The sequence below is a fragment of the Trachinotus anak genome, unplaced genomic scaffold (genome assembly GCF_046630095.1).
Source record: "Trachinotus anak isolate AG129_WGS33_773 ecotype Australia unplaced genomic scaffold, CSIRO_AGI_Tana_v1 ptg000008l, whole genome shotgun sequence".
Lineage (NCBI taxonomy): Eukaryota > Metazoa > Chordata > Actinopteri > Carangiformes > Carangidae > Trachinotus > Trachinotus anak.
The window spans coordinates 2,952,038-3,239,250 of record NW_027273859.1 but is presented as its reverse complement, the minus strand read 5'-3'; the positions used below and the strand labels follow the sequence as shown (position 1 = coordinate 3,239,250).

General features: G+C 40.2%; 15 protein-coding genes and 3 long non-coding RNA genes across 40 annotated transcripts in view; 9 read left to right on the top strand and 9 right to left on the bottom strand.

The window, feature by feature from the left end:
- Nucleotides 1-73,325: 73,325 nt before the first annotated feature.
- traf2a (Tnf receptor-associated factor 2a) lies at nt 73,326-92,129 on the bottom strand. Of its 4 annotated transcripts, none has more exons than XR_011691555.1 (11): nt 91,694-92,129; nt 88,784-88,862; nt 88,163-88,261; nt 86,590-86,751; nt 84,753-84,827; nt 84,545-84,619; nt 81,860-82,342; nt 80,826-81,003; nt 80,582-80,730; nt 74,959-78,448; nt 73,326-74,897 (listed from the first exon to the last, which is right to left on the bottom strand). XR_011691555.1 is itself a non-coding variant. In XM_071481910.1 (11 exons), exons 1-10 carry the CDS (start codon nt 91,879-91,881, stop codon nt 80,065-80,067), a joined length of 1,542 nt encoding a protein of 513 aa, XP_071338011.1. In that variant the 5' UTR covers nt 91,882-92,129; the 3' UTR covers nt 78,320-78,448; nt 80,033-80,064. The 4 variants fall into 4 exon arrangements, 3 of the variants coding, with proteins under 3 accessions (XP_071338010.1, XP_071338012.1, XP_071338011.1); XM_071481910.1 differs by lacking the exon at nt 73,326-74,897 and adding an exon at nt 80,033-80,118 and having other exon boundaries at nt 78,320-78,448; XM_071481909.1 differs by having other exon boundaries at nt 73,326-78,448.
- Nucleotides 92,130-92,775: 646 nt separating this feature from the next.
- rabl6b (RAB, member RAS oncogene family-like 6b) lies at nt 92,776-115,566 on the top strand. 2 transcript variants are annotated; one of them, XM_071481906.1, is made up of 16 exons: nt 92,776-92,915; nt 94,404-94,799; nt 94,941-95,075; nt 95,428-95,475; nt 96,083-96,135; nt 96,346-96,434; nt 98,785-98,925; nt 101,699-101,804; nt 102,072-102,175; nt 102,838-103,223; nt 105,474-105,627; nt 105,874-106,071; nt 106,998-107,259; nt 107,521-107,707; nt 110,607-110,665; nt 115,226-115,566. In XM_071481906.1, exons 2-16 carry the CDS (start codon nt 94,670-94,672, stop codon nt 115,415-115,417), a joined length of 2,244 nt encoding a protein of 747 aa, XP_071338007.1. In that variant the 5' UTR covers nt 92,776-92,915; nt 94,404-94,669; the 3' UTR covers nt 115,418-115,566. The 2 variants fall into 2 exon arrangements, with proteins under 2 accessions (XP_071338007.1, XP_071338006.1); XM_071481905.1 differs by lacking the exon at nt 92,776-92,915 and adding an exon at nt 95,662-95,691 and having other exon boundaries at nt 94,530-94,799.
- A 5,432-nt stretch (nt 115,567-120,998) lies between these two features.
- Nucleotides 120,999-127,647, top strand: imp4 (IMP U3 small nucleolar ribonucleoprotein 4). The gene is made up of 9 exons (XM_071481908.1): nt 120,999-121,158; nt 122,274-122,382; nt 122,506-122,589; nt 122,676-122,785; nt 123,686-123,818; nt 125,319-125,473; nt 125,565-125,659; nt 125,753-125,826; nt 127,225-127,647. The coding sequence occupies exons 1-9, from the start codon at nt 121,108-121,110 to the stop codon at nt 127,335-127,337; spliced, it is 924 nt and encodes a 307-aa protein (XP_071338009.1). The 5' UTR covers nt 120,999-121,107; the 3' UTR covers nt 127,338-127,647.
- Nucleotides 127,648-127,880: 233 nt separating this feature from the next.
- On the top strand, nt 127,881-142,278 carry araf (A-Raf proto-oncogene, serine/threonine kinase). The gene is made up of 16 exons (XM_071481907.1): nt 127,881-128,012; nt 129,920-130,141; nt 132,660-132,763; nt 134,144-134,246; nt 134,425-134,579; nt 135,389-135,487; nt 135,598-135,742; nt 136,602-136,629; nt 136,746-136,876; nt 137,045-137,247; nt 137,449-137,625; nt 137,890-137,936; nt 138,498-138,616; nt 139,580-139,711; nt 140,366-140,500; nt 140,779-142,278. The coding sequence occupies exons 2-16, from the start codon at nt 130,031-130,033 to the stop codon at nt 140,917-140,919; spliced, it is 1,830 nt and encodes a 609-aa protein (XP_071338008.1). The 5' UTR covers nt 127,881-128,012; nt 129,920-130,030; the 3' UTR covers nt 140,920-142,278.
- A 6,812-nt stretch (nt 142,279-149,090) lies between these two features.
- Nucleotides 149,091-155,905, bottom strand: LOC139623584 (leukocyte surface antigen CD53-like). The gene is made up of 8 exons (XM_071481904.1): nt 155,757-155,905; nt 154,897-154,981; nt 153,922-154,110; nt 151,553-151,627; nt 151,348-151,455; nt 151,105-151,209; nt 150,932-151,015; nt 149,091-150,452 (listed from the first exon to the last, which is right to left on the bottom strand). Exons 2-8 carry the CDS (start codon nt 154,957-154,959, stop codon nt 150,381-150,383), a joined length of 696 nt encoding a protein of 231 aa, XP_071338005.1. The 5' UTR covers nt 154,960-154,981; nt 155,757-155,905; the 3' UTR covers nt 149,091-150,380.
- Nucleotides 155,906-159,252: 3,347 nt separating this feature from the next.
- On the top strand, nt 159,253-166,608 carry dph7 (diphthamide biosynthesis 7). Its single transcript, XM_071481899.1, has 10 exons — nt 159,253-159,485; nt 159,729-159,927; nt 160,416-160,549; nt 160,627-160,714; nt 161,337-161,431; nt 161,539-161,696; nt 162,649-162,721; nt 162,798-162,863; nt 163,022-163,194; nt 165,445-166,608. The coding sequence occupies exons 2-10, from the start codon at nt 159,796-159,798 to the stop codon at nt 165,852-165,854; spliced, it is 1,329 nt and encodes a 442-aa protein (XP_071338000.1). The 5' UTR covers nt 159,253-159,485; nt 159,729-159,795; the 3' UTR covers nt 165,855-166,608.
- Nucleotide 166,609: 1 nt separating this feature from the next.
- mrpl41 (mitochondrial ribosomal protein L41) lies at nt 166,610-168,632 on the bottom strand. Of its 2 annotated transcripts, none has more exons than XM_071481901.1 (2): nt 168,610-168,632; nt 166,610-167,383 (listed from the first exon to the last, which is right to left on the bottom strand). In XM_071481901.1, the coding sequence occupies exon 2, from the start codon at nt 167,343-167,345 to the stop codon at nt 166,938-166,940; it is 408 nt and encodes a 135-aa protein (XP_071338002.1). In that variant the 5' UTR covers nt 167,346-167,383; nt 168,610-168,632; the 3' UTR covers nt 166,610-166,937. The 2 variants fall into 2 exon arrangements, with proteins under 2 accessions (XP_071338002.1, XP_071338001.1); XM_071481900.1 differs by lacking the exon at nt 168,610-168,632 and adding an exon at nt 167,818-167,944.
- On the top strand, nt 167,965-190,341 carry pnpla7b (patatin-like phospholipase domain containing 7b). Of its 12 annotated transcripts, none has more exons than XM_071481894.1 (36): nt 168,011-168,284; nt 168,641-168,685; nt 168,998-169,044; nt 169,459-169,533; nt 169,860-169,947; nt 170,404-170,483; nt 172,614-172,708; nt 173,389-173,529; nt 174,599-174,758; nt 174,929-175,009; nt 175,433-175,561; nt 175,716-175,796; nt 176,620-176,740; nt 176,849-176,926; nt 177,661-177,743; nt 178,290-178,439; nt 178,607-178,684; nt 179,133-179,338; nt 179,437-179,568; nt 179,819-179,942; nt 180,143-180,332; nt 180,673-180,822; nt 182,066-182,129; nt 182,347-182,515; nt 183,904-184,086; nt 184,184-184,302; nt 185,411-185,567; nt 185,943-186,059; nt 186,339-186,408; nt 186,740-186,856; nt 187,075-187,223; nt 187,323-187,475; nt 187,572-187,688; nt 188,976-189,060; nt 189,375-189,505; nt 189,689-190,341. In XM_071481894.1, exons 3-36 carry the CDS (start codon nt 169,000-169,002, stop codon nt 189,713-189,715), a joined length of 3,945 nt encoding a protein of 1,314 aa, XP_071337995.1. In that variant the 5' UTR covers nt 168,011-168,284; nt 168,641-168,685; nt 168,998-168,999; the 3' UTR covers nt 189,716-190,341. The 12 variants fall into 12 exon arrangements, with proteins under 12 accessions (XP_071337994.1, XP_071337995.1, XP_071337992.1 ...); XM_071481891.1 differs by having other exon boundaries at nt 168,038-168,273; XM_071481892.1 differs by having other exon boundaries at nt 168,038-168,273; nt 168,604-168,685.
- LOC139623583 (uncharacterized) lies at nt 178,609-180,969 on the bottom strand. 2 transcript variants are annotated; one of them, XR_011691553.1, is made up of 6 exons: nt 180,868-180,969; nt 180,123-180,277; nt 179,843-180,009; nt 179,650-179,696; nt 179,102-179,332; nt 178,609-178,731 (listed from the first exon to the last, which is right to left on the bottom strand). It is a non-coding gene; the product is annotated as an uncharacterized lncRNA (long non-coding RNA). The 2 variants fall into 2 exon arrangements; XR_011691554.1 differs by lacking the exon at nt 180,868-180,969 and adding an exon at nt 180,659-180,792.
- A 530-nt stretch (nt 190,342-190,871) lies between the features above and the next one.
- Nucleotides 190,872-197,176, bottom strand: LOC139623579 (phosphatidylinositol 4-phosphate 5-kinase-like protein 1). Of its 2 annotated transcripts, none has more exons than XM_071481898.1 (10): nt 197,081-197,176; nt 196,465-196,653; nt 196,321-196,371; nt 195,979-196,133; nt 195,386-195,510; nt 193,883-193,917; nt 193,732-193,787; nt 193,532-193,644; nt 193,215-193,377; nt 190,872-191,828 (listed from the first exon to the last, which is right to left on the bottom strand). In XM_071481898.1, the coding sequence occupies exons 2-10, from the start codon at nt 196,651-196,653 to the stop codon at nt 191,381-191,383; spliced, it is 1,335 nt and encodes a 444-aa protein (XP_071337999.1). In that variant the 5' UTR covers nt 197,081-197,176; the 3' UTR covers nt 190,872-191,380. The 2 variants fall into 2 exon arrangements, with proteins under 2 accessions (XP_071337999.1, XP_071337998.1); XM_071481897.1 differs by having other exon boundaries at nt 196,976-197,093.
- Nucleotides 197,177-202,831: 5,655 nt separating this feature from the next.
- On the top strand, nt 202,832-203,994 carry LOC139624786 (C-X-C motif chemokine 10-like). The gene is made up of 4 exons (XM_071484156.1): nt 202,832-202,964; nt 203,259-203,388; nt 203,471-203,551; nt 203,675-203,994. Exons 1-4 carry the CDS (start codon nt 202,910-202,912, stop codon nt 203,766-203,768), a joined length of 360 nt encoding a protein of 119 aa, XP_071340257.1. The 5' UTR covers nt 202,832-202,909; the 3' UTR covers nt 203,769-203,994.
- Nucleotides 203,995-207,067: 3,073 nt separating this feature from the next.
- Nucleotides 207,068-208,247, top strand: LOC139624785 (C-X-C motif chemokine 10-like). Its single transcript, XM_071484155.1, has 4 exons — nt 207,068-207,217; nt 207,512-207,641; nt 207,724-207,804; nt 207,928-208,247. Exons 1-4 carry the CDS (start codon nt 207,163-207,165, stop codon nt 208,019-208,021), a joined length of 360 nt encoding a protein of 119 aa, XP_071340256.1. The 5' UTR covers nt 207,068-207,162; the 3' UTR covers nt 208,022-208,247.
- Nucleotides 208,248-210,314: 2,067 nt separating this feature from the next.
- On the bottom strand, nt 210,315-211,477 carry LOC139624783 (C-X-C motif chemokine 10-like). Its single transcript, XM_071484154.1, has 4 exons — nt 211,345-211,477; nt 210,921-211,050; nt 210,758-210,838; nt 210,315-210,634 (listed from the first exon to the last, which is right to left on the bottom strand). The coding sequence occupies exons 1-4, from the start codon at nt 211,397-211,399 to the stop codon at nt 210,541-210,543; spliced, it is 360 nt and encodes a 119-aa protein (XP_071340255.1). The 5' UTR covers nt 211,400-211,477; the 3' UTR covers nt 210,315-210,540.
- Nucleotides 211,478-214,567: 3,090 nt separating this feature from the next.
- Nucleotides 214,568-215,138, bottom strand: LOC139624782 (uncharacterized). Its single transcript, XR_011691746.1, has 2 exons — nt 215,011-215,138; nt 214,568-214,887 (listed from the first exon to the last, which is right to left on the bottom strand). It is a non-coding gene; the product is annotated as an uncharacterized lncRNA (long non-coding RNA).
- Nucleotides 215,139-216,953: 1,815 nt separating this feature from the next.
- ppm1f (protein phosphatase, Mg2+/Mn2+ dependent, 1F) lies at nt 216,954-227,799 on the bottom strand. 4 transcript variants are annotated; one of them, XM_071481881.1, is made up of 8 exons: nt 227,698-227,799; nt 225,892-226,124; nt 223,842-223,972; nt 222,634-222,836; nt 222,349-222,537; nt 221,817-221,960; nt 221,354-221,447; nt 216,954-219,358 (listed from the first exon to the last, which is right to left on the bottom strand). In XM_071481881.1, the coding sequence occupies exons 2-8, from the start codon at nt 226,053-226,055 to the stop codon at nt 219,003-219,005; spliced, it is 1,281 nt and encodes a 426-aa protein (XP_071337982.1). In that variant the 5' UTR covers nt 226,056-226,124; nt 227,698-227,799; the 3' UTR covers nt 216,954-219,002. The 4 variants fall into 4 exon arrangements, with proteins under 4 accessions (XP_071337982.1, XP_071337981.1, XP_071337983.1 ...); XM_071481880.1 differs by having other exon boundaries at nt 227,574-227,715; XM_071481882.1 differs by having other exon boundaries at nt 227,690-227,712.
- Nucleotides 227,800-228,943: 1,144 nt separating this feature from the next.
- Nucleotides 228,944-250,995, bottom strand: top3b (DNA topoisomerase III beta). 2 transcript variants are annotated; one of them, XM_071481878.1, is made up of 18 exons: nt 250,432-250,995; nt 244,231-244,362; nt 241,509-241,615; nt 241,331-241,405; nt 240,912-241,108; nt 240,442-240,598; nt 240,241-240,354; nt 239,597-239,687; nt 238,939-239,093; nt 238,658-238,763; nt 238,042-238,188; nt 237,535-237,708; nt 235,585-235,713; nt 235,162-235,311; nt 234,193-234,293; nt 231,033-231,234; nt 230,006-230,193; nt 228,944-229,708 (listed from the first exon to the last, which is right to left on the bottom strand). In XM_071481878.1, exons 2-18 carry the CDS (start codon nt 244,271-244,273, stop codon nt 229,427-229,429), a joined length of 2,418 nt encoding a protein of 805 aa, XP_071337979.1. In that variant the 5' UTR covers nt 244,274-244,362; nt 250,432-250,995; the 3' UTR covers nt 228,944-229,426. The 2 variants fall into 2 exon arrangements, with proteins under 2 accessions (XP_071337979.1, XP_071337978.1); XM_071481877.1 differs by having other exon boundaries at nt 250,728-250,983.
- On the top strand, nt 246,736-250,188 carry LOC139623575 (uncharacterized). Its single transcript, XM_071481879.1, has 3 exons — nt 246,736-246,880; nt 248,346-248,521; nt 249,819-250,188. Exons 1-3 carry the CDS (start codon nt 246,866-246,868, stop codon nt 250,045-250,047), a joined length of 420 nt encoding a protein of 139 aa, XP_071337980.1. The 5' UTR covers nt 246,736-246,865; the 3' UTR covers nt 250,048-250,188.
- Nucleotides 250,996-282,064: 31,069 nt separating the features above from the next.
- Nucleotides 282,065-287,213, top strand: part of LOC139624781 (uncharacterized) — a 5,645-nt gene continuing 496 nt past the window's right edge. The window contains exons 1-3 of the long non-coding RNA XR_011691745.1: nt 282,065-282,200; nt 282,792-282,882; nt 286,854-287,213. The exon at nt 286,854-287,213 is cut by the window's right edge and continues 496 nt beyond it. This is a non-coding gene — a long non-coding RNA (uncharacterized lncRNA). The remainder of the gene's footprint in view (nt 282,201-282,791; nt 282,883-286,853) is intronic.

The following is a 287,213-nucleotide window of genomic DNA, read 5'->3' as shown; positions in this document are numbered from 1 at the left end:
TTCAGGGTAATAATCACACGCTGCTGAGATGCACTCTTTGGAACAGTAACAGGGGAATGTAATGGCCTCCGCTGCAGTCTGTCTCAGCCCTGCTTTTTTTTTCTGCTTTATGTTCACGCTTGCAGCTAATATAAATTGCTTATTGCGCATGTAGAGTTGTGCATGCGTGGATGATGTGTCCACAGTTTTCCTCAAATTCCACAGCTCTGTGTGTGTGCATGGACATCTGCGTGTGCATGTCTGTGTTGCTTACACAAGTCTGGTCTGCTGAAAGACGAAGCCACAGCCTCATTACCAGCAGCCTATAATTACAGAGGCAGCTTCAGTGTGAGAGCAGAGAGCCTGCTGGGTAATTGCCACTAAGAGCAGAGGAAGTATGGCTCCTTTACGTCCTGCACTTATTCAAATGGATCAGCTTGAGCCATTCCTGAAATTGAACAGGGCCAAAAAAAAACTCACAAGCCAGCAGCATTGTAAGGGTGATTGCATCTAAGTGGCAGAAAAAAAAGTGAGCAAGAGTCACCTTTATAAGTACATGATAATGAACACTTAATAAACTGGTAGATGTATATTGTATAAGGGACTGCATTGTCATGACAACATCCAGCGAGTGGTGGATATAGATAGGAAGGATCTGGGTTGGTCTCTGAGTATTTTTGGTTAAAGATGTATCTTAATAATTCTACAGTGAGTTATATGCTCTCTTGAGGTGTTTATCAGTAAAAAGAAAAGATGTGATCAACTGTAGTAGAAACACATTTGTTAATTTTGCTTGAAACACTTGAGGCAGTTTCCAAAACAGTTGTGGCTACTGTGTAAGTCACCACTGTCACATGACTATGACTTTGGAATGCAACAATTAAACTTCACAAATAGGCATCAAAATGATCAATCTTCAATCAAGTTTGTTTTTTTTTCTCGAGAATTAATATTTCTTTTCACCATCCACAATTTATTGAAATGTTTTCCAGCTTACATTGTAGAAAGAGTCCTTCAGCAACAGGCTCGAAAACCTAGTATATTGCGTCTGCATGCTGTCTACTCTGAGCCTTCTTTTCCTGTGTGAATGCTCTGCATTCACAAAACCTTGTGTTATATGGGACACGTCTTTGTCTGTTGATCCCTGTTATTTAAGCAAAGGACACATGTCTATGTGAACAATGAACAAACTCCATCTGCTGATGAAGACCATGAAGTAAGACTGAAAGCTCAAACTTATGAATTCAGAACTGTTTGTCAGACTACTATTGACTTTAGACATATTTTGAAAAAGATTTCACATCATTCCTCATCTTTCAAATTCCACACCGCCGGTTTGTGAGTCTTTGTCTTATACACTTTTTGTCTCTAAGCACAACCCTGATAATATGATCAAAGTCATTTTTTTATACAGCTGTTTTCACGGGCTGGGCACTACTCTCTCTGACAAGTGAATTCATCTTCATGTGCAAAATTGCTTCTTACCTTTTAATGCAAACTCATTTCATGCAGGGATATTAAAGTAATCAAAGATCTACATAGTTCATATGTTGTATTGTATAGTACCGGGCTAGCCTGTGCTGGCTGTATCAATATCACTATCACAACTGATTGCAAACTCACTCAGAGGATACGACTGGAAAAATAATTAAGAGGAATGAAAAGTGAGTTTGTCCTCCCTTCGTGTAAGTGACATCCTGACCAAGCAACACAAATCAGTCTGCCTCGTCTGTCTGGTGTGGCCACTTCAAAGCATGCTGGACACCTAATTACACCACAAGGCAATAAATACACACACAGAAACACACACACACACATAAGGCAAGCTAGTAACATCTGAAACATCCCACATAGGATCCTTGGTGCTAGCACAGGGCTGCAGCTGACATTATACTGCAAGTCAAGTCTGCTTTCTCAAATCTAGGCCCAGTTTAAACAGCCAACAGCTCATTGTGACAAATTGTAGGACTATCAGAACAGAACTAGTTTGAAAAGAACAACAAAGTCCTCTGTAATACTGTATGTTAGTCAGGTTTCAATGAAGGAAGACATCTCCTCAACCGATGTAGAGCTTCCAGCTGAAATATGTCATTTTGGCTCTTCATTCTCTGATACCCACATGTCTTCTCAAGAATAACCTCCATACACCTCACAGAGGTCATGTACTGTGTACTAGAAATGTACATTTGAATAAGTATCTGTACAGGCCATAGTTGATTATTTACAGTGTATAGAATGTTTTGGGACAATTTTCTTACATTTTCATGTTCATTGATTCCTCTACTCAAAATTCTGCTTGGAAGTTGAAACTGCTGGTTGATGCATTCAGTCTTGTCACATTTCAAATGTTGGAGGTTTCAACCATTCCACTGAACTAGAGGGGGACACAGGAGGGGATTTTCACTCCTGTCCTATCCCTGTCCCACAGAAATACTCCTGTACTGTCCCAATGCCGGAAGAATGACTCCTGTCCCATCCCATCCTGTGTTTTTTTTGTTTTGTTTTAAGTATCTCATAGGTTGAGAATTTACTTGAGGTGGTGGGTTTTGTGGCTGTGACTCGATGTGCATGCAGAGACGTTAGGGTGGCGACTGTAACCCAGGTTATTTCCTGTAGCTACAGTTTATAGATAGATATCTAAACGCCTCACATGCAGTAGATGCCAGCTGGCCGTTGCACACAGGGAAGCCTGTAGTCCACACTCAGTGACTGCAGCACAGCAGCTCAGACAAGTGTGTGGCCAAAACATATTAAGTTTGAAAAGAGTGAAATAAGGTTCAAATGTAAGATGTACTGCCTCTGCAGTGAGCAGCTTCTCTGATTTTTGGTGGCTGCATCACACACTGTCAATAAACACGTTGCAGCCAATCAGCAACCAACCACTGGCTGCAACCAGCAAGAGCAGAGAGGAGTGGATTAAAAAAAAAAACATAACGACCAGCATTATGTTCAAAATAAAGAAAATAGTGTTCACTCATATACAAGCTGTATATCTATGTATAAAGACTAGCTATTGCTATTATAAATCTCACCCCGATTTTTGATTATTAATAACGAGACTTGACTCTCTGAAGTGTGAAGTTCTTCTTTTGGGCCTGTTCAAGCCCAGCTCTGCGAGACCTAAATCATGTAGAGCAAACATGTGAAGACACACACACACACACTTTGAGCTTGGGTGCTCATTTGCACTGACACACAACCAATCAACTGGCTCAGTTACAAGCAGAGGTCTTTGAACTGTGTGTGCCATAAAAAACAGACTGACCTCTGACCTTGGACCATTTCATAAACATCAAGATCTTCAGTCTGCATGGCAGTAAATTTTATGCTGGTGCTGCACCCCAAGAAGACAGAGGAGAGCCCTGAAGCAAAGATCCACTGAAATCTTGTGAGGGCAAAGGAGATCGGGTTTGAGGGATTTATGAGTGACACTGATGTGAATGTAAAGCACTGAAGTCTGCCCGCACCTTGTCTCAGCTTTCAGCAGTGCTGTTATTTAATCAGGGCCGAAGCCCAGCTGCAGACACAACTCCCTGACTCTCCGGACTCTTCTCACTTCCTGTATCCACAGGGTCGTACCTTATCAATTACTGCATAGAGGAGGAGAGACTGTGAGCCCAGACACACTCACAAAGTCGTTTGTGTTCCTATATGTATTCATGCCCTGTGAAGCGCTTTGGCATGAGAACGTAAATAAATCAATTTCTTATAAATTTGGGTTTGACCTGGCATGCCTCTTTTGAAAAGCTGTGTATCAGTCCGTCAATCACTATGACTACTGCTGGCACAGAGACTGTGGACAAGGCTCGAAAACCAAAACACTGCAGCAGAGCTGGGCAAAGCGTGAAGCGAGCAGAGATTTGTTGAATCCAAATATTTTCAGGAGCTCAATTTGGCAATCTGAGTCTGCAATGGGCTTTTGAGCTTCGCAGTGTGATCTCACCCCACAGGGCCATAGCAACAGCTGAAAGCATCAACTTGAGCAAACTTCCACAGAACTCTGCAGAGGCAAAATATAATTTTTCACTCAACTTCAACAGATTAAAGATGGCACAGTGCTTGCATGTCTATGTCGGCTTTCCACGCTGCTGCCCTGAGATGACCAAGCTTGTGCTTATCCTTTAATATTCATGCAGTTTTGGGTGTGCATGTGTTCCGAGATATTCGTTTAGACAAGTCTGCATATTTCATTTAAAATGTGAAGGGAATTCTTTTGCCTTTTCATCGCTGACAGCCCAGGAGGGTTGGATATCACTGCAATCCCTGTTGTGTGATTGACGAGCCCTGCCGCCTGTGTAATCTCATTGCATGGCTGACTGGCACGATCTGTGGAGTCAAACAGAATAAGGTCTTTACATTGATATGCTAGGAGAGTCTGGGGACTGAATGGATGGAGACCAGTAGTTTCCTCACTGTGATTTTCCCTTCTATGCTATACAACTGTGCTAGTGGCTGACGGGGAGTGATACAAAGAGCTCAGTGTGTGAATGTCTAGGTGGAGAACAGTAGTCAGTGTCAAACCCAAACACAGACACTCTAAACATGAGAACACATGACTGAACAGATGGTGAAAAGACTTAACACTCCACAATACACTCAGCTACGGGCTTTGTTGAGAGATTTGGAGATTTTTGTCACATTACAGCATTGGATTTCAAGGTTGTTGGATTTAGGGAACACACACTTGATGATCTGTTGCATTTGAGGATTACATAACTTCTCAAGTTCTGACCCTGTGCAAGCTGAAAATGCTTAATCAGCCTAAAGCAAACTGATAAGTCTATGACGGGTTTTATGCTACAGATGCTACAGACAAAAAAATGCCTGACATAGGCCTCCTAATAATGTTATTTAGGCTCATTTGTTAGCTAGGAAGGAATATGTGGCTCTTTAACTTCTAAATCTACCACTATGTTCAACAGCAAGTCACTGTCTTTGTCTGTCTGCTGAGCAGGTAGTGTACAGAGGGGTTATGAATGTTTTTTTTTTTTTTGCTGAGAGCAGCTGCCTTCTGGAAACAAGACTGATGATAGCAGAATCTGCATGTTTAAAACAACAAGCTAAAACAGACTGCTAAGATCTGTAGAGCTGAGGGGAAGTGCATAGTTGTCAGTTTGTCACAAAAAATGACACTGTTCACATTACACGTAGTTGTTTCATCCATTGTTAAAGGTCCCATATTTAACTTTCACTCTTCCCATGTATTATTTGAAATGTTGATATCCATAAGAAGATAAATGTGTGGTCTTAAGAACCATAAACCATCTCCATGTAATTTTGCATCTCCTCTCTCAGGTTTCTCTCTGGAGCTCTAACAAAAACACGTCGGTGAGCCAATCAGAGCCTCTCCTCTGACTGACTGTGATCAAATAAAAAATATAGCAGATTTTAGGTAAACATTCAGAGAAACCAAATCCTGCAGTGTCCTGGTGGGCCGAGTGTGGGACATGGCTGAGAGCAATGACTGCTTTATTGTGACATCACACAGAGCTTGATGGGTGGTTTTAAGGCTCAGTTTCTGAATATTGTTTTGTTTTGTTTTTTTCTTTGATACTTTCACAGTATTAATATATCACCTAGACCTTTATCTTAAGCGTCATGAAGATATTTTGTATTTTAGTTTTTTAGCTTTACAATCAAAAAGACAGAATGTTTACTTTATAAGGTATGGGACCTTTAATATCCTGTAAAAAATATTGAGCGCAGCTTTAAATATGTGGATCCCTCTGTCATGTTTATGTCAAAGAAATACATAGGTATCTACAGGCACACTCTCTGACTGCAGTTAGACCCAGGTTAATCTCTGCTGTGGGTAGTGAACTGTAGCCTGATTGAGGGGCTCTTCACTGACTAAGCGAAGGACCATTTCCTGGGATCGATCCTCCATGATGACATGTCATCCTGAGTCTGGATGGATCATCCAATGCCTCCTCAATGTCCTCCGTCAAATAACCATAAGACTGGACCATCTATTCCCAGTCCTTATCTCAAGTTGATCTGAAATCCCCCTCATAGTGATAACATTTATATGAAGCTGAAATATTGTACTATGATTTGTGTTTCCTCTCTCTTCCCATGCCTGTTCATCTTTTCCTTCATCATACTGAGTAGGGCAGAAGAGATGAAGCACCCTCACACCTCTCTCCTCACTCTCAGACACATTTATACTGAAGGAAGTCCCTCCGGAATGATACATGATTGTAACATACCGTCTGTCTGGACTTGTAGCATTTGTAGACAGAGAAAACTATTGGAGCTACCAGTTCTGAAAGCTTTTTGTTTTGTACATGTTTGATATATTGATATACTGTATGTGTTATAACAATTCCTTGCATTTTGCACAGGCAATGTGCACTTACAAATGTCAAACTAAGCTGTGAATTCCAACCCATTCTAGTAGAAACAGTGGAAAATAACATGATAATATTTATATTTAGCTTTACTGTATTGGCTATGAATATGAAGCTTATCTTAGCTTAGCTTAGGAACAGCAGGGCCAGTCAGACAAACATGACTGATTAAGTGGTTGTTCCCCTTTCATTGTGATCTGGCGTGAACAGTTTCTGTTTCGTCGTCAGTGTTGCCAACCTAGCACCTTGTAACTAGATTTTCTGACTTTTCAGACCCCCTCAACGACATGTGTTTTTGGAAAAGCACATAACGACACATCTAGTGACTTTTTGGACAAACAAATCCTCCAATCAGAATTTTCCCTTTCATGAAGACGTTCCCATCCTGGAGCCCCATTCCTTTCCACCATTACCAGTGTCTAGGCTCCGGGGGAGGATTCCTTCATATTGGAAGTACCTGTGGGACAGCTTCCTGTGGTGATCTACTTCCTGCCAGGGTCTAAGTATATTCAGCCTCTTCATAATAAATGTATGTTTACTTCCTTTTTCTGAGTCTCTTTTATACCTCTTATTCATCTCTCCTGATTGAAATAACCAAAATTACAGCACAGTGATTCTGTCAGATGATGTCACAGTTATGAAATCAGGATTTTAGCAGCAGAGCAGCAGCTTGGAAGTGACTGCTGGTTAACATGTAGTCTTAATGAGGCACATTTCACACTAGCTCTGTTGTCTGACAACTGAGACAGAGAAATGTATAAATAAGAACAGCTTTATTGTGAATTTGGCTGTATTAAAATACTGTATATGTGAGCACAGAGAGTATGAGAGAAGCAAACAGATTACGGGCTGAAACTTGTTGACACTAAGTAAAATGCAAATACAGCGCAGTTCAGCCATATATCAGGTTTTGATCAAGTCTTGTTGTTTCAAATGTTTGTTTTTTTTTGATTGGCTATATATATTTTATTTTTTTATCATTGATTAAACTGTATGATGGCATACTGCAGACACTGACTTTGTGCATCAACACTGCACAGTGGATAGTGCAGAACCACAACTCCTGTGTCAGCTGAATCTCCCTTTGCAGTCATATGGGGATTTGGTTTTTCCTGTCTGCCCAGCAGACGTGTGGCTTTATCTGAAAGTTTTCCTGATCTTTCAGATCTTGTCTTGACAGTGATCACAGCTCCTCTTAATTGCCATTTCTTAATGACCTTTCAGACAGCGGAAACTTCAAGCTAGAAGCGCTTTGATATCTTTTTACAGCCTCTTCTGCTTTATAGGCAGAAGAAGTAGTTCCAATCAGTTTCGTAGTGGAGTTCAGGGTTGATGAGTGCTACCACAAAGTCAGAGTCAGACAATCTATCATCTGCTGATAAATCCTAATAACAGTTGTTGACCAGCTTTACAAGTACTGTTGAGTCAATTAAAGCCTTACAAGTTAATTAAAGCCAGAGTATTTTACATATAGCCAAGCCTAACAAGGTGCCCAAATATTTGAACATGCCATAATTACTGTTTAATTTTTGAAATAAATGTAGCAGTGCATTAAACACATCATATGTATCTATTGCCACTAAGGGTCTCCCAATCAAAACAACAACAAAAGACAGCATTGGGTGACATTGGGATCATCAAGTATTTAGACACATTGCCAGAGAGGAAAAAAGACTCCTCTGTGTGTTGCTAAAGAGCAACATTGTTCATACCTGTTCTGGGATGTATCCCAGGCTGGATTGCTCAAAGTGTCTAAAATATATCTGTTATGACAGCACCTTTGATTTTTAAATGAGGTAAAACATTTCTCCAGTCCTTCAATCTAGTTTTATATTTGTCTTTTTATCTCACTGTGTATCATTGTATCTTCGTATTGTTTTCATAATTATGAGAAATGTCTCGTAATAATTCATGACAGTGTGACAGAAGGTGCACTTCCATCTGCCTGTTCTCATGCACAATTTCAATCATTTTAAATTTGGGCATCAAAACTGAATTCAAAGGCAGATGATTTAAAGCAAAACTTGGAAGAAAATTCTTTATACTGTAGCTGAGGTGGAAAAGTTGCCATTGGTTGGCACTGATTAAAACAAAATGCAAACAGTCGAAACAGATTCAGTGAATAAATCATAATGTACATGAGGTTGATCTATTTGTCACTCAAGCTTCCAGATCTGATTAAAAACATCAGTTCTGTGTGGAGTCATGAGGATACTGTAGCATAACATTCTGGGTTTGGATTAGCTTTAAAGAGTCTATCTGCTGTAAATTACAACAAAGACCTGATGTTAGTCTGCGGGTATGTGTAGACACAGATATTTTCCCGAAACAAAGATATCATGGGTACATTATATTGCATGACCACAAGCAGTTCTGTGAGTGAAGCATCTCTACACATCTCCAAGTTAGACTTAATGATGACATCAGAAGATTTAATGGCAGATCTAGATTTGGACTCACTTAGGAGATGAATCATGCAGCTGCAGAAGAGACACATCTGCGTGTAGTCTGCTGAGACCACAGTATTGTCATTATCAAGGCCAGGTTTGACCTCAGTCACTAAGTTTGGTTAATGTAGTTTGGATTCACAGACAATGAAACCATGTCTGAATCCAGTAGCTAGTAGTCTGAGTCTTATTTTATGACCTGACCTGTCACAGCAATTACATAAAGTAGTCCTGAGATGATAATGACCTCATCAGTACAGTTTGCCAGCACCTAGAAGACTTCATGACTGCTTTGTTGGTGCAGCAGACCTAAGGACACATCCTATTTGGCCGTTGCAGAGGACCAGACACTGATTACATCTTGGAGTGCAACAGCACTTCCCCCAACATTAGTGCTAATGCAATACAACAGTGGGAGGAATGACACTGAGCAGCAGGAAGGCAGCAGGTCACACCAACACACTAGGCCACTGGCATGGCAGTCCACTCTTTGACCTTCTGCACATCATCACTTGGCCATTAACCAGGTGAAGGGGAGAAGGGCAGTGTTTTAACAGCCACTTAGTGAGGGTGCACTGTGGAGCTGAGCGTGCTATGTAAACACATTTACCCCGGGATGTGTGGGCTGTGAACATACTTAAATCTACTTCACTGACAGTTTACTGGTGTTGACGGTAAAGGGGAACAACACTTCACAGCATCACTGAGACTCATCACAGTCTAATAAATGAGAAGAAAAACATCCCACGCTCCTGTGGTGTGAGCTCTGAGAGTGATCCTCTGGCATGCTCTCTGGCATATGCCTTTGGATTTGCACAGGAAAGTAGCGCCTGAGATGGACTCTGCTAAAAAGATAAATCTTCTAACGTGAACAGTAAACATATCTGTTCGTAAGTGTGTGGCCCTGCGGCCTGGCAGAGCACTCTGCACTGCATTCTGGAGAGAGATGGCAGCCTCAATAATGCAGGCGTTTGTTCTGTTTGAATGAAAAGGAGTTGGCATTGGGGCAACTCTGCTGGCAGAGGATCCAATGGCAGAGTGCCGCCCTCTGTTGGGGTGGGGGTAGATGGGTTTAAAAAATAGACATCTTGAACAGAATCCCCCCTTCACATAACCTAGACTAGACTAGACCAGAGGGAAAAAAGGAGAAATCACACATACCAGTAGTCACCAGAGAGGATTGCGACTGATAAGTGAAAAACAAACTTACAATATAATTGAGCTCAGAGCAGGTGGCACTGTGGTGTAGGTACCTGTTATGATCTGATATCAGCCCCCCCTGTAGAGCTTGTGCCCATGGAAACAGGAGCCTGAGAAAAGCGCTGTGCAAGGTACTTTTTCCTACCCTTCTTTTCACCTTTTCCTACCGTTAATTGGTTGCCAACAGCACTTGACTGTAGCAAGTTGAAGCCTCCTTCTTGGCGGATCTTTAGCTCAGTCCAGAGAAAGCTGGGGGCCAGATGAGCAGAGGGGTTTTTGCCAGTTCCCAGTGCCAAGACGCCAGAGAGCCGGACTGTTTGCATTTGGCGTGATTAGATAGCTGTTTTTTGTCACACAACTCTGGGCTGAGCCTGGGTCCACTCTGTCTTTGGAGGAAAGCTCTGTGTAGAGCGTCATGTATAGGAGGAAATTATCACTGCAGGCCACTGCTGACAAGGTGGGGGAGACCATCAGCTTCCTCCTAACTAGGTCACTGTGTTATTCAAGTCCAGCAGGAGACTGGATACAAGAGAAGGCTGTGTTTAAACTCCCCATCACCCATCGCTGGGGATCTTGTTAAGAAATGCCACAGAAAACCAAGACGGCAAAATTGGATCAACCATAATTACATTTCTAGGACAAACAAGTGCAACATACAAGAAACCCTGTCTGATTTAGTCCTTTCCTTTTTTTTACCTGACAACACTATATCCACTGGATCATTTACTGTAATGGGCCCAGTATGGGTAGTGAGATAAAAGCATCTGTCAGCTCCACCATTATATAGTATAAATCTAATAATATCTATATGCTGTTCAGGCTCTTCATAACTTTATAAGGTCAGTATTCTCTTGACCTTCTGTCATCACAAACCACAGTCTTCTTCTTCTTCTTTTTTTTTTTATTGTTTTAACATTTTTCTAAAAACATGACAAAAATTGCATTTATCAAAAAACATTAGTAGCATTATAGCAATTTGCAAGAATGACACTATTTTACACAATCTTAACATAAGTAAAAAAAAAAAAAAGCAACAACAAAAAAAAAAACAACTATATACAACTGACTGCATAGAAAAAGGTAGATTTCTTTAGAAAGACAGACACTGGTCCTACACCACTGAATGGAAAGAGTGACTGTTAAGGGATCTAGTAGCTCATCTCTCCCTAAGTGTCCAGATTACCTATGGTGAAAAATATAAGTCAGTGTTTTGTACATCACAGAAAGGGAGTTCAATATCAAAGTTGCATAAAGTCCATAAGGTTCCTCCCTTCATCAGAGCTGATTAATCAAATGTCAATGCCGATGAATTTAAAGGAAGTAACCGACCCTTTGTTTTTCTCTTTGTAGCACCCAGCAGTGGTGTAATTGAAGATACTCTATTACAGCAGATAACACATTACAAGCAGCACCAATGGTATGAAATGGTTTTCCTGTCTGATTGCTTGTTCATGTCAAAACTTAACAATATAATATAACACTAACTACAGTACGAATTTGCACCTGATTTGCCGCTTGCTTTTATCAGTGAGCTTAATATCTGATTAAGCCAGATCATATCAGTCTAATAATGCTCTCTATTTTCCCTCCAAAAACAGTTATATTATAATAACAGTAATTTGTATTATAAAGCAAATAAGTACAAGTTTTATTTCAGGTTAAACTTTTAATTCATGGTTTCACATATAATTCCCTCTAAACTCCTGTGGTTGGAAAGTGACGTCTGCAGCACTGCAGCAGTGAAACTAGACCAGAACAACAGAGAGGAGAGATCTCAGATGCGTGGTCTGCGAGAGTGTGTTGCTGAGACAGAGACAGGTCTCGAGTAAAGTTCATTTTCTCCTTAATTGTCAGTTTAAAAAATGCCATTTAGATGTCAGAATGTGAAGATCTGTGGCTTGTGAAAAATGGATCCAATATTTATTTCAGTAACTATGGGTTGAAAGACTCAGTCATAATCTATGATCACTTTCACTTCTCCCATTGGAATTCAGACCTGCCACTGGTCTCCTGAAGGGGTGGGGAGGTGGAGAAACCCATGCAACACAGTTACAGGAAGTAATTAAAAGTAAACCATCTCCTTTCTCAATTGTCTCTGGCATTATATTATGTTCCCATTTCCAGTGGCAGCCTTCTGCTGAGCAACTCTCAGTTTGAGATTGTGCTTTGTTTGGCCTGTATACATTAAGCTACATGGGCATTTCAAGATATAAATGACATGTGTGGAGAGAGAATTGGTGAGTTCTTTCCTAAGTGATGGTGATGTCTTAGTATCAAATGTATTTGAAGAGTGTGCACATTATTTTCACATCTATAATGAGTAGACTATGTCTCTAACATTTCTTCCTCTCTATCACCTCTCTATCACGTTTATCACACCTGTGCATGCCCTTGTAATTTCACTGAGCAAACCTGAAAAAGCTACTGGTGAAACGTGTTGTTCCTTCTTCACAGAGAAGCTATTGCAGTGTACAGTGGTTGATGTGATTTTCATGTTAGATATCTGGGCAACCAACCAGCACCTGTTAGTAATATTGGCTGTGCATGGGGAGTTCTCTTCACTATTTAGTCATCAAGCTACGGATCATTTTACAGAAATGTACCTGGAGGCTGCCACTGCCACAAGTCAGATTATTAGTCTAAGCAGTGGTTGAGAAGCCTCCCTTTTTTTTCATCTGAAATATTCATGATAGAAAAATACACCTCTTCAAAAACATTCAGTAGCTGCCCTTGGAGGGCTTGGTAGCTCTGAAAAGAAGAAGTAAATTGCCTATAATAAGGTCCATCTCAAGTTAAAAGGTGGGACTTTGGGATGATTTCTGCAGAGATCATCTTACACCACAAAGGCTTGAGGTTGAAATGAGAGGGTCCAGTTGAAAATGTTAGCACCTGCAGAGCCATTAAGCTTCAAAAAGGGTTCTGGTAAGAAGTACAAGGCAGTGTAGCGAAAGCATATTTGCTACTTTGCTACAGGCCTTATGTAGTCAATCTTTCTTTTCCTCTGAAACACTTCTCATGCTGCCATCAATATAATGGAATTAATATCTTTCCTAACTTGACACAGAATTTGACCCGACAATATGAACATTTCATTGCTGCTGGTTGTTTGTTTCTCATAGTCTGCAGTTCATTAAAAGCACCCCTGCTTAATTCAATCCACTCAGGATTTCTTCTGCTACAGCCATGGTCTGGTAGGACCAGTAACCTAAGAGTAATAGACACTACTGAGTCTGTTGACTTTATGGCTCTTTTAACCACACAATTATGACTTAGTCTTGATTTAAGCAAAGTAATAGATCTGTGTGATGTGTCATTCAGAACCTGTATTGCTGAACAGCTGTCGAGCACAATGTAACAGTAGCACATGCAGAGGAAAAACAAGTCTGCAAAATGTCTCTCAATACTTACCTTAGGTTACTTACATGAACTACTGTTAAATTCAACTTCTTATTTTTAAGCATGAAGCTTCAAGTTAACTTGCTTCATTGTTGTTTTGTAAGACCTTGTCAAGCAATCCAATTAAGTATTAAAGTAACAGGGTATTCCCCGTATTTTACTCATAAAGATCAATATAGCAGTCATGACCATTTCTACTCAGACTGTGAAAATAGTTGTACAGTGTTGGTTAGGAAAATGACATCTGATGATATAATCAGGAATGTCTGCATTATAGGACATTTCTTTGGTGGTGGACCAGTAATAGGGGAAAAAAGTCAGTATATCTCAGCCTTTGCTACTTCAACTGTATCAGTTCTTTTTGTCAATCTGTCTGTTGTGAGTCACCCCAGTTTATACAAATGTAATACTAAACTGACAGAGAGCTCCTTTAAATCCAGTACAGTAGACATCATACACATCATATATCATTATTCTATAATATGAGCAGATGCCTGACTGTGATCACAGCTAAGGCGGTGGGAAGAAGAACTTGTAGAAGTTATGTCCTGTACTCCAAAGACTTTTTCTAAACACAGTGATTTGATGCCTCCCAAGCCAACGCTGCCTTTCCCAAGGCTGCCAACCCCCAAAAGTGGAGCACAGTGCCTGGAGCAATGCAAAGGTAATGTAGGGGGAATTCTCCAATCAAATAACTTCGAGGGGCTAGTGCTGCTGAGCGATGAGGGCTTCCTCTGCCTGCAGCGCTCTCCCCAGCTTTGTTCTGCCCGTTATCTTTGGCAGCAGATTATCCTGAATGTGCTGCTTGGATCACAGCTGCTTCGCCAGAATCAACCACCAGCTTATCATGCATGTTAAACTCATTACATATTCAAAGGGAACTAAATCTGCTGCATATCTGTTTGCTGTAGGGGTCTGTGCATGTGTGTTTGCATGCATGTTTGTGTGTGTGTGTATGTGTGTGTGTGTGTGTGTACGTCAGCCTCCTCCTTTATCCTCACGCTGGCTTTGTTACTGGCATTTTTCACCCCCATATTTAACCTTCCCCTTTTCATCCTCACCCAAGCTCACATCCAAAGATAGTTGAAAACAGTTTGACTCAAAACGTCACTTTGTGGATTCTTTGGCGATGTGCTAAAAAGTAGCAGTTAACAAACACCTAAAGACTAGACAGATGAGTACGTGTGTGTGATTGGGTGTGGTACACAGGCTAACTACCATGTGTCCCAAAGGACATGGCAATATCTGAGGTTGAGGTTCAGTCTGACCAGTCGACTGTTTTCGGTAAAAATAAATCAGCATTTACTCATTTAGCAGATGCTTTCATTCAAAGCGACTTACAACTGAGGCAACTTGGGGTTTAATGTCTTACCCATCGAGACTTCGGCATGCAGACAGGAGGAACTGGGGATCGAACCATGAACCCTTTAATCAAGGGACAATCTGCCTTATCAACTGAGCCACAGCAGCCCCAATAAGTGAATAAAGTGCACACTATCTACCCAGCACCAAACAACAGACAGATCAAGTTAGCTAGTTAGTTAGCTAGTTAAAGCTAAGGATCCAGAAATTTCCCTCAGGGGCTGGTGGAGACCAAAATTGAGCTAAAAGAGAGTGAGTACTGAATTTACATAGATTACACAGGTGGCTAGAAAAACTACCCCACGTGGATGCCAATGTCTGTTGGATATGTAAATACATTGGCATTTTTACATTTACTCATGTGGCAGATGCTATTATTCAAAGTGACTTACAAGTGAGGGACATCGCTAAAGCTTCAATGACTACCTTGGTCTAAGTACAAGGTACTAAACCTATTCAATAAGACAAGTAAAGAGGTGTACCAAAAGTATATAGCGCACAGTAAGTACTAGTTAGACATGTTAGGAGAGGGGGTGTTCTCAGAAGAGATGAGTCCTTAAGAGATTTTTGAAGATAGAGAGGGATTCCCCTGCTCTGATAGCATTGGTAGCTCATTCCACCATCAGGGAACCACAAACAAGAACAGTCTGGACTGCCACTGTCTTGTATGCAGGGATGGCAATGCCAGACAACATAAGGCATAAGGCTGTATGAGTTCAAGTAAATGGGTGCAGACCCAGATGTTACTCTGAAGTAATAGTGACTTGAATTAGATACAGACAGCCATGGGGAGCCCGTGGAGTGGAGTGATATGCCCTTTCAGGCTGACCAGAGACCAGACGGGGCTACCGCATTCTGGACCATCTCTATGAAGGGAGGCCCACCTGAAGGGCATTGCAGTAGTTCCACACTTTTTGTCAACTTTTTAAATTTATTTTAAGACTTTTATTTACAAGGCAAAAGTAGCTTAAATAGACATTACAAAATAACATGAATTTACTAGTGTTTATTTACAATTGTGTATCTTTTCATTTGTAGGTTGACACCTGATGACACTGGCGGTCAACATCAAATAATACTGAAAATACATTTAAAGACTGAACTTTTTCAGAGGCTGATTATGACTTGTACATTTTCTTCAGATATTTTCTTGCACAAATTATTCCAGACAACAGTCGATTTATTTATTATAGTTTATCATAGAGATAAAACAGTTACCCATTTCACAATGAATCACGGTAAAAATGCCAGACTGTACTACCATTTAAATTCTATATATCACTTTAACCCTGGCCACTTACTGTGGTTAATGTTAGGTTCTCTACAGCGTCAACCAACAAGTCTCTCAGACCCATTCGCAACAAGCAACATGGGTTTGTTTTGTGTCAGCCAAAACATGGCGGATGGCAGAGACAGAGCCCTGTCAGAGAATTTTCAGCCCACCAATACCCTTTTTACACTAAAATTAGTGTGGATTAGCAAGTTTTATTAGTGGGTTACCCCACTAAAAAAGGTGACACTGCCACACAGGTTTACCTTTTTGTTCGGAGCAATGTCAACACATGCACACAAGAAAACACACAGGTGCAAGAGAGAAAGATTGAGCTGATAGCTGCTGAGCCTCTTTATGAGAATGAGATTGTGTGAGATGTCAGTCTCTTTTTAAATCTTATTTCAGGGCTGTAGTTCACTCTTTTGTCCTTGAGCACAGAGTAGCTGTGGTGTATCTGCGCACCGTGCTGGGCAGGTGATGTGTGTGTTAACAGTGTCTGTCCTCTGAAAGACCTTACAGCAGGAAAATAATAATAATAATAATAATAATAATACATTTGCTATTCCCTTGTTTGCAGAGTGGTCATTCAGCAGGCAAACCCAGTACTGCTACTTGTCCTCTTCTGTGAAAGATGTGTTGGCAATGTTTTTATTTTAATGTTTAAATGCAAATGCTCACTTGATGAAATAACTTATGGTTGTGTGTTATTACATTTCCAGCACATTTTAACTGTCTGTAATAATACTGATAACTGTGATCATTTTGGGCACTATAATCATGATGTCAAATTTTTATACAGTTTCATCTTTACATCCATTACATAGTTTATTAGTTACCAACAAGCATGTTAACCAGTTAACAAAGACAGTCAAATCCAGCCCTAAATGGGATAAGTTGTAAACATGCCCTGTATCTCATTCAATTACAATGAATTCCATCTGGTTTGTTTGGATTTCTCGTAAGAGTTTATTCTCTTATTATTTTGTAATAACAACATGATAATGACCTGGGCTACCTCTGAAATGCAGTAACAAGCTGTTGAGAACAATACTAATACCGTAAATGAATCCAATGAGTCAACTGGGTTAAACAGAAAACAAGTAACATGTATTGCATCCAGTATCAACCGAATCTGGTTAAAGAGATCAAGGAGATTACTATAGAATACAATCTCCAGAGAGAGGGCTCATTTATTGCTCCACATGCTAGAGAATGTATGGTTTCCCAGTAGCCCACACATTACAAATGCTTACAGTAATCACATCATATTCTAGGATCTGTGTTGAGGGGTTAAACTGCAGATCAATCTTCTGCGGACATGTGCTCAGCAATGTTAGGTTAATTAGTCCTGTTGAAAATGCGCTTGTTTGCATGTAAGGCTCAGTCAGTGGTCGTTGACCTATCTGGAAGTCCTCACCTCCACGCTCATCCCCTAATCCTGTCCCCAGACAGGCTGATGCCAGATCAGCAGTGACTTCAGGCTGAGGGGACCCCTATCATCAAATAAGCCTGCTGGCCAGCAGATCAGCCTCCGTTAGTCACCACTATAACATTTATTTGTCAAGGTGGGGATAAGACTATCAAACTACATGACTCCTTTCAACCTAAGGAGACAAACGTATCAACATCTTCAACAATCTTCACTTTTTTTTTTTTGCACAATACACAAAAACCTCTCTAACATACTGTTAACACTATATTTTCAAATACATAATTTCCTAGTAATTTCTTATTCTAAATTCTCTGGAAGTTTCCAATTTGGAACTAACTAGAGGTAAAATAGGAATGTACCTGAAAAGGCTGCTCCATTTAAACCCAAGTAAATATTCATTCCTTAATAAAGGTATTGTTATGAATTTCTTTCTCCTTAGCCAGTATGTTGAATTGACACTTTGTATCTAGTTGATGTCCAGACTACACAATTATAAACTTTTTGCCTTTTGCTGCGAACATATGGTTATGGTGTCCATTTATTTTAGCCACCCTGAAGCTGCACCACCAGTCTCCTGTGTTACAATTTGGACTGCTCAGTGACTCACTATCAGTCAACGTGTCAGCTGTTGCTCTCATTCTTTCCCTCTCAGCATGTCTGTGTTATATTTTCTCTCTAAGCTCTATGGCACAGAGGCATAAGATACTGTACATCAGGTTTTAGATTAGAGACTTAGTATCTTAGAGAAAATCACCAACCTTATCCTAACCTTTAATTAATTTTAACTATGTCTAATAAACTCTGTTTTCATTCTTTCTCTGATTAATACGAAATGACACAGCTCAGAAAAACTTTTTTTTTGGTTTAGGGGTTTAAAAACCTTTAAAATCAAGTCATATAACTGCAATAATTTGCAAATAAGGTAATAACCTAAACTACAGATTTATCCATACAGCACAAGAATTAATTTCTATTTATGACTGTCTCAAATGCATCCATCAGCAACATTCTCGCACAGTCAAAGGCCCAGTCTCACCAGAATTTAAAACAGCAAATATTAAAGGCAAATTGGATATACTTGAATTGTATTACTACAACCAGTGGAGGTGAAGTAAATCTGCACAGACCTTTTGTTGTGCCATCCACCATTATGCTGCTCCACAACAGATATGGTTTGCAGAAGGTTATGAGACAGGAGTTGACGGTACAAACACTCATCTGACAGCAGCAAGCCACATAGTCTGGAGAGCTGTGACTTGCAGGCGATAGCATGTCCCTGGCTGGATGGCATGTAGCAGTGAGGCTCCAGCTTCTAGCACCAACGATTTCAGACTCTGACACTTTCTGGTGTGACCGTGGGTTTTCACTCATTTTCCAACACTGGACACATTTTAGACCACTACCTTTTTCCCTGTCCCTTCGATGTATGGGCATATGGGTAAGGACAGCATTTTTACAAAATTGTAAATATCTTTAGGTTAGTCAGAGAAAAAAATCATGTCAGAAGTCCAGTTCAGGTAAGTTAAACACATATTCAATTCAAGTAAACTTTCTTCAGTCAGGCTCTTTGCAAATGCATTGTGCACATGTATGATGAAGGAGAAAACAGAGCTGTAGAAGTCCACAAATTATTTTGACCATCTAACAAAAAATGTCCCTTTCAAAAATAAAGCCAAATTTCTGCTCTCACTACTATACAACCTTCTACATACCAAACCTCCCACTGCCACTCTGCACCCATAACACCTACAAAGAGGCCTGATTCTGGTCCACATTTGTTTCTGTTTTTTTTTTCTTAATGTTTTCTGACTGCTACGAGATGAGCAGTAGTAGTTTGTTGGCTAGAAATTCTGTGAGCAGAGTAGTATTACAGCTGCAACACAAGACCAATATAGTAAACCATTTGTGCACTGTTCTCATTCACCTTCAGGTTCATATTTAAAATAAATATATTTATATATTTAGTAAAAAAAAAAAAAATACTGCACATTTGTATTTGTTTTTTTTTTTGTTGTTGTTTTTTTTTTTAAATCAAACATCAGACCTTATTCATCATTGGCTTCTTTTGTTCTCTCTGAATTTTTGAAATAGGTCAGATTATAGCTTCTTACATTTACAGGACACATATGGACCGGGATTCACCACCACCCCAGTACATGCTCAGAATTTCTATCAGATACTCCTGTGAGACGCCCCCCACCTCCTGTGTCCTCAGGTCAATATAAATCTGTCTCAACACATCATCCTCCAGCCACTGCCTCCACACTCACCATCGTATCATTGTCCTATTATAATCCATTGTTTGAGGAGCACACAGGAAGATCAATGTCTGATTATAGCAAACGCACTAAGTAAGGTGTTGTGATGTGAAAATCTATCACAGCTCTATATAAGCTGCAGAGAAAAGCTATAAAGGCTAAATCTGATATATCTGCTGAGTGCAGGTCAGGGAGAAGTGAGGGGGTTCACAGAGCCTTTGATTACACTACAAAGTCTTTAAAAATACACTTGGGTAAATGGAGCACAAACTTGGACCAATGGTGCATCTGAATCAACAGCCTTGTGGGTTTGTCTTGTCAGCTTGATTAGATTCAGGAGGAAAGTAGGTTGACGAGTAAACATGACAGCATCAATATTGCAGGAGACTGAACATCCAAAGATTTTTTTCTTTAATGTTTGTAAGAGATCTGGGTCGAATCCTCTTAATACTCGTGACATGAAAATGCTTTTTGTTCCTATGGATTAAGATGCCACATTGAAAATGAACAGGGAACATATATAGTATATAGTCTATATAGTAATCAAGGAAAGCAATGTTACCTGCAAAATCTGAAATGTGCAGTTTAAATGCAAAGTCATGTGCTATTTGCTTTGCTGATACAACAGCACAGTTTCACCATAGACATCATTAATTTTATATAGAAGAACCAAAATAAAAAAAAAAGACTTAAAAAGAATAAAAACCATCAGCAGCAATCCTTAACAAATCCTGTGAATTAAATGAGTCTGCACCCTTAACCTGATAAACCCAGAACCACAAGAAGAAGTGGAAAAAATCTACCTTGTTTATATGGAGCCGGGGCACTTCAGGCATTGTGAGTGCTGTAGCTGCAGGGTGCTTGTGTTTCCCCAGTGAACTAAAGCAGATGTCAGCAGAAACACCTGCTCTGGCTCTGCCTCCTCCTCCGTTGCCTGCCAGCCCAGATGTCAGGGGTCGCTGCCCTGCCCCAAAATACACCAAACGCTCAGCCCCCTGGCATGCTATTATCTTAAGCACAGCCACAGATTTATGAACTCATTAAGACTCTTGAGCACATTTTTCATCTGTTGCGTGACCATTGAATACTGTGAATTAAAGGAATGGTAGCTGGTAACGTGTAAGCAATGAGGGTGTCATAAGTATCAGAAATCTTGCAAAAAATATGACTTTGATTGCTTTGATAAAAAGGCCTAAATTAGAGATAAGCATGAAAAAAATGTAAGCAGCTTACACTCTCTTACCAAGGGACTAGGTTCGGGTTAGGGCTGGGTGGGGGTGCACATGTGTGGTGGCGGATGGCCATCTGTTTGGAATGTTTCATGGTGAGCTTGCATCAACGCCTGTGTGATTGATTGACAGTTGGTTAATCCAATCCCTGCTGTTCTAAGTGGGATTCAGAGATGCACAGAGCAAAGATTCTTGGTGACAAAAGGATATCACACATCAACAGCAAAAATAGTCAAATGTTGTGTAACTTGGATGTGACAGCCAGGCAGAGATCTTAGGCCATAGGTTGCTGCTTTAATCAGGCTGTGCTCAGCAAAGACATGAGGAGCAGTGACCTACATTCGTCTTCATCTGAATGACAGATGTCCCCTGTATCTTTGTTGCAGAGTAGTAGTAGTATGTGCTTATTCTTTAGTGATAACTGCTGCACACCACACAGCTCAGGCATTTGCAGCTTCTAAACTATATGGAAATGTGTCCTGTATAATTATAACAATCTTGCTTATTGATGATGTTGATGATGATACATATACAACAAATTAACAACTACATTTTGTTTTATTTTTTTTGTTTGTTTTTTTTATTATATATTCGATTAACATAATGAGAATATGTTGTTAATTTACATATTTGGCAAGTAATACAGACAATGTGTTTGTTTTCAGTCAGCTCCTAACTTTAACTAAAGTTTGATGGAAAGCAATGTTTTTTAAAGAGATGCATTGAGGTGTTTTTGGGGGGTAATGCGTTTAAGGCAAGTTTATGCCAAAGATTCACAACAAAACATGTTGAAATGTAAAAATATGTGGTCTGCAACAGTAAAACCTGCCAGTTTACACAAATGCAAACAGATGATGAACCTGTGTGCTGTTTGCGTAGCAACAAAGCATTACTTCAGTGTTTGTGAGCTTTCTGTGGCACAGCTCCATGCTGCCTTAATGGGAATGGGCAGTGGCAGTTTGCCCTGGACACACCTTCTGACATTCTCCTGTCTAAGTTGTTTACATTCAATTCTTCTTAACAAACAGATGATTGGTTTGAATCATACCTTCAAACTAGGGAACAGTTTGTGAAAATTGACCAAGAAAAACGTTCCCTTTTAAACAGCAGAATGGGTATCCCCAAAAGTTTGACTTTTAGACTTTTTATAAATGGCCTACAAGTTGCCAAGAGGCTGATTGTCGTATATGCATCTGCTAAATCACATAGCAAGGATCCTAGCTGCTTACTTAGATGATATCCATTAGTGGCTGCAACATAATCATCTTGTTTTGAATTTGAAAAAACAGTCGTGTTTCTCCATTAGAAAACAGGAAAACCTGAAAACTTTGGAATCAAGATATAGAATGAAGAAATGGAGGAGGTCAGTGATTTCAAGTTCTTAGGAATCATCTTTGATCCACAACTCAAATCTGAAACATAAAAAATAGTAAAGACCAAGATTAATGGTTTGAAATTAATCAGACACTATGTACCCACTCAGGCAGCCCAGTTATTTATGCAATCCATACATTTTTTTCTCATTTTTCATATTTTATCACAGTATGATTATCACCATTTACAGTCAAATCCCTCACACACATACAATCAGGCACTGAAAATAAAGGACAACAGATCAACAGTCTAGTCCCAGGGCTTCTCTTCAGATATTTTTGAAGGCATGACAGTAACAGAGTAACTAGGGACATGTTGAATGGCAACTGCAAAATACCACATCATGGATTTAAATTTGGACAGTCAGCTTTCTCAACTTAGAAACACATTACCAAGTGAAATCAAATTAATTCCAGATATAAATTCTTTTCCAACAAAGGTTAAGTGGACACTCTGCTGTGAAAGCGACTTCTAGTATCCAGACACACCACACACGCACACACACACACACACTATGCAATTCAAGTCCCAGCTGTGACTCTGCTGGGATAATAAGTCTGTGAATAAAAGGAAATGTGAAATCCCAAAACATGGGACATTTACCAGGTTTAATTTGCCTGAAATAACACAGAACAGTGTCAGACCAACCTCTATTCAAAGAGGGTTCAAAGGGTTTTTTTGTTGTTGTTTGTTTTGTTTTGAGCTTTTTTGCTCTTTGGGAAACTCATGATAATACTTATACTTTTTAATGATGTAACACAGAATAATAGTAATATACGGATGTTATAGGAATATAAATAATTAATTAATAAATAATAAATACACTGTATAATGAAATTAATACTGAGAATAATAATCAGAATTGTACACAGAATAATAATCAACATTCAGGGAAGACAGTTAGCCTATATGAGGATGGTAAGAGATCTGGATAATGGATAGAGGGAACTGGCCAAAAAAAGGTTGAGAACCACTGCCTTACAGAGTTAGCCGCTTAATGCTAACTGTGCTACGTGGTTCCTGTTGCTTGTACAAAAAATCATAACCAGTGGTATTAAATTAAACTTCTTTATCAGGTAGGCTCTCGTATCGCTGCCATTGAGGAAAGGGTTCAGTAGTCAACAGTCTGCACCGAGCAGGCCTCTGCTCAGGCTGCTCAGAGGAGCGGTTCCTAGTAGCAGCAGTGCCACATATGTCAGATATATGTCAGAGGCTGAATGCTGGATGGCACCTTCTCAGATAGTTGTCCCAATGGCTGACTTCTGTTTGGATATTTTCCTAGTTGAACTGGTCCATATATGGATCATACATATGCTCCTCTAAAACCTCAGTTTTTTAAAGGTGTCTTATATTGGCTCATGGCAGTTTTGCACCTGCCACACAATGCCACTGTTTCCCCCTGAAAAGCTTTTGTATATTCTCTGTTTGTGTCTGTTTTTTGTTTCCATTTTGAAATTGTCAGATCACTGTAGCATTGCATGGTCTGCTTTTGCTGACAGGAAAAAGAGGTGATTTGGTCAATCATGACTAATGTCGGGCCTACAACACCTACTGAAAATGTATTCCTCCCATTTCCATTTGCACAGCATACCTCTGGCAATACACTTCAAAGTCAGACTCTGTGTCCTTGTTCTGCGTGCTTTTGACTGAAATTGAGCTATGCACCATTAGTTCACATGAGCTGAACCCTTAAAAGATGAATGTAAAAAGCCTAAATTTATAAAACCAAATGTAGGATTTCAGTAATATCCACTGGCAGTACTAGGATGATAAATCCATCCTGAAATCTCATCTGCTATGGTGAAAATGTTTGAAGCCCAGCAGGCTTTGCCTCAACCTTATTGGTGTCCTCACCCAAACTGAATAAGCAGATGCTCATTTGTTAAAATACATTACCCACAATACAACTCCCATCCTTAGAGGGCATAAAAGAGAGAGAGTGTAACATAGCTACACTAACTCTTTAGTTTGTTTTTATTTTGGTTCCATGTCACGTCACTAACTCTCCTGTCATTTCAGACCCTGCCTTCTGTCCCGGCCATGCAATCTACTCATTTCCCTCACCTGGTTTTCCCCGCCCATCTCCTCCTCACCTGCAGTCCATTTGCTCATTAGTTCCTCAGTGTATATATACCAGTCCATTTTCATTCGTTCCCTGCCAGGTTGTCTTGTGTTCTTTGTTGCCAAGCTTTCCAGCATTTCCCAGTACTGCCTTCCTGTTCTGATCCAGTTTTGCCTGTTTTCTTGGATTACGAATACCTGCCTGCTCCTTGTCGGATTTGTTTGCCTAAATCTGATCTCCTGGTTTTGACTCTGCCTGTTATCTGGAACTAGTAAACTGATCATCCCCTGCTACTCGCCTGTCTCTTTGTCGTGCTTCTGGGTTCTCCTTTGTCGGCTCCAGTGACTGTGACAGAGAGAGAGCTTTTACAAGAAGTCTGCTGTTCACTTTAAGAATACCTAATGTAGAGGATTTGTGTAACCTCAGGCAATTTTTTGCAAGAACAAAAGGTTAGTCATACCTCTTATAAATTAAACAGACTGTAACAGTTTGGGTCCGTGTATTTGGGTTGAAGCAGTTTGGAGGGTGTGGAGAAAATGAGAGGAAGGCAAAAACACACATTCACACAAACTCTTACACAATACTTCTCATTTATTAACTTACCACACTTCAACCTTACCAAGCCCGGCTGGACGGCTCTATCTTATCATACATGAACAAACTAGAAGCCACATGTTCCCTAAATGTTACTCATGAGTTAAGGAGTGAAAAGAGTAAGGAGCTCATGCTCTGACATCCATTTCCATCAAGGTGTGCAGCTCAACTAAAACAAAACAAAAGTACAGGCTGATGATGCAGCCCATCTCGTTACTAGGTAATATGGCATGTCTTAAAGGCACATTTCACAATTTCGACTGTTATATATTCCCCTTGGTGAGACAAAGGCTGACCCCAGCCATCCGCTTCTGAGATACAGTCTCTATTTAACATGCTCTCATACATTACCAAGCAGTTAAATTGTCAGAACCAAACAGGGTTATACAGGAATGTAATCAAGTGACTGGCATACATGCTAGTACCACACAAAATTAAAGTCTTTGGTGACACTCAAGAAAAGAAGTCAGTCAAGTGTAGCGTGAAATCCCTTTTTTCAAAGGAACACAATAAAACTACTAACCCATATGAATTCTCCAAACATTGAAAAAAAATAGTTTTTGTGTAGCATAACACAAACACCACCTCTCTGGCAGGCTGCATCGGAAATGTAAACCACAGACATGCAATAATGTTATTTTTCTGTTAATGCTGTTACACACAATCAAGAACCAAAAAGCTTCACTTCAAGGCAGGGATATCCGTGAGGACATCAACAGCTCATGTGCCAACGACTCTTGAAATAGATGAGTCTGGACATTCCATGACAGAGGACCCATTGTTCTCCATTAAAACAGGGCTCCATGTATTAGACTACGTCTGCGAATACTTGCTGGCTGAAGCTGTGGTCCACATATAGAATGGGTGTAGGATCACTACATGAAAAACCCCAGTGTCCACAGTGTCAACTTTGGTGAGTCTGTAGTTTACATCAGACATCCTCCTGGAGATGCAATATGGGCCAGTGTACAGTGGAGCCAGCTAAGCTGTGAAGCAGGATGAGCCTTCGCTCGAACAAGGTCTCCAATCCAGTAGGAGACTTCACAATTTCTGCAGTTGTAGTAGTGCTTTTGTCGATCATGACTTGAATTAAGCACCGCTCAGGCATGAGGACTCAATGCCAGTGTACTCCCACTGTCTCTGTGGTTGAATGGGGACCATAAAACCAGCTGGGTTTTTCTGGCTTGGCTTAGTGACTTGGCACACAGGACAAGAGACCACATACTTCCTGACAAAAAGAACTTGAGCCATAGGCGTGCTAGTGTTTTTGCAATGCCTAGGTGTCTAGCTGTGGGATGATCATGATAATACTTAAGTAGGCAACCACGAATGGCAGAAGGAGCATAAAGGTTCATCTCCTTCAGTGAGTGTAAGACAGACAGGGCTTTGTTACATTCACTAGGCTTGTGGACTATACTGAAGTCAAAGTCCTGAAGATGAAGAGACCATCAGGCTAGCCTGCCAGAAGGGTTTGGAATGGGACATCAGCCACCTCAGGCTGCTGTGGTCTGTAAAGACAGTCACATTGAGGCATTCCACATATGGTCTGAAGTGCTCCAAGGCCTAAATAACCGCCATACACTCTTTCTCTGGAGTTGAGTAAGATTTCTCCAATTTGTGTGGAGCATGCCTAGCATAAGCCACTGCTACATCCCTGCCTTCATCATTCCTTTGCATTAACACAGCTCCGAGGCCCAATTTGCGTGCGTCTGCATGGATGAAGAAAGGACATGCAAAATCTAGGAATCTCAGGACAGGCACAGAGGTTATACAGCTCTTCAGGAGATCCATGGCTATTTGGCATTTGCTGTCCCACCTGAATGGGGCATCCTTTTTTCATCAAAGAGTGGCTCCGCATGTCGAGCATAATCCTGAACAAAACAACGGTAATAGCCTGTTGGCCAAGTAACTGTCGCACTTGCCCCCTGCCATGTATCAATGCAGTAGGGAACAGCTCTCTTAACTTCACAGCCACACAGGTTGATGATTTTGTTGATAGTACTGTAGCCTCACTGCGTGCAACTCTAGATACTGTGGCCCCTCTGAGGAAGAAGGTAGTGAGTCAGAGAAGGCTAGCTCCATGGTACAACTCAGAAACACGAGCTTTAAAGCAAAATTCAAGGAAGCTAGAAAGAAGGTGGCGTTCTACTAACCTGGATGAATCTTTAAAGGCTTGGAAAGACAGCCTGTTGGCGTATAAAAAAAGCCTCCGTAAAGCCAGAACACCCTATTATTCATCATTGATAGAAGAAAACAAGAACAATCCCAGGTTTCTGTTCAGCACTGTAGCCAGGCTGACAGACAGCCACAGCTCTGTTGACCCATCTATACCTTTAGCCCTCAGTTGTAATGACTTCATGAGCTTCTTTACAGATAAAATTGTCTCTGTTAGAGAAAAAATTCACCATCTCCTCCCCACAGCTGGTTCAGATGTATTGTCCAGTTCAGCAGCCTCAGAGTCAACTGTAACTGGCTTATATTTTGACTGTTTCTCTCCTGTACATCTCCCTGAGCTCACTTCAACAGTTTATTTATCTAAACCATCATCCTGTCTTCTTGACCCCATTCCAACAAGGTTGTTCAAAGAGGTTTTTCCTTTACTTGACACCTCTATATTAAGTCTGATTAACTTATCTTTATCAACTGGTTATGTACCGCAGGCTTTTAAAGTTGCAGTAATTAAACCTCTACTTAAAAAGCCTACTCTTGATCCTGACGTTTTAGCCAATTATAGACCTATATCCAACCTCCCCTTTATCTCCAAAATCCTTGAGAGGGTCGTTGCAAGCCAGTTATGTGATTACTTGCACAGGAATGGTCTGTTTGAAGACTTTCAGTCAGGTTTTAGAGTCCATCATAGCACAGAAACAGCTCTGGTTAAGGTTACCAATGATCTCCTCATAGCCTCAGACAATGGACTTGTCTCTATACTTGTCCTACTAGATCTTAGTGCCGCATTTGACACCATCGATCATAAGATTTTATTACAGAGACTAGAACATATGGTCGGCATCAAAGGAACCGCACTAAGCTGGTTTAAGTCATATCTGTCAGATAGACTCCAGTTTGTTCATGTTAACAATGACTCCTCTATCATCACAGAAGTCAGTCATGGAGTTCCACAAGGTTCTGTGCTAGGACCAATGCTCTTCAGTCTATATATGCTTCCTCTGGGAAACATTATTAGGAGGCACCAGATGAATTTCCATTGTTACGCAGATGACACCCAGCTGTACTTATCCATGAAGCCAGGTGAGACTAACCAGGTAGCCAAGCTTCAGGTGTGTCTTAAGGACATAAAAATCTGGATGACCAGTAATTTCTTACTCTTAAATTCAGACAAAACTGAAGTTATTGTAATTGGCCCAAAACACCTCAGAGATACACTATGTGATAATATACTGACTCTGGATGACATCACCTTGGCCTCCAGTGCTACAGTCAGAAACCTTGGTGTCATTTTTGACCAGGACTTGTCCTTTACTTCACATATAAAGCAAGTCTCTAGGACAGCCTTCTTCCACCTGCGCAATATTGCTAAAATCAGACCCATTCTATGTCTAAAGGATGCTGAAAAACTAGTTCATGCATTTGTTACCTCAAGACTGGACTACTGTAACTCTTTATTGTCAGGATGTCCCAAAAATTCAGTAAAAAGCCTCCAATTGATCCAGAATGCGGCAGCACGAGTACTGACAGGAACGAGGAAACGAGATCACGTCTCTCCTGTGTTAGCCTCTCTGCATTGGCTCCCTGTAAAATCCAGAATCGAATTTAAAATCCTCCTCCTCACCTACAAAGCCATTAATGGTCAGGCACCATCGTACCTTGGAGAGCTTATAGTTCCCTATTTTCCCAATAGGACACTTCGCTCTCTAAATGCAGGTCAACTTGTGGTTCCCAGAGTTAGTAAGAGTAGAATGGGGGGCAGAGCCTTCAGCTATCAGGCTCCTCTCCTGTGGAACCAGCTCCCAGTGTGGGTTCGGGAGGCAGACACCCTCTCTACCTTTAAGATCAGGCTTAAAACTGTCTTGTTTAGTAAAGCTTATAGTTAGGACTGGCTCGGGTATGTCCTGACCCATCCCTTAGCTATGCTGCTATAGAGCTAAACTGCTGGGGGATTCCCATGATTCACTGGGCGCTCTCTCCCTATTTCTGTCTCTCTCCCCCGCTCTCTCTCAATGACTTCATGCCATTAACTTTGTTTTTTTTTTTCTCTCCCGTAGTTTTGTGCTTCTCCTCTCTCTCCCTCTCTCTGTCCTCATTCTGCAGGTATCTCTGCCTCGGGAGCAGCAGGATCCAGATCCACCACTACTCATCTTTACTATTACTATTACCTGTCTTTATTATTAATAACGCCATTACCGACACAGCTGTTCCTGGTCTCTCTCTCTTCTCTCCCCTCTCCTCCCCCTCCCCCTCTTTCTATCTTCCCCTAAACCCAACCGGTCGAGGCAGACGGCCGCCCACCCTGAGCCCGGTTCTGTTGGAGGTTTCTTCCTGTTAAAAGGGAGTTTTTCCTCCCCCCTGTCGCCAAGCGCTTGCTCGTTGTGGGAACTGTTGGGTTTTTCTCTGTAACAAAGTAAGGTCTTGACCTTACCCTGTAAAGTGCCTTGAGATAATGTATATTATGATTTGGCGCTATACAAATAAAATTGAATTGAATTGAATTGAACTTGTTTCACAGATGTTGGTACCTTGAACTCCATCACAGCCCCCACTTTGTCAGGGTCTGGGTGTAAGCCAGATGGGGTGACACGATAGCCAAGGAAAATGAGTTTGCTGCGTCAAAACTGACACTTGCTCAATTTCAATGAGAGACCAGCTGACTTCAGCCTAGCAAGGACATCCACCAGCTCTTCCAGATGCTCTTTGAAGGTGGGCGAGGTGACAACAACGTCATCAAGGTACACTGTACAGGACTTATAGATAAGACCAGCAAGGACAATGTTTATGGGCCTCTGAAATGTTGCTAGTGTTTTTCAAAGGCCAAAGGGGAGGACTCTGAACTGAGGACTCTGTGTAATGAAAGCAGTTTTTGGTTTTGACTCTTCGGCAACAGCCACTTGCCAATAACCTCGAGCAAAGATCCAAAGTTGTAAGAAACCTCCTTCTGGACAGGAAGTCAAGAGACTTGTACATTCATGGTAAAGGATATGAGTCCTTCACTGTCAGCTGATTGAGACCTTGGAAGTTCACAAAGAATCTTGGCTCATGCGGGAGTTTGTTTACAATTTCCACCGGGGCGGCCCATGGCCCTGATGCTGGCTCAGTGATGCCTTCCTGTAGCATTTTCTGCACTTGTTCCTAATTGATTTGCTTCTTTGCAGGAGAGGTGCAGTAAAGGGGAAGGTTGACAGGCCCTGCATCTCCAGTGTTAATGACATGTTTGGCCAGGGATGTGCAACCGACTGACTGACTGATTGTGAGGTCTCATCTTCTACATGACTGAGCACAGGTTGCTCAAGTTGATTGGACGAGAGTGAGGAAGGCGGAGTCAGTGTCTGGGGGGAGGGTTGCCTCTTTGAAATGTCTTCTCCCTTTGGAAGTTTCCCTGCTTTGAGGGATGTGTGGACCTTTTGGTTGCTGTGCAGCAACTAGGGCAGGTGCTAGACGTGAATCAACAACAAACAACAAAGATCCAGGAGTACATCAGGAAGATGGCCCCAATAGATGAACTGCTAAGTGATTACCTCAGGCAGCAGAAACCAGCTGATGAGGAGGAGGAGTACAACAAACTATCATGGAGAGACAAGCCCCTGCACGGCATGCATCACTAACAGATTGAGGAAGTGGCTGATATAAAGAAATCCTACCAGTGGCTGAAAAAGGCTGGACTGAAAGACAGCACAGAAGCACTAATCATGGCAGCACAAGAACAGGCACTCAGTACAAGATCAATAGAGGCTGGGGTCTACCACACCAGACAGGACCCCAGGTGCAGGCTGTGCAAAGATTCCCCTGAGACAGTTCAGCACATAACAGCAGGGTGTAAAATGCAGGCAGGAACAGCGTACATGGAACATCATCACCAAGTAGCTGGCATGGAGTACAGGAACATCTGCGCTGAGTATGAACTTGAAGTCCCAAGGTCCCAAACTGAAGCAACTGAAAAAATAAGCTAAAAGTCATGGATAAACACTGTGTAACTAAATGCAATAGATAAACAGTTGAAATAGAAAAATGTGAACTTTACCAAACTGACCTAAACATTGACAAGTGTATAAACCATTACTGTCTCAGTATACACCTTTATATCATTAACAGTGTTAAACCACATCTAGTTTAAAGTCAGTTCAAATGAACACATTTGAAGGTGACAGGTGGCATCCATAGTGGCTGAGTTCAAGAGGGGTGCAGCTATGTTAGCTAACAGCTTGGGAACCACTGTCTTATACTGTAGCAATTCTGTCACGTAAAAGGTATCTATGTTATGGAGTCTGAAACGTTTAATAATGCTGAGTGTCACAGTTCAATGAGTTCTGGACCGAAATGCAGACACACACAAAAGCTGGTAGGTGCAGTGAAGGTACTTCGATTAAAGAAAAAACTGGCTTAGAGACAGATAGGTAGAAGTAGGCAGGCAGGAACACTGGGAAATGGCTGGTAAATATGAAAGGTAGGGAAACAAGGGAACTGGAAAAAGTGAGTAGATGAGCAGGGAAGACAGACAATCGGGAACTGAAGAATGGCTTGTCTGGGGAAAATACACGGCCTGAGAAATGAAAAGAGACTGAAGGGACAGAAGACAGGGGCCGAGGGAAACAGTTTAATTATAACAACTCATTATTTGAATTACACATTATTTGAATTGCATTTCAAAGTAGAGTTAAAGTCATGGAAAATTAACAGAAACACTTGTTTTGAGCAAAGAAGTGTTTTGTATTCAGATTAGGGCTGTCAAACACTAAATTTTTACTTCTGATGTATTAAGTATATTTTAACACTAGTGTGCTATTTTGGTAGGTGAAAGTACCCAAAAATATAGGACAAGTATACATTTAATATATTTAAGCATGCCTTTAGTGCAGCTTTCAGCATATTAAATACAACTTAAGTTGTTTCATTTTAACACAGCTCAAAGTATACTGATTTACATTTATTAACTAAATTGCTAGTGCACATATTGTGTCGTCTAATTTGTGTAGGGGCTAAGTTGCATTGTCACAACTGACCAGAGGATTTTGTTTTCAAACTCTTTTGTCAGAATAAACAGAGATCGCCTCCAACGATATCCTGGTCTTGGCCTCTTGGTCTCTTCATCAAAACACAATGCACACATCGCAAGATACTAACCAGTTACACTTGCCCTACTAATTTGACATCCATTTGTCATGCAGCACTCAGTAACATACTAGTCTTTTAAGTAGTCAAAGATACATTTGCATGGCATTAAAATACATATCTGTGAATAAGGATTGTGACTGGATCCAGATGTGTCCTCAAAGTGTAATGGGTGCATTCACACCTGTATTTACACAATACACACATGAGCGCCCAGTGTGAACAAAGCTACAGTATATCAATACCATGTGTGAAAACAGTTGTAGGTCAAATATAAAACTCAAAAGACAGCTGCAAAAAGTGACTACAAAAGCCTTTTATGAACAGTATGGTTCAGGTTAAAAGGGACTTTGAAGACTGACACCAGTGTATGAATGTAAGGTCCTAGCAACATGTTATTTTATGCTAGATCAGCATTTCCTTCCCCTTAATGGAAAACGGTTTTTAGAGTTTATCTCAGTTTCATCTTAGTTCAGGCATTTGGTTCTATCAGCTATTGCATTCACCAAAATAATAACTGACATCTTAGAAGACATTAACATTGCTACCAACATTATGGGTTTGCTTGCAGTTTCTTCTTGCATATCTGTAAAAGTCACCGTACACTACTGGTATATACTGTATGTACATAATGTATTAAATTTTACTCATACAATAGGCCGACTACTCCATTATATTTAATTCTGTGTTATTTTGAACAAATAGAACCTTATAATAAAGATGGAGAGAGAGAGATTGTGTGTGTGTGTGTGTAGCCTCAGTTTTGAAGCAAATCCTGCTTTTTACAGGCCCTTGTTCAGGAAGCAATCTGAGGTTGAATGGTTTTGCAGTCATTGGGACATTTCCAACAAAAATAAAATTAATCCAATGGGTCCTAACTTCCTCAGATGATGGGAGAACATAAAGACTCTTGCAGCTAACAACGCATTTGCTTTCTTCTTCATGTTACAGAGCTGACATTAGCGAGGAAAACAACAACGGAAACAAAGGACAAACAATTTGGTTGAATGAAATGGCCTCACAACAACTATCTGATTCAGATTCAGACCCAATTCCAGTGCTGCCTGCAAAATAAGCTACTGTATAACCTTACAACAAACTATGCAGAAAACAACACACAGCAATACAGCCCGGGTCTACATTGGCATGAGCACTGTATAAATGGAGGAATGGAGAAATGATACTGAAATAAATCAGGCACCAGACATAGGCTACTGTATGCGAAGCAACAAATACCAACAGCAATAGCCCATCTGTCAGCTACATCTATTAACCAAAAATGCCACACTGCATAACTACATCCCAAAGACACATACAGTTTACTATCACTATTAGCAATTATTAACAATGTGTTGACATGACTGCCATGACTGAAACTAAAACAAAGTAGCATGTAAAAGTTAAAGTAAGTCACTTTCCTCTGCTTAATTTTGGTTGTTGGTTAATTCAGATACTTTGACGCTGTGAGAAAAGAGTCGATCTGGCAGTCTGTCTGTCTCTCACTGAGCTATGTGATCAGTTATGGGTTGGACTGAACCAACTAAAAGAGTGATACAAAAATGTGTTATTACTTGTTTTAGTCAGTTAGTGTAAATATTAAAATGATCAGTGATTTAGGCTGCTTAAATATAATCACCTGATTGCTGGGACTGCAGAGGGATAAGTTTACTTTCATAAAGACAAAAAGTGGGATAGCAAAATCAGAACTCTTTCCCCCTAATTGAACAAGACTAGGTCAAAACCTAGTATGGCTGGACGGTTTATAGTCAAATCCTGATTTTATAACAGGTCAGATTCAAACCTGAGCCATGGCAGCAAGGACGACGCCCAAAAGGCACACCAGGTGAGCCACCAGCCAGAGACAGAGCTTTCTTAATTTGTCTCTCACACAGAGCACAGCCTCCGTATGAGATCCACAATAGATTAGCCTTTATTTACTTCCAACTCCAGAGCGTAACAGACTTTTATTAGAAGCAGTTCTTTATGTCTCACTCCCTCTGTTTGATATGTAGAATTAGTTACAGTGGTTATTACGAAGCCTCATTACTGATGACTTCTCTCTCCCTCCCTCTCTCCTTATGTTTACTTATTCCTCTGTCTCCTTTTGTAATAATGATACATGCAATAAAAGTTGTTTATTTGCTATAATGGAGGCGAGGTGCAGTGAATTGGAAGTGCCCCTCCTCTTTTCTGCGGTTCCCGAGCAACCAGGAACCCAGAGCGACATGGTAGACCACCCATAACAAAACAGGTGTAGCCCTAAACATACATGGTCCAGTCACGTATTAGGTTTATTCCCAGTTTGTTTGAAAAAAGGTCTCTAAATGTAACAACAATGTGCTAAGTTAGCAACACTGCAGGCAGTAAACACCCCACCCCCCACCCCCCCAATAGAACCTGTTTGCACCAAGAACTCCAACTCAGTGACGAAGCACTCAGCTGACTAGTGGTGGAAATATGATCACTCAGTCAGTCAGTCAGGGAGATTCAGTTTATTTGCTCCACTTGCTCTGGTGCCTGTGCAGTATACAATTCTGTATATAAGGCACTCCACTCCAAATATATTAATTGCCAGGTATTTTGTGACAAATAAATAATATATACAGCTCTGTCTATGTTTTTGCTGTCAGTTTCACCTATTGCTTCTACCCTAGCTGCCTTTGCCGCAGCAGCATGTTGGCTGCCATCCTCCGTTCCTACAGCTCTTTCTTAATTAGCTGCCATCCCCTGATGACCCTCTCTTGCTGCTTCAGTTGCAGTATTACTGGTTGAAGCCTGGAATTATCCAAAACAAATTAATAGGATAGCTAATCACAGTGGTCAGGCTGTTCAGCTTTCCCACATGTTTTCTCAAGTTTCTAGGTACTCTGTTTGGCTGATGGTGTTAAGCTTAAGGTTTTCAGGACCCAGGCAGACAGCCCTTCCACAATTTACCAGTGGCTCTGATGTCTGTATGGTTTGACATATAAAATTCCTTTTGGAAGATGAAATTTGGTCTCCAAGGTGAAATATAATATTTGTTATGGATAGTTTGCCTGAGGAGATGACGCTGCATGCACATGATTTGATGGACATTTGATGGATTTGATGGTGTTGCCATTGTGGGCTTCATATAATAGACCACCACATTTAAAAAAAATAACTACATATAAACAAAAATGAACAGAGGCAGTGTGGTCCGTATGAGACCTCATGACATCATCATTACATTGGATATAATGAGTATCTTTCACTGTGCTCACTGTCAATCTTTTTTTTCCCCTGAAAAGTCTGTTTGTGGAACTTTTAGTTCAGTTTGTTTCCCTGTATGTACTGTATGTCAAGTATATGTGTGGAAATGACAACAAACCCGAACCTGTAATTGAGCCATTAGACCTGCTAACAGAGATATTGCAAAACAAATCCCCAATGAATGTGAGTTTTTTCTTATTTTTTCCATTTCCAGATGGGATGAAATTGTATCGAGAAGCTGTTCATTGCTGGGAAGGAGAAATGAAAGGCGACAGATGCTCACAGAGGAGTATCACTTCAGAAACTCATTAAAATGAATGAAGGACAATAGATTGAGTCCAGTGTTTTTATCTGTAGCCAGCTGGAATTTCAAATCGAACATGCCCAGAGAACGGGGGAGGGTCAAATGAAAATTATTGGCATTTTGTGTCTGTGATAGACACACTCACTTCTGGCTTTGCTGACAATAGAAATTTCATTTTCATTAACAGATATTGCATTCTTTGTTGCTTATTCTTAAAATGAGAAATGAAAAGGGCAAAATTCAATCATGGTCCCCTGGAAGACAATGATTTAGACACCTCTCTGCATAGGACACAGATTGAAACACAATTTGTAATTGTTTTGTGTCTGTGGTTGTTTTGCAACTGTTTACCTGTTTTGTGTCTCTTTGTGGTCATTTTGCATCTCTTTGTGTTTCTTGTCTGTTTTTACTAGTTTTTTTCTATGTGGTCATTTTGTGCCTAGTCATACTCGTTTTGTGTCTCTTTGGTCTTTTTGTGTCTTTTTATACCGGTTTTACATCACTGAATTGTTCATTTCATACATAGGCTCGGGTCCAGGGGCTCCTTGAATCCCTAGGTACTTTCAATAATCCCTCCATGGATTTAGAGAAGTTGTTCTATTTCTTAGGACCCCAGAGTATGAGAGGGCAGGAGAACAGACACATGATAGTGATTAATAAAAAACTGGCACCTAATTTCTTTCCTTTGTCCACACCTGAAGTTCTACCACAGAACTTCTACAACCCATGTCCTCATAAGATGTAGCTCTGCTCTGCTCTCCTCCCATTAAATATAACTAATTCTAAGTGATCCTGTCTGAAAGGCAAACTTAAGGTAATTAATCACTCTCCATTAGATCACCTATACTTTGCCAGTAACACAATAATGCACCCATCCACCCTTTAAGTGAATATTAAATCCTAACAGCCTCTTCTTCAGATTTACTTTGAAGCTAGATCAACATGCTATATAGTACTCAACAAAGAAAAATATACCTGAAAAGAACAGTTGACATGTGGGGGGTAGATCAGTTCATTAACACTGCAAATGAAAGTGAATTTTGTCTAAATATAGTAATAAAGATTTTTTTCCAAATTTAGGTTACTGGGACAGACGAAACTGTTCTGTCGTTAGCTCTAGTCCCTTGGGATTTGTATTCTCAACATCAAAACACTGCTAGTTGGAGCTTTAGAAAAATAAGCACAGTTTTCTTAAGCACAGACTAGGTTTTTGGCTTGATTTTTCAGGCTAGCTGTAGCCAGCAGACAATTATAATTCAAAGAAAATGAGGATGTTAGCATGTATAGTATGCTTTAGTCACCAAAATTCCAAAAGATAATTTAGATTTTTTTAACAATCACATGTAATATGTACTGCAAAAGTGTTACTGGCTCCAGTGTAACTGGTTAGTGTCTAGCATTGTGTGTGTTGTGTTTTGATAAGAAGGCCAAGATCAGGATATTGTTGGAGGCAATCTCCGTTTATTCTGACAAGAGTTCGATAACAAAATCCTCTGGTCAATTGTGACAATACAACTTAGCCCCTACACAAATTATAGATGACACAACATGTTAGTGCACTAGCGATTTAGCTCATGAACGTAAATCAAAAGGCTAACACATGGAAATATCTGAGATCACAATGTCATCACTCACCTCTCCTATAGAGTTCAACAACAAAAGGAGGAGGGGTAAAGGCAGGAGACCCATTTTATACTGGGGACCCCACTGAAGTGTTCAAAGGGATACAGAAACTGAGTCACAAACATTCCACACATTAACACTGGAGGGCTAACATGTCAGGCTATAACTATATACACAGATTTTGTGTAATTATAACATCACATATTACTGCTGTATATTCCACAATCTCACACATATTACTACTTTATAACAGACTCTGTTACACCAGTAATCATTGCGGCCGTTAACTGACTCCTTCCTAATGCAAATACACTGTAAAAGGTGGAGAGCATATCCACAGCCCTTGTTCAAAGCAAGGCAAATAGTCTTTGGCCATGCTAGCAACTCTGTGATGCGGTCATGCTCATTGTAACTAAAAACAAACTATTCAACAGATCAAAAGCACTGGTCAAACCGAAAGCTAGATCCGATGATGTTCCAGATGGAAAGTCAAGGGATCATCAAAGTTTGCAAAAAAAAGAATTTGGAAGCCAAATAAAGGAATATAGGTGGCATGTGAAGAATCATATCGTTAACCCTTTAAAAACGAGTGTGTCGTCGACGACACGTGCGCAGGCATACTTTGGATTACCGTAACTCTGTCACGGTTTGAGCAATCGGAAAATTCCAACGGTTTCTGAAACGGTGTCATTACGGTAATTTCACCGGGCAGACATTCTGAGGCTCCGGTGTTAAAGGATTAAGTCAAGCACAACACCGATGTTGTGCTTGAATTGGCTGATTAGCATCAGCTACTTCATTCATATGCTTCACAGTCTTTGACTCATTTTTCTCCCGTTTGGCTACCAGCTGGCTCGGACTGTCCAGTTATATTCATGCAAGGAGTGCAGCAGTCACAACCTGAAACATCTCGGTCCCTCCACCACCCCAATATCCAACTTATAAGGTCTAACCTTCATGTATTTTTGCAGACTGATAACTTGTATGTTTCCCAGGTTTCAGCTGACAGTACTCCATCATCAAATCCCAAAGTGGAGAAACTATACCACAAGCCTGGTCATTAAGTTGCTAATTGCAAAGCATTAAAATGCAAGCAGCAGGCAGCTTTCTCAAAACCACCAAAAAGAGTAGTCTTAACAAAAACAGTGACAATGACTCCATCTCATCATAGTCACTCTCCAGTTCCAGTCGGCCTTGCTGATTGCTTCAAGCCATTCATTTCCCAAGGATTTGTATCTCTCACTGGGAGAACTGAAGATCAGTGTCCAGTCACCATTTTGCAAGATACTGGTGGTTTCCAGTCATTCATCCTCACGAGTGCATTACCTCTGAGATCGTTCAGCTGTTCTCCTTTATGACACAACCAGGGATGTTGTCCGGCCCCGCAGCTTTGTGTAGGTTGACGATGGCAAAGGCCTTCTTCAGTCCAGCTGTAGACAGCTGGAATGAACAAAGCAACAAACAAAAATAAGTGAGGAGTATTTTTTTTATAGCTGTTAGTATCTTTGTACTGTATAATTGTCACACTGGTAATAATCACTTCAGATTTTTTTTGTTTTACCAGAGAAGCCCCAGGGAAGGTCTTCCCTTTGTTTAAACTCTGTGTCAGTGTTTATCTATCTACCTAATGTCTGCCTCTGCCAGATGGTTTTCTGCCTGGCTGGCTGAGCGAGATGTTAAAGATGTCTGCAAAAACATCCTTCAGCTGCTCTGCACACTCCTTTGTGACACATCCAGGGACGTTGTCCGGCCCCGCAGCTTTGCGTGGGTTGACGATGGCAAAGGCACTCCAGCTGTCAGCAACAACCCAAAATGATTTGAGGAGTATTATTTTTTTATAGCTGTTAGTATCTTAAAATATTATAAGGGAACAAATGTATAAAAAGTGAAACTATCCTAACCATAAATGCATGTCATTCTAACCAAAACCCAATCCTGATAACCTTTTCATCATACTCACTCATGATGACCCTAGGTTGAACCATAGAGCATTTATAACATCTGGTTTAGTCCTTATTTCCAATTGACTAATCCAATGACTTAACTCATTCATAAAAGTAAGATTTTTTTTGTATTACCAGAGAAGCCCTGTGACAGTCTTCCCTCTGTTTAAACCCTGTGTCAGTGTTTATTTGTCTACCTAATGTCTGTCTGTGCCAGATGGTTTTCTCATTCCAGAGAGTGTAAAAAGAAGACTTCAACACCCATCAAGCCAGACTGGAAAGCCCAAGGAAGGAGTAGGCTACTGAGGCCCTGGGGAGTCCATCATCCTCAGATTACCGGACTGAACGTAACTCTCAGTTTGGACACAGAGAGGCTGATTGAAGCCAGAGACAGAGGAAGCTGTTTTGGTTCACTGTAGCTTTCCACAACGGAAGCTTTAATGACCTGTTACCTAGAGCTTCCGTTAAGCTGAACGGTTTTAGGTTGTACCATCTGTATTCTACAAACCAGAAAACAGTGTAAAAAGAAGACTTCACATCCCCAAAACATTTGGGGATGCACCCCCAAATCAAGCATATATCAGTGCAAACACAAGCAGAACCATGACCATTATAACGTATAAGTTACAGGTCATCATGTCTCCACAGTGGAGAACACATACAGTATGTCATTACTTTAATTAACCTGGGTTCTGGCAGCAGCAGGCAGCTGTTTTCAGCGAAAAAAAACAACAAAAAAACACTGTCTACTACACGCCCAGTACCTAACAAGAGACACAAAGTTAGAGACTAGTTGGTGTACACAGTGGAGCAATGTTAAAGGGAGCCTGAATATTGGTGATCAATTTTATAAATATCAAATATTGATATTGTCATCGGCTTTAATCTGGCATCAGTTGAAAATTTAAAAAACATGATTATCCAAAAATCTAAAATCCCTTAATTTTGATTACTATCCAATGACCACGGTATAAGCAGGATAATCCCACCAAATGAAAATATTTGATTTTGATATATTATTTTATATTCACTTGTAATGACTAAAGCATTGTTAAACTTTTTCATGGTTATGTGTAGGCACTGGCAGGAATTGGTTAAAAGCTAGGGAAAGATCATTATCTAGTTAACCTAATACAGAAAAGGTCCACAGTGATTTCGGTTAGGGTTAGGGTTATGTTTTCAAGAGCACACTTACAGAGACTGTATTATATTCATAATACAACCTGTTAAGCAGTCTTTTCCACTGACAAACTGAGAACAATCAGGATTATTCTTTGCCAGCTCTGCATGGTGTCTCATAGAACACAAACTTGCTGATACAGTCTGTCATTTCTTCTTTCTCTGTCTCACCTCTCCCTTGGAGTAGATTGATGACTGCATATTTTTCTGCAGGAGGAGGTTTTCAGTCTAAGCTTGTAATCCTTAACCCCTGTACCAGGAGACCCGATGTTTTACGACCTGTGTCTCACTTGGCCTCACCAGCTAATATGTGTGACTGTAAGTAATTTGTGACCTCAGCCATTCCAAATTGAGAGAGGATGTAGAGGAGGTACTTGTACTTCAAAGAACTAAATGTTTCTCTATTATGTGATAAATGACAGGAGTTGTGTTTAACATCTGGCAAGAGGACAAGAAACTGGGGGAGACCTGGAGGAACTGGGTCAAATACTAGCTGCAGATCATCATGTTGTTTTAATCTGCGTTCACTGCCAGATGGTTAGGCTTTACTTCTTTACTTCAGTGGTAGGTAAGTTTTCAGTCAGGGAACTGCACACTCAAAAGACATTCCTCTCATTAGATACATTTCCTGCACTTATAGTATGTTACACATGGATTAAGATCCCTAAGTATGACTTGGTTAAATAAAACATTAATTAAATTGCCAAAACACAGCAGATTGATATGGCTCTGGAATCTGATTAAATATTTCTTGTTTTCTCCTCAGCCATGATGGTGTAACATCTGTTTGGTTTAACTGTGTAATACACTTTAATCACATCTCTAAACATATTGCATGTGAAGGCTGATATGGAAGTGAATTAAGCTCCAGTTACTTTAATGACCATTAGATACTGGCTCCACAGAAACCCCCAATGTGCTAAAGTGACAGTGAAAACATTAAACTTCTTACATAAATGCAAATTGAAGAATCATGCCATGCTCTTGTAATAAGGCTCAGAATGGGGTTTGGCCTTGTCTTGCTGAAATATGCAAAGTCTTCTCTGAAAAAGATGTTGTCTGGATGGCAGCATAAGTTACTCCAATATCTGTATATACCATTCAGCATTAATGGTGCCTTGTCAACATTGCACATCTGGGCAAGGCACCATTAAGGTTAGATTGACTAGCTGGCTGCCCTGGTGATGAACCAGAGGATCTACAGGGAGTGTAGCATAATGTGCTTCATGTAAATATGGTTAACCAACAACACTCCAGATGCTAACGCCGAGCCACCTGGATTCATTATTAGCGGACAAGCTGCAAAGTGCAGAGGTAGGGGTCTTGCACTTTTTATCAACAACAGGTGGTGCAACCCAGGGCATGTGACTGTTAAAGAGATTATCTGCTGTTGTGACATCAAACTGTTAGCAGTAAGTCTTCGAACATATTACATGCCGAGGGAGTTCTCGCACACCATTGTTGTTTGTGTTTACATTCCTCCATGGGCACTTGCAGAGACTGCGTGTGACGTCATCCACACCAGTATCGCAAGGCTTCAAACACAACGTCCCAAGGCATTCATTGCGATCTCTGGAGACTTCAACCATGTCACACTAGATTCAACCCTGTCTGCCTTCCGTCATTTTGTGAATTGCCCCACAAGGATACACAGCACAATAGACCTCTTTATGCTAATGTGAGGGATGAATACAGTGCCATCCCCCTGACCCCTTTAAGGAAATCAGATCACAACCTGGTTCTTCTACAGCCCATGTACAAGCCACAAGTGCAGAGGCAACCTACTACCTCACACTCCTGCAGGAAATGGTCTCCTGAAGCAGAGGAGGCTCTCAGGGGTTGCTTTGAGTCTACTGATTGGAGCGTGCTGCAATATTCACACAGTCAGGACATAGAGGGTTTCATGCAGTGTACCACTGAATACTTCAACTTCTGCATGGACTTGTAGTTCCCATTAAAACTGTATGCTGCTTTCCAAACAACAAGCCTTGGATTACCAGTAATGTCAAGGACGTCCTCAATAACCACCTGTACTTCCTGAGAAGGCTGGGGTCATTCAGCATCTACAGCAAACTCCTGCTGATGTTTTACCATGCAGTAGTCGCCAACGTTTTCTTCTACGCAGAGGGAGGAGACCGGACAGACCCTGAGTTTGTCTGTTGAAGGCTGCTGTCCATGAGGTTTTCCCACCTCCTGAATAACTTTGCACACATCATGGGGAGTTTGGAGATATGGAATCTGAGTGGGCCATGTTCAAAGCCTCCATTGTGGATGCAGCTGCTAGGAGGAGAACCCAGTGATGAACCCTATTGGTGAGGGAAGCAGTCAAGCTGAAGGAGGACTTTTGGGCCTGGTCGGGGTCAGGGGTCTCCTGAAGCAGCAGACAGGTACTGACAGGCCAAAGGGGATTCAGCTGCGCCAGTCGCAGAAGCAAAAAACTACATGTGGAAGGAGTTCAAGGGCGCCAGAGGACTCACCCATATCCCTGGCAGAGGTTGCTGAGGTAGTCAAGAGGCTCCTGTGTAGCAAGATGCCAGGAGTGGATGAAATTTGCCCTGAGATGTTACATGAAGGATGGGTATGTGTGAGTGGACTGGAAGACTGGGGTGGTGGTTGCCATTTTCAAAAAGGGGGCGAGATTGTGTGCTCTAATATTCACAGAATCATACTGCTCAGCCTCCCAGGAAAAGCCTATGCTAGGGCGCTGGAAAGGAGGCTCAGACTGCTTGTGGAACCCTGGATTCAGGAGGATCAATGCAGTTTCCATCCTGGCCATGGAACAGTGGACCAACTCTTAACCCTTGCAAAGCTACTCGAGGGGCCATGGGAGTTTGCCCATCCAGTCTACCATGTGTGGACTTGAGGGAGGCCTGCAACCTTGGGATATCTTGTGGGGGGTATGCGGGAATATGGGGTTCCGGGGCCATTGCTATGAGCCATCCAGTCCCTGTATACTAATATGTGACTAAAACTGACACATTTTTTCAGTAAACTAACATACATACATAACATAAAATTAAATCAACATCAGGTGCCAAAGTGAAAACTGTTATGTGCCTTGGCAGTCTATGCTTGCCATGCTGAAATTCCTTGAGGTTTCCATGAAAAAATCTGTTATGGCACAAGGTCAACATGTAAAGATAGGGTCATGCACAAAATCATTATGATGGCAGATGGAGCAAAAGAAAGAAGTCCTTTGTATGCTACTAAGATCTGTTACCTCCATACTCACTCAAATCTGTAGTCAAGAAAAACACATCACAGATGTTGTAAAAGATACAGGCCATGGAAAGATTCAATTGGAATGTCTCTCTAAATTGACTTAATGAGCAAATGGAGGCACATTTATCAAGAAAGCATGGCTGAGGGTACCTAAACATACTGGTCATTATTTATTTAGCTGCACAGTTTGTCTTGTGGCAAGAAGAAAATGGTTGATATTCTTCTCTTGCTCTGCAGCTTAGGAAGCTGACACAGTCAACTTCCCGGAATGACTGAAAGAAAGAGACTGTTGCTATGGTGATGAGTATGTAGAGGGTATCCAAAAGGTGTCGCAGTTGTCAAATAGAAAAAAAGGATAATTAGAATGAATACAGCACAAAGGATTTGTAATTTTCTTTGGGTTCTGATCTGTTAGACAGTTGAACTTTCTCCCCCCAAAAAAGAGTAAAATATGACCCTTTAAAGTGTCTCTGGTGCGCACTCAGCAGGGACCCTCAAGAATTGAAATAGAGAAGTGTCTTGTGTGGGTTTGCAGCGGTGGCATCAATAAAATAGGGGGCCGGCCTAGTTTTTGGCATTTTCTTGCAATAATATATTGAACTTGCCCTGGGTAATGACCTAATTCTTATTGAGCTTCCCAGTGTGCCACAGTGCCTCCATATGTAGCTGCTGCCTCCTGCTTCCCTTCACTCAGCTCTGTATTCACTGACTTCCAAAAGATGCAAACATGTAAGTGAGCAGGAGGAACTATCAAACTGATAATGGTATAAGAGGACTCATGTGAGAGAGGAGTCAGTTAAGTTCATCACGCCTGGCTTCATCATCATAGGTCTGACCAGATACAAGGGACGCATTGTGAAAATCAAGTCCAATGGGGCATAAGGCACGACCTTCTTTACTGTAAGCTAGAGGACACTGTGTGATTGAGAGGGCTCTTTCACTCTGAGTACTGAAATATGAAGTGATTTACTAAGGAAAGGGCTTCATACAAATGAAGTGTATAAGCTCCTGTCTTTGTTTGAAAGCCTCATCATTCCTCAGTCATATGGCGATGCTCATGATGAAGTGCCCTGTTATTCTTGCACTGAAGACTGGATGGGTAATCAAGAAATAACTGTCCAGACTGCAGGCAACCCCCTGCCTGTCCCCCTGCCTGTCATTTGGACTAATCCCCTATCATCATCGGGAAAGTGTAATGGACGGCAATCCTCTGAAGCATTTCACAAAGAAATATTCTCAGTGATGAGACTATCTTCAAAGAGAAGAAAAACTCTGACATCTCAAATCCCCTCACTTTTGTCACCATTAATCATAATAATAGTATTCAGTAGCCTAGTTTAGATTTTTTGAGGGGGGCTGGGGAGGCACATTATCAGCTGCTGTTGATAGTGTGTGTCAAATTGATAAAGAATGTATATAAAATGGTAGTGCTGGTGTACAAAGGGAGCTAGATCATCATAATCACCTGATATCTGGAATCCCATTAGCCATGGGTCTGTGACTTACAATATAATGCTGCAATTCAGCATCAGTGTGACACCACACTGCTGCAGATCTTGCTGCCCTCTGCTGCACTACCTACATTGGTGTGGAAATCTTCAACACATTATAGCACATTTCTGACAGATTCATCTAAGATGTGAGAGAGAAGAGCCATAAGTTCTGATCAGCAAGCACATTATGACTATCAACATTTTTTTTATATATTGACAAGGACAGAGCAACACAGCTGGTTGATGAAAGGGCCAACAACAACAAATACAACTCACAGTAGTACACTTCTGTCACGCATGATAGCACCACTGTATACCTCCTCATTAAAACAGTCCTTGAGAAACAACCGTTAATTACACTGAGTAAACTACTATGCTAAAACTGGAGCTTGGCTTTTTTTTGTCATTGACGCTCTTGCTGTTATGATACTGTCACTTTCATTGCATATGCTAGATTTACATTGTCCTTTCCATGTTTAGACAGTGATTATACATGGGTTTGTTTTTACAGGAGCAGCACCATAGTGCAATGACGTTCAGGAGCACTGTCTCACTAGCACATGAATATACCATATGTTAAAGATACATTTTTAAATGATCTGCCATTAGAAAATAACAATGTACATTGTGCTATAATCAATATGACAAATTTTAAATCATTGTGACAGCGTGAAAGGAGTCACTCACAATGATGAATCTGTAGAGAATTGTCTGTCCTTAGACAGAGTTTTACTTGCTTTTAACAACGCGTATGTGTACGCATCGTGGCTGCCGTGCATATCCTTGTTGCCAAAAATTACACGACGCGTATGCAAGATGCCATATTGACATGAACACTAGGGGTGGTCATGCGAATACAGTGACTGTGAGGTCAGAGGGTCAGATAAGGTCAACTAAATGGCGGCTATGGTGGCGCTGCTGTCTCTTTTTCTGCCACAAAAGAAGCAAAATACAGACTTCTTCCAGTGTCGCCATGTTGTTTATTTACATGAGTATGCTAGACCAGCTTTGTTTACAACTCTGGGTCTGATTGCTGTGATCTGCCCCCAAGTGGAGACCTCCAGTATCACACATACTGGCCACGTCCCACTGAAGCAAGTTTTAGTTCCCAACGCAGCCGTTACGGACGTGAACGCTTGGTCAAACAGCAAGTATATTCCAGGCTTTAGCCTCATTTAGGTCACTGCTTAGCTGTCTGAGCTGCAACTTCTGCAGTAGGCACCCACTCATAGACCTGATGATGGCGGGCAAGGAAAAGTCAGTGAATTACCAAATGTATTTTGGCCATGGACCATGAATGTTTGCTCAAAATTATGTGGAAATCCATCAAGTAGTTGTCAAGATATTTCAGTATGGACCAAATGTTGGACAGACAAGTTAATTTTTTGGGACTGTGAACTATGCCTGAGAACTAGTTAATTTTAATTTTAATTTTGCACACACTCCATCTGTACAGGCAGTGCGTTGCCAGTTGTATGTCTGTACAAAGTATATAAATGTCTGTTCCATGTGGATTTACAATTCCCCTACATTCAGTACACTTGGAAAAGCTCTTATATAACAGCGGCAACTCCCTTGACAACTTTCCCACACTTTTGCCTCTTTGGCAGCCCAGACATGCACGGAGGACGGTAGCAGGAACTGGCTTCTGGAGGTGAGGCAGGGGAAATTATTTACAGCACTCTGTTCTCTCTGCCAAGATAATAACTGGACCAGGCTTCTGGCAGGACAAAAGCCAACAACATCCCACTCAACCAGGACCAGAGCCAGAGGGCTGGATGTTGAGGTGCACTGGTATGCATACAGCGAAGCAAGCTCAAGTACAATTGGTTAACATAAATGAAGTATTGGCTTATATCAGACTGGGACCAGTAGAATTTTATATATACAAGGAAGGTACTATTTTAGAAAACCAAAAATGAGACCCACAGTTACATGAGATAATATTAAAAAATTATTTAAAAACTCAGCTGTGACTGACTCCGCTGTTCTTTCTACACTCCATGCCCCAGTTTATGTCCCCAGTCAACCCCAAGCGCCTATCAGATACAGTGCGCACAGTAGACACATAGCAGCTTCATTACATTTTTCCTATAGCCACAGACAGAAAACTACCAGGTTTCAGGTTCGGCCTCAGCCAAATAAGTATGTGGTAATTTGATTCAACTAATTACAGTTAAGACTGAAATATAAATGTTTCAACCCCCCTGAACTGTTGATTTTACCTCTTTTGGTGGGGTCCAGGTCTCAATCAGTGGGGTCATTCCCCACCCAGTTCTTTGCATTAGCCTATTTGTTATTTACCTACTTCATTTTTTTAGTGATTTATTTATTATTTACTCTTGCTAAATATTTAATTTTAAGAAGTGAATGCGTAAGCATGATTTTCTGACAATGGCACTAGTTTGGAAGTGAATCATGGTCCAGTAACATTTTATGAACAACAGCAACAGTAATTCACAAACTGAAACAGAGTCAGAATATGTGTGTGGAGGAAGTAACAGGGTTTGCCCAATATTTAACACTGCATTAATATGAATATTTTTTAATCCCAGCGATCTGTCCTATTGTGCAAATAATTGTGTAAATGTACCTTTATACTCTTAATGACTGGTCTTAAGGGAACACATGGAAATCTAGAAGAGGGCACCAGAGAAATGAGTCCGCTTGTTTTATTGCCATGGTCATTTTGAGAAGGAGTTCAACAGAAGACTAAGTTTATGGAAGACAGAGCAAAGACTGAGACAGACCAAAGTCAGTAATCCTGTTCATGGTAGCCGTGGGGAGCTGAGAGCCGGTCTGAGTACAGTGGCAAAGAGACAATAGTGGCACTGTGAGACAGACAGCTGGGTTTCCACCCCGCTCTCCTCCCCCACCAGTCCCCACCGATATGGCTTTGTTCCACCAGCTTAGACCGGGGCAGACCCAGGGCTTCCCCAAACCCTCTGACATCACTGCCCAGCTGATAGGAGGCACAAAGAATCCTGTGAAAAAAAAGGATGCCTTCTATTTATAATCCATGAATGAGCACTGTGACTCAATTGCCTCAGTCATTTGTGCTAAACATTCAACCCCAACACTGTATTGCAAAACATTAAAAAGGAGTAAAAAAAAAATTCCAAAAAAAAACCTTTGCTGTTCTCCAAAGGGAAACACTCATATTGAGAACATATGCAAGCTGAAGAGAACTTCTCCACAAAAAACACAGAGCACTTACATGTGCATCAGTGTGAAGCCCAAAGACTGCTTAAGTATTCAAGTCAAGCAGAGGTGCAAATGTTTTCCAGCTTGTGTTTTTATCTGTAATATGCTTCAAGCAGGGCTGTACAGTTGAGGGCAAATGCATGTGAATGCTGTTTACGCAGGAGTCAGGTGAGAGGGTGACATGCACTGTACAAAATGTCAAAATCTGACAGATAGACACAAAATCCTAATTTTGATTTTTAGGACATAATATCCAATGAAATTCAAAACACAATTTTGCTCCAGACTGAAATATCTCAACAACAATTGGATGTTTTGACATGAAATTTGTTACAGACATTAATGGTGCACGTCCTACTGATGTTGATGGTCTCCTGACCTTTCCATACAGCCATCAAGTCAAAGTTTTTGCTTGACATGTGAAATATCTCAATATCTACTTGATGGATTGGCAATAAATTCAATTTGGTACACACATTCAGGTTCCCCTCAGGGTGAACTGTAATTTCAGTGATGACTCTGACTTTTCATCTAGCACCAACATCAGGTCTTATTTTTTATTTGTTCAATACTTTGCTTTATGATAAAAGAGCTGTGAAATGAATGACATTCCCATCAGCCTCAGCTGCTTTGTTTTTAATGCAAATGTTAAACTTAAATGGTAATTATGCCAAACACTAAACCTAAACATCAACATGTTAGCATTGTAATTGTGAACACGTTAGCATGCTGACTTTAGTGTGCTGCACAGCAGCGGTGTTCCTTAGTGCAGCTTCTCAGAGCTGCAAGGCTGCAGACTCTTATGTTTCAGGAGGCATTTCAGTGATATCTTTCTGCCTCGTGCACCTGACAGAGCAGCTATGTCTCCACAGCTTTCTACTTACAGAGTAACTGTTTGTGTTTCAGTTGCACAACATGCTGAAATGCTTACTTCTTTTGCTCTGAGTCAATTTCCTTCCGTTTTATGCACATAATTACTCCGGTTCTGAGTGCTGCCAAAAGTAGGAATTACTTTTATCATATCACCTGTTGAAAAACTGAACAGAGCTGAACTTGAGTCATCATCTTAAGGTTTGACCTAGTTTACAGTACTGGTACTAGTACTGTCTCTATGACAATGACACTGTTGTTTTTCTGTGTTTTGATGAACTTTGCTGGATGTCTTCTCATTTTTTAGTTCCTTTGATTTGAAGTATTGTTCAAAAAACCTTACACAATCTGACCTGACCCCTGAAGTCTATTTTCAAGCTTGAAGTGTGTTTCCCATCACTACAGTGATTATGTATGGGGCCCTGAGCACTGTCAGAACATAGGTGACCTAAACTCAATACTGTGCCTGAATGCATCCTGTGTTGACACAGGTGGAGCACTGTAAGCCCCCAGGATCAGTTGTGATCTGAGGTGATTATGGCATAGTGTTCGAACCATGTTACTACAGTTACTGCAGTCATCACTACCTGCAGATGCACACTGGGCAAAAAGCTTTTTTACCATATATAATCATTGTAAATGAAGCAGCCTTAAAATGGTGAAAAGATTTTCCTGAGCATCAAAAATGTATTTAATGTCTTTTTTTTAGAATTTGATCCGTTAGTTCCAATAACATTTGGAGCATCTAGAAGAATCATATAATTAAATTATCTTATCCTATTCATGTGTGCAAGGTGCCAGCAGGAAGTCATCCAGCCAAAATGAGCAACTTCCATAGGAATGAATAGGGTGCCATCTTTTGAGTGCAGTAAGCTTATCCAGTTCTTCTTAATACATCCATGGAGCACTTTAAACATATAACTAGACTGCTCTCGAGTAAGTGAGTAGGATTTTGTGCCGAGCTGTCCCTCAGAGACAGTAATAAATGGATTAATAAAAGGTGCAGAATGAAGTTTTATCAATATTGCCACATCTCTATTGACTAATAACTGTTCTTAAAGTATAACAAATTACGTTTAAAAAAGATCTCTCAACAACAACATAACAGACTTAAAAAGCGACACATTGCTTAAGCATGTGGGATGGAAGTCCTTTTTACTTGTGCAGAGTGCAGAGTACATATTTCATTGTGCCCTTCAATAAATCCGTCAGATTACTTATCCCCAGTCCATGCTTCTGTGTGTTCAGCCACTCCATACATACATACACACATTTCCAGGAGTCTGTGTCTAAGCAGAGCCACAGACACATTTGTAGACGGGCTGTTCCTCTGCTCCCTGGACTTGGCTAAATATTTTCTCTGCATTTTCAGACAACTTGAATGAGGTTGGATGGCACAATTATATGAGGTTATCCTCAGGGGTTTTGTGGTGAGACGACATACAATAAACAAAGCCAGCTGCAGGGTTGTGTATGCTCCAGATTTGAGTGCTTATAAAAAAGACTGCCCCTGGACATATTCATCCCTCTCCAAAATACAGTATGAGAGGGCTAAGGACAAGGCTGGTTGAAGAGCAGTCCTGCTCATCTTAAATTACCTCACCAAAGAGAGGTGAGGAGAAGTCTAATCAATAAATCTTATATCCTACTTTCTCAATACTGGAGCAGTTAGAGAAGCACAACGAGCAGGAACTCAATACTCCTGGGATTTCCACCACCTTCATTCTCAGTCAGTGGTCATCCACAGCCATTTCTATATTGGCAGATATGAAATCCCAGATATGAGCCCAACAGATATATTTCATGAAGCCTGATGCTTACACATGACTGTTTGATTCAAGTGTTCTCCATCTAAATATTGACATGTATAAGTGACAGCAGCATGAAGAATAATTATGAATCTAAGAATATGCGGTAAGGATTGTGCTTAGGTATCATCTCTTTCAGCACAACCTGTTCCATTCCATTGTAATTTCCATATGAACTTCCAAATGATCCAATAACTTACACCAAACTTAACCAAACTTACACTTACACCAAAACCTGTCTTATCTTTAATGGCTCAAGGAAACTTTCTTATTGTATCAGGATAAATGTTGAAATGAAATCAATAGTTTAGACTAAATGCCATGTGTGAATTTGTGTTACTGTGAAAAGACTCAGGTCTTAATCTGGCTACGATGATCAAACAGTTACACCTGCAAGTACATGCTGGCATGCAGTAACATATTACTGTGATGGTCAAATGCAGGAACATTTGTATATCATTCAAGTACTTTGCCAAAATGTTGTAACAAACTCCACTTAATCTACAGCCATCCTCAATGAGCTCAATGAGACTGTACTTTGGCACAGGAGACTGAGCTAAATGCTCACATCAGTATCATGGCAGGTATAGACATTGAATTAGATATTATCCAAATGATTACAGAACCGACACCAACTAATATGAAAATATTCAGTCATCCATCCCTCATACAACATGCTCCAGCTGAAATATTTAGGATTACAAATAGATTTAATCCTCGGTTTAATAAAGATTTAGATGAAGTATAAAAGAAGTAAAGCTTGGGTGCTGGCTGGATCCACTGGTAATGACGTGGACTGGCAAACTCAGATGTCTTTGAAATGCATGTGCTCAGGTGGTGAAAGGGGCTAAACCTGCCTACATTTTGAAAAATGACTGACTGTGGTAACAGCTCAGCAAACTCATGGAGAGTGGTAATATCTCTTAAGTGCATTACTTCATACACCCTCCTTCAACAGATTATATTGGATTCTAAAGTTGTGAATGAGAAAGAGGATATTTGCAATTCCTTTAATGATCACTTTATCAAATTAAGCTCTTTGTTTGATCAACTCAGTGGTGTGGGTGAGACACTAGAGGCTCAAAGAAAGTGCATAGAATTGGTAAGATTAAAACATTGTGTGCCACGAGGTTCAACTTTAGGCCCATTGTTATTTCGTTTGTACATCATGATATCTGTGCCTCAGTAGACCAGTGCAAAGCATATTTTTTATGCAAATGATAGTATTCGTTATGTTCATGCACCATCTGTGGAGGAAGCCATGTCAGATCTTCAATATGCATTTGACTGCATGCAGAAGCCTTTAAAAATCCTAGACTGGTTCTAAATTAGTCTAAGACTTTTACTATTTAAACGGTCAAGAAAGTTTGATTGTATGCAATTGTTCCCTGAATGGGGCCAAAATTGCACGGGTCAAAGGTTACAAAGACTGACAAAAAATTATATACAACATAATCTTTCAGTCAGAAAAGGCAAATTTTCTAGTTCCAGCTACTCCAGTGTGAGAATTTGCTGGTTTGTCTGTTTCATATGAAAACAGACAAAACAAGATATCTGAAGATGTCACCTTGGGCTTTGGGAACTACAGATCACTGTTCATCACTTTTTTTTGACAATTAACTACCAGCTGTTTCTGTCATTTTCATGGGTGTGACCGTGTCCCATTGACAAAGGCTGGGGCTCATCAAGCAGAGAGGGGAGCAGTACTTTTTCGATGTTTGCACATGTGCACGGAGGATAACCCTGGGATCTTTGACGGGAGACTAGCTATAGCCAAAATGTGCTTGTAAAGCTGTCCATGACTCGGCTTCCACTGTGTAGTGCTTCCACACTCGTGTATTTTATTGTACGCATAATATGCACAAGCAGATGTGTGTGGAAGCTTAATATAGGCATTAAAAAGTAATACTCTCCAGAGAATTCTGGCCATTACCTTCTCAATAGTTTAGAAACCAATTCTAGCATGCAGATCACAAGTTAATTATGTATCATAAATCGGCTTCAAGTGTTGCAGACATTTCCTGTATTGAAACAGGTTGATACAGTGTAATGTATCATATGCATAGTAAGTGATCCTGTCATGTATTTGGATATTTTTACAAGAATGGAAACAAGTTAAATATCCCTGTCCACAATAAGTCCACGAAGCTGAACTGATACCCACAGCTGGTAACTGCCAGATATTGTATTTCAAAATTCTTTAAATCTTTCCTCTGCAAATTTTCCAATTACTTGTATTATTATCAAGTAAAATACCCATCTGATCATATCTAATGTATGACCCTGTTTCCACACATTGACATGTGTTGTGGATCACAAGCGGACAGCACTAAATACAAGTGTAAACAACCCACCAAAGCACATTGTTATCCAATCATGTAACTGGGCTATTTATAAGGATGGAAGTGAAAACAGGCAATGATGAAATCCGAAGATAGACACAGGACACAGACATATGTCTCACCTGTCCACTTGTGATTGGCTCACGTAAGATGCATGTTATTGCCAAGTGTAAACAGATACAAGGAATTTTGAAAGTATTGTCAGTGACCTCACTGCGACAACACAATGAAAACCTAGATTTCATATTTTAGGTGAAGCTGTGTTTCATATGCTGCGTCCAGAAGACTTGGCTGTAATCAAAACAGTTGAACGTAAATGTGTAACAGTTTGTTCAGGGAACTGTTTTGAAATACCTAAGTTAATCCAAATTGAAATTCCATATTTCACTAAATTACATTCTTACTGTAAACATATTAACACCCCAGATTTGTAGCAATCCATAGACATTCTTAATTTGATTATAGGAAAACAAACCAAAATAAAAATCGTATTTCCATACATTAGCAGGTATTTATTAGCCCTTTTAAACATTTTAATAGGCTGATATTTAGTCTCCAACAATTACGGGATGGGGTACAATCACAAGTAGAATTCATTTTAATTTTATGATTTGCATTTTTTTCCTGAAAGAGTGGCCAGAGAGAGCCAGGTTCTGCACACCATCACTGATTGATACAGTACAGTCCAACAAAAGAGTTCCACAATTTATGATGAAGAATCATAACTCCCTGTATCAGCCACTGTTTTAGAGTAGAGAAGAAGAACTGATTTCCAGGAAGACTGATGTTTTGTTTTATCTTGGTGTGAAAGTGTAAAGTTTATTAAATACATTACATGGTATTAGATTGGTGCATAAACTCATTTTTTTACTGAATAGTACAAGTCAACAAGAGTCATTTTTAAATAAAACTCACATCTCCGCATTTTTAAAACCAGGAACTATTTACAATTTAGCAAGTTAAGCTCTGTGCTGCAGGTCTGTGTAGTAAGACCACCCCCAGTGTTGCTATCCTCCCGTGGTGGATCACTGCTGAGGGACAGCATTTGAGTGTGTGGTCCTGTTGGTGTTGTTGTGTTTTGTGGGGGATGGGGAATTGGCTGAAAAACTTTCGGGCCTGGAGGTGTGACTGGAGTGCCCTGTGATTTCCTGAGTGTGGGAGGTTGTGGTGTGTGTGGTGCCAACCAGCCATCTGATGTGGGGGGGGGGGGGGGGGGGGGGGGGGGGGGGGGGGCAGTTTCATGGTGTGGGGCTGTGCTTCATTTAAAATTATGTTAAGTGTTCAAAATGCTTATGTTGGCTTGTTTTAACTACAAAGTTCATCATCTGGCATGTGTGGTTTGGGAATTGCCTCTTGAAGAATGGACAATGTCTGTAGGTCTGTGGCCTCCTCCTTGTAATTGCTATGAAATACCAGGGATACTGCAGCTGAACAGTTCTTCAGATTTAAATAGTGATACTGGGGTATCAGATGTCTACATGTCTTCCATCTCCACTGTTGGTGGATTGCACAAGTTGCTTTTTTAACATGAAAACAACGGCAGAAAAACAACAGGAAAAAAAGAAAAGGTTTTTTATGCCACAGGAAAATTTTCTGAAGAAATCCATAATTTTATAATTTAACTTCATAATCTCGCAACAGCTCTGCATTACACTGTGAAAAGTTGCAGTGTTGTTCTCACCAATACTATTATCACATTGGTTAAGAGTCCAATAATTTCACAAAAATTACATATATTTAAATATTTACATACCAACCTTTTCTGCTGCAAGTGGGGAAAAAGGAAATTAGTAAGGCATCCCTTCATGTTTTCCATTTCAGAGACAGAGCTGTATAAGAGAATTTCACACATAACTGTCTTTGCTCGTTTCTTTCCTTGCTGAGTGCTAGGCTGTTGTTTACCTTTTAGTGACTAGACACTTATGACACATGTTTTATTGCCATTCTGCCATGGAAAGGAAAAGGAGGCCAGAACAGAAATCCACCCAAAACCACACAGAAAATAAAGAAATGTGGAAAAGTTGCAGGAAAGAGTGAGAAGACTGGAGTGAGAGAAAGGCAGCGAGGTCACAACGTGTCTTGGTGCCTGTGACAGAGCAGAGAGAGGCTGTCTGTGTGCATGAAAGACAGAGCGCTTTATAAGGTTATCTCTGCTGGACAGTTTTAATAATGTCATGTAGACATTACACATTGACATAGAGACATTTCTATGCTCTGTCCTTAAGATTGATGGCCTTTCCCAGTTCTAAACCTGGTCAGTATTACACATTTCATTGCATACATATGCCGAGCCTTGCAACAACAGAAATTCTGAGGCTCAAGAATTATATTTTATGATGTCTAAAATAGGAAAGTCAAAATTTGTTCTATGTGTAAATTAACGAGTAATAATTCAAGTTTGATTATACATGACATTTTGTTGGCAAGAGGCCATGGTGTAAGTGAAATACTACCCCCTGGATTTGTACATTCCATGATTGTAATGGTACAGGAGCTGAGAACCATCTGAATTTTAGTGGCACACTCAGCTGGCTCACATCCTCATTTTGTAGAAAAAAGCTCAGTTTGCCACATATACACTGAAACACCAGGCCAGTGTTTTCAGGTTTACACTCTCTGGAGTTTGGACAACCTTTGGTCTGGAGGGAGAAACATGCTGCTTCCGCCTGGACAGAGGACTGAAACAGTGAGAAAAATAGGTGTTCTTTACTAAATCCATGCAAAGAGGAATAATTTCACAGCTTCGAGATGTATAATCAGAACTGGACGCCCAGCTGTAAAATGGCACTGATTCAAGTCCAATAAAAGTTGCTCATCCACCACCTGAAGCCACTTCCTCATTCTGTAGACTTTATTTTGGCATTTTGCACATAAAAACAGCTTAGCTAGGCTTTGGAAAAGTTTTTCTAATATTAGATTTTCATGACTACAATAGTCACAACACAAAATAGCAATAACTGACCTTAAAGTTGCACTGTAAATGATTTCACAGTGTCTTTAATAATGGTGGGCTATGAGGAAAATGGTTTTTGGGCCACCAGGGTTTTTTTTTTAGTTGCAGTACCCTGGCTGACCACTTGGATGAATTAACAATTTGGCTGACACCCAGTGACCAGTACAACTGGATGGTGAGACAAAGCTAATATGATAGGTTTCCCCATGTTGTACTCCCTGGTTCTCTCTGTTCTCTTAAAGCTCAGCACAGTCAAGTTAAAGCTGGTCGATGGGTCCATGTATGACTAATCAGCACAAATTTGTGTTTCAGTGTTCACCAAAGTTGAATTCTTCACAAACACATCATGCAAATTTGCTTTGTTCTGAAATTTGAATTCTGGTTCAAACACACATGTCGTAAGCAATTGCACACATTTGGTTTCTGGTTTCCACTTTGTGGGGAGTTAATGGATCTAGATAATGACCATGAGCAAAACACTGGCTGACCAGACAGGAAAACTTCATCGGGGGGAAATCAAAAGGGAATGATGTCATGAGAACAGACTTATTCAATTTGGATGTGCAATGAGCTCCTAAAATGTTTCCAAAATTAAATGAAATTATTTTTTTTTTAAAGGGATTTTGCAGATTTCATGCTTCACATTCAAAAACACAACACAACTTTGCACTGCAACTAGACTTCTATTCTTGACCCAAGGAGCATACATCAGGGTTACATATTCGAGGGTACCTCAGCACAAGTTGGTCTGATGACTCACCTATGTAAAAACCCCCCTGTCTGCTTGTTCATGCCCCCCTTCTGAACCTTGTGTCTCTCCTTGGACAGTTTATTATTATGACTGTCTCCCACACTTAATTTGTAGCAGACACCTCTTGGTTTTGCCCTCTAAAACTCAGAAGGGCCATTTTGTCAGCAAGGTGATGTGTCCCTAGGGAGAGGTTGCTCAGTGTTATGCCGTTTAAAGGTTCAATTACCAAATGTGAGGTCTAGAAAACTATTTCAGTGCAAGTATAAAATACTGAGGCCCCAAGCAGAGCTGAAACAGAGGATCCCTGAGCTGCCAGCAGTCAGTCTTGGGTCTGTAGAGGTCATTCTTGCTTGACAGGATAGAAGATCTCAGAGAACAGAGAGCCTTTGTGCTCAAGCCACGCTGCAGAACTGTTGGTTCTGTGGGGAGCCACAGAAATGGAGGAAATCATGTAGCTTTAACATGGGGTGAGTTCACCCCCACTGCCACTCACTGTATGCTTATGGAAAGCTATGTCACCGCTTTTCACTTCCACTTTAACCATAAATCATCTACCTATATACCCATACTTTTCTCATCCCTGAGGATCCCTTGTGTACTGTGGTGCGTCAGTAGTTATCAATTATTGGCAGTGCCAGCAAATATCAAAAATTCATAAAAAATTAATGTTGAATAATGATTAGAGTTATCCTCGGGGGGCACCAGCCTTAACGGCAAAAGATATTGTGCAGTCTCAAATTGATTACTGTTGATTTGGAACTTCATGATAAAATTAAAAATTACAACAAAGTTACCACATCAAGAGTCAAGCTGAAGGACGTAAGTTCTGCTGGGAAGAGGTTGGCAAGATCCTTGTGCAACATTAAAGACACCAATAGATCCTCTTTAAAGACATTTATTTACAGGGTTGTAAATAACATACAATATCTAATCTACTATCGACAGGTGAGCGTGTGTGTTTGTGTGTGTGTGTGTGTGGGGATGCAAACAAAAGGAAGATGGCCGAATCAAAATGGTCACTGTGACCATGTGACCTTAACAAGGCTACCACAAGAAAGTTAGAGTCTCAATGGCTTGTCGTTTCTCAGTGAATTGAGCACTTCACACTATTCATATAGCACCTAGATCTGCTTTATAATTTAAAAAAAAGACATGGAAATCTAATTTTCTACAATATGGGACCTTTAAATCACCATGTGTACTGTGAGAGAAATCCAGCGAAGTATTATCATCCACCTCCACAGTTTCCCTCAGCTAGTGTTTTTATCATTTTTCAGCTCTGTGTTTTGGCTTTATGACTTCACAACTGTTGGTTCAGTTTCACTGCTTTCATCAGCGTAGTTACAATAATAACCCCACAGGGGACTGTTCACTAACACGTTCACCATATCAACTTTAAAAGGTGACATGTCAGTGTTATTTTTTGAGCTTGTTTCTATGGCCCCCAGTTGGGCAAAAAGATTCTGAAATAATTTAAGTGGCGCTTCAAGCAGCAGCCGGCAGGCTTGCGAAAATGCAGGACTTAGGCAGAGAATTAAAAGTTAGCATTCACTGCAGCGTTTTACTCTCTGGCACTTTGATAAATGTGACATTTTTACCTGTTGATGTGAGTTTAGAGACCGAGGCACAGGGCTCAGAGGAAGAGCACATCCCTTCAGCTGCTTCTACATACTGACGGACGGGTACAAGCCAGAGCCATGTTGTAGGCACATCTGGCAGCGTGGGCGAGGGAGGTGAGGGGTAAACCTGTCTGCAGTGTGCGCATGGGCTGTGATTGACAGTCAGCCAACACTCCCCCTGGGTCTGATCGGTGGAATTGAAGCAGGAGCAGTGGATTTTTGCAAATCGCATGACAAGCTGTAGGTGGAGCCAGAGGAGCCGGATTTTTTCCAGAATTCACAGCTTCATGTCTGACTGTCAGAATATATATATATAATATATGACAGATTCAGCAAATAAGACAAAAAAATTGTTGCCTACTGAAGATTTAGCAAATTACTACAATCAAATTACCTTTGCCTAGTTGGTAATGCAGGCTTGCTGTAATGTCTCTCTGCTGTCACTGCAGTGTATGTACTGTTTCTCCTCTCCACCACCAGTGTCAGGGCCCCATCTAAAGATCCCCATGGGGATCTCAAGAATGACTGCGATTTACAGGGTCTCACCCCTATAAATTGATTTCACTGATGTGGTCAATGCCAAAGATGTTTTAATTACTGAAATAAACCTGTGCAGAGGTATGGTGTCTTCCCTGACTGAAATATGTTTCTCTGGACTGGTTACACTGGTTAAAAAGCCATTAGCTTAAGCTGCAACCTCTTTACAGCAGCAATAAAAAGCTTCCAGATGGCCCTCACTTACAAAACTGCCACAGTTGTGGAAAAAAGGAGGGAAAGAACTTAGTCATGATTGAGACTTTAGCTTGGTCGACTCCCTGAGTCTGTGATACATGTAACACTGAGAAAGCTCAGCCATGTTGCAGGGTTTCACCATTGATGATTGCAAAAAAGGTAGGAGGCCAAGATAGTGCTGTTGATGCTTTGACTACTTGAGGCATTTGTTTTAGATGAGCCACTGAGCTCCTACATTCATTTTCTGACAGGATTGACAGGATCTGACAGGAAATAAATAAAAAGCACTCTGACAGTTTGTGTTAATAGCAGCAGGTTTAAAGGTAGCAGAGTCATCATTGTCACCAGAAGGTCATAAGTTTACTCAGCATCAGCATCTGGTGTATTGCTGAAGTTGCTTTGATATCCAAAATGCAATGCATGAATCCTCTCCACCATTTCTGTTCTTCAAGCCTAATGGTCATGTTCAGATTCCACATTGACACCCACCATTCAAACAGCAGTAAATGGAAATAATAACTATTATTATCATTTCTGCTACACAGTTGCACCTTCTAAACCAAGAAGAAGATCCAGGTGCTTGTCACGCACCAGTCTTTGAAGGTGTGTGATCAAAGCCTCTGGGGAGGACTTGAAATGCACAAACACTGTCCTTTACATTGGCAGTAGCACCAGAAAAGACAGAACATTGTTAAAAACAGTATCTGTGACACTGAGAAGTAAAAGTTAGGAGTGGTGGCATGTCTAATGAATGGCTACTTAAAGCTAGCTATAATGCTACAGCTCATCCAGGCATCTTTAGAAAAGCTCTTAGTGTCAAGATAATGATTTAGAGGCAGGGTGCTGAAAGTGAAGCAGCCTTTTCAAATTTATAGCTTTTAACTCTATCATTCACCTTCTTCCAGTACATATCCCAGCATGCTACCTGTCCCCATGCTTTTGTCTGGAGAACCCACTTATGTCAAGAATCCTTTCATAAAGTTCAGGGGTCTCCTTCTGCAGACCCGTCAGGGACATTAAGAAAATGCTTGTCATTTTTTCTACAAGCCCGTCGCTCCTCACATCATGACAAACGGCAGAATTAATATATGTAATGTGTCTTTTTAAGTAAGGCTGTAATATAATCCAGTGTGGAAATGACACTCTTGAGTGTAAATGGGTGAATGAGAAATAAGATAAACGTAGCCATTTACCATTATCATTTAATGCAGTTAAAATAGCCCTAGCCATGAGCAGCAGGAACTGTTGCAGTTGCCATCTCTGATTATATGCATGGCTCACACAGCCGGTACCTTCTTTGATTTAATCTTAACAAACCAGGATGTAAAGGTATAGGGACTTTATTTTTCTATACACTCACAGTTTGTTAGTGGAACTAGTGATATGAACAACCAAACTTCATTGTCTGCTCTTCTCCAGTGGAACTGTTACAAAAGCACAAATTAATTACACTACATTAATCATTTAATTATGATGAACAGACATCAACCTATAAAACCACCTTTCATTTGGTAAATATTGGTTCAACAATATAGAGCAGCAGGAGTGATTGCACAATTTTAATATGTTGCCATAAATTCATTGTTAATTTCACCTCTGCTGACGTGGACAATGTGGACTATTTTGAAAATGATTATTCCATTAAGCAGATATTAATGTTTAATGTTTGGGTACACTATTTTTTTAACATCTTAAATTCATATCAGACCCATTTTCCTGCTTGAATGAAGGGATGTATCTTAATTTTTAAAATAGTGTACACACATCTAAATGGTATTAAACACACAGGGCCACAGTTAGAAGGCCAATTCTAAATCACCAAATGTGATTTATGTCCCTCTACATTAAATGCAATACGCGTTCATTTCACAAAGCGGAAACATCTGTGTAGCAGTCCATTCAGCACTAAGCTGCGTTCATAAATTAATGCTTCAGGTGTAATAATGAGAACCATATTGCAGTTTTCTTCTTCGATAAGAGATTTTTTTTTTCAGGTCATAGTATCTCAAAGGAATGGGACCAGTCCCAGCCTGGTCAGGTGCGAGAAAGAACTGATGAAGCCTCTTGGATGAGAGGTGAAACGTCTTCCTAGACAAATAACCAAGTCCTTTTGCTACTTAACTTTCACAGAGTGACTCTTCCCCCTGTGCTACAGCAGCTCTAACCATTAACAAGGGAAACACAACCCCAGTGTGAGGCCCCAGTGCCACAGAGGATACCGCTTCCAGTAAGTCCAGACCATCCAGACAGAGACAAACCCAGCCCCTCGGAACCCAACTGCAAGGGGATCTGAGAGGAATGGATTTTCTGATGGTTATAAAACCACCCAAAGAATTGAGACTTTGTAAGAACATCACTGCCAGCATACCAGCAGCACACAAGGAGTGTATGTTATAGGTTTTAGAACATGGAACAGTATAGTGTTTCAAAATGAAGGTCCTTTGCACTCTGTTTTCATGCCCACACCAGGGCAAATGCAGCTTTTATGAAATATTCAGTCTGGGTCTGTAATTTCCTGGCACCAAACAAACTTGTTTGTGCCCATGTGGACGGGGCCTCTGTGTTTATGCTGATTAAGAGGTTGCAGTGTTAGCATTTACTTCAAAACCTGATCAGACCAGCAAAACCTGATCTTTTATTATTATCATTTTTGTATATTATTTGGCATCAGCACACACAAACCTCTCCAAAATCAAAAAAACACCTTTCAGTTGTGTCAAGTTTGGCCTTTTTCTGGTTGCTATACCTTTTTCATTTACTTCAAATTGATATGTACATCAAAATACATGTTTTGGCCAAGTCTGCCACCTTGTGGGCACCCAGTACAACAGGACTGTTGTCCTTAAGGTTATTGTGAGTGAAAAGCAGACGCTCACAATCTGGAAATCACTGCCTCTGAAGTGAGAGGCTGAATAGTTGTTTTGTAGAACTACTTTTCACAGAAAAATACCTTTACAAAGGCCCAATAAATTTTTTTTAGTGTTGCAAAACATACCTAATATTTATTTTTGTCCAAGTAGGACTAGCTGGCCTCTGCGTCTCAAATTCAATCAAGCCTTCGTAGGGACATAGCTATAATCACATTTGAGCACTTGGGTGTGGTATGGGATGTTTTATTAAGGGGAACTTTGAATTGTAGAACCTCACCATGAAGATCCATCACAATTAATCATACAAAGACGGACAAAATTATGACCTTACCATTCATGTTGTGTTTGGACAGGAAGAAGTCGAAAATGCAATGCTGTATATTATCCACTGTAGCTGACATACCTGGTCTGCCATTGGTCACAAGCCATTAAAAGTGTTCATAATAAGGACATGCTGAGTTATGGACCCAGAGTTTACACCCTTGTTACTATTCCCACCACCAAAGTATCAGATTCTTTGGTAAAAGAGACAAAGGATCCTTCAGACCAGACCAGCTTTAGCACATCAGAGAAACTAAAGGTCAACTCCTGTGTTATCTGTGTTTGAAAAAACTGTATTGTCAACATGATTTTAAAGGAAGGAAATACTGGATTTTATTGGATTCTGTGGAAGTCTGCTTTGAAACGTGCGTCAAGCTGTGGCTCTGTAATTACAGGACAAACTGCTGTTGGCTATAGGGCCAGCCTGAACTCTCTTTTTTTGAATCACATTGATCTTTCTATTACTGCAACAATTACACTGGTCTGATCTCTTAAAATTGTGAGGAAACAAAGCTAGTCTGTAATTTCAACAAAAAATGAGCGAGTCCTGATAACTTTGAATCTAAATCTGTGATTCATCATGAAGAGAGAAAGTTCTGTTAACTTGCAGTCTTCAGTTGGGAAATTCAGGAAAGCAATTTTCACTCTATTTACTTTATTCTTTCCACTGTAAAATCTCTCTGTAAAATGTAAGTAGATAAGTTTGTGGGTTTCATCTTTTAATTGTTTAATTACTGCTTTCAGAGCTAATAATCACAAGTTCAGTTGACAAAATCTCCAGTGAACTGTTTAAATAAATCATCAGTTTAAGTTATTTAGAAACATACATTAGCTTCTTCACATATGCTTCCCAGCAGGCATTACTTTAAGTTTAAAATTCCCCATAAATCTGCAGCAAAAGCTGTCATGAGGGACAGAGATAAAGACTGACAATAAATAAGAAAATCAGTAACTACATAAATGAACAATTCATTATTAATAAAGACTGTCTAATCATGCCTACTCATTTATAAACTGAAACTTCCATGTGGGTACAGCATACAGATCTGAGTAACTGTAACTTAGAGTTAACAAAGGTAAAGGTTCAGAGTTGTGATCATGTAAAATAATAAGTTACTCTTGAAAACATGACCAAGCACAGTCCATATACTTGTATCCCTGCTATTCTGTCTTCATCTGGTCCCTAAACATAGTCCTAATTTCATATGCCAGCTGATGTAGAAATCTGGCTGTTTGTGCTCAGCAAATGTAAAAGACAAGAATGTTGAGAACATTTTCCCAGATGACAAAATGTTTTTCAGGACTTTGTAATATTTCTCTCATTTTGCAAGAGTTTGCAATGACTGGCAAACTAGTCTAAAAGTTTCCAGGTTTCAAGCATACATGGGAGGCCTGATCACACTTAGACTTTGTAAAACCTTTTTAGTTAGTTAGTTTTTTAGTTAGTTTCCTCCATTCTGTGGTCCACATCTATCTTTTTACCTTCTTTTTTTATCTCAAAATAACATATAACTTGTGTAAAATGAATACTACATGCAGATGACAATGAATGCTGTGGTTGCCACTGTGAGTCCCATTGTATAGAGGCTATTAATATGCACATAAGTACTATTTCAATTTGAGTAAGGAACATTTGTTTAAGTCCAATTATCATTTTAAAGAACTCCTTAACTAATCTCTTCTTTTAATTCATCTGTCTCAAAATACTGGTTTCAAGCTATCTGTACCAACTCTGTGGAGAGCATTCCTTGTCATAAATGAGAAATTGCTTCCACCGAGCTTCTTCAGACAGCTGCTTTATCATCCCAGTTCCCCGGAGATGAACTGCCTATATTCATCTCTAACCAACTTCCATCTCCGAAACTCATCTTTTCACCATCACAGTGTTGCCCAATGTGATCAAGCTTACAGAAGCAATGACTTGTGGAAAGCCACAATCCTACACATGCATCGGTGCAGTAATATGGCCTGGGGTGCCATGTGACGGCAGTGTTCTCTGGGGAGTCACCAACCCTGGCAGAGATATTACACAGTTTCTCTGTGTCCATTAAGGTTGAACCCTAAAGTGACCCTGGCCTAACTCTCAACCATATCTTCAACAGCCACATGCTTCCATCTTGAGGAGATCACATGCTGACTTTGCACGCATTGCAGGCAATTTTTCAATCAGGGTGGCCTAAACAGGAAATTCTGTGGTGGTATACTGATGCTGTACCCCACTGAGACAGGGCCAACAGGGAATGAAGTCATGGAAACATGAGGAAAACCTAAATAAATACAGAATCACTGAACCCCACTGCATCCGTCCACCTCAGTAACAGGAGTTGTCTTGCCATGGGCCCCATGTCAAAGAGTGTTGACAGGTGATACATACACATGGCAAATTTTTATTTCTTTTACTGTAACTGTTTCACTGTAACTAATTCAATAATTGAAAAATAAGTGTGAGCAAAAACATAATATTTGTTAGCTTTCATTTGCGTGAACCAATTTTCTATTGCTCATTTGCACGTCAAGTCAATCATATCACGTCACCATGTGGGGAGTGGGCGCCCTCTGTGTTGTGCAGGCATGTCTGTTTGCTGCTAAGAAGGTCTCTTTCTGCCCAGGGTGTCATACAAGCTAGAACTGCCACTGAGTGTGGGGTAAGAAGACTCACTTATTCATCTGTTTCTTTACAAGTAGCAACTACAGTATCATGTTTACATTTGAGCATCTAAAGTTTAAAATTTTGGTAAAGTTTAAGTTAAATCAGTTTAATAAATTTAATCAACTTTAATTTTAATGCAAACTTATGATTAACACATCCTGATATTTATGGGCAACCTTCAAAATGTATAGCCTACTCTCTATTGATGCAATACAAAATGCAGCCAAGTAAAGACTTAATTTAAAAGATAGTTTAAATAATTAAATAGTTAATTTAGTACAAGCACACAGTAATAGGAGTTACAGTCATCCCCCTGGATGAGGGATAGTCACATTCCTGTGCTGCAGTGTAAATGAACTCAGCAGGGAGGTTCCTTAGACCACCAGCTGTTTCCTTTGAGACTGGATCTTGTGCGTCTGACAGAGGAACCACAAAAGTTTTCCATGACGACCTCCTCACCAACACTGGTCTCTGAATGTGGTTTGGAAACTACAGACCCAGAGCATGAGGGAAGGGGCTGAAATGATATCATTGCCGGGGGGGGAGGGGGGGGGGGGGGGGGGGGGGGGGTGAAGGCTGCTACCCACAATGCCTTATCATGCTGGGGCATGGTGACCATGCTGAGGAGATGATGGGAGGGAGGGCAGAAGAGGAAGATGGATTGATGAACAGATGGGAGAAAATGTGTGTCGGACAACACTAATCATTCTCTTCATTTGTCATCTGTCTACTTTCCCCTCTACAGCCCTAACAATACACATGGGGGTGCAGTGAATCACATATTGAGATAGTGGGTGTTTCAACCAATTATACACGAGGCAGGATAAGGTTTATGGGATAAAATACACAAGAAAAAACTATAATGAATTCACTCATAATTGTGTTGGTGTTTCACTGAAAACTGAGACAAGCCTGCCCTCTACTGAGCAACGAAGCACAGAGGCACATCACACAAAATTTATTCATGAGTGGTGATCAGGTCTTTTTGCATCAGTTCCATAAATCAACAGAGGAAAATAATAAAGAGGGAAAGACTTTCATCCATTAGTTAATGATAAAGTGTCCATTTTCTTGTCTCTAATTTGACTTAGAGGATAAACATTTTTAAGAAATAGTCTTTCCCAGCAACTTTTAGGGGAAATTGTCAACGCTGGAGCAGCACAGTTTGGTACTTGCGATAAAAAATATATATAAACTAAACCATCTTCATTTGAAAAAAAACTTAAATGGCAACTCTGAACTCTCAATCAACTCCGAGCCGTGTGCAAACTCTTAATATGCATGGCCTAACAAACCATACACAGCTGCCCAAGAAACATTTAGTGAGGTATTTTCAATATTAACATAATCTTACTCAAATTGAAGCTGAGATTTGACCCTTTAATATAGTATCATTTTTTTAATTGAATGTACTGAAGTACAGAGCCTGGAGAACAAAACAATGTGTAACTGTCCGAATACTTATGGTCTGGACTGTATATTCCACTGAATCTATATTTCAGCAATAGGCTCTCTATTTTTTAATGGGATCTCCAACCGAGGAAAGTCTTTCTCAATTCTCTTCCCAGCTTGTATTGTTGAAGGCATCATACTAACCTGGATCTGTGGAGAACTGGAGGACACATTTTACACATACATTTTACAAAGATCAGCCTGTATGAACAACCATGGCTTCATTCATAGAAATGGCTGGTAATGTTTCCTCATCCTTACAATGAACTCACTGCATTCCTTCCTGTCACTGGTCATTCCCTTGATTCCAACAGTGGCTGCCACTTCAGATGATTCATGTCCTTGAAGCTCTGTGGATTTAACAGAGCTCCCAACCTTCCCACAAAGAAACCAAAAAAGTGGGTCTTTGTAAAGCTTGCTTCCTGCTTAAATACTTCAAGCTCAGTATTTTTTTGTTTGTACCAATGAGCAGAGCAATGACTACATTTGTTTTGAGGTGCTCTAGTTGTTCATGTGTGAAGCAAGTTTCATGACCTTAAACCTTATTTATCCTTATTAAACCTGAGTTTCTATTTTTAAGTAAAACTTAACATATAAGCCTTTGATTCAAAAGCAACAATTAACTGCTTTTTAGTTTTAATGTAGAACATCCAAATAGATAAACCATTCAGTATATTATTTGCTATGGATGTAATTTCCATTCATGCTCACTGCCACAGAATATGATTTACAGCCTGATCTTCAATCATACATACAGGAGAAAGTCTGTCAGTGGCACATGGAGATCTTTACCAGATGTGTGTGTAAGACGTTAGCTCATAAGAGTTCCAGGGGACTGACGAAGGACCACTGCTGTGGGAATGACATAATAAGGACTTGGGGATTCATAGCCATTATTACTGACTGATGTCAGCCCTCAAACATCTTGAATCAGATCTACAGGAGCTTCTTTGTATCTGGATGAGTCTGTGTTACCATTTCGATGTTCTCATTGAGAAAGCAGCAAAATTAACATGGTCTTAGATATTAAGTAAATGACCCCTACTGTGTCTAAATGCAGTAGTTGAACAATATGAATCTAACTTCATTATAAATTCACTTTTTCTGTTGCTTTAGTGTATGTTTTAAATGTCCCAAATAAATACATGATCATTGATTTAAGAAGAACACAGCCAAGCATTAATAACATAATCGTCCACAATATGCACATTGATATTTTTTCCCAAATACATGGGAACTGTATTTGACACTATTTGACTATTTGACACAAAAGAATGGGTTGTAGTGCTTTTCAATCCCTGGCTCTTCTTTCCACACAACTCCACTAAACCCCAGACTGGCACACCTAAGCTACATGGGAACTGTAAATTCTGGCAAGTCTGAACAGGAAAAGGCATTTGAAGTACTTCTTGCAGCAGTGCTTAACATTGTGGTCTCACAGTAGTAAGGTTCTGGGCTTGCATGTTCTCCTTAGTCAGGTGCCCAAAGATTCACATTGGGTTGATTAGTGAATCTAAATTACCTATAGGAATAATGGTGAATGATTTTCTGTCTTTGTGTGTCAGCCCTGTGACTGGCTGGCAACCAATGTCAACCCCACACTGAAAAGGGAAAGCAGAATAGCTATTGCTAATGGATGAGAGGATGGAATATCTCAAGTGGCTCTGTTCAATACAAAGGAGCATCATCAAGAGTGATCTCACCTATATCAGGGAAAGAGTGGGCCCTGGAGAGAGAGGTGTGGGTGACTGCGGCTAAGAAAGTAAAGCCAGGGAGTGTTTGTTTCCTTTGTTTTCTCCTCAAATCCACATGTCAAAAGTATGCTTGGACACTGAACCCAAAATTGCTCCCCATGTTTAGGCCAGTGCCTTGCATGGTAGGTTGCTATCATCGGTGTTTGTGTGAATGGGTCACACATAGTAAAGTGCTTTGGATGAAAGTGCTATGTAAGTGCACTCATGAGTCTTACCCATCATAATCAAAGAGAATTATTATTAAGGAGGAAAAATCTATATAACAATACAGTCTAGCTACCAAATATGTACAAATACACCCTGGAGCAAGACGCTACAGAGGACTTTGACAGCTATACCTGAGGCTTTACCCGTTCAGACGCAAAGGCCAGCCTTCAGGGTTTCAAAGAATGATTCAGCCACCAGATACAAGCTGCTCCTGACTTGGATTGGGTGTCATTTAAATTGTATTGATTTTGATTCCAATTCCAAATCTTCTTATTGATTCCCTATATCAATTCCAGACTAGTTAAAGAGGTCAGATGTTTAGAAACCTGTGAATATTCTCATTTGTCCAGGTCATAGTATCTCAAAGGAGTTTTAAATCGAAAGCAACTGGACTTGGTTATTTGTCTAGGAAGACGTTTCACCTCTCATCCAAGAGGCTTCATCAGTTCTTTCTCGCACCTGACCAGGCTGGGACTGGTCCAACTATCTGGTGTGGAGACCCAGGTATTTTTAACCTCTGGGAGGGGCTTTCACAAGGCTGATGATGTCATTGGTTCCCTTTGTGCTCCATGTGCCAATGACAGTCGTTAGAGTTACTGTCTTGGTGGAGAGTTGGTTTCGACTTCATTAGAGCCCTATTGTGTTATAACGACAGTCGTTGGAGTCACATGCCACTTGTGAACAGTTGATTTTCTTGGAGGTTAAATTGTTGAATCTCCTGGGAAGGGATGAAAGGGCAGCATTGTAAATTGGAGATAGGTGGTGTCTGAGGCCTCCTCCCCTGTTGAGGGATGGTTTCTCTACTTTCACATAGATGGCTTCTTTCACTCCTCTTTCGAACCACCTGTCCTCTCTGTCCAGGATGTGAACCTTGCTGTCCTCAAAGGAGTGGGCTTTCTCCTTAAGATGTAAGTGGACAGCAGAGTCCAAGCCTGCGGAGTTAGCTCTCCTGTGTTGGGCCATGCGTTTATGCAGTGGTTGTTTTGTTTCTCCAATGTAGAGGTCTTTGTATTCCTCATTGCACTGGACTGCATACACCAGGTTGCTTTTACGGGTGTGTGGTGTTCTGTCCTTGGGGTGTACCAGTCTCTGTCTGAGTGTGTTGCTGGGTTTGAAATACACAGGGATACAGTGTTTGTTGAAGCTCCTCCTGAGTTTTTCTGATATCCCAGACACATCTGTCATCCCATATGTGTCTGGGATATCAGAAAAAGCAACCTGGTGTATAATATAAAAGGGATTGTACTCTTGAGTCAAGGCAAATTAAATCGAAAATAATGCTCTACAAAATATTTAAGAAAAAAACAATGGTGGCAAAGAATCAGACAGTTAAATTGTAATCAGAAGTAAATCCACTCCAGCCAGAGAAACATGAGAGTGATAAATGTTTAGTTTTTTTTTTTTTTAAAGATATTTTTTTGGGCCTTTTACCTTTATTGGATAGGACAGTAGAGAGTAACAGGAAAGGGGCAGAGAGAGGGGGAATGACATGCAGGAAAGAGTCAGGCCGGTCGGGAGTCAAACCAGTAACTTGCCTGCTAAGAGCATCTGCGCTCAAGTGGTACGAGCCCTAACCACTCAGCTATCGAGTCGCCCCATAAATTTTTAGTTTAACATGGTTTTCCCACTTAAAAAGTGACCCCCAAAAAAATCAAAAACTTGGGCTGGAAGAACATCTACACTTACTTCCTCATTCAAAAATCTGGATCAGGCCTTATGCCCAGCCCACTACCACTGCTTCCAGGTTGACAGGTGTAACTGTAATGCATATCAATGGGAAAAGTTGGAGAGACTCAGCCACATGTTTGAGCCTCAGTCAGACCCAGAGTCAGGAGTCAGAGCGGTAGGCGGAGTTAATTGGTTATGTTGTTTGTTAGCTCGTAACTGATAGTGGCTGACACAGTGTCAGTAGCTGTGCTAATGCAAACTCTCGCTCTCTGTGCTGACAAGAGAGCAGCACATAAAGGAAACATCAGAGAGACTCAGCTACATGTCTGAGCCTCAGTCAGACCGATACTCAGACGAGGCGTGTGTTGTCCACCAAAACTGGCGACTAGCAGATATATCAGAGCAGTTAGCGCACTGAGCATCTTTTACTTGTTTATGCCGTTTGTTAGCTCACAACTGGCAGCGGCTGACACAGTGTTAGTGGTTGTGCTAATACAAACTCTCCATGGACAGCCAGAGTTTCAGGTTTATTTTGCCCTCCCTTCATTTCTGAAAGTTGACAGGATTGGTTCCTTAGTTATGCCACATATGGCTCACTGTCTAAATGCATTTTTATGAGACACTGTCATTGGTTCATTGCAGTTCCAAGGTGAAAATGTGTAGCCATGGTGTTGACTGATTATTTTGCTTGTGATATGTCTTGTATTATATAAAATACATCATATGGCCTTGTTAACCAGGTTAAAAACTTGATTTTCATCAGAGGGTGTCTTTAAAAGATGAAATTAAATCATTATGTGTGAATGCGGAGTCAGCATGGGCACACCTTTCACTATTTGAACTTCAACTACTTCAGCATACTTTCAACTAGAGACTTCATTCAAACTTTTAACTGTTCAGCAAACTTTCAGCTATTAAACTCGTGTTCAGCTTTGTAATATCTTCATCTGTTTTTGATCTATGACAGTTTAAGTTTTATACTTTTTTCAGACAAGTTTCTGAGTTTATAATGGGTGTGTATTGTGCGGAATGTTCAGAGCTAGAGTGGGTGACATCATAGCTACAGTGGGAGAGAGAGTGAAAAATCAGATTAACTCATCCTCATGGCCTCACCTTTCATTTTACAGACACCATTTCTGGACCAACAGGTGGAGAAATGTGTCTTCTTTCTGGCAATGTGTCTACTAAAGCACAGAGACTTACAGAATTTGAACTGTGAGCCTCTGAGTGTTGAAAGTACCAGTCAACTGCCCCATTAACCACAATACAAATTCAGAACAAGATTTTCGGACAAAAACAGAAACAGAACGTTTTGAAACTCGCTCTGGCATCAACGTTTTTGACTCCAAGACAAGACAAGACACACACACACAAGCACATGTCTGTCTCTCTCAGACACAAATACACTGATGCTATTGTAAAGACTGTATTTATCAGTTTCCAGGTATTTTCCTTGTATTTCCAAGTTTAGCCGTAAATAATTTGTCTTACTGCTATTTCAACATGTTTCAGTTCTCAGACTGTTCTCAGGTCAGATTGTACTGTATACTCAAAATTTAAAAACATTCTGCCTTCACTTTAGACTTTCTACCTTTAATCTTCTGCTACTGAAATTCAAACCTTTTAGTTCTTTCTGGATTTTGCTTCAACAATTCAGCTTTTTTTCAACCATTTCATGCACGTCAGCCTCCAGCTGACAATATTTGCTTTTAATCTTCTGCTATTGCTTCAGCTTCTCCAGCATTACTTCAGTAATCTCATTCAGCTCTCAGCATTCACACAGCATTTTCCGCAGGAAATGCAATTTATAGATGTGATTTAAGACGACTGATTCTGAAATTAGGTGTAACCAGTTGGAGTAATATGCCTCTGTGTCAGTGACCTCACAAAACACGTTTTTGGCTTTGTGAACGCAATATCTCAGTAACGCCTTGAAGTAACTTCTTCAAAATTAGCACAAATGTCCACTTGGAGTCAATGAAGAACTGATTTTGGTGGTCAAAGCGCAAAGGTCAAGGTCACAGTGACCTCACAAAACTTTTGGCCTTGTGTGTAGTACTTAATACTTGCCAAGGTTTCCTACAGCATTGAAGCTTTACTGACGTCCTTCACTTCTAAGTTGCTTTGCATAATAATGTCTGCAAAATGAGTAATTGTAAATGTAAATGTAATGTATACTAGAGTACTGAGAGGAGTCTGTTTTCTACAACAGAACAATGATCCGAAGCAGATCTCAAAATCTCAAAATCCACCATGAATGCCCAACACAGCCCCCTGAACATCACTGAAAATCTGTGGATAGATGTCAAACATGCTGTGTTAGCAGGCAGCCTAAAAATAAGTGATCTGCAGGTATCAAGAAAGAAAAGAAAAACTGCTATGGTACCATTTGGTTTTTAAAATGTTTTGTCTTCTTTTTGAGTTTAGGTTAGTATTATTACCACTTCAACAAATCAATAAAATACTGTATGTAATTCACCCAGTGGTATCCAAACTTTTGTATACAACTGTACATTGATGTATTGTTTATTTTGATGCAATAATAATGAAGACTGTATGGCATTTCCTACAAGTTAGCATCACTGATACAACAATCGATCAGCTCAGTTGTGGTATTGCTCCCCAGCTGGAGTCTAGAGAGGGTTTCTGTTCAGTCCATTAATCACTTCAGCTACAGGAGGCAAAAAACAGACAAATGCGTATAAATGCCTGTTTGTGACATTTAGCAGATGGTAATGCACTGTGAAGCCCTTTTGTTATGTTCACCAGCTATGAATGAATCTGAAATCCAAGCACACATCACATTTTACCGGACACAGCAAAAACAAACACCAGCACAGAGCTGCAAGGCTGCAACTATGCCCATAAAAATAGAACGCAGGGCCGAGCAAAAGTAGCAGCTAATTTATTTGAGGCCACAGTCATACATGCAAAATGTAGTCTATGTAATGTGCAACAAAACCAACATGTTCTGAAGAGGAAAAAAAAAAATGTAGGTTTCTGTGGTAACAAAAAACGCAAAGATCACTGACCTCACGCGGTCAGGCCACAGATGGATCTTGTCCTTCTCGCTGATGGTCACAATCTCCCAAACAAACTAACACATGCTTTTAAACTGTCTCAACATACAGCATAACTTTATTCTTCAATAAATACAATGAGTATGTTATTCAAATGTTGTAACTTTCTAAAAGCAGCACACACATCATCATCAAGCACACCATCGATGTTGTATCACACACACACTCACTCATATGCTTCATATATTAATCATGAAATCATTAAAAAAATAAAATGCTGGTCTCCAATATGAACTACTACTTGAGTTCCTACTGAACAATCAGTAGGATTTCAGTATGTTGAGAGTTGCTGGGTGTGCTTGGGTAAAGATGCCAGAAGCTGTGTGTTGACATACTGACCTCATTTAACAAAGTGATGCTGTAACATTCATTAGTTTTATGTATGAAAAGGTACAATGGAAACATTCTTAGTCACGTACATTTTATCACAAGGGTAAAGGGGAGGGGATACAGGATAACAATAAAAAACAATAAAAAATTAAAGACACAAATTATAAAAAAACACTGCAAAACTGCACAAAATTTTCACATTTTGGTTTAAACTTACAGGGAAGCACATTTACAACTCAGCGAGCTCAAGAAACATGAAAAAGGTACAGGCACTTTATTTTCTGTAAAAAGCAGGTCAGTTCAAAGCTGTAAGGAAAGCCAAAAACAGCAATATATTACAATAACATCAACCATTTCCTCTTCTAGTACCTCAGCTATGCTTCCATCCTGAGGCCTTTACATGTTAGTTCCAGCCTGACTACGTTAGATATCCACACACAGCTGACAAATTTCAATTAAGGTAATGAACTTAGTAGGTTGTGTATCACTCAGAATGTCTTCAGATGTCTCCAAATTAAATGAGTGATCATGATTATAGAGAAAAGCACATCTGCTACAGCTTATCTGACTCTTAGATATCAGCAAGTCACAACAGCAGCTGGATACCAACAGTTAAATTGTAAGATGGGGTCAAGGTTAAAAGAAGGGGGCACAGAAGTTAAACTGTGTTTAAACTCAAATTTAAAGCTCTGATTCTTGGCAATACTAAACTGCACATTGTAAGTAGTTGTTGTTCATTGTTCATTCGGTTTGTTTTGTTTCTTTGCATGATTTGTAGTTGTTTTGTGTTCATTTGGGGTTGTTTTGCATCATTTTGTGCTAATTTTGCATCTGTTTGTTGGTAACAAGTAGTCTTTAGATTCCTACACTTCTCGTTCCGCCTCTGCTCAGGATAACAAAATGCTGGGCCTGAGCCTGTATTTATCAAGCGTGTCAGAATAGTTCTGTTTTTTTTTTTTTTGTTTTTTTTTTTATTAAGATTTTAATAAAGTAAAGTTTGAACGAAGATTAAATGACACTTGACATTGCTTCACTTGTCTGTGGTGGCAAACTACTACAGTGTAGAACCTAACATACTTCCACACACTGCTTCAGATGCTTCTGTGCCTGACCTCATTTTTGTAGCAAACAAAATAACATTACTTGCTGCTTGGTTTGCTGATAGGTCAGAAGGCCATGCCATGGGTCAAGCTGATAGTGAAGTTTTAGAGCTTCCTCTGATGGAAGGAACTACTTCAAATGGTCCGTTGCGCTGAATTTTGAATCTTAGAATCACTCCTGGGATTTACATTGCACTGAAAGTTACCCTGGAGAACTAAAGACACTCTTACCTCCCAGTAACTGGGAGTGAGTGTGATGTCATTGTGTTACAAAACTCTCAGCCACAAAGCTGAAAATATGACGTGTTGCAGTTCTTCTGACAGTTGCTGTTTGCAATATTTAATCATCAAAATTACATATACAGAAAATACCACTACTGTCTGTATGTGGACTTAATGTATATGGGCAAATATTATGAGTGACAACGCTATCTACATTCCATCTGCAAAAATATTGCAGAAAAATTAATAACAAGCTCAATTAAATAAATTATATTATATAATTATATCTACCAGTTAGGTGATTTTATGTCAATACTAGTAAGACACCTACATGACTTAAACAATAAATGTATATGATTCTAAAAAGTACATCATTTGATCAGCTGCTTGATTTAACCCAGTCGTCCAATTACATCTTGTTACACAGCCTGCAATAGTGTCACATCTTGCATGTGTTGTGCACCTTGTGCACAAGGCGATGATGTTACAAATGCACCTTGGAGACTGATAAATATGTCCTCAGATCTTCATTAGCTGAACAGAAATCACTCTGTGCTCCATTTTTTGAAAGAAAATGTTGAGAAATTGAAATAAATAAACCCATCTTGCATAATAACAGCCGCACAGTTACTGTTAGTTAGTGTGATTTTTTTTCCAAATAAGACAAGAGTCTAAGGCCACGGCTAGTGGTAAGGAGGTCTTGATCAAATTATGAAGCAACCCATATCACCATTTATACTGTTACTTTTGGGGTACAGAAATGTGTGGATTGTGGTCATTCCAAACAAGTTTAAAGAACAAAATTTAGGCAACAAGAAAAAATGTAGAGATATTCTTGATATGTTGGTACATATAGTATGTGCAATCATAATATTCCCTTTTGGCCATTTCAATATTTGTACATATGCATGTTATTGAATAGTATAAATTGCTAAAATGAAACTGAATACATCCTTGGTAAGGTGGTCAAAGATGCTGTAAATATGCAGACAACAAATATTGAAAAAAAGCCAAAGTTTAATATCAAAAGATATTTATTGAATTGTAATTGTATGCAAATACATGTTTTATTCATAATAAAATATGTCATATTTCCATTTGAGCAAATCAACTTGACCTCCATCGCTATTAAGGTTTCTTGGACAACCCAGAAACTGTTGTAAAATGCAGTGTATCTTCCACAGATCCAACATCAAACTAAAACTGCAAATCACAGCAAAGAAATGTTTACACACACACGCACGCACGCACGCACGCACACGCGCACACACGCACACACACACACACACACACACACACACACACACACACACACACACACACAGCAACACTGACAGCTGAATTACTGTACTCAGAATTCATGGAATTCAAACAATGTCCACCACCACAAATGATTACCAATGAATACAGGACTTGAGAGTTGGAGGCAGAGATGTTAAGAAACCATAAACAAGTTTTTTTTTTTAATTCCAATTGCACTACAAATTGTGTGCAAAGCTAAGCGATACTCTGAAGGCTACATGGGCATCACACCAGAACCCCAATTAACAAAAATGATCAGTTAATCAAATGTCAGGTAATACATGTGAGCACAACCACCTCTGATCTACCGCTGTGCTTGTAGGCTGTTTAACCTACATAGCCTGTATATTCATGGCTCAGAACGTTCAGTTTTTAATTAGAAAAAAAAAATTCTGGAAATGTATTGGTGATTGAAATTATTTCACTTTAAAAATACAAAAATACAATACGAAAAACCCAGGTGAAAATTGGAGAACAGAAATACAATTTACATCACAAGCAATTTGTGGTTTGACAGATTTTTTTTTTAAGCTGCACTATTAACGTTTTTAAATTAACAAAAGGCCCAGTAACTAGAGGTTTTTAAGGAGTCACTCATAGTGACATACCTAGGTAGAATTATAATCTGATTCTGAGGTTTTCGCACAGGTCTACCTTTTATCGACTTTTAGCTGTTTTGATTGGAAAGACCACAATTTTACTGTTTTGATTCAGTTTCACCTCTGTCATCCTCTGATAAACCCACTTTACACTACACGCCCAGTACTAATCTGTTAGTGACTAAAGTTAGTGACTAGCTGGTGAACATAGCAACTTTTTGAAGCTGAAGAGTGAGGAGTTGGTGGAGACCAAAACAGAGCTCATTTTGGATTTTGGATTTGAATTTAATATTAGACTTATATTTCTCTGGTTTCAAGAGATGCAATGCCCATTAAATGCTACTGTTATTCTGTGTCTAAATAAGATGTATAAATAAGTAATAGTTTGCTAATGTGTTAGACATATCAAACCAGTGCCATAGTTGTTAAATGTGTAATCTTTAGCTTATTGTGAAGTTTAGGGGCCAAAAAAGATTTATGTAGCCTTAATTATTTTGTGCCACTCAGTTATGCTAGCTACTAGTAAAGGCCCAGTTATTTTGGGCCTTAACTAGCAACTAGCTAACTTTTGTCACAGGAGGACAATATTTACTTGCAGCAAGAAACAACATTTGAGTGTGCACATAAAATCCCTGCGAAATCAGTTTAAACCCCTAAGTTTAAAGCTTAAATTAAAAAAAAAAAAATCAGGTCATTTTGTGTAAAACTGAACGTGGTGAGCTTCATCTATGGTACAAGAAGCTATAGGATGATCACTAAGAGATAAGAGAAAATGTCATAGTTTTCTAGTTATTTCAGAAGTGTAATATTCTTCCAAGGTCTTGGGATGTTTTTATCAGTTCCAATACTGTGTGTATCTTCTGTACGATGGGAAATGAACACCTGTCACCAGCCACATATTAGCATATATACTGTAGTGTATTGATGATTGTTTTTTGTTGAATAAAAACTCTGTTACAATGGTTAAGGAGGTTTTGAAAGCCGTTATGTTTCCTGCTCTGGTCTCGCATGTTGCCGCCATCAATCCAAAAGAACTAGACCACACCCCAAAGAGAAATGCCAATTACTGGTGATACAAAAGCGTGTTGATTGGTTGATGATGAACAGGTTAGTGGCAACAAAAGGCAGGGTTGGGTTTCTGCTGCATCTGCATCTTTTGCCTAGAGTCCAGTAAGATCTACGATGGCCTTGATGAAGATGGTATCATCTCGTATGTAGGAGTTTTTAGAGTCCAGTTTGGAGAGTGAACAGAAAAGTGGACAGCCGCTGGCGATGTTCATATCACTGACGGGCCTCTGGAAGGATGAGGAGGAGATGTCGGGCCGGAAGGCATCGATTATGTGCTCCCTGTTGTTCTGGTCAAGCAGCATTAGGGTGACCTGGGCACAGATGTTACGAGTCTAACCTTACATCTGCTTTGACAGAAAAACTGGAGCTGACTCACTGATGCTGTTCCAGTTTTAGTGCAATTACACTTAACTGCTAGTTATGATATGATTAACAATGTATTCAAAATGAATAATGGATCATAGAAAAGGCAAATCAACTGAATAAAAAAAAAAGTATTGGTTTAAAACCCCACTAAGAACTTAAATCTTAATCAAAACACAAATATAACATCAAACCAAACAAACCAACATGGTGCTTTTGTATTTAAAGTAATTTAAAAACAAAAATACTGTATTTCCTCAAAAAATGGCCGAGGCCTTTATTCCCATATGCACCAGAGCAAGTGGATCAGAATGAATGAATCAAATACTTTAGATGAGAAATCCTGAACAACAAATTGTTGAAAATAGCATAATTATAATGTTGAAATTATTAGATTAAAGTGGCAGAAGTGCATATTATGCTCAACTGGCATTAGAAATTTATCGACTCTCGTTTTTTTCCCAGCCAGCATTTGGGGGCCAGCTTTTATTTGTTTGTGTTGACCAAGCCACTGGCCATTATTGAAGGGCCAGCTTCTAACTGACTAAAAGTTTTTTTTCGAGGAAATACGTTGGTTAAAAAGGGGACAAAAGCGGCAACTGCCAGAACGAAAAAAAAAATCGATATGATATGCTTTCTTCTTGAGAATTAGATTAGATGAGAAGATTACAATCTCACAATTTCTTTACGTTTAAATTGGAAGTTGGAATCAGGATGTGGTTAGCATGACTGAGCACAGAGACTGTTACCAGGGGGGAACAGCTAGCCTGGCTCTGTTCAAAAATACACCTGTGCATTAGCCGGCTTTAGAGGCTTTGGAAGGAATCTTTTTGAACTTCAGACAGAGCCAGACCAGCTGTTTTCAGTCTTTCAGTTTGCTAGGCTTGGCTAACATACATACTGATGCCAACTCCGTCCTGAGTGCACACACGGGAAACCACAAGAGTGGCTTCAATTTTCTCATCTTGCTTTCTGAAAGGAAGCAAACTGTATTTCCCAAAATATTGAAGTATTTCTTTAACTTACTTAGGTTTCCACATGCGAAACACATTCTACAAAAAGCCTTAAAGTCCCTGTTCACTTAAAAATTTGTCTTGGGAGTTTGAGTTTCACTATTGAACAGAATGATGTGTATGTCAAGTTTGACACTGAGGCCCTTCTCAGACTTTGCATTAAAATGTGTCTCGCCTGATTTAATCACAAGTCCACACAACAGTCCACACCTGGCATTACAATGTGTCTTCACATGCTTCTTGAGTGGAGACTCAGTTCCCTGCTCTACATGCAAAAACATCATGTATATCATTTCTGTTTGCGAAGACCACATGTGTAGAAGGGTGGCACAGGATGCCAGTTGAGTAGGTGGTCCTTCAGTGTTCATTCTTCTAAAAGAATGTGGCCATCCCACCTCCACATGGTCTGATTGATCGCATCTCAAATACTCTGCATGTACGCAGAGCTGTTCACTTGATTGGATGACCTGAGGCTCAAGTTAATGCCAGGTCTGAAAAGGGCCTATAGAAGGCTATTACCTGCTGAAGGGGGAGGTTTCCCTATGGTCATGTTAAATCTCACTTCGAGATGTGTATGCAGAAACAGCTCGCTTAGAAACCAATTCCTGATCCAATTGGAAAAAATGAAAAGGAAAAATATAATTTTAAGCATCTTTAACACATTAATTGAACTTTTTTTGGTGGTAAAACCATATCAGACACACATTATTATTCAGAGGAGAGTATTTTTATTTCTTAAAGCCCCTGAAAACAAGGTTTGAAATTTTAAATATTTATCCATAATATTAAATTATTATCATAAATTACTAGATGTGCAACTTTCGGGTTAAAGGTATTATTTATTAAGAGTTTAACACTCAAACTCAACTAATCAAGCAAAAAATCCCAAATCTCATCAGATTTTCATTCAACTAAATCCTTTAAGCATTTTTAATTCTAAGCACAGCGCATTAAGCTATTTTGAATAATAAACTTTTGGTCTTCCAGCATTAGTTTCATGAATGTGTTCATTTCAAAACAATTACTCACACAGTCACATTATTTTTGTCTGATTCTATTGAGTATTACCTTCTGATTAAAAGGCCACTTGAGGAGTGCGTCGCTATGTCCTCTCATCACAACAAAGAACAGAGACAAGTGGGTGCCACGGCCTGTCCCATCACCATTCAGGTAGATCCGCAGACACATCTTGTAGCCATATTTACTGGTATAAAAGGCTGGAAAACACCAATAAAGTATAATCATGTCTGTTATTCACTGCCCATCATTATCTGTATCATAAGTCAAGATGTTCATAATATGAAGTTGTTACCAGGAGAGAACATAGCAGGGGCACGGCCAGCCACAGCATCCTGCCTCTTCTTGGTGAAATCGGAGATCTTCCAGACAAAGATACCGTCATACGTGGCTGCAGACATCTCCCTCATTTTCCCCTCCATCTCCACGATGGACAGGTCTCTGAGGCTCACAGTCCTCTCCAGCTGACGAACCTGCAGCACAGCAACATATGAACGAGGCAGTTTGTTTAACTTGATGCACAATCTTTTGAGTCTTCAGCAAGAATAAAACCGATGCTCTGCGTGCTGTGGCGTATGTGATGTAATATGTGACAAATGCGATGAGCCAACATCTTTTTGATTCTGCCGAGCTAAATATAATGAGAAAATTCATATTGTGGGACAGGGACAGCATCACTGAACTTCACAGACTCAGGGATGAGTACATAGTGATAGAGAGTAGGCTTTAATTTCTGCTGTTTTAACAATTAGGGTTGGGTGGAAAAAAAAATCACATAAGAATCACCATATTTCACGTTTACAAATAGGAATCCTTTAAAAAAATACCAAAAAATGAATTAGTTAATAACTTAATGTTGACAGAACCGCAAGGGCACAGTGCAGCATGCACATACTGGAGGAAACATGTAATTCATTTTCAAAAAGGCAAACATTTATTTGGGATTTAATGACTTAATAAATAACTTTGCAACAAAATGGTGGTGTTTTGTGAATACTTCATCATGTTTTCTTCACGTGAAGAAAATAAATCAGTCCATAGTCTGTTTCATTCCAAAAGCCCTGCACCAGCAATGGCTAAGTCACAAAGGGCACGGATTCAATCGAGGTGCTTTAAGAAGCAAATTGAAGCTGTTTTTGATTTCCATCACAGCTTGAAAATACAGCAGATAAACCAAGACACCAGAAATAATGTAAACGTGTGTGAATTCTTTGAGAAGGCAAACTTGTCTCCATATTGTCTGAGGAGGTCCTACAGTGACACAGTTTGCAGTTCAGCGGCAAGTTCATCAGATCAGGAATTTTCAAGGTTCACGTGTCATTTTGTCACCTTATTGTTGAGGATCTCAATCTTGTCCTGGTCCAGTCGATGTTGGCGGTTGTAGGCCTCCATGGTGGTGCAGGAACGCTCCATCTCTCGGTTGAGGACGCAGACGATGTTTTCGAACGTGTTCACTTTGAGCTCCAGCTCCTGGCAGCGTCGGCTCAGCTCTGCCACTTTGGTCTTTTCACTCTGGAGCTGTAATTCCAGGGCAGCGCCCATTGCACTGGGCAGCGGGGTGAAGGAGGTGGCCATGGTTGGGGCGCATGCACCCTGCACAAGAGCTGCACCCCCCCCACCCAGCTGACTCATCTTCTGCTCCAGGTCCCTGAGGGACTGGTGGAGCTCCTGCAGCTTGTGGCTGGCGACCTCCAGGCTCTGGGGCTGCAGGCTCTCCAGGCTCACCTTGATGCCCATGATGAAATGTAGAAGCAAGTTGAGGTGTTCATAGGAACATTGCCGCTCATGGTCATGAATCTTTTCTTTCTCCACCTTGGAGCCAAAGAAAGATACAAGCAGAAACACATTAAGAACACAGAAAGAGCAGTCCTGATCCATGACACACATGCCAGCAGAAATGACATTTTAATGATGTATGTGAAGCAGAAGAAAAACGAAAAGCACACAACAAAGAAATAATAAAGCTATTAATGGATACATACACTATACAAACTATTTATCCCTACGGTTTCTCATGTTTTATTGTTTGATACCGAGCAACAGAAAAATTACTTGATGTCAAAGTGAAAACAGAGCTCACAAATTAAGTATAAATATAAACCATAATAATATTCACACCCTTTACTGTGACATAGTTTGGCACGTGGAGACTAGCTATGTGAAATGAAGTTATGTAATTAATCTAAGCCTTAATACATCTGGTGGTCCAACAGTATCTGGTATAAAAACCACATTCCAAACTAATGTAGAATAATAAGGATGATGAAATTGCCCAGTCATACAGGATACAAGGAAGTAAGGGCAGTCACAAAACACTGAAAAAAATATGGCACAGGTGCTCATCTGGCTAGAGAAGGTAGCCTACTAACTATTTAGTAGTTTGTGTGATGCGATTAAGATGACATAACATCTGGGCTGGTGTTTGTTGTAAGTGAACCCTACCAGCATTTATGTGTAAATTTGTCAAGAAATGTGGTCTAAGTTACAATTATGAACAAACACAATCTATTATTAGTAACAATACACTAATCATTGTATTGTTCTTGGTCATACTGAAAACAAGCTGGCTGAAAAAGTACATTAACCCCTCAGCTCATGACATGAACAAAGGCTATTGGAGTTTGCAAACGTGAGTGAAACCAGATTGGAGCTGTGGTCAGAGTTACTTTGACATTTTGAGTTTGCTATTCACAAGAAGCATTAGCTGATGTGAAGCAGGCATTTCAAAAAGTGCTCTCAGGAGACTTGAAGCAGGAAAGGGTCACAAAGTCATCTCCAGTATGAATCAGTCCACAGTTAGACAAACTGTCTATAAATGGAGATGATTTTATGTCTGTGGCTACTCTCACTAGAAGTGGGCAGTCCAGCTAAGATGACTCAGCCAAAAACAGCAGAATCATCATAAACACAGCATCTCTAGCATGAAGCAAGGTGCTGTCAGGGATGTTTCTCTGCAGGTGCCCTGGAGTGACTATGACAGAAAGATCAACTGATCAAAGAGAACAACCCGCTATACAAAAACTGCTACTTAGGATGATTTGTTTGATGATTTACATTTAAAGGGGAACCCCATCTGTTTTTAGGAGATGGGCAGTAATACTGTGTGAGGTCTGATGAACTGCCTGTTAGTGTCAGTTAGGACTAAGAGCATGAAATGTAACAAAGTCTACTGCTCATCTCTGCCGCAGGCTAGAGAGGTCAGGCTACATTCTGTAAGCAGAACTGCCAGCTGTCAAGTTGCACTGAGAGTAATGCAGGCACCAAATTTGGACAAGGAAGAAAAATGTGTGGAATAAAAAAAGAATATCTCTAGTTATTCTGCATTAATCTTGATCACTTTTTAAAACTGTCCATGGAAGAGTCTGATAGGACTCAAAGGAGGCCGATGTTAATTTGGTACAGAGCTCTTTTAAACCTGTTACTACGACTGAAGGTGCTTCTACAAAATACTGAGGTCAGGGGGCATATAATGGAGTCAAATTTATGTTTCATATTTGTGCTGAAATTGTTTTCACTCTTTCTGTTCATCAGTGTCAAAAAACCTGACCACATCTATTTCAGGTGTTATCAGAAAAATAGTAACATGAAGAAGTCCAAACTAGATGAAGACTCTACACAGGCATTGTGCATATATACAAACATGGGCTTCATACTCAATAATGTAAGATCAATTTACAGGCATGCATCAACCACTTCAGTAAAAACTTTTAAATAATGTCAAACCTTGGCAATGTTCCTCTAAATGGTTCAAAAAGAAAAAAGATCCTTGTTTTATTCAAACAATGTCATTTTATTTTCTCATAAAATATCAGAGCAAATCATGTTTTTTGTGCACTTTCACCTGTTTAGATAAATCATCAGTCTGAAAACTGAACAACTGTATCTCTCTATCTGTTCACTCAGTGGAAGGTTTTGTAGAATTTTACTAAGTTAATGATCCTGTAGTTATTACACTAGCCAGTGTTATATATACATAGAGAGAGAGAGCAAATTATGACAAAAATCTCTACTTACAGACGTATCGCAGCCAACAACATGAAATCTGCATGGTGCTTTAAATTTACTGCAGAACTTAATATGGTCCACATACTGCAAAACAAAAAAAAGGAAAGAAGCTAATGATCTATAGAAAACGCTGTGGAATTTGATCCCTAGCTGAATGGTTAATGAGACCAGTCTAACAGAATTAATACAATTCACTTGAAATGAATATCTGGGATACCTTTTCTCTGGGGATCTTTTTCTTTGCACAGCCTTCACAAATCATCGGGTACTTTGGGCAGATTTCATCATGAGCCTAAAAAGAACAGTAAGTAACACAACGGCAATGTCATATTGTCGTGCAATTGGCAATACTCAGCCTCCTTCACTTTTCCCAGCATTTTTTGTCCTCACATTTTTTCTCTCTCTCTCACACACATACACACACACACACACTTGTACTTCCATCTTTGTGAGGACACTCACTGACATAAAGCATTCCCCAGTCCCTTACCCTAACCTTAAGCATCACAACTGAGTGCCTAACCCTAACCCTGACCCTAACCTTAACCTAAACCTAATTCTAACCATAACTCTAAAACCAAGTCTTAACCCTCAAAATGTGATTTTGAAGGTGACTCAAAAAGTGAGGACTGACCAAAATGTCTTCACTTTCCCAAAATGTCCTCACTCTGTTAGTAAAATACATTTTTGGTCCTTACTATGTAGCAAGTACAAGTACACACACACACACACACACACACACACACACACACACACACACACACACACACAGACACACACACACACACACACACACACACACACACACACACACACACACACACACACACACACACACACACACACACACACACTTTCTTCTTCCTTTGTATATAAATGGATATAGGAAAGTGTCATTGTTCCAGGAAGAAACATTATGACATTTAGTAATATCAAAAAAATATTGACAGTGCAAAAGGAACCTCTCATTAGTATTACTCACAATATTACTATAGCACTGCTACTACTACTATTATAGTCTGTCCACTAGAGAGCACTGTGACTCCACAGTCACAACAGTGAAGTACCTGTTTCTCCCTTCTCAGTACAGTGCTGACAGCTGCTATACAGCACATGCTTAAAGTTTATATGTTAATAAATTAGCCATGGAACTAGCCAATGCCAAGGCCTGTCAGTGGAAGACAGCTAATGAGCCATTCATATACAGTGTTATACTCATTCTCCATAAATGTGAGTATAAGTAATTCTAATTACAGTATCTCCAAGAGTCGCATCTCAGCACAGTTACAGTTGGTGCATTGAAAAGACATGCCCGGTTTCCAACTATGATACTATACTGGTAGTTTGTGTCAAACATTTAAACACCGAGACACAGCAATTTTACAGAATTAACACTAACCACTGATGTCGGACCATCACATTACAGAAATGCTGGCAACAACTGATAATATCAGAGGCGTTATTAGACTGGTGGAAAAAGAAAATGGAAGTAAACATGTGCACACTGAGACATGTACATGGCTGTGAAAGCTGACTTATACACTCCCCATACCCGACTCCCTCTCATTTTTTGTCTGTTAACTCTCAGTATCACTTTTAAAGTGCGACATAATAAGTCGTTGGAAAATGCTTCTCTGTAGCTTGCATCTAATAGACAGAAATAAAAATGTAGTGTTAAACAGATAAACTAAATAAATTAATGCTTTCAAAACCATCAGTTAATCAAGTTTACCTTTTATTGTGTTAGAAAAAAAAAACATATCTGCTTTATATCAGCTGATAGATCATTATCAGAGTTTTTAATTCTTCAATATCTAAATCTGCATCTGCCTTTAAAATCCTGTATTGGTCCGGCTCTACTACAGTTCCCATAAGTTGGGGGCTTTACGAGATGTAAACAGGAAGAGTAATGTTGCCATGGATTCAGTGAGTTAGCAGTGGGCTACGATTCGAGCCCCATGTTTTTGTCCAACAAGGAGTTAGCATCTCCCACAAACCACCTACCACAACCTAAAGACATACAGTGCTTGATTACAGTAACACGGAGGTCTGACCTTGATGTTCTTCAATAAGAAAGGCTCTTTGCAGTATTTGCAGTTGAGCGTCCTTTCTGGGCATTCTCTCTCGTTGTGGCGCTCCTGTTCATTGGCTCTCATCAGCTCTTTACAGGAAGGACACAGGATGATCATGAAGTCACAGTGGCCCTCATGGCTAGCCTGCAGATGAGCAACAAAAAAAATCGTTTCTACATTTTTTTGTAATGTTCAATTATTGTTTGAGGAAACCGGATGCACCTTTGACTTGATGATTGCCCGCAAGGTGATGTAGGTGCATATAAGGATGTATCTGACACTTGGCTTGAAAACATTGTTAGTACAACTCATGCTAGTGCCATAATAAAATTCAAGTTCAGTTTGGCAAGATTTTTTTTCATAAAACATTATTAAAGTCAATGTATACAATGATACAAGGGTGATGACATGAAAATGAGATTTCACATAAGGTAAAAACCTCATAAGACACACTTGGACTGTATCCATTCAATAAGAAGGAGAGGGGTGTGTTATTCCATGCAGGGTTAGTCTGAAGATGAGCTTATGTCTTCTCTTTTTAATGCACCCCATGTAGTTTATGACCACTACTGTTGCAGTAGAACAATGTTTGCATGAATGCAGTGGCAGTGGATTTCATGCAGTTTTATTTTTATTTTGGACAGAGAGAGTGTGTGTATATAGTCCAGATTTAGCCTGTTCATCTGTCAAATAATGTTGCTCTACCTCTACCATCCCTTAAACATACAGTGCATTTGAAAAGTGTTCAGACCCCGTCAAAAGCTGTTCCTTCCTCCACGTGCTTGGTTTTTGCCCTGATTTGCTTTGTCAGCTGTGAGACCTTCTATAGACACGTGAGTGCCTTTCCAAATCACATCCGATCAATTGGATTTACCACAGGTGGACTCCAACCAAGGTGTAGAAACATCTCAAAGATGATGAGCTAAATTTAAAGAGTCAAAAAAATGACAGAGTCTGAATGCTTTCTGAATGCGCTGTAAGTTAAAATGTCAACTATCGTTAAATATTATATTCTGATAAGTCATGGGCAAATTGAGCATGATTTAGCAATTTGTGTGTAAGAGAAGAATTGATTTGTTCACATTCCTAACCAGCAGTGTTGGGCAGTAACACAGTACTTAGTAACCCGTTGCAGTGTGATCTATTTTTTTTCAATAACAAGTAGATTACAATTTGAAATTCAGTAATTACTTTACGATACTAATCCCAGTAGAGATGGAGGAGGGTTGATGGTGATGTGTGGCTGGTGGGGCAAATCTTAGCCACAGGTACATGCACATTCAGAAGTCACCTCTTTTTTTAGTGTTGGAGTAACTGAGTAAAATCTTGTCAGACAAGACTTAATATCAAAAATATTTATCAGAAAACTTGCTGATGCTTTATTGAACTTTTTACCCATAATGTAGCATTTCTGTGCACATCAGTGAAATTTTGCACATGTGGAGCTCAAGGAGCAAGATACATTTTTCCCCATAGTCTATCAAAATGTGATCAGTGGTGCAGACATTGCTCATGATGGGAGCAATTCTGCAGCCTGCTTTGCGTTAGTATGCACCTCAAATTCTTTGATAGTTCCCGTCCATGTACACCCCTCATTGGGACAGACAGCTGCCAAGGCCTCAACTTCTCTCCGAGCTGCATTGTCTGGGAAAGCCTAGATGGAAAAGAAGAAGTTGCTGTCAGTGCTGTCTGGTGTGTGTCTTCAGTTACAGGCTGAAGGGTAGAGTTACAAACACTCTGCGTCAGTTTACTGAGGGTCAAGCTACTTGAAGCTCACTTTTCTCTCCTGGCTCTGGTGTCTCCAGCACATATGGTCTTTCTAGGGACACGGGACTTTAGTTGCCACACACATAGTCTGTGCTGCCAAGACTTACAGTGCAGTCACACTTTTTTGTTGTATCGGCTCAACAGTCCAGCACATAAGAGCTGAAAACTAACAATAACTATTGATGTTACAGTGCTGACACTCAGGGTTATTTTGAGGGATTTTACATCCAGGAAAATGTTGGCTCTCATCGTCCATGATCTAAAAATACCAAACCTGGTTGAATTCTGCTCCTAATGAGAGACTCTTCATTATCTTAACAAACTGAGGGACTTTGCCAACTGATGCCTTATTCAACGTAACTGTGAGAATCTCAGAAAAACATGCAGTGTAAGGTAAAAACATACTTACACCACCTTGCTTGAGAATAGAAATGGGTTCCTCAAATAAGTCTTCTTTGATGCAAGCACTGCATTTCTGTGGTCCAGAACTTGAAAGGAGGAAAAATAAATATTAACATTAATAACGATAGCCTACTGTGCCCATGTACACAGTAGGCTATCTGGTACCAAATACCAACCATGTGTCAGACAATGCAGATACTTGATATTACCATCATTATTATTCCATGACTGTTAAAGTTCACTCTTGGCCCTGTGATCTCTGAGTGTGACAATATAATCTCAACTCGAGATTTTCATAGTCATATCATATCATAGTCTTCAGGTGAAATTGGTCAGGGGTCCATTCACTGATGAAGACGGTGAGATACAGTTGAAAGCTCCATTAAAGCTAGTAATTGGGCCTTAAGTGGCAATCATTTTGTCACACAAAGAGCTGGAACAATTAATGGATTAAGTGATTGATTAAACAATGACTAATCTGGTTGACTATTTTTCTATTTATACATTCAGTTATTTTTCAAGCAAAATGCCAAATATGCTTTCAAATGTAAAGATTTACTATTTCTCTCTAGTAATAATGAGACATGTAATGAAAGTAGTTCATTTGCCGTAATGGCGGTGAGGCTCAGTGAACTGGAAGTGCTCCTCTGTTTCCCTGCAGTTCCCAAGCAGCCGGGAAACCAGAGCAGCTCAGCAGACTTCCCGTAACAAGAAGTGTAGCCCTCAGCCCCTGGTTGGCTTCCATACACGGTCCAGTCATGTAGCAGTCTTGTTTGGAAAAAAGACTCTAAATCTAGCAACAAGTGCTAAGTTGGCAACACTGCAGGCTGTAAACAACCCCCAAACAGAACCTGTTTGCACAAGAAACCGCAACTCAGCGACATGGCACTCAGCTAGTGGTGGATATGTGATCACTCCTACACTCAGTCAGTCAGTCAGTCAGTCAGTCAGTCAGTCAGTCAGCCAGCCAGCCAGCCAGTCAGTCAGTCAGTCAGTCGGTCCAGCCAAAAAAGTTGCATCAAGCCTCATTCATTTACACACAACTCCTTCATCATTTCATGCAGGACTAAGGGCAGAGTGGACATTACAGTGACTCACAATTGCAAAGTGGTATTACGAGACTGTACAGGGCCCAAATGAAATCTGAAGAATGTTTGATGCTGAACTTGTAGACTGGAAAGTAAACACCTGTTAATGCTTTGCTATGTCGCAATATCAAAAATGTACTTATTGCACCATTAATTAGAAATGGATAAAATTACCATTTTATCCCATTAATCTACACTCAAAAATCGATAATGACAAGGTGAAAACATGTTTTTAGAAATCTTTGCAAATTCATTGATGATAAAAAAACGCAAACTTCAAGTCTTCTTGGGTACGTCTCTGCAAGCTTTGCACACCTGGATTACAGCAGTTTATCCTATTTTTCCTGGCAGATCCTCTAAAGCTTCGCCTGACTAAATGGGAAACATCTGCGAACTTTCACTGTCAGGTCTCTTCACAAATGGTCTATGGGGTTTCAGCCTGAGTCTGAGCTTCAGCTGAGCCACTAAAGGATAGTCAGAAATGTCCCTAAGCCACTCCAGTGTGGTGAACTGCTGCCCCAGTGTCAGGTCACATGGACACTGGAGCAGGTTTTCTTCAAGGAGTTCATTCATCCTTTCCTCAATTCTAATCTGCCCCTGCCACTGAGAAGCACCCCTATAGCACCCGCTGATGCTGCCACCACCAAGCTTAGCTGTAGGAATGGTATTAGCCATGTGGACAGCAGTGCCTGATGTTCTCTAGACATAATGCTTGGAGTTCTGGAGAATTTTAGTCTCATCAGAGCCCTTTAAATTCCATGACATGCATGACCTTCCTAAACTGTGTCAAGTCAATTCAATTTGGCACAGATGGACTCCAGTCAAGTTCTAGACACATCTCAATGATAAATAAAGCAAAGAGGATGCACCTGACCACAACAGGGTTTTTTGCATAAGTGGGTGTGTTTACAGGTTTAAGACAGCAATCATTCCCTTAGAGGTGTTACGCCCAAAACTATTAAACAAAAATACAACTAAACCGACAAAAGAAGAAATCATGTGTCCTTCACTATATACTGTATATAATAAGTATATCTATATGGTATATAATAAATATATGGTCTATGGGCCATCACATCTGTGCGCACTGTAAGGAAAAGAATCGATCTCACTGTTAATCTTATCTTTTCACTCTGACATTACTCCAGACACAAAAAAATGTGGTATTTTTTATGTATTCATATCTGTATTATGACAAAAATGAAAGAAATTCAGTAATATCATTGTCATTCTACTACAGAATTATTAAAATGTACAAGTACATGCAGTAAAGACATTAACAGACCCTTTCCATGTCATCAAACATGGATAAAAAGGTCATCTTAAACTTCTATCAAAAATGCACAATTTAATGTTGCCTTGCTTATCGACAAAGAATCAAACTTAGTGAGGTATGGTATAGGGACTTTAACAGCTGCCGGTCTTTCCAGTGAAACTGACAGACGATCTGGTATTACTGGAACTCAATACAGTGTCATGTCCATCTCCTGGAAATTTACCCTGCTTGCTCCGGTCAGTTACAGCACAGGTTTGCGGAGTTGTCTACGAAGACAGCTGGCTGAAGACAGCTGGTTAACCCATCACACAAGTTGAGATTCTATTGGGATAAAGGGTGATCGGCGAAACACTTGTACGCCCAATTTTGCAATAGGTCTTTGCAATATTTTATGTCCTAACTTGTCCTTTTCTGTCGTATACTGCGTTACCTGTGACAATAAGCAGAGTACCATTAAATTGGGAGATATTTGAGGGATGGCTGATAACATGCTCTGATTGCTCATATGGACTACACACCTAGCTAGCTGGCTAGCAACCGTGACACTACTCACCTCACAATTTTGTTGAAACAAAACGAACAAAAGCGGTGACCACATTGGGCCTGCAAGGGTCTTCTCAGTATTTTCTGGCATGAATTGCACAGATGCTTGTCTTCGAGGTTGTTGGCCAAAATTTTCTTTGGGAAACCTGGTTTGTTGCCTTCCAGGGAAGATGGTGGAGACGGTTCCTGAGCAGCCATTATTTCCCCTGAACAATATCGGGGTACTCAGTGGGGTGTGTTCACGACAGCAAACACTGCTGAATGTGACTTTAGAATTAATCGCCAGCAACGACTCATGGCTCTTTTTTAATCGATCGGTCTACTACTGTATTTCTGCTGATGTCAAGAATTCATAACGATATTTGATGTTAATTTGCATCCACAAAAAAGCAGGGGTTTGCATGGGATGATAAAAGTGACAGCTGAGGATGCTGTGTTCAGTTGTAAGTTAATACGTCTACCACCAGGCGCCGCAAGCCTGAAAAACACCATCGGATTTTTCTGCTGCCTGTGGATGTTAGACATTTAGTGTTAATTACTGATAATGAATTATTCATAATTAATGATACTTGTATCATCTCTGGAATATTTATTATTTTTGCTACTGCCATGAACATACATATGAGTCGGTAGAGTTTTGTTTATTAACTGTAAGAATATAATCAACACAGTCTTCGCAGTAAAAACACTACAGCCTGCCTCAGGAGACTTTTTGGGCGTTAATAAAGCATATTGTTATTTCATATCATAAGTGAGCTGAAATCTTGGTCTGAAAGGTGCACAGCATCCATTACTGGAAAAATCGAAATACTCGGATACATTTTACATTTTACATTTACACATTTGGCAGACGCTTTTATCCAAAGCGACTTACAAGTGAAATACAATAGAAAAGCCAAAGTGCAGTGGGAAACCTTCGTGTACCTTCCTGTAAGTATTAGTTATTACATCTATTTAATAAATGATCTGAGATTGTATAAAGGAGTGCGTCAAAAAGGTGCTAGGTCAAAAAGGGTCAAAGGACATTTGCCAAAAAAATCTCGTAACATCTACAACACAGGCTTTATTTTGAAAGTTTTAACGGAAGTAGAACGGTTTTGCGTGACGCTGGGTCGGTAGCTGTTTCTTTTTCCAGAGGAATGTCGCTGCTATATCTCTGTGGGGATGGAGGTCTGACAGATGTTTTGAGAAAAAGATGTCGGGACTACAGTTTCTTATCGCACTAAATAAACGTGAGTATTTAAAGCTGATGCCATCTGGAAGAAGACACCCAGTCTAACTGCCATTTAATGTTATTTAGCATAAATGAGGAAAAGCTAAGCTAATATCGGCTGAATAGCTAGCTAGAATAGAGCCAAAGGATAACGTTACCTTTTAAACCGGGTAGGTAACAAACCGGGCTGCCTCATCACTGTTTGAAGACTGTGTTGACCTTGACATACCCTTTAGAGTTTTTGGCTTTAACATTTTAGCCATTATGGTTTCAAAATTTCGATTAAGCACCCTCCTAACGCTAACAGCATATGCAGCTAATGCTAGCTGGACATCGTTAAAGGGAAAATGCACTGTTCCTTTTCCGATATTGCACAGTTCGGCGTTGTGTTGTAGCTGGTTTCTCCTTCAGCTTAACACTGACACACATGCACTGATAATATAAACTGGAGGCAAAAACTTGATTGTGAACAATATAACACCTCCCATGAGGATTTTACAGGGACATAGAGACGTTGCCTTGTACAAACCTGTAAGCCATCTTTCATGTATCACTAATATTTCAGTCATGAACATATGAGCCAGTTACTAATTCGCTTGTTGATGGATCTACTGCAAAAAAGCAACTCTGACCACATCGTCAAATGTAGCCAAATGTAGCCAAATGTAGCCCAACATTGTTCCTCCCATATATTGCCATTACGTTTGTGTCTGAGATTTAAGAATCAGATTTTTTTTTGAAAGCTAGGAACAACACCTACATCAGTTCTAAAGATATTTTCAGATGCTTTGAAGACTCATCTTATGATTTGGATGAAACAATGTTCTGTCAGCTGCCCAGTGTAAAATATTTTTTCTAAAATGGCCTTGCTAGTTTTGTATGACACAAAAAAAATGAACAAGAAAAATGTATACACTTTGTATGAAAATAATACAATTAATTGATTAATGGTTCAATAGCAACCATGTATGCAACCATATTCCCCCTCTCTTTTTCTCTCTCTCTTTCTTTCTTTCTCTCTACACACACATACACACACACATTCTCCCTCCCTATAGATAGATAGATAGATAGATAGATCTAGTAAAAATCCTTTGGTGGAGCAGTAGGTACATTGTTTCATCCATATGGTTGGAGGAGTCTTTGAGTTATCTGGAAATCAGTGCAGAATCAGAATGGCAGGATAAATAACCTTCCAGATTTTTCAATGGTTATTGGGTAATTATTTATATAGTTAAATAGATGCCTAGTTCAGTGAGTCATAGCATGAGGGTCTGCATTTCTTGATCTTTATCAATTTAATAACCAGAATATTTTGTGTATGGGTGTATTTCCTTTGATGTTACAAGATCTGGCTGCACATTTCTGTCATACTTTGTAATGAAGATATGATATTGTACAGGCTTATGTGTTTGATGAACTTGTGTTTTTCGTCATGTCTACACATTGAAAGGGAATGACATTTAATAACTAACCATAACTTCTTTATTCCTCTGTTTTGTCATAGATGATGCTCAAAACAACATAGAAGTTACCTCCACCACTGACTGGCAAGCAAGAACATTCATTCAGGTTTGAAAGAACACCTGCTCAGTTCAGAATAGGTATTTAGTATTTTTGGCATTATATTTGCTTCTAAGCATGGACCCTTAGGTTCCTCATCCATTGGGATACACTGTTACTCTTTACCTTCGGTTGCTGTGGGACGAATTGTCAGGGGAATTCCACTGTACTACCGCTTGTTTCTGAACAAGCTAGTGAAGCCTCATCAAGATGTTTTCAGCGCTGAAGAAGCTGGTGGGATCTGAGCCAGGGCAGCTCAGGGACAAGAATATTCCAGCTGGCATGCAGTCAATGAACCAAAGTTTGCAGAGACGCTTCGCCAAAGGTGTTCAGTATAATAGTAAGTAATCATCCAGTCAGGTGAGCAGGCTTCTGGTGTCAAATATGCCTGTTCTCTCGATAACTATCAAATGTTGCTTTTGAGTTAAGTTGTTAAAGTGTTTCTGATTAAAATTAACGTTAAATCTCCTTCCCACTCAAGTGAAAATAGTCATCCGGGGAGATAGGAACACTGGCAAGAGCACTTTATGGCATCGCCTGCAGGGCAAGAAGTTTGTGGAGGAGTACATACCCACTCAGGAGATCCAAGCCACAAGTATCCATTGGAATTATAAAAGTAAGTTATAACACATTGAACATGATGGCTTATTGTATTTTGTCACCACTGCTTTCATCATGTGTGCCATTTGATTCTGGTTTGTATTTGACATTTGTTGTTTATGCCTTGGTGATTTATTTCAGTGGCTCCATATCAAGGTAAAAAAGAGAGTGCATTTGGATTTACCTTCCTCTAACTGAGTTTTAGATTAGGTGTCCTGTATTTGTGGTAGTGTTTCCACCACTACTTCTTGTAGTGTTTTTAGTTACTGGATCCATATTAGAGTCACTTAACAGCCTCTGGATCTCAATTATTTTACTTTGTGGCCTTTAAACATGAATAATGAAAACACTCTTTTTGTTTCTCTCAGCTACTGATGATGTGGTCAAAGTAGAGGTTTGGGATGTGGTAGACAAAGGTGAGTGTTGAGACATGTGCCAGTCATACATGCCAGTCTCTTCTGAGGCTGTGAAGTAAAACATGTTTTTTCTTGTCGCCCTGCTACAGTATTTCATGACATCAAATAGATGCATGGTTGCTTGTTTGTTTTTCTGTCCTCAATGTTCATGTTGTCTTTTATGCACCTCTCTTGCACTCATCTCAGGCCAAAAATATCCTCTCCCTGAAGGTGTAGGTGAGCGCCACTATAGTGTGTAGAAATTAAACTGGATTGTGTGCAATGGGTTTGTCCTGCCTCGTTTTACTCTTATCTCAATGTCAATATTCTCAAGGTTTGGCTGTTCCCAGGTTTGCTGTGTGGCTACATGTCACGGTTTCATATTTTTATTTTTTATTTTTTGCGCTGTGTATAGATAGAGCCTGAGTGTCTGCACAGAGTGACCTATGACTGAAGTGTGTTGAATTTAAGCTGCAAGTTACTTTTCCATAAGAAAAGCATGTGTGCTGCTCTGCTTACTTTACTCATCATAAAGTAACATAAAACAACAAACTAAGCTGTACATTGTGATGTTTTTTCCCCTATCAGCTTGTCTAAACTTAACCCTTCTGATTTTGTGTTCTTTCAGGCAAAGGCAAGAGGCGCGGAGACAACTTGAAACTGGAGAATGAGCCCCAAGAGGTGATTATCACATGACTGTCATGTGTTCAGGAAAAAAGGGCTTACTTATAGGATTGTGGGTCAGTAAAGAGTGAAGTCAGTAAAAGTAAAAAGTTCTTATAGGGTGTAAATGATAAAAAAATTTAAGTTGTCAAGATAAAAGTATATTTTTTTATATATTGTATGACCAGTGTGATCTAGTTGTTTAATAAGAATATATGTGTTTTGTAGTCTGATGAAGTGGCCCTGGATGCAGAGTTCCTGGATGTGTACAAGAACTGCAATGGAGTCATCATGATGTTTGATATTACCAAGCAGTGGTAAGAGTCCTCTGTCTAAACTGTTGTCCTACCACTGTTTCATCAGTGAACTCTAATGCTACGATATGCATGGACGGATTAGGTTTCAGTCAGTCTGCATGTGGCTGTGCAGCTGAGAGCCTCCAGTGGTGGATGTTGTTATTTCTGGTCAACAGATTAACCATACAATTATGCAAGTGGTTAGGTAACACCATATCAATATACCAAAATTAAATCAGTATCAAAAATTATATTCTCTGACTGAAAATAAAGGTGTGGGCTGAGGCCTAAGTTTATTGTGCCTATCCTTAACATTAAACAAAGCACAATCCTTGCTATTTAGCCTTGAATCAAAACAAAGACAATATGAAGCATTTTATGGAAACAAAGCTGTATAAAACAAAAATAGATTAACAAGACATGATGGCTCATAATTGTCAGTCATTTCTCCTTCTTGGTCACATATTTTAAACCCTTTTTGTAAATTTTCTTGAAATTACACATATTTCTACATTCTTTTAATTTTATATTACAACAATTCCATAATTCAACTTTAACTCTCACACATCTATTCACCATATTTGTCCTGAACATCTTTTACATATACATAACGTATAATTTCCTCTGAGTGGGGATTTGTTGTCCCTCAATTAAAATCAGTGGTTGGATGCAGTCAAGAAGTGTTTTGTGTATTATTTTAAACATAATTTTTGAAGTTTTAAAGTCAACAGGGTCCTTAAGTATCAGTGAATATGATTTAATAATTATTTAGTTGGATATTTATAATCGACCCTATTGACAATTTTCATGGCTCTTTTTTGTGATATGAAGATGCAATTGGTGCTGGTTTTGAAATGTATTTTCCCGTACTTCTGCACAGTCTGTAATATATGAGCCTATGAGTGTGCAACATAGAATGAATTGTGAGCCATGAATTAAGAAGTTCTTAGTTTTGTCCAGTACTGCAGTGGATTTGGACAGTTTTGATTTGATATGGTTTATTTGAGGTTTCAAACATAATTTGTGGTCTATTATCTCTCCCAAGAATTTATTTTCATGTACTTTAAAATTTTGCATCATTAATCTAAAGAATTACTTCAAAATCTGTTTTATAATATCCAAACACTATGAATTTTATTTTCCTTAGATTTAATGACAGTTTTATTAATGTTAAACCACCTCTTTAAGGTTTCCAATTCCCCTTCAGCTGCATGCTGCATGCAGACATTGCATTGTCTGTGACTGACTGATTGATCATAGTTGAGTGATCATTATTCCAAAGCCAAATGCCACCTGACTGAGTTGGAGTTTCCCCATTGGCTGTCGCTCTTTCAAAATGATTTGGCAACTGTTTCTATGTGTGTTGCCAACTTAGCAAATTTGTCGCTAGATTTAGAGACTTGTTTTCCAAAGAAGACGAGGTATAAACCTAGTGTATGGCTGGACCGTGTATGGGTGCCAACCTTGGGCTTAGGGCGATTACTCTTGTTATGGACAGTCACCCAGCCACCCTGGTTTCCATGACTGCTTGGGAACAGAAGGGAAGTGGAGTTGCGCTTCCATTTCTCTGAGCCTCGCCTACATTATGACAAATACACTACTTTCATTACATGTATCATTATTGCTAAAGGAGGCAGAGGAATAACTAAACATAAAACGCACAGAGAGCAGGAGAGTTGGAAGGGGAGAGAGAGAAGCCATCGGTAACTGTTGACCTAAAGAAACTAGCAGATCTGGTTAGCATGTGAACAACAGAAACTTCAACTGGAAATGAGACAATACACTTACTGCAACATGTAAAAGACCTGTTAAGAAATAAGGGTCTCTGTCCACTGAAACCCTAGGGGACTTTAATTTGAAACTGTTACAGGAAGTGTTGAGTTTGTATTAATACATAATGCAGTAACTTTAACAAAGCAGACAGGAGTGATTCAAAACTAGGCTTCCTACTAACATAGTGGTATTGTCAATTCTACATATCAAACGGAGGGAGTTAGACATAAAGACCTGCCTCTAATAAGACCTGTTAACTTCTGCAGTTGAGGTAAATAAAGGTCCTGGTCACTTCTTGAGAAAATATGGCTGAAATGAATGGTTGAAAATCTAGGAAAATCGAAGGAGCTGCAATTTTAAATAAAAAAAAAAACATAAAATGTTATAATAACAAAGCTCAGATTTGAACAGTGTACACTACTGCAGTGGTTCCCAACCTGTGGGCTGCGCAGGCAAGAAACTTTCAAAAACTAATATAAAGAATTCCTTACATTCTTTTTATTTCAACCTTCTCTGAATTATTTAATTTTTATCAGTCCAAGCTTCTAAATTTTCTTCACCCACCCACAGATCTATGTTGTGATTTTGTCAACTGCAGGACATTTAACTACATCCTGAGGGAACTGCCCAAAGTACCCACCCATGTGCCAGTGTGTGTGTTGGGAAACCACAGGGACATGGGCGAACATCGTGTCATCCTCCCTGATGATATAAGGGACCTGATTGCTGGACTGAACAGGTAGAGTTAAGCACTCAGCTAAATGGTCAGATGTTAATGATGGAAACAAAAACATGTTGTATAAGTACAGAATTTCTGACGTGCTGCAACCGTAAAATCTGATTTAAATGAATTTGAAAATTATCATGTAGAAATTATCATGTTTTAAGGCTGCATATTCACCTTTTTATAACCTGTTTTCCCTACAGACTGCATTTGCAAATAACAAGACCGCATTATGTGATGAAGTATTGATAGACAGAGGTGGCAGAAAAGAAAATCTAAAAAGTGTGAAGAAGAATATGAGTAAAATGAGAAATCTCTTTGACATTAAGAGGAAACAATGCTGTGCCTGTCCGAAAAAACCTCAGCTGACATTCCGTCACTGAGATGTCCTCAACTTTCTATATTCTTTTAAGCCTGTGCCACTCTGACGCTGTGGACCCCGAAGTAAATCTCACCTAAATTTGTTGTAGAAATCTGGAATGAGATCACTGATCTTGTTTGGAACATGGTGTCTGTCATGGAGCCTTCTCTACGAGCTTGTGTGGTATGGACCTGGAAGCGTTGGCGAGGTCAAGCCATAAGGCAACCAGGTCACCCTTACCTTCCTTCACTTACCTTAGTAGCTGTATGACTGCCCCCGTGTTCCCCAAGCAGCCAGGTGTTCCAGAGATCCCACCCTTGATGTATTTGTTCTTCAGGAGAAACTCGATCCACTTCTAAACTACTCTGTACGGATTTGGAGGTACAGGTGCTTTGAGGGACTGGGCCAGAGTCCTGACCATGCTCCTCCTGTGTCTCTCCAGGAAGTGCTCCTGTGCATTGCGTCTGTATCTCCTTGTCCAAATACTTCATTCTGGCCTGATGGATTTTGAGGCCATGCGGATTCTTGCACTCTTTACCACAGATGTATCTTGCAATGCATACTTCCAAAGGATCATTCATAACTTGACTTGGTTTCTTCCTCACGAAAGATACAAGTTGGGATGCTAGCCCGAAATGCCTTGTTGGGGTTCCAGACCTTACTTTCTGGACCTGTTGACGTCAGTATGTCTCTTGGTGCTGGACAGCCCTGTCGCAAGCTTGGCACGGCCTTACGCAATGCACAGCACATAGCTACTGTGGTAAAGAGCTTAAAAAAGAGGAACGACTTATAATGAAGAGTTTTCCTTAGTTTTGTAGCCATGCTGAAAAGACATGTTTTTAACTGCCTGGAGAAATCTACTTCATTTTTTCCATGCATCCCTCCACTACTCCAAGGATTTTGCTGTGAGTCCGGCAATTCAAAGAGATTGCTTCAGAAACTCAGCACAGTTAGACACTTAACTTTTGCAAAGGCTATTTCTGTTGTTCACATTTAATGTGGCCAAACGGGGTCACAGCCTGTAAGTCTGCGTTACTATTGTGGATGTGTGATGTAACTGGACACCCATGACCTGATCACATTAGTAAGAAGCAGTGTAGCGAAGATAAAAATGCTTAATCATTTGTCAATACTATACATTGTTAGCTCGGATTAATTATCCACAGTTTAACTGCTGAGTTGATTTTTTTTCAGTTACTATGAACACTAAAGTATAATTCATTCAGATTTATCAGCATCATAAACCAGCAGGACAGTGAAGCAGTGTTGACTGACTACCTTTAGTATTGAAGTCCGACTGTCTGTCTATTCCTTCATTATTTACGTTTCTTAAGTCTGGAAGAGTCCACAGATAAACAATCAAAAGAGTTTTTCATAAAAGTATTCCAAGTTATGAATATTGTCATGCAAAGTCTATTTCAGACTGTTGAGCTACTTTTTTTGCAGCAGTTCTCTTGTTTTCCTGCTCCAGTCCAGCTCGAGAAGGTGGATCGAGTCAATCATCTTCTTTTTCAGAATTGAACTCTGGCTCAAACCGATAATGCAGAACCGAAGTTTAATAGCTACAACCGTACACACATGGAGCACATGGATAGAACATGTAGTTGCCATGGTAGTTGCCAGCAAGCTGACCAGTCATAGCACACTGGCTTCTGATTGATCAGCATAGTCAAGGCAGAGGGGGGTCTTAAAGAGCACAGCATTCACCAAGAATAAAATGATGAACACTTAAAGTGGCCATAATAGGTCCTCTTTAAGCCCTGAAACACACTGTCTGCATGGTGTGTGCAGAACATCTTTGTTTTCAAAAAATAGATATTCAACGATGTGGCTGCCACACACACTCACACAAACACTGTGTACCGATGCACTTTCTTTTCTGAACTTGAATTGTCTGCCTCCATCTTCAGTTACTGTTTCTGACCATGTATAAACTCACTTTGGCATTTGATTTCTTTCGCTTCCTCCAGTTCCCTCTGCTCCAGATTCAAAGACACACACCTGCTCACTCACGTCACACACTCGCATCCAGGAGTTTTCTTGATGGGTGAGGGAGTGTGTCTGTGAGAGAGACACAGTCTCAGGAGAGAGCAAGAGGAGTGAAATGCCAAAGTAAAATGCATGCTAGTGTCTTAAAACAATTATGTGACAATTTATCCTCAATGTTGTATAGCCATTTACTACAACCCACGTGGAACAACTATATTTCACCCACCCCTACTGTAAATGAATGATGGTTCTGAGTTTGCTTGATCTGTAACAACTTAAGGTGAAGATATATCAGATGTAGTTCTAGTTCTGCTACCCCCAAGTGACCAAAAAGTCAATTAATGCAGCTTTAATATGTTAACCATTTTAACCTTGAAATCACACTTATAACATTTAAACTTTGATCTCGCTTTAACTCGAGTTACTTGTGTTTTACAGACCAATGGGATCGTCTTACATCCACTATGCTGAGTCCTCTATGAAGAATGGGTTTGGCTTGAAATATCTGCACAGATTCTTCAACATCCCTTTCTTGCAACTACAGGTTAATTTTTTTATTTCTCAGTTGTCAGTTTTGTCATTTTCTCAGAATTCTTTTAATCTAGTTTTTCCAGGCTGTGCTGGTTTAAATGAATCATTTATATTCTTCTGTAATTATTACTACACAATTCTGAAAATGGGACAGAATTATACTGAGGTGGTGGTATTGTTTGACCTGCTTTAGCAACATTGCAAATATGAAGGTTTCATTTCAGCCCTATGCCCAGTTACTCATACCAGGCATTTGTATGTCATTATTTTGTGTGTGCAGAGAGAGACACTCCTGAGGCAGCTGGAGACCAACCAGCTGGACATGGATGCCACCCTGGAGGAGCTCTGTGTCCAGCAGGAGACTGAAGATCAAAACTATGAGATGTACAAGCTGTTACTTTTTTTCTTGGCATGCATGAAAACTGTTGTATACAGAGCCCCCATAGTGACATGAGCAAAAGCTTTGTCTCCCACAAATTTCCAGTGCACACCCAATAGTAAATTGTGCTAATTTCTGGTGAACACTTTTGCATATGTCCACTCAGGGGCTCCAAATTGCTGGGAACACACTATAAAGTATCTGTGTTTTCTCCAGCTTCTAAATGGGTACATTACCTTCAGCTAAGTTTTTATTGTTGTTGTAAGAAAAATATATGTTTTTTCTTTTTATTAATAATACATTAGTGTTATTATTGTTCTTGACACACTACTGTTGGCCGTAAGTTGTCAGAAGACACAATTCAAACATTTAAAGGTGGTAGTGAATAGAGTTAGTATCAGTATTTTAAACAAGACTAGGTTAAAACCTAGTATGTGGCAGTGTATTTCTTAGTATCTCAGAATATAGCTAGCACTTTTTTAAGTGATTAACTATCACAGGACAATGTCTTAACATTTTTCAAGACAATTGAAATGTTCATGGTGAATTTTACTGCATTAAGATTGGGTGGCATCTACACTCTAAAGTGGTGCACTGTATTACCAGCCTCAGATATTATTGCAAGTGACTCACAGTTTCTTAACCAGCTCCTTTGTGATTTCTGCAGTTTCCTTGAGAACTTGGAGTCTCGCAGTAAGAGCTATGGTTCTCCTGGTCCAGCTAACGGCCAGAGTTCCTCCTCAGGCTCCCAGTCCCCCATAGTCCCTCCAAGTGGGGCCTCCACAGGCAGCTCCAGCCCCAGTACCCCTCAGCCCCCCATCCCCTCCCAGCTGCTCCCACAGTCACCATCTGCGTCTGCATCCTCCCCTCCACCTCCCACGGCAGCAGTTAGCGAGGCAGCTTCACCTACTGTTGAGTCAAAGCCATCAGCCCAGTCTCCGGAACACTATCAGTCCTCAGCCACATCTGGAGTGTTGGCTCCCCAGAAACGCAGCTTTATCTCCCGCTGGTTTGGTTCATCACCTGCTGCTGATGCTCCTGTTTCTGCACCAGGTGAGTTTCCTTTTTACAGAACTTAAGCAGTAATTTGTTGACGAGCAAATCGGCAAAGAATTTAAGGAAATTTGTTTTGCTATTCCAATAATTGACAAATGCCATTATTTTCTCTTTAGAGCCACTAAACAATACTATACTATACTAAGTCACTCTGTACCATCACCTCAGAATGATTTTAGATTGAAAGGGATTAGTATTGCTATGTATGAAGTCTGATTTCTGGTCATCCACAACTAGATTAGCAGAAGTTGGAGCAACTGCTGTATCCATAGCTGTACCAGAGAGAAGATTTGACAATGCTCTGGCAATTGCCTCTAATTCCACAACCAGAGTGGTCAACAAAATGTTTAATATCCATCTTCGGTATCTTTTAGAAAAAATGGCTGCGTGATGACCGAAGGTTTAAGATGGAGTGATGCACAACAAGTGATTGTCATCTTGATACATCACAATCAAACAGGTTTTATAAGAAATAGGCAAACCCAGAAAAACAAACAGAGAGCCCTCCACCCTGTTGATCATAAGCAAGATGGCATTGATGAATAGGCCCTGCCCACTTTCCACAGTCAATATGGCACTTCAGATTTCGCTTAATAATCGCCCCCCTTGTATACCAAATTTGGTGAAAATCTGTCCATCAGACAATTTTGATATTTGTGGTTTCCCTCCTAGTGGTCAGGCTCAAAATGATTTGGTAGGTTTACGCCTCATCACAGACTGAATATATGTAGATATAAGATAAGTTTTATGATGATTGGACAAAAGGTTAATGAGTTACGGCCAATAATTTATCAATATGTTATTTATTATATTATATTGATATTAACATTTATTCATGATACAGTGCATCTGGAAAGTATTCACAGCGCTTCTCTTTTTCCACATTTTGTTATGTTACAGCCTTATTCCAAAATGGATTCAATTCATTTTTTACCTCAAAATTCTACACACAATACCCCATGATGACAAAGTGAAAAAAGTTTGCTTGAAACTTTTGCAAATTTATTAAAAATAAAAAACAAAAATAAAACATGTACATAAGTATTCACAGCCTTTGCTCAACACTTTGCAATTACAATTGCAATTACAGCCTCAAGTCTTTTTGAGTAGGCAGTTTGGGCAGTTTCTCCCATTATTCTTTGCAGAACCTCTCAAGCTCCATCAGGTTGGGTGGGGAGTGTCGGTGCACAGATCTCCCAGAGATGTTCAAACGGGTTCAAGTCTGGGCTCTGGGTGGGCCACTCAGGGACATTCACGGAGTTGTCCTGAAGCCACTCCTTTGTTATCTTGGCTGTGTGCTTAGGGTCGTTGTCCTGTTGGAAGATGAACCTTCGCCCCAGTCCAAGGTCCAGAGCGCTCTGGAGCAGGTTATCATCAAGGATGTCTCTGTACATCGCTGCATTCATCTTTCACTCGACCCTGACTAGTCTCCCAGTTCCTGCTGATGAAAAACATCCCCACAGCATGATGCTGCCACCACCATGCTTCACCGTAGGGATGGTACTGGCCAGGTGATGAGCAGTGCCTGGTTTCCTCCAGACATGACGCTTGGCATTCAGGCCGAAGAGTTCAAGCTTTGTTTCATCAGACCAGAGAATTTTGTTTCTCATGGTCTGAGAGTCCTTCAGATTCCTTTTGGCAAACTCCAGGCGGCTGTCATGTGCCTTTTACTGAGGAGTGGCTTCCATCTGGCCACTTTACCATACAGGCCTGATTGGTGGAGTGCTGCAGAAATGGTTGTCCTTCTGGAAGGTTCTCCTCTCTCCACAGAGCAACGCTGGAGCACCGTCAGAGTGACCATCGGGTTCTTGGTCACCTACTCAGCATCCTCCTTTCTTGGTCAGCAGAAATGGTCGCTGGGTTGAAGGTGTTGTTGCTAGGTGGTTTTTGATCAGAGTGGTCAGTGTGAGACTTCATGTTGAATTTATTGAAGAACTGTAATCTGTCCTCATCTCTCCAGACCTCCCTGGTGTTGTTCTGTAGCAGCCTCTGCTCCAGCTTCCTCCTATAGGCCTACTTTCCATCTCTGATATTCACTAAGAGCTCTTCTGGACCTTCTTGACTGCCTTTTGCTGACCTCATATTTTTGTCCTACACTTCTCTTTGTTAAATTTTAAAATTATGTTAAAAGATGTTTAAACATGGGGAGCTGTGATGGGAGTTTTTTTATGTCAAAGCATAGATTTGAATTAAGTTGAGTTTTTTTTTATTATAACTCAAATATATTTGCCTCATTGTTCTCCTCAGAGGACCTTGCTGCACCAGCGTGTCCTGCTAAGGTTCAGAGTGTGGATGATTTTGTGCCAGATGAGGGACTGGACAAGAGTTTCCTGGAGGACAGCCTGCCCACAAAGACCAAGGTGCCTCAGTCTGCACCAGCTCCAGCTGTGGACAGTGACAGGTGAGATGTTTGTTAGAATTATTGAGATAGACTGTTAATTACACACATATTTTTGAAACTTTGATGTTTTTTGATATATCATGACATATGGGCTTCATTTATCAGAGCATTTAGAAAGATGAATTTGTACGTCTGATGACATGGAGGTTCTTGTTTCAGCTGCTGTGCACAGTAGCCTGCAATAGTGGACCCTTTCTTCGTGAGTAAAGGTAAAAAGGCAGTTTTCCTGTTCTCTCTGTGTTTCAGTGATGGTGAAGACAGAGGAAACCCCATGGTGTCTGGCTTCCAGGATGAGCTTGATCCTGATGATACTGAGCCCAGCCTTCCCCAACCTAAGACCCTGCCCCCCAGCAAAGATATCACTCTAACCAGTGACGAGGAGGAGGGAGTACCAGCAGCCCAAACACAGGACCAAGATTTGGACAGTGAACCTGAGCTGAAAGCGTGAGTCTTGTTAGTAATCAAGAATACTGATAACAATATTTGAAACTTATAAAACAAGTGTTACTATTATTTTGTCCACCCCATTTATATCAGTGAAGGTAGGCTAAATAACAGAACTCCTGAACCAAACATTATAACCTTCATGAAGAGAGGTTCTATTGTAGAACTGTTGTATTAGACTGCATTAGTTTTAGCTAGGTGTTCCTAAAAAACTGTAGCCTGTGCATACAACTGAGATTTAGAAATATACACTCAGTTGGCAGTGCCTGACTACATGTATTTCACAAGTGCAATGAGATCAGGTAAAGAAGTGCACCAAAAGTGCATAGTAAGTGCTAGTTAGGCATGTTAGAGATGTTAGGAGAGGAGGCTCTCGCCAGAAGGGCAGTGTACTGGTGTAAGCCATGAGATAGCCATGGACTCCCAATCACAATTTACACTAAACCCTAGTTGAGAACAGTGCATAGGCATAGCCTGAGCTGTGATAGTAGTAGATCTGCCACATAAACTGCTGGGTTTGAGTTGCCCCTGCAGCTACTGTCAAAATCTCTCTCTCTCTCTCTCTCTCTCTCTCTCTCTCTCTCTCTCTCTCTCTCTCTCTCTCTCTCTCTCTCTCTCTCTCTCTCTCTCTCTCTCTCTCTCTCTCTCTCTCTCTCTCTCTCTCTCTCTCTCTCTCTCTCTCTCTCTCTCTCTCTCTCTCTCTCTCTCTCTCTCTCTCTCTCTCTCTCAATTGATCCGGTGTCTGTGATTTTGGAATGTTGTCTTTGATTATTAGAAACTTGAATGTACACTGCTGGGGCAAAAGATCCAAAACGATGAGAATAGAAAATTTGGAGTAAACGTTCACAAGTGAGGAACATTAATACATAAATGAAAGAAGTTTAACAATGTGTGCAATATTAAAGGTAATTATCACCCTTTTACAGGCCTGTGATTCATATCACAAAACCAAAGGTGACTTCTAAAGCTTCAGAGCCCAGAGACCAGACCACAGCACCCATCTCCCTCACTTTGATTCCAGCAGCAGAAGAGCCAGCCCGACACCAAGGCAGGAAGAAGGAAAACACACCCAAGGCTGAGGACTCTGATACCGACCCCGAGGCCCCTGTGGCCCAGCAAATGCTCTCTTTTGTCATGGATGACCCTGACTTTGAGTCGGAAGCATCAGACACACCAAAAATAGTGAAGGTAAAAGTAGAACCAATTTACTATCTCTGAGATTAACTCATTTCACAGCTCTTTTTACTGCTGAAAGCCTGAGCTGTTTTTGAATCAGGCATTTTATCAGTCATTCAGTAATATCTTCAGCATGATACAAATCAGACAGAATTCTTAGACATACCTAGTTGAGATTTTAATTGCACCTCTGTCACACTCTGTCACACTTATTTTTCTCTGTCTTTTTTTTTCATCTGATGAGTTAATGTTTGGCTGCACCATTCTTTCCAGGATGCATTTCCAGTTAGGGATGAGCTTCTGTCTGATCTCTCTGACGATGACATGCAGTTAGCCAAAGTGCCAGAACCTTTGAAGCCCACTGTGATTTCCTTCAAACAAAAGGATGATACTGACCTGTTTGGCCTCGGCATCCAGGAAGAGGCTCCCGCAGCCAAGGACAGCAGCGAGGAGCAGGAAGGCAAGTCATGAAATATCTGTTGATGTCTCTTCATAACTGTAATGATCAATTCAGACTTAATTCACATTTTGAATTTCACACTAGTATCAACGAATCAGCTATTGTTCTGATGAGTAACTTAACACAATATCTGCTTTTTGAGTTGGTAAATTATACGTATGGTTGTTAATCATTGGGAAACACATGAATTGAAGTGATTCCAATTCTTGGTGTCATGATCATCAATCCAGAATTGGTTCTTTATTGAACAAATGGAAAGGTGGGCAGTGTTTTTAGGTAATTGATCTTAATGAAGGTGATTGTGTGACCAAACAGGAAACAAAGCAGAGAAAAGTATGCAGAAGCACACAGCTTTTTTTCTATTAGCTTTTTTATTTAAAGAAGTCAATTTGTAAACCTGTTACAGTCTTTTTCCTGACCTACCATACTGTATAGCTGCAGAATAAGTAGGGTATGGATTTATTTTCTTCACCTGATCAGATTTGGCTGGAAGTAAAATAGTCGTTGGCCATCTCATTCACTTGTGCTAGAGTTTTGTCTTTCAATTGACTAACATTGGTCTCCAGATGATGGTATACAAAGTGAAAATGAAATGCAAAAACGATCATTCCAAATCAAACTGTGACTCATATTGCAATCGCAATATCTGCTAAAATAACTGCAACTTTTTTTTTTTTGCATATTGTGCAGCCGGACTAAAAGCAGCACATACTGTAAATATATAAATAACACTTAGCTTCTTTGAAGATAAACTCTAGATAACTCTAGCGTCTGAAAGCTGTACACCAACCTATGTCACTGAGCCCTTTTGGTGGAGTTCTACCTTTTTCATTCAACATAATGTTTTTAATGACTCACACCTACTTTTGACATTTTGTGAATTGATTCAGAATTGTAGATGATAATGCAAATCTTTCTTTCTTTTTTTTTTTTTTTTTTTTTAAATATCATATGTAGAGTCAACCTTTAAAACCCACTGATTCCATTTGCACTCTATAGTGCTCACAGCCTTTTCTCCAAAAAGATCAGAACAATTCTGTGTTGACCAAAAATGAATGAAGAATTAACAGAATTATTGTTGCATATACACTCACCGGCCACTTTATTAGGTGCACCTGTTCGACTGCTCATTAACACAAATATCTAATCAGCCAATCACATGGCAGCAACTCAGTGCATTTAGGCATGTAGACGTGGTCAAGACGACCTATTGAAGTTCAAACTGAGCATCAGAACAGGGAAGAAAGGTGATTTAAGTGACTTTGAACATGGCATGGTTGCTGGTGCCAGACGGGCTGATCTGAGTATTTCAGAAACTGCTGATCTACTGGGATTTTCTCAAACAACCATCTCTAGGGTTTGCAGAGAATGGTCCAACAAAGAGAAAATATCCAGTGAGCAGCAGTTCTCCAGGAGAAAATGCCTTGTTGATGCCAGAGGTCAGAGGAGAATGGCCAGACTTCTTCAAGCTGATAGGAAGGCAACGGTAACTCAAACCTCAAACAACCATCCCTCAACAGGGGAGGAGGCCTCAGACACCACCTATCTCCAATTTACAATGCTGCCCTTTCATCCCTTCCCAGGAGATTCAACAATTTAACCTCTAAGAAAATCAACTGTTCACAAGTGGCATGTGACTCCAACGACTGTCGTTATAACACAATAGGGCTCTAACGAAACCAACTCTCCACCAAGACAGTCACTCTAACGACTGTCATTGGCACATGGAGCACAAAGGGAACCAATGACATCATCAGCCTTGTGAAAGCCCCTCCCAGAGGTTAAAAATACCTGGGTCTCCACACCAGATAGTTGGACCAGTCCCAGCCTGGTCAGGTGCGAGAAAGAACTGATGAAGCCTCTTGGATGAGAGGTGAAACGTCTTCCTAGACAAATAACCAAGTCCAGTTGCTTTCGATTTAAAACTCCTTTGAGAAACCTCAAACTTGAACCTTGAAGCAGATGGGCTACAGCAGCAGAAGACCACACCGGGGGCCACTCCTGTCAGAACAGGAAACTGAGGCTACAGTTCACACAGGATCACCAAAATTGGACAATAGAAGATTTAAAAAACGTTGCCTGGTTTAATGAGTCTATTTCTGCTGCAACATTTGGATGGTAGGGTCAGAATTTGGCGTCAACAACATGAAAGCATGGATCCATCCTGCCATGTCCACAGTTCTGGCTGGTGGTGGTGGTTTAATGTTGTGGGGGATATTTTCTTGGCACACTTTGGGCCCCTTAGTACCAATTGAGCATCGTTTAAACGGCACAGCCTACCTGAGTATTGTTGCTGACCATGTCCATCCCTTTATGACCACAGTGAACCATCTTCTGATGGCTGCTTCCAGCAGGATAACGCACCATGTCACAAAGCTCAAATCATCTCAATTTGGTTTCTTGAACATGACAAGAGTTCACTGTACTGAAATGGCCTCCACAGTCACCAGATATCAATCCACTGGAGCACCTTTGGGATGTGGTGGAACGGGAGACTCACATCATGGATGTACTGCCAACAAATCTGTTCTCATGTCAATATGGACCAAAATCTCTGAGGAATGTTTCCAGCACCTTGTTGAATATATGCCATGAGGAATTAAGGCAGTTCTGAAGGTAAAAGGGGTCCAACCTAGTACTAGCAAGGTGAACCTAATGAAGTGGCCAGTAAATGCAGTTAAACTGCCTACACATAATTACATTGGTTGTGTGATTTGGTTTTGAAGCAAAAAAGTATAAAGTAGTATAAAGTAGCTCTTTTTGTGCGTCAAATGCTTGAAAAGTCTGCTTTTTCCCTCCTCTTTAAATTTTTTTAAAGAATTATAAAAAGGACTTGATTTTAACATATTTAACTAAATCCAATATTTAGGGAAACTGTATGTATCTGCTCCTCTTTCAGAGAAAGAAAGCAAACAATCCTCTAAAGAAAAGAAGAAAAAGAAGAAGAAAAGCAAAGAGGTAAAGTAGTTCTATTTCATCCTTCCTGACCACCAAAGGTGATGATTTAGGCGCTGGATCTTCCGTCTCGCGTATGCGCAGGTCGAGTATTTATATCAACAATGTCACCCATGACCCCAGAGAAGCTTTGTCTTCCGGTGTCATCAGGAGTTTGTTCCTTTTCATCTTTTTGCTTTGCGGGTTCACTACTATGGTAGCATTAGCTGAAGCTAATTCTCTCAGTCTTGAGAATCTCTCAATCTTGAAACTCGTCGCTGGTAGCCTTGTAACCACTTTGGTCGGAGCTGCGGAATACTTGCCCTCTGAGAAGCGACAAGCTCTCCCTCTGCCTTGAGGGAACATGGTGTGTCCGCTGTTTGTGCTCAGTGGGAGTGCAGGCGTTAATCCTCCTGATGTTGTTCTCAGCCTGATAAAGTTTGCTGTCAGTTGTATAGCAGCGTTTGGTAAGTAGTTGCTCACGTTGTGCCAACATAAACGCGTCTTTATTAATTTATTGACAAGGACAGTGGGCCCACTGCCGCTCCCAGTGTATGGTTAACTGTAGTTTGTTTACAGCTGATCTTTATTCTTGTTAACTTTTGTTTATAAGGCAGTGTTCTTGCTGCCATTCCTAGTGTATGATAAACTCTAGTTTGTGTTTGTTTAAAGATAGAAAGCAGCACTTTCACTTCAGCTGATCTTTGTTCTGGTTATTGAGTTTTGTGATGGAAGACAGTGCTTCCACTGCTGTTCCCAGCATGTAAAGAAAAACAACTGGCTCGGTAATTTGGAGGTGGTTTGGATTTAAAGTGGCAGATGTGGAACAGAAAGACGCGTTTTTTTTATTTTATTTAAGAAGTTTCTTAATTTAATATATGCTGTTTTTTTTCTGCACCATTTAATGTGCATGTTAATCCTGTGCAGCTGCTGAATGTTATTAAAAGTGGCTGGCCCATGTGGCTTCAAACTAGGACTGTCTGCTTTGTTATTACACGGAAAAAAATGTCGAGATATATATCATATATCGCCATTCAGCTAAAAAATATCGAGATATGAATTTTGGTCCATATCGCCCAGCCCTATTAAGTAGTTGCACTTTGCTCAGACGACTCTTTGTTGTGGTATTGAAATTTGTTTGTAAAGGCAGTGCTCTCCCTGCTGTTCTTAGCATGTGATAAACTGTGGTGCTTTTTGTTGTTTGCAGATAATGAGTAGTGCTTGGCCCAACACTGATCCTTGTGTTTTCATTCACAATAGTGGTAGTAAAAAGCCAGTAGTACAGTAGTCATTGACAGCAGCACTTGTTGGTTGAGGGCACTGTTTTCACTTCTGACTCCCAGCACGGTCTTCATTTGTGCCTACAGCTAGTAACAGTGCTCTCACTTGAGCTAACCTGTTAGATATTACAGGAGCCCCTGTTGGTGACGGCAGTGTTTTCACTCCCACTCCCAACGCGACGTAGGTGGTTTCTACCTTCTGCGTTGTGCCCCAGTATCAACAGCGCTGTTAGTGGCATTAGCTGTTAGCAAAAGCTTTTACAGGTTTAGATGGTGTTTTCATACCCGCTCCCAGTGTAGATATAGAGTCTTCAGCTGGGATTACAAGAGTTACCACTATGTTGACCCCCGCACACACACACACACACTCCATTACTGTAGTGTTTGTATGGCCCCTCTTCAGCCAGATGATGGCCATGATCTTTCCTCATGTCTCAGCCTCGAGCACATGAGAGGGCCTCTCAGAGCTCCTTTGCATGAATTGCAGCTTCATGCCTAGGATATTGTGGGCTGCCAGGCTGGCTGAGTTGGAGCAGCCGCAGCCGCAGCTGAACCCTCCAAAGAGGGCTAAAACTGAGAAGGATAAGCTCTCTTCTTAGGTGGAGCAGCTATCTTCCAAGCTGGCTGAGATGAAGTCTCTTCTCCTGACCCTCCATCCTGGGGTTCAGACAGAGGATGCAGTGACACCTACGCTGCCCTTGCCTGAAGCTTTCCCAGAGGAGGATGTTGTGTCAGTGGCGGCCTCAGCCACCCTCTTTCACGATGATGATGAGGAGGGATGTCAGAGCCAGGCTCTTGCTCCTCGGACCAAAGTTCCCTGGATGACGCAGCAGCTGTCATCTGCATGGCCCTAACTCACTACCATCATCATCAATCCACACTGGTGGTTCCTGCATGCGCGTGTACAAGCTCCAATCCGTCACCAGCCCCCAGCTTCCCAACCGGGTCAGTATGACCATCATCAAAGACTCAGCAAAGGCTCTAGCCCTGAACCAGGAGCTGTGGTCAAGGATGCAATTGAACCCTGAGATCCCCTGTTGCACCCCTGGGGGTTCTACTCGACTTATTTTCTGGTGACGAAGAGAACAGATGGCTTTCACCCAGTTCTCCACTGCTGTTCCATCTGGTGAGCACATCAGACATGCTTCAAACTGTTGCCCCACGGGAATGGTTCATGTCCATTGACTTGAAGGACGCTTACTTTCATGTCCCCATCGCTCCTTACCACAGGCAGTTTTTATGTTTTGTCTTCTAAGGCCGTTTTTTTTTTTTTCAATTCTGGGTGCTTCCATTCAGGGCATGAAAATCCTGCAGTACCCAGACAACAGCCTGCTCTGTGCACCATCCAGGTCTCAGGACACAGCTCTTCTCCTCTCTCACGTGGCCTGGCTGGGCCTCACAATCAATGTCAGGAAAAGCTCATTAACTCAGAGCACAGTTTTCTTTGGTGTGGCTCTGAACAACATCACTATGAGGGCTTGTCCGTCCCCTCAGCGTGTGGATGACATCCTTTGGCTCCTTCCTCTCTTCCAAAAGGGCAGGTTGTTGCCATACATCCAATTTCTTCACTCCTTGGGTAAAATGACAGTGGCCTCAACTGTTGTTCCCTTGGTCTTACTGTCTGTACCTTCTGCAAAGATGGCTGAACAGCCTCCACTTGGACGTCAAGAGGCACAGGCACAGGAGGCTCAGAATGTCACAATAGTGTCTCCTTCCTCTGGCCCCATGGAGGAGAGGTCTCACATCGAAAGTGTTGTCTCTAGAGGCTCTGTCCGATCTTGAAGAGAAACCATCATGACGTATGTCTGCCTGTCAGGTTTGGGCAGAATGTAGCAGAGCAGGACAGGACAGGACAGTACAGGGGTGATGGTGTGCACAAAACTGCACAGAGCATATCAATGTGCTTGAGCTACGGGCTGTGTACATGGTTCTCAAATACTTCCTGCCTTATCTTAGGGGGAAGCATGTGCTCGTTCAGTCGAACAACACCTCGACTGTGTATCACATCAACCACCAGGGGTGCACCAAATCAGCAGAGGGCATCCCAGGACCTGGTTACATGGACAGTCCCACGTCTGACCAGCTTGCAGGCAATGGAAAGAGGAACCAGGCTGCAGACTTCATCTCCCATTACAAGCCTCCTCTGGGGGAGTGGCAACTTCATCCAGAGGTGGGACACACCATTTGGGGTCTCTTTGGCAGGGCAGAGGTGGATCTCTTTGCCTCAGAGGCGTGAACCCACTGCCCCCTCTGATTCTCCTTGATGGAGAAGACCAGGGTCAGGACGCGCTGGCACATGCCTGGCAGAGGGGCCTGCTTTATGCCTTCCCATCAGTTCCTCTGATACTGCCTACAATTCAGAGAGCCTTCCAAGAAGGCCACAGACTTCTGCTAGTCGCCCCCTTTTGGCTAGCGAGGACGTATTTCCCTCTGCTGCACAAGCCATGGCGCCTCCCCGACAGAAGGGATCTCCTTTCCCAGTTAGGGGGTCAGATTCGGCATCCCAATCCTTGTCACCTCCGACTGTGGGTTTGGCCCCTGGAGGGCCCGAGCTGCTACTAAGCAGTTGGGTGGAGACAGTCAGGAAGACTATTGATGGTGCCAGGGCACCAGCTATGTGGTCACAGTATGATAACAGGTGGAAACTCTTTTCACGCTGGTGTGTACATCAGGGTGAAGACCCAGTGCATTGCACTGTGCCTATCATTTTGGAATTTCTGCAGTCCCTTCTTGACGAGGGCCGTTCTCCCTCTACATTTAGGGTATATGTGGCTGTTATCTCATTTTGGCATGCTCAAGTGCACAATAACAGAGGGGGGAGCCACAGTCTGGTGTCCCTTTTCATAAGGGGGGCTCGGAGGGTGTGTCCCCTGAGAACCCCAAGAGCTCCAGTCTGGGACCTGCTCCTAGTGTTGGATGCTTGGCACAGACAGAGCAGTGAACTACATGCTCTGTCAGTGAGCGAGTCATGTTTGAGGTGGAGCCCAGATGGCTCAGGTGCCACCAGAGCGTTTGATCACTCAGAATCCTTGTGTGCTTCCGAGAAGGTTCTGTAGGAGCAGACTCCCTGATGACACTGGAGGATATAGCATCACATTGTTGATATAAATACTCAACCTGTGCATATGCGAGACAGAAGATGCAGTGCTTAAAGCACCGCCACTGGTAGTCATCCAGGATTAATAGAACCATAGCTACATTTGTAATTTTAGTTGTTGTTGTTGTTCATATTACATACTATAAGTAGTAATGTGTTTAAAGGTTAGTAATGTCGATACACTAACTTCTATCCTTCCACTTTCAGGAGGATGACAAAAGCAAGAAGAAACACAAACATAAGAAAAAGGAAAAAGATGAGGCTGCTGCAGGAGATGACAAAGAGAAAAAGAAAAAGAAATCCCGTACCAAGAAAACAGAAGTGGATGAACTGGAAGACTTTCTAGGTGGAGGAGCAGGATTGATCAAAAGAGATGACGGTGATTATGAAGAACTATAAATGCTCCTGTTTTATTAGGAAATGGAGCAACAGAACAACAGCGAGGCACATGGTCATTCTAAAACTCCTGGTTCCTTGACGTGCATAAAGCAGCATCTCCAAGCCATACGCAATACGCAAGGCTACTGACGACACCCAGGTAAAACAACAAGGACTCTGGTACCTGTATGTTCCTTCTGATTTCCCCATCTGCACTACAGCTGTCACCTCGGTTCCAAACAGTAAGAAAAGGCAGGGATACCCACATGTTCTGTAGTGAGCTATGACATAAAATTTGATGATTGGTGTGGCCACAGACTGGCTCTTTGTACTTTGATATGCTATGTTGGCTTAATATTTTCTTTGATTTGATACACTCTGTAAATGATCCACTCCAAATCAGCTGCTGTAAATAGGGTTATTATTTTGTCTGAATGTTTGTGTGGTTTGTGTAATAATTGAGAGCATGCTCAAAGTGACGACTGACTCTTTGGAGACTCATTCATTTTTATCTCTTTCCTTTGTGTTGGCTGAAATGGGTTAAGACAGATCTTTGCCCAGATTTATTCTTGTGTCTCTAATTATGAGCAACAAAGAAGAATGCAGAGTGAATTGACTTAAGAATTTTGAAATTCACCAACAAAGAAAATCACTTTCCCTCTTTCTCATTCTTGGGGTATGTCCAAATTAAGCCAGCTAAATTTTAAAATGCATCTTTTTCCTTCTTTTGGCCCTTTGTCCACACTGTTTTTATCCAAAAACATAGCTTTTTGAAAACAGTCTCTGTGTCTTGAAACATCTGCACTTTTGGAAAACCATGTTTGTTAAGCCTCATAGGTGGCAGCAAAGTTAAGAAGACAAATTTCTGTCACCTCGGACAATCTTTGTGATCACTTTTGAATTGTCGATATAGCCAATCACACAATACAGGGAATATCATTAGGCTGTATTTATGCTGATTTTGGTCAGGCCTTCTCATAATAAAATAGTGATTTGAGAACATCATTATCAAACCACATGATCAAACCACTGTTAATGCTTAGAAAAGAAAAATCTGCAAATAAGAACTGAGTTATGAGTTTGTCTTGTGCTATTGTGGCTATCCTCTCTGAATACAGAAAAACACATTATTCCAAAATGTAAATGTGCAGAATGCTATTATATCAGCTGCTCTGCATCTGGAGGTGGTCATGCTCAGCTTGTTTGTGGATCTCAGCCAGGAATACATGACATCTGTACAGTATGACCACATTCTGAGGAAATAATTGTCCAGCAAGTTGAAAGTCACCAAACTCTGTCGCTTCCTACTCACTGAAGCAATCCTGGCAAAAGCTGTAAATCGTAGCAGTAGCTAGCAAGTCTTCCCTTGGAATAAGTGATTTAAAAATTGATTCAACTATCCATAGCACTCCTTCTTTTGACCTGGGATGCTGTCTGTTTGTTGACAGGTCAGCCAAACATGCCTAACTAAACTGCATGTTAGTTATCTAACAATATGAGTTTGGTTAGGATGATTGGCTTGCTATCTTGTTTTGCCTGCAAATGTGTGAGTGGTTTGTTTGTAATTTGAACAGTGTCTGTGTGTTGCGCATTGTTACTGAGAGGTGGAGCTTAAAGGATAATGCTAGTATTTTTCATCTTGGTGTATTTGCCATAAATGTGGTTATTGTGGCTCATGCTAACTTTGCACACATCACCTTCATAGTTGAGATTCAGGGAACCAAGGCAAAACAAGGTATATTGGACAACCAGCATAAGCATCTAACAGCTTTCCAAATAAACGCTTCATACATTTGTCTCTGAGTCTAAAAGTATACAAAGAATGTAGCCACTGGCATATTGTGGCATATGGCATTTCATATTTTTCTCTTTTTTTTTTTTTTTTTTTACAGTAGCTCCAGGAATATAACCAAATGCTAGTGTTTTCTGGTGGAGGCACATGTAATATTTATTGTGGCTTAAACTCAAAATTCATGATGTGTCAAAATTGACAGAACCTGCATCTCACAAACTTTAATCTAGGTTTTTCTAACGACACTGAAGTTAGATTCCAATTTGGAAGTTAAGGGGAATTTAAATGTACTGTACTACTAAATGTTGTGAAAGGCCCATAGACATTCCTGTTAGACACTGTTTAAAACCCACTGTCAGGTTTGTGAAACCTTTATTTGCATAATGAAAACAAAGATTTTATGCGTTTTCTCCATCCGGACAACAATAGATGTAAGATCTGGTTGCAACATAATAGAAGTTTCCCAAGTCTAAAATTCTATTTTGAACAATTGTTACAATCTCTCTGTAAATCTAATCCAGGTTTGACAAGTCGAACCTTGGTTTGTGGTCTGTATAGGGAAAAAAGCTGTGAAATCACAATTTCTTGTGTTTTCATAAATAGAATAAAGGGTAAATGTGGTGGTTTTTAAGATAGAACTGGATTGTTGTTGTCTGCACTAGCTGCATTTTTGTAGATCAGGCTACTATTGTCAGTAGAACAGTCGATCCATATCAAAAGAAGTTCAGGTGCACTCTATAGTCAAGTTGCTATTTGTCCTCTAATTACAGAGCCACCGCTTAACACACATGTAAATGAGACTTCCACAGAGAGGAACTTGTTAGTCTAGGGAGTGATCTCCATCTGACTCACCAACCTCATGTCTTGGAAATGTCCTGGAAAATTATGATTTGAAAAGAGCTGGGACCCTGAATGATGCTTTATTTTATTTTAGTTAATCTATGATCATTTGAATTTCACCACACACCTTTTCTGTAAAGACTGGCCTCACTGCCCAGTGAGACGATGTATTGTTCCAGGTTCATCTTTGGATCCTAACACTGTGTTTACATACTTCATTGTTGTTGGTTACAAAAATTCTAATGTGCATGTTGTTTTCAGCACATTTTAGAAATGAGCTGGCTTATAGTGGGAGTAATCTTGGTGTGAAACTAACAACAGACACTACCCCCCCCCCCCACCCCTCTCCCAAAAGCAAACAAGTCATCACTTTTGACTTTATGATTTCATTCACTGGTCAAAATGACTGATAGAAATTATCCTCTGCCCACTGGCTTAACTTAACAATTAAATTACTTTTTCCTGGCATTCCTTCCTCTGCCGCATGCAATAGGCTACATACAAATTCTTTCATGTTTTCTGCAATTGCCTTAATGGAGGTACTACAAGGGAATCATGCCGCTATCCTCATGAACCATTATTAAGTGTTCTTAATGTTAACGGTTTAGTAGGTCAGGTGGGTTAAGAATGTTGTCCTAGCCTTATATTGGTTAAACAGAATCTGTCATCCTTAAAGTTTAAGGTTGCATTGAGTCCATACATTTGTTTGTCTTTTGTTTTTGTTTGATTCTCATTGGACAGCAGAACACCATCCTCAATAAGGGAGTGTGGTGAAATTATCTTAACGTGCAACATTTCCAAATAATTCTCATTGTTTTATTCTTGTGTTATTTATTGCTTCTGTTTTGTTTTGTTTTTTGTTCAAAGTGTCAGAGTTTTGTTTGTGATTTGTGCTGAAACTGTCCTTAACAGTCAAACACATCATGCAGCTTTTTATGACTTATTGTTGTTCACATTTGTGAACTTTCTCCTGTCAAACATTCTCCAAATGGTTTATTTCCACTGCTTTTAAGGAAATGTACATGGTGATATGTACTGCTACGCTTTTACCATTATTTCTTGTGTCCAATGACTCTAATTGCCTGCTCATGATAGACAGAAATGACATACAGTATATTCCATAAATTGCATCACCAAAATGTTTTACATAAGTGAAGCATTCAAGATGAATAATGTGTATTTAGACATGTTTTGACAAGTGACAGATTTCATACATTTCCTTCCTTCTGTTCTCCCATACACATGATTACACTGTTGGTTTACAAAGAAATTATGTTTGATATTCCAAAGTTGAAACTATGCAGCATTGATCCTGAATACTGTATGTTGCTTTTTTTTGGTTTTGTTTGGGTTTTTTTGGTTTTTTTTTTGTCTTTCGTCATGTGATTGAGGATAAATGCTGAAAGTTTCAAGCAAAGCATGAGACTTCAATGTACAGTAAAAAGAGAATGTATAAAGTATATAAATATATATATATTTGAAGAGATTTGTTCCAAGATGATATATACACCATGTGGAAACATTGTCAGTGAAACCCTGTAAAGTTATTTTAACAGGAAAGCTTCAGTAGGTAAATTACTATAAAATCATGCTATCTGAAGTAATAACACTTCTGAGAATGGATATGCACTGATACCATCACTTGTCAGTTTATTGGTGCACCTAGCTAAAACTGATGCAGTCTAATCCAACAGTCCTGGAATAAATCCTCCTTCATGAAGGTTATAATGCCTAGTTTTTGTTGAAACTCTTAAAGAGGTGTTGACTCATTCAACCTTATGATCATGATATTTTGGAGGATGCAGTGTGTGGTGCTGCTGAACTGTATTGTGCTTTGTTGACAGGCTAATTCATAGAAACACCAACAACAGCACCACAAACTACATTCTTCAAAATGATCATACAGCTGAATTAACACCTCTTCCACACAGTTTCAATGAAAACTGAACATTATAACCTTTGTGTGGGGAGAAGTAATTGCAGACTGTTGTATTCAACTGTATTAGTTTTAGTTAGGTGTTCCTAATAAACCGTCAAATGAGTGTATATAATAAATATTGCATTTCAGATACTTTCTCCACATGGATGTATGACATTTTGTAGTGAAACCCTTCATTTATTTTTCACCCCATGACATGTTCCATCTTTACACTTTGTGTGAGTTTGCCTATGTTGGGTTTGTCTAATAAATGCAAACTTATTTCTTCATAAAGGATCATTTCATGTTTCACTTTTTGAAAGAATTACACCATCAAACATGATTTTAGAAAACATTTTAGCACCGTGTCATGGCCACAAGGCTGCAAAACAACAATATGGTGAGTCAGATGTGGACCTCGGGACATTATTTTTCTGTTGGCAATTAGCAATGGTGCAGGAATAAAGCCAGAATAAAATGGAATATGAGTCATTAGATCTTTTCCCTCATTGTTCGAGCTCACAGAAAGATTCTGAGGATCAGTGAGAGCTCTGTTCACCGCAATATCATGGTATGGCTCCTCTGCTTTCTAAAAAAAAAAAAAGTGCCGTGTTGGAAACATGTCGAACTATCTTAAGAATTATCAAAACAGGAACTGTTGTGAAATCCATTTGAGTTGTGGCTCATAAAGTGGTGGAGGGAAACGAACTGGCAGACAAATATGCAGAACATGCAGCTACAAAAAACAGAAGTATATATGGCAGTAAATTATAATAAGGCTGAAGTTAAAAGCATAATTAAATCAGAAATGGTTAAAAAAAAAAAGGCAAGAAGAATTGAACAGGACAACTGAAGGCAGGCATTACCACAGTATCCAAAGGAAAGTTGGAGAAATTTGAGAAACTAGCAGAAATTAAAAAAAAAAAAATCATCACAAGGATGAGATTTGGGCATAACTGTCTCAACAGTCCACTTAGGATAATTGGTAAACATGCATAGAGTATTGAGATGGTGGAGAGTTGGCCCACACTTCAGAGGGTGGCGGTAATGCGCCTTAAAGCTGTTTGCTGACCGCCATAAAACAACAGAAGAAGAAGAAGTCAGTATCGAGCGCCCTCATTTGCTCCTCTGTTAGCGAATGAAACAGACTCTTGTAGGCACATGGTCTTTCCATGTGTTGGAAGCGGACTACAAGCCAAACAAGAAACCATGGTAAGTTGAAACTTGATTTTAAAAAGATGATTAAGCCTGAGCTCTCTCAGTGTCTCCGGTATGAATCTGTAGTGGCGAACAACGGTGAGCTGGAGCTGACGTTAGCTAGCTGCCCGCTGCACTGGCGACTCCGTGGGCCACAGCTCGTTCATGATCACTGTAGATGGAGAAAACGAGTGTATTAGCTAACGAAGTCATGCAGCAACCCTTCCCCCGGTGTGTAACATTAGACACGCAGAACGCTTATTATTTAAGACACTGAGTCATATCAGCTATGTTGAATGTCTTAAATATTTTTCAAGTTGTATATAACATTGAACCTGACGTCTTGAAAATCATTTCTCATTGGTTTCAGCTTTCTGACAATGCCACTTAATGTCACGTCTTAAAAATGTAAAATAAATATATATGTATATATAGAGATCCTCAAAGGAATTAAGGCGTATAATGCACAGATTGTGTGTGATGTTATTGTACATGGTGAGTTGTCAGTCTTTGGTTTGTTTGTTGAGTGTGTGTGTGTGTGTGTGTGTGTGTGTGTGTGTGTGATCTACTGAGCACAGTGTTCAGTCTGACAGCATAATAAGCAGGGCAAATATAGCAGTGACATATAGGAAAAACAGAGAGCAGAGCATCAGGCCTGATACTTAACTTCACTCCACCCCCACTGAGAAGAGTTGGAAGAGTGTAATGGCTCCATGGACAAAGGATCCGTCAGAAGAGTCTGTCTGTTGAGCAGCTCTGTGACAGCAACCTGCCCACCCCAGGCCCAGGCTCCCCAGGAAATTCAGCCAAGTCTGCTCCTTCTTGCAAAGAATGCCTGTGTTCTCTGACCGGTCCAGTCTGTCCAACTCCACATCAGTGCCCTCAATGGAGACTAGTTGCACAAGTGGCCCAGACCTACTATAGTCTACCAGTGGCACCATGCAACAAGTCCTCCACCAGGACCCTGAACTCCCTCTCCTGTCCATCCCAGTGTCAAAATAATATAGTTTTTGATGTTCCTAGCATGCGTCTAACCCGAACCCACATTTTCCTACAGAAATAGCACTAGGCTATTAAGAGCCTGCATCTCTTGAGATAATTTGGTCTAATGGTCTGGGTGTAACTTCCAGCTTCGCCGAGAGGTGAGACTGAGGAGGGAGTACCTGTACAGGAAGGCACAAGAGGACAGGCTCCGAACAATAGAGGACAAAAAACAAAAGCTGAAGACGGCACTTGATGGTAGGATGGCCTGTTGATTCGATTCCATTTTGCCTGCATTCTGCATGAGAAGTTGTCCACACTGGATGAATCCTGAATCCTCCACAGATCCTTGTATAACATAATTTTTATTTTTCACTGCAGAAAATTGTCTTCTTCCAACTGAAGTGCGCAAAGAGGCTCTGCAGCTACAGAAACTACTGGAGTACGACGATGAAGGGGCAGAAGGCTGGTGTTATTTCTTGCTGTTCAACAGTATTCTGTCTGTTTTTTTTTTTTTTGTTTAATCATCATTAATTATTTTATCCATGCAGGTGTCAGCACTCACATGGATGATGAGTATAAATGGGCTGGAGTGGAAGATCCTAAAGTCATGGTCACAACATCCAGAGACCCTAGTTCCAGACTCAAAATGTTTGCCAAGGTCAGGACAGTTTCTCTGTTGTGAATTTCTCCGTACAGACAGTAGACTTACAGGAATTACAATGCAGACCAGACGTAAACACTCGATGGTCCATGTATCACTCACAGCTCACTGTGAGTGATACAAGTGTCTCTGAGCGGGGCAGTGAAACTCAGCCTGCAGACAGCTTTTCACCCTGATCCCCATGATGACAGTGCACACTGTGTGTTTGGAAATCTACAGTAGTTGTGATGAATGTTAAATATTCATAACCCCTCAGCTTTTCGCCCTGTACTGTAATTTCCCAAAAATGTTGCAAGCAATTCAACAAATGTAAAGAGTAAAAATTCTAACTTTAAATATATCATAAAGGAACCGAAAAGAAAGAAAAACACACATTAAATAGTATCTAACTGCACTACTCTTTTCCAATAAACTTCTTGGAAATGGTTCACTTGTAAAATAAGGTGATAGTGCATCTAATCCAGAATTAAAAAAAAAAAAAAAACATAATTAACTTTTATTGACAGGCCTGAAAGGATGATAATGCTTATTCAATCCAATAACAATCAGAATAATTACAATCTATTCATTTGTTTTTGGCCATTATTAAGGGCCTTGGTTGGACTAAAGCTTATCCCTGTATCACAGCAGTGACAGATAATCCGACATTCACTTCAGAGGCCAGTTAAAGACTTTTGCTTTTTGCTGCTCACAATCATTCATTCTTGCTGGCTAGCCTCATTGTGAGCTGCCAAGAGCTATGCTTATTAAATGCTGATTTTAAAAAAGAACAGACATCTTTATATATATATATATATATATATATATATATATATATATATATATATATATATATATATATATATATATATATATATATAGTAACAGGAAAGGTGAACGATATGGAACTCGTTACAGGAGGTAAAGCTGATGTTCCCTGGAGCCCAGCGCATGAACAGAGGAAACCATGAGATCGCCGCGCTAGTGCGAGCCTGCAAAGCCAACAACGTTACAGACCTCGTCATCATGCATGAAACAAGAGGACAGCCAGGTACGTTTGTTTACTTAAATCTTTTCTTTTTCTTCGTTTAAACATTACATAAGCAGGGGGCAGGAACAGTTGTGTATATACTGTTATATTAAGCACTGTCAGACTGATTGTTATAGTGAAAATAACAATAGCAATACCCATAAGTGTAAGAGTGTTATCAATAATAACAGTAACACTGATAGCAACACAAATTATTGATAATAATTATTATTATTAACGGCAGGTTGGGTGAAAATTGGACAGCCACATTTGCTCCATCATTGCTGATGGCTGAAAATCATTACAACACAATGGGTTTCTTCTTATTTACAATAGCTCCTTGTATCTGATTTACAAAAGGGGAAAACAGATTATTTAATCACACTTTAAATGTTAGTTAAAGCATGTTTTAATTTAGGTGCAAACATAGACATTATTTTAATATCTACCAGGTTTTCACCTGTCTCAGTAACTTAGGGGGAGGGTCTTTATTTGTAGTGCAAAACTGAGGATTAATGACAGTGTGAACCAGTTGTCTGCTATACTAGTCTTACTCAAATAATTCCTAATCATCATTCAATCAATATATTGTTAGTAACCCTTTGTCACCATGTCCTGTCCCCTCCAGATTGTCATCGTCCATTGAAATGTTTCACGTTTCACTGTAGACATCGTCAATTGCCAATTTGGCAGTTCAGTAGATTATTGCTCAAATCATTTACCAACAGTTACTCAGAGTGGAACTCATCCAATTTTACATTTTTATACACAGCACAGTGTGTTTCGAGGTGTTGGGCAGTACCACTGCGTGTTTGAAAATAGTTGTATCCAGCCTTTTGTATCTCCTAGTGGCCTAAAGCTACATTATCTATTACTAACATAACACTCCTAAATCTCTGAGCAAACTGTTAAGTTGCATTGTGGCTAATGTATGCACCAGGTTTTGACAAGGAAGAAGAATGCACGGAATAAAGACAGTATCTCCTGTATTGTGTCCTGAGAGACAATGCTATAGTAGTGCAACACTAAATCGTGGATTACTCTGTCATATTTTCTTACTTTTTCCTCCCTTCAGTTCTACACTCTCGAGAATAGGCTGACATCCCCCCTACTTCAGGCTAGCTGCTTAAGGCTACGTTAGCCACTACTACCATAACACACCCAAATGTCCAGCTGACGTACTTTTGATCTCCAGACTAAGTGCTGCACTTTTCCTGACACGGCAACAAACTGCCATTGAAAATAATGGGTTTCATAGTGTAGTAGTGCTGTTGTTACGTTAACACTAACATGTTAACACTAAGTCGTAGCTTTAAGATGGTGACAGGGTAAAAACACCTGCTAAACACAGGGTAATAGATATGGTCATTGTCATTAGCATTTAGTTCGAAGGAGGCACCAGTTTTTCAAGTTGTAAAAGGAAAATTCTTAAAGGTTAAGAGTATTAACGTGAAAGTAAACTACAGTCACTATGGAATAACTGTACTTGGAGTATCTGCTTTTTTCCCTGTTTATGAGCAGATGGCCTGGTGGTGTGCCACTTGCCATTTGGTCCCACGGCTTATTTCACACTTTACAATGTGGTAATGAGGCATGATGTTCCAGACATAGGCACCATGTCTGAGGCTTACCCCCACCTCATCTTTCACAACTTCACCTCACAGCTTGGCAAGAGGGTAAGTGCTGGACCATGCACTGTACACATGCCACTGATATTTTCTTTCACCACTTGTTTGTGCATACAGCTAATTCATTCTGGTTGCACAGGTATCAAATATCCTCAAGTATCTTTTTCCAGTGCCGAAGGAGGACAGTAGGCGTGTAATCACATTTGCCAACCAAGAGGACTTCATCTCTTTCAGGTGAATGAGAAAGTACTCCCTCAACGTAAATGCCCTACAGGCATCAGATTACTTGAACAATAATAATAGTAATAATCCTTTTTTTTAATACAGACATCACACCTACAAGAAAACGGACCACAAGAACATTGAGCTGACAGAAGTAGGGCCCAGGTTTGAAATGAAATGTAAGTATGGATAGATAAAGTGGCTTTTTTCACCTTCTAGATTCCTCCAGTACAGAGGTGGAGGCAGGGGGGAGCAGTGTTTTAACTTGTCATGAATGAAAATCAAGTTGCTCGTGGATGTGTTGGTGACTAACTTGCTCGCTAACAAGACACATCATATATTACACCTTTGTGTGGTTGGAGGGTCTTTTCAGTTGTTAGGTTTCCCTCTGCTTCTGGTCTTTATGGGCATTCAAAAAACAGCCACGTATGTTGCTACAGGTACTGGTATGGCCAAGCAGCATGATCTAGGAAGGGGAAATTAGGTAATAGATCCATGTGTTTGAAGGCTCATTGGAACCTGAGACACTGCTCAGCAGTTAATGATACTATGAGACAGGATGTAGCATCCCAAAGGATGTCATCATGACAAAAATCAGTTTATCTGTCATTTTATCTATAGCAAGAATTAAGGGATTCTCATTAAAAAAATAATTTGTATTGTGCAGAATAAACGTATTTGATCGGCCAGTTCAGTGCATTGCAACAGAAGTTGATTTTTTTTTTTTTTTTTGGCCAGATAATGTATTATTATTTTTTTCATCAGAATTCTCTACTGTAGGTGAAGGTGCTGTTTTATCATTAGACAATATAAGCTTACCACAAATATATCAATGTCAGGAATATATTCCAACATGATAGATAACAAGAAATTCCAGTGCATTCCCAAACATATGTTTGAACCAGTTTGGAAACACTGATGGTATTACATAGTTTTTCCATCAAAGATCCCTGACAAGTTTTTTTTTAATGATAAATATTGTTACAAAAACATCTTTTGTGTTTTATGTAAAAAAAAAAAATTAAAAATATATATTTTTAGGCAATATGTCACTATATCACTTGAACTCTGAGATATTGATGTCTGTATCACTAGTATATTTTTGGGTTGTTTTTTTTTTTTTTTTTTTTCCCTCTTCTGAGTACTAATGTTGGTATGACCACGGCCCTTATTTTAAGCCAGATCTAAGACTAGGCCTAACTCTGCCATGGACACACAGAAATTAAAATATTATTGGTTGTGGTAAGACACTAGACACCTTAGGTTTCAAACTGTTCATTTAAATAAGGACTGGTGAAAACCACTAGAAGAGGCCAGCACAGTTAAAGCTAAGTTTTGTGAAAGCATTCTAAGTCTTATGTGTAAAAACATTACTGTTTATAAACTACACTTGTCAAAATGCATTGCAGATGAGGCAAAAAATTAGGAATAAGAAAGGAAAAAAGGAATGTAGGATGAGGATTTCTGTTCTCAGCAAATTATAATTTTGGGACATTTTCCTATTTCAGTTGAATTCTTCTGTTCTGTTTAACTTCTTTTGGGATGTGTATAATGTTTACGTCTGTTCTTTTGTTCAGTGTACATGATCAAACTTGGCACCCTTGAGAATGAGGCCAGCGCAGATGTCGAGTGGCGTCACCATGCGTATACACACACAGCGAAGAAAAGGAGGTTCCTCAGTGTGCAATAGGGGTAGATAAAGCTGTTTTCAAAAACTGTGCTTTTTTTTGACTGATAACAGTCTATAATGTGGAGTGTCCTCAATAAGAAGTGAGTTTTTATTGGAGTAACCTAACAAATATGAATAGAAGTTCAAGTCAGTTGTTGGATATAGTCAACAATGACAGGTGTTCAAACTGCATTACATCCATCATTGGTGACTGCATTTTTAAAATAAACTTTTTTGACAGATCCATTGTTAAACAAAAACGTAATGCATACTATATTGACTGTATTATAACTGTTAAACTGTTTTGTAATAAAAGTTGTTTCTAAGTTCCTGTATCGTCTCAATTGTATTTTGTATTGGCCATAGTGGAGAAAAGTTCTTACATATACATAAGTGCAAACATAAAAGATTTGCAAATATATACTCAAATATATGATTAACAATTCTGTAATTACTTATTTGTATTGGTTAAGCTTTGCTACAAAATGAATAATGTAGAATAGTGTAGTTAATTTCAGTTCCAGATCTATACTCTGAACTTCTACCCGTTACAAGTACAGTTGGCGTTGTCAAATGAAAGAACGCAGCTCCAAGAATTAACCAATGAACACGGAGCATTTCGGAGGTTTTCCGCTTTCCCCGAGGTTCTTGACAGATCCGACTTCAGATTGAGAGAATTCAAGATGGCTGCTACAGGTAAGAGTGTATCTTGTATCCACATTGTAATAAAATACTGGTGGGAAGATGTTTTGCTATTTTGACATGTATAGTGGCAACTGTATCGTGCTGTTTTACGGATGTCAGTTAATTAAGTCACGATTGTTTATTTTGGGAAGACACTAAAAGTAGCCAACAAACTGACATGGTGGTAACCCCCCCTCGCCCCCCCCCCTTTCCCCAAGTTGGCTAACGTTAGCTGGTTAGGAGTAATGTTAGCATTAAAGTGATACACAGTAAGTGTTAAAGTAAGCTAGCCACTGAGTTAGCTAGATAATCTCCTGTCGCGCTCCCGTCAGTACTTAGCTTGCTAGCTAGTTTCGAGTCGAGCCCAGAGGAGTTTACAAAAGCTCTGTTAACTTTGCATCGTTAGCATCATATTGCCACTGTCACTTCTTTCCTACTTACTATTACCTTTCAAAGCAGTTGACTAGTTCGCGAAAGTCACTTAACTTGCACCCCGAGAGAAACGTGGCCTCCTAAAACTCGAAATGTCGTATTGCATAGCAGGCAAATCTTATGTTAAGCTAACTGGCTAACGTCAGCTAGCATTAGCATCATGCGACTAGTTAGCAAGTTTGCTTCTTTGCAGTTTTGACTGTCAGTGCTTCATTCCAGCATTAATTTGACGGTCGGCCTTTTAACGTGGCAGGTTACATCAGAGAAAGTCAGCATTTGTCATGTGAGGTGTCTGGGCTGTGAATAACATTGTCGTTTGTGCCGGTAAATTACACAGATTTAACGTTAATACTCGGTAACTTTACGTGTCATCATATATGGCTGGGCATGATCAGGTAATTACGTCAAATATTTTCTTGCTTAGGGACAAAGGTTATGGGGGAATCACTAAAAACCCTTCACGACTTTGTCTGGTTTATCCTGGATAATGTCTCCATCGAGAAATCAAAGTAATTTCAATAATGTTATGAAGTCAAGATTTTCAAGTGTCCGTTGTGCCTGCTGTCCAGCAGACTGGTGATTTTTGTTAACTGAAATATGTACCTGTGGTGTCTGGCATCATGTTTGATAGCGACCCTTTCACCCAATTGTAATTTTATGTATTTTTCCTTTATAATTCAATAGCCATGAAAGACTAATTCTCCCAATAATCAGTCTGCTCTACTTTTTTATGATACATTTTTTAAATTAAATTATTTGTATCTATATGTATAATCTGGCATTTGCACATTATTTATATACTCTACATTGTTAATGTGAATGAAAACAACATTTTAAAAAATATATTTTTTATCAGTGTATTGTGTCAAAGGTGTTTTACAGTTTTTGTGTATTGGATTCTTGTAGTTGATCTGTTAGGAGGGGCATCCACACCTCAAATGCTTTTTTTTTTCTGCAATATATATTGCTACACAGAAATTTGCAACAGATGACTTGAATACCTGGTCCAAAGCCAAAATAATTTCATACAACTGACAGAGCTGTTCTTTCTGCAACCAAACTTTCCTGTTCTGTGTTTTTTTCCTCTTGCTTATTTTAGGTTGTGGTCCATAACTAGGAGAGGCGGGGCCTGCTTTGTTTTTTTTTTTTTTTGATAAACTGATCAAGAATGATTGTGATTGGTTGCTGGCTGTGCATGCACTTCACTAGCAGCAAACTTTGTATCCAAGATCCCTTACATCAGACAGATTTCTTTGTATATTAGTTATAAAAAATAAGAACTGCAAGTTTTCCTTTTGAATCAAGCAGCAAAAAGTTGTAGCATAATACATGTTGCCTTACTTGATATTAAATGTCTTATGATGTGACTATTGAGCATGTTCAAATAGTGATGACAATGCCAAAACAATATATTGTATATTATCAGTTCCATTATATTTACACAAGGTATGTTGTGTCCAAACTGAAATATGTCCTTGTTCTGACAGGTTCTAAGTAAAGAGCCAACTCCTCTGGACCCCACTGTGTGCATGAAGCTGTCCTGAGGTTGCAGTGTTGCAGTGCAAGTGCTACATCCCCAGCTCCTCTTGCCTCTCATCATGTCCTCCACCTCTTCCTCCTACTCCTCCTCGGGGGAGACTAGTCCGGAGGATGTACCCCGAGGTGGGGGCACCATTCGAGTCTACCTCCCCAACAAACAGAGGACAGTGGTGAGATTATTGGCTATATACATATCTTTGGGAATGATTTACTGGCATACAATACACTCAATAACTAAAAACATGAGTAGGGTGTTCCTGGATCTGTGAGTGATAGTTGAAAGCAGGGCTGTGTAGTATGCATTTTTTCACCCCATCCAAAAGAATGATGCTACTGCGATTAAGTAACTAGTGGACAATCTCCCCTTGCACTACCCCTCACAGTCCAATTTGTGTGTAGAAATATTATTACGCTTCTCTATGCTAGTGATGGGCCGTCAAAAAATCCACAACGTTTTTACAGGCCCTGTCTGTCACTTTACTGGTCATCTCTCTTTGCTTGTGTGCAATGACAGTGTGCAGCATGCATGTACATCACACAAAACACTGCGTTAGATCACCACCAACAACAACTACACACACACACACACAGCCACCCAATACTCCCCACATGCACTCCTGTAACTTTCACATGCAAAAAAATGAAATACAAAAGGAAAAAAAATGTGGTCATAACAGTAATGAGTTCAACCCCGTGGTAGGCATCACATGACTCAAAGTATTGTGGTTATGCTGTTACGGTCGCAGTCATGTTAACATTTACTACCTCTGTGAAAGAATTATGCCAGAACTGTTAGCTGGAAGTGTAATTATTCACACAAAATTGGATCGTCTTTCACGACAAGTAAGAAATGAGTAAGTCAGTGGACTGTTGGTGTAAGGTCTCACGGATGGTGCCTGCCACCATCTTTTTAACTTCTTTGACTTATTTCTATTAGACATAGATTTCATGTTTTATTATTTTTGCAAAATAGCTGTTAAATTGTATTTTCAAGTAAATGGTGATTGTGCATGGTAGTTCAAGTTGTGTGGAGGATAATTTTTTCTTCATGTTATCCATATCTCCATGTGTCCATGATTTTACAGTGCAGAGTAATTGTACACCCCAGAGAGGTCAGCATACATGTCCACTTTCTATACCTTTAAATAAAACCTGATTTGATTTTTCACATTTGCTGTAATATTGCATACAAACCATTGTTGAAAAATGTTGCTAAATGGACACATGAATGCATCGGCTCACGTAGTCCTCTCATCCACCTCAGACAGAAACACAATGATGCAAGTGCATTTTTTTCTAGATGATTATTTTAGAAGCCGTTAGAACTTAACTGTCTGAATTAAATCCAGCCAAACCAAAATTTGTCTGAGCCATTCCACTGTTCCTGCTTGGCTTTTTATATAAAATAAGCAGGCGTACAACGCTATGTAACAGGTCTGTTTTACATTACTATGTTAGAAATTAATATAGCATAAAATTAAGTCAAATTTGATTGATATAGCCCATAGGTTTGGGAGGTAATATGGTATCCAGGGGGTTTGTTTCACTAGCATCATGAGAAAATTCTGCTGTGCAATGTTCACATATATAGGCTATAATAAACACCTTAAGAGTGTTTGTCCAATGCCAGTGTCCGTGTGGTTGAAGATGCAAAGAAACCTAGTCTGACTGACAGAGGGGTCTGTTGTCAATGTGTTTGTGAGAGGGAGAGAGCAAGAGCAGGGCTGAGCGGGACTGAATTGATGTGGTGCGCACGGCTCTACAGTGAAACAGCGGCACAAAACACAACGTTTGACATCTTTTATGTTGTTTTAGTATATATTTTATATATATATATATATATATATATATATATATATATATATATATTTTTTTTTTTTTTTTTGGATCTTTATGAAACTGCGGCGGGGCAAATGGTGGACTTCTGTGTAGGTAATTCATGGAAAACACTGAATAAACACAAAAACATGAATGTAACATAAGATGAAAAGTTGAAGTCCACTGCAGCCATCTTGTGGCAGGAAACGATATAGCAGCTATGGCTGGTTCCCTCAAAGCCCCATAATGTGTTTTTTAATCATCTGGTTATACTGTATACCACAAGAAAATTTGGGGAACATTTAACATTATCAAAAATTGGATATCACCCATGCCCAATATCCCAAATCACAAATTTACCTTGAGGCATTTCAACACCATCTCTCCTTAGGTCCTTGAATCAGACAAGGAAAAGAAAATGCAAGAAACCTCAAAAAGATCAACAGAGGAAGGACAGACATGGAATGTCACATGTATAGACTAGAGCAACATAGTAAGATTGATAGTATGGACAATCAGGATAGCATTATTATAGATTGTAAACATTAATCAAGAATATAATCTGGGAAGACATCAAGAAACTTCCAGGTAACGCCAACAGATAGGGTCGTAATCAGTTCGGACAGTAATCTTGGTGGTAGGACAACATGGACTATACTGTAGAGCTGTTAAACATCTTAATACCACAATGGAACTAGCAGCCATGGTTGACTGTCATCCATAAAAGCTTTGTTGTGGTCAGAACAGGAATGTAACGTTGTTAACATTGTGACGGAAGTTCTCTGTCACAATATGAATAATTTGTAGTGTCATCCTGTGTGAATGTCATTCCAATGCCGCACTTGTTCAAATATGGTTTCCTGTTCCCAGGTGAATGTTCGCCAAGGACAGACAGTGCACGAGAGTCTAGACAAAGCACTGAAAGTGAGAGGCTTAAGCCAAGACTGCTGTGCTGTATTCCGCCTTCTAGAAGGGTAAGATTGTCTCATTGTCTCGTGGATGTGCACCCGCACTATACAGGGATAATGGGTTGCATTCCTCATCACCTACATAAAAGATTAAGAGGCAACAGCAGAAAAATTGTCACAGAAAAAAAGCAAGTAAAACACTCTGTAGTGTGTGCAAAAATGTCACAGTCACTTAATCTTTCTTGGTTTTTCAAAGTAAAGCTCCAATGCCTGTGTATATGAGAAAGCCTCTGGTGCTGGCCTGTTTATCAATATTCGTCGCCATTCAGCCATATCTCCCCTTTCGGTCTGTGTTCATTTTGATATGAAAAACAGACACTTGGATTTAAATTAACTATGCAGAAAGTAGATGAATAGAAACTGTCCTTGGAAAACTGGGTGTGAGCTGCTTTGCCACTCCGTTCACATGGCTACAGTTCATAAAATGTAACTGTAGAGTTGGGGGTGTCATTTGCTTTCCTTTGTTAAATGCTGGCCCATAAAGCTCTTGGAGACTGAGGCCTAAAACTTTATTTAAATGAAAAGCATTCCTTCAAAAAATACCCCACCTAACATGTAAATCCAGTTGGCGGCTCACAGATACATCTGTTGTTTTGTCGACCTCTAGCATCATTGCCTGAGAGCACCTATTTCTTCTACATAGGCAACTCTGTGGAAGAATCTCCGGCATTTCATCCACTATTCTCAGTGTTCGGTAATTATGTGTTTGTTCCACCCGAGAAAATAAGATAATTTAACATTTTGCTATATTAAAGTTCTTAGTTTCACAAGGATCAATTTGTAGTAGGTTTACCTTCAGGTTCTCAAAGTTATCACGACCCAAAAGCTGAGCTCAACTTAACAGCTTAGTAGTTAGTGTGGTGTGCAATCTCATGCTGGATAATAATCGTGGGCTCAAGTCAAGTCAACTTTTTCTAGAGCACATCTAAACACATGAGCTGACCAAATTGCTGTACAAAGGACATTAAAATAGATAAATAAATAAAAGCAAGTAAAAAAATGTATAAAACAAGTGAAACACAAGGAAAGCTCAGTAACTATACTGTATACAGAAACATATAAACTACAGGAAAACAACAAGGAGCAAATACACAATCATGAACATGACAACGGACTAAAAGATTAGTAAGCTAAAAAGGCAGATAAATAATTTGTTATATGGGCTAAACATGCTTAACTGGTCGGGCTGTATATTCAAAAAACCTCCCAACTTCTATGAAAGCCTGTTTTAAGGGACCTTTCTTTATTGGATGCTTGTGTTGCCTGCACAGTCAGCAAAGCATTCCTAAAAAACCCAGTTTGTCTCACATGGGTCTAGAAATGTATGGGTTTCAAAACCAATAATATGTACAAACTTCCTTTCCTTTCCTTCCTTTGCCTCTCCAGTCGCAAGAGACTGACAGACTGGGACACAGACATCACTCCTTTGGTCGGAGAAGAGCTGTTAGTCGAGGTCCTGGATGATATTCCCCTCACCATGCACAACTTTGTAAGTAGCTGGCAAACAAGCATACCCTGCTTTCATTTTTACGGCTTTCTGAAGTACTTTATGTTCACAGAATGTCAACCTATAAGGAACTTTGAAAAATACACGTCATTATTGTTTCTTGATAGTTTTTGCCTTTAATCATTGATGCTGTAGAAATTAATATTCTTTGTCTGTGCAGGTACGGAAAACCTTCTTCAAGCTAGCTTACTGTGATTTTTGCCACAAGTTTCTTTTTAATGGCTTCAGATGTCAGACATGTGGCTACAAATTTCACCAGCACTGTAGTAGCAAGGTCCCTACTGTGTGTGTGGACATGGATACCGTGAGCAAACGGTGAGTTGGAGAAGAGGCTTTCATTATCATTATCATGAAGTGATTCTGTTGAGTTTATAAGTGGATGTACTAGTAAAAGGGCATCAAGTGCCTGTCGAGTCTAGTTATTTTCCAAATTGCCAGTGTTTCTTTAGCAGGTCTTCCACACCTAGCATGACAGTGTAAAAATGTGTTACTAATTTATATCAGCTCGTCCGATATAGATATTTATTTTTATGACCTTGTTTTTCATCTGTGAAATGTGAGATTAACAAATGTTAATTTTGTAACATCAAAATCTCCTTAGTCATCATGCTTATCTGATTCTGTTTTGATTGTTTATTGGGTCATCATTGAGTCAGGAAGCCAAAGATAAAAGAGCATGAATTTCACATAAGCAGAGGATCACCAACTTTAAGTCCTTCATCTGACCCCTTGTTTCATTACCTCCCTTTAGTTTCATCCCCTCCAGTGTTTCCCACAGACCAGGTAGCAATTTGTGGCGCTCCACTGACACCGTTGGGGGAATGCACCAGTGATGCGCTGGTTGATTTTCCCGCGCACTGCTGGCATATGCGCGCTTGTCTGTGTGTGTGTGTGTGCGTGTGCACGTGTGCCTGTGTCTGTGCGTGTCCGTGTGTGTCCGATAATGACAGAGAAAGAGCGCTATGTGGAAATGAATGAACGGGACGATATTACGTTGAGAGCATAGACTAGAGGGAAAACAACAACAACGGGGGGAAAAAAAAAAAAAAAAACAGAATCATTCTGTGGCGGTTGGTCTATGTATGGGAAACACTGCCCTCACTTTTGCCCTATGTTTTATCCAGGTGTGATCCTAATCCTTGCGCAGATGAGTACCCACCAATACTATTGCCAGAAAATTCCCCATCACAGAGCAATCTAGCCTTAACCCCAGAGCCTGCTGGGTAAGGTCCAACTCTAAACAAATGATATTCAAATTAAGAGGACTAATAATCTTAGTCTTTGGAACTGATATTCAAATACAAATCTCTGGCTATTTCAATTCATCACACAGGATGGACCTCTTGTCCCCAACTTCAGCCTTTCGCTTCCCCATGCCCAGTGGAGATGGCCAGTCTCTACAGAGGCATCGCTCCACCTCCACTCCCAATGTTCACATGGTCAGCACAGTGGGCCCTGTTGGAGCCAGCATCATAGAGGTCAGTGTTCACTCATGTTTGGATCGGGACAAGAGGACCCAATTATATCTACTGTATGTGGTCAATGGTCATGGTTTGCTGGTAAATGTTGAATGGGAATAGTGGGAATGATAAAGCCCAGCAAACTAACTAGCTGCTCTTAACCCATCATGCTCTTCTTAGCTAATCAGCTTTTTGGGACAATATTCAATATAACACTACTATTTAATCTACTGACCTACCAGATTGTTTCTCACCCAGCAGGGTAAAAACAGTCTCAAAAAAGTCTGAAGAGCTTCCTCATTTATTGGGTCAGTCTGGTCATTACAGAAAACAGGAAATGGACATAGTTGCAGACTAAAGAGTGTCTGCTGAATGTGAAAGATTTCCATCATCCATTCCAATTCATCAAAAGTGCTTTGATGCAGCCCAACTACAGGAAACATTAGGGGTTAAATATGCTGTGAATAATTATGTTGTTCCACAGTTACCTGCCAGTGAAAAAGTAATCAACAGGATAAGATCAGAGGAAATGAACAAGGTGCTAATCAGACCTGCCTATTTCTTTAGTTTCACCTACATGCACGAGAATCAGTAGGCACATGAAACATGCCAATATCTATTGCAACGTTGTGAAATTGCGAAGATTTTGAGTTTACCTTGTAGGACCCATCCTTGATTGTGCAGCGGATTTAGACTGATTTGCAATGAAAAATCAACTCTCTCCAACATGCATCATCCAAACTACTCCAAACTTTGTGTTTGATAATAGTCCCAACCTGAACACATCTACATGCTCATATTCAGTTAAATTCTTAGTGGCTTAGTGTATTCAGTTTTCAAATGTGAATTAACTATGCTCTGTTTCTCCTCCTTTTAGGAAGCACTAAAATTCAACAACACAATGGGTGCGGTTTTTATTATTTTTTACCTTTGCCTATTTGAGCATTTGTCAGCATTTTGTAAACTTACACATTTCATAATTTTACATGTTTTGGTATTCTACTGACTCTCATTTCTGCAGGTCCTGAGCCCTCACCAAAGCCCTCCACCAGCCCACCTTCTTCTCTCGGCTCTCCAGGTAGGAGACCACCAAAGTCCCCTTCAGAGCACAAGGAGCGCAAGCCCTCCTCATCTGATGACAAAAAGAAAGTGGTAGGTAGTCTTTAGCCTTATTCACAGGTCATTGATTTTCTTCAGACAGGTTTGTAGAGCATTAATAGTAGCTGGAAAACCCTTGAAAACCCATTCATTCCATTGTAAGTAACAGGATTTACTTGTGGTGTGAATTAGCAGTTCAGAACATTCCATGTCTTGTTTCAGCACCGAGGGGGCTATAGAGACTCAAGTTACTACTGGGAGGTCCACTCTCGAGAAGTCAACATTCAGAAGAGAATAGGTGCTGGCTCCTTTGGAACGGTGTTTAAGGGGAAGTGGCACGGAGACGTGGCAATCAAGATTCTTAAAGTCACAGAGCCAACGCCTGAGCAGTTACAGGCCTTCAAAAATGAAATGCAGGTCCTACGGTCAGTAGTGCTGTCTTAAGGTTTTCTTTCACTCTTTATTTGAAAAAGGGCAGGCACTGTTCTTCACCCTCTTCATCAATAGGTTTTTGCTGATTTTTGTTGTTCATTGAAAACGGTTTTAAACCAATTTAATGGGTCATCATAGTAACTATGGGCATCACTTTGACTTTGACCAACTATTGCTATTTCTGTTCTCTGCAGGAAGACCCGCCATGTCAACATCCTGCTGTTCATGGGCTACATGACTAAACCCAACTTTGCCATTATCACACAGTGGTGTGAAGGCAGCAGCCTGTATCGCCATCTGCATGTCACAGAAACCAAGTTTGACACTATGCGGCGCATTGATGTGGCCAGACAGACAGCACAGGGCATGGAGTAAGACCTGCTGCTGGATTCCATTTCACCATTACCACATACTCACTATTGATACCCTTTTGTGATGTGCTTAACACATCAGCTGTCAGTTGATGTAGTGTTTTTTCCAGTGCATGACTTTGTGCAATCTGTAATAACAGTTGTTAGTTTTGTAGAGATAAATGATTCTATTAAGATGCAACACTTGTTCATTTCATGAATTTTAAACCTTTCAAACTTACTTATATCTGCTAAAATCTTATTTAACTTGTTTCTCTCTTTCAGTTATCTTCATGCAAAGAACATTATTCATCGAGATCTGAAATCAAACAGTATCCTTTTATTGTATTGTGGTAACTTTTAACTGCCAGGTAAAAACTGTGTAAGAGAGATTTGTGTAGGTATTTGAGCGTATACCACTGTAAACTCAGTCAATATCCACAATGGAAATTTAGAACACCATGTTCTGTAGCTAACAAACCTTAAATCACAGACATTAATAACTTTTAAATAAGTGGATATGTATGGAATTATTAGGACAGTAAGATGTACATTTTTTTGTCTCTGTATTTTGTGGTGCACTGGATTTGAAATGAAACAATATCAGGGTAAAATGTTGACTTTAAGCTTTTTAGTTTCCATATTGGATCAACAGTGTGAGAGTGTAAGTGTTTTAAGTGTAAGTCCTCGAATTTTAAGACATAATGAAATCAAACGAAGGTTTTGTCCGTCTTAACAAAATTAATTCTGACTGTCACTTGGTAAAGTTCTATGTTGTTAAATGTAGTTGAGAAGTTTCCTTTATACAGCCCTCTATTCTCATAATTTCTTGCTTGTTGGAGGTTTTTGTGATATCTAATACTGTTGTAACATCTCCTGAGCTCTGCTGCTAGATATTTTTCTTCATGAGGGCTGGACTGTGAAGATAGGCGACTTTGGCTTGGCCACAGTGAAGTCTCGGTGGAGTGGTTCTCAACAGGTGGAGCAGCCTAGTGGATCCATTCTCTGGATGGTGAGCGTCTCGTTTGCCATTGGCTGTACATGATGACTTTGTTTTAACATACAGACATCCTTTATTTGACTTGTGAAACAGTTGTTGTTTATTTGATAACCTCTGTTTGTTAACCCTAGATACATACATACAGTCATACATCACACCAATGTAGGTCAATCTACACTGGTTTTGATTGGTTTCTCATACCCATAACTGTGCAGAATTTATTTTAAAATGATTTTAATTACCTACAAAGCACTACATAGGCTGGCCTCACTTTATATTTCTGAATTATGGTGTCCACTGGCCACAGTGAGATCAGCAGCTACACTGTACTCTGGGATAACAGTGTGGTGTAGCTCACAGCGACAGCTAGCAGCTCACTCTGTGTGTGTGATCTGTAAGTGCATGTGATGACATCACTCATTGCAGTTGTATATGTCCTCAGTCTGAACAGAAAGGCAAACTTGACTGGCAGTGGAAAAGGGGTCAATTGGCTTCTATTAGCGGGTTTACCCACATTTAAAAAACCCACTTCTACCTCATAATTTTGGTGGAAAACAGGTGTAAATCACAAGAACAAGTGTTTGGTTTGGGCTATTTACTTTACCATAGATAATAATAAGAGGTTTAAAGTTTGTCTATCTTATTTGGTGATCTTAATAGATTTTCATGCACCTTACTGGAGACATTTTCATGTAAATATTGAAAAACACACTTTTGTAATCCTTTGTAACTCTTGAATGCTTTTAGGATACATTTCATATCCATACATGCAGGTGTTATGTGAAGATAAGTACTGTGTTTCCCATAACTGGGGAAAGAGGTATCAGACTTTTGGGCTCCTCTGTATGTTGGCAGAGATATATGGGCTATACTCAGGACATTACAGCCTAATAAACTAGCAGTAATGTGTAATTTGGCAGATCATTACATAAATTACATGCCTACATTTGTTTTTTACTCTTTTTTTCTCCAAAGGCTCCTGAGGTAATCCGAATGCAGGACAGCAACCCATATACGTTCCAGTCTGACGTATATGGCTACGGAGTAGTGCTGTTCGAGCTGATGTCAGGGACCTTGCCTTACTCCAATATCAACAACAGAGACCAGGTGACATTACTCTCCATTTTGTGTTAACACTCATTCAGTCGAAAGTAGAATATCTGATTAACCTAATTAATCTTTCTGAAATTTTTGCCAAACATGACGATTGAGCACAATTCACTGTCCTAGCATGAGGAATAGCTGGCTATCAAATATTTGTCATCTCATACCCATTAACACAATAGTAGGGTTGTTAGCAGTAGTGTATTTGGGTCACATGCATACTCCTGCTGACAACCTACACCATATTCGAGATTTTGAGGTGTGGTACAAACACTTGGAAATTTTATTCTGACAGACTAGAGGAAAGATTTGGGGGACACCATGTCGTTTGATTTCATGGTGCAACTAGATGGAAAGTCAGGGCAGCACCAGAGTCATCATGATTCAGTGTCTGTACCAAATGGCATTGCAATCCATCCAAAAGTTTTTGGAATAATTCATTCTGGACCAAAGTGTTTTACTAACAGATGGAGGGACACAGATCACAATATATGGTGTTTGTCTCACATTGACCGGCTGTATCAAATGAAGACTTTAGGCAAACATTCAATTCTGTTCTCTTGAAAGTAGGTTAAGTTAGTGACACTGGCTTTCTTCCCCTACATGAATAGCACTATCAAATTTCAGTAACTGTCTCCTTTTTCTTTTCTTTCTCAGATAATCTTTATGGTTGGACGCGGTTACTTGTCTCCAGACCTCAGTAAGCTGTATAGTACCTCACCCAAGTCAATGAAAAGGCTTATCATTGACTGCCTGAAGTTCAAACGTGATGAGAGGCCCCTATTTCCACAGGTGAGTGGTGTATAGGTAACTCTTGTAATACTGGCGTCTTGTCTTTTTTAAAAATGATTGAAATTGCAGATGAGTGTTCCATACAAATTTACTGCGAAAAATAATTTTCTTATTCCAATTATTTTAATTTCTTAATGCTTTAAATATCCATACATTAGCTATTATTACTTTGTGCACATCATCAGTTCCAGACCTGAGAATGACAACCACATGTATATGGACAACATAGTTAAATCTTATGTTGATTGTTTGCCTTGCATTTGGTTTTCCTTCATCAGATCCTGGTGGCCATTGAGCAGGTGCAAGATCTGCTGCCAAAAATCGAGCGGAGTCGCTCAGAGCCTTCACTCCATCGGGCCGTTCATGCTGAGGACCTGAATCCCCTCCTGTTCCACACCACCAGGCTGATGCCCCTCTAAGCTCTCTGCAGCTCTGGGCAGAGAGGCTGTCACCCTTTCCAAAACTACAGCATTCCTGTGCCTCAGAGAGGCTACAGCTGGCTGTCTTGACAGACCACGACCCAACTCACTGTCTGCCCCTGCAGAGCCCTGGAGCGGCACCACCCAGCGCAAAACTCAGTAACAAACTGCAGAAATAACCATAACATTTACTTTTACTAATTTGGCAGATATTTGCATTTACTCATTTGGCAGATGACTTTCAAGTGAGGGACATCATTAACCTCAGGACATGCTGTCAGTGTCTAAATGTTACAAGAAGTAACCTGTGTCCCCCACTGAGAGTCTTTGTTTTTCCTAGTCACTATTGCACTAAGCAACGTGTTGCTTAGTGCAATAGTGAATGTGACAATGATCCACTCATTAAGTGAAAGAATGGTCACATGTATCCAGAAGTATGTTAAAATGCCTGTTATCAGGCCAGAAAAAATTGATCAAACAGGTTGATTTGCATTAGATACTCTGACCTACTCGGAGGTATCTTGAGTTGTTTTGACAAAAATGTAAAAAAAAATATCATGTTTTATACACGCAATGCAAAATTGCACTGGCCATTTTTAGTAGTAAAATATTCTTACTCTGACCTTTGAAGAGCACTGTGATGATAGTGAAAGATTTTAATGAGGTCAGCCCGACCACGATGCTTGGGCTGTTGGTTCAGGTCAGCTGATTAGCTGACATACTTAGCAATATGTATTAAACCACAACAACAAACCAATATGAGGAGGCAGAGGAAGATGACACTCAAACCTTTAGAAGCCTAGAATAATTTGGCAACTTCATACACTGAACTATGAAAAAATGTTAAGTAAGAAATAAATAAAAAAAAAACCTGTCTTGATGAAACTCTGCACGAACAAACATGAGTGAGAAGGCAGTGAAAGGCTTGAAAAACAGAAGTGATGGATCTTTGCAAATCAAAATGACCTTTTCTTCCAACACCTGAGAACAAATTGTTTTACATGGGTAGATGTCGTCAAGCAGGCTCTCCATTCATTTTTATCACCAACCAGAGTTTCCATTTATATTGTAGTGGACTAATAAAAAGTCACTGAAAGAGCATTTGACATGTGGGAGTTGAACAGCTGACCCAGCCTTCATCCTCTATTTAGTCTTAAAACCTTATTGAATGGGACAATACAATAGACCAAGTTTAAACGGTGTCAGTAATTTTCTGCTGAAACTAAAAACAAAAAAACAAGACTAGATCAAAGCCTAGTATATGGCTGGACATCTTTTGGTCAAATCCTGATTTTATAATGTGATGTTGTCTGACAAAATCATCAAACACATGAATTAAAGACAGAGACTGTGCAGTGATTTCAGCTATATTTAATGAATCAGAGAGAAAGTTAGAAGAGGCAGACTATCTTTCTTTTTTTTTCTTTTTTTTTTCCTTTTTAAGGATATTTTTTCAGGCTTTTGCCTTTTTTACAGTCAGAGTGAGTGAGAGAGAGAGAGAGAGAGGATGACATGAAGGAAAGGGCCACAGGCTGGACTTGGAAACTGGGCCACTGCAGCAAGGACTAAGCCCAAATGGCATTCACTCTGCCAGGTGAGTCAGTGGGACACACTCTGGGACACAGACAGACTGACGAGACAGATCTTTCTTATTTTGTCTCTAACACAGAGCACAGCCTCCTTCTGGGATCCACAATAGTTTAGCCTTTATTTACTTCCAACTCCAGAATGTAACAGACTTTTATTAGAGGCAGGTCTTTATTTCTAACTCCCTGTGTTGTATATGTAGAATTGATTATTGTGGTTAGTGCAAAGCCTCGTTACCGATGGCTTCTTTCTCTCCCTCCCTCTCTCCTGCTCTCTCTGCTTGGTGTGTATTATGTTTAGTTATTCCTCAGCCTCCTTTAGTAATAATTACACATGTAATGAAACTAGTTTGTTTGCTGTAATGGAGTTGAGGCTCGGTGTATTGGAAGCGCTCCTCCACTTCCCTGCAATTTCTGAGCAACCAGGAAACCAGAGCAGCTCGGTAGACTGCCCGTAATGGGGTGTAGACCTGAGCCCCTGGTTGACATCCATGCACAGTCCAGCCATGTACCAGGTTTATACCCAGTCTTGTTTGAAAAAAGTCTCTAAATCCCGCGACAATGTGCTAAGTTGGCAACACTGCAGGATGTAAACACCCCACTAACAGAACCTGTTGGAGCCAGACACTCCAACTCCAGTGGTGGAAATATCATCAGTCAGTCAGTCAGTCAGTTAGTTAGTTAGGGACATTCCAGATTATAGGCTGGCCCTGCTGTTGGTCAAGCCACAAACAGAACAATGCTTCATCTTAATCAATTCCTAAAACAAGTTCATGTTGTGCAAGTTGTAATGTTATACACCCATTACCACTGGAATTTTTCAGCTTTTGTAAAAAGTCAGTCTGAAAGTTGTTAGGACCAATATTCTTGATGTGTATACAGAAGGATCATTTTGATAATCAACATTTTCAAGTTAGAATATTACAAGTTTTCGTTCCCACCTTTCATTTTTGCCATTGCAGGGAAAACTTTTTAAAACATCAGGTCATCACAGGACTCTTTGCACCTAGTGAAATATTAAAATATTCACAAAGTTATTAAGAAAATTCAGATTAGGCCCTCTCAGTAGACCACTACCTTGGTGGAGATTGATTTTATAACTACTTAAAGCATTTCACAAATGGATGACTCTGACAGGTTGATCTGTAACCTTGTGTAAAATTAGTTCTGTTTGTTGGTCTACCCCCCAACACAGTGACACATACATTTATATATGAGGCACACACATCACAGGTCTCATGAGAGAAGAGTGTAATATTGAAGGAACTCTCAAGACTTTGTCATGCTCCGGATTGCGGGATTGTAGATGAGATGGCTTTTACTTGGGTTGTGTCCTAAATGATTGTCCTTTTAGTCTAATGAGGAATTGATAGATGCAGTCTTAATAGAAATGCTTAGCTGTATTGCTGCTAGGTTCAGTGAGTTTTCTGTTTGTTTGTTTTTCTACATCCACACTCCTTCAACAAGTCTTTTTCAGCCCTGTCTTAAAATTTCTGAATTCCCTCAAACATTGCACTGTGGGTTAGCTACTATATTTCATGCATACATGCCCACACACAGAAGTACTGTGGTTGTTAGGGATGTATTAACACTGACTAACATGGTAATAGTTTGTTTTAGTTTAGATGCACTGTGACAAGTGTAAATAATGATTTGCAGACACTAAAGGGCTTAGTAAGCTTCAAATAAACTAGGCTATACGACATGTCTCACGTGTTTTACAACATGCACTTTGGACTGTTAAAATAGAACCCAAAATCTGATTAAATTAATTCTGTCAAGAATGGAAAAAACCTTGAAAGAGAAGTTCAAATCCTGCTTCCTTTCACCTGGCCAATCGCTGTTTAAAGTGAGTGTGATTGTCAGATCAGTTTCAGATCATTTTGAAAATTATATGACCAACCCATCACCAATGCCACTGTTGAAAAGGGAGTTTTAGACCCTCTAAGAATTGGTCAAGCACGTTGGTTGAGCAAGCAAACTGTATATTTGGTTTCGTCAGTAGTTCACCTGTTCATGTTCATGTAGTACCTGGCAAGTTGAGCATTTACCTGTCATTGGTTTGGGTTGATGTGTGTCATTGTCTTTCAAACAATAGTTGTAAGAAACTTGAAGTGGCTGTCATTGTCATCATCACAATCTCTTTGTGTCACTGTGCTGGAGTGGCAACCCAGTGTTCCCTTGTCCTCTGTTTCATGGCCAAGCCTGTCCGTCCTTTTCCTGCTCTCACCTCTGTAAAAGAGTCAGTGAACCAAACTGTGATTTGTTTATCATGCTGGTCAAAGAGTTATCTCTGTTTTAGGCCCATAACTAGTTGCTGGTGTCTTTTGAGTAATGTTGAAAACAGACCAGTTTGGCAGAAACTTCCATTTGTTTCCTGAGGTTTCTTTGTTTAGGATCCTATTTGACCCCTTAGGCATGCTCAGGTATATACTGCTTCATGATGCAATAACTTTCCAATAAATGTGGATGTATAATAATTTAGCTGAAATGATTAAAACAAGCTGCCTTACAGCTACATAAAGATCTTCCTAAGTAGTGATGGGAGGATTCCAATGGTTTGTGGTGCCTTCTTGTGCAGTTACATTTTAAAAGGTCAGTGTCTGCTACATTCGGAGCATGGGTTTGACAATGAGAAGGCCTCAGGATTCAGCTAACATCACTGTGCTGCTCTAGTTGTTGGATGTGACAACCTGTGCCTTGTTGATCAGGGTGTAGACTTTTGTGAAACACTGCTCCCATTTAGAGCACAATGCATCATAGGATTTAAGTTATCATAGGGAATAATTTGCATTTGGAGACAAGCTGAGCACTTTCATGGATTATAAAGATAATCTGATGCAAAAGCACTATACAACAGTGTGGAGCCATCAGAAGTGTACATGGAGGGGTAACTTTGTGCTGAACCATGCCTGGAGCTGCTATTTTCTCCCAGCTACTTTCACGTCTGACACCAGTGGGAAGTACTGTATTTGTGAAAGCTTCAACAAAATATTATCTGGCATCTGCTTTGTCTTGTCAGTTATGCTTTCAGTAGTAGTTGACATGTCTGAAGTCGTCAGATTTTTCAAAGCAAATATAAGACATACTTGTTCAGTCATGCTGTCAGTACCAGTAGCAGAGAAGCGCTTTGAGTAAAGGTTCAGTCAGTAGATTAATGCTTGATATATCCTGGTCAACGGCACAGGAGTGTAACTGTGTTGACTGGCTGATTCAACTTGCTAAAGGACTCATTTATAGTATTTAACATAGTTTGGTTTTTAAAAAATATTTTAAAGTTTACTGTTTTTACCATTTGAATATAAATAATTCATTTTGGGAAGGCAAACAATACCTAGAAGTAGAAATTTGGATAGTGATGATAATTTGTGTGGCTTATCAACAGTTTGCCCTATTGTCATGAATGTTCAGAATGAATGTTCAGATTTTCATTTCTCTGACCACTTTAAGGACTGCTTACGCATGTTTGCTGGAAAGTGGCAGCTGACAGCAGCTGTTTTGAAGCTTGAAAGCTCAATTTGCTATTGTAGATTGTGTGGTATAATCAAACCCCCCAGAACAGTGACTAATTGGACCCTGTGTTGAGACTGTTTCTGTTCATAGCAGTGGTTGGATATTGTTTGTCTAGTTTTGGCTGAAATAAATCTCAGCTTCTGGCCATGGTATCTAGTGAAACTCTAGTAATCACATTTATACATGTTATTGTAGGCCATTGCACAGCTAACAGTGCCTCTTTTTTGGCTCGATTGTTGGGTTTAAACAAATGCTGAGTGAAGAAAGAGCAACACCTCCCTTCAGATTGTCTCAACTCTTTGAGGATTTTCAACCAGATCCCTTACACCCTTCTAGATGTTATACATTTCCATAGCACTCTCCTGTGTGTGACTGGCCTTTGTCCTGGATTTAAAAGTAATCATTGAGGTAACTATTCTATTAAAAAAAAAAACACTCAACATTAATCTTAGTGACCTCCGATTGGTTTAATCGAGTGTCATTACTGTCAGCGTGAATAACAATCTTACTGTATTTACGTATATCTTTAGCCAGCAGTTTTAAATTTGATTTCTGTTAGAAGTGAGAACAGGTTGGTGGTGAACCGTAGGACTATGGTTCTTCTTGTTACGAACAGTCACCCAGTGTCCCCGGCTTCCCGGCTGCTCAGAAACTGCTGAACAGGTCAGTTTTCCTCATGAATGTTGGCCACAGCAGTGGCTTTAATACAGACTTCACTGCTCTCTGGTATGATTGGAAGTATTAGCTCATGATAATAATGAGTCGTGTCTTTTTTTGCATCACACTTGAGTGTAAATGCAGAAGCAGCAGCTGTGAGGGTAATGTTTCTGGTGGTGGTTGGTGTGCTGTTAACTGGCTGACGACCTCTGTATACTGTATGTGCTGTGACTAAGCATGAAGTGGAACACATTTTAATGTGTGTGTCAGTCATTAAACCTTGAAATTTAATGTTGTCAGACTAGGGGCTGGGAACCCTAAATGTTCATACTCATTCCAGTTATATTGGTGGATTGTGGTTAGGGGGATATTGCTTTTAGCAGCGGGGGTTGGGGTGGGCATTGGGTTGGGAAAGACTTTGCTTCCGTCTTTCTCTTATTTATTGATGTCTTTGCAGATGTTCCCATCTGCAACTGCAGCTCTTTGAGGTGGATTAAATGTTTAGAGAGAGATTACTCTTTGTCATTCACGGTGTCGCCATGGGCTCTTTCCAACAAGAATGTTCTTTTGGGCATGGTACTGTTTGTTCCTTCAAATGACTTTTGTTCTGATACCATTACTGCAGGGGCATTCGTATCGGCTATCCTTTAAAGGTGCTATATGTATGTTTTTGCTTCCGGACATAGCCAGTGCTAGCATTAGGTCTAGAAAGAAAAGCGTCAAACTTCAGCTCACCAAGAGCTGTCTCGAGATGGGAACACAAATGTTAACTCTTAGATTTCTATTTCTATCACTTCTTTTCTTGTACTTAAGTTAGCATGCTCACAAGCTAGCCTTGGCCTTGCCCATCTCATAATTCCACTTTGTGATTATGAGTCACTCTGGTGTCCAGTCTGCCCTCAGTTCAGTATGAGAGGATGAAGACGTAGCATCAAAGCTCTCGGCAAGCAACCATCATCACCAACACCCACTCTCGGCAAGACACCACGGGTTTGGTGGCAGAGAAAATGTACATGTAGCACCTTAAAACATCTTGAGCACAAACTAATTATCAAACTTTTCAGCAACATTTTGTTCATAGGGATTCACTACGATAGCATTTATTAATGGCAACACTTTAAAATACTGTAAAAGTACCTTGTTATTTTGGTGAGTGGTGTGTTAAACCTGTCCTGTGATATTTAAGAGTAGCTTAGTAAGTGTTTGAATGGCCTGAGGCTGCTGAATGGAACAAATCCATCTTTTGTAAAACAAGCTTTATAAAACCGTTGAGCAATAGCAAGGACAGAACGTTGCTTTTAAGATTTCCATAGTACAAGATCAGGAATTCTTTACAATAATGTCAGACCAGGCTTTCTGTGAATTAATGACAAGTTCATCGCCACACAGAGGGACTTGCTGTAGTGGACGACTGTTTGCCTGTTCAGAAAGGATATTTGGATACTTACGGGGAGTGGCACTGGAGGGGAAAACCAGTCTTAACACAGCTGTTTGTCTCAGAACAGAAGTAGATGTGAGAGCTGTATCAGAGTAGTTTTGTTTTTGTTTTGTTTTTTGGTCTTTTCATATCTGTAGGTGAATTTCAATACTTGTGTTAATAGTTTATGAGGTGTCAGGGTGGTTCAGTTTGCAATAAATGGTATATTCTGCTGTGTACAGTTACATTTTTTTAATTACAAAAATTGTACTTGTTTCTATTTTTGTGTGTTGGTTTCAAAAAGAACAAAATTGTTTTAAAGTGTAAAGGAAATCTTAGTATTTTTTTAGTTTTTTGTCTTAAAATATTGATGCAGGATTTATTCTTTAAATAAATAAATTCTTCTGTGTTACATGTTTTCAACTTTTTCTGTTTGTCTTGTAAAGTAGATTTCTGGTGAGACAAGCATAATGTTTACAGTTTGTCAATTTCTTGATGGAAACTTGTAAATATATAAAGTTTTATATATATATATAATATATATGTGTGTGTGTGTGTGTGTGTGTATGTATTATATTACACACACACACACATATATACACACATATATATATATATATATATGTGTGTGTGTGTGTGTGTATATGTGTGTATATATATATGTATATATATATATGTGTATATATATATATATATATATATATATATATATGTATATATATATGTATGTATATATATATATATGTATATATATATATGTGTGTATATATATATATATGTATATGTATATATATATATATATATATGTGTGTGTGTGTGTAATATAATATCTTCACTTCAGCTCTGTAATCACATGTAGAGAAACAGCTGTCAGTGAGTTTTTTTAGAGGAACTAACTGATGGTTGAACGGTGGCAAAAGAGGAAGTGGTTACACTGCAAGTTAAAGACAGGAAATGATCATCTGAGAACATGAAGATAGTCAAAATGGAGGCTAAAGTGCCATTTTAAAACTAAACAATACTTTATTGGGCAATTACAGAACTAAGAGTCATCAGTGAAAAGGTTGTGGATAAATGTTGCGTAGATTTATAATGTTTTACAAGAACAATTGCTTTTCATACTTATTCCCTTTGTAAAATATACAGAACAGAAATGTGAGAAATCTGGCAACAAGCAAGTGAAACAAAACGGCTTACATTTCGCACAGCTGAGACTAAAATAGCTTTTTAGATAACTCGATCTCACTACAACAGACATGACAGACTTTCATTTTCCATTGCATGAAAAAGTTCAAGTGAAAAATGCAATAAACTTCAAACAAAATACAGCTGTCGGTGCTGTGTTTATAAAATATTTTTCTGATCTCAGAAAAGTTTCATCTAGTCTTATGCACAATTTTTTTAAAGGATGACTGTACAATGATTAACTCTAAAATACAAAGATAAAAGGCATATTGTTTAAACATGAATATGATCTACAACAGGTCATCAATTAGGTTTAATTGTGGATCAGTGTTTTTTTTTCAGTATTCACTGTAACAAAGGGCCAAAATAAAGACAGGTGACAAATGAAAGGAAAAACCCAACATAAAGTGTCCTAGTAAACTGTTGGTCCACCACATGCTGCCAGAACAGCTTGAGCACTTTCTGGCGTAAATCCTAACAAGTCCCTGAACTCGACTGAAGTGATGAATACCATGCTTCCAAAACAGATTCCTTCATTTGGTGTTTTGATGGTGATGATGATGGAGGTGGTGGTGTAGAGCACTGTCAACATGCTGGTCCAAAATCTCCCATAGGAGACAAACTGGATTGAGATCTGGAGACTGTGAAGGTCATAGCACACGACTGACATAATTTTTGTGCTCTTCAAACCACTCAGTGAACCCTTGTGCCCTGTGTAGAGGGGTCTATTTTTGCTGGTTCTCCACTCATTCTTTTAGGTTTTCCCTTTCATTTGTCATAGTCTGCCAGTCTGTTTGATTCTTACTCGCTTCTTACAATCACTTATTTACATAAATGTAATTTTTGTTGCATTATGAGATTTAAAATGCAATGAATGGGTTTTCCAAACTCAGTACAGAGTGACCGTTTCATTTATGGTAAAACAAAAATACTGTTTTTTTTCTTTTTAATCAGCACACAGTTATTTACATTGTTACATACATTAGATTTGCTAAAAAAATATGCAAAGGTTTTGATGCAAACTGTTCAAGGGGACGCTTAAGCTTTCATTGGCTGACCAAATATTTTAGCTGGAAGCCTAATGTGCCCCACAGACCACTGGTCTATAACTTGTAGCCCAGTCCAGATCTACTGATGTGGCAAAAGAGCGTCATGGCGAAACACATTCCCAGAACCTGTCAAAAAAAAAAAAAAATTGTAATTGTAAAACATACATGAACTTATTGCCTGATGTTTGGTTCTGCATGGTACTTTATTATTAAATTGCAAATTATGTCAAACATTGTTAATTAAATAGCCTAGAATTAAAATGTAGAATTAAATTTGGAAGGTCAATGTGTGTAATTGTTGCTCAGGGTCAGGTCCAGATCACAAAATAATTTCTTGAGAAGAGTTTTAGTCGGTTAAGTCGAGTTTTTTCAGAATTCAAATCACCAAGCATAAATTAAAGACAAAGGCTGTGTGGTGATTTTGGCTATATTTACTTGTAAACTGATCACTCAGAGAGAAAGTTAGAAGCGACAGAATATCTTTGTCTCTTGCACACCACACAGCTCAATCTGCTTAGATTTTGAATGTTTGACAATAAACTACTGTCCCAGCAGTTTGATGGCTACATTTAAAAAATCTCTTAATACCTCCATCATCACTTTACCTCAATAATGCAGAGGATGATGACAGAAATTCCAGTGATTAGGAAATTGTCCTCAAATAAGGTCCTCAATCTGTCCAAACAACCCTGCAAACAGAGAACATAAGTTTGGGATGAATGCAACCAACAGTCACGCCTTGATCCTAGCTGTTCACAGGGGTTACAACTGTGTCTACCGTTTTCCAGTATATGGGCTGGGTGGTGTCACATGTCGTCTTGCAGCAAGATGAAGGCACCTTATTTCCCCAGTCTGTCACATTATTGACTCCACAGCACTCAAACTGAAACAAATCATTCAGAGAAAAAACAGAACAGACTGAGATCACATAGCTCCCAGTGATTTGGCACAAGACATCCATGGTCATTAGTGTCACTATTTCATGAGAGCTGCTATTATGTCTCTGCTCTCTCACACTTACCTGCGTCTGAACCACATCCCACTCACTCAATACAGTCGTTGAATTTTGATCGTGTGCCTTAGCTTTTTCTAAACCGATGTTGAGATCATCTTGCACCCTTGCAGCAATCTAAATAGTGAGGTGAGATTTGCAGATTATGCATAGTCTGTATGTGTTTACTTTATAAGCACAACACACAGCGTGAAAATGATGGATGTAACCCTACCTCTTTCTCATACACGAGTAGCATGCATGCTGCGGTCAGCTCCACCAACATCAGTAAGAACAGCAACAGGAAAAACTGTCAGCAGAGTATAGTTTAAATCAGTCAATTATATCTACTTTAATTACAATTAATTTTTTTTATATTTATACATACATACATACATACACATATATATATATATATATACATATATATACATATATACACACACATATATACACACACATATATACATACATATATATACATACATACACATATATACACGACATACATATATATGTATGTATATGTATACATGTATATATACATATATACATATATATATATGTATGTCATGTGTATATATGTATACATACATATATACACACATATGCATACATATATACATACATATATATACACATACACACACACACACACACATATATATATATACACATATATATATATATATATATATATATATATATATATATATATATATATCAGATATATTAAATATGATATTTACAGAAATTAAAGTATAATTCAGGTTTCTTACAACTTGGATTGCATTTTCTTAGTTTTATCCATTATTATTCTCATGATTAATAACACAGTATTCACTAAGTTAACTGAGATCGGGGAACCCAGTAACTTAAACTCACATACATGACCAGGTTTATGATAATTCATCATCATATTCATCCTCTATGGACAGCAAATGGTTCGTTTCTCAAAGCAGCGTCACTGACATTGTATGTGTGTCAAAAAACACATCTGTTGTTTCATATGAAAAGTCGTATACAGCAGAGGTGTCTTCAGACATGTTAAATCTCCAGAAAAGCAGCTGTTTATCACATTTGCTTCCTCCATAATTCAAAGCTTGGCTACTGTACCCTGACTACTTAAAGAGCACTTCGGCGTGGCACACTGTGAGATTCAGTCATTGGCCTTCCCAGTGCAACCTCAGGGAAACAAGACTGTTACTTTGAGCTAATTATGCTAAAACCTGCATATTAACACAGTCACATGACAATGTTAATATGCTAATGTTTAGCATGTAATGATTAACATGTTCACCAACTTAGTTTGTCTGCATGCTAATATATGTTAATTAACATTAAACACAAAGTACATCTGAGGCCGATGGCAAGCTTTTAGTTTTGCAGGTACTTGGTCATGAACCAATTTATTTGATACAGTCAAATTTTGATCTGCTGGTGTTCTTAGATGAGTCAAGTCAAGTGATCGCCGAGGTATTAAGAATCATCCATGGGGAACAGGAATGTGTGAAACAAATTTCATGGCAGTCCACCCAGTAAATGTCCGGACATTTCACTCAAAACCTCAAAAAATGTCAACTTTTTGGTGGCACCAGACAAAGGTCAGGGGATCACTAAAGTAGGATCCATCCTCTGGGAAATATGAATGTCTGTACAAAACATCACAGATTAATCACAGAGTAACATACGAGGACACAAGTGGGCTAAGTTCCTGTGCGTTCAGTTGAATAAAATGGTTTAGCTCCTCTGGTTAAATTGTTGACTTGACAATTACAAAGAAAATGTGGTAAAGACTATGAAAATAAGACCCAAGTTGTAATAAACCTAAATTATCCTCAAATGAATCACGTTTTATTAGTGAGATAAATATGTAAAATAGATACAAAACACAGCATGTTGCAATGTGTCCAATGTTTCCTTCACTTTGAGTTCATTTTTGGGGAAATTCTATGTGAGACTCAGACTTTAAAAAAAAAAAAGTATCATGACGTAGTTGTGGTAAAAATTATGTGACTACAGCCAATGTGTGAGAAAAATTGCAAATGCTTTCAAAAGAGGGGTCAACAAGGGGTCAGTTTGCCCGAATTCTGATGATTTGATCCAGGTTTTGAGATATCTGTCTCCCAATGTAAATGAGATTAACTGAATTTCATTTGTGAAAAATTACATCTAAAACAGTCAAAGGCAATGTGTCTTTCCAGAAACAGTGTCACAGCTAATCTGGATAATCCACAGAAAATTGTCAACAGTTGTGAATGAGAAAATAAAGTTTGTAATATAATTTTATAATATAATAAAGTATTATTCGGGTGGTCTCTCTTTGAAGACCCCACCCACAGTCTATATAAATCACGTCACTTTGTCCCACTCAGCTAAATTGGCAAAAATGTTAGACAAATTAATAAGAATCAGAGTATTATGTGACATCACCTTGAGAGGTTCCCGACCAGCAGGCTGGGAATCACTTGTTAAGGTGACAGTGTACAAACAACATCAAAGTTGCTTGAAATTAAGAGTCTTGAATAGCTGATCATGAGAAATTAGCAGAACAACTGGAGCAACACAACCAGTTGGAGCACCCAGGGGTGCTGTGTGTCCTACCGTCAGGAGAAGACAGCGGTTCTCCTTCAGAGCACCAAGGAATCCCAGGAAGGACACGCAGGTGATGACGATGCCGCTGATCAGCAGCATGTTGGACAAATTGAAGCTGGCCAAGTTAGGGGTGAGTGCGGCCATCCTGAAATTCACAGTCAGGTACACACCAAGGGCCAGTACGGCCACACCGCACATCTGATAGGAGGGAAGGAACACCACAGTCAGGTTCATAGTCCTTAGTCACTTGATTAAATTATCACAGAAACAGTCATTCAACTTCTCTGAGCAGCACCACTGCAGCAATTAGCGGCTCAGTGCCTTGTTCAAGGGCATTTACTCAAGTTCTTCTACGTCACTATATTTCAAAGAGAAATATTGTGCTTTTTACTCCATTACAGTGATTTAATAGCTGTGGTCACTTTACAGAGGAATTTAACAAAACATACAAGTGTACAAAATATAATGTATACAAGTTCATCTCCATGGCAGTATTTTATTTAAGATAATAACAGCAACTCAACCAGCTGCAACATCATATGCTTCTTACACATCAATGCATCATCATAAAAATCCAGTTATATACTATGTAGACAATTATTTAAGACAATCAATATATAAGGATCAATTGTTCTTCATAATGAGTACTGTTACTTTTGATACATTTTATTGATGGATCTAAATACTTTCCCATCCACTGACTTTTTCACGTTTGAATTTGTACCACTGCCGCTTATAGTGGCAGAATCTGGAGATTTAAACAATTCATCCAGCTATGAACTGAGACTCTTCTGACACTTGCTGACTAGTTTTCACACACTCAACAAAAGCAGGTGGTGTTTCAAGTGTATGGATATTATATCATAATTTCTACATTATTGACTGAGCTATACAACCACCTTTCCACATATTCCCTCACAATTTTTTGATAAAAACAGATACTAACTGATCTCTGAACGTGATGGATGATTGAGTCATACGTACAAAACAAAGGAAGTTGGCAACACACATGGTGTACTTTAAACACTTGAGGCAGCCTTGAGCCATAGTGTAAAACCTCTGATCAGACCTGCAACAACAAACAAACAAACAAAAACACAATTATATCACAATTCATTCGGTATGAACAGAAAAAGCCAAAGTGAATCTGGCTCCCTCTCTGTGTGTATGTATGTGTGTCTTAAAGTTGACAAAATGTCATGGTCACACTGCAGGGAAGCGGTGCTGACACATCTCACTTCCTGCATCTCCTCTAAGTTTACAGGCAGACCGTGCATTTCAAATACCTTTTATGTTTATGAAACACAACATGAATAATCACAGTTGTGATGTTCCTTGTGACAGGGGTTTGGGCTATTATGGAAATACCACGACTTCCCCAAAATATAAAAAGAACACTTCTGGGTAAAAAAAAAAAAAAAAAAAAAATCCTCCCCTTAAGTAATGACCAAAGGATATGTTTAAGATCTTAATTATACCCAAAAACATCAAATTGTTGATCTACATATAACTGATGCTTGCTGTAAGAAAGATTAACAAAGTAGGATGGCAGAATTGGTATTTTATTTTAAAGCGTTTAACTTATTTTAAGTTACTAAACTGTTACATTGTTGATATTTCATGTTTAGATGACTGACCATGTTGGATTAATTTACATTTTTTTGTTTTTCGTTTGTTTCTTTTGGGGGGGGGGGGGGGGGTTCGTTTTTTTTTCACAGGTCAACACATTTTTACTTAAAAAAAAGAAGAGTCTACCAGAATTAAAACATGATCTTTACAACACTCTGAAAGCTCTCATTCAACATTCAAGAATTAAAGGACAAAAAATAAAGTTTGGGTCTTACCTGCTTGGAAGAATAATCTGTTTGTCTCCGTTTCAGACGTGTGTTTTACAAAGTTTGCTGCTGCTTACACTTCCCCTTCTAATAGTGCTCTGGACTGTGCAGCTCTTCATGGGTTTTTCGGCAGCCCTTCTCACTTCCTCTTTCTCAACATTAACAACACGGAAAATCTATGACTGAGAAAGTGCAGCATGTAACATACCAAAATAAATTTAGCAGAGGGAAGAAGCACGTCTGAAACACGAATTATATTTAGACGTTTAGAAATAAGGCCTGAACTCAAATAGGTTAACAGTGGTCAAAAGCTGTAAGGCTGAAAAGCCTCACTGAGATTAGATTTTGTACAAAGCAAAATGATTTTTTTATATTTATCACATATCATCATATAAGAATAAAGAACAATTTAAAACAGTATTTGAAATCAAAATTCATTCAGGCTCACTTAGCATGTGTGGATGTGTAAGACCACGGTTCATCTGAGGGTCAATAATGAAATATTTGTATGGGATATGGAATAGACTGCCCTGTCTATACTAAAATGTGTTTTAAAATGTGTATATAAAATGTGTATTTTGAAGTAGTTGTTCCATTTGAAATATTTCTCCTTGTGGTTGTCTACAGGTCTGCTGTTTTTTGGAGGAAAAAAAAAAAGAACTTTTCACTGAATTCATCTGACTTCTGAAGTTACGATTTAACTCTAAAACTTAAAGAGGTTACATACTGTACTGAAGTAGTACTCAAATTACTTAAATAAAAAGCACAAATAAAACAGTAAAAAGTACTCCCTGCATTCAAAATCCTACACTGCAGAAAAATGTCCCCTGTAACTGACATAAATGAATTAAAATGTAGTGAATTTGGAAAGTAAATGGACTTATATAATGCTTTTCTAGTCTTACCGACCACTCAAACAATTTACAGTACTTGCCACATTCACCCATTAGCTCACACGTTCATACACCCACACACGCGGGTCAGCCATCAGGGGCAACCTGCAGTTCAGTATGTTGCCCAGGGACACATTGGCATGCAGCCTGGAGGAGCCGGGGATTGAACCATTGACCTAATTAGTGGACAACCCACTCCACTCTCCCTCCCAAGCCACAGTACATAGACCCCTTCAATTTTTTAACATTGTTATGTTGCAGCCTTTTGCTATATTTAAAAAAAAAAAAAAAAAAACTTTTCCTATCAATCTACACTCGATATCCAATAATGACAAACCAAAAACATTTTAGAAATTTTTTGAAGTTTATTAGAAAGGAAAAAGTGAAATATCACAGACCCTTTGCTAGGACACTTGACATTTAGCTCAGGTACCTCCCATTTCTCTTCATCTTTGAGAAGTGTCTACACCTTGACTAGAGTCTACACTATGAGTGACCAGACACAATGTAAGGAACCTATTAGATTATCCTGTGCAGTGGCACAAAACAAAGCTAGAGGGTCAAGGAACGCAGGAGACATGCATTCACTCCAACAATAATATTTAATAAAAGGAAGAAATTGGAATGTGAAAAAAATAAATAAATAAAAGAAACATTAATTTAGTTAAAACAGTATTTTTTTTAGATGGACTAATTGGTGGTGATGGAGGAGGTGATGATGGAGGTGTAGAAGTTCACCATCATTGTCCTTGGCAGGTTGAACTTCTTCAGCTGCTGCAGGAAGTACATCCTCTGCTGAGCTTTCTTGATGAGGGAGCTGATGTTCCTAGGAAGCGGAAGTACTCCACAGTGTCCACGGGGGAGTCACACAGGGTGATGGGGGTGGGTGGGGCTGGGCTCTTCCTGAAGTCCACTATCATGTCCACTGTCTTTAGAGCATTGAGCTTTAGGTTGTTCTGCCTGCACCAGGTCACCAGACGCTCAGTCTCCCACCTGTAGGCAGACTCATCGCCGTCAGAGATGAGTCCAATGAGAGTGGTGTCGTCTGCAAACTTCAGGAGCTTGACAGACTGATGGCTGGAGGTGCAGGTGTTGGTGTACAGGGAGAAGAGCAGAGGAGAAAGAACGCAGCCTTGTGGGGATCCAGTGCTGATGGTCTGGGAGTCAGACACGTGCTTTCCTAGCTTCACGTGCTGCCTCCTGTCAGACAGGAAGTCGGTGATCCACCTGCAGGTGGAGTCAGGCACGCTCAGCTGGGAGAGCTTGTCCTGCAGCAGAGCCGGGATGATGGTGTTGAAGGCAGAGCTGAAGTCCACAAACAGGATCCTGGTGTAGGTCTCTGAGGAGTCCAGGTGCTGGAGGATGAAGTGGAGAGTCTACAGACCTGTTGGCTCCGTAGGCGAGCTTTAGGGGGTCCAGGAGTGGGTCAGTGATAGTATTGAGGTGGGACAGCACAAGGCACTCAAATGACTTCATTACCACAGAGGCCAGGGAGACAGGTCTGAAGTCATTAAGTCCACTGTGTATTGGTTTTGGGGGTTTGGGGGTTTATCAATGGCAGCGATGGGAGACTGGATAGGGTTGAGGGAAAGCTGAACAGAGAAAAATGCAGAGATATCCTTGTTAAAAACCTCATCCAGAGCACTTAGGACCTCAGACTTAAGGTCCACCTTCCAACATTACAATGACCCTAAGCACATCCCCAAGACAACTAGGGAAAAGTCTGTGAATGTCCTTGAGTGTCCCAGCTAGAGCCCTGACTTGAAACCAATCTAACATCTCTGGAGAGACCTGGAAATATAGCTGTCCACCAGTGGTCCCTCTTCCATAATGACAGAGCTTGAGAGGATCTGCAGAGAATAATGGCAGTCTTCTAGGGTATGATGCAACAAGCTTTGGGGATTCAAAGCTTGTTGTGTCATACCCAAGAAGACTTGCAGCTGTAATCGCTGCCAAAGGTGCTTCAACTAAGCACTGAGTAAAAGGGTCTAATTACTTGTGAGCAGCAAAGATCTGAATAGCTACTAGAAATAAATATGGTCAGATTGGGCAGCCATGTCTAATTTCTCTTTTGAAGTCAAATCTGGGAGTACCATTTCTGATTTTAATGTACCAATTAGCATTACTATATAATGTTTTTGCTTGACTACAATAGAATGAGCCAAAACTAAATTTCTTAAGGCAGCAGGTTAAATTAGGGTTTATAGAGTGGATGGCTAGATAAAAGTCTAGAAAAGGTATCAACCTATAGATGAAAGTAATCCAGAATACTCTACCTAAGACTAAACATAAATTACTTGAGATAAGTATGTTTTGCATAAATCTAGATTGTGTCTCTCCAATCACAGAGTCCAAAACAGAATCAATTCTCTTGGCAAATACTAAAGCAAGGATTTTATAATCACTGTCAAGAAGGCTTATTGGAAGCCAATTTTTCATGCTTTTTAAAGTAGGTAATTTTGGGCTTTGCTATTACAGTAAGCATGGTTGACTCAAAGTGAGAGGGAGGGTGCCCTGAAGAATTCCCCAGTTAGACCGTCTGTCCCTGGGGACTTCCTGTTTTTCAAGTCATCTATGTAGCAAAGTATCTCATCAACAGTAACTTTACTAACGGCAGGAGACATGCCTTGGGTGTTCAATTCAGTCTGGATGGACTGAATAGACTCTATTTTTACATCTAGCATGCTTTTCTCTTTTTTTTTAGGATTTAAGTTTATTCATAAAAGTATTTAAACAGGTTTCGCGGGTCTTGACTGTCCGCCATGCTGCTCGGTCTTTCATGACGTTACGCTGGTTGGTCATGTGACATGACGTCAGTACTCCCGAGCCGTGGGCTGACTTACATGTGAGTTCTGTTGATAATGGTTCAGTTTTAAACAAACGTCAGCGTAACTTTGGACATTGAATTCACCCATTGAATCGTTAAATTGTTGACTGTCTGAAATCACAGTTTCCGCAGCGACTTAATTACAGCTAGCTAGCTACCAAACAGATTTAGTTAGCTTGGTTAGCCTGAAGAAAGTTAGCCAGATAATATTGCTCAAGGATGAACGCACGACTTATCTGAGTTTTCTTTTCGCTTCTACAGGTGAGACGTACTAAATGTGGCTTTAGCTACTGCACCAGCACAGTAATGTTATGCAGATGAGGTGGTCATGGCTTGGAAGTCGAGGACCCGGAGTTTACAAGTGTTTGACACGGAGCAGAGTGCTGACTCGGTGGAGTGGTGTCCTGTTTCACCGTACCACAACATGCTGGCCTGCGGGACATATCAGCTACAGAAAGGGGTGAGATTAGATACGAACAGTCTCAACTGTCCTGGTACGTCAATTACCTGTCATATAGACAGAACCTCATGCCAATTAATGTAGCCGGCTTTCTATATTGTAATTAAAAATAGATGTTTTGTTGCCTCTGCCTTGGTAACTGGATCACTGTGCTTGGGGTAATGCACCATTAAAGCACAGTATCAACCCACATAATGAGGACCTTATCTTCACCCTGTGTCAAAATCTGTAGTAAATAGTAAATAAATAGTATGACACAACAAGCTTTGAATCCCCATTTTCTCATATCATGTGGGCTGCAATTTTTAGTCTGTCGTTCAGGCTGTATGGATGTAAACGCCCTGAGATTTCAGTAACTCAACATTTACACTTCATAGTCTTTGTTTCATTTCAGTTCACTTGTGCAGTTGTGTTATGCAACAGTGCCTGGTCCAGAATGGGGTTAAACTTATTCATGATCCTGCTGGTCTCTCACATTTTTCCTGTAGGCAGGGGTAGAGAATGTCACCCCAAGCCGGACTGGTCGTCTGTACCTTTTTGACTTTCGGCGAGAGGGATCGATGAGTCCGCCTTTAACTGAGCTGCAGCGCATTGATACAGCAGCCATTTTAGATTTAAAATGGTAAGAAATCAGGTTTGACCAGTGTGGCTGTTGTCTCTGTGTGCTTCCTTCTTATTGATTCTTTTACATGTTCTCAGGTGCCATGTGCCAATCTCAGGGAAGGCATTGCTGGGAATAGCAGCTGCCACAGGGGAGCTGCAGCTGCACTCATTGTCAGATGGTCAGGTGAGAAATGCAATGTCAGAAAAATCACTGCCACTGATGTCTTATATTTGTAGGCATTTTGGTGATGTTTGTTCAGCATGTACAGTTCCTGACAAGACACATGATAATTTCATACATCATCAGCCTCCAAGATCAAAAGTGTGATATTTCTGTTGAAAGCAACCTTCCATACCACAATAAGTCCAAATGTATGATTGTCTTGTAAAGAGAGAAGGTAAGCCAAAACAAACCTGGTTAAAATATGGCTTAATGCGAGACTAATGAGGTACAACATAAAAATGCTTGAGTTGGTACACCAAATATCACTGTAATGTAGGAGTTGTCTTTAAATCTTGTCTTATTTATCTTTATAATGGACACTGAACTACCACTGTGTATAAAATGTGCTATATGGATAAACTGCTGTGTCTTGCTTTGCCTTTTGGTCATATGAAATAGCTAAACACCTAAACAGACTGTGGTGGACGACATCAAACTAGTCTGTGCTGCATGGAATGTGTTATGCATTTGCCAGATTTACAGCAAAACCATATGTACTTTTGTGATAAAGCAAAATCTTGTTAAATTGGACTTGGTGTGCCTGCTGTGGTAGTCTGCATTCATGAATGCGTGTATCCAGTAGGAAGGCAGTTGCAGTCTGCAGGCACTGAGCAGTTTGGAGGTGGGAGCAGAACGGCTGGCTCTGTCTTTGGATTGGTCCACTGGAAGGATGGACAGGTGAGATACTCTGCATCAACATGAGCTAGAGCAGCTACTACTGTATTTTACTGTATTGGACAAAAGTCACTGTGGTCATGTCAAGCATCCCACATTTGTGTCAGCAGCGGTGATGTCCGTGTGGTGTGCAGTGACTCTGCTGGCTGTGTCAGTGTGCTCTCTTTGGCTGAAGGCACTCTGACCACTCTGTCACAGTGGAAGGCCCATGAATTTGAGGCCTGGATCTCAGCCTTCTCATACTGGGATACACAGTTCATTTACACTGGTAACACCCCATTAAAATTATACTCTCACCTCCCCCACCTCTTTTCTTTCTGTGGCTGTCAGCCTATTTAGATGTACTAACTGTATGTCAGTGTGTTTATCTCATTGTATGGTCGACCAAAAGAAACTATTAATTTTAAAAGTTTATGTAATAACTACTATATTCCGTGCAAGAGCGTTAGATCAGGATTAAATCAGGAATGTTTTGCTTTATCCATTGCAGCTGAAACTGAGTCACGGGGGCATGTAGCTACATTGATAGAGAGCCAAAACAGGTCTGGGATCAGCAGATTGGTACCTTCAGTCTTAAAGGAAATGAACAGAGCATGACCTGAAGACAGTATTGATATAAACAAAAAAATGTGGAAAGTGCATAATGAATTATTTGTTCCTGTATCCTTTTATTGACAAAAGAAATGTAAACCATGAGCTTGATGATAGCTATTAACATTATTATTATCATAATTATTGTTATTATTACCTGGGCCTGAGCACTGAGGCTGCCAGGTCTGGAACGGTCTGATTCACAAAATATGCTCAAAGTTTGATTGAAGTAAATGATGTTTAAGTCATTGGTTCTGTATCCAACATGTCATATGATGTGCAGTAACACGATGACTGCTGCTGCAAAAGTGTCTTTACACCTGTCATGCATATCATATCTATATGATTTATTTTGCCAGATAAAATTAATGCCTAAATATGATCATCTGCCTTTGGCATGACCTACGCCACCATTTCTTGCCTATCCCTTTCCCCTAGCCCTTCATCATAGAGCATTTTTTGTTGTTTAGTTTAGATTAATCACCTTGTATTTCTTGAACGCTACATTCATATCAATGTCGACATACAGTGATTGTCTTGAGTGACAAAAAGCCAGTTTCTTCCAGAAGCTCAGTCTGTGAGCTCATTTTTACATGCGTGCATATAAATTGTCTGTCTTTCTTCACCAGGTGGTGATGACTGCAAACTTAAAGGCTGGGATCTCAGGGTGGGTCCCTCCTGCCCCACTTTCACCAGTAAAAGGTAAGTACTGATTCATTCATTTGACCTGTCAATTCAGACAAAGTATGGTGACAGTTTGTGGTATGTTCTTCTGAAGGCACTCGATGGGTGTGTGCAGTGTTCACAGCAACCCACATCGGGAACACATCTTGGCTACAGGCAGGTAAATTTCCCAATTAACTATGTATGGTAGCATTTTATTGTCACTACTGTTTACTAGCACTGCATCTGCTGTTTTTGGTCTTGTCCTAATTTGTATGATGGCTCATTCTTTCATTGATGTGATTGTAAGTCTTGTGTTATTGGCTTCTCTCTCTGCAGCTATGATGAGCAGGTTTTGCTGTGGGATGGCAGGAACATGCGGCAGCCTCTCAGTGAGAGTGCCATGGGTGGTGGAGTCTGGAGGCTGAAGTGGCATCCAACCCACCAGCACCTGCTGCTTGCAGCCTGCATGCACAATGACTTTCATATCCTTCACTGCCAGCAGGCCATAGGTGAGTATGAAGGAGATATGGACAAAGAAATACTTGCTTTGGATTCTTAATATGAACTTTTAAAGTCGTAATGAAAGCATGAAAATCTTCTGCCTTTAATGCAAAGCAAGGTATTTCCTTTAACTTGGAGAACATGCATGTTTGAACTTTATCCATTATTCCTCTGTAATTTTGGCTACTTTGGCTGCGCTGCAGGACTGAGTGGTTCAGGAGATCCTTTGGTCACACTGCCATCAGGCTGTACAGTGTTTCCCACAGACCAGGTAGCAATTTGTGGTGCTCCACTGACACCGTTGGGGGAATGCACCAGTGATGCGCTGGTTGATTTTCCCGCGCACCGCTGGCATATGCGCGCTTGTCTGTGTGCGTGTGCCTGTGCGTGTCCGTGTGTGTCCGAGAATGACAGAGAAAGAGCGCTATGCGGAAATGAATGAACGGAACGATATTACGTTGAGAGCATAGACTAGAGGGAAAACAACAACAATGGGGAAAAAAAAAACAAAAAACAGAATCATTCTGTGGTGGTTGGTCTCCATTCTGTGGCGCACCGCCACAGAATGGTCTATGTATGGGAAACACTGCTGTATGACACCTCAGGCTTTGGACCTGGACTTTAAATCTAAACTTCATATATGTAAAAACTGCTGGACAATTGAATTTCCCCAACGGGGTGAATAAAGTGTCAGTCAGTCCATCCATCCATCTGTCTGTCCATCGGTCTCTCCGAGCTGCTCAAGATGTCTCAAACTGAACCTGAGGTTTTGTATTGGGGCCAATGTGAGCATATTTTAAGGGACCTAATCAAATGTCAGTCCTTTCCTCACTGTTATCTACTGTATTTTGTCCATGTCCAACCTGCTGTTGTGAAGCTGTTTTCCTTCATGACAACCAGCTCTATGTTGCAAGCCTATGCTTTGACTTCCAGGCTCTTTTTCTCTCAGCTGCAACACTGACCAATCTGTCACTCTTTGTTTAAAGAGCAGTGCACAAATCATTCAGGTAGCAGGTTCTCAGTTTTAGCCAGCACTGACTATTGCTTTTGCTGGTTAAAATGACAAAAGGCGCTGGCAGCAGGTCCTGTAAGTTGTTGATAATTAACATTAATTCTGTGAGTAACTCCATGACAGACAACATTAAACTAGGCAGTTGTCTGGTTTAAGTACTCTCTGCAGCAAATAAACTCCAGTCTGTAACACCACTGTGCAACTGCAAGCGGTCTGAGTGTTTTTGTAGTTCCAGAGTTATCTGGTAAAATGTAAAATGATGTGATTTATAGTTTAAGCTAATCTTAATATGTTTTGATGAGGACCTTCAGTATTTGGATCAAGTAGCTTGTGAAAAATTAGGTGTGTAAAATTTAGTGACAAATTTACAGCTATAGTTGTTCAGTGTGTCACATACATATTTAAAAGCAATTTTATTTAAAAGGAAAAACTGAAATATCACATTGACCTAGGTATTCAGACCCTTTACTCAGCATGTAGCTGAAACACCTTTGGCAGCAATGGTTTTCACGCCAGGTTTTCATAAAGAACATCTCTTGTACTTCGCTCTTCCAGTCCCTGCAAAAAAACTCCCATCTCCAGGATCTCTGGAGCTCAGCCAGAGTGACCATCGGGTTCTTGGTCACCTCTCTTACCAAGGTCCTTCTCGCCTGATTGCTCAGTTTGGCTGGGCGGCCAGCTCTCAGAGGAGTCCTAGTTGTTCCATGCTTCTTCCATTTAAGAATGATGGAAGCCATCATTGTGTACAGGAAAACTAGAAAATGGCAAACGACCTGGCAGACAGAGGAGAAAAGTCTTATTGATGACTGGAAAATCATTTGCACGGTGAAGAGGTGGAATATCTTTGACTGGCTGAGTCAGTCACCTGATCTCAATCCAGTTGGCTGCAGTGAAGGCCTGAGAGAGCATCAGCAGAGAGGATACAATGTTTTGGTGAGGTCTATGGGTCGAAGACTTCAGGTCATTGACTGCAAAAGATTTTCCACCAGATATTAAATATGATGATTTTGTTTGACCTTATGTGTGTTTCATTTGCTATACATAGTTTTTACTATATTGACATAAATATTAAAGCTAAGACATTGCATTCAGTGTAGTATTCATTATTTTATTTCAAATTGAATGTGCAGAGCCTGAAGAACAAAAAAACTATCTGAACACTTGTGGTCTGGACTCTATGGTTCTGCTTAATCAGTTATTGTTGAGTTTCTCCATGTAACCATGTTGTTTTCCTGTCATTGTCCAGAGGGCAGTGGAGGAGCTTGTCCTGTTGTGGCCTCCTACATCCTCCACAACTCCCTGGCTTATGGAGCCGACTGGTCCCGGCTGTCCTTGGACAATCCGGCTCCCTGCTCCCCTCCTGCTAGAGAACCAAAGGAAAGCCTCACAGAGGGCAGAGGACATGTGAGGATTCAGTATGAATCTCCCACTGCCAGCTTTGACACTTCCCTGGAGGATGATGCCGGACAATACATCCCAGAGGGCATTGCAGCACCATCTACGACCCGCACTGCAGGCCCTGCCCTCCACCCTGATCATGATGCCCCCTCATTATCCTGTCTGCTCGCAAGCTGCTCATTCTATGACCATATGCTCCATGTGTGGCGCTGGGACTGGATTCCAGATGAGGCTCAACAAGAATCAGAGCAGTGTTAACCAGGATGGAGACGACACAATATCAACACCTTCTATCAAATTATAAACTGAAACCAAAGTAAAGTATACACGGCCCAGCAATGACATGGGCATGATACACAGTTATCATGAAGTCCCCATCACTTTGGAATTATCACAATTAACAAACCCCTATATTTTCATAATTACACTGATTTTTAGTAACTTATATTTAAACATAAATTGTGTGTAGTCATACTGGTTATCTTGTAGCAATCATCCCCTCTTATTATTATAGCTTTTTTTAAGCATTTTGTGATTTTGGTAAGAGAAACTGCTCACAGAAACACCTTGCTTCTACACCAGCACCAGTGAGTGAAATGGGGACCTATGCAGCACGTGTGGATGTTTCTTATGACTTCATTGAGCCTCAAAGGGAAAGTCTCTTTATCTGCCCTTCTAGGCACTTTGTGCTCCTGGATTTAGTTCAGTTTTAATGGCATTTTGACAGGGTTTATGCTTTATTTTAGTCCAGACTAGCAGGGTGAAGGCTGGTATTAAGAACCCGTAGAGAACCCTTTTTGCATTTGATAAGTGTGAGGCCAGGCTCTGTGCTGCTGGAAATCTGAGGTGGTGATATTCACCATATAATATTGGAAACTTCATTTTTACACTTTCTGACCAATAAAATTACACTGACAACTTCTAGGCTTACTGTGCATATCTTAACTTGGAGACAGTTTGATATTTGTTTGAAGTCAAAGTGTAATGAGCAAATAAAGAATAATGAGTCCCAGTCATTGCAGTGGAATTTATTGTGAGCCCTCACATAACATCTTTTCTGGGACAAACAGAACCTTTGGTTTATGAATAGTTTTGATGTGTAAATGCTGATCAGCTCCAACTGTTTACAAGAATGAACAATTCTGCCACATGGACGACGTCCCTTCTGGGTTACTTTGATCACAAGTTAACAAATCAACCACTTGTAGGAAGCTGATTTTCTAAATATAAAGTACAGTCCGTTGTGTGATGAGCCTCCTGAAAGTATCATGTCTGCAGGTTTCAGTCTTCACATGATCAGCAGTCTGTGTCTATCCTAACTAAATTACACTGACCACATCCTTAACGCACATAGTTCTTGGGGTACAGCTTGAAGAGCTTCCCTTCCTGTGTGGGCTCAAATCCATATTTCTCCAGCTGTTCTTTGCTGAAAGTGCCTTCTTCAAAGTCTTTCTTGATTTGCGGCACCACCACTTCAGAAAACAGACTTTCTGCTGTGAGTGGAGGTTCTGTTCCTTTGGGAGAGCGATATGAGACGTAGGGTCTGAGTTTGAATTCCTCCAAGTTAGGCACCACAAACTCAGGAATCATGGCCCTGATGGACAGAAACTTTCTGCTGGAGAGCCTCAGTCCAGTGGGCCTTGAGCCCCTGCCTTTATTATGAGTCCTTGATCCTCGCTTGCTGGTGAACTCAGCCATTCTGTCCGCTCCTCTCACCAGACCCCTCATCAGGGTGGATAACACACCCATGGCGCCGCTGCGTTTTCTCCTTCCAGAGCAGAGAAACCCTGTGGAGAAGAGAAACCCGGCAGTTTTACAAATCATCAAGACAGCGTCTAAGTCCCGATATCTACACCCGAGCATGGCCGAGTTTCCCCACCAGCACGTCAGCCGTGTAAATACAAATGAATAAAGTATGACAGCCTGGGGATTCAGCGGTCTATCACCATCTTCAGCAATATATTTTGACACGTTTAAGTTACATCCGACAGTCTGAACTGATTCAGTTCAGTCAGCTTCGATTAGAAAACAACTTGACAGTGTCGTGATGCTAACGTCCATCTCATTTGCTAGCCAGCTAGCGTTAACCTCCGACTCGGTTCATGCCGCCTCGTCTGCTGGCTCGTCGAAATATAGATGCACTCAATAGCAGACACCGTTTCGATGTTCTCACTCTAAATTATCTACATCTTCTAAATGAACAAAACACGTCTCCTCTCACCTTGAGCACACTGCCAGTCCAATGCAAGTAATGTGTCTGACTGTCCAATGAAATGTTCAGTGATTGGCAGAAACGCAACAACATCCACCAATTAAAATCCGAGACACTCAGACTTTGGTCAATGATTGGCCAATAAGGCCAGTGCGCCAGAGATCCGAGAACGGACGAATTACCCTTCAAAATAAATCAGTAAAAGCATAAAGACCAAAAGACCCGTGTCAAGGTTCAGCTGAACTACTGCAATGCCTCAGGTCCAGCAGTTGAATTGCCTCCTGCACCCTCTTTAAATACACTCTATGCTTGCATCATATCGGGGTCATCGTACATTTTCGCCGATAAGGGTTTTACTTTGCGGAATGACGGGACACTCAGATTGTTCTTACCCTGCTGTCTTTACACTATTATAAGACATTCAGACACAGAAAGCTACGTGGGAAATTTGTTGAGTCGACAACGGTCAGTGGAAGGTCTGTTTGTTCACTCGTGAGTGTGTCCGCGCGGACCGTCCGTCAGTTTCTGGCATGCACCGGGTTGTCCTTTTGTTGTGTAGCGGACTGCAGGAGCGGGCGCCGCCGACGGTCTGCGGGACCAGTACTGTCTTAGTCAAAGTTAATGTTAACTGATTTTGACATTACAATTTGGCTCTTGCTCTTGTGTTGGCTATAGATTAATATCAAACTACAGACGAGTGAGTTATTTTCATCCACACCACTTCACATGTCATTCCTGCCAACAAACAGCCTCACTATGCTCCTTTGTTGTTGTTTGAAAATATGTGGCTGACAGTTAAACCTGGCCATCGTGTCTGTGCACCGTTTTCCAGAGTTGCCAAACTGCTGCTGTGGAGTGGAGCTGTGCAGAAGCAGCAGTGAGTGTCGGGTTTCAAACACCGAGCTTGTGACCTCTTCCTCTGGAGTTGTGTACGCGGTCAGAAAGCTTGTGCTCTGTGACCTGTCCGTCAGCTGAGTAGATCACCAAGTAGTAGGTCAAGAGGTCGAGAAGTATGACGACAGAAGTTTAATCAGAGCACAGTACCGATTTACCAGTGGTCATCTTAGGTTTTAAATACAAATTTCCCCACATGAAATGTTACTATTCATGATTTAAGAAATTCTTGATTCCATTTTCATTTCACTCTGAGAGATTGGCTTTTATAGTGTTGCCTTATCACTTTAAACAGGCATGCAGCAGGACAACGATGAAGAGGAGAGCTGCAGTATATACCCGGTATGTCCCTCCTCCTTCATTACACTTCATTGTCTGAAAACAAACTTCCATGTCCTTGTGCTTAGCAAAACATTTTGGTATAAGTTGACATTTAGGTACAAGTTCATGACAACACAACACCTGTTATAACTCAAATCTTTCTCAGGGAAATACAAGACAAATGCAATACAAATGTACTGTAATGCTTATTGTTTTTCACTAGATGATTAGACCTTTATTGTCCCCAAAAATGTAATTTTGCTTTCTTGAAATGCTGAAGGAAGTGGAAAGATGCAGCTGCTTTGGTTATCTTGTTAACTCAACACCACTGTTCTTCTTGTTTTGCTCTGATTGTTCTTACACTTTATAACATATTGTCATTGTCAGTTGATTTCATTCCCCCATGCAGTGTTGTTCCTCTGCTTAATGTTTCAGAGCCTGGTTCCACTCAGGCGTGAGATTAAGGCCAGGGTGCAGCAGTTTGTTGAGGAAAGGACGGAAGTCAACATGGTAACTGACGTCCCCCCTAATTATTTGACAGAGACATGCAAATGGCTTGCTTTACTAGGAATGTAATTAGCATGTTAATAAATGTGTTCATAGTCTTGTTTTATAGCACAATAATTTACCAAAAACTTGCTGTATTCCTTCCAATAAGTGTTTAAGGTTTTTTTTTAAGTGCAAAAGTAAACAGAGAGTAAACAGAACACTGGGTAAACAGGTGGAAGGATAGAATAAATGAGTGGGTACTGATATTGAATAGATTCATTAAATTAAAGACCTGCTTTGATGCCATAATTCAAATGTATGAACGCTTTATCTGTCTTTAATTCCAGTGGACAGCTGTGCTGATTGGCGCTGTGACAGTGATTTCAGTGGTTGGAGTTATCGTGTTCCTACTTTACAGAAGATACAAACTGTCAAGTGAGTGCCCTGCACACTCTATGTCCTGTTCTGTTTCAGAACACATTGGTGTCTAAAATGATTCACTGCAAAGATGTGCAGAATACACCCAAATAATATTTACACATTATTAGGTGTTGGTTAAGAGGATTTTAAGTGATGTTTATAATATTAGATGTTTTTATTTTGACTGTGTTGCAGAGACAACATTAACAGTTTCACAGTTCATACAGGCATGCATTTTATGATCTAGATGTAAACTGGTAATCAGTTTTTGAAAAGTTGCCAGTACAACTAATTTTGCAGTTATAGCACTGACTAAGCTGATAATATTTTTAGTGCATGAATTTTGTTATTCTCAGGGATTAAAACCCGCTGAAACAGAAGGGTGATTATTCAGACCAGATGCACGGCATGAAGCATAGACTGGTTCATATGGTGGATTGCAAGTGGTCTTTCATGTCTGGTGTGTTTCAGAGGAGGAGGCTGGTGTTCCTCATTATCGCTTCAGGAAGAGAGACAAGGTGATGTTCTATGGCCGAAAGATCATGAGAAAGGTCAGTGTCTTCTCAAACACTCAGTTTCTATAGACATATCACACATTCTGCACAGTTCCTCCTCTATCTCAAGCCACTCTTAAAGCTTTCAGTTTTATTTTTCTCTCCATTAACTCGTGATTTTATACACAATCATGTTAACATTTTTCTTGTGTTGTGCAGAAGTCAGGAGATAAAATATGTAATTTGCGTCATGTTAGTCTTTGCTTGGATTAGTCGCAACAAAGGAATGGCTTAAGAATCTTCTTTATAATGCAGCGGATGGATTTATAGATATTTATCAGTTCAAATAGTTACAAATGTCTTAAAGGATTCAGTATGTTGTCAAATGACCTGGGTTTTTATTACTGCGTATTTACCTTTCAGAAAAGCTGGTGGTCAACTCTGTGACTCAAATGTAGCACATCACAGCATGGTGCTAATAGAAAGCAGCGATGTCTGTTGACACTCTAAGTTTAAGAATTTATACAAATATCATGCAGCTGATGTAAAGCTTCTCCTTCTTTAACACATTGTGTAAATATCCAACTAATAATCCTACAGTGTGAAAGACAGTCACTCTATCCATCTCCGATGAGGATGAGGACCATTACACAAACTTTGTGACCTGATAAGCAACAATACTTAAACTTTTGATAGACTACATATAATGAACTGACATTAGGCAAATGTAGGAAGGCTGAAAACTGCAGAAAGAAAAGAGCAGGATCTGAAATGTAGTTTCTTTATAAGGCCCCCAAGAAGCTCAGGTATGGCCCTGATGCTACTGACGCTGCCTGGAAACGAGGATGAACAGTGAATTCAGTTCCTTCAGACACGTACTGTGCAGGCATGCTGCTGCCATCATACAATACTCACTTTGCCATTGGACCTCTTATCATTCTCCTCTGGCTGTTGCATATTGTCACAGTGTGATGCATGTTCAGGTGTTTGTGGGCCAAAGGTTAAATTACATCAGGAAAAATATCTTCATTTGCAGATTGAGTCCAACCAGATTAACTGTTCCTTTCATGGCTATCTGCTTTTGATATTTGTTATGTGGCCGTAGAGGGAGTTTAATTATATAGCAAGTCAATTCAAAGTGCTTTACTGAATAAAGTGAGATATAAAAAACAGAAGGCAAGGACATACAGTAAATAGCAAAAAAAGATACAGCTATATTAGAATGCAAGAGATATGCATAAATAGCTCCAAATTAAACTTAATAGAAGTCAGTGAAATTTAAGCCTGGAGTTAAAAGAACTGAGAGTAGCAATTGATCTCAGGTTTTCAGGTGCTGTGTTCTGTATATGGAACAAAGATGAGGTTTTATTGTTGATCTATTCTTGTTTTTATCATTTTGCGAAGTACTTTGTAACTTTTTCTATGAAAAGTGCTATACAAATTAGCTCATTATTATTATTAGTATTATTATTATTATTATTAGTGTAATTCTGTCTTCTATATTCTTGCTAATACAAGCTGTCAGTCAGAATAGAAACACTTACTTAATTTCTCAAAAGAGATCCAACAAATAGTCAGTCAACAGTCATATAATTCCATATAACATACAGGAGAAGTTGTCAAGGTATAACTACCTTAACACCTGGATATGGTGGGGTCTGCAGTCCCTCAGCAAAATTGAGCTAAAACCTTTGGGTATGTAGATTATATGCTGAAACTTTTATGGTATGCCTGTCTGGCCCACTATATGTCTTACCTGAATCATGCTTGTAAAACTTAAAACCTCCCGGATGACCTGAGATGGCAGAAAATCACAAATGTATTTTGACCATAAATCATTCAATGGGAAAGTCTGGGGAGAATTTTGAAGAGACACTGACAAAAGGTCAGTTGTATCACTAAAATAATTATGGAACCATCAACATTTACTGACTCTAACCAAATGACATGGCTAGTTGTTGTTTCATACATTTCTCTGTTGGACTTATTTACTGACCAAAGGGACACTGCAGGCAAAGCTGGGGCTCAAATACCTTAAAATAAACACATTAAAATATCTGATATTAGCATGATTAGTAGTTTTTACGATTATTATTATTATTATCAGAAACTGTTTGATGTCTGTAAAGCATCACTTATATGCAAACATGTCAAATCACCAAATGTGTCATTTTCTTGCTGTCACAGGTTCAAACATTGTCCTCAGCTCCTGCCACGAACTCAAACTCAGGCTCCCGGCAGAGACTGAGGAAGAGGACCAAGGTCCTGTCTATAGCTCGCAAGTGAGTCCTTTTTTTTATGCACGGCTTGTAGACAAAAGATCAACACTTCATGTTTCCTCTTGGAAACAGCTACTGTGTTTGACAAAATGATATCAGTTTTATATGATGTCAATGATATCAGTTTATAAGATTCACTCTGTTGGACCTTGAAGTGAGATTATTTTTCCAGAGGAGATGAACTAGTATTTGAAGATAAAGCCAAAACCAGCCACAATTATTATGTTGGATCTAAATGATGAATGATTAAGAACCAGCTTCAGCTTTGAGCAATTCTAAGTACTTTTTCCACAAAGTAATTCAGTAATGACCAAATCCAAACCCTGCAGCATTAACCTGAGTAATTTTTCACAATTTCCATCAGCCACATGAATAAAAATGAACAGAAACTGATTTACTAAAAATGTGCAATTTTAGAGAATTTAAAGAATTAAATAATTTCAGAGATGTAATTTGATAAAATATAAGTAGTTTTTAATGCGCACTTAAATAGTGATGTGATTTTAAGAAAAGAAGTAAATTACTTTTTTACATTAGAGAAACTTTTTTTTTGCAGTGTTGAAAAAAATAATGAATAAATTAGCTCAGAATTGTGAGTTCTCTCCTCCTCTGCTCGAGTGGTTTCAGGAGGATTTCAGTAAGAAATTCAAAAATTATAGCATGAAGAATGTTTGTTGTGTTAGAATCCTGCGTATCCGGAGAGAGCCCCCCACCCTTCAGCCCAAGGAGCCCCCTCCCTCTCTGCTGGAGGCTGATCTGACTGAGTTTGACATGCAGAACACCCATCTACCTTCTGAGGTGCTGTACATGCTGAAAAATGTCAGGTAAGTAAAACTACCTCAGGAGCAGGAACGGTGTTTCTACAGAGGCCCACAGTAACATATAGACTTAATGAAGACTTAGATTTCTAGAGCTGAAATGATTAATCAATCAGTCGAAGTCAAGTAAGTCATGTTTTAGGCCAAAATATTAAAACCAATATTCATTATTAAATTTTAAACCAAATATTTTCCTGCTCCAGCTTCTCAAATGCAAAATGATGCTGTTTTTCTTTGTTTCCTACTGTGTGATTGTTAATACAATGTCATGGGTTTAGTAGGACAAAACAAGCAATTTAGAACAGGGAGCATTAAATTGTGTTTGGATTCATGACTAAAGCCAAAACCAGAAATATGCATGCTGATAACTTAGTTGTTTTCTCCCCCTATAGTGTTGGCTTACAGCAACCGCTCCAAGTACGTTTAACCCTAAAGAATAGAACAGAATAGAATGGATACTTTATTGTCTCCTTGGGGAAACTTTCTCCCAGTGAGTGAACATGTGAACATGTCATCATCCACCGGCATGACCATACGACCAGACAAAATGAAATACTTAAACGTTTCACCCAGTCAACAAACAGTATGAACACCAGTCACATCAGTGTTAGTGTTGCACATGGCTCCATCCAAATGTAGGCAAACATGTGGCATCAGACAGGGAAACTGAACACTGGACGGACTCGACATCAACATCCCAGCGCAACACATAGCATCGGTGCACAGCGGCCGTCAGGAAGAAGGGGAAATAAATACAATAAAAACGTATTGAAATAAGTCGTCTTCCCATAAAGACATTTATGGTTTGATTAACTGATTCAAGGAATGAAATCATAATTTTAATCATAAACCAAGCCCAGGACTGAAATGTTAAGGAGAGTCACTTGAAAAATGGGACTGAAAAGAAGGACAGATCACTATACTGACATATCTGTGGTATCAGAGACAGAACTGGATTTATTCCGCCTTGGACATGATTACTGAACATAACTATATTATATCAATACTGTAACCTGAATTGTTTGTAGTCTTAAATTTTGGTGAATAGTGATATAACTGCACGTGTCGTAACCAGGGTGCTCGGCCACTTTGAGAAGCCTCTCTTCCTGGAGCTGTGCCGTCACATGGTGCTGATTCAGCTGCACCAGGGAGAGGGACTCTTCCGACCGGGTGACACTGATGACAGTATTTACGTGGTTCAAGATGGCCGTCTGGAGCTGTGCATCCATGAGAGTGTAAGAGCAAAATCATGAAGACGTTTCACACTCAGTGGTGGATTAGCACTCCTGAGTTTTGCGTATATTGGTGATCACGATAGGAAAACATCAAATGTGTAGGAAATCTTATCCGTATTCTAACTGGTGCTCTCCATCCATACTGAACAGTTATTGTTGTCTTTGTGCAGGACGGTACAGATGCAGTGGTGAAGGAAGTTTTGCCAGGAGACAGCGTTCACAGTCTGCTCAGTATTCTGGACATCATTACTGTACGTCCGAAGTCTTTTCTTCTTTTGTTTGTTATGTTTGTGCAGGAGTGTTTAAATGTACGTATGATGGTTCATCCTCCTGTAATGTGCTTCTAATTTAGGATTAATTAGGGGGAAAAAAATGGCCCACTTCAGCTTGGATTTTGGTAGTTTGTCCTGAGCTGAGTGCTTTAGCTTGTCTCTGGTATGACATGAACACTCAGTTTTCACAAGAACAGTAATTTATGCTTTCAATATTTTATCATGATCATATTTTTTCCTTAAGTTATTTAGTATTGGTGTTTATTCACATTGACATTATGTAGTAGTCAGCTCATTATGTAGTAGTCAGCTCAGTTACGTGAAGGTTCTCACTGTCAACAGCATCCTTCTTTCTCCACATACTGTATTACTGTATTATCTATATTATACAATATATCTCAGGGCTATCCAGCACCGTATAAGACAGTGTCAGCAAGAGCTGCAGTTCCCTCCACTATCTTACGTCTTCCAGCTGCAGCCTTCCAGTCAGTCTTTGAGAAATATCCTGAAACTCTGGTTCGAGTCATTCAGGTAATGTCCCATCTCAGCCAGTGAGCAACATGCAACAAAACCACAAACGTTTTCAGAATATTTTTCCATTTCCTAGTTTTTTCTTTCTTTTTTATATTAACAGTCCAATCTGTATATTCTCTGTGTTGTCCTGTTCCCCTCCTGTCCTCTGTAGATAATTATGGTGCGTCTTCAGAGAGTGACGTTCCTTGCCTTACACAACTACCTTGGCCTGACCACTGAGCTCTTCAACCCGGTAGTGTATCTGTGCTCCAGACTGTGTGGTCTGACATAGATAGTGCAAAAATGTTTAAGATTAGAGTATCCCACTTTTATCTTGTGTATTACTGGCATCGACCCCAAACTTTGTTTTATGTTCATGCAGTTCTGCTTCATTCTGTTCTCTAATATGCAACACTGTGTCAAAGTAAGAACAGCTGCTCACATTCATAGAAGAAGCAATACGTATACATACAGATGGGTGACAAATTCAAGCTTTGAGACAGCTTGAGCGCTTCAAGTCAATTTTTGAGATCTTTTTTTTTTGCCAGGATAATTTTTAAAAAGTGTTTTTTTTCCGTGAAAAAAAGATTTTGAATATTTTGTGAAAACAAAAAAAAATGTTGAAATTTTTTTTTAATTTATGAAAAAAAAGGGGGAAAAAAAACTTTTTTGTAAAAATGTTTTTTTTTTTTGTGACAAATTATACTATCTAGCTTGACTTCCCAAAGCATTTCGTCCAGAAAGCCTTTGCTGATTAAAACACTTAAAAAAGGTAACAGAACTTGCTCATGCATGTTATATGTACCTTGTCTTTAATGCATGGAGAATTAAAAAAATCCTAGCAGTATTACAAAAGCAAACACAACATAGATTTATACACATTAGCATTTATGCAACAAAATATGGTACAGTCTATTTATCACACAATTTGAATGTATTCTAATGAACTCAACAGGACACATGTGAAACACACTTTGACTGACCAGAGCATCCCATAATATCAGTCTAACTGTATTTGTTATTTTGTTTAGTTTTTTTTTTGTTATTTCAAATATTGATTGATGTTTGTGTTACAGGAGAGTCAAGCCATTTCCTTAGTGTCAGTGGCCCATGTTCTGGGTGAGGCTCATTCATACAGAGGCCTCCGCAGGCAGCCTTCCCACTCTGATGATCAGGGCTCTGAAAAAGCTGACGCAGGTCAGAAACAACAGCATTCTCTCGACATTTTCACTGTCAGACGGCAGTGATGTGTGTGCAGCAATGGTGGTCTAAAGATGTCTCTTTTCTTGATACACACTAAAACAGAAAAGTACAGCCATCCTGAAACGTCCTCATCGAAGTACAAGAAATCTCGTTCTCTCTCCACCCCAGTGGCTGTTACAGGTATACACAGTAACTTCTTCATACTTGCACATGTGCATATTTTATACGTTTTTATCAGTGCCTTGCTTGTCTCAATAGAATATTTGCAATTCAATCAACTATGTTAACTCCGTATGCTAATGAGCCAAAAACTAAGAAACTTTAATAAGTGAATTAAAACAATGTATAATTTGGAATAGATACATTACACATGTTCAACATTACATGTGGAAAAGTGAAGAAACATTTGGAATCTTTTCAGAAACTTTGTTTTCCTTTGTTTTCTATCCAACCTTGTGCCAATTCCATGTGTACCTTGTGTACTTTGTGCAGGTCATCAATAATAACTATTATAAAACTGAGTCATCAATAATTGTCCACTTTTGTGACTGATTTTACTGCTAATGTACTCATACACAAGGCCCACGTTGGAAGCTTTGTAGCTCATCAGTGTCAATTAGTTAATGTTTAACCAAACTTAAAAACTTAGAATCGCAGCTCTGAAGGAGGGCTTCCACAAGGCATTTGAATTGTACAGAAATGTAAAAAATATGTTTTTTTAAATGCTGCTGCAGTGAAAACTAGCACCAACAGCACATTTTTAATCTTTAATATATGCAACATCCTCTGTGACATAGGAGATGCATGCACATCTGGCCCTAATAACTGCTCTAGTGTCAATGAGACTTGTTGCTGATACTAAACTCTAATGATCAATATAATGTCTGTGATTTTTTTTTTTTTGTGTCATGCAGGTGAAATGTCAGCTGACCTCAACAGAGTTTATGAAACGGCTGGAACTGCCAAAGAGGAGATGGTGCCTCACAGTCCTGTGAAGGTGTCTGGATGAGAAATTTCTTTCATACAACATTAGAGGTTTTCTGGTTAGAATTCAGACAGGCTAGATGGCAGGGAGATATTTATTATGCAGGGAAGGTTGACTGAGCCTGGGAGTTTTCACAACCACTGTCTTTTTCCCACATTTAATCAGCAGCCACAGTGCACAGTCACTAGGAGGTTTAATCCTTTTACTCAAGGGAAATGAAGCAGTATCTATGATTGGAGGATAGAATTTGTCACTCTCTTTCCCCATCACCATTGATTAAGTTGGTGTAGGGATTTGAACTGGCAGGTATTTGATATATTCATACACTTGAGCGAATTACAATGTCATTCCACCCAGAGCCCAGTCTTAGATAGAAAATGAAACACATTTCTTTAGGCTTACTTCAGGCAGTGGTTACTAACAGAATTATCTTACGTTTAGTAAATTTAGATTTAATGGGTTATCTTGCACTGCATATTCATGCACATGGTACACATGAGTGCCCAGTTTGTGGTCCAGTATCTTCCTTGTGGTCAGTGTGTTTTCCTGTCTCCTCAGTCTATTCTGAAGAAGAGTGTCACAATGCAGCAGACTCCATCCGCTGTTTACCAATATAGTGATGCTGGAGGAGCAAATGCCCACCATAATAAAGTCAATGCCATTTTCCAAGCTGCCAAAAAGGATCTGCTGCGGGTCATCCAAATACAGGTGGCATACAATACAAACTGCATGTACTCCAGAGCAGAAGTCTTGTAATTATGAATCTTTGTTTGTTAAGACAGTTAACAAACTCTCAGGATGCTCCTGAGAGGAGAACAGTCATCTCTGACTGTAACTCGTCTCTGAGTCTTTAACTTGTTATTTGGTGTCATCAGGACCACAGTCTGCTGGAGGGGAGGGTGACTCTCCGCCAGGTCAAAGCTGGCTGTGTTGTGGCTCATCAAGGAGACCAGGTCAGTCTGTTGGGCCATCACTGACAGAAGAATATTGACCAGTGCAGCTTTACGGTTTAACAAAAATAAGGCATATCAGCAAGAATAATTTGGAAAATATTCTCTATAATAACATTATTATTAATAATAATAATAATAATAATCTCTCTATTCACTTAGCCTATTCAACACCACAAAAATATAATTTCTTTTCTGAGGACTCTACTGGAAGTCCCGTGGTCCCATCCTTTTCTCACGCATAATACATTTTCAATATTTGTTAGGGAGAAATCCTCTTTAATAAAATTATATAGCCTTACATGATATATTGAACTACCAGTCGTACAAACTACCCTTTGCTTGAGCTCTATAAACAATTTTACAGATTAACTGATTTGTAATCTTCATCCAGACATTTTATTTTTTCCTCTTTCACACCTCTTATTATTCTTTTCCCCGTCGCCTGCAGGATGTGAGCGTGGCATTTGTCATCTCAGGTTTGCTCCACGTTTACCAGCGTATGATTGACCGTGAGGAGGAGACCCTCCTGTTTGTCACCCACCCAGGCGAGATGGTGGGTCACTTGGCTGTTCTCACGGGAGAGCCACTCATCTTCACTGTCCGAGCTCACAGAGATTGCACCTTCCTCTCCATATCCAAGGCTCACTTCTATGAGTAGGATCAAGCACACACACACACACACCACAGAACATTCAGTCATTTCTTCAGGGCTCAAACACATGCAAACACATCTGTGTCTTTAACTTTTGCAGGATGATGCGTGAGGAGCCAAGGGTGGTGCTGAATGTGGCTCACACTGTGGTGAAGAGGGTGTCACCATTTGTCAGACAGATCGACTTTGCCCTTGACTGGATGGCTGTGGAGGCTGGCCGTGCTGTCTACAGGTATCTACTCTATGGAACCAAAACAGTTCGTACACCACTAGTATAAATGGCAAAGGAATCAAATTTAATAAACCTACTTACTCCATGGAAACTGTTTAGTTACTCCTGAGAAGTAACGTCCACTGTTCCTGTTGTGTTTTGGAGACACAAGAAAAACAGGGAAAACAGGACATAAAGAAGTTAAATCAATAAAGTATGTGGGTGGAGTAGCATTTGATTTTGCTGTTTCCTGACTGACTTATTGTTTTAGACAGGGAGACAAGTCTGATAGCACCTTCATCGTCCTCAGTGGCCGACTGCGCTCTGTCATTGCGAAGGATGATGGGAAGAAGGAACTGGCTGGAGAGTATGGTCGCGGGGACTTAATTGGTGTGGTGAGTGGTCAGAAACTGGCAAATGGGGTCCTGTGTGGGTTTGGAACCTGAATTTCTGAATTTAAAACTTAAAAGAAAAGAAAAGAAAAGTAAGGGAAGCATTTCTTTTTTAAAAAATAGATGAATATAGACACACTTATAGGGGAAACACTCTAGGAACTACAAGTTACAGTGCAACACCTGTTGTGTGGATTGATCAGGTTGAGGCCGTGACACACATGAATCGAGCCACCACAGTCCACGCTGTCAGAGACTCTGAGCTGGCCAAGCTACCTGAAGGAGCTCTTAACTCCATCAAGAGGCGGTATCCTCAAGTTGTCACCAGGCTGATTCATCTGCTGGGACAGAAGATACTGGGCAACATGCAGCAGATGAACGGACCTCTGGCCGGTACTATTTTACTCTTTTTGTTAGTTTATGCCAGGATGGGACTGAATTTTTCTGCTTCTGAGTCAGCATATTACTAGTGACCATGTTGAGACCAAGCTGGCTTTGGAAACATTAACTGCCTGCTGACCTATGAGATCTCCCGCCGATGTGGTCAAAAATAACACAAAAAAATGCTTAAATGTATTGAATTTTCGTTCAGTATGAATCAAGTTACCATATGCAAGACAGGCCAACTGGTGCTTTAATTTAAAAGACCATAAGCAGTATATAGGGGATTATATTGCTTATATGTTTTATTGTCGAAAATACCCAATAAGAGAAACAACCTTGTGCCCTGCAGCTCGTAGTCTGGCTCTCTCCACCCCCACCAGTAAGTGGGATGCTGGAAATCCGGCTTCCAACCTGTCCACTGTGGCCATCCTGCCTGTGTCTGAGGAGGTTCCTCTCACTTCCTTTACTCTGGAGCTGCAGCATGCACTCAGTGGCATTGGTAACACACACACACACGCACACACACATACATACACTAGTTTACCTTTATAGGTAGCCTGAAGAGTCATAAGGAAACCACTTCCTTCATAGATAGCTAACCTGTAACCATGAGAGCAGTAATACACACACCTGTACATACACTCACTGGCCACTTTATTAGGTGCACCTGTTCGACTGCTCGTTAACACAAATATCTAATCAGCCAATCACATGGCAGCAACTCAGTGCATTTAGGCATGTAGACGTGGTCAAGACGACCTATTGAAGTTCAAACTGAGCATCAGAATGGGAAAGAAAGGTGATTTAAGTGACTTTGAACATGGCATGGTTGCTGGTGCCAGACGGGCTGATCTGAGTGTTTCAGAAACTGCTGATCTACTGGGATTTTCTCAAACAACCATCTCTAGGGTTTGCAGAGAATGGTCCAACAAAGAGAAAATATCCAGTGAGCAGCAGTTCTCCAGGAGAAAATGCCTTGTTGATGCCAGAGGTCAGAGGAGAATGGCCAGACTTCTTCAAGCTGATAGGAAGGCAACGGTAACTCAAACCTCAAACTCGAACTTTGAAGCAGATGGGCTACAGCAGCAGGAGACCACACCGGGGGCCACTCCTGTCAGAACAGGAAACTGAGGCTACACTTCACACAGCCGCAACAAAACTGGACAATAGAAGATTTGAAAGACATTGCCTGGTCTGATGAGTTTCTAGTTCTAATATTTTTGTTTTATTCAATAAATAGTCCAGTATTTAAGTTTGACATGTAGAAAAATCCAGTCGACAGTAAACACGACTGTGTAGTGTCCAGTGGTTTCAGCCCTTTATCTCTTTGTTTCACATATACAGTATTTTTTTTACAACCAAATTCCCAACAAACCTGTTGATTTAGATGTTTTTCTGTTGAAAAAAAAATGAAATAGTGACTGAAACACAGCCCAGTAAGACAACATGTCAACCATCTGTCACGTCCAAGCCGTTTCCTGCTGCTCTGCTGAAATCCTGATTTTATAGCTGCCTATACGAAGCAGTTACTACAAATTGAGCACAGATAAAGATTATGTACAAAGCACTAACTGCTTACACCTACTGTATATCAAAAAGAAATTTCTTTTGCCAACACATACCTGTCCACTGATTTACTTTTTTTTCTCCACCATTATACATTATATCTCATTTCCATTCACAGCTATTTCATAGCATTTCCTATTTAAAGAACTGCATGGATGTATTTCTGTTTTCTGAAGGTCCCACTCAACTCCTGACCAGTGACATCATCAAACAGCGACTAGGCTCTGCTGCTCTGGACAGGTAGACAATTGATTAAGTGATTAAACTGTAAAAAGATAAATACAGCCAAATGAGACTTTACTGCATTTTAATAGTTAGATACTTAACGATAAGCAGACAGCAGATCCAGCAGACAGTTTTATAGCTATTACTTTAGTTGAATACATGTAAATATACATGTACATATAGTAACAGGTGACATGTTGCAGTCTGGCTAGTTTGCACTTCTCCTCTTAAGTGTCCATGAGTACCGTCTGTCCAGCTGGCTTGGGCAGCAGGAAGACATCCATCGCATTGTCCTCTACCAGTCTGACTCTGTCCTCACACCTTGGACCCAGCGCTGCATCCGCCAGGCTGACTGCATCATCATTGTGGGACTGGGTGAGCAAGAGCCCACTGTGGGTGAGGTCAGTGATAATATGCTTACACCCATATTATTTAGACATAGTGAGACATAACACAAAATACCAACTCTGTTTTCCTTGATTTTCAACAGTTTCAGTAAAAATGAAAGCAAAGCTGCTTAAGATTTATTTAAAATCCTGCATTACTTACACCAATTTTGCCTCGTCCTCTTCTTCACTGCATTTATTGGTGTATTGCTGCGTTTCTTGGTGCCATCAGCTGATCCATGAGATAGTGTGGAATCACTGGCAAGGACTGTGTATCAGAACACCTGCATGCATGCGTGTTCTTGTGCGTGTGCACGAGACAGGAACCCACTCATAGAAAAATTGCTCCATTGCACTACTGGAGGTAAAAGGATATCTTAAGTTAGACTACACTTATGTGGCAGAGTGACTGAGGCTCTGCACTCTGTTGCTCAATATGATCAAGAAACTATGTAAATACAAGTAGAGTAGACTGCTACTTCTTCCAGGCCAAACAATAAAAAAAAAATTCACAAAAAAAACAAACAAAAAAACAAGCAATTCTCGCAAAATTTTAATGGGTTATTTCCTGGCCCATCCCCCATCTCCCAACCAGGTTTGGTGCAGATTGGTTCAGTACATGCATTATCCTGCTGACAAATGAACAAACAAACAAACCAAAATAATCTGTGCATGGGCTTTCCTATCACCAGTGACAGGAACTGGACACTTGCATGGCATTAATCGAAGATCTGAATCTGAAATAGGGAAAGAACATTTTCTACCCATTTCACAAAGCCTTTTCGAGCAAAGCTGCATCTGCATCGCTCAATTCAGCCTGAGCCTTGACTGCTCATTTGTGGACAGAGAAACCCTTATTTCAGTTAGAGAGTGTCATATTATCTGTTCAGAGATAATAACATTAGCCTTCAAGGACACTCCATCCACACTGCATTCAGACCCCCCCATCATCTATGCCCAACCTGTGCAGGGAAGCACACCCTCGGCCAGTCTGCCCTCACCTGTATGTCCTCAAAATTCACCCTAGAAGCAAGGGAGAGACGATTCCAAGAAATTTTGGAGTGGCATTCATCAACTCCTATTAACATTCAAGCCCTTGTAGATGATCTGCAGTCCCAGTCCGATCAGATTTTAACAACTACTGTTGAAGCACCAAGGCTACAAGTCACTAGTAGTAGTCAGCGGTGTCCTTGTTAGATACACCAACTTAACTCTAAGTAAGTATTTAAGTTTGCTTTAAGTATGCTAAGTCTGAAGTTACAACTTTACTTTTATTTCTCTATTTTACTTGGCTGTTTTTTCTACATTTGGACCTAAGTTGTGAACAGCCACTAAGCAGTGGATCACACACTGAGGAGCTGAGTGGAAGCTCTTTTCTTCTTCTTCCTCTTCTCCACCTGTAGTTGGAGCGAATGCTGGAGGGCAGTGCAGTTCGGGCTCAGAAGCAGCTGGTGTTACTGCATAGAGAGGACGGCCCACCACCCAAAGGGACAGCCGAGTGGCTGAACATGCGGAGCTGGATCTCCAGACACCATCACCTGTCCTGCCCCCGCAGGGTATTCTCCAGGAGGAGTTTACCTAAACTGGTATTAACCACCAATTCACTGAGTCTTTTATGGGCAATACTAGCCCAGTCTGCAAATGCTCAGTTTTTGTTTGTGTTTGTGTGTGTGTGATTTTCAGAGAGAGCTGTACCAGCGTGTGTTTGAAAAATCTCCAGATCGTCATTCTGACTTCTCCCGCCTGGCCAGGATCCTGACAGGAAACAGCATCGCCCTTGTACTTGGTGGAGGCGGTGCCAGGTACTGCAGCTTTATATACAAACACTTTTAACACACAAGCACTGGCTGCAGATTGTGTGTTACTTTATCGTTTCAGTTAGTTACTTTCTTTGGAAAATAGGACAAATCTATGGTGTCATAGTGACATTTCACTTTTTGCAAAAACATTAGCTGTAGTGAATGTTTGGTCATATTTGATGTCCAAGAAAAGCACTTTAAAAACGATTGCAATGGCCATTTACAAAGGACAGAGTATTCTGGGTAATGAGGTTTGGGTATTGTCACATTTTTTAGATTTTTTTGGTGCTCACATAACATAGCTACATCATCACATTTGCTACTGTCAATTTTTATGATCAAATTTCTCAAAAAAATGTTTCTTTGCTATTATTCAATCATGAATAAACGGAATCTGTGTTAAAATCAACCCAGTAATTTTTAGTGTTAAAGGTAATGACTTAATCAGTGCAATATTAAAGTTTAGCGTAAGAACAGACAAAATTTTATTAACGCCCAGGCTTGGATCACACATATCGACACAAGGAGAAAAAACAACTGATAATCAATTTACATCAGTACAGGATCTTCATAAAACGTTCATTCCAATAAGCAGGTGTATTCTGATTGTTTTTACTCTGATTGATCTGTTTCTTTCTCTCACCGCTCTGGCTTGTCCTGGAGCTCTGACAAGGTAGGGACTGTATTCCTCTCAGCTATGACCTGAGACAACTGGTAGACATATGATTACATCAGCTACTGTAGGTAGATAATGCTTTTACATATGCCTGTTTGTATGAAGGATAGAACTATATATTTAGTTATAGCCTCCATTATTTGAATGGGTTTGTGTGGACAGTGGCACCTACCTGTGGCTCTGTAAACTATCAATTTTAACAACATTTGACATATCTAAAACTTCTTCAAACGACATGTTCTTATTGAAGTAATCTGACACATTATATCTCAATCACACAATCACAAAAACATCAAACTCTACTATAGTTTTTCATGTCCTAAAGAAAAAAATTATTTAGACCGATGGACTTGCTAAAATTATTATTTTATAGTATTTGAACAAAATGTGCTATTAGGTATCATGTGTAATATTATTTGATGGATCTCTTTTCAGGGGTTGCTCTCAGGTGGGTGTCCTGCGGGCACTGAATGAGGCGGGGATCCCTATCGACATAGTGGGAGGCACCTCCATTGGCGCCTTTATGGGAGCACTGTATGCAGAGGAGAAAAGCTACAGTCGCTTGAGGGTCCGGGCTTGTGAGTGGGCCATGGTGAGGTGACATTATATTGAAGATATGAAAGTAATAATGTTCAAAAACATTTTTCACTCACTTTGAAAAATAATGCATGTCTCTAGTTAAATCTTTGTCACCATTATTATTAGGAAATTGTTAATCAATATAATAATCAATTAAATATTAAAATAATACAAAATTGTTCATCAAATCAAATTGTATAATTGTATTGTAAAATTGTATATGACATGACAAACTTCTTTAATGTTTTCTCTTTTCAAGTTTGACCCTTGTTTGCCACTGAGTCAAAGTCCCAACAGACCATTTTGGCAAAAAAAAATGGTTTAATCCTACATGATTATTAGTTCACACCTTTTTTCACTTCCCTTTGAAATGTCCTTCCTTCCTCAGGATATGACCTCTTACTTTAAGAAGATATTGGATCTGACATACCCAGTTACCTCCATGTTTTCTGGAGCTTCCTTTAACTCCAGCATCAGTTCTGTCTTCAAGGACAAACAGATAGAGGTAAGGTGCGGGCTTTTCTTTAAAGCAAAATATTTTTAGCAATTTTTTGATCTTCAAGCTGCCAGTAATAATAAGCTATTGAGTTTGATTTATGTAATTAAGAGTTTCACAAATTAAAAAAAAACAAAAAAAATTTGAGCATTGAGAAGGTTGGTATTGTTCCAAACCACCTAACAATCTCACCAGAAGTGATTCATTGCCTGATTACAAACTACAAGTGTTAACAGATATGATCACAAATGTTGCTTTTTCTGACTTTTACTGGCTCTCTTCTGCTAGGACCTGTGGCTACCATACTTCAACATTACAACAGATATCACAGCTTCCTCCATGAGAGTTCACACTGATGGTCTGTCTGATTATGAGAAACACAAAATGACACCTACATTTCATCTCTAATCTCCTTATCCTTAATGAATCCAGGTAGACTGGGCACTTGCCATTGCCATGGTGGGTTAATGATCAGAAATAATGTCCAAAATGAAATGGTCACTGGATACCATACATGAGTCCTTGACAAAGACAAAACCACAAACTTGCTAACTTGCATGGAATTTACACTGGTGACAGCTTTGGAACAAATCTGCTCCCACACCTGAAGATAGCAAATATACACATACAGAATTTTCGGAAAAACATATTTGTCAACCTGTTAACCCGATGCTATCTCTCCTCCTCAGGTTCGTTGTGGCGATATGTTAGGGCCAGCATGTCGCTGTCTGGTTACCTGCCCCCTCTCTGTGATCCTAAAGATGGACATTTACTCATGGATGGAGGGTACATCAACAACCTGCCCGGTGAGGAGTGCTGAGAGGGGGAAATCATTTTTTAGTGCAGTGGGTGGGGTTTTGAAACAATGTATATTTATATAAATAGCCTTAGCAATAGGCCATATTTAGAAAAAGTGCAGACCTGAAAGGTCACAGTCCATATAGCTTTTGACAGTCTTTAGGTATTTGGTCTGTTATAAAATGTACTTAAGACTTAAATGCATTTGTCCTATTTTGGTATCTAGCTGATGTGGCTCGCTCCATGGGGGCCAAGGTTGTGATTGCAATTGATGTTGGAAGCCGGGATGAAACCAACCTGACCAACTATGGTGACTCCCTGAACGGCTGGTGGCTTCTGTGGAAGCGATTCAACCCGCTGGCTGAGAGAGTCAAGGTACACTGACCTTTGCCATGAAATTCAGATGTATTTCAGAAATTCAGAATATCAGTCATGGCTTTTACAGCAACTGAACTCTATTAATTTTCCTCCCAGGTCCTGAACATGGCAGAGATCCAAACTCGGCTTGCTTACGTCTGCTGTGTGCGGCAGCTGGAACTGGTCAAAGACAGTGAATACTGCGAGTACATTCGACCACCCATCGACCACTACGGCACACTAGAGTTTGGCAAGTTCGACGAGATCACAGTGAGTTTAACTTCTGTTCCTCAATGCCCTTTTCCCGTGTCTCCTCCATTTTCTGGTTTTGAATCTCTCCCTAACCCTCTTTCACTGTTGCTGTAGGAGGTAGGATACCATCACGGGAAGACATTGTTCGATGTGTGGGAGCGCAGCAGGGTGGTGGACAGCATGCTTAAAGACAGACATCAGGAAGAGTTCCATAAGACCAAAACAGGCCATGTAAGTGCAATCTACACACACCACTGACCTGGGAGTAGATATGGTTTTACCAAGTTATGCTGTTTAATTTTAAGTCAGACTAGGGTTGGGCAATTGTCAGTATCAACGCTCGGATGGCCTCAGGCAGCAGACAGAGGTGGCTGAGATAGTGCTTTTCTAATGTAATTGACCACTCAATGCAGTGTGTTACAACCCTCCAGGTGTTACAGTCCATATGAAGGGATTGGCAGTGTTGGCCTAGGTGTGCAAGTTGTTGAGGATTCTCACAGCTTGAGGGAAGAAGCTGTTGCAGATCCTGGTAGAGAGGGCCATGAGGCTCCACTACCTCCTGCTAGATGGTAGGAGGAAAGGGTGCTAGGATGGTTGGGCTCCTTCACGATGCTGCCCACCTTTGCAGGTGCACTGTGCTTAATGTGTTGCTTCATGTGATGTGTTGTATGAAGAAGACTTTGCAGTTTCCATACCGGACAGAGATGCAGGTGGTCAGGATGCTCCCAGTGGTACCTTTGGCGTGTTTCCACCGAGCAGTACAGTTCAGTTCGGTACAGTACGGTACGCAATTATTTGCATTCCATTTGTGAATGGTACCAAAACAACCAACCCGTGCCGTACCATTTTTTGGCACCCTTCCACCGGGGTACCAAGCATAATGGTACAGTAGCTAAAGGGTGGAGCTAAACCAGGCTAGATCCACTGCAGTCCGTTGATTGGGCAACAGAGAGTCGTCACTTCCGTGTGACAACGTGCCATTTTAAAATATCCCGTGTTGTGTTCATTGTCGCACCTTTATGATGTCACGCTACTCGTCTTGCTGACGTGGCTATTGCCATCTGGTATACACCCCCACCTACCTAGTAAGGGTACCGTTTGCAGTCGGATCGCAAGCCAGGTCAGGGCAATCTGTACTGAACTGAACTGTACTGACCGGTACACTCGGTGGAAACACGCCATTCGTTCACATATTGAGTGGATCAAGTTCTCACAGTAGATATCACACGAAATGCCGTCGCTTGTAGATGAGGTTTGCACAGATAAACATATAAGCAGAAAGTTTTATACCAGAATTGTGCTTCAGTTTCCACCCTTTCTGGCACAGGTGATGCCATGGCAAGCCATGACTTTATCAAACAGACTAATAGACTTTGTCAGCACAAAGTCACTGCACTGATCTACACAGATACGAAAATGGGGATATTATTAGTTAAATTGAAGGTACTGCTTTATTGATGCCAGTTGATGTCAGCTGTAAAGAGTTGATAAAGTCTTCATTAGAATGATGTCTTTCAGGTGGTCACCTGTCCGAATGCCTCCTTCACTGACCTGGCAGAGATTGTGTCAAGAATAGAACCTGTCAAGAATGCCATAATCGATGGTTAGTTATTAATAAGAATACACACACACACACACACACACACACACACACTCTCACATAAAAGAAAATATTCATAGTTAATAATAAAACCCTGCTTTTGATTTGCAGATATAGGTCTGAGTGGTACATATTTTAAAGAATCTCTAATACAACTACAGGAACCATAAACATCTATGAAGCCTTTTATTAATTCTAATTTTTAGATCTGCAGTGTCAGGTACATGTCTGACATTACATTCACATAAAACCAACAACCATATGACCATTCTGAAATGATATGGGTGTTTATGTTGTGTCCTGTTGTCTGCCTTCAGAGGAGCTGTCTGATGAATACCAGACAGACTATGATGAGGAGGCGGTGGAAAGTGCACTGTCCGATTTTGAGGCGTTCACCCCCGGCAGTGAGCAAACAGAGGGAGAAGAGACAGCAGACACTGCTGAAACAGTATGTGCAAAAACAATGCTATGTACTTGCTTTAATTAATTAATTTATTTATTAATGTAAACAAAAGGTATGAACAAGGCCCGTATAAAGTTTGATCACCACTTGTCTCATGATGATTTTCTGATGGCAGATATACAAAATAAATAAAATCCAGTGATAATCCAACTTTTGTCCTTTTCATAGGATGAAGAAATTCAAACCCGAGTTTGACCCTGGCTGAAGAGTACTCCGCATAATCCTTGGCCATGACATCCATCAAAGCTATGACTCCCTGTCAGGGCTACTGACCATGGCCCACAACACACACACATTGATGCAGTATTTCCAGTAACCTTTGAGAAATGCACTGAGTTTGCATTACAGACATGTTGCTGATACTGATACTGATGTATCCAATGAACAGCCAGGTAGCATGCTCAGTGACTTGCACACGGACCCAGGACACAAAATTGTCGATGGATGCAGTAATTTAAATGGAAATGTCAAACCTATCAGTAAAAGGAAATAGTTTAAACTAGATGACGAACCTAAATGTGTCTTGTTGTTTTGTGGACTTTGAGTTTCAGTGATTTAAACAGTTCAGTAAGAACAACCCAGGTTTCCGCTTGTCATGGAGATCCTGATACATTAGACAAATGGGAGGTGTGGGTTCCTAACAGGGAAAATCAAACAAATCCATTAGTTCTCTGGGAGAAGTCATGGAACAGTAATATATGAGTGTAATATTTGTTTCACACATTTCTCCTCTTTCAGAGCAAGGCTATCTGTACATTATAGGTGTGTGTAAGTATAATGTGAATAGTGACTAATAAACTTTTCCTCACATGCAACGCTCATCAGATATATATCATGAATGTATTTCTTACATAGAGCCTGACTATTTAGAAAACATGAGATTTTCATGGGACTACAAAACCTGCAAGCAGCAATAAGTTACTTTGGTATTTTCCTGCCAACTTCACCTGTGCTTTGGAATTTTGCATAACTGTATGTTGTGCTAATTTTCATTTAAAAATACAAACATGTAGGTGAAGAGCTTAAACGTAATGATCTACTCATAAACTGTACAATGTGCACGACAACCACAGTGAAGATGAATGGACAGGTATGGAGCAGTGTGTAACTTGTTATTACATATATACGGCTCCCTCTGAAGTGGTTGTACCAGTCGTAGGTCTGCCCCTTTGTCTGACATCGTGCAGTTACAATTAATTGATTCTGACACACCAGTTATGAAACTGCCACTGGTGTCACTTACAAACAGTACCCGGTGCTGTACGATGACTGCAGGTATATAACTGACTGGATATAAAATAACTTTATACATTCAACAGTTGTGAATAACTTCACCCACTGGAGCTTTAAAGGTATTAAAAGTTGTTTTTATGTGCATTTCACATGGTACAACAAAAAATAGTGCATAACAAAAAAATAGTACGTCCTCAGCCCCTGCACTACCCTGTTCTCCCCTAGTATTTGTCTATATTCCCTGAAAGTCCCTGAAATTACACAGAGAGATACTTCTGCACAAACATGACCAGAGTCTCTTGACTAGTTACACCTGTCCCCCAGATGTCCACTGGAAGCTGATGGGTGGTGTTTTGTTTTGTGTGAAGCATCATTTCTGTGTGTATTTTACTCACACATGCTTGTACAAAGCACACGTCCTCACTTTGTATGCATCTTCTGAATAGTGAACACCTTATTAGCAGGAAGAAAATTGTATTGTAGCTATTTACAGTATATACAGTATATTCAGAATGAATTTCACACTTCAGAGACGTGAGCTGCTCCTGCAAAATGAAACCTGACATGAGTCACCCCGTCATACAGTAACCTCTGTGTTTCTTGGAGATGAATGTTGTCTGCATTTTGTCACTGAGTGTGGTCCTGTATCCACTGGCTGAACCTATGTGCGTACTTGGTGGGTCTAATTGTGGAAAAAGCCCTGCCTGGGTAGCGGAGGCTTTTCCACAGGTTCTCCAGTCTTTTCTTCCAGTTGTAGACAGTAAAAATGTCTACAATGCCCACAAAGTAGCGGAGGTCTGGCCCATCAATCACGTGAATGGCATTTTTGCAGTTGGGCAGTAGTCTGTGGTGATGCTCGTGGAATTCTTGCAGAATTGAGTCAGTCCTGGTTTCTTTTGCAGGGCAGGTTATTTCCTGGAGGGGTATCCCTTCTTCACTTGTGCCCTCAGCTGCTGCCTGTGGTTGGCCTGGCCCACAGTCTGTGGTGTCTGCTGCCACATCACCCAGGGTCTCTTCCAGTAGTGGAACAGTGGAGGGGTCTGATGCTGTGGAATCAGCATCCAAGTCCACTGACCTATAGGAGAGACAAAAAGGACTCACAGATTCATAAAGTTGCTGAGAAAAGCAGAGCTTATTGAGAAACGCTTGTCTTGAATGAGTCTAACTGAACCAGGATTCATCTTTTTCCATAAAGCCAACTCTAAGCAAATAAGATCAGACTAATTCTGATTTTGTGACGATTTGACTTTTTGTATTGTATTTTGTATATTTTTGTATACTTTGTATATTTTACTTTTGTTAAGTTGTTGTGCCAGCCAGGTCTCTCTCCAAGCATGTAAGATTTTGTCGATGGATGCAAACTTAATCACACTTACACCCTACACACTGAACATTAACCGAAGCAAGGCCAACATGCACAAGCTGATTCTCACTGTCCTTCTCCAGTTGTTAACTAAGGCGCATCAGTCCATTAACAGAGGTAACTGCTACTTCTCAGCTGACCAGCCAGTTGAAGGTTGATGTTATTCAAAATCAGCTTGATGATCTCTTCTTCTTCAGTGTTTGGTTTCCAGCTCTTGGCGAGTGATTGATACCCTATCTTCATAATCCTCTGACAGCAAAGCAGCACAGACTTGAATTCTTCCCAGATTGAGATTTTTTGGCAGGTCACATCCCACCAGTCACATGAAGCATAGGGTGGCAGTGAGCTGCTTATTTCTGAGTGGAGAGCCAGAAAATCTTCATACCTTTCTTGGTATTGTAGTGTGTCAGGAATATCATCCAGCCTCCAAAATGCTGGACATTGGAGTTTCTCATAGACCTGCTCTTTAAACGCCAAAGAACTGTGGAACCTCTAGGTGATTTAAAGTTGCCCTCCGGTACGCCAGGTTGTGTGGTGGTTTGCTATCTGGGGCGACCACAAGAAGTGGTAACTTAAGATGTTGATATTTTCTCTGAGGTTGTATGTATTGTGTCCTTACTGTGGGAGAGCTTCTCCTGCAGGTGTTTTATGACATCGGACATGGAGGTGAGAACGGACCAGAGAGCTGCTGGCTTCCATAAACAAGCGGTGAGAAGTGTAACAGTGATCCACAAAAAAAAAAAAAAACCTTTGAGGACAGATGTTGCAGGTGCTTGAACAGATGATTGCAAGGGATTAATCAACCTCACTTTTGAATTAATATTGCGCTTCTTTCACTGTCCATCCTCTATACTCTTGCCATGCCACCGATTCAGTGACGCTAAAACGCTTTTTTTTCTTTTCTCTTGAAGTCTATTTTTCTTTATTGTACATGGACTGTGAATTGGGCTCTGAGCATTTTCAAAAAGTGGGTGACCTGCAACAGTTAATTGGTGAGCATTAGAGATGTTGGTAAGTCAATTTTGAAGTTTGCAGGCCAGCTGTCTCCCCTACACAACAATTGAGTTTCTACTTGCTCAAAGGATATATAAAACCTACTTTGTGGCACGAACAACAAGATTTGCCAATGAATGTTTTCCATCCAGCTCGTCCTGATGCAGAGGCTGTTGGGCCAGCAGGAGACTATAGTCCAGCACATTAAGCCCTTGAAGAAAGGCGGTATCCACTTTCACTTGTTTGGCAAACCAGGATTTCTCTTGACCTACAGCAAACACATAAACATGTCTGTTTAGTGAGCCCTTACACTACCCTTGCATGTAGCTCAGTTTTGTTCCGCAGGTGAAATAGAAACTCTGCTCATTCATGTGACTACAGAAATTAGGAGAGTGAGTAAGTGTAGGGGGGAGGACACTTACCTAATGCAATGTATTGTCCTTCAAAGTTATTGTCCTTCAGCACTTTGATTATCTGTTTTCCCTCTGTGTCAGGGTTAGTCCATCTACCCACCTCACAGCCTTTGATGTCATATCTGTGCAACAAAAATGTCTCTTTATACAACCACAAAATACATCAGAAATCCACAACATAAAGCATGAGGAAAACATAGATACTGTACCTAACATTGATCCTCTCATCAGGGTAAAACACACTCTGCATCACAATGAAGTACTTCTGGAGAGCAAACAGACAAGTCTGCATTGTAACTACTGGTTTTGTAAGGATATAATGGATATAATGACTTACTGGCTATTATGTTGATGAAATACCTTTATTTGATTTGGAATAACTATCCTGTAGACCCCTGGAAAGTAGAACGAAGGATTCATATGATATATTCATATTATTATATCATGTGTATTTTTTTTCTTTCAAGGTCATAATCAACAAAAGCTTTTTAATTTCCACTCTAAAAAAAGTGAAATTGTTCATGTCAACAGGACTTGAGTGCATTACATTATGGTTGGTTTTTGCCAAGTGCTTGCTTGGAACTGTTGGGTTCCTCTCCATAATTATGTAAGGTCTTGACCTTACCTTGTTAAATTCCTTGAGATAATGTATATTATGACATGGCACTATACATATAAAATTGAATTGAATTGACATGATTCTTATGATGAAGGACAAAGCACTTGCTTGAGGTCTTGCTGGAGTCCAAGAGCTGAGCAACCAGCCTGAACTAGGTCTCAAGTCCCATGTAACAGTAACAAACTGACAATGGTCTTTGTATTGTCTTAGAAAGTGACAAGCTGCAACAGAAGTAGATCCCTTTGCAGTTAACTTACAGGAGCTATACCTAATTTTTTGCAAGACAAACCTTTAAAATGTTTGATGTAAAACTGAAGTGCATTTGGAAAGGTTCAGGAGGTTTGCAGTGCTGGCCTTGATGTACGTTGTTTTGCAGGCACAAGTGCAAAGTTAGCATGACCCATATTCTGAATGGACACAATAATGCAAGTATTCTTCTTTCAACAGTAGATGTTTCTTGACTGTATTGAAATAATTTCCCTAACCAGCTTGTAGTGTGGCATGTTAATATTAACATAACAAAAGGGAAGTACTTTCAAGGGAGAATAGCTTCTAGAAGTTTCAACACACAGGAGTGAGCACCGCGTTCTTCAGTTTTTGTCATGTAGACTGAGTTTCCCCTCTTTACATATTCCACCATAATTGTCACTGATTGAGCCTCTGATTTGTCTCTGCTTAAAAAATTAAATAATTTCTTCTGACAATAGCAGGGGTGGTCTTCATTTTCGATGAGGTGTCACTACTGACTGTAAAACTTGTTCTGATGCATCTTCTAGTTGCCGATTGCCGTGTACAACAAACTCCTCAAAGACTCCTGAGTCTGGGTCTGACTGAGGTTCAAATCAGGCCTGATCCAAATTTTTCAATGAGGAAGTAAGCACAGATGTGCTTAATGCCACAGATTTTGATTTTTTTTTCACTTTTTATGTGAAAAAATACCATGCCATGTTAAACAAAATACCGATCATAAAAGAGTATTTTTACATTTTCTATATAAGAGGCCCTGCAAACATGTTTGGATGTGTTTGTGTGTTATGGGGCGTATTTTGGGAGGTGAAGGGTTGCTAAAAGATATTTTCACGCACAAAAGCTAACTTGACAGCCAAAGTTTGGGAACCACAGGATACAAATAGTTCCTTTTCTCTGAACAAGCAGTTTTTTGTTTTTTTGAATGCTCAACAATTACAGCATCCTGCAGCAGAATTTATCATGGCAGAATGGTGTAAATCTGCAGCCACTCTTACCTAGAAACCTAACCATCAGTGAATGAGGATATTTCTCCAAGTGGTCCACGTATGCCTGCAGATTTGACAGGAGAAACCGGACCTCACGTCTGCTCTGGGTCTTCAGGAAGAACCTCTTGTCATTCCTAAAACCAAACACAACCTGACCACCTGACAAGAGAGTAAATGTTTGACTAACCCCAGAATATGATAGATGACAAAGCCTTTTTTCATATCCAGTGCCAACATTTCACTTTTGTCTGTACTACCCACTAGCCAGTCAGTTGTGGTGGTGACCTTTGTGGATATGGGGCAGGTACAAGGTTTTCAAACTGGACCAGCACAGACTGGTTGGGACGGGAAATTAAAAAAAAAGGTTCCTCCAATTTTTTAAAACTTGTTCAACATTTCTTTCCCCCCCTGCATATAAGATGAATGCTAAATATATGAATACTGTGGTCAATGTTGGCCTTTTCTGGAAGTACCATGCACGGTATGTGAACCACTTATTGTTTTCACCTCACTACATTGTCCTTAAATGCTGGAACTGGACAGTCAGGATAAAAGAAGGTAAAGGGAAAAGTTGTCTGTGTGTGACACAGGATTATGCTCACGTGATGAAGAAATCTGCCTTGCTTTTGGAGTTGCTTACAAACTGGAGGTAGCAGCCACCTAAGCAGAGAGAATTCATATATTCCTCTTCTGTGATGTCCAATGAATGCCTCAGTTTAGCAAACACTGGTGCTGCAAACATCTTTATCTCAAACCCCTAGAAGATAAGGATTAAGCAGAAGCCTTGAATATATCATAGTATTTGCTTTAATTTGCTTTACAGGAGCTTGTAGAACAATAAAAGTATGGCTATGATCATAACTGACCACGTATCCAGGTCTGAAAACATGTTAAACCTTTAGAAATTGCTGTGTTATTAAAATAATGTGAAAATGAACACTTGCCTCATGGGTTTGAGTTTCCTCTGCTTTGAAATGTTCTGCTGTCAGCGTATCCTGTTCAAAAGGTCAAAGTTTGTGAGTGAAATTATATCGGCAGTGTTTCATGCTACAAACCAACCACTGGCTTTAAATGATAATAACGTTCACCTGGTCTGGCGTGTCTGGGGTGGCCTGAGTTAAAGTATGCAAGCCATCTTTTATCATTGATGTCAGATGGTAGAACTCGTGGTCTGGGTTGATCTCGAACACACCAAGCATTCTCCATCGCCGTCTCAGCTGCCACCAGAACCTTCTCCTGGGAGCTCTGGAGGTGCCCGCAGCTGTTCTCGGTGCCATCTGTGACACCAGACATCAGTTTCACAATAAAACCATAAACTGCAAACTCAGCTACAGATGAAGTTAACAATGATGAATCAAACCAACATCCAGCTTGATTAAGGTGAACTACAGTAAGTCTTGGATATCACTGTACTTTAGACTACAGCCACAGTATTTGTTGAACATTAGTGTTAGCATTATAATTTGAATATAAAATAGCTGCTTCTTATACAACATGTATATAATATATATAATATAACAGGATATTTGAGATTTGAGATCAGCCCTCCTCCAGGCACACATACCAACACACATACTTCAGACATACAGTACACTGTACCATAAAAGAGACCACGCTCATAAGCTCAGACGTTTGGAAGACTTTCTTTCAAGATGATCATGAAAAGCTAAATCACACATAACTACATATTCAGGAAGCTCTTACCTGGACTTTCTTGCTTGGACTAAACCCTGAACCTCAGCCAATGGTTCATACAATTTTTCTGCCCACACAGTTTTTCTTTGTGTATGTGATGTTCCCTCCCATTCTAACCAGTACCGCATTCCAAGCTGGTTAGACAAGCTCTGCAGGGTGTGTCAAGGTGTGTGGCATAGGAATTTTTTTCACTACAAGATGGAAACCCTGATGCGCAAACACCCAAATTAAAGATGTATACTTTAAACATAAATAATGATCACTGATAGGATATGTGAATTTGTGATTATAAAGCTGAGGAAATTCAAAACGATCATTTTACTGATACAATACCTGCAGTAAATACCCACTGTAATTTTTGTGTTCTTGTGAGACTCAGGTTGACCTAAATATAAGATGATCTTTTCAGGAAAGGAAGCTTTTGTGGTGCATTTCCACACATCTCAGGCACTTGGTCACATAAAATACCAAAAGAAAATATCACAGGAACACAAAACGTAGCAGAGGAATTAACTTGGGATGATGAGATACTGCAGTATTATGGATCTTATTAAAGTATAAAATACAACCCCAAGATAATTTCAAAAATAGACAATGAAATTCAGCTAGACTGAAATGAAGTACATGCTGAAAATGATACATTATCAAATTTTGTGAAATTAGTCAATAAAACAGCAAAATGTGGAATATGATGAGATCTAAAGAGTCCAAGTTAGTTCATGCTGTCCCTCATCAATAGTCTTTGTATGAGAGAATTTAAAATGTGTTAGTTAAATAACAGTCTTAGTGTTGTTTTAAAATCTCTGAGAGTACATTTATCTGAAGTGAATTATAGATCTTTTGTTTCAAGTTCAAGTGATGACTTACCTGAACTTTTGACCTGGTTTGGTAATTTAGGTGTTTGATGAGTGGTAATCATTAATGTGAATCACCACGTATTAACAAAAGTACTAAGATTTTATGTACAGTATTTAATGAACATTTAAGAGCGATGCCCTAATGACTGCCTCAGGTCCCTTTGCAATCCCACGGACATTTGAGTTGAATTAAATAAAGTTAAGATTTTCTCCATCAAACATATAGTCATGAATATGTTCTGTAAAACAACTGTATGATGTTACAATTAACTGTTAAATGAAATATAATTTGATAAACAAGACAAGGCAGTTAGTTGTTTGTCAGTGGGATGTTGCTCGATTTGATCCCAGAATCAAGTGGCATCTCTGAACCACTGTGAATTAGAACATAAAGAACAAGTCAATAAAGTACACAAATAAAGTAAGTGTTTGCAGTGTAGCTGAAATTTTTTCTACAGTTTAATGCTAACAAAACAGATGTCTTCATTTGTGTTGCTGCCAGTCTCTGCTCCTTAGGTCCTTTTCTTCTCTTCCATACAGTATGTAACTTCTGCCACAAGGGGTCTCTCAGTCACAGCAATAACAAATCATGGGATCATGGGAGTTGTTGTCTTCACCACCATTGCCGTTTTGGATTTCTTCAGTGTCTGTCACTCCTGGTCTCCTCCTCACCAGATCAAACAAACCCAGTGATTGTAACCAAAATACTGAATAAAGCAGTTTCACATTTAAAGTCAGCGTTTCCCTGATGCTACATGAGACATCAGGATAGAGGTGTAGTTTGTGAACAGGCGAGGCAGGCAACTGTTGGGCCGTAGGTCCCCGAGGGCTACCACACTTTACTCTACAGAAATGTCTCAAGATGTGGCTCTCCCCCCCTTAAACGACCAATGGACCAGTCATCTTGCTATTATCATCACAGTTGAGGTGATCTGGGGTGCTGCTTTCACTGACAACAACCCTGTGGTTCACCTCAACACAGCCTTGGTACTGTTGAATAAAGGGAGGTATCACAGTTGGCCATTTTTGAAACCAAGTATAGACTTAGTGTTGCTAACAAAAAATGCAGATGTACTACCCAGATTCCTACAGGAGGGGGAGTTAGAGGACTACCAAGCTGCTGCTTAAGGCCCCTCAGGCACAGGCTTCACTAAGCAAATGGGCTGACAGCCAGTAAGAGGACCCTGCTGACTGAAAAGTGAGTGGGTGGGTTCAGAGAGGTAGGACATCAACAGCCAGTGTACAGGGACTGCTGATAGGCCATAAATTACCATAAGTAAAGAAGGAACATCTTGAGCCAGAGCATTCCTGTGTAGCAGTCAAAGAGTGTGTGCCCAGACTGAGACGAGTCGGCGAGCAGCCAGAGATCCCTAATGGACAACGAGAAACGTGAACCAGCGGCTTATTGTCTGTGTGAATGCAGCCTCCCACTGAAGGCAGCCTGGCGGTGATTGGTTGTCTGTTGCTGCTCGTTTCCAGAGGGTTTCACTTGGGGCTCACGGGGAGTGGAGCGTCTGGAGTAGCACGTGCTAAGCCATGGGGGATACTGGACCACGACTGGCTTGGACTGAGTATTGAACTCATATTGAGATTTTAATATTGGAAACTAGACTGGGACCTGGGACCTGCACTGCTTTATTATCTCATCTTGTAATTTTTATTTGTTATGCTATTTTTACTTTAGTTTTATGAACACTAATCTTTTATCACATATTTGTATTATTTGTGTTATCTTTGTATATTCATTTATTTTATTTGGACCCACTCTGCCCTCTCGAGTCTGTGTTGAAGCAGCCCAGGGATCTTAACACTTAGCACAACCATGTGACGTGTGGTTGTCCCTAACCTGCCCCTGATGTTGTTGTTATTTACTGTGCCTGCCTTCATCCCTTTGAGTTTAATGTCAGACTAAAGCACTTGAAGGGTTATTACAGTGCCCTCATCAGTCTAGCACTTGTGCGTCATCCAAGTGCTAGGGCGTCAGGTAAAGATGTGCACCATGTGCATATCATAAGGGCTAGTTAGGGCATGTTAGGGGTGTTAGGAAAGGAGGCGCTCTTGCAAGACGTAGGTCTTCAAGATATAGAGGGATGTGCCTGAGAGTGTGTTGGTGTGGCGGTGCACGGGAACTCAATCACTCCCTGAGTCCAGATCCAGAAGTCACCATGAAGACAAATATTAGTGAGTTGAATTTGATGTGGGCAGCCATGGATGGCCAGTGGAGGTCAATGAGTAGTGGACTGACATGTGCCCTTTTCGACTCTTGCATTCTGGACCATCTGCAAGGGTTTCACTGTGTCATCTTTGACAGCAAGCGACGACAATACAATCCAAATAAAGAGCAAATAAAATAAATAACAGGCAGCAGGACAGCTATGTCAACATTTTCATCTTTTTTGGTCACAAAAGTGCCACATGACGCTTTGTAATCATTTCTTTAAGGCCACTTACACATGCTCTGCAAGAAAGCATGTATTTGTATAGACACTGTGCACATTTAAGTGGCAGCAGTTTAATACAAAATAGAATTAAAATATGAATCACTTGACAATAAGGTGGTTCAAAGGAGAGCAAATTGTGTGTTTTCTGCCCATCCTGATGAAGTGAGGGCAGAGAAGATTTGCCATGTCATGTAAATAAAAAATTGACCTATTACCATCTCTCAAGTCCACTGTTTTTTATGTTTATATGTACACTCCACAATATGACCTAACTGCTGATTTAAATATCTCTGCAAAGTAAATGGTTTAATATCTGTAGAGGTAATAAAAAATCTCCTTTGATTTGATCAAACAAAATATAGGCTTATAGGCAATAATATTATTATGATATTACGATGATACTATTCATGAAATAAGTAGCAAATATTGTTGAACAGTGTAAATATTAAATATTTTGAAATGAGGTAACATTTGAGCATTTTTAACCCAATATTCAAAGATTTAAAAATAATTTTAGATAGTGAAAGTTCATTCCTTAGGGTTGTTTCAATTTCAGATCCCATTTCTGTGAAAGCTGAAAATATTAAAGACGTGCACTCCATTACAGAAGTACCTGTGAATGCGGAGATGCACGTTTCTTTGGAAAAGCCAATATTTTCTTTGAAAAGAAATATTCTTGTCAGATTCTGTATCACTAATGTGACCTGTTGATTGAGGCCATTTATAAATGTAAATATTGATGCTACATGCATCATTTGAGTCTTGATGTCTAGTGTATTTAGTATTAGGCCTGAGAACTTTCTAAATGCATTGTAAGTGTGTATATATAAGTGTATTATTGCAAAATGTCAATGAAACTAAAGAACAGGTGATACTTTTCCAGTTAACATTTTTTGTCACAAATTTATCATTCATCATTTTTTTTTGGTATGCATGATGATGATTTTGATCTTCATTGAATGTATTCCCTCTGAGACTTCTCTTCTTCATGTATACATATTATTACAAAGAAGCTGCACTCTATAGACTAAACTGTTTCTCTGAGACAAACAGTCTGGAGAAGAAATGTCTCTGATTCTGAGAAACAAGCTTTTTGGAAGAAATAGGAAGAGACAGGAGAAGTGAAAGGGGTATTGGAAAGTGAAACAGTTGTGTCATGTTGCACAGCAGCCCTGTGTGGGTGTTGCTCAGTGTACTTAACTGTCCTGAGAACAGAGCAGAATGTGGTATGAGCTGGCGCCTGCATTATATATTACACCAATAGGTGGCGGTGTCAGACTTCACTTGACTGGACTGGATACATGAAAATGTTTTGTGTTGTGTGTTTTCCCTCTTTCAGACTGTTTGGCGAAACCTATAAAACACAGTTTACTCACCCAAACAATATGTTGTTCGAACCTTTTCAAGCTAAATGTAAGTTAACATCAGTCTTTTGACACGTGCAGTGGAAAAATCAGAAAAGATCAGCCATCATGCTTCTTAGCATCACAGTTACTCTTAATGCTGTCTATTCGACACATGGTGATGTTCCCATCACAGATGTTGCTGTTGGCAGATTTTCTTCTGTTAATGATATGAATGAGAAACATTCTACTGAGTGTGCATTACATCTAGTTCTGTGTGGACATGTGGAAGAGTGAATGAAGCACAAATACTGTAACACAACAGAGGCACTGCATGACACATGAGTTCCTCTGACATCTGTTGCTGAAGCATCAACAGGTCTCTGTTGGTTCAGATTAACCTCTAGTAATTTTTTGTTTTACCAACTTACAAGTAGCAGATAGCAAATATGTGCAGTTTTTGACTGCAACTATCTTTTGGTCCCAGGATCTTTTTTTTTTTTTTATAAAGACCTACCTGCAGTGATGATAGGGTAGAAGTAGATTTGATGATGGACTCAACATATATATTGTTTGTCCATTTGAGTTTTGAGAAGTCTTGTTGTATTATTCATGAAGAGTTCTATTTTTGTATTGATGCGGTTTTTCATATGCCACATAAATGTTTCCCTACAGGTCCATCTACAAATGTAAGCGTCAGTATTTGTGAAAGTATCTTTTTGAGAGTGCAGAGAAAAAATGAACTCAAAGGATTTTAGCATCAGGTTGCAACAATACAAAAAGTCACAAAAGTGAATGCACTGCAGCTTCAAATGAAGACTGTATTTTCTGGTATGCATGTATAGTGATGATGATTTTGATCTTCATTGAATGTATTCCCTCTGAGACTTCTCTTCTTCATGTATACATATTATTACAAAGAAGCTGCACTCTATAGACTAAACTGTTTCTCTGAGACAAACAGTCTGGAGAAGAAATGTCTCTGATTCTGAGAAACAAGCTTTTTGGAAGAAATAGGAAGAGACAGGAGAAGTGAAAGGGGTATTGGAAAGTGAAACAGTTGTGTCATGTTGCACAGCAGCCCTGTGTGGGTGTTGCTCAGTGTATAAAAGGGAGAGATCCCATGTGTCATCATCAGGAGTCCAGACAGAATAAAGCCACTGCAGTGGGAGCCAGAACCTGTCTATAGCCACAACTATGAATTCAGCTGTCATCGCCTTTCTCACCTGCCTGCTTGTCCTCTGTGCACAAGGTACTGTGAAAAGTTTAGTGTTCTGTAACTGATTCATGATCATGATCCGTTTTGTTTCACGTTTGGTTGTGAATGGGGATTTACTTGTTGCAGCACAAATATAGGACACTGGCTGTCCTTTCTTTCCTCTTGCAAGCAGCAGTGCAGGTCAAAGTAGCTTATCTTTGTGCCATAGGTGTGTTATTCATTAATAACAGCTGATACTTTTGTTTCCACTTAACATTTCAGCTGTAAATTGACTGACTTGAAAAAAATGATCCACAGTTAACACGGTCGTGTCTTTTCCTCCCACAGGGCAACCAGCTAACAGATCCAGTAAATGCAAGTGTTCAAACGGTTTTATCGGCAGGATCAACCCACAGCTCATCACGGCAGAGCCAGTCATACACCAGCCAAGTATCTTCTGTCCACATACAGAGATTATGTGAGTAAAAGAGCTCAAATACACAAGTCATTCATGAGCGTTCCTCAGGTTCTCTCTAACATGGCTCTTTCTTTTCTCCCAGTGTCACCATAAGAGGAAATAAGGAAAAATGTGTGGATCCACAGTCACCACTGGGAAAACTCATTCAGAAAAATAAAAACAAGTAAGATCACTTACTTCTGACAACATAACACCGTGGTGATGCTCAGGATCTCCAACAAGAAATACTCCTGTGAATGTTTCAGATGTCATGGCTTTTTACTAATCGTGTCCTTTGTTGGTTCAGGTATGAGAAGAAAGGAGCTGTGAGCATGACGACGGCTTCCAGTCAAACCAACACTGCGAGGTCAACAAGACTCCACACCACATCCAAGCTGTAGATGACTGAAGATGGTGCAGTGGAAGGGACTGTTCTTTAGAAATGATGGAGTTTATTCACCAGCATTGCCTTTGTCATATTTATACAATAAGTGGCTTTAAGTAAATGTTGTCTTTACTGAAGTTGTCTTCGCATGTATATATAAGATGTAAATTATCTGTATTTAAGTTTGTTGTTTTTATTTTTTTGTGAATGAAAATATGAGAAATAAAACACACCTGATGGGACTTGTGTGTTTGGCCTCATGCATGTTAATTTAACAAACTGAACCTGTGCTTATCTTCACCAGTCAATATATTGAGCTGCCAATAAGATTAAAGAAAAGTCAGTAGTTATTTTCTATCAGACCAGCTAAGTGTGCTTGTAATCCCATCTGCAGTCTATATGTTCTACACTGTGTATGGTCAAAAGTGGGCTCTGTGGCCCACCACACTCCCTGGAACCTGGCTGCAGAGAACTGCTCCGATTTAGCCACAAGAGCATCACCAGGGTGCAGCCAGGGTTGACTCCAGCTTGGAGTCCTCTATTCCAGCTTTCTGTCGATACATATACCATTCCTAAAACTTGGAAAGAAGCCATTATCATTCCAGTCCCTAAAAAACCTGGCCTGAAGTACAATAATGACTTCTGACCAGTTGCATTAACATCCATAGTGATGAAAGCATTTGAACGCATGATGGTAAAGAACCTACAACAGGAAGTACAACATCTTTTAGGTCCCTACCCATTTGCCTACAAGGACAGCAGGGGCACTGATGATGCTTTAAACACTACAATACACTGCATCTTGAAACACCTTGAAAACCCCAATGCTTACACCAGACTTTTGTTTATGGATTTTAGCTCTGCATTTAACACAATACTCCCTCAGATCCTTTCAAACAAGCTGAAACAGATGGAGGTGAACCCCTATATAATCAGGTGGTAGTTTGCATTTCTCACTGACAGGCAGCAGCAGGTGAAAGTTAACTCACCTTTCTCCCACACACAGGAAATAAATACTGGAGCTCCTCAGGGTTGTGGAAGCTCCACTATTCTTTTTTACGTTGTACACAGTTAATTGCAGGAGTCAGCACAGTAACAATTACATCATGAAGCTTCCTGACGATGCGGCCACACTGAGTCTGCTGACAATACAAACAGACATCAGGGCGTATAACTCAGAGATACTGGAGGTGGTGCAGTGGTGTGACGACCATAACCTCATTTTAAACTTTAATAAAACCAAGGGGATAATCTTTGATCCCAGGTCTATTGGTGATCACAGCCCAGTGTTTATTCATGGAGAGAGAGTGGAACAGGTCACACAATTCAAGCACTTAGGCATTAACTTTGACTGTCAAGCTGCAATGGCTCATCATGTGGAGTATGTTTGTTCAAGGATTAGTCAGCGGCTACACCTCCTACGGGGACTCAGGGTCCATGGCGTGGATCAAAACATTATGCTACTATTCTATAGAGCAACCACTGAATCTATTATCTGCTGTGGCATTACAGCATGGTTTGGTAATTTGACTGTTAAACTTAGATCACAACTCCAAAACCTGGTTTAAAGGGCTGGTAAAATAATGGGCACGCTGCCCTCATCCTCTTTACAAGAGATCTTTGAGGAGACAGTGAGGAGGTCATGCCTTAAAATCACTAGTGACCCAACCCACACCCTTCACAGAGAGTATGAGCTCATGCCTTTGGGTGGGAGATACAGGCTACCAACCTGCAAGCTGAACACATACAAATTCTCATTCGTCCCATATCAATCAAACTACTCAACAATAAGAGGTGACTTGGGTGGGTGTGTGTGAGGGGGGCAGGAGGTGCAAGTAGGGCACTGTGCAATATTTTGGCAATAATTCCTGTATATTGCTTATTGTGTGTGTTTTATGTAAGAACTGTGCATAGTGCTGGACGTGTTATTGTATGTTTTTTTGCAGGAGTTTGATTGTTTGCTGTTTGTAATGTAAGCTACATGTGTGTGACTGGGACACCTGTGCTTTTCCAATGTCCAAGACAAATTTCTCCCAAGGGAGACTATGAAGGCTCATTCACTTCACTTAACTGTCCTGAGAACAGAGCAGAATGTGGTATGAGCTGGCGCCTGCATTATATATTACACCAATAGGTGGCGGTGTCAGACTTCACTTGACTGGACTGGATACATGAAAATGTTTTGTGTTGTGTGTTTTCCCTCTTTCAGACTGTTTGGCGAAACCTATAAAACACAGTTTACTCACCCAAACAATATGTTGTTCGAACCTTTTCAAGCTAAATGTAAGTTAACATCAGTCTTTTGACACGTGCAGTGGAAAAATCAGAAAAGATCAGCCATCATGCTTCTTAGCATCACAGTTACTCTTAATGCTGTCTATTCGACACATGGTGATGTTCCCATCACAGATGTTGCTGTTGGCAGATTTTCTTCTGTTAATGATATGAATGAGAAACATTCTACTGAGTGTGCATTACATCTAGTTCTGTGTGGACATGTGGAAGAGTGAATGAAGCACAAATACTGTAACACAACAGAGGCACTGCATGACACATGAGTTCCTCTGACATCTGTTGCTGAAGCATCAACAGGTCTCTGTTGGTTCAGATTAACCTCTAGTAATTTTTTGTTTTACCAACTTACAAGTAGCAGATAGCAAATATGTGCAGTTTTTGACTGCAACTATCTTTTGGTCCCAGGATCTTTTTTTTTTTTTTATAAAGACCTACCTGCAGTGATGATAGGGTAGAAGTAGATTTGATGATGGACTCAACATATATATTGTTTGTCCATTTGAGTTTTGAGAAGTCTTGTTGTATTATTCATGAAGAGTTCTATTTTTGTATTGATGCGGTTTTTCATATGCCACATAAATGTTTCCCTACAGGTCCATCTGCAAATGTAAGCGTCAGTATTTGTGAAAGTATCTTTTTGAGAATGCAGAGAAAAAATGAACTCAAAGGATTTTAGCATCAGGTTGCAACAATACAAAAAGTCACAAAAGTGAATGCACTGCAGCTTCAAATGAAGACTGTATTTTCTGGTATGCATGTATAGTGATGATGATTTTGATCTTCATTGAATGTATTCCCTCTGAGACTTCTCTTCTTCATGTATACATATTATTACAAAGAAGCTGCACTCTATAGACTAAACTGTTTCTCTGAGACAAACAGTCTGGAGAAGAAATGTCTCTGATTCTGAGAAACAAGCTTTTTGGAAGAAATAGGAAGAGACAGGAGAAGTGAAAGGGGTATTGGAAAGTGAAACAGTTGTGTCATGTTGCACAGCAGCCCTGTGTGGGTGTTGCTCAGTGTATAAAAGGGAGAGATCCCATGTGTCATCATCAGGAGTCCAGACAGAATAAAGCCACTGCAGTGGGAGCCAGAACCTGTCTATAGCCACAACTATGAATTCAGCTGTCATCGCCTTTCTCACCTGCCTGCTTGTCCTCTGTGCACAAGGTACTGTGAAAAGTTTAGTGTTCTGTAACTGATTCATGATCATGATCCGTTTTGTTTCACGTTTGGTTGTGAATGGGGATTTACTTGTTGCAGCACAAATATAGGACACTGGCTGTCCTTTCTTTCCTCTTGCAAGCAGCAGTGCAGGTCAAAGTAGCTTATCTTTGTGCCATAGGTGTGTTATTTATTAATAACAGCTGATACTTTTGTTTCCACTTAACATTTCAGCTGTAAATTGACTGACTTGAAAAAAATGATCCACAGTTAACACGGTCGTGTCTTTTCTTCCCACAGGGCAACCAGCTAACATATCCAGTAAATGCAAGTGTTCAAACGGTTTTATCGGCAGGATCAACCCACAGCTCATCACGGCAGAGCCAGTCATACACCAGCCAAGTATCTTCTGTCCACATACAGAGATTATGTGAGTAAAAGAGCTCAAATACACAAGTCATTCATGAGCGTTCCTCAGGTTCTCTCTAACATGGCTCTTTCTTTTCTCCCAGTGTCACCATAAGAGGAAATAAGGAAAAATGTGTGGATCCACAGTCACCACTGGGAAAACTCATTCAGAAAAATAAAAACAAGTAAGATCACTTACTTCTGACAACATAACACCGTGGTGATGCTCAGGATCTCCAACAAGAAATACTCCTGTGAATGTTTCAGATGTCATGGCTTTTTACTAATCGTGTCCTTTGTTGGTTCAGGTATGAGAAGAAAGGAGCTGTGAGCATGACGACGGCTTCCAGTCAAACCAACACTGCGAGGTCAACAAGACTCCACACCACATCCAAGCTGTAGATGACTGAAGATGGTGCAGTGGAAGGGACTGTTCTTTAGAAATGATGGAGTTTATTCACCAGCATTGCCTTTGTCATATTTATACAATAAGTGGCTTTAAGTAAATGTTGTCTTTACTGAAGTTGTCTTCGCATGTATATATAAGATGTAAATTATCTGTATTTAAGTTTGTTGTTTTTATTTTTTTGTGAATGAAAATATGAGAAATAAAACACACCTGATGGGACTTGTGTGTTTGGCCTCATGCATGTTAATTTAACAAACTGAACCTGTGCGTTTGACATCGACTTCCACTGATTTCACATGAGCTGCCGGTGACCGCAGTCAGGCTGCAGTCTTGTTGGACAGAGTTCATACACAGTAACTCTATAGTGTGAGTGTGCTCAGCCCACCTGTGTCACAGCAGCAGCTCGTTCACACAACTCAATGAAGAGAAAAACAAAAGTTTTTCCCTGTTTTTTTTGTTTGTTTCTTTTTTAATGTGAGTGCTCCTCTCAATGTGCCAGACTGCTCTGCAAAACCTAGAGACATTTCTCACCTAAACATATGTTGTTCTAAAACATTCTCATGCCAGATACAAGTTTACATCAATCTTTTTACACACCTGACAACCTTGTTTTATGAAAACATATAGCACAATGAGTTAAGGTGTGATCACACCTGGAATATAGAGAGATCACAATTTTCATTTATTTATGTTTTATTGAGAACCAGAGACTTGAGAATACTGTAAAACACAAGGTTTCTAACCTGTTGCCAGGAGGGTGACAAGAAGAGAAATCTAAAGGATAAAAATATGACCTATTACATTCCATTACATCTTTTATAATAACTCCTGAACTAATTCTGCCACATTTAGGATGAACTGGAACGCTGAATGAGAGCTAGGACTCATCAGCAAACATCAGTGTTGCACCCTGGTGATGCTCTTGTGGCTAAATAGGAGCAGTTCTCTGCAGCCAGGTTCCAGGTAGTGTGGTGGAGTTGTGATCTAAGTTTAACAGTCAAATTACCAAACCATGCTGTAATGCCATAGCAGATAATAGATTCAGTAGTTGCTCTATAGAATAGTAGCATAATGTTTTGATCCACGCCATGGACCCTGAGTCCCCGTAGGAGGTGTAGCCGCTGACTAATCCTTGAACAAACATACTCCACATGATGAGCCATTGCAGCTGACAGTCAAAGTTAATGCCTAAGTGCTTGAATTGTGTGACCTGTTCCACTCTCTCTCCATGAATAAACACTGGGCTGTGATCACCAATAGACCTGGGATCAAAGATTATCCCCTTGGTTTTATTAAAGTTTAAAATGAGGTTATGGTCGTCACACCACTGCACCACCTCCAGTATCTCTGAGTTATACGCCCTGATGTCTGTTTGTATTGTCAGCAGACTCAGTGTGGCCGCATCGTCAGGAAGCTTCATGATGTAATTGTTACTGTGCTGACTCCTGCAATTAACTGTGTACAACGTAAAAAAGAATAGTGGAGCTTCCACAACCCTGAGGAGCTCCAGTATTTATTTCCTGTGTGTGGGAGAGAGGTGAGTTAACTTTCACCTGCTGCTGCCTGTCAGTGAGAAATGCAAACTACCACCTGATTATATAGGGGTTCACCTCCATCTGTTTCAGCTTGTTTGAAAGGATCTGAGGGAGTATTGTGTTAAATGCAGAGCTAAAGTCCATAAACAAAAGTCTGGTGTAAGCATTGGGGTTTTCAAGGTGTTTCAAGATGCAGTGTATTGTAGTGTTTAAAGCATCATCAGTGCCCCTGCTGTCCTTGTAGGCAAATGGGTAGGGACCTAAAAGATGTTGTACTTCCTGTTGTAGGTTATTTACCATCATGCGTTCAAATGCTTTCATCACTATGGATGTTAATGCAACTGGTCAGAAGTCATTATTGTACTTCAGGCCAGGTTTTTTAGGGACTGGAATGATAATGGCTTCTTTCCAAGTTTTAGGAATGGTATATGTATCGACAGAGAGCTGGAATAGAGGACTCCAAGCTGGAGTCAACCCTGGCTGCACCCTGGTGATGCTCTTGTGGCTAAATCGGAGCAGTTCTCTGCAGCCAGGTTCCAGGGAGTGTGGTGGGCCACAGAGCCCACTTTTGACCATACACAGTGTAGAACATATAGACTGCAGATGGGATTACAAGCACACTTAGCTGGTCTGATAGAAAATAACTACTGACTTTTCTTTAAAATCTTATTGGCAGCTCAATATATTGACTGGTGAAGATAAGCACAGGTTCAGTTTGTTAAATTAACATGCATGAGGCCAAACACACAAGTCCCATCAGGTGTGTTTTATTTCTCATATTTTCATTCACAAAAAAATAAAAACAACAAACTTAAATACAGATAATTTACATCTTATATATACATGCGAAGACAACTTCAGTAAAGACAACATTTACTTAAAGCCACTTATTGTATAAATATGACAAAGGCAATGCTGGTGAATAAACTACATCATTTCTAAAGAACAGTCCCTTCCACTGCACCATCTTCAGTCATCTACAGCTTGGATGTGGTGTGGAGTCTTGTTGACCTCGCAGTGTTGGTTTGACTGGAAGCCGTCGTCATGCTCACAGCTCCTTTCTTCTCATACCTGAACCAACAAAGGACACGATTAGTAAAAAGCCATGACATCTGAAACATTCACAGGAGTATTTCTTGTTGGAGATCCTGAGCATCACCACGGTGTTATGTTGTCAGAAGTAAGTGATCTTACTTGTTTTTATTTTTCTGAATGAGTTTTCCCAGTGGTGACTGTGGATCCACACATTTTTCCTTATTTCCTCTTATGGTGACACTGGGAGAAAAGAAAGAGCCATGTTAGAGAGAACCTGAGGAACGCTCATGAATGACTTGTGTATTTGAGCTCTTTTACTCACATAATCTCTGTATGTGGACAGAAGATACTTGGCTGGTGTATGACTGGCTCTGCCGTGATGAGCTGTGGGTTGATCCTGCCGATAAAACCGTTTGAACACTTGCATTTACTGGATCTGTTAGCTGGTTGCCCTGTGGGAAGAAAAGACACGACCGTGTTAACTGTGGATCATTTTTTTCAAGTCAGTCAATTTACAGCTGAAATGTTAAGTGGAAACAAAAGTATCAGCTGTTATTAATGAATAACACACCTATGGCACAAAGATAAGCTACTTTGACCTGCACTGCTGCTTGCAAGAGGAAAGAAAGGACAGCCAGTGTCCTATATTTGTGCTGCAACAAGTAAATCCCCATTCACAACCAAACGTGAAACAAAACGGATCATGATCATGAATCAGTTACAGAACACTAAACTTTTCACAGTACCTTGTGCACAGAGGACAAGCAGGCAGGTGAGAAAGGCGATGACAGCTGAATTCATAGTTGTGGCTATAGACAGGTTCTGGCTCCCACTGCAGTGGCTTTATTCTGTCTGGACTCCTGATGATGACACATGGGATCTCTCCCTTTTATACACTGAGCAACACCCACACAGGGCTGCTGTGCAACATGACACAACTGTTTCACTTTCCAATACCCCTTTCACTTCTCCTGTCTCTTCCTATTTCTTCCAAAAAGCTTGTTTCTCAGAATCAGAGACATTTCTTCTCCAGACTGTTTGTCTCAGAGAAACAGTTTAGTCTATAGAGTGCAGCTTCTTTGTAATAATATGTATACATGAAGAAGAGAAGTCTCAGAGGGAATACATTCAATGAAGATCAAAATCATCATCACTATACATGCATACCAGAAAATACAGTCTTCATTTGAAGCTGCAGTGCATTCACTTTTGTGACTTTTTGTATTGTTGCAACCTGATGCTAAAATCCTTTGAGTTCATTTTTTCTCTGCATTCTCAAAAAGATACTTTCACAAATACTGACGCTTACATTTGTAGATGGACCTGTAGGGAAACATTTATGTGGCATATGAAAAACCGCATCAATACAAAAATAGAACTCTTCATGAATAATACAACAAGACTTCTCAAAACTCAAATGGACAAACAATATATATGTTGAGTCCATCATCAAATCTACTTCTACCCTATCATCACTGCAGGTAGGTCTTTATAAAAAAAAAAAAAAGATCCTGGGACCAAAAGATAGTTGCAGTCAAAAACTGCACATATTTGCTATCTGCTACTTGTAAGTTGGTAAAACAAAAAATTACTAGAGGTTAATCTGAACCAACAGAGACCTGTTGATGCTTCAGCAACAGATGTCAGAGGAACTCATGTGTCATGCAGTGCCTCTGTTGTGTTACAGTATTTGTGCTTCATTCACTCTTCCACATGTCCACACAGAACTAGATGTAATGCACACTCAGTAGAATGTTTCTCATTCATATCATTAACAGAAGAAAATCTGCCAACAGCAACATCTGTGATGGGAACATCACCATGTGTCGAATAGACAGCATTAAGAGTAACTGTGATGCTAAGAAGCATGATGGCTGATCTTTTCTGATTTTTCCACTGCACGTGTCAAAAGACTGATGTTAACTTACATTTAGCTTGAAAAGGTTCGAACAACATATTGTTTGGGTGAGTAAACTGTGTTTTATAGGTTTCGCCAAACAGTCTGAAAGAGGGAAAACACACAACACAAAACATTTTCATGTATCCAGTCCAGTCAAGTGAAGTCTGACACCGCCACCTATTGGTGTAATATATAATGCAGGCGCCAGCTCATACCACATTCTGCTCTGTTCTCAGGACAGTTAAGTGAAGTGAATGAGCCTTCATAGTCTCCCTTGGGAGAAATTTGTCTTGGACATTGGAAAAGCACAGGTGTCCCAGTCACACACATGTAGCTTACATTACAAACAGCAAACAATCAAACTCCTGCAAAAAAACATACAATAACACGTCCAGCACTATGCACAGTTCTTACATAAAACACACACAATAAGCAATATACAGGAATTATTGCCAAAATATTGCACAGTGCCCTACTTGCACCTCCTGCCCCCCTCACACACACCCACCCAAGTCACCTCTTATTGTTGAGTAGTTTGATTGATATGGGACGAATGAGAATTTGTATGTGTTCAGCTTGCAGGTTGGTAGCCTGTATCTCCCACCCAAAGGCATGAGCTCATACTCTCTGTGAAGGGTGTGGGTTGGGTCACTAGTGATTTTAAGGCATGACCTCCTCACTGTCTCCTCAAAGATCTCTTGTAAAGAGGATGAGGGCAGCGTGCCCATTATTTTACCAGCCCTTTAAACCAGGTTTTGGAGTTGTGATCTAAGTTTAACAGTCAAATTACCAAACCATGCTGTAATGCCACAGCAGATAATAGATTCAGTGGTTGCTCTATAGAATAGTAGCATAATGTTTTGATCCACGCCATGGACCCTGAGTCCCCGTAGGAGGTGTAGCCGCTGACTAATCCTTGAACAAACATACTCCACATGATGAGCCATTGCAGCTTGACAGTCAAAGTTAATGCCTAAGTGCTTGAATTGTGTGACCTGTTCCACTCTCTCTCCATGAATAAACACTGGGCTGTGATCACCAATAGACCTGGGATCAAAGATTATCCCCTTGGTTTTATTAAAGTTTAAAATGAGGTTATGGTCGTCACACCACTGCACCACCTCCAGTATCTCTGAGTTATACGCCCTGATGTCTGTTTGTATTGTCAGCAGACTCAGTGTGGCCGCATCGTCAGGAAGCTTCATGATGTAATTGTTACTGTGCTGACTCCTGCAATTAACTGTGTACAACGTAAAAAAGAATAGTGGAGCTTCCACAACCCTGAGGAGCTCCAGTATTTATTTCCTGTGTGTGGGAGAGAGGTGAGTTAACTTTCACCTGCTGCTGCCTGTCAGTGAGAAATGCAAACTACCACCTGATTATATAGGGGTTCACCTCCATCTGTTTCAGCTTGTTTGAAAGGATCTGAGGGAGTATTGTGTTAAATGCAGAGCTAAAATCCATAAACAAAAGTCTGGTGTAAGCATTGGGGTTTTCAAGGTGTTTCAAGATGCAGTGTATTGTAGTGTTTAAAGCATCATCAGTGCCCCTGCTGTCCTTGTAGGCAAATGGGTAGGGACCTAAAAGATGTTGTACTTCCTGTTGTAGGTTCTTTACCATCATGCGTTCAAATGCTTTCATCACTATGGATGTTAATGCAACTGGTCAGAAGTCATTATTGTACTTCAGGCCAGGTTTTTTAGGGACTGGAATGATAATGGCTTCTTTCCAAGTTTTAGGAATGGTATATGTATCGACAGAAAGCTGGAATAGAGGACTCCAAGCTGGAGTCAACCCTGGCTGCACCCTGGTGATGCTCTTGTGGCTAAATCGGAGCAGTTCTCTGCAGCCAGGTTCCAGGGAGTGTGGTGGGCCACAGAGCCCACTTTTGACCATACACAGTGTAGAACATATAGACTGCAGATGGGATTACAAGCACACTTAGCTGGTCTGATAGAAAATAACTACTGACTTTTCTTTAATCTTATTGGCAGCTCAATATATTGACTGGTGAAGATAAGCACAGGTTCAGTTTGTTAAATTAACATGCATGAGGCCAAACACACAAGTCCCATCAGGTGTGTTTTATTTCTCATATTTTCATTCACAAAAAAATAAAAACAACAAACTTAAATACAGATAATTTACATCTTATATATACATGCGAAGACAACTTCAGTAAAGACAACATTTACTTAAAGCCACTTATTGTATAAATATGACAAAGGCAATGCTGGTGAATAAACTCCATCATTTCTAAAGAACAGTCCCTTCCACTGCACCATCTTCAGTCATCTACAGCTTGGATGTGGTGTGGAGTCTTGTTGACCTCGCAGTGTTGGTTTGACTGGAAGCCGTCGTCATGCTCACAGCTCCTTTCTTCTCATACCTGAACCAACAAAGGACACGATTAGTAAAAAGCCATGACATCTGAAACATTCACAGGAGTATTTCTTGTTGGAGATCCTGAGCATCACCACGGTGTTATGTTGTCAGAAGTAAGTGATCTTACTTGTTTTTATTTTTCTGAATGAGTTTTCCCAGTGGTGACTGTGGATCCACACATTTTTCCTTATTTCCTCTTATGGTGACACTGGGAGAAAAGAAAGAGCCATGTTAGAGAGAACCTGAGGAACGCTCAAGTCTGACACCGCCACCTATTGGTGTAATATATAATGCAGGCGCCGGCTCATACCACATTCTGCTCTGTTCTCAGGACAGTTAACAATCCTAAAAAATTTGAGATGATATAGTAAATGTATCAGCTAAGTCAAATACTTTACAACCATACTTAAGAGAAAAAGCAAATTGAGATTAGTGTCTGAAAATGTCAGTATGGCTATTTTCTGTCATCTTGCAACAGTAGTAAAACACTCAGATCCCTCAGCCAAACAGGCACAGTACAGTAGGTACAAGGCAACCAGAAGGGCTGCTAGAGTTGTCACTCAGTTGATGCAGCAAGATCAACAAAGTTCTGCCAAGACCTTGCCAGCAGTGGCACTCCAAGAAAACTGGGTCCCGAACAACCGAATATGGCGCCACAGTCAAGTTCTGGTGGACCACTTCTGGACCCAGTACATTAAACTTTCCACTCTTCAACCAAGGCAAAAATGGCTCTTGAATGCCCCCAACCTGCCCCTAACATCCACTGTTGTCATGGTCATTGGTCCACAGCTGCCACAGGCTCTCTAGGAAGTTCAATGTCTCCTACCCAGCCTAGATGGAAAGGTTTTATGAAAGAAAGGTCAACATTGAAGGAAGAACCTACAAGTGCTCTGTTTACAGGCTGATAGCCTTACCTGCCATTTCAGAAGAAGATGCTCCTCACGTAAGTCAAATATAGAAAATCATATTTGAGGGGCAGCTGCCTCAGGAGGATTGAGTATATGGAGGATTGAGTTCGGGTGCAAGGCCTTTGCATACCTGCAGCAGAAACCTGGGCTCTCTCCTGGCAACAATTGTTTGAGTGTAATGTGAGTTTCTTTGTTCATAAGACCTTGCAGTATATGCCTGATATTAATAGTTATGTTCAACTCATGTTAGTAGCTTATTATAACTCTTGATAAGCTTATATTTTCTTATTGGAATTAACTCATAATTTATATTTTTGTTTAGATTGTCCACCCTTATGGCCCTCACTGCCTCTACATTACAGCTTTAGTAGGCCTAAAGCCTGTAATATACCATATTTACATATTACTTTGAAACCAGCATACCCTTATACAAGCCACCAAATTCTAATCAGGTCATCCTTGAGTTCACATTAATGTTTGTGCCTGATTTGTTGGGATTCTCTCAAGGCATTCCTGAGATGTTGCATTCTCCCACTCCTGGACCCCCTGCAGTTCGCCTACAGAGACAACAGGTCTGTAGACTACGTTGTCAACGTGGCTCTTCACTTCATCCACAATACAGTCCAAAAAAAAAAAAAAAAAACCCAAGCGCCAACATGTTGCCAGGTAAAAAGAAACTATCAGGGTATTACTTACATTACTTACAATAACAAACTCCTGAACTGAACTATTTTTTACAGCTTTCTTGCTGGAAATAAAAACTTAAGTGTTGTTGCCCATACATAAAAAAAGAGCTGCCAAAAGGAGATCAAATAACTTCAGAAGAGACAAACATAAAAGATAAGGATCTGAAGATCTTATAATAAAATCTGTTTAACTAATGAGGTGAGAGAGGGTGGATTGGGATAATATTATCATGTATGGCTGTGGCAATCACACTAACTCAAGACTTACTCAACCGGACAACAATCCTCTCATCTTTATCCTCCTGAATGTCTCAAGTCAATGTTCAATCTAACAGCACATTCGTCATTTATGGATCTCTCTAATAAAGTAACCTGTGCAAACATAGGAAATTCAAGTTCACTCACTATAATGGATTTATTATATTATACTATAATCAATTTACTTTGCCTTAATCATTAAACACACATCCTCGACATTTTCTATCCACAATGCTTTTTATTAGGCTGTTTAGAATAAACATTATTTAAAACAGCAAATCTCAACAGTGAAACATAATTCACATCTCAAAATCATTACAACTGTTATCTTAAGTATTAATGTTCTCAGTAAGATGATAAAGAACCATGGTGTAAAATATTTTAAAACAAAAACAGGTGTAAGAAATACTGTCAGAGTTTGTAATCCAGTAAATCAAGCTATATATTCCACATCAATTCCCCTTTACTTAAGCCTGCCAAGCTTATGTACTGCTAAATGTACAGAGCCATAATAATGGTCCTTAAACTAAAATAATGACTTAACTGTTTCCTCATTGTGTGTCATTTTGTTTTTCCTTTATGAAGCTCACAACTGCTCTGAGATTCACAACATTTCATCCACAGCTCTTCAACAGTACGTCAAAGTTACAGCTCAGGGCCAGTTCCAAGACTGACTGACAGAGTACAAGTCATTTTTTGCAAGGTGCACAGCGTGGAATACTTTTCATTGTCATACTGTTTGGCAGTAGAGACTGACGTGAGGGTGAACAGGCAATTTATAGACTCAAGTTGACAATAGTTTTAAAACGCTTTAAATACTGATACTATCCACTGCAGCACTGCATAGGATAAAAGCTTTCAAGGCTTGTCACTGACTCTAAGGCTGCTGAAGGCACAGTTAAGGCTTCTGGGAGAAGTCACTCAAATAAGCACAGTGATGCACAGAGTCAGTGTGACTCTAGTCCTACTGCAGAACCTCAGTTAATGAGTTTTCTTTTTGCATCCGTGACTTGCAAGATACAAAGTACGAGTATGAACTCTGCATTTAATACTGATCATGATTATAGAACATATGGTTGAGAGCTGAGGTTTGACAAAAAATACAAATACAGTGCTTAAAAAAAGGTAACAGACTTGTCATAACAGTATGAAGGTCAAGAGGAAGAAAGCTTTTCTTTCTGGCACAGGATGTGGAAGCAAAGAAAATATATAATGATTTCAATGTTACAAGCAAATTAATAATTTGTGGAATCACTACTGAATACTTGATAGTGAAATTAGAATACCACTAAGTTCATTACATCTATTGAAAAGCATCTGTGATCATGTCATTAGAATTCGAACCAGATGATTTTCAAAGTAAAATATTTCAGTGCTATAGCTTCATTAATACACATTTAGTGGTATGTTATATAGTGATTAAATTCATAATTCGGTGTTTAGCTGTTTATAAAATTCAAATCATTATGGCCTTTCTTTGCTTTGCCAAAAGAATCAATCACAAAGACTTTCATGTCATAATCGCACGTTTCAGTAAAAAGTCATGTTTTTCCATCAGTGAAATGCTATATAACGGAAACAAAGCTAAATTGTTTGCAATGCTTATGTTAATTGTATTTCTTTTAAAGTAGATAAGTAAAAATATTAAAATTATTAAATAAAAATATTTTGCACAGAGAGCATACCTCCCAGGCACAAGACACAATGCCATTTTTACAGTCAATACCACATAAGACAACCAATACAGAGTTGAAAACCAGGGCATATTATTTATATATATAAAAAAAATCACACATTTAATTTGATGCTACCACCATGCATATCCTTAAACAATGTTTAATCAAATGATCACAAAACAACACAGCAAACCTGGGGCAGGTAATATTCTTACAATAGCATTATTGCTGTTTTGTGGGTTGGAGGAACATGTTTGGACTCAGTAGGGGCCACCACGCTACAGTGAGCTCCTACTCACCCTAACGGGTTAATATGGCCCTGCATCATCTATAAGACCTGTTTGAGTGATCTGGTCCAAATATACTTAAATGTGCTCTTTTACTCTGAAGCAGTTACATAGTGTGACTACATTCTGCTATGTTCATGTATTTTGTTAAAGACAAACAAACTTCATCAGTTTGCAGGATGTCAGCACCTGGGGACAAGAAAAAAGACTAACATACACTGAGTCAGGCAGTAGCTTGATGAAGTGGTGTCTGGACAGCAGACTGTCTCCTTCTCTGCTGTGGATCAACTTGGGAAGTGGAGTCCTAAGTAGGTTGTGCAGTTCCTGTAGTGGAGTCTTGAGACAGCAGCTGCTCGAGTGGACGCAGGAACACCAGCATAACTGTTATGTTATCACTAGAACCAGCTTCCTTAGCATTACTTACCAACTGTTGAACGACTCTCTGTCCAGTTTGTTCCTCAGAGGGTTTCAGTGGAGTGCCCGGTTCTTCTTCGGACTCAACAGGCTGAAGTGCATCCAAGACCAGTTGTGGGACCATTGTAGGCTTGACTGCATCAAAGAAGCCGTCACACGCCAGTAAAACGTAGTCCTCGTCTCCAGACAGCTGGACTGTCGAGCAGTCGGCATCACCAGACACATAGGGCTTCTGGTCAAAGTCACCTGGAGGAGTGGTGTAGATGTGTGGTTAGCAGCTGCAGCTAAAAACAGCAGTACCTCATCAGATTGAGTCCAGATCTAAATCAATAAATCAGGTCAAATGTTGCTCATTATGTAAATAATGGCCATGTGAACCTTAATTCCCTAGTTAGGGGAGGAATTATCTTCTGGCTTCCTGAGCTGAAGTGATATTATGAGGAAAAACAGGTTATTTTCCAATATATTCAGTTAACAGTTGTATTGTCAGTATTGGGTTTTGGAAATTGGGTGGTGTATTGCGGCCACCTTAAGGACAGTTTCATCTAATAAATATTGCTCGTTTGTTGGAGTAGAGATGTCTGATGACAAAACCTACACATTTAGCTGTGTGACTTCATGTCATATTTCTAAGCCATCCTGTGGTTGCAGTTAGCTGGTATCGGTGGCAGAAACAGTAGTTTCAGGCATGTTTGGTGTTAATAGTGTTAGAGTAATCAGAAAGAGAAGCAGACGAAACAGAAGAAAGTTTGTGTAGTGGACATACCTGAGTCACATTAAAGAAGTTCATTGTAAGGACATGTAAAGTCATGGACCCAGGAATGTCACCCTTGTTACTCTTCCCATCATCACCATCCCACATTTGATACCAACGTATCAAATTGATAGGAAACAGAGACAAATGGTCTTTCTTTCACAATTAGTTCAGCTTTTAGCAGGTCGGAGAGACAGACAACAAGACCACGGGCCAAATGGTCAGTGCCAGGGGACCAACAAATGGACACTTGGCAAAATTGGAGTAAACAACCAAAATCTCCATTTTGTAACAATAAGAGTCTGTCTCTATGTTGGTACTTGATTGTTACTTATATAGAAAAAGTAACACTAAAAAAAACTGTGATTATCCTTAAGGTGTGAACCCTGGATTCTGTCTCACAAACTAAAGTTTCCCACTTTTCCAGAATCATAAATCACAAGCCACTTTCCAATCCTGACTAGTAACCAGTACTTTACTCTTTTCAGACACACATCTTATGAATTCCACGTTTGTATTGTTCTTTTAAGTCTTTATATATGGGTCATGGTGGAAGGCAATGTTAAATTTTCATAATTAAACTCCAGATTAAACAATTCATCAGCTCTATAGAAAATGACTCTCTTCTCTAGTTAAAAAAAAGGACAAGATGGGTACAACTCTGAAAAATGTGTCAGCCCCCAGGGAAGAAAACTGCAGGACCTGTTACCTTGGTAACTTGGTTGTTGTCGAAATATAATATTTAATCATCAAATTACATTCATAGACATAATATCATTGTTAGGATCATTTGGTAGTATAGTCATATTTTAAATAGCCACAACATATTTTCTCTCTCTCATATTCTATAAATAAATAAATAAATAAATAAATAAATAATCACCCCACATAATATTTTATCCACTTGCCTCACAGGCTTCGTTTTAACAGATGTAAAATTTGCATGTAACACCCTAACATTAGCCCCTTCCTGCAGTAGCTGTTTTGGGGTCTATATTGGACAGTACTAATCACCCTCTCCAAAACATTGTGGCAGGCCAGAGAAGCAGCTACAACAGCAGCCATTGGATATGGAACCTAACCACCCTGCCCTGCTATGTTCAGAAGTGGTGCTGTTTTTAAAGGCAAAGCGCTGGTTGATTGTATTTAGTATTTTTCTCTGTTCCGGTGAGTGTGAGCACACGTGAGCTCTTTTGTGCACGAACTAACATTAAGGCAATGCACAGCTGCCCAAGAAACAATTATTAACTGGGATATACAGAAGTCATGGTTTGGTTCACACCGTGGTTTGGAGGCACCACAATCAGCTACAAAACTGAGAAGCACTTCTGCTATAAAAGTACAAAATAAATAAAATAACAAAAACATTTTTTGCTACTACTGTGAAACAATGCAGATACACCGTCCTTGTCCAATCATCACTCGCTCTCCACTGCCGTCATAGCTCACTGGGAATTCTCAGATCATGTCGGTTGTGACTGACTTACCTATGGCTCTGGATACAGCATAGGTGCCATTAACACGCCAGCAACCCATGAAGGTGATACAGCCACCAAGATCCTCAATTCTTTGTTTCTCATCCTGGACAGTGGAGGAAAAAAGAGACAGACCTTACCTCACCTCATCACATTCCCACCATCCATGTACATCTTAAGATAATAACAGCAATTTATTGTAACTTGCATCGGTGTTGGGAGTCCACATGAGCCATGTGACTGTCATCTAGGGCTCCAAGTAACAAATCTTTTCATTATTGATTAATCATAGTCATGATCACATGCAACCAGACAAAACTTTAGATGTAGGGGCCTGAGTTGACCACCTGCTGGGCCTAAGCATTGGGGAATTTGGAGCAGCTCCTTTGCTTGTCACTCCAGCGACATATTTTGATTAAAACACACAACCGGTGGGCTGTGTGTGTGTGTGCAGGTGTGTGTATGATATCCTTACTTCTCTCTCTGGTTTATGGGGGTCCATTAGCGTTACAGCTTGTCCCTTTCTGACCAGCATTGCTTGAGAGTCTCCTAGCCAGGCCACAGTCAGCTCTTGACCCTGGATCAGCACCACCACGCCTGTAGTGCCACTCCGCAGACGCTGACAACAGACACATTATTTATCTGCAGCAATGCACGCACACTGCTTACTTGTCTTTAAATTAAAAGAGACTTGTGTTTTAATGAAAGAAAACACAAAGTGAAAACTGCTAATTTTGAAGCAGGATACAAATAAAAGGAATGACAAATAGTTAAATCTAAAAGCCTTTTTAAAATAAATGTTTTGATTCCATTTTAAAATCCAGGTAAAGTCAATATAAGGAATACAATTATTAGCTAGTAAATGATCCTTTTTTAATATGTGTGTTTCTTAATTAGTTATAATTTAACACTGTAAACATCTTTTTATTATAATTATTCCATTGGCACACACCAGTGTGTGTACCTGTTCAAGTGTATGTCTGCTGAATCCAGTGCTGCTTCAGTACCTCTCTCTTGGCTTTGTCTCTGAACATGTCGTCTGTGTGTTTGAAGGCAGTTTTAAAGGCTGTGGCTGCGTCACTCTGCAGCGTTTCCTGTTTACTCAGAGCAACATGGAGGTGAGTGGCAGCGTAGGTAGCAGCGTCCACTCCTCCATGTCCATCAAACACAGCATAGTAGGCACGTTCCACTCCATCCTGGACCATGGTGGAGAGAGAGGAAGAATTTTGAAACAAATAAGAAAAGAAAACCAGCGACAAGCAATGCTTGGTGTTACAATGAAAGTCTTGTACCTGGATTCCGAAGAGCTGGTTGAACTCAGCTAGGGCCAAGTGTTTGTCCTCCATTTTCCTCCTCGTGTTCTTGATGGCATGAACAAAGCAGGGGTGTAACCGGGAAGGGGCTGGGGGAGGCTGGGGGAAGTTTTGATGCCAGGCCAGCCCTTCATCTATCAGCTTATTGAGGAAGAGATGTTGGACTTCCTCTGACTGAAGTACTGGTGGTAAGATAAAATAGAAATAAACAATGAATAAATCACAGTCATTTGGTACTTACTACTTTTTGTTATTGGTATATACAGTAAAATACATGGATAGTAGTAAATCACAACCCCAATTAAGGTGACATGCAAACTCTGCAAGCAAACATTCACCTATCATTTCTTGACCTCAAACAACTCTTGTCCCTTTCAAACATGATGTGTGTAGCCTAACGTTAGCCACTTAGCATGGCTGCTCGCTCTGTTGTTCTCCTAACTTGTTGTCCACACACCTTCAGAATCATTACTGCTTTTGCTAGTGTCGTAAAGTGGCGTCTCGCTTTTTACACAAGCTTGTAAAATATGTATTTCTAAGGTTTTGTATTTCTCTGAAATGTAGTGCGGCAATGTAACTTTTAACATTCTCTCTCAGCCCTAGACTCAAACCATTTTCTGATGTCCCCCAAATTATATATATATATATATATATATATATATATATATATATATATATATATATATATATATATATATATATATATATATATATATATATATATATATATATATCTAATTAAATTAATATTAATGACTTGCCATAACTAGTCAACTAATGGCATGAACTAATGACTACCGGTACTAGTTGACTAGGAGATCTTTGGTCAACATTGCAGTTCTTCTCAGCTCTATGAAGCTTTGTAGCTGTTTTTAGCTCATTGGCTTGGTTTTACATCACATTGACTGTTTTGGTTCACTCTCATCTGATCAGTGATCAGTGATTCAGTGTTCTGATAAACTGACAGTTCACTAGCGGTCCAGCACTAAACAGCAGACAGACAAAGCTGGAGAGTAGCTGAAGAACATAGTGGAGCTGCTAAAGATCCATATATTTCTTTCAGGAATTAACGGAGACCAAAACTGAATTAACAGGAGAGTTGATATTGCACTTTCAATATCACATTCATTCATCAGGTGGACACAAAGATCACTCCAAATGAATGCTAATGCTACTCAAACACTTACAGACTACTTTCTGTTCTTCTTCCTGGTTGACCTCAGCCTCCTGTGGGCAGTGGAAAGGTGAAAGGTCAGTCTGCAGCAGGTGGGACAGGGCTGCCTGGCACAGGATGGCACTGAGGACTGGAGGAGCACCCCTGAACCAACAAACAAGCAAAAATACATGTTGTGTTCTTTGTCAAGATCTGAACGTCTAAGGAGATGGTCACGTGAAGAGGTGAATGGTAAGCCAGACAGTTCGCCGTTTCACAGACCAGGTACCTAGGTGTGGACCTGGACAGTAAACTGGACTGGTCCATGAACACAGATGCCATCTACAGGAAGGGACAGTGCTGGCTCTGTTTCCTCAGGAAACACAGGTCCTTTGACATGTGCAGTGAAATGCTGCACATGTCGGAGTCTTAGCTCCCAACCCTTCCCTGATGTCCTGTGTCCACCGTATAGTGTCAGCCAAGCACTGACTCTAATTGTGAAACTTCTTTTGACGGTTATAATCACTGGGTCTGTTTATTTTGGAGAGGAGGAGACCTCAGTGGACCTCCTGAACCACTGACACTGAAGGAATCCAAACCAGGAGAAGCTTAAGGCAATGGTAGTGAAGACAACAACTCCCAAGATCCCACGCAATTTCATGACATCACCCAACGCTGTCTTTTTTCATTTAAATGACTAATTGCTTTAGCCCTAATCAGGAAATAATCTGGCAAGTTCGCCACAGTCACATGTATCGAATGTATCCAACACAAACTTTGACCACTGAGCTGTTCTTGAACTGTCAGCATTCTGCTCACTCTTTTGCTCCTGTGCCTGCTGCCATATCACTTCCCTGAAAGCTCCGCTGTGTCACTGTTTCTGATGTTCATGTAACATTTAAAAAGCCCAAGCTCCACCCTAGCATCCACCTGCCGGCTCCGTCATAAACTGGATACCAAACAGCAGTGCTTCAGTGGCACCTCAATGCACGGGCTTAACTCCAACCAACCAGGGGCCCAATATGGGTGTGGCTGCTAGAACTACCAACAACATATTTTTTGTATGGTCACTTCATTCTTCCAAATTTTGATTTCTCAAGTATAATCAGATTATCTATTAATCATCATCTTTAAGAAAACATCAAACGAAAAACATAGTAACTCTGGGAATGCAAATGTTGATACTTGTGAAAGAGGATATCAGGAGTGTTGTTGTTACAGCCCATAGCTCTCTTCATTGGTGCTGTCTGGTTTCACTTTTATGCAGTGTATCAGCAACTACTAATCTGTCCACCCTGCCAACCATGCATACTGAATGAGCAGGGCAAGAGCAGAGCTGTCAGGAATGTGAGGAATGTAGCCACACATGCACAAGCGCAGACAAACACAAGATAGGCAGAGAATGAAAACAGCACCTCTCTCTCTCTCTCTCTCTCTCTCTATCTATATTTATAGGTGTGTGAGTGTGTGTGTGTGTGTGTATGAACTGCACTGTAATCAACTGTAATCTGTAAAGGAAAAAGCAAAGTAAATACACCCTGTGGCGTTTCATAAGAAATACAACACAGTTTTCTCTACATTCAAAAGCCCTTTCCAGATATGGAATACTGGCTTCAGCTGTCTGTTAAAGTGATGCCTTTCTGTCATTCAGTTATATAGTTGCGGTCTGTTGTACAAATGTTGCACCTTTATTCTACTTTATGCAGACACAATTAGATGGTTTCAGAAGATGCTACAATGCTGATGCAGTTTGCCATTAGGTCCACAGAGGGAGCAGTGTCATTCCTAGAAAATAACGATGTGAAGGAAAAACAGTGTTGGCAGTTGTTTTGGAAGCTGCAGCACTGATGGTTCTTTTAATCTCAATTTTCCCCTCAACAACGTATACATGCAGCTGGTCAGCAAACAGATGTCTCCCCTGCGCCCAATCTTATTTTGGAGGCATGGCTCGTTTCATCTTCTATCACATACTTATTAAACTACTCTTCAGGTGGAACAAGAGCATATACTGCAAGGGCATTCAGTCTTTAAGGCCTACAAAATATGTAAAATAAACTTTGTGTACCTCTCCCTCTCAGTCATACCTGGCTGCCAGCAGTCTCAGGCCCAGCTCCAGGCTCTCTCCATGCAGCTCTTCCAGGGAGACTTTGCGGCTCAGAGGGCTGACAGGCAATGTACTGCCGTCCTCCAGAGCAGCTGGGAACTCCTCCACAAATCTGCTCAGGAAACACCTAGCCTCCTCCTCCATCCTGCTGGCTCTGGCTGCAGTAAGCTCTCAGGTGAACAGGTGTAAGGGCTCAAAGGTCACAAGTGGAGGCTTGAAGGGCAGAGAAAGTAGGCTTCAGCTTTCACTCTGACACTGTGTGATGGAAAATTTGTGCAGTATACAATTCACTGATTTTGAATTTGAATTTGAATTCCCAGCTGGTAACACCTTTGTGCAATAAATTCACAAATCAATCAATATTTTTGATTATCATTATAATACCCAGCCTTTAATGTGATCCTGATGCTGGAACAGTAAAGGCTGGGCATTGAACTTCTATCATGTTTTGGTACCAGCCAAAAAATGTACTGAAAATTTAGATACAAGTTGACGCATTATCATTATAATTATGCTGTTATAATAGATCATAACAGCACCCTAAGAAATACAACTGAAAGGCTCCACCTAATGGTGTACTGACTACTATATCAAATTTTAACTTCTAAGTCAAAGAATTTGATTCACTAAGTCAAAGTTATGAGAGTCCAAATGATTTTGTCTGTTAATCAAAATTTTTACTATCTCATAATTTACACCTTTTTGATTTGCATTCATGTATGGTAGTTTTCTTTTCATGGGTTGAAATGGGTTTCCTTAAATAACCCACTGAGCAGCTATCGGTTTTTTATACTTATAAAACAGTTCAGAGAAAAAAACATCTCATGAAAAAATGTTTTAAAGACCAAAACACCAAACACCCATATTTTAAACTAATCATTTCCCCCTCTTTTTCTTATGAGCAGTGTCATTTTTGTCATAACTAATTTTAACTGCACTGCTCATTTTGTGGTATATCGTTATTGTGTACTTTTTAAATGTTGTCAGGAGCACAATAGCAGCATTGCCATCTTCCATTCAATCAAAACAAAAGCTGTCTTGTGATTGGACACATTGCCACATTGTGGCTCGCCTTGTGTGTGCCGAGCTCTGCCCGTAGAGGGTTCAGCAAGATACTGCAGGCGAAAAACAGCATCCGGCCGGATACTGCAAGCTGGGAGTTGCCTCGTCTTCTTCAAAGAAAGATACTGGGTTATATTACTGTTTGTCGGGCAACATGTTTTGCGAAACTGTTATCACGAAGCGAAATTTCTTTAAAAAGAAATAGAAAGACATGAGAAGAGTTTTGCAAACTCTGCTAGTGGCCACAGAGACTGTTAACTATGTCGCCACATTAAAGAGCCAGAATTGTGCCATTCGTGCAGTAATTGTAGACACATAGCTCCCAAATGCGAGCTGCAACCTACATCAACTTCCCAGTTTTGTGTCGTTTTGTATTTTGTTTTACCAAACGAGTAAAATAAAAATTCGACAATGTTACTGACACTGCATCAGTGTGCTCCGTTATCCTCTGTAATTTCCACAGCAGCGTCCTCACGGGTTGAAACATTAATGTTATACTGTAACGCCGACAGTCAACAATATAAAATTACAGTAATTGCTGCTGGATTTGTTTAAAAATATTATTTAACCGACGAGCAGAAGGCGGTTTCCTCGTCTTACCTGGGGCTAGCTAAGAACATTTCCTTTGGCACGGCACGTTTACATAAGCGAAACAGGCGAGACAAACACGGCGAGACAAAGAGTAAAACTGATGAATTAATAAAACACACACACACACACAAACCTCCGCTGGTGGACCTGGTGTAGAAAAGACTGGCGTATGTACACTACCAATAATGTTAAGGGATCTGCAGTATGTGCAACACCCTATTGGACCACTTTCCTGTACGTCATCATACTTCCGTCTTCCTTCCGCTGTAGATTTAAAGGACCATACCATACCAATATTTTTATGTAGAGTTTTTTCACACATAGAAAACAAAGATAGAAAATTACAACAGAAGATGGTACATTTTATTATTTTAGGCGACTACAAATTGATTGATATTTGTCTTGTAAATACTATTATTAATAATAATAATAAAGTGTGTGAAAACTAACTATTATTATTACCCACAGATCAAGATCATGTATTCAAACTGCTCGTTTTATTTAAACCTGAGTCCAAATGCCCCAAATACTCTCTGGAACCAGTGCATTGTTCCTTAAAAAATAACTAAAACTATTAATCCACTATCATAGTAGTTGGTGATTAATTTTTTGTTGACCAAGTAGTAAATTAACTGATTTATCATAGAGCTCTACTTCTGAAAAAATGGCAAATTAAATGGTACATGTATCAACAGTACAAATGTAACACTTCTACCATGCTATAGCATGATACAAGTCCATGTTACCATGCTAAATGGACATGTTACTATGATAACAAGTATCCAACTCAACTACTTACATGCAAGCATGTCTTTCACAATTTGGCATTTCTGATATATGGCACTTTTTCTCACATGTTCACCATACTTGCAAATATCTTTTTCATCCTGTTATCTCGAGATAATGGAATAAATTTCCCATTATCTCGAGATAATGGAGCTTTATAGATAGATAGATAATAGTTAGATAGATAGATAAAATACTTTATTAATCCCTGGGAGAAATTCAGATTGTCCAGTAGCTCATGAATGTTCAGTTCAGTTGAGTAAAGATTTAAGTCTGTGTCATGATCCACTGCCTTAGTCTGTCTGCTGCTGTAGCTGCCTCTCTGCCCTACAGAGATGTTGTGGAGAGGGTGGTTGGTATTTTTGAAGGTGGCTGCATCTTACAGTGCATGTGTCTCTGCACAGCAGTCCTCAGTGAGTCCTGACTCCTACTAAGCACAGACCCAGCCTTTTTAACTAGCTTGTCCAGTCTTGTGTTCTTATCTGACATGCTGCTGCCCCAGCCTTTTAGCTTAATGACAAGAAGATTGGAAACAAAACAAATAGAACTTAGTAAACAAATGACAGACCTGGAATAAAATGTAAAAAAAATGGTTTCCTTGAAACAGAAGCACTTTTTATGAGCACGGTTTTAAATACAGGGAAGTTCTGGCCAGCCAATTGAAAGGTTACAAATTATCAATGGAATCATTTTTTGAGATGGCAGGATGTCCATGAACCCAGCTTTGACCAGAAGGGGAATACTGGGGGTGGTAGGGGCCAGCCCATACCAAAAAATCTTGAATTTTTAAAATCAATAAAAAGAGCAATAAAAGTAATGTAATAATTTAGGCTCAAAGCTTGAATGACTGAAATCACAAGTGTGTCATTGCTAAGATAATTTGGACATGCTTTTACCTTGAAAAGGGCATTTTTAAGTTTACAGCATACATATGAACTCATTTTTATTATGGTGAATAAACACGCTTACAACAAACTTTTTTTTAATGTTTTACTTCAATGTAATTACGTGACGTAAAAACGTAAAACACCTTCATATTCTGTCAAGCAAATAACAGGACGCACTCTACACAGACTCTATACGAAGTATGCTGCCAAGGCGGCCATTTTGTCTTTAGGTTTTTTAGGGTTGCCACGGCGTCCCCTGCCTCGTCCGCGTCCTCCTCGTCTCGTGCCGCCACCCCGGTGCATGAAGTGCCTCATGCTGGCATGTTTAAGCTCCACCAGGTCCTGGAAAACTGGATCACAGAAAACACAGCCAGTGTGTTGGGTCTCCCCGGCAGGAAGTGGAATGCGTGTCTTGTTGAAGTCAACTGTGACCTGAGAGGCGTCGCAGGCATCACAGGTCTCCTGAGCAACCTACGGGACAAGAGAAGAACCTTAGAGGCAGTATACAGGATTGAGAGAACTGTTAGAGTTGAGAACAATACAATTATAAATACAAGGAGGGGGACTCATGAGTTCAAATCAGACCACAACTGAGTTTTAAAAATCTATGTCTATGTTTGGGTGGAATGAAAATCTACAATCATCTGGATATTTGGATCACTTGTGTGTTTGCTTTTCTGGACCTGTAAAGGCTACTAATACATTGTATGTGACATTATGCCATAATAAATATGAATATCTTGACAAGATGTCGGACTATTTTCTTACCTGCACTCTGTGTGCATGTTCAAAGAAGTGTACCACCACGTTGCATTTATTACAGGCCATCCTCCATTTTGGTCCAGAGGTGGGATCCAGCACTAAAACTCCACTTTCACACTCCACACACTGTCCAATGCCCAGTGAGTTGAGAGAGTGCTGACAGGTCGGATGGGTACATTCATTGCATCCCATACCTGGGAAAAAAACAGACATTAAAGGACTGTCACAGAGGTCAGAGGGCTATAAAAAGACCGAGACTAAGGGCCAGATTTACAAAGAAAATAGCATGCAAATGGGAATTACGGTTTTCATTTAATTTATTTTGATGTTTTCATATATTTAGCATTGACCTTTTAGCCAATCACTCTATTCTTGCACTGTTTTCCTGACGTGTGTGTGTGTTATTTATGTTGAATGTTATTTATGTGAAATGTTTTCATTTATGCTGGAACTGAGGGTTGCTAAACTGTATTTTGTTGACTCGACAATGACAATAAAGATCCATCTTATCTTATTTCATTGCTGTAGCAGCAACAGGTGTAGCAGACTGATTTGATTTTGCCTGAATTGATTTCCACCTGTATGAAGCATCACTGCAGCTGATCAGATGGTTTTTTACTTTCATTATTTGTATAGTATATCACGTTTAATAAATAAAATGCAAAAATACTTTATAGGAGAAATGAAAGAGAGTGGAATGTAAAAGGTGTAAAAGACAAGGTGATGGTTAAAGTAGACACATGGCATAAAACAAATCAAATGTAGAATAATATAGGACAATACAACAAATATACAGAGTAAAAGGAGAGTGATTAGTAAAATATGTAAAACTAAAAGAAGAAAATATCTTCCTATAAAAGTAGGGGGGTACAACTTGTTGTCTACTGCTGGTTCCAGTAGTGTTGCTGCAACTGTGATATTGGTGGTTGTGTTCAAATAATTGATCAATAACGTATGTGATGATGGTTTAGACTGAAAAGCCTCCAGCTATTTAGCCACTATCCAACAACCACAGGAATTACTGAGTCCTTACCTTTTTTCATGTCTCTGAAAGGCGGGTTGCTAAAGCAGTAAGGGCACAGGGGGTAGCTCTTGCCCCGCGCCCCCGAGGTCCACAGCACAAGCTCAAAGTCGTCAAGCGGACAGCGCAGCTCCTTGTACAGCTTGATGGCTCCATTCTGTGGAAGGCTGTAGGTCTCATCACAGTGGGAGCAGTGGAGCCTGCTGGGCTTGGCCTGCAGATACACATTATAGGATCAGATGTGATGTAAGAATCCTTCACTTTCAAATGCACCTGACAGACTGGAAAGTCCTCACCTGACCAGCCTCAGAGACCATTACGGTACACTGGTTGCTTATCAAAGGAAAAATGAGGCTGTTATTATCATCAGGTTTTAAAATATGTGTGTAGTCAATGTGTTAGCTCTAGTTATTTGCAGTTCAATAATGTAACTACCGAATCTGATGCAAAAATATTGTGCAATATGTAAATTAGAAATTTTGGTGAATTATTAACTTTCCAAAGCATTAACCTCTATTGTATTTATAATTCCTGTGAAAACACAAGACTGTCAGGTCATGAGAGGCCGTGGCAGTCTAGGGGTTAAGGTGGTGACTATGAAATGCCAGGTCCCCTGTTCCTTGGTACCTTTGTTAAATGTAAACTTTGACTTCCTGTCATTTCTCTCCTGTTGACTTGGTTACAAAGGCAAAATATGCCCCTGAAATAGTTCAAACTCACCACAGTACTATAATCAGTGCTGGGCATTAGCATGGTGATAACTTTGCTGTTTTGTGAGACAAATAGCTATGTGTGGTAGCATCCATGTCCATCTGTCAGTGCATGACGCCACCTCCGTACATGGATGTACAGACGTGGCCAAAAGTGTGAGCCATACACCTCACTGAAGGTCAAAACCTAGTATTTGGCCTGTGGTCAAATCCTGATTTCATACCTGCAACATCATCTGATAAAATCACCAAACACATAGATTGAAGACAAAGACTGTGAGCTGTGATTTCAGCTGTATTTACTTATAAAAATGATCACTCAGAGAGAATGTTAGAATAGACAGACTATCTTTCTTTCTTTTAAAGCTATCTTTTAAGGCTTCAGCCTTTATCACAGTCAAACTAAGAGAGACGAGAAAATTGGGAAGAGAGAAAGAGAGGCTGGATTAAACCTGAGCTGCCGTGGCAGGGACTAAGCCCAAATGGCACGTGCTCTACGAGTCAAGCTACTGGGGCACCTTGACACAAGCAGACCACCTTTCTTAATTAATTATGTCTAACTCCTTCTGTTTTACATGTAGAACTGGTCATAGTGGATAGTGCGAAGCCTCATTACCACTGAGTTCTCTCTCCTCCTCCCTCTCTCCTGCCCTCTGTGCTTGGTCTGTTGGATGTGTAGTTATTCCTCTGCCTCCTTTAGCTTCCCCAACACTGACTATAATTAATAATGATGAAGTTTTACAGGTAATTAATAAAGTACTATTTTGAAGTAAGTGACAGTGAATAACCTAATTGTGTGTAAAAAAACAGTCAATGTTAAGTGTCCATTTCTGCCCCACAAAAAATGATGGCCTTGTGGTCTAAGACACATATACTGCAACTGCAAGGTCACTGTTTTGAAACCAGCTTGGAAGCCTTGGTGTGTGCATCCTTCCTTTTCTCTCCACTGTCTGTTGTGAACTCTGTTCATACACGGTGACTCTTGTTGCTTTAAAAGTTGTATAAAGCACATAACAATAACAGTGTGCTCAGACATCCCATTGTAGCTATATTTAAATTATAGCTTGTTCTAAACTATGAAGGGGTTTGCATACTCTCCAAAGTGTAACTGAAGCACATTGTACCACCATGTGACACCCAATAGTTACAAATGCTGGATTTCTACTCTCATGACAACAAGTTCCCTGAAACTGTAATAAGGCAGAACTGAGTATGTGTCATCCTCGGTGCACATGGAGCGATCTAAACACGAGTTCTGAGTCACATGCAACCACGACGCACATATTCCGATACCACGGCAGTGACCAAAAGATCTCCGACCTCATGATTCATTCATGAATCGAAAAGTGGTTCTTTCATCAGGTGGAAATGATAATAAAGCACGTCAGCTGAACTTTGAAGGCCAGAGCTCAACAGTCAGACATCACGTGGTACAGAGTGGAACATAAATGATTTAAAAGTAAAAAGTTAAAACTGCAATATCTAAGTACTGGAAATCAATCTAGCGCTAGCATGAGACTTGTTTGTTGTCTCAGCTAATGCAGGAACTGGGAGCTTGCTAGCCTGTGATTCAGGCCATAGTGATGTCTTTCAGCAGCTAGTACCAGCCTGAAGCCTGTGAGAGAAGCAGTAGATCAGAAGCTCTTTCACATATTGATTGACAGCTGTGAGCTCCCACCCCTGGCTTTGGTCTCCGCTGAGTGGTTAGAAGGGAAAGGCTTGCTCAAAAACTTCAGACAGATTATCTCTGCAATCTCACTGCTGCTAGGATTCTTCACTCAGGGTTTCTGCAGGTTTCAACAAGTAAAGCTCAGTTACTGAACCATTTCATGTCTATACTGGCAAACAAAACGTAGGATGGATAATCGGGGTTATAGAATTACATGGAAGGTTGATGAATTTATTCACATTCAACACCTACATGACTAAACAGAACTGTGTGTACGCAAGAGTAGTGTGTGTGTGTATGTGTGTGTGTGTTTGTTTTACTTTATTTGTGCAGGTCTGAAAACTGGGAGCCCCCTACTAGTGGAGTCCGTACAGGGCTGATTTAGGGGTAAGATGATGTTATTTGACATGGGAGTGTGTGACGTAGTCATCTATAGTCAGTGTATCACCTGCAGTAGATTTCAATCAGCACACCTCAAGTTTAGAGAAGCAGCTGAGAGCACCAGTACAGAAGCTGAGCGACGTGCTGCTGTGGATGGGGCCATCTGCAGAAACCACTTTAAAAACTGTTTTGGATAAGGGCTGTGGTTGTGGTTGTGCTACTACATTGTCTCATCTTGTGATGTTAATTGTCGTAGTGTGGACTGGTGATTAACTGATACCACCAGTCACATACCTGGACCATCCAACATCTCTCCCACACTTTTAAGAGCTCCTTTCAAAATGAGACTCTCGGCACTTGCTGATAATCGAATCTGCATATGTTTAACAGTAGCTGTGACCAGTCTGCTGACCTGAATGTACTTCATGAAGCGGTGGCACTTGCCACAGCGGGACAGGGGCTTTCCTGTGGCAGCAATGGGAGAAAAGGAGACCTCCATCAGCTCATCCATGCCTATAAAACAAAACAAGACAGACACTGTAGGCTGGAGTTGCATAGGAATGAACCAAATGGTAACATATGTCTAAATAATATTTCCCTTGGTTTATTTAGCTCCATGATTGTTCTGTAATTTCCTTGAAAACTTTAACCCTTTCCTGCATCTCCTTTTGCATTTTCTTCCTTCTTTCAAATCTTGCTCCTGAACTGTCATATATCCTTGTCATTGACATCATGCTGAATTTTTTCCATTTCTGCTTATTTTCATCAGCATAACTCAACCAAAATAAATGAATAAAGTCATGGAGAGACATCCAGGTGGATTGTCCTCTGCAGTAAGCATAAAATAAATGACTCATTTTGATCAAAATGTGCATGATTACCATTATTAAGTATCATTATAAGTTCATTATTGAACATTAGTTATGTCTGCTAGTTAGATGCTCCATTCACGTGACAATAAATCATCCCCATCACTTATTCAAGTGGACAACACTGCAGGAAATGAGGTAATGACAGTAAGTTAGTCTAGTTCCCTAAGGGTTAATCTACCTGCATCCTTTTCTTGTTGTGAGGCAACCATGTTATTGACGTTATGTGACTGCGTGTTAATAGCTGGTACAGCCATAAGGTTTAAGCTGCATTTATACTCAACACAAGGGGTTAACCACTGTAGGTACCTAAGATATAGGTTTTGATTTAAAGCTGAGTGTTAAGGAAATTTTTAGTGGATGTAACCTCAGTTCTATAAATCTATGTCCCATTACATTTAAATCCAGCTTTAGAGGTTATTAAATAGTTAAAAAGCCCATTGTCAATAGGATTAATACTATGGGCCCCTTTTTGCAGACTTGTGAGACTTCTGTGGCTACAGTGAACTCACTGGTGATGGAATCCACAAAGTAGTGAAACTTCCTCTTGAAGATATCCAGTGCATGCTGCAGGACCTGCTGGTAGTTGGCTTTCCCCTGCGCAATAAGGTTCAGTTGCTTCTCTACAGCGCTGCGTATGGTGGGCAGAACCAGCTCTGCATCTGCAAAAAGCAAATACAGCCAGTTATTGGTATTTTAATGCCATGCTATAAAAGCCACACACAAATCTGAATTCACACTAATAACGTGGCTCATACTGTATTTTAGTGAATTCCACTATTCTATCAGGCCCCACGTCCCAAAGGGTTAATTACAAAGTTGACATAGTTTCCAAAGTTGATTCAACAATGTTTAAAAAAAAAACCCATAATCAATATACAGCCACTAATCCCTTATACATGTGAGAGAATGTACAATAATATTAGGCAAATGACCTATCTTGTAGTAGCCATGTACCAGGACAATGCCCAGGTTGGTTGGCTTTAACTTGCGTCCATTCTCTATTGTAACATAGTTCCTCTGGCAGATGTTGTTGATGTGGACAGGGATGCTGGCATCAGTACCTGGAGAGGGGAGGACAGAAGTCAACAGCTGTAAAACTGCAAGGCAAAGATCAGCATGAAGGTAAGACTTTTAATAATTTACTGACAGAAAGGCTGGAAAAAAGGGCCCTAATTAGTGTGAGGCCGAGAGAGTGACTGGCATCAATTTGGTTTTATCTCCAATCACCTCCTGAAAAAAATATCTGTCTCTTCAGCTTCTAAATGTTCATCGGCTAAGTTGCCAACTTGTGCAACTTGTGTCAAATGTGTTCATTATTACAAGTGACACCTTTAATATTATACACAGTCATTTGATACACTGTCATAAAAGCAGTCAGAGCACCTTTACAGTACTCAGAAGAAACAGACGTCTGAACATAGACAATTCCATGAAAACAAGGCAAACAACAGTTGCCGATGAAGGTCTTATAATGACTGAAAGCTCCAGAATAACCACCTAATTGGCCTTTTGGTGTTGCAACAATGCTGTATTACACCTTGATATCTACAGACCTGGGTCAAGTAGGGCTGTCTTGCAGTGTATGTTACAGTATGTTAATCTGGAGTTTTACATTTCTCAGATTTTAAATTTTTTGTTTTAAAAATGCCCAGTGCGTTTGGAACTGAACAGCTCCCACCTGTATGGAACTGTGGTAACGGGGCCTTACTACTCCCTGCACTAAACCTTGGTCTGTCCTTTGTTCCAACCCCATCTGTTTGACCTACAGAAATTTCTCAGAAATGAAAGACAAAAAAAAAATTTTTTCATGAAAAGATGATCCCTCAGAATATATATATAAAAAAATGACTACTACCCAAGAATAGAAATCCTTCAATAGAGACATATTACAGGCTTGTAGAATTGGATATAATAGAACTAGAATTACTGCCTGCAATAACCAGTCAAGTTGACCAAAATCTGATCGGTTTATTCTGAGTCCAAGTGAACAATTGCGCCAAATTTGAAGAAATTCTCTCAAAGTCTGTCCCATTCACAAGAATGGGACAGACCCAAAAACATGATGCTTCCAGCCAGAGACACACAAAAGCAACAGAAAGCACTGTTTGACTGTGAGAGTCACAGGCCCATTGTCATTAAATCTGCTGACACAGGGGACGAGTGTAATTAAGACAATGAAGTTGACAACTTATGGGGATATTTTGCCAATTGGGTCCACATGTTTACTGCAGCCTTTTATATGTTAGGAAGTTTTTGCCCCCTCATGAAGACCACAAGCTGCAACAGAAAGTTTTTATATACACTACAAATGTGGTTGGAGGTTTGACCTCCACAGACTTTTTCCCTTGTCCATGCATCTTAGAAGTAGGTGAAGTTGTGCCAGAGATCTTCACTCTTCGCTTTTATATAAAAAAATGATTCATTCAAATAAATTAAATATGTTTGAATTGAGTAATGTGAAAGAAATCACTTCTAGTGGACGCAAGAAGAGTGACAATGCATTCAAAAGAATGACAGTGTTGCTCCGTGTCCACTGGATGTGTCAACGTAAGATGTTTGATGTAACAACTTTATAAGTTTGTTGTGTAGTTCCTCTGCCCACAAGTAGCCAAAAAAAATCAATTAATGCTGCTTCAAAAAAATCCCTCTTGAGTGTCTGCATTTTACATACATGACTTCTGTTTATTCTCCCACTACACGATCTGCTGATGTCATCTGAAGTTTAGATCTGCTCATGTTTAAACCCCAAGTTCAAATTGCAGGGACATGTTGAGACTTGAGGCCCACACTATGTGCAGCCTGTGTCCTATCTTACAAATAGTTTCAGCTACAAGATACGAGCAGCAATCATATCCAACAAGCAGAGCTGAGGTATACTGCACCAATGCCATGTTTCTCCATGAGGGTGATGAGTTCGGCCTCGGTAAGGTAGTCTGGGGGGCTGGTCTGCTTTTCTACCAGCTTGATCTCGTCTACGGTGAAAGTGTCTCCACGCTCACAATCTGGCATGGCCTCTTCCAGAGGGATACCCTGCCAAGGCATCACTGCTGTGTACCCTGGGAATAGAACACACACTTAGCAAGCACTGGGTTGCTTATTATCATCATTATTGGTCATGAGAGAAAATACACTGAGCATATAACAACAAATATTCATGCAATACATGTGTGATGAAGCAAAAATTAATCTCTCCATCCCTTTAGTAGAGGCCAAGCAGATCAAAGACCATTTTACTTAACTCACAGTAACTCGCACGCTTGACAACTTTTTTTTTAGGGATTCAAGATCAAACTGTTTTCAAACTACTGCGAAATCCTTGTTGGCATTTGGAGCTACAAATCTGCAAAGTGCTCAAGAAGTGTGCAGAATGTGTGACCAGTTGGCTGTACCTGGTGATATAAGGGTTTTGCCACTACATGAGAAGGCCTCTGTGCCAATGCTGAACTCTATCGTGGTCTGTAGGTACTTGCAGTCCTGACTGACAGTGGCAATGAAATGTCTTGTGATGTACTCGTATAGCCGCCAGCCATCGCTGCCTGTGGAATACCAGAAGAGGAAGAACATGGGTTAGAGGTTGAACACGAAGGGTCACGAAGTGACCTTAAAACAGGTTAATATAGTACTGGCTATCAATTATTCTGTTTTAGACTCAACCTAATCGTCAACAGTATTTATCTCTGTGTCAGTGAGGAGTTCCATCTTAAACTGTTGGCAGCAAGGATTATGGATCATCCTGAGTAATGGGGACACTGTTTGTGGGAAGATACTGCAGACATTGCTGCTGATGTTTTTCTAAATTCCAGACTGCACAGCAAACTTAATTCACCTCCCTTGTGTTGGCATGTAGACAGAAAATCTCAAAAGCTGGACAAATAAAACCAAAAGTATCTGCATGGATATGGGTGGAGGTGTATGGGTGACAGGTGATGTCTTGCCCTCACTTACTGCTCTCTGAAGTAATGTTCTTTACCTGTTATCCATGATCTAACAAGTTACATGACCCACCCAGTTCCGCTTCTGAGGCAGCACGCATGGGAGTGATAGGTGGATGGTCTCCAGCATCAGCTCCTTTTCTAGGTCTGTTTAATCCAGCTGCAAGCAGAGCCTTCACCTGATGGAGAGGTGAAACAAACTTTTATGTGCATCCACATTCAAGCATTAAATCCTTGCTGCCCGCCAACAAGTATTAATACAATGAATCTGTTTCTGTATGCATACACAGCTGGCCTTGAATATGTCAGGGCATGAATCCTCTTATGTATCCTTGACCCCAGAGTGGCCCTCACCTCTTCTGCCCATATGATATTGTTGGTCTGCTGCTTCAATGTTCCTTTCAGATCGAAGTTCTCTGGGTAGTGGGTTGTCTCAGTACGTGGGTAGCTGATGTAGCCCTGTGTATACAGGCGCTCTGCAATCTGCATGGTATGCTGGGGACCCATGCCTAAGACATGAAAAAAAAAAAAATCTGAATTTTTTTCTCTTCTTCTTACACCCTCACAAAACTAGGAGCTGCACATCTTATTTCTTGATCTTAACTGACAGTCAGTCTTTACAAATACAGACAACTGTGTCCCCGACTAAAATCCATAATTACTTAAAAGTGGATTTCCCCTTAACCACAGTATCTAATTTACAGTCAGAGTTCTTCTTCTTTTCCAATTTGTCCAGTATCTCCCACTGAACATGCATCTTGTATATTTTCAGTTCTAGTAAACAGAAAGTCTGGATTTTTGTTTTTCAAACAAAGCAATTAACTGATTAATCAAGAAAATAATCAGATTAACCAACAAGGAAAATAATAAATAGCCTAATATAAGTGATGCTGAACATCAGCACTTACCAGTGGCAGCATTTACATTTATACACATATTCTCAAATATTCACAACTGACAAATGACGAAATGCTGCATGTTGATGTAAATAAATAAATAAATAAATAAATACCTAAAGCAGAGCTGGCCACTCTCAACATCTCCACTGTGTTCAAGGCCTGGGGTCTCTGCTTGGCCTTCTCTTTCTTACTCACTGACTCCACCTGTGTTAAGTGAGGTATTATACAGCTTATATCAGAGCCCGAGTGAGGTGATCTTCAGTTCTGGTTGAATGAATCCACCAGGTAGTGGAAAATTACTTATGTAGGGCTCATATCTGTGGTCATTTGAAATACAGGACACATACACATAAAAAAATACAAGTAGATTCAAAATCCACTTACACATTCTAACCTATACTATCGCAATTCCCTAAATCTTCATCAGGGTTACAGCCTGACAAAGATACATTAACAGATATTCACACATCAGTGACTTCCTGGAGTCTAGTCATCATCATTAGGTTACCAGTTGGTTTGGTTATAACTTGTTATAAGAATTATATAATTAAGTTATAAAAAATCTAACACAAATACATACTAATACATACTTATTAAATAATCATTACATTAAAAAAAAAAAAAAAAAAAAAAAAAATATATTATATATATATATATATATATATATATATATATTGATTCCACGCTACTACAGTTGACATACAGTACATGGTGGCAATAATAGTTAGAGCAAAGAATACTTGGATTTTAATCTTACCTTTGCCTCCCTGGATGTCTTGGCCAGGTTGACAAACATTTGACCCACCTCTCGGTCAAAGACCCTCACCCTATTCCAGTCCAGTGTCAGAGGGCTGTCCTTTCCTTTGAACACCTGACAAAGCAAGGCTTATTTATAAGTGTAGCACAGAAGGAAGAGATCTTTGATACGGCATCAGTCGGAGTGGAGCTGGAGATTTACCTTTGCCTGGAGGATCCAGTAAGTCTCTGGTTTGAAGGACTGGATCTTATCATGGCGTTCCACACAGAAGCCGAGTGTGGGGGTCTGGCATGGTCCAAATGAGATCAAGGAGGAGTCTAGGTTGCCATATTTGCCCTGAAAATACTTGGTCTGGAACCTGAAAAATATTTGATCCACAAAGGTCAGGCTTTAACTTTAACCTTAGAGCAGCTATAATCAAACTCATGGAGCAGAAAATCAACAATGTGTAGCCCCAGAGAGAACCTCTTGAAACTCTGGTTATTATTCTTATTTAATAAGCAGTTCTGATTACATAAACCTGGAGCTTTAGAGGAGGGTGCAATTACACATACTATTAATTTGTGCACAATTTTGTGGTAATTTCTCGTGTGACTAGACCGCTTCAGGAAATGCAGCTCAAGGTGGCTGTGTGTGGCCAGGCCAGTGTGCGGCTGTAGAAAGCAGTGTACCGGGTGAAAGCACAACCGATGCGCAGATCCAGCTCCTGTCGTGCATCCACTGACAGCGCTTCGTTGCGGTTGGGCTCTCCCAGGCAATTCATGGCATTCCAGATGTCAGTGTCAGTAATGGAGCTAAATTTGGCACGATAAACACTCTGCTCCCTTACACTCCCCTTGTTCATCACTGGCTGGATGGCATCCAGTACCTTGGGGGAAAGAGAAATAGTGACTGAGCAGAAGAAAAATCAAAATACAAATAACAATGTTTGCAGGCATGGTCTAATCAGTTTGTAAGCTTGCTTCACTCATTTCATACAAAATTACAGTTGCAATAACAAGACTGCACAAATTAAATGCCCATGGATTGGAAGTCATTATCCAGATACAGCTCACATGTTAATGCCAGATGTAAATGGGACCTGAATTACCTCAAAACAGATGTTCTCGCCTTCTTTATCACAGTCCAGCCATAAAACCACGAAGTCACAGCCTCGTGCTTCAACCTGACATGAAACCAAAAAACTTGGGGTGAGCAGCAAAGATACAAGGGATGATACACTGACCTCCGGATGGTCATCCAGAGCCCCAATTACTGGGTCAACCTACTTGGAGGAACTTGACCATGTTGAGTTTGGGGTTGGCTTCCTTCTTTTCTGTGGGAGCTTTGCTAAAGAGTTCTGCAGGGTCCACCTTGTCCCAGTTGTTGTACTTCCCTTGATAAAGAAGAAGCACACTGTTAAACGATTTCAGTAAGAATTTCCAAGCAAGACAAATCATGAGTTTGGACACTGAAGTGGTTGAAACCCATATTAAAGTGTATTCTAGTGTAAAGTATGTCTATTTTATAGTTATTACATGAAGCAAGAGATAATGAGAAATTTAACCAATAAGTTGAAAGTTGAAGATGTTGAGGAAATTCTCAAAAAAATTCTCACTGCATAAACTAACTGGGATCATTCTTACCTGAATTAACATGAAATGGTAACTAACAGATTCAGTGGCTTTAGAAAGTATTCAGACCCCTTCACTTTGTGTTGTAGATTTAACTGTAAATTGATAAAATTGCCATTTTGTCCATCAGTCTACACTTAGCAACCTTTTTTGATAAAGTGAAAACCTGCTTTGAGAAAATACTTTTAAAATCTTCTTCAGTTATCCTTGTAATGTTACCACAACTTGACTGGAGTCCACCAGTGGCAAATTTAATTGATTAGACATTTAGAAAAGCACAAACATGTGTACACAAGATCCCACACTTCACACTGTATGTCATGATAAAAACCATGAAATCCAAGGAATTCTCTGTAGACCTAAACAAATTGTAGTGAGGCAGTGATCAATGTATAAAACCATTTCTGAAGCACTGAGTGTCCTAAACAACACAGCGCCTTCAATAATTGTGAGATGGAATACGTTTGGGACTCAAGAGGTAGAGCGGGTCGTCCGCTAATCAGAGAGTCAATGGTTTGATCCCCAGCTCCTCCAGTATATGTGTCGAAGTGTCCTTGGGCAAGATACTGAACCCCAAACTGCCTCTGATGCCTGTTCTATCAGTGTATGAGTTGATGTGAATGGTAGAAGCGCTCTATGTGCAGATGTAAGCGCTGTATGAGTGTGTGTGTGTGAATAGGTGAATATGACTCAAATTGTAAAGCACTTCGAGTGATTGATAAGACTAGAAAAGACTCTTCTGCAGCTCCACCTTCTCCTCCAAATATGGTTTCTTCTGGTTTCAAAAATCCAAGATGGTGATGGCCAAATTGCAAACTCAAGGCTTCAACATGGCAGTTCACAAACCAATGGGTGACGTCACGGTGGGTCGCCATTGAACAAGATCCATTTCCAAGGCTCCTTCAAATGCGGCCAAGAAATGCATCCTTCATCTCCAGGGCAACGAGGGATCCAACGGGTAGATGGATGATTCCCACTGACTGTGCGCCAGAAATGAATCACTAATCTCTTTTCAACAAGAGAATATGATGAACTCCGTAAATAAAACAGCAGCCCAGGATAGAGGAAGGAAATCCTCCACAGACAGACCATCTCATTTCGGCTCAAGCCTTCACAGTCTATACGATGACTACCAGCTCTTTCAAAGGATGTGGCCCCTGGATTGTGTGCAACATGTCACCTTTCGACATGACAACAGAACATCTGTGAAGAGACCTGAAGATGGCAGTTTACAGATGCTTACCATCCAATCTGACAGAGCTCGAGAGGATCTGCCAGGAAGAATAGGATAAACTGCCCAAATCCAGTTGTGCAAATCTTATAGGGATTTATAGAGAAAACTCAATGCTGTAATGGCTGCCAAAGGGACCTCTGCAAAGTACTAAATTAAGGATCTGAATACTTCAGTAAAGTAAGAGTTTGATTCTTGATTTTTTATACATTTTTCAAAATGTTTTCACATTGTCATTATGGTTTATTGAGTGTAGACTGATGAAAAATGGCATTTTTGTCCATTCAAAATTAAATCTATCAAATCTGCAAGACTTTCTTATAAACTAGCTTCTCAACTATTGGTGGAGACGTTCCTACATTTTTTTAACAGTTGTGTGTGCTTTAATTATATTGTTCTAGATAGTTTATGTTGTTTCAATGCATCAACACAATTTGAATCACAGTCTGATCTGAATGCAGACACACTTGTTACTCTTGATTTCCTCAACATTCTTCTGCAGCACATGCAGATCTGCCTTTTTCTTTACAACTCTAATGAACCAAAACCAGCGTGGTGTTTATTTTCAGAGAATTACTTTGTCTAGGCAGTTTCAATTTCCACACGAAAAGCATAGAAACATTGAAAAACAAAAAGTAAATTTGTGGTAATGTTAGCCAATAAGGAAAACAACTATTAACACTTATGAATTTACTTCAAATGCATTTATTGTAAAGCACATTCAACAGTTTCAGGAGGTGTTAAGCTGTTCTTTAATGTGTCAAAATTAGAAGGGAAAACTGTCTGTGGATCAGTTTTGTCTGATACCCAGTGTGCTTACTTGCTGGGGGCTGATGCCAAACTGGTGGATCCTGAGGCTCAAATCAGTCCAAATCGAGGAGTGAAAAGTTTAACTTATGCTAATTTGTATTTTCATACACAGACCCAAAAACAGTAACTGCTATGCAGTGGATTTTTATCCAGTTCAACAGTTCTCTTAGAGACACAAACATAACTTCTTCATGGTCTGTAATTCATAGTGTTGTTTTATTGAATTGCTTTATGTTATAATGCTATTTCTATTATTTCTTTTCTTCCACCAAATATGAAAATGAGGTAGACAAAAAATGTTAAACAATTTTAAGCAGAGAAGAGGATGATACCCACCGATGAAATCCAGACTCATCACATGTCCACAAACAGAGGTCATCTTAAAGCGCACAGTTTGGCCCCGGAAGCTGCCAGTGTAGTCGTGCACTGAGCATGCTCCGTTGAGTCCCTTGCGACTTGTACAACTTCCTAAAGGCCAAGAAGAACAGACGATGTGGTAATACAGTCATTTAAAGTCATTCACTTCACTTGAAACTGTTCAAAACAGACTGATGAGCCACACCGTTGCTCGAGTTCTTTCAGGAAATGACTGCACCTTCCCCTAAAAGAAAACTATATGTTCATGAGTCTTTTTTTAAGAATTATGTCTTGAGCTTAGAGAGTCACAGAAAGGGTAGGGAAGAGAGTATTGAGAGATGATCTTTTCAAGATTTGATAATATTGATAATATTTAATATACATACATCCACAAGGCTACACCATGTTTTGTGAGCTTTCTCTTTACAAAGGTTTTGATGCTTCCGTGCTGGTGTCAGCCAGGGCCGGGGGCATCGGACAGACAGACGGAGATATTCAAGGATGAACTGATTAGATTTTGGTGGTCAAAGGTCAAGGTCAGTGTGACCTCACAAAACACTTTGCAGCCATTACTGAAGACTTCAAATTCCATTTTGACAGAATTTCACACAAATGGTTAATATTTTATAGGACTCTGGATAAACAGGGATGTGATCTGAAACTAGTCTGAGTGCCAAATTTGAAGATGTTCCATCAGAGCGTTACTGAGACATCACAGATATCACAACCTGGAAACAACATCCCTCCACTCTGGCTGTCACCAGCATAAAAATACTTCTTGGTTAAGAGAAACTGGGACTTTTTTTTGTGGCAGGGCAACAATTAGCACAAGCAGCATTCCAATCAATTGATTTATTACCAATTGGTCATTTCCGGGCAGTACAAAGTGAGTTGTTGGTGGTTTGGTGGAAATTGTGTCTTAGATGTAAACGCATGCAACTAACCTCTCAGTACCACGTCTGTTTCTGGCGCAATCACAGAACGTAAAATGTAAATGTGGAGGCAAGACTTCAGTGCATGCCAGTTTGTGAAAAGCTCACGCTCACCCACCTGAAAGCTATAGAGCCAGCCTCTTTGAGGACAGTCTGGTGATTTTATCCATAAATGCAAAGAATTAAAACATGTTTAGTCCCCCGGTAACGGATGTGCTGTTCAGTCGGGAAGCAGTGACACTCAAACACATGGCACTCCTGGACTTTAAGCCCGTACTGTGTGGAAGGATGTTTCAGCACATTCCTGGCGTTTCCACCCAGACATTTTCCAAACATCACTAATAGCACTGTCATCATCTTTCTTCGTCTTTTGACTGTCTGCTCCTCTCCACCATAACTCCTTCTTGTCGCAAGTTTCCATCAGTGTGGACAAATGAGCTTCATTTTTTTGCAGTGAGCAACTGTCAGAAAAACATGCCAGCACTGATATGAGATATTCATAAGCTGGGGTCTATACAATTCCATTGGTTCAGAACATTTGGTACCAGTTCCTGATTCACATCTCCAGCTGTGTGTCCAAATTGTGCTACAACAGTTTTATTATTTTTTTCTTGAAGAAGCAGCCCCCCGTTTGTTGGGCTATTGTTGTCATGCTTCTCTGTTCTCTCTGTTTCAGACTGATGAGACCAATGACTCTGGCTGAGAGTGTGTTTCAGGCCAGAGACACACTGGATGCGTGGTGGCTGCAGAACGTCTTGTTTTTCATTTCAGTGCCCTTGTTATCGGACTGGAGCGGACACACTGCCTGAGTGAGGTGCACGTCTCTCACCTATTTTTCATGCTTGGCGCAGACGCCTTGCAGCAAAAATAATAACAGACACCACACCCTCCAATCTATATTCACCTTTACCTAGCATGTTTGCACTTTGCCCTGCTGGGCCTGAATGACCAACAATAGCTGGTGAGCCTGGAGACGCCCAGACAGTCTATGCACCCAAGACGTACCACTATGCACTTATGTTTGCGTTTGCACACTTTAAGTAGGGCCCACTGTGCTTACTGAGTGTAACAACCAGTGAGAACTGGTTGAACTTTTGAAACACACTCAAAACTTTTTACTTAAAAAACGGCAATGAGTCAGACATGGAGTTCAACGAGAGATCAGAGCGGTGACGCGTGACCCTTTTCCGGTAAGCGAGGGGCCTCCCTTCATTACCCTGGCTCAATGCTATACGCTGATGTCCTCTCTGTATTAAATGATTCTCTCAAGGCTGAATGCTAATGACAGGAACATAGACACAGAAATACTATGATGGGACCCCACCCCCACCCACACCCCCACCCACCACGCACACAGATACACAAATGCCACTCCAGCCTCTTTGACGTGGACAACCAAATCACCAATACCTGTACCAATCCAGACACACACACACACACACACACACACACACACTTGAAATACAGGCTATATAAATAGAGGCAGGTGCAGTGCAGGTAGCTCAGCTCCAAGCCAAAGGACACACTGAGGACCAAAGAAGAAAAAGAAACTACAAAAAAAACCAACATAAAAAACAAAACTAAAAAAAAAATAAACAAAAAAACCAACAGCACTCATCAACATCCTCAGGACGAAAAACAGAAGCTCCATTCAACCAACCTCCAGTCACAGTTCTTCAACCATGGAACAGCTCCAGGTAAGAAATCTGTCTTTACAATGATGCTGACACTGAACACATGGGTTGTGCTCCGTTGGCCTCTAGAGGCAAACCAAGTAGACTACAGGCTCACACTTTCCATGTCTACCTTAATGCAAACTTGTACACTCAAATGCACATTATAATTATTATTGGTGCACTGGTGTATGTTGCTGTAATATTTCTTTCTGTCTGTACTATCTGTGAGATCCCCTCCGAGCACAATAAGAGACGGGGGACAACATCCAAAGTCCTCCGTGCATTGTAATGTTCAGGCAAAACTAATATGAGGCTCCACCAGTCTGGGTTAGAGAAATCTTTCTCAGAATTTAACAGTAACTGGTTACTCACCAAAGTGATTACACTTCATCTTTGGCAATTATGAATGTCTGTGCCAGCTTTTATGGTAATTCATCCTGTCGTCCTGATATTTCTGGCTGGATCAAAGTAGAAGACCAACGAACACTGACGTCCCAGGAGCCAACCAATAGCCTAACAATAATCTTAATTATTAAGATAAAACAATGGTCCTTGCAGTAAAAGTGGATACAAAAGTGATCAAACTTAGTACACTGAGAAAAGCATATTTCTTATCTTTGTGTTTTAGTCCATTATTGCCTAATTACAAAGCAGAAGATTAATATCTTGTGCACTAAAATGACGACCTTGTTCGTGCAATATATGGATCTGTGAGCAGGATAATAATTTGGTTGCAGAAGATGAAAAATAAAATTTACCGCGACTAATAGCTGCAGCTCTTGTGACTTACATGCGTATTGCTCTGTATACACCATGATGGCCAAAAGTCAGCCTTACCTGATCTATTTTAAACTCATTTGGGGCTGAATAATAGTAGTGACAGTGCAATTTGGTGCAGACACCAAAACAACACTGTTTCTGATACGAATGAATGTGATTTTCTTCCAAACTCTTTTATTCATCTAAACACATGTATCCATACAAGAACTTACAGTTCTATGGTTGCAATAAAATACAGCAGAAAATGGGCAAAATAATGACTTAAATCAGGAACTATGTGATCAAAGAATAAGTCGACGAGTTTAAATGAACAAATACAAAGCTCACCAGAAATGTGCTGTCTGCTGACTTCACTTCACGGTTTCTGAAACTTGGTACGATGGCCACATGTTGGTGAGCAACAACAACAACAACAAAACATTAGTCAAAAATTGGCCTTTATTAAATATGCAATGAAACACCTGGCAGCCTGTGCTGTCTGTCAATAACTCGATAAAGGAGGATGACAAATCAGATGAACTCCTCATTCGCAGCAGCGTTGTACACTGACCTCAACTCAGGCGGAGGAATTCTGCAGCTGCTTAGTGCACTCATGCACTAAATGACAGCCATTTAAATTTGAACAAATACGAGACACCTCCAGGTAACCCACAGTGACAGATCAGTCCACACTAACATAGTCTTTCTGTCTTATTCTGTGTTTTAGGTGTTACGTGTCTTGCTGCTGTGCCTGCTGGCCCTCCACCAATGTCCAGCTATCCCACTGGGCAGCCAGTGTGTTGACGAGTCCTTCTGTCCGTACAGCCTGCAGGACTACTACAGCCAGCTGGTCAACCTGCCCAGCCGCATCAACGAGCGAAGCATTGCGACCTGGAGCTACGTGTGAGTGTCCATGCCACATATAAAACACAGACTTTATCCTCAACCACAGATATTTGTGTTGTAGGGGCTAGCAGGTGAAGAGATTAGTTGACTGACATCAATTTAAAAAAAAGACAAGGTCATAACCTCGTACACGGCTGGACCTTGAATGGTCAATGTGCACATTAAGGACATAGCTGCAAACTGTTATGGAACTGCTGTAAACAACTACTCTCAGTGGAAAGTAGCTAAAGCTGCTTGATGTTTTCATTTCATCCATCCATCATTTTTTTGCATGTGGTGTGTGGTTTGACATTTAAATACAATAATCACAGTTTAGTTATTACCATTAACTTTCTTCAACACTAAGCTGCAGAACAGCTGGGATACACTGCAGAAATCCACAGTAGTAATGGTTAAAAACCCTCCTGACACCCACTGACATCAGGCGTGTCAGCAGTGGAAAGGGTGCACAGCCGGGTCACATGACTCTGCAGTAGATGCAGGTATTTATCCACTCCGGCTCCGATCTGCATTCATGTAAACACAACACCTGGGTGAAGCCGCTAATTTTCCCCCCTTTTCCTGCTGTGACATCTTTCAGAGGGCAAACAGCTTAAACACACCTGTCCCCTGCCCAACACAGTGCTACATACATGATGAAGTAATCTGTCAGTGAGGTTTGCTGCCTGGAGGGTAAATCATTTAAAATGGATACATCAGTGTCATTGGAGATTTGGTCATAAATCAGCCATTGCACCATTCTGAGCTTTGAAAATAATAAAACGACTGACAAATATTCGACTGCATTGATGTGAGGTGATCTCAGGGACACAAATTTCACTCCAAGCTGAAATCCAAAAGTCACAGCCCTGATCTTTTTATCGGCATCTATTTTTTTCTCATTTTCACTACATAACCAAATTGATTTAATTAGCTGGTATATTTATTTATAAAACCATCCTGTGGTTTTAAAAATGCAGAGAACTCCTGTTGTTTGAACATCAACACATAAACTGAAGCCCCTTTCCCACAGCCAGTGACAGTGATAAACATGGCCAACAGCTACACACACACACACACACACACACACACACACACACACTCTCTCTCTCTCTCTCTCTGTACCTGGGTGAGTGAAGTCTGTCTCGCCCCAGCAGCCCCTCTCCTCTTCTCCAGACCCCTGCTGCCGAACCTCATCATATTCTGTCTTGTGTTTAATCTCTCCTTACTTGCCTGCCAAGTCTAACTCACTAAATGAAAACACTACTGAATGAAAGCCCGTCTCTGACCTCTCCTGCTCCTCATCTCTCACCAGGGAGAACATCGACTTGAACCGCGTGCCTCAGGTCATCCACGAGGCCAGCTGCCACACCAGTCACTCCTGCAGGGGACTCGACAACACTTTTGGTCTTGAGACCATCCCCGTGTCCCTGAGGATGCCCGTCCTCAAGAAGAACCCCAGCTGCTTCCCCACGGCCAGCTACTCTCTGGAGTTTGAAGTCATCACCATAGCTTGTATATGTGCTATCTCCAGGCACAGCTGAACAGGACTGACTGCTCCGACTTAGGTAGTAGGTGGTAGTTTCTGAGAAATGTCATTTCACTCACTGGTATTGTTTTCCCGTAGACAGTGAAGTTGTCACCATTCAATACATAATACATGTAATTAAAGATATTTTACATTAACTGGTATCATTGTGTCCAACAGAGTGTTTTGGCAGCGTGGTGAATACTTTTCTGTATCCTGACAGCTGAGCAGTATTAAAGAGTCTCCTCTCAAACACACTACAGCGGGTCTGAGTTCACTGCAGCAACCTCTGACAGAAGCCCTGGTTCAGCATTATACACATGAGTGCATTGAGCCCAAGCAGTTGCAGCAGATAAGAAAGACCGAAGATGGCTCTATGTAGGCGAACGTTCACACTTACCAAACTTGTAAGTTGTTTTAATAAGTTCACTGCTGAGCTATTGCAGTAACGACGGTATTCCAGTTCAACACTCCCCTCCCTGTGTTTGCGGATCACAGCCTGGTCATTTCCACCACAGCACCTCACAGACGCAGAGGTGCTCTGCTGTGCTGGAAGCGACCGGTCTGCGACCTGCGAGCCCCGGAAGGCCAAGTGCGAACACACCGCACACGACATGAGCATGAGAGCCAAGCGCCTGCTGCGTGTGGTCTGATCGTCCTCATGTGCTGTGGCGCATTACAGAGCACCGCGCTCACCTTTAGAGAGGATTTTGGAAATCGACTGAGCCAGTGATGGTTTCTCTGCCACCATCAACACAGTCCTCATCGTGGAAGGCTACCTCTTCCTCCGGCTCCAGCCGGTCAGTGCACAGGCAGCTGGTTCCAACCGGATCAGTGAGGGCTGGCAACGATGGCTGTGCCGTGAGGGAAATCTCAACTGTGTAAATAACTGCTTGCTAACAGGCTATTTGGTGACCCGCACAAGCGGCCCTGGCAGGAGTGCTCCTCTCCTTCTTTTTTTTATGGCAGGTTGCAATAATTGCTCAGAAGGTGCATAGCGCCACCTACCCTGCCGGAGTATGTACTGTAGTATGAGATATCATCCCAAGTCTACAATACACCATTAGGTAGATAAATAATTCTTAAATGATTGATATTAAAAAAGAAATACATTTAAGGTTCCATCCCCTTCCTCCCTTACCTATTTTTTGAGTTTCGTTGATGTTATCAAACTCCCAGGAATTTCCATCAGAGAGAGGCACAAAACAGGGTTGTCCCCTGTCTTCTTTACTTTTTGTGTGATCATAGAGTAAGTGACCAAGGAAAGAGTATTCAAAACACATGCCAGCCTACCTACCTACCTGTGGTCCCCTAAGGCTGTTAAATCAGTACGTCGTGCAATATGTAGATTTGTTTGGAAAAATAAGCACCAGAATGAAATTATAACAGCTCTTTTGTATACAATTATATTGTTATTATTTATCTCTCCTAAATATTTGTTATTGCAGTTTCTGCAGCTTTCCTGTTCTCTGCACTGCCACTTTGCTGCTGTAACACTGTGAATTTCCCCACTGTGGGACTAATAAAGACCATCTTATCTTATCTTATCTTATCCAAGCTCCCATAAGAAAAGGCTTAGCCCAACCTAATCTGGTGGGCCTTCCCACTGAGATTTGTCACAGGATCGGTAAACCTTCTCAGTCAGTTTTCTTTCAGATTTAGATCATTTTGGTCTGGATAATATACCAATGCTAGACCTTCCTTTCACAAAGTTGCAGGCAAAGATCATTTTATAGTTAGAAATATATGAAAGTCATTCAATTGCACCTTGCATTCTTCGCACCTATTGCTAATAATCTTGACTTTGAATATCCTTGTACAGATGTGGGGTTTAGAGATTGGACGGCTGCTGGTATCACAAAAATCATGACAGATACTGTGTCTGGGTAATGGATTTATGATTTTCAGCAATTACAGGAAGAGTTTCATATTCCTTGAATGCACTTTTATCGTTATCATTATTTGAACCCAATTCCTTATCATAATGTTTTCATGATGTTTTCATGATATATATACACACACACACACACACACACACACACACACATATGTATATATATATATATATATATATATTTATAGCTATATATAAACATAGCTGGGAAAAGACAAATCACACTAAACACAATATAAGATCATTGATAAACAGCATTTGACTCCTGAAATGCATAATAAATATGATGATTCATGTTCTGCAGCATGTCCGAAGTGCCAAAACCAACTTGGCACTTATTTTCATGTGGTCCCGTCCATCGATCACAACATTCTGGTCTTTTGTACAAACAAAGATTGAGAAATTTCTTGGCTTTAGAACAGCAGTGAATCCAAAACTATGCATTCTTGATGACACCTCCTTGCCTGGTCAAAAGGCATAATTGATAAGTATCATGTTGTATGTCGTGCATCTTTCAATCCTGCATGTTTGGCTTGATATATATCCACCTACGTAATCAATGTAATTACTATCACATCTCCCTTTTGAATGGTATTGCAAGGAACCTTAGATGAATGTTCCCCCTCAGTATGTATTATGGTTGTGAGTTGCCAGCAATAACTTGTATTGGAGTAGACTAAGCTTAACTTATTCATTAAGTATTATCTGTGTCTAGTAGGTTTAGCCATTGACCAGCCCTCTGGGAGACTTCAGCAGGTCCTGAGTCTATTCACTCCAGTGGAGGAAATGAACATGAGCAAAGTTTATGACTGATCTTTTGCCCCATTGTCACCCAAGTAAATGTGGACCTATTTTGTACAAGTCAATTATCTTCTGAACATTCTGGGACTAAAACTAAAACACTGGCATTTTTCAGACAGACCATTCAAGAGAAAATCTTTTTTTTTTTTAGATCTGTCTTTCTTGCAAGACCTGGAACCACGTCTCTACTCCCTGTTGGTTCTGGTCTGGTTTCACTGCAGTGCTGCTGACATCACTTTCCAACCAGTTAAATAAAAATCTATATGTGAAACTATAGATTAAGTTAAAACTGAAATAGAATATGTTTGTTTGCTTAACAATACCATTACTGCTGTTATTATTATTTACCTGTTTTTTGAAGAGACAAAAAGGGAACATTATTAGACTGATATGATCTTGTATTGGTTCTGATTCTGACTCTGAGCTGACATAGCCTAACCAGTAGCCAGTCTGATTGATCTATGACAGAAATTTACAGCCACCCAACCAAATAATCTTGGGTAGAAAGCTCTAAAATGGCTTATGATGATCATTCAAAGTATTTGTAGTGAATAATTAATAAGATGCCATTTGGATGCCTGGTTAATATTCTCATTTAATAGTTAACATATCTCAGTGCAAGCTATTGTGTGAAGACGAATGTGTGAAAGGCCACCAACTCGACTGAGTAACTATCACTGGGCCGAACAAATCAATGAACTAAACAATAACCTGTTTGAATGCTGGTTTCTATTTATCTATTTTATCTGTGTTATTTATTATCTGCCTTTGACTTGGCATGACTGTGTACGCGTGTATGTTTATTTGTTGCTGTTTCAGGCTCAGCAATGACAATAAGTTATTCTATTCTATTCTGTTCTATTCTATTGCCCCGCCACAGTTTCATAATGAACAGAAAATATTTTTACACTTATGGTAGTGTTTCCTCAACACTGTTTGCCATCCGTTGACTACTATTATTTTAACTGTTTCAACCTTATTTCATTGTAGAGATTTGTGCAGCACAATGATTCACTCAGCGCCTCCTTTCTCTGATCTCTCTCTCTCTCACATCCACAATGGATTTGGTCTTTTGCAAACACAAATGATGCAGGCCTATGTGTTTATTTGCATATAGAGCGGGGAAGTGAGATCCAGTGAGAAGTGGTCACTTAAAACGCATGTGGAGATGAATTCTAATACCTGGTGTGAACTGATGTGCCTAGAGCTGTCCAATTGTCATCAGATTACCCGAGATGAGTGTTAATGCCAGGTCTGAACGGTGCCAACCTCATCTCATTCCCGTCTGCTGTGGGAATGAGATGAAGTTAGTGACTAGAGACTGTTCCCAATTTGGTCACTAGATGGCAGTAGATGATATGAAATAACACCATGGTAGCCCCTTGATTCATTCATCTATCCCAGTAGCAGAGAAGAAACCATATCGGCAAACTACAGGGGTTGATTTTCAAGCCCCACTGCTTTGTGTTGTCAATTATAAAGGTGTTTAGCAATATTTTTCAAGTTTTTGGGCAGACAGCAAAGAGACGTAAAATGACCAGAATACTTGTATGATAATGACAAGTGATCCCATGCTGTGAGTTAACCATTTACAGTAACTGAAATCACAGCTGTGGGAACACTCATTAATCTATCCATCTACTCCATACTGTTCTCTGGGCCCAGGCTGGGTCACAGGGCAAGAGGGTGAGAGATGGAAAAGATGGCAAGGGCTGTGTGTATAAGGCTAAAGGGGGAGGGGGAGGCTTGCCTTTGACTTGTCTTTTGGGGTGGTGGTGGGATGTGGACCCCAAGGCAGATGGTTTGAGGAGAGAACTGTGTGTGTGTGTGTTTGGCTGTGTGTGTGCATTTGATTTTGTCTATCCCCTCCTCCACACTTCGAAGTGGGTAATCAATTAAATGCATCCTAACCACCACCTCCCCCGTCCCACTGTGTCAGCAGATCCCTCTGAGCAGATGCAGACCTATGGATATCACTGGATGATTTGCATGACCTGGAGAGGCAGGATTTGAGCTGTGCTTCGGGGAAGGTAGGAATAGATTGGGCTTAGATTTTATCAGATCCAGCGGGCTATTTAACATCATCTCTGAACTTTTTGACAACACTGTCTTTAGTTTTAAAATGAGAAGCCTGTTGAAGACTTAAATATGCACTTCATAGCCACATGGGGCCAAAGCTATAAACCCCCTACAAAGAGTCAGCTGTCTGTTTGGATGCTAAGTATAGAAAATGTTACTACAAAACAAAGGTTACATTTGCACTTCATTGTTTGCAGTGTTGTGCAAGTTCACACTTCACAGGAGCTAGCTCAAAGTTCAGTTCACACAGATTATAAATGAACTAGATCACATTTATAATTTACAATTTTGAATTTGGACTAAGTTCACAGTCTCAGAAATCATTTTTTCATTAGCTGCCACTGTCATCGCCACTTCACAGACTAAATTAATTACTGTGCACTACAATAGTGTCACGGGCAAAAGAAACTAATGTAAGTATATGTCTCATGTGTAAATGCCATGAGTTTCACTTAATGAATGTCTTACCCTTTCTAGTGACTATCATCCATTTGTAGATATTTCAAAAGACTGGTTCGATGCTGCTGAAGTGCTGCTGAAGCCAGTGAGGGACAAGGCAATGGGAAATGACAAAGAGCTGCATTCTGAAATGCAAGCTTGTCTTTTAGGGTTGCATTTTGTATTTTTGATTTGCATGTCACTATTGTGCTTCTCATCTCCTTGTGTTATGTTTAATGAGATAATCCTGAACACACACTTGATGGAGTGTTGAGCTGAGATGCTGGACATTCTTTCCCTTTTTCAGCTGATATGGCTCACATTTAGGTTTGGGACTCTGCCTGCGAGATGGCAAACCAGGCTGGTGGTACCCACTTTTAAAAGGGGGACTGGAGGGTGTGCTCGAATTATCGTTTTTTTGTTTTGCTCAGCCTTCCAGGGACACCTTATGCCAGGGTGCTGGAAAGGAGTCTCTGACCAATCACTGCACCTCAGATTCAGGAGGAACCATGCAGTTTCCATTCTGGCTGTGGAACAGTGGACCAACCTTTTACCTTTGTGAGGCTGGTTGAGGGAGCTTGGGAGTTTGCCCATCCTGTCTACATGTGTTATATGGAGTTGGAGAAAGCCTATCAGTGGGTCCCTAGGTGAAACTTGTGGGGGATACTGCAGAAATGTGCGGGTCCGGGGCCATCACCTCAACACGTAATGTGAGGGTTGTGTCTGTATCCTTGGCAAGAAGTCAAAGACATTTCAAGTGGATGCTGGCCTCCACCAGGGTTATCACCAATCCAGGATTTCAAGGTGCGATGGGGAGGAGACCGTCAGGTACCTCAGAACTGTTTCTCTGCTATTTGCAGATGATGTGATTCTGTTGGCTTCATCAGACAATGACCTGGTTTGCTCTCTTCAGGTTGGGACAGAGTCTATGCCCCAAGTGAAAGAGTTTAAGTATTTCAGAGTCTTGTTAACGAGTGAAGATGGAGCATGAGATTGACAGGTGTATTGGTGCAGTGTCAGACCATTATGATTAAGAGGGAGCTGAGCCGGAATGCAAAGCTTTCAATTTTCCAGTCAATCTAAATTCCAAACCTCACCTATAGTCATGAGTTTTGGGAAGTGACTATAGAAAGAATATCATCGCATATACAAGCGGCTGAAACAAGTTTCCAGCGTTGTTACTGGGCTCAACCTAAGAGACAGGTAAGGAGCTCCGATATTCAGAGGGAGTAGAGTCGCTGTTCCTTCACGTCAGAAGGGGCCAGTTAAGATGGTTCAGGTATCTGATTCGGATACCTTCTGGATACTTTCCGCTGAAGGTCTTCCGGGCATGTGCCTTGTAGGAGACCCTGGGAGTAGACCCAGAACACACTGGAGAGATTATATATCTCACCTGGCCTTGGAATGCCTTTGGATCCATGTAGCGGACCTGGGAAATGTTGCTGCGAAGAGGGAAATCTTGGCTTGCTTAACTTGGTATCACCAAAACCCAACCCTGGCTAAACAACTGAAAATGAATAGATGAACAGAGATTCGATGTATAGATAATAAAACAATAACTTGCAAAAGGCTTTGGTATAAACCACACTTTGCTTTTGGGCCATGAAAGTAGAGGAGACCATCCTGAACTATATACTGCATGACTGTCATCCACTGTAGTCTGTAAAGACAGTTACACGAAAGCCTTCAACATATGGCCTGAATTGCTCCAAGGCCCAAATAACAGCCACACACTCTTTCTCCGGAGCAGAGTAAGGTTTCTCAGGCTTGTGCAGAGAACAACTAACATATGCCACAGCTACATCCCTGCTTTCATCATCTCTTTGCATTAATGCAGCTCCGAGGCCACTGCATGGATGAAGAAAGGACATTAAAGTCTGGGAATCTCAGGACACGAGCAGAGGCTATGCAGCTCTTCAGGAGATCCATGACTGTTTGGCGTTTGCTGTACCAGCTGGCTGAAGCATCCTTTTTTTGTGAAGGCAAAGAATGGTTTCTTGCTTAACATAAACTGAACATAAACCTGAACAAAGCAACGGTGAAAACCTTAGGCCAAGGAACTGTTGCATGTGTTTCACAGACACTGGCACCTTCAAGTCTTTCACAGCTTTCACTTTGCTGGGGTCTGGGTGTAGGCCTGATGGGGTGACATAATAGCCAATGAGGATGAGTTCACTGCAGAAGAACTGATAATTGCTCAGTTTTAAAGGAAAGACCAGCTGACCTGAGCCTGAAAAAGAATCCATGTCTGCTAGATGCCACCCGAAGGTAGGCAAGACATTAGCAATAGAAAAAAATGGCAGAATCTATTCACATTCCTTCTTATTTCTGACATCAAAAAACAGTTGGGGCCAGCCAATCTATGTTGAGCAGTGCGACAAAGAGTCTCAGCTGGTCAAACCTCCGTTCAGTACTGCCCTAATCTCTACCATCAAGAGCTTAGGCCCTGTTCAGATCAGTTATTAACATGCATCACAGGTGATCTGATCATATGTGTAGTATATCAGTTCACACCTGGCATTAATAGGAGGCAAGGAGGGGCTGAGAAAATCATTGCATTGTGTCCAGCTCTGCAATGAAATAAAGTTTTAGCCATTTGAATTAGTAAAATATTTTCAGTGGCAAGACCAATTAGAAGTCAGCACAGGTCATCAGTTGACTAGGTGCTCCTTCACTGTGACCCACGTTGCCAAAGGAACGTGGCCACATGTGGTCCAGACCTTCCCCGAATGTGGTCAGAGAATTCAGATCTTAAATGCATCCTCAATGTGTCTTGGGTACATTCACACCTGTACTTAAAGCCGTCCACATCCCAGTTGGATGTTAATGCGCGGTCTGAAAAGGGCCTTAGTGTACACACGCAATGTGTTAAATTGCTCTCATTCAATTTGTTTTGTATTGTTAGAAAACTGAATGAGTGTAAACAGTGTTTTCATAGTGGCCCGTAATGTTCAGTAAAACAGGAAAACTTTGTCTTGCTTCTTGTTGAATGCCACTATACATATAAACTTGCCGAACTCTTTAACTGTTGTACTAAGAGACTGGTTAAAACCACAGTATGTAACTTCTGCTGACAGGGGTCTCTCAATCAAAACAGTAACAAAAGATGCGGTTGGGTGATGTTGTGAAGTAACGTGTGATCATGGGAGTTGCTGTCATCACAGCAATTGCCAGCAGCTTCAAAATAAAAATAAAGGAGTTTAACACAAAAAGTCAGCATTTTGCTGACGCTGTTTGATGGCCCGAGACTGTTTCTCTTTTTAATGGCAGCCAAATTATCCACAGAGTAGTCCTTTTGCCCATAACTGATGGACCAGGAGATTAAACACTGAAAAAAAATCAGTTTCACTTTCAAAATCTGTGATTCACTGCACTGTTCAGCGGGCAGAGAATGTCAGGGTGAGGATCTGACACTGCTTATCTTTATTTCCACTGTTTCTTTGATAACTTATAAACCATATGTTCATGAGGTTTTTACCAGCAGCTGAATCCTCACATCCTCAATTGTCTTTCTTTCTGCATCCATGTGCACTGAATGAGCATTATTCTATTTGGTTCTAATAGGTTTCACACTGCAAGGTATTATTAACTGACAGAAGCAAGTCAAGTACACAAATAATGTTGGTTTGATTTCAGTCAAAGTTGAGGCAGCAGTGCCACCACTGTCAGCAAACCCTAGTGTGCGTTAAAACAAGCCTCCCTACAGGGTACAGATAATGACATAAGTTAGCAATAACAAGAGGCTTCTGTTTTGGTTGGAAGATTTGTCTGATTCCCAACATTTATATGACCTGCAACCTGGAAAAACAGCAGTATGACGTTATCCTTTCAGTGACAGAATTTAAGCTTAAACTGTGACATCAGAAAAAATGGCTGCTGTGTGAATATGGTCTATAGCATACTGTATTTCTTTGCCATCTGTTTCAGTGGGCACAACTGTAACACACCATGAAAAGTTGGATTTCAGCCAAAAGGTTCAGCGCGTTTCCTTTAATCTTTCTTTTCCTGGTTGTTGGCAAAAGCTGAGGCAAACAAGCTAATCCTCCTTTTACTTGCATTCGATCAACAAAAATAAAGCACAGAAAGAAAGAATATCCCAAACTCAGCATAGACTAAGCTTCACTCGAGCACAGCATCACATTGCAAGTTGCTTTGGTTTCCAAACAGATAATTACAGATGACTGCAAGTGACTACCAGAATCACAGGTCAGTCAGCGTTAGCATGCTTGCTGTTAGCTAAGATGCTAACAGTTTTTCAGTTCTTTTTCAGTTCTCTGTCCATCTCAAATCTGTTGCAATGCTATGCAATTTAACATAGTTCCAATACAAAGTATGAAAGTGATGTGTTGCACAGAGAGTTTATGGCTATTGCTAATTTTTAACTTAATATTTCCAACATTCGCCACATCTACTGCTCACTTTTGGTAAATAACTTGCAGTGGATACCACTGATGTTACATGACTGTTATTTCTTGTGGCAATTTCTTTCCATTACCATATAATTACTATATTATTACTACATAATTAATAGCCTGTAAATGAAAGGGTTACCCATATGTCTTGTAGTTTTTGTACATTTTAATGTGGAAAAGTTACATTATAACTTTAACTTGTGCAAGTTTTTAACACATATTTTCATTCATTGACAAATTCTATTGTAACCTGTAAACCAACAAGTTAATGTTATGTAGTAAGCTAATGCTCCTTGTTTTTGGAAACTATGCTAGGCTTCTTATTGTATGTAAGCAAACTAGCCAGACATGCCAACATTTGCGGTTTATGATACTGTTCAATCCATTCCATACACCTTTTCTATTTTGTTTTTGTGTTTTAGGAAGGAAAAAAAAATCAAAATTACTCTTTATTTATCTAAATAGTGACTTGTAATTTAATGTAGATGACTTATTGTAGTTTGTGAATTGATTGTGTAAATGTATGAGTACTAACAATTTCCACAGTGGAAGAAAAAAGCAGTTTCCATGTCATGCACATTGCTAAATGCTGACAATTCCCAATGTGCAATGGTGCATTTCATACAGCTTGGCACACTGCAGTGATAACACAAAAATGTCTGATAGTGAACGAAGGAGTTATTTTGGACATTATTTTGGAATCATGACTTGACTGGACAATTGCTGTGCAGGGGAGGGGTTTTGCGAACACTCAAGCCTTCAGTGAAATCAAAGATCACATTAAGAGCAAAAACATTTTGTAAACACCTCAGGTTTAAGATTATTGGTTAGTTCTACTAAAAACAAATAATCAGTCAGAATATATGACATCGAGATTGAACACAATCACTGGAGCAGATTTTCGAGCAAAAGTCATCACTGACCCCAAAACCGGGCCTAATTCTGCTATATAATGTATCTCCCCCATGTATGCAACCTACATGCAGAAAATGCTAAGACTTGTAAGGTATTGTTATGCTGCTGGTGCTGCTGTGTGTGTGTGCCTGTGTATGTATATGTACAGTATTAGCAGGTCCCAAAATCTAATCCAGTCACTCACAATTGACCACTGTATGCTAATAATCAGCTGCAAGCAGGGAAACAGTACATTGTGGACAAAGGGGGAAAAGGTTTAGGAAGAGTCTGAGGAGGGAGATAAGGGTGTGAGAAGGGAGGGAGAGTTGGCTATCTCAGCTCTCACCAGAGCTGGGAAACAGGCACACCATGTGGCCATGTGTGATGAGGGCTCTCTATGGGGGCACCCTGGTGAGGCCCCCACAAACCAGCCTCCAGGGGGCTCACCATGTCATAGCTCTCGATGCCAAAGAGTGCTTGTTTTTAGAAAAACAGGTGGCTCTTCCACCCAGAGGCTGATATTAGAGAACAGGTTTGGGCACTGTGTTTTAGTTTGGCTCCAGAGCCGGCGCAGGTTTATCTCTTGTTTCTAAGAATAAACTCTATTGCACTGAACTCTGTCCGTTTGCAGTGGATTTATTTATTTATTTTTAAAATTTTGGGACTCCAATAGATGTATATTTGTGCTGAAAATTAAGTATTGGAGAAGAGGTTCAGACTTAGTCTCTGGCCCACATCTGAGCTTCTATTCACCAACTTGCTTTCGGGGCTGTTTTGAACTTTCTTTGGATTGTATAGTTTTGTCCTGTTTTGTAATTTTGTCTTCTGCCACTTGGTAAAGCCTCAGGACTGACAACTGGAACAGCCAATCCTCAGCAGGATTGAAGCAGGAAGCAGGAAACTGGGGGACCATCCAGCAAACAGGAAGCGGGACAGCAGGTGGAGCCACAGGTGGGAGAAGGTGTTTGAATCATTGTGAGGAGGGAGAAAGAAGCCAGGCCAAGAGAGATGTGTGATTGCTGCTGCTCCTCTATTTGCTGGAAAAATCCACTGGACACCAGTCAAAGTGGAACCAACACCGTCCATATCTATGGCCTCCAAAATTCCTTTCAGTCTTTACCAAAAAATGATATTATATTTGGAACCACTATATATTTTGTTTAATACCTTACTTACTTTAGATGCTTTATCCTTTTTTCTTTATCCATAAATGTAAATAAGCTCTAATTGGTAGTTTTAAGAACTAGCTCTGTACTGTTCTGCAAATCACTGAATTTTATGGAAAAGAAAGCAGTAAAAAACCACTAAACATAATTGATGCCTTTCAGTTTTTGCTACTGGACTGTTTTTAAGTTTGAATTACTAATTTTTAAATATTTTATATCCCCTGCTGTTTTGTTTTTATCCCATAGAGACATGGAGACTATGGTGGAACAGTGTCAGTTTTGTGTAACATTGCTGGTATGATGTCAATATCATGTCAACAGGTCTTTTCTCTGTCTATTTTTGCGTGAAAAATAGGTGAGATGCCGAACTTCTAGATTCCGCGATGCGAGAGGCGTGCGTCTTAGGCAGGCATCCTGTCCGCTCTTACGCATTAACATGGACGCCGAAATGAAAACCAAGATGTTCCACAGCTGCCACCTGCACACTGTGCATCCAGTGTGTCTCCAGTCATAGGGTGCTGGCATCACACAGGGAGAAAAAGGGAACCCAGGCACACTCCACCACTAGCTCCAGCTACAACAACATAGTTGTTAACAACAATATCTGCACCAATGATGTAAGGATGAAGCAGTCAGAGGTCACAAAAGCTAGCCTTTCCAGGACGTTTGAGTTTGCCAGAAAGATGAGTCTGCATCAATTAACTGTCTCTGGTCCCTTACCCATGCGTGGTATTGATGAGGTTTACAGTAGGCTTATGTCTCTGAACCACTGGCTGGCCTGTCACTGTGGTGAGCAGGGATATCGGTTTGTAGATAACTGGCCTTCTTCCTGGGGCCGCCCCGACCTGCTGAAAGCAGATGGCCTCCATCCCACTGGAGTTGGCCCTACTGTTTTAATCTAGTAATACAGACATGTGTTTACAGCAGGTTTGACATTAGGGACTTTGTGCTCAGCAGGTTGCAGGTGATTAGAGAGCCTGCTAGGCTTATAGGAAGTGTAGCTTTGGAGTCCACTAGTTTAGAACTGAGGTGTACTCAGTAAAATCCCCATTGTTCAGACTGTCAGCCTGATAGCCAGATTTATAATATTGAGACTTTCTCCCTCCCCCACAGTATTCTCATAAGTCTAAGCATATAAATCACCACACAATGGCCACCATTTCTACAATGTATGGCAATGAAGTGTCCCACAAAGTATCTGACACATTTTTCCAAAACAGAATCACCATTGTGTCTTCATACTGTCACGTGCACAGGTCTTCTAAATTTCTCCTTAATAATACAAGATATCTTATTCATATTAAGAAGCTATACCAATCAGCCTGTTGGTGATAACTCCAGCCTCAACCCTCAAATTTGGTTTCCTCAACTTCAGGTCACTGTCTAGTAAAGCATTACTAATGAACAACTGGATTCTTGAACGCAAGCCAGATATGACTGGTCTTTGTGAAACATGGCTTAGACCAAATGTTATCCTACCTCATAATGAGGTGAGCTTTGCCACCTGATTATGCTATTGCACATGCTGCTCGAACTACCAAGCAAGGTGGGGGTGTGGCCTTAATCTATAAATCAAATTTCAGACTATCATCTAAACTTGATGTGACCTAACTCTTTTGAGGCCCTTGTATTGAAACAACCACCACCAGCTAAAAATAATCTCCAGGATGAAAAACTATGACCATTTAATCTTTTGGTACTTTACAGACCACCAGGCCCTTATTCACAGTTTTTATAAGAATTTGGTGAATTCATCTCAGGTTTTGTTACAAACACATTCCAATTATTGGTGATTTTAATATTCACCTGAATATGATCTTTTTTTTTTTTTTATCAAATTTGAAGCAATACTAGCCTGTTCTCATATCACCTTGTCTCGTCAATCAAAATCAGGAGCTCTCTACTTCCAGTGGCACAAGTGTAGAGTGAAATACAAGTGTGTTCTCTCCACTATTAGAGCAGCCTACTGCTCTAAGTTAATCAGTAACAATAAACACAATCCTAGAAGTCTTTTTAACACTGTAGCCAAACTCACTCAGAAGTCACTCAGTCTCAAACCTTCTGTACTTTTTTAAAGTATTGGAAAGAGTTGTGTCTCAAGCTTTCATCTCACTTGTCTAATAATAATCTTTTCAAACCGTTCCAGTCAGCTTCAGGGTCTGTCACTCCACCGAGACAACACTCACTAAAGTAGTCAATGATCTTTTGATTTTTATGGACTCTGACTCCACCTCTGTGCTCCTCTTGCTGGACCTCAGTGCAGCTTTTGATACGATAGATCATTGTATTCTCCTTGCCCGATTTGAAAGCAAATTGGTGTCTCTGGCCTGGCTCTCACCTGGTTAAAGTCTGACAGCCAAGAATCTGGGTGCCACATTCAATTCTATCCTCTCCTTTGATCAGCACATTAAAGATATCACGAAGACCGCTTTTTTTCACCTCCATAAAATAGCTAGGATTCAGTCTTTTCTGTCGATGACTGATGCTGTAATCCTAATTCATGTTTTTGTCTCATCAAGACTTGACTATTATAACGTTTTGGCCTGCCACACGATCATATTAAAAGTCTTCAAATGGTTAAGAATGCGGCAGCTAGAATTTAAATGATTGCTTTCAACCATAAACTCTCTGGTACTCTTGACTCTTGTCTGTCCCCAGAGTTAAAAGGTCATCTGCTGGCTTCAGAGCCTTTTCCTATTGGGCCCTCTTCTCTGGAACAACATCCCCACTGACATCAGATGGCCTGACTCAATTCAGGCTTTCAAATCCAAACTTAAAACATTTTTTTATGCCTTAACTTTCAGCTAGCTTCTTTTTCTTTCACAACTTCAGGCGTTGTACCTGTTGTCATCCTACCACCAAGGGCTGGTCCTCAGTCTTAATAAATCAGTCATACCCACTATATACAGTACAGTCTAGGTTGTCTAGGCTGATGAGATTGTAAACTTTGTGAAATCACTGCATTATTCTAACAGCTCTTTACCTCAAGCACATGAGTACCCAGGCTGTGTGCCCCTCTCTTTCTCCATCTCCTCCTGCCCCCACTACCCACCGCTACCCCCTCCTCTCGCTTTCATTCTCTCCTCCTGGATCAGTGACTGCAAACCACCTACTGCCCCCATGATCCTACTCAACACCTGCTGCTAAAGTTATTAAAATTAATAATAATCATTTGTACTGTTATTAGCTATCATTAATACTATACTTATATCAGTAGCAGCACTATAGTTACCATTAACGTTATTGTTGTTGCTGTTGCAGTTGCCACTATCATTATTACTATTATTATTATTATTGTTGCATGATGGTCTTTTCCCCTACGGTCTTTCTCTCTCTCTCCCTCTCTCTCTCCCCCTTTCTTTCCTTCTCACTCACTCCTTCTCTCCCTCTCTCTGTCTCTCTCAGCCCAACCGGTAAAGACAGATGGCCGCCCACCCTGAGTCCAGTTCTGCTCGAGGTTTCTGCCTCTTAAAGGAGGTTTTTCCTTGCCACTGTCGCCAAGTGCTGGTGGGTATTGTCTCTCTAAATAATACTATCAAGAGAAGGTCTAGACCTCTTCTATTTGAAAAGTTCCTTGAGATAACTTCCGTTGTGAATTGGGCTATATAAATAAAATTGACTTGACTTGAATTGACTAGGTGGTGAGGGAAAAAAGAATTTGTCAAATAAAACCTATCAATAATCTAGTTAAGGTCATAAAATTATGGGTCTCTGGTGGGCTGATAATAATTCGAATAATAATATTGAAAGGCATTAGGTGATCTTTGACCAGTCGTAACAGCAGCAACAGCAACATAGCTTATTTCCTCCTACATGTGTCCCCCATGCCAACAGCTCAGACACCTCACCACCTGGTCAAGCAGCCTCTGTCACTCATTAGTACTGACTAACAAACCCTGCAGATACAGTTCAATGTGCATATGATGCTATGGAACATGATAAACCTTACTTATTGCCACTCATTTCTGCACCTCCCTGCGCCTGCTTCTGATCCGATCCCTGCTGGATCTTTCATGTTATTCTGGCAGTTGATACTAAACAGTGAAGCTGCCTCTTCCAGACACCTCACTGCTAACTGAATCTGAGCTGCTCAAAGCAAATGAACCTTGCAAACTGAATGTACATTAGCCTGCGCCACTACTCTCTTCCTATACCATGCGACAGGCGGCGTTGCTATGGAAACACACTCCTATTTTCCTCCATAATGCCAGATCCATTCAGAGTGGAGCTCAGACTGCAAGCTCAGATCTGCAACTGCAGGAGAATGGGAGTATTATGGTATGGATTCAATGCAGGCGGAGGTGGGGAGGTTTTCAGTCACAGTGCAGTGCAGGCAGATTTCTGATTTCTACACACAAGATCACACACACAAGACTTCTCACAGCAGCATGTAAGGCAAAATGTGTTTAAGAGAAATCAAAAGACATAAATGTGTATAAGACAGTAGAATGTAAGTTCCCCATCAGTTACTTACCTTTTCCACTATGCTTCATTCTATTTTTGTATTTTGGGCCATCATTTCTATTAGTAATAAAAACATTTTACTGACCAAGTTAATAGCTTGGATATGGGAATGTCTTTTTCTAGGCTCTCCGATTCAAGTTTGGGCTGCCATATTCTACATGTGCACATTTCCTGTATGATGATTCCTGAATTATTACTGACATATCATGTATGCTCCCTTTCAGTTTTACCTAAATTCAAAGTGGTTTGGGTAATCAGGCTCATAGGCACTGATTAAGTGAGTGCTCAGGAGGTCAGGCACTCTCATGTATTTGTGGAAATCACACAATGGTTGATCATATCAGGAGAACAGAGATGTATTACTACTCCAAATTAATGTTAAAGTTACTCTCTGTCTGCTGGATGCGTAGATATGCAAACGTTTGTCCTGAGTCTATAATAGGTTATTATGGTGAATGTGAGAGCATTAAGTTGTTATCTGACATGTTGCATTTTCAGTTTGCTCTACAACCCATTTTTCTATGTTGAATAACACATAACTCTGAAAAAGAGGCCACTGCAAAGTAGGGGACAGATACTTAGGTCCTTAGTCGATGCCAGAATTCTAAAAATGTGACAGTACTTGTTTTTTTACAGTAGCGTAAGTAATGAAGGTATGTCGATGTTGGAGGTGGCTAGAGGTGTGATTCTTCCAGGACTGATGAGAGCAGTATAATGACACTACAAGTGTTCTAGTCTGAAATCAAACTCTAATAGAAGAAGAGTGCAGGCACAGCAAACAATAACTAGACAATGCAATTTCTGTAGAAATTGTGGTGGGATTGCTGAAGCTAAACTGCATTGCTGGCTGCCTGTCTGTCTGCCTGTCTGTCTGCCTGTCTGTCTGCCTGCCTGCCTGCCTGCCTGCCTGCCTGCCTGCCTGTCTGTCTGCCTGCCTGCCTGCCTGCCTGCCTGCCTGCCTGCCTGCCTGCCTGTCTGCCTCCCGTCTGCCTGCCTGCCTGCCTGCCTGCCTGCCTGCCTGTCTGCCTGCCTGCCTGCCTGTCTGCCTCCCGTCTGCCTGCCTGCCTGCCTGCCTGTCTGCCTGTCTGCCTGTCTGCCTGCCTGCCTGTCTGCCTCCCGTCTGCCTGCCTGCCTGCCTGCCTGTCTGTCTGCCTGTCTGCCTGTCTGTCTGCCTGCTTGCCTGCCATCATAGAAGTTGTCTAATCAAGTGATCTGAAGCAGATGTTTGTCCTGACCTGCACTCGGAGGTTTCCATGGTGATTTTAATTGCTTAGTTTCTACTGAGTGAGAAATGGATTCAGCTACACTGCATTGTTGGCTGCTAAGAAAAGTCTGAAGCTGAGCTTTATTGTTCAAAATGCCAGCAACACACATTTGAAATACAACTGCAACTAACTCTGTCTGTCTTTCTGTCCATCTGTCTGTGTGTCTGTGTCTCTGGCTGCCTGTCTGTCATTCTGTGTCTCTGTATCTGTCTGTTAGAATGGCAAACTGAACAATACATGGAAACTGATAAATACAGTGTTTACATTAGTATCAGTAGTAACATTAGTAACAGTCTGGCTGTGTCAGTAAACATCACAGAGATCATTAACAATCAATATCCTACAGCTGTGTGTAGCTGGAGGACAGAGCTCATACAGCCCTAAGGGAGAAATGACTCAGTGAACCTCTAAAACATCTTCTATTTATTAAAATACAGCATTTTACATCAGAAAAATGTTTTACACCGTTGCAGCGCACGACCTTCCTGAGCAAGTCTATGTGGTTTCGATGTTCCTAGAGTCAAAAATGTGCGAACAGCAGCGAGTTAAAAAAAATCGTTTTTTCTGTCTTTCTCTGAAAATCCTGCTTCTGAATTTGTATTGCTGTTAACTGGACAGCTGGATGGTTCAACCATCACTCACCCGGTTTAAATTCTGTCTCTGTGCCTTGGTAGACACATCACACGTCTGAAATTTGTCTATGTTCTGGTCAAAAAACAGTGTCTGAAAAGTGAAATATGTTGCCGTGAGGACGAGTTAAACAGAATTTTTTTGGGCAGTGTAACACCCTCTCCCACTCTAACTGTGAAATATTAATAATAAGAAGAATTAAAATAAAAAAAAACACTAAACTTAAACTGTAAAAAATCAAAAACTATATAAGATATCAAAAAGTTGAATACAAGTACCCATTTCAAGCAGAAATGAAGTTTCTAGGTAAACATAATTATTAGACATATTGCTGAGAAAAATGATAGCATAACCAAATCAGTACATGTACATCAACAAAGTTAACAATCATGCGCTTAGCTGTTTTGTGCTATGCTGTGCTAGTGTAGGTTACGCCCAGTGAATTTTACCCAATTCAAGCAGAGAAAAGGTCTTTCCCAGTGTTGTCTTCACAAAGTCCAGAGAATCTGTGTCACTTCCTGGTGGAGTGAGGTCCTGTCCAGCTGTGTGGCTTCAGTGTTACAGAGGAGGCCGCTGGTCGCTCCTTTGTTCTTCTTGCAGCGTTAGCTGTTCCACACTAACTCTGCTGTTGCTGCTGTTGCTTGGGATTCAGCTGCAGGCTTGGTGGTTAGGTGAAGTGGGGCAGTCTGCTGTGAGCAGGCCTGCAGGAGAGCTGCCGTTCCAGGGAGCAGTCTTGGTGCTGACCTGGTGCTGGGAGAGGAGAGAAGGGTTATATTTTAACAGACAGCTAGTGACTGTAGCCTGCTAATGTTGTGAGCACTCATCTCACATTATGAGCTGTCACTATATTAGCCTAAACAAGCTAACATTTGCCTTGGTGATCATATGTATGGAGTGTTGCTACTGTTGGGACTCAGATTATTCAAGATGGGGGGAGACCACAAGTTTCTTTGTTCTACAGACAAAAGAGGGGCCCTGTGAACATCATCCCCCACAATTCTCCACTGTTCACACCTATGGAGGGTCTCTCCTACAGACCTCTCTGACCAGTGAGTGTTGGTCACTGTGTGACATGTAACTCTTTCACGCCTGTCACCTTGTTAGTCAGCTGTACACTGACTATATGCACATGTGGATATGCTCAGTGTCAGCACACTGTGCAGCAGCCTCTGTTGTTTTCTGTGTTTTGCTGTGTTATTGAATATGGTCAATCAATGTATTGGTACCAACTACCAAAATTCTGGTATTGTGACATCCCTACCGCAAAGTGAGTTTACCCTAACACAACCAGTCCATTAACAAATCAGGTCTTTTGAAACAGGGATACGTTTTTTGTTTGGTTCTTTTTGGCTGCAAAAACTGAGTGATCAAGTGCCATTGGTCAGCTGCATGCCATGAGACAGAGTGATATGGTTACACCATTGGTCGGCTGGCTGAGTGTTGAAGTTTCCCCACTGGTCGTTGGTCTTTCAAAATAAATTGCCAGAAACAAGCAGTGTTGCCAAGTTTGTGCATTTATCACTAGATTTTTCAATTTTTTAGACTCTTTCATAACATTTTTCAAAAAAGCACCTATTGACAAATCTTGTGACTTTTTGGATAAACCTCAGCAACTTCCTATAGAAGAGAGTTGCCAGTACTGCCCTGTGAGCCAGAGGCATACCTCTCTCTGTGCCTGCTGTGGTCAGTGAGTGGCAGAGAGGTGGAGCAGCAGTTTCTTACCCTGTGTGAGAGACAATGTAAGAAAGATATTCTGTTGCATCTAACTTTCTCTCTAAGTGATCAATTATAAGTAAATATAGTTAGTAAATATAGCAGAAATCACAGCACAGTTAGTGTCTTTAACACACATGGTTGGTGATTCTGTCAGATGACATTGCAATTATTGAATCAGAATTTTAATAGTGTTGAACAGCAGCTTAGAAATGGCTTGGAAATGACTACATACAGCTTTATTGGGAATTTGGCAGTGCAGTATCAGAACACTGCATATGTGAGGTTAAGAAAGTTCAGTGGCTGCTGTGCCACCTCAATAAATTATATGCTGTTGCCAGAGTGGCCTTGATGGCCACCGGCACTCCCCTAGCTGCTATGCCATTTTCTCCTCTGCACCCTTCCTGTTACAGTACAGTTTTTAAACACCAGTGTCTTTTGCTGAGATTCTGAATTCTTATTGGACAACATCAAGTGAAACACTGGGCTAACCAGGTGTGGTTCGATAGCATGGTAGGAACCACTGGAAAACCAGGATATTTATGAGGGCAGTTTGACACAAATCCAATTGAGATGTGCCAGTGCTGGAATGCTGTGAGTCAGTGGTGAACTTCACAATGTCGGCTGAGCTGAGGTGAGAAAGTTTGATAAATTAGAGAACAAATAAGACAAGAAACGTAACATATATTGTGATGCTTAGGTTGTCTATCTCTACAGAGCTACAGAGCAAGAAGTTAGCATGAGCGTTATTTACTGTTATTGTTAGTTGTAATATTAATGTTAACACATAATGTAAGCTTTAGCTAATCTTGCGAGCTAGCTAGCTGTTAAATACATGTGTAGGCTAACACCGGTAGCTGGCTTCATTACAACATGAATGTTAACTTTACTTCCATTTTTCCCCCCAACAGCAGTTATGTCGAAGATGGTGATGGGACACTCTTAAGGAGGTAAAATCTGCAAACACCAAAATAACTGTAAGCCATTTACTGTTCAGTGAATCAGTTCATCATGTAATATGTTGCAAGTGGCCTTTACCCAGTTGATATATTATGTGTCGATATCAGTCAGAGTAAGAGAGAGCAGGGAGGAGCGGGAGAAAAGGCAGGAGAAGGACCAAAACACAAAGATGAGGGTGGAGGAGAAATAGCGGGTGGAGTGTCTGAAGGACCGAGAAATGGAGATGAGAGAGAGTGAGGAGGAGAGAAGCCAGGAGGGGACAAGACAGAACCCACAAAGGGACAGAGAGGGAGACAGCACTGAGGAGAAAGGGAAGGACCTGGACAGGGAGATACACAAGAGGTAGAGGAAGCCAGGAGAACAAAAACAACTGCCTTCACTGACATCTCACAATGTATTTTTCCTGCTTTATCAACATAATCATATGTTGATAAAGCAGCAAAATGTTACATATTTCTCACTCAGCAACAAAAGTTAGTAATTTATCTGCAAATATGAAATGTGAATAAATCATTAACTTAAGGTCCTAACAACAGTCAAGTCCCAGTTGTTCATGTCAGTAAGTTGTGAAGTTAGCTGAGTGGATTTTGGTTCAGATTACCTGCAGCTCCTTTGCTCAAGCAGTTGGGGTCCTCCAGATAATAACAAGAAATCAAGCAAGAGGAGGATAAACAACCACTAATATGAAAGATTGTGCTTGCTCAGCAGTGAAATTCACATCCTGGTTCTGTGTTATCATATTACTCTGACAATAAACTAACATAAAGAAACGTCTCCATCCTTGTGACTGTGTTTATTTCTAGTATAAGTAAAACACAACATTACCTGATATGTTTTTTTTCACAATATACTACTGCATACTCTGACAGTCTACAAACCAAAACTCACACTGGGAGAACAGGCAGAGTTGTACCAACCATGACTTGTAAACTGAGGTAAATATTGAAAATAAGTTTTCCTTCAAATGAATATAATTAATGATAGACAAAGGTATGTTTTATAGGGTTAATCGGTTATAGCCAGAAATTACAACTTTTTTTTTATCAAACATGTATAACAAGTGCATGTAAAACCATAAAATCTGAAACATTTTAAACTTCTGGTCAGTTTAAACTCAAATTAAACCTGAAACTTTTTTGGTACAGTGAGTAACAGTTTAGCACAACCACTACACTGTGTCAGCAACTGCCAGTTACAAGCTAAATAAATAACTACACTTATTGTTCTTATATGTCTGCTAGTCACTGATTTTGGTGCACAACATCCTATCGATATCTACATATTTGAAATGTATAGATTCAGAAGAAAGAGGAAGTAAGCGTAGATCTGCTTCCCTCCCCTTTTTTTTACTGTTTATGTGGGAAAACTACATCAAACAAAACATTAATAATGATAATGAAGACTATCTGAAATGTGGCTGGAGGGGAACCCACGCCAGCAGGAGGGGAACTGGAGACATGCATGCAAGCTAACTGTTTTGGTTTTTGCCATCCATGGATGACAGCTTCAATTTTCACTCTCATACTCACTTCTTTTTCTGCAACAGGATTTTGAATTATAATTATAATGTATAAATTGGACCTTCTGTATCAGGTGTTTACCCTCCTTTTCACATCAGACTTGTCTTCTTCTTTAGCTGTTAAATATTTAAATCTCATGCAAGTTTTTCTCCTGAACTTGGACTTTTATCTCCAATTCTGCCTCAGAATTTTTACATTCAGGTTTAATTTAATTTCAGTGATGCAAATTCCATCTCTTGTCTTGTGGTTTCTTGTGCAGTGGTTCAGCTTGTTTTACACATTTCACACATTTATACATTACACATTTCTCTGCCAGTTTCTCTAATCACTGTGATTGTACTGATTCATGGATTGTATTGAATCCTCAGGCTTGAGTTAAAGGGTTTTAGTTCATTGCATTTCCACTAGATGGTGCTTATTTTTGTTTTGTGTAGCATGGCCTTCATTGTGTCCTCTCTGTTTCCTTTGGCCATTTTGTTTTTTCCTTGTCGCCTTTATAGAGAGCACATTGTGGATTCGGGTTGTTGAAGAATCTCGATCCATCCTCTTTTAGAGCATGCTCATGATTGTTTATTTTCTTTCTTCATATTTACTTTTGTCCTGTTTGCATACTGTCTGCCTGAAGCGGTGGTGCTCAATAAATCCATCATACACTGACTACAGTGTGTGGAAGGAGTTATCTGTCTGTCTAGGTAAGGAAGGGGACTCTTTGACAAGAACAGAACAGTAAGAAGAAGTACTCAACAGTGATTCCAAGTTCAAGCCTGCTCAACTCCCTCATTCATGACAATAAAGATGTCAGCTGCAGAGGGGAAAACTCATAAGACTTGATCAGTGTGTTCACGCTCATCAAAATCAAAAATCTAAATTATTGAGATCATCTAAACACTTCATTAGATCAGCAGCTAGTCTGGCTACAATAGCACGTGCCAAGGCTGAATCACCATGTGCCAGAGCTACCCACGCACAAAAGGAGATTGATGTTAAAAATAAAGAAGGCTCAGTTAAAGGTAGAAGAGATGCTACACAAGAGGACATCCAGCGGGTGGAGGCTGCTATCTCCTTGCCAGATAAAGTGGAAAGAATAAAGGTGGAGGACTGCTTCTTCTTGTGAACAATAGATGGTGCAGCCCCGGTCATATCACAGTGAAGGAGAAGATCTACTGTCAGGATATTGAACTGTTGGCAGTCGGTCTTAGACCTTACAATGTACTGAGGAAGTTCTCTCACACCATCGCTATTATTGTTTACATTCAGCCACATGCGGAGCCTGCAGTCACCTGTGACATAGTTCATGAGAATGTTGCAAGACTAAAGACCCAGCACCCTGATGCATTCATCGCAATATCAGGTGATTTTAATCATGTCACCCTCGCCTCTCACCTCTCACCTGTCCGTCTTTGCTCAGTTATATTGACAGTCCCACAAGGGAAAATAAGACACTTGATCTGTTGCATGCAAATGTCAAGGAGGCTTACACTGCTTCAGCCATACCACCACTTGGTAGATCAGACCATAATCTGTTTTTTCTTCAGCCTTCAAACCCAGTGTGCTGAGGCAGGCTGCAAACACACGCTCATTCAGGAGCTGGACCCCAGAGGCCAGAGAGTATCTAAGGGACTGTTTTTAGTGCACAGATTGAAATTTACTGTTGGAATCACAGGAACATGATAACAGCAAGGACACTGATCTTGATACAATGGTTGACTGCACCACAGATTACATTAAGTTCTGTATGTTCTGGACAGTAAACTCGACTGGTCCCTTAACACAGATGCCGTTTACAGGAAGGGGCAGAGCTGGCTCTTTTTCCTCAGGAAGCTCAGGTCCTTTAATGTTTGCAGGGAAATGCTGCATATGTTTCATCAGTCAGTGGTGGCAAGTGCTCTTTTTTATGCTGCAGTCTGCTGGCAGCAGCATATCACATAAAAACACAAAGAGACTGAACAAGCTAGTTAAAAAGGCTGGGTCTGTTCTTTGAAGGAGTCTCGACTCAATGATGACTGTTGTAGAGCCCCCTTAAGATGCAGCCATCTTGAACAATACCAACCACCCTCGCCATAACATCCTTGCAGGCCAGAGAAGCAACCACAGCAGCAGCTAATGCTTAATCTTTCTGCGCTGCAAGACTGAGTGGTTTAGGAAATCCTTTGTTCCCACTGCCATCAGACTATTTAGAAACTCAGACAAAGGCTGTGGATAATGATACAAACAATCTTAATTTAACAAAATACATGAATAAGCTACTGGACAATTGTGAATTTCCGTATAGGGTTAAATAAAGTATTTCTTATTCATCTTTAGCTGAAGCTACTATCCTTGAAGCCACTGTGGATGCGTCAGACATCGAGGGGCTGGTTCATGACCAACATTCAACTCGTCGATCAGCTGAGAGAACTGAAAAGTATGTTCAGGACCAGTATGCCTACATGAATAACAACAAGCAGTCAGCATACAGTGACAACCTACAGCCTGAGGATGAGGTCAAATCTCAGCAGCTGTCAACTGTAAGCCATGTGATGACCCTCCCCCTAGAGCATGAACATGCTGATCAAGGTGATACAAAGTAGTCATCTCCGCATGCCCCAACTTCTACTGAAGCAACTTTTAGCAAGAGAAACCCGCTGGTTTGTTTCATGCCTAAAGGGGAACGTGAACAGAACACAGTCTAAGTCACCCAGAGACAATACAATGCATAATGACTGGTCACCTGTGTGTGTCTTGGGAATTCTCTTTCAATGTCTAAGGCTTAGCAAAGTTCCTAACTTGCTGTGACCTACTTACAGTTGGCCTCACAAAGCCAAAAAATTACTGGGCTTGGAAGTCTTGGAACAATCCTCAAATGCCATCAAACGTCGTTTTGAAACCCAGTGAAGAACTCAACTTGCTAATTAAGTGGCTTGGACCAGAATCCACAGTTCATGCAAGAAGAGTGAGGTCAGTTCACATCAGATACCCTTAGTAAGGTCTCGGGAAGGTTAGAGGAGTGCTATCATTCTGCTGAGGCAATGGAAACTGCTCTCTTTAACGAGCTTGAACGTCTTCCCAAGGTTTCTAATTGAGACCCCCAAGATTTGCGGGAGTTAGGTGACCCTCTCCTCAAACTAGAGTCAGCCAAAGAGGAAGGTCACTTACCAGGTTTGTCCCACCTGAACACAGTATGTGGCATTAACCCAAGTTTTGGAGAAACTGCTCTTCAGTTTTCAGGAGAAATGGATGGTGCATGGGACAAGATACAAATGACAACACAACATCAGCGCCCCACCCTTCTCTGTACTCTGGCAAGGATGAGGAATGACCCAAGCTTCATTGCTCCAACATCCAGTATTGCACCACCAAAGGGAAAGAGATTCTCAATGAAAATGGCAAGAACTCCCACAGCAGTATACAAAACAGAGGTGAACAGTTGTCAACAAAAAGATGAGGCCCAATGCCTGGTCAGCCCTAAGAAGCAGTGTCCCATACATAAAAACCCACTGCATAAATGTAGAGCCTTCAGAGAGAAGTCACTGGATGAATGAAACCCTTTTTTAGAGAAAACAGTATATGTTTCCATTGCTGTTGCACAACCTTAGACCAAGCAAAGGACTGCATGGCTGTCACTCAGTGTTCAGAGTGCAACAGCGACAAGCACATTGCAGCTCTTCATGCTGGCCCAGCACTTTGGTCAGCCTGCCTGAACACCATGGCGGAGAGGAAGAGGAATCTCACTCTTCTTCAATCACTACTAAGTACGCACAGAGGTCTGTGGGGACAGTGTTACAAGGATATCATGTGCCAAAATCTGCCTTGTTTATGTGTATCCTGAAGATCAGTTAGAGAAAAAAGCGGGGGTTTATGCCAGTGGTTGACAGCTGGCCAAAACTGGCCCACCAGCAATAAAATCTAATCTTGATAATCTGATATTTTTTTTATCTTACAATATCAAACTGACAGTTTCACATTAAGCTGTAGCTAGTGTAGAAATGGAGAATCCCACCTGAAGATGCTTACTATACTTTTATCCACGTTGAGAGTGAATGACAGACACAACCGTGTCACATCAGGAGCAGCGCACAGCGACTAGTTCTACAATAGAGTTCCGCCCTAGCAGTAACAGTTACCCACAGAATCACTTTCTCTTTAGCAAGAATATTCTTTTTTTCTGCAATTCTATAGTTCAAACAAGGTTTTAGCTTTTATTATGAAAAGTTCTGTTATGTTAAGTTATGACAGGAAGTTCCAATGTTTCTGTCTCTTGCTGTGAAATAGTGGACATGTGATATGAAAAAATAACACCAGTTCAATGAATCAGTCAAACATACATATGTGACTGTGGCTTAACAATAAAGTAAATTTAAGTTGCGTGTTTATCAATCAGTTTCTTAAAATTAGCCTTTTATTATGTTCTGGCCCGCCATGTGATGGGTTAAGAAAAATTGGTCCGAAGCCAAACTTACTTACCGACCCCTGGCTTATGCCATTTTAGATGAACAAAGCAACAGGTCTTTGGTCAGGTAAGCCTTCTTTGAGATGTTTGATAAAGCTGATGACACCTCCCCTTACACACTAAGAATAAATGTAGTTGTGTCAGAGATTGAGAGACCAAAGAGCAAGGGGTTTGATTGTGGAATCAGCTGATGAGAAGACTAGTCTAGTCCTCCCTAGTCTAGCCCTCCCTACAGTGTGACTAGCTACCTGATAATAGGGTGAAGATCCCCACGCCAGCGGTTGCGAGGTACCATCCATACCTCAAGTCCGTAGCCACTAAGATACCCCCACTTGACCTCAAGGCCAAGATTTAGTTTTTTTTTAGGAAGAGATGCATACAAGCATACAAGGTCCTAGTGCAACGTAATGGACCCCTGCATGCTCCCTTCACACAATGATTAGCCCCTTGGCAATACTTGATGATACTTGGTGATGGTAGGAGAGGTCTGTCTCAATGGGGCACACAAATCTTCACCTGTGAATGCCTTCAGAAGTAACATACTTTGTTTGGATGTCTTTGGATGGTCACAGCACAGCTGACAGGAGGAAGGTCCGACAGGACCAAATGGTGAGTAGTTCTTTTTACATGTATGAGTACCAGGGCCATACATATCGAAGTCATTGAGTTGAGAAGCTCTTCAAGCTTTATAAATGCTCTGTAGGGGTTCTTATCGATCAGAGGACCAGCCAAACAGATAAGGTCGGATTGTGGCACAAATTTTGTCAAGGGCTGTAAAGAGCTGCAGATAGAATCACTGAGCAGCAAGAAGGAAGTGCAGGGGTATCTGAATGGCAATGGATGTAAATGGGTCTTGAACCAACCGCACTCATCTCATATGGGTGGCAGTTGGGCACGACAGACAAGGCGCATCCTGGATTCCATGCTAATGAAAGTTGGTCCATCAAACCTTACCAATGAAGTCTTGACCACATTCATGGCTGAGGTCTAAGCTAGACAGTTAATGCTTGAGTCAGCTATGTTTGGTAGCCATGTGTATGAGATAGGTTTCATGAAACAAATAGTACATGATGAAAATGTATATTAATGAGGCTTAGAATGCTCATTATTGTTTATTTTCTTTCTTTGTTTTTAGTTTTACCCCGTTTGCATACAGTCTATATGAAGCTGTGGTGCTCAATAAATCCATCATACATTGACTACGGTGTGTGGAAGGGGTTATCTGTCTATCTAGTTAAGAAAGGGGATTCTTTGACAAGGGCAGAACACTGTATTTGTCTCCATTATGTTCATAGTATCTATCTGAAAAGTAGACTTGGAAGAATTGTTCAAAGAAGCTGGAAATATCTTTTAACAAAGTAGCTTTCTCACAGCGTCTGATGCAGTCACCTGTTGGTGTGGTGTTAAGAGATAAGAGATCAATTGAAACTGTATGATCATGTTTATCGAGGTTAACAACAGGGAAGGAGTTTGGCGAATGGACCCTTGCATCTTTTTTATTAAGATATCATCATATATTTTCAAAATCTCTTTTCTCTTTTGAAAGGTGGGTCATCTCCTCTTTGTTACTGGTACATTGCATATTTTTATTGTTATTTTATGCTGTTTATTTGCTATTGTTCTTTTATGTTGTGTATTTCAGTACTTTCATATTATCTTATATGGTCTGTTTGGTACTTTTTATCTTTTTTGACTTGGCATCTGTTTGAAGATGCAACTGTAACTTCAACTGATTTAGAGGACCTCAACGGTTCAAAGAGAGGCTACATTAACATCCACCCCTAGTTGGATGATACAATTTTTGACATACATTTTTTTACTTATTTATTGATTTGGCAGATATTGGCAGTCACCAACCGCTGAAGACTGATTAGACTTTTTAATTTTCTATATTCAAACCCAGTAGATGCATACAGTATATATCTTTTCATAGACATTTATAAAACCAAATTTGGATTAGTGGGAGGAAGGTCCTTTGGAACATAATAGACATGTAAGGCAACAGGGAGCAGCTCCGTCCCACTGATGATCCCTCTCTCACTCACTGGAGTATTGATGAAGCTCTGGGGATGGTGACGTGTGTGTGTGTGTGCGTGCGTGCGTGCGTGCGTGCGTGCGTGCGTGCGTGCGTGTGTGTGTGTTTGAGGACAAAATTCAGAATAAAGACCAGTTAACTGGGGACGGCCTATCAAAAGCTATGTCCACAGTTGAAAAAAAAGTTAAGGTTTGGGTCAGTGGGTAAGGTTATTTTACCTTTCCCCTGCTTTCCTTCTACTCCGAAACTGGAATTCCATGATTGTTTGAACAGAATTCCCCCTCTATTGCGACAGTTGATCTCCAACCTTTTGGCCCAGGATGAGTGAGGTATGTGTTCATGGTGGCTGAACACTGGAACTCTCTACCTGTCTGAAATGCAAACTCTTGTCTGTTAAGAAACCAAGCCTTGCTTTACATTGATGCACATGAAAACCAAGGACTTGGATAGATAGACATTATGGACATAACTTGAGTAGGCCTACAGGGCTGCATAATATTGGAAAATAAAATTGGACTGTTGTGCATCTTCACATCGCAATGACAACACTGCAACTACACTATACTATATAATGTGCAGCCCTACCTAGGTGCTGTCATGCAATCCTAGAACTGTGTATAGGACTGTCACACACACGCCCATAAAGCTCTGTCGCTCTATGCACTGTATGCAAAAAAAATACATTTAATCAAGTGAACTATTTCAGAGATATTTTTATGTACTTTACTTTAGCGCAAACAATGCTACTTTTTACTTCTTCTGCACCACATCTCAAAGGAAAATATTGTGCTTTTTGCTCCATTACATTTATTTAGTTGCTAATTAATATTAATATTTCACATACAGACCACACTAACATTCAATACTATAATATGATCCATTGTTATAGATTAAACTACCTAACAATTAATAAAATTCTTAAATGAGGTCCACCTCAGCCAGGTGAAACATTTAAATGACACTTACATGTTAATAGATTAATAATCATAATAACAGATGATATTACACTGCACATGACTCTGACAGGGGCCATTCTGCAAAATAAGTGTTTTACATGGATACTTTATGGACATGTTGCTGAAAATACCTCCGTTCTTTTATTAAGTAAAATTTTGAATGCAGGACTTCATTTTTATTGTATTTTTTTTATTGAATTATTGCTCAACTTGGTGTGACTCCTGGAATAATTACATCTGTTCAACAGTATAATGCAGTTGCCTGACTCATCTCCACCTGTGCCATCACTTTTTAGTTTTGATACCTACTGCAACTTAGAGTTAAAATGCATTTATAAACTGCCATTGCAGGGCTTTTGAATTAAGCAAAACAAATGAGCGAAAACTTTTTTCAAGAATTCATTCCCACACTCTGTGGGAATTAATCAGTACCTACGATTCATACTTAATTCAGATTTTGTGTATGATTTAATAAGAGTCACTGTATTAAAAACAACAGCCTAGCTAATTTTATCCACTCACTAGAAATATTAATTCAGCTATATGGATATGTTGACATTGTAAGAAGTTCAGAAGCATGTTATAGCATATCATAAAATCTGCTATAACATAACAGCAAAATTTAGTGTAATGGTCACTTGGTTTTAACAGCCTTCAGATTTAACGGCATAGAGAAGTTAATGTGGCTCAGTTCCAAAACTGCTAAATAACCAACACCAAGTAGCCATTGCAGTAATTAGTTCCCCACATTTCTCCCTTTTGTTATTGTATAAATTTAACCCCAGTAAGTTATGGAAGAGAGAGATGAGATTAAATTTCCTTTTTTATTAAATTGTTTGATTGCCCTATAATTGCTGTTTCATGTACTAAATGTTCTCATTTTAAAAATATGAAAACTCTGAGTAGCATTTCTGTCATCAAAAAAATAAAGATCTGAATACTGTAGGCCTGTAATAAATTGTGTTTGGCATATAGGCCAATAGCCTATAGGATTATTTTAATAAAACAATTAGGCCTACACTCTCACTGTTACTAAGCAAAATAAAAATAGAAAATACAACAAACAAATACTTAAAAAAAAAAAAAAAAAACCCCAACAACAAAACAAACAAAGCAAACAAAAACCAAACAAAACAATAAGCTCCTTATTACAAAGTGTTAACACTTTGTAATAAATCGGATTATGGTATAAATATAGTTGTCATAAGAGAATCCCCGCAAAAAAAGAAAAGAAAAGAAAAGAAAAGAAAACAGTCCTATCGTTCGTTATTTGTTCAGTCATAGAGGTTAAAAACTGTAGGCCGAGCATGATCAAATTATCTGAATTATTTCAACCAGGATATTGGCGTTTTGAAATTCGTTCAAATTAATCCAGTCGGACATACTGACACTAAGATCCCCCGCCGTGGAATCTGTAAAGGAATTATTTTTGATCTTTCATAGTTTTATTCACGGTGTTAATCCTGTCAAGTCCATTAGTTTGGCCTGTCTGGAGCTAAATGGACCTCTGGTTGATCTAAACTGGTCTGGTCAGCGTTCAGCTCCTTCCAACATGTGTGGTCCAGCAGCTTTCCGCTTTAACCCTTTCAGTGCGGCGCCGGGAGGGAGGGAGTGATCTGACCGCCACTCGCAGGCACAACCGGCCGAAAACCATTCCACTCAAACAGTTCAATTACTGCGAGCTTTTTAAGGAGACCATGTCGGCTGTGGAGTTTCCTTCAGGCGATGAGCTCCAGTGGGCAGAGCGCTTTAGCCCACTCCCTCTCAAGAAACATAGGTGCTCGGCGGTATAGAGACTTTAGCACGTTGCTATGGTTACGAGCTCATAAATCTGAAGCCTATTTGAGCCACAATGTATACAACGCGCTGTGTTTGTGTGGTTGGGTCCTCATAGGTTAATGTTGCATTCAGGTAACACGGGATTAACGGCGGAAATGTAACACATTGAGTTAAGAATAACGGATGTGTTTTACAACGTGGTAGAAACTGACTGTGGATTTAGTGAGCGGACTAGGTTTTTTAGATAAACCTAAAAACATAGACTGACAACACACTACAATTTAGGTTGTGTTTTAGAGCAAAAAGAATTGAGCTGACCTCAACCACAGAAATGAGGACAGACAGAAATGAATAATTGTGTCCCACGTGGAGGGCCATTTACTATAAATCCAGATATTTTATTATTTGTTACAAATTTGCTCCTTTTTCTATTTCTATCATTCTCTACACTGTTCCTCTCCACTCAATTCACATATGTTACGAAAATTTAAAGGTATTGTGTCCAATCTCCTGAATTTCCTTTTTTTTTTGTATGTCACATGAATGCAGCACAGGACTTCAATATTAGGCTCCTCCCTCTGGAATGCCAGAAGGCTGAGCCCCGCCCCTCTGCAGGAACGCCATTCAAAACACAGATTGGCGGCTGGGAGGGGACGTACGCATGAGCAAAAACCTGCACGCACTGTGACAGCAGAGAGCCCACGGCTCGTCCGGGAGGCGACATTAACCTCCACGTATGGCCCCGTCACAGCTTCGTGTATTATTTTGCACACAGATTTAGTGGTAAATAAAATGTCAATAAATTATAACCTACAATAGGTGATCATTAGATGACCAACAACCCAGTAAAAATTCCGTTTTAAAATAAATTAATATAAATGAATTAATGAATGATCGAATGATATTTTAAAAATTGTTTAATGCTCACAATCGCACCAGTCAGCATGGACACCACAAATTCATATGAGCCAGATCCAGAATGCTGTAGCCTACATGCAAAAAAAACCCCAACAATTTCAGTAGTTTTCAGAATCACATTTTCAGACATTTATGTCAGTAACAAAATTCACAAATCACTGGCAAAACATGCTCTGCAGGAGAAATCTCAATCAATACTTAGATAGTCCATCAGGATTTTGAGTCCTGAACCTACCCTTCCAAATTTAGATCATGTGTACACCTCTTCTTTCTTTTTTTTTTTTGGATTGCAGATTTTACATCTAAAACATGATAAAAAATAGTGTGTATTTCACAAAAATCTGTTTAGAGAAAAAAAAACATTATGTCACATTGCTTTTCTTTTTTCTTCTTTCTTATCCCATTAGTCATCTCATGAACCCTCAGATTTATCTTGGGACCCCTCAGCCTTGGTTGAGAACTACAGGACTAAATTACATGCTACGCACAGCACCTAAGGTATTTACACAAAGATGCATCCATATTGATAATTTAATGTCATATGTAATCAGTCAAATGGGCCACTTTTCTTCAGAATTAGTACTTTGATACTTTGATACTTTGATACTTTACGTGCATTTGAACTGTAAGGGGGTATTTTTGCATTGTTGTTTTGGTACATTTGGATACATATAAAGGATGTCATTACTTCTTTCACCAGTACTGCTGGTTTCATCAGTACCATCTGCTGTCATATCTTGTGTTCCCCAATCACATGTGTGTTTTACTGCTAAGAAATTCTCACTTTGTGGAAGAGAGATGGGTGCTTACACAAAGGACTGAAGAGTCATAGAGGATAAGAACAGTTTGACTCAGCCAGCTGCTGTAGAGCAGGTTGTGAAAGGATGTGATGACATTACTCCAGGAAGGAGTTTGGCCATCTGAGAGGCAAAGAGAGGCTGAACTGGTATCAGGTCAGTTCTGACTGTCTGAAGTAGAGTTTTACTTTAAACTTTGCTCTCCCTGTTCACCCAGCTATGGGTCTTGGGTAAGGCTGAGAATTATATGCAAAATCTGGCATTATGTATTCAAGTCATTGTGTGACTTCATGGTGAAAACCCTGCTCTGTTGTCAGAAATCTGGAAAAAGGAGGGAGTTGGGGGATCAAGTTTCACTACATAATACACAGGCCATTTCTGTAAAAGAAACCTGATAATCAGGGCCCGTATTCACAAAGCATTTTATCTGACCACTAAGAGTTCTCCTAAGTCACACTAAAATTTTTGTCCTAAACTAAATCCTTTTCACAAAGCCGCTGAGACCAACTTTTCTTTTTAACTCTTTGGCTGTGAGTGAGTTGCTTTGGCTGACATCAATTCACATGGACGAGCTTGCGTGCAAGATGATGGTTGATGAAAGACCAGTCAGTACTGGTGAAAACACATGCACAACATCCTGCAGTAACAATCAAAAGTGTAGACCTGGGAGAATTTGATTTTACAATAAAAACGTACATTCGATTCACTCAATGGAAAAAAAAACAAAAACTTTTTAATAATAATACTTTTTAACTTACTTAAACTTTAACACCTCACCAAGTGACATGACATACATATGATGCCCTTCAAACAGCTGCCTCAGGCCACTCTCCACTAAGATCCATGAATCTAGTGTAGATCCACTTTATAAAATTGTCTAAAATTGTCGTAGCATCCAATACAATCCATGTGTTTAATTTTTTTTTCTGTTCACAAATATGTCATTGTTTTGCAGTGGTGCAGTAATTTTTACAGGTGTTCTAGCTATGGCAGCGATCACACCAAGTAGACCAGCAATTGCCACAAAGCTGCTTTATTTCTCTGTAGTTGAACATCTAAAGGGAAGCATATGAATTGTCCTATGATGTGGGGTCTATGCGGAACACATTTATTGTTTTTATGAATCAATCAGCTGACAGACGGTTGGGATATCTCCAGATTGTCAGCACTGCAAAGTTGCATTGTCCCTGTTGCAGTCTTGCAAGTTGACTGCAGCCCTTTTACGCTGCTTTGTGATTTGGTCTTAGTGAGTCAGGAGTCCTCTCAACCACTTCTATCTTCTCCCAGACTTTGGTGCTACTTTTAGCACTAGATGCTTTGTGAAGACGAGCCCATGTCTATTTTGTTGGCGCTTCATAAACATCAAGAACTGGAGGAATGGAACCATTTACAGAGAAGGGTCAGTCAGAAAAGAAGAGAGCTGCACAAAAATACAACAAAGACAATCTTATTATATTTGATGATTATTAGTGATTGTATGTCTAATTGGTAGGTTGTGAAGTCATGACTAATCCTGATCTTCCACTTCTCCAGGTTTGATTATAGCAATTGGTTGGTTATGGTTACTGTTATAGTCCAACGTTAGCTAGAAGAAATCATTTCTCTGATGACTCACACCCACAGAGGCCCTAGAAATGATATTTTCACTGTCAGCTGTTTGAAGGTAACTTCAAATTCATTTCAACATTTCGTCATGTTCCAGAAATCAGCTACATTCACTCACTTTTCCTTTTATTTTACCTTGACCAGACTTTAGACTTTAAAATCCTATTACTTCCATGTAAAACAGACAAGATGGTGTACTAGATTCTGTTGGGTCCTTGAAGAGGGATAAAAAGGGGCTGGATGATGGGCATACATTCTTCTGCAGTGTGCTCACCATGCCCCTCTCTTTTGCTATCTGCCTTGCTTAAACCCCCCTAAGGGCCAAGCACCCATTCCCCCATCCTGACATCTGGCTTCTCTATGACTGCTGACCCCTTGAGGTCACAGGTCAGATGGTGTGGGAGGGACAAAGGGTGGGGGGAGCTGATTGCTAGTAGCTTCCCTTTCAGTGCCACTGAGAGGCTTTTAAGAGAGGAAGAGGGGTACAGGAGTGGGACAAGGCATAAGATACTCAAATTCTTTGAAAGAAGATGCCAGTTAAAGATGGATTAATTTACTTCATATAATGTTCTGTCCTTGTGTGTTTCCTCAAAATATGGACATGACTGGACATGCTTACAGGGGCTTCATACCATTGATAAAATTGTTCCTGATCATTACTGGTCTAAATAAATGCACTACCACCTCTGCTAGTACCACTGGTACAACCACTGCTACCTGGTGCTGGGGGTTCAAGTGTTATTTTCCCTCAGTATATACTGGGAGTGGACCTCTGAATGGATTGATTATTGCAAGTGTATTATGTATACTTACTGGATGTTAGGCACTTCTTAGGCCACAAGAATGCAGAGCACACTAACACAATAACATAAATAATATGCAATGTTATTGTCCCAAACTATTCCACTGTAAGCTACATAAAACTGATAAATTATGAAATCAAGGCTTTTTACTTTACTTACTGATGCTGTGTGTGTACTTTTACTTTCAATAAACAAAACTCATGTGGGTATGCTGCACCATGACAGTAGCAGAATTATTATTATTATTACCACTAACAGGGTCTAAAAATTGTATAACCAAAGCAAGCAAGTAGAAGCAAGTCTTCCCAAAGTGCAGAGCAGAAATCAGGTAAAATGAGGCAAATACGCACTGAATCTACAATCACAACGACCTCTGAAGCTTCCCAGCACTTTCTTCAGTGTTCTTTGGCGTACGAGCTGCAGGTAAGGAAAACGCCACGGGCAGCGAGTTTGTATGAGGTAACAGCCGCAGAGCAACATTACATTACATTTACTCACTAAAGCTTTAGTGCAGTTGGAAACTGTAGCATAAGTACTAAGTACTATTGGGTTGGGTCAAGGGTACGATTTGTAGCGCTGAATAGTTTCTGCAACTACGGTAAGCCCAGAGGGAAAAACTGGGTTTAAGTTGGTCACTACCCGCACTGCTTAAAGCAGCTAAACTTAGTTACACAGTTCTCAAGCAAGTTTGTAACATGTGTTTTCATTTATAAGACTGGCAGTTTAATAACTTTTTGCCCTAAGTCATCCTCTCTCTCCCTGACTTTCCTGCCGCTATTGGAATAAATAACTTTTAAAAAAGTGATGAACCCACTTGCTTGGATGCATTATAATATGTGTATCCTAACACATCCATTTGCACTTGTTGTTCAGTGCTTTTACCTTCGAAAGTCACAAATCATGAACAAATCATGAACAACAACTTCTTCCCAGCCAGGTTAAACTCTTTTTAGTGTCCCCTGGAAACATTTCTGAAACATTTGCAGATTGGTGAAGATGTTTTCTGAACTTGCTTGTGTTTTGTGTATTTGCATGTATTTTTTTAAGTTGTGGTGCGCTAGACCTGCTAAGATTGGACTTTTGTCAGCAATGGAAAAGGGTTTAATCACCATTCACAATATTAATCATAATTCACAATAACTCTGCAGTAGACGCAGGTATTTATCGGCTCTGGCTCTGATCGGCTCGGATCGGCATTCATGTAAACACAACACCAGGATGAACCCACTAATTTTCCCCCCTTTGCTGCTGTTATGTCTTTCAGAGCTCAAACACTGTGAACAGACCTGTCACCTGCCAAGCACGGTGCTGTTAAACCAGGAACACCACAGCTACACTGGGCACGGGGATGAAAGAGAGTAACTTCAAAATAAGTTTTAAAAACATGCAATTACTGATTGAAGCACCAACCAGGGGATGAGACGTGACAGATCTGTTTAACCAGTTTGCACGGTGGCCAGCAGCTCACTCTCTCTGCACTGCGCCTCTCTGTGCTCTATAAGTGCATGTGATGACTTTGCTCCTTCTGTTGTGTGTGCCCTCAGTCCAAACAGAAAGGCAAACTTGACCGGCGGGTTTACCCACATTTAAAAAATCGCTACTACTCACTAATCTTGGTGGAAAA

What these genes read in the sequence shown, in the direction of transcription:
- traf2a (XM_071481909.1), bottom strand. Translation starts at nt 91,881, where the DNA reads ATGGCTGCTCAGGAACCGTCTCCACCATCTTCCCTGGAAGGCAACAAA. An exon ending in CTATTCTCAAGCAAGGTGGT is followed by an intron (nt 88,262 to 88,783) that starts GTAAGTATGTTT and finishes TTTTCCATCTAG; the next exon opens with GCTTTCCCAGACAATGCAGC. An exon ending in AAAAGATCCCCAGAGAAAAG is followed by an intron (nt 84,620 to 84,752) that starts GTATCCCAGATA and finishes TTTGTTTTGCAG; the next exon opens with TATGTGGACCATATTAAGTT.
- rabl6b (XM_071481905.1), top strand. Translation starts at nt 94,670, where the DNA reads ATGTTTTCAGCGCTGAAGAAGCTGGTGGGATCTGAGCCAGGGCAGCTC. An exon ending in TTTGATATTACCAAGCAGTG is followed by an intron (nt 96,435 to 98,784) that starts GTAAGAGTCCTC and finishes TGTCAACTGCAG; the next exon opens with GACATTTAACTACATCCTGA. An exon ending in CAGCAGCGAGGAGCAGGAAG is followed by an intron (nt 107,708 to 110,606) that starts GCAAGTCATGAA and finishes CTCCTCTTTCAG; the next exon opens with AGAAAGAAAGCAAACAATCC.
- imp4 (XM_071481908.1), top strand. Translation starts at nt 121,108, where the DNA reads ATGGTCTTTCCATGTGTTGGAAGCGGACTACAAGCCAAACAAGAAACC. An exon ending in GACTCAAAATGTTTGCCAAG is followed by an intron (nt 122,786 to 123,685) that starts GTCAGGACAGTT and finishes AACTCGTTACAG; the next exon opens with GAGGTAAAGCTGATGTTCCC. An exon ending in GCCCAGGTTTGAAATGAAAT is followed by an intron (nt 125,827 to 127,224) that starts GTAAGTATGGAT and finishes TCTTTTGTTCAG; the next exon opens with TGTACATGATCAAACTTGGC.
- araf (XM_071481907.1), top strand. Translation starts at nt 130,031, where the DNA reads ATGTCCTCCACCTCTTCCTCCTACTCCTCCTCGGGGGAGACTAGTCCG. An exon ending in GTATTCCGCCTTCTAGAAGG is followed by an intron (nt 132,764 to 134,143) that starts GTAAGATTGTCT and finishes TTGCCTCTCCAG; the next exon opens with TCGCAAGAGACTGACAGACT. An exon ending in TTAACCCCAGAGCCTGCTGG is followed by an intron (nt 135,488 to 135,597) that starts GTAAGGTCCAAC and finishes TTCATCACACAG; the next exon opens with GATGGACCTCTTGTCCCCAA.
- LOC139623584 (XM_071481904.1), bottom strand. Translation starts at nt 154,959, where the DNA reads ATGGCTCAAGGCTGCCTCAAGTGTTTAAAGTACACCATGTGTGTTGCC. An exon ending in ACCGCTGTCTTCTCCTGACG is followed by an intron (nt 151,628 to 153,921) that starts GTAGGACACACA and finishes CTCTGCTGACAG; the next exon opens with TTTTTCCTGTTGCTGTTCTT. An exon ending in AGCCCATATACTGGAAAACG is followed by an intron (nt 151,016 to 151,104) that starts GTAGACACAGTT and finishes CTCTGTTTGCAG; the next exon opens with GGTTGTTTGGACAGATTGAG.
- dph7 (XM_071481899.1), top strand. Translation starts at nt 159,796, where the DNA reads ATGGCTTGGAAGTCGAGGACCCGGAGTTTACAAGTGTTTGACACGGAG. An exon ending in ACTCATTGTCAGATGGTCAG is followed by an intron (nt 160,715 to 161,336) that starts GTGAGAAATGCA and finishes TGTATCCAGTAG; the next exon opens with GAAGGCAGTTGCAGTCTGCA. An exon ending in TCACTGCCAGCAGGCCATAG is followed by an intron (nt 163,195 to 165,444) that starts GTGAGTATGAAG and finishes GTCATTGTCCAG; the next exon opens with AGGGCAGTGGAGGAGCTTGT.
- mrpl41 (XM_071481901.1), bottom strand. Translation starts at nt 167,345, where the DNA reads ATGGGTGTGTTATCCACCCTGATGAGGGGTCTGGTGAGAGGAGCGGAC.
- pnpla7b (XM_071481893.1), top strand. Translation starts at nt 169,000, where the DNA reads ATGCAGCAGGACAACGATGAAGAGGAGAGCTGCAGTATATACCCG. An exon ending in CAGAAGATACAAACTGTCAA is followed by an intron (nt 169,948 to 170,403) that starts GTGAGTGCCCTG and finishes GGTGTGTTTCAG; the next exon opens with AGGAGGAGGCTGGTGTTCCT. An exon ending in GTCCTGTCTATAGCTCGCAA is followed by an intron (nt 172,709 to 173,388) that starts GTGAGTCCTTTT and finishes TTGTTGTGTTAG; the next exon opens with AATCCTGCGTATCCGGAGAG.
- LOC139623579 (XM_071481897.1), bottom strand. Translation starts at nt 196,996, where the DNA reads ATGAGCGTGGTCTCTTTTATG. An exon ending in TTATTCCAAATCAAATAAAG is followed by an intron (nt 193,788 to 193,882) that starts GTATTTCATCAA and finishes TTTGCTCTCCAG; the next exon opens with AAGTACTTCATTGTGATGCA. An exon ending in CTTGTTGTTCGTGCCACAAA is followed by an intron (nt 191,829 to 193,214) that starts GTAGGTTTTATA and finishes TCTCTCCTATAG; the next exon opens with GTCAGTGGACTTGGATGCTG.
- LOC139624786 (XM_071484156.1), top strand. Translation starts at nt 202,910, where the DNA reads ATGAATTCAGCTGTCATCGCCTTTCTCACCTGCCTGCTTGTCCTCTGT. An exon ending in GCTTGTCCTCTGTGCACAAG is followed by an intron (nt 202,965 to 203,258) that starts GTACTGTGAAAA and finishes TTCCTCCCACAG; the next exon opens with GGCAACCAGCTAACAGATCC. An exon ending in TGTCCACATACAGAGATTAT is followed by an intron (nt 203,389 to 203,470) that starts GTGAGTAAAAGA and finishes CTTTTCTCCCAG; the next exon opens with TGTCACCATAAGAGGAAATA.
- LOC139624785 (XM_071484155.1), top strand. Translation starts at nt 207,163, where the DNA reads ATGAATTCAGCTGTCATCGCCTTTCTCACCTGCCTGCTTGTCCTCTGT. An exon ending in GCTTGTCCTCTGTGCACAAG is followed by an intron (nt 207,218 to 207,511) that starts GTACTGTGAAAA and finishes TTCTTCCCACAG; the next exon opens with GGCAACCAGCTAACATATCC. An exon ending in ATTCAGAAAAATAAAAACAA is followed by an intron (nt 207,805 to 207,927) that starts GTAAGATCACTT and finishes TTGTTGGTTCAG; the next exon opens with GTATGAGAAGAAAGGAGCTG.
- LOC139624783 (XM_071484154.1), bottom strand. Translation starts at nt 211,399, where the DNA reads ATGAATTCAGCTGTCATCGCCTTTCTCACCTGCCTGCTTGTCCTCTGT. An exon ending in GCTTGTCCTCTGTGCACAAG is followed by an intron (nt 211,051 to 211,344) that starts GTACTGTGAAAA and finishes TTCTTCCCACAG; the next exon opens with GGCAACCAGCTAACAGATCC. An exon ending in ATTCAGAAAAATAAAAACAA is followed by an intron (nt 210,635 to 210,757) that starts GTAAGATCACTT and finishes TTGTTGGTTCAG; the next exon opens with GTATGAGAAGAAAGGAGCTG.
- ppm1f (XM_071481881.1), bottom strand. Translation starts at nt 226,055, where the DNA reads ATGGAGGAGGAGGCTAGGTGTTTCCTGAGCAGATTTGTGGAGGAGTTC. An exon ending in CTGAGACTGCTGGCAGCCAG is followed by an intron (nt 223,973 to 225,891) that starts GTATGACTGAGA and finishes TTGTTGGTTCAG; the next exon opens with GGGTGCTCCTCCAGTCCTCA. An exon ending in GAGACAAAGCCAAGAGAGAG is followed by an intron (nt 221,961 to 222,348) that starts GTACTGAAGCAG and finishes GTCTGTTGTCAG; the next exon opens with CGTCTGCGGAGTGGCACTAC.
- LOC139623575 (XM_071481879.1), top strand. An exon ending in ATTGCGACCTGGAGCTACGT is followed by an intron (nt 248,522 to 249,818) that starts GTGAGTGTCCAT and finishes ATCTCTCACCAG; the next exon opens with GGAGAACATCGACTTGAACC.
- top3b (XM_071481877.1), bottom strand. Translation starts at nt 250,797, where the DNA reads ATGAGGACTGTGTTGATGGTGGCAGAGAAACCATCACTGGCTCAGTCG. An exon ending in GATGAGTCTGGATTTCATCG is followed by an intron (nt 241,616 to 244,230) that starts GTGGGTATCATC and finishes TTCTTTATCAAG; the next exon opens with GGAAGTACAACAACTGGGAC. An exon ending in ACTGGATCCTCCAGGCAAAG is followed by an intron (nt 240,355 to 240,441) that starts GTAAATCTCCAG and finishes TTGCTTTGTCAG; the next exon opens with GTGTTCAAAGGAAAGGACAG.